This window comes from Ceratotherium simum, chromosome 5 (genome assembly GCF_057802395.1).
Source record: "Ceratotherium simum simum isolate JZ-2026a chromosome 5, ASM5780239v1, whole genome shotgun sequence".
Classification (NCBI taxonomy): Eukaryota; Metazoa; Chordata; class Mammalia; order Perissodactyla; family Rhinocerotidae; genus Ceratotherium; species Ceratotherium simum.
In genome coordinates this window covers 89,424,492-89,668,284 of record NC_141904.1, presented here as the reverse complement: position 1 = coordinate 89,668,284, position 243,793 = coordinate 89,424,492, and the positions used below count along the sequence as shown (strand labels likewise).

At 42.7% G+C, this 243,793-nt stretch overlaps 3 protein-coding genes and 1 long non-coding RNA gene across 8 annotated transcripts; 2 read left to right on the top strand and 2 right to left on the bottom strand.

The window, feature by feature from the left end:
* The first annotated feature begins 3,443 nt into the window (after nt 1-3,443).
* On the top strand, nt 3,444-44,035 carry ACAD9 (acyl-CoA dehydrogenase family member 9). 2 transcript variants are annotated; one of them, XM_087431592.1, is made up of 18 exons: nt 3,444-3,643; nt 8,584-8,677; nt 20,169-20,270; nt 23,802-23,908; nt 24,972-25,072; nt 25,961-26,039; nt 27,078-27,252; nt 29,508-29,581; nt 34,053-34,128; nt 35,787-35,857; nt 36,121-36,240; nt 37,456-37,584; nt 39,774-39,853; nt 40,632-40,758; nt 41,006-41,083; nt 41,624-41,752; nt 42,451-42,523; nt 43,448-44,035. In XM_087431592.1, exons 1-18 carry the CDS (start codon nt 3,449-3,451, stop codon nt 43,546-43,548), a joined length of 1,911 nt encoding a protein of 636 aa, XP_087287718.1. In that variant the 5' UTR covers nt 3,444-3,448; the 3' UTR covers nt 43,549-44,035. The 2 variants fall into 2 exon arrangements, with proteins under 2 accessions (XP_087287718.1, XP_087287719.1); XM_087431593.1 differs by lacking the exon at nt 3,444-3,643 and adding an exon at nt 3,651-8,440.
* Nucleotides 41,717-111,719, bottom strand: LOC147917152 (uncharacterized). Its single transcript, XR_015552326.1, has 3 exons — nt 111,309-111,719; nt 45,926-46,080; nt 41,717-42,040 (listed from the first exon to the last, which is right to left on the bottom strand). It is a non-coding gene; the product is annotated as an uncharacterized LOC147917152 (long non-coding RNA).
* Nucleotides 111,720-148,124: 36,405 nt separating this feature from the next.
* COPG1 (coat protein complex I subunit gamma 1) lies at nt 148,125-178,416 on the bottom strand. The gene is made up of 24 exons (XM_004442923.3): nt 178,277-178,416; nt 177,054-177,106; nt 176,518-176,598; nt 176,196-176,267; nt 175,932-176,011; nt 174,693-174,768; nt 174,357-174,449; nt 173,831-173,917; nt 172,349-172,506; nt 172,118-172,251; nt 170,072-170,139; nt 169,628-169,816; nt 167,407-167,502; nt 162,531-162,774; nt 161,200-161,275; nt 159,045-159,148; nt 158,445-158,570; nt 158,060-158,128; nt 154,418-154,560; nt 153,911-154,082; nt 153,130-153,227; nt 150,951-151,089; nt 150,641-150,739; nt 148,125-148,615 (listed from the first exon to the last, which is right to left on the bottom strand). Exons 1-24 carry the CDS (start codon nt 178,311-178,313, stop codon nt 148,485-148,487), a joined length of 2,625 nt encoding a protein of 874 aa, XP_004442980.1. The 5' UTR covers nt 178,314-178,416; the 3' UTR covers nt 148,125-148,484.
* A 47,145-nt stretch (nt 178,417-225,561) lies between these two features.
* On the top strand, nt 225,562-236,716 carry CNBP (CCHC-type zinc finger nucleic acid binding protein). 4 transcript variants are annotated; one of them, XM_004442925.3, is made up of 5 exons: nt 225,562-225,729; nt 234,290-234,406; nt 234,526-234,618; nt 234,801-234,999; nt 235,716-236,716. In XM_004442925.3, exons 2-5 carry the CDS (start codon nt 234,304-234,306, stop codon nt 235,831-235,833), a joined length of 513 nt encoding a protein of 170 aa, XP_004442982.1. In that variant the 5' UTR covers nt 225,562-225,729; nt 234,290-234,303; the 3' UTR covers nt 235,834-236,716. The 4 variants fall into 4 exon arrangements, with proteins under 4 accessions (XP_004442982.1, XP_014652667.1, XP_004442981.1 ...); XM_014797181.2 differs by having other exon boundaries at nt 234,798-234,999; XM_004442924.3 differs by having other exon boundaries at nt 234,290-234,427.
* Nucleotides 236,717-243,793: the final 7,077 nt, after the last annotated feature.

Here is a 243,793-nt window from a genome sequence, read left to right as displayed (position 1 = left end):
CGGAAAGTATTTTTATTAGTTAACACTGGCTGCTATAACAAATGAACCCCAAAACGTCAGTGGCTTAATACAATACATATTTCTTGCTCATGTAACAGTTTGATGTAGGTGTTCCTATTCTGCTGATGGCTATCCTCCACATGGTTGGTTCAAAGACCTAGGCTCCTTCCATCTTGTACTGCCATCCCCTGCGGCCTACAGTCCTCTGCTGCCTGCTGGTGGAAGACGGGGTGGCCAAGAATGGCCACTCTTTTCTTAAAAACTGGACAAAAGTCACATTATCTCCACTCACATTACGTTAGTGAGAATGTCATCTGGATGTAGGGGGACTGGGCGATGTAGTCCCTGGCTGGCGGCTGCGTTGTGTTGACAACTGCACGCTAAGGCAGTGGGCACAATTTTTTGATTACTAGTTGTCTCTGCCACAGCAGCGCTTCCAAGTCATAGACAATGCAGTAGAGATACTTGCCCAGAATCAGACAGCTAAATGGCAGAATTAGGACTAGATCTCTTATCATGACTCCTAGTTCATAGTCTCTTCCCTACATCTTGCTATTTTTCCTAACTTTGGTACAGGCTGTGTAGTCTAAGGGGCTTTCCCAAAGTATTTAACTGTGCCAGTGTCCTATCACTTAGGAGACTATTGATTCCAGACCATAGCAGGATTACTGGGTGTAAGCATGGGTTCTAAGATATAGCCCCAGTCCTGTAGTCACTATTAGGACCTATTTATTTCTAACGCTGTGTGCCAAGAATCACAATACCTCATGTATTAGTCTGTTAGGGGTGCTGTAACAAAGAACCACAGGCTGGGTGGCTTAAACAATTTATCGTCTCACAGTTGTGGAGGCTAGAGGTCCAAGATCAAGGTGTTGGCAGGGTTGTTTCCTTCTGAGGGCCGTGGGAGAGAATCTGTTCCAGGCCTCCCTCCTAGCTTCTTGTGGTTTGCTGGCAATCTTTGGTGTTCCTTGGCTTGTAGAAGTATTATCTCAATCTCTGCCTTCATCCTCACATGGTGTTCTCCCTACGTGCATATCTATGTCCAAATTTTCCTTTCTTATAAGGGCACCAGTCGTATTGGATTAGAGGTCCACCCTACTCCAGTATGACCTCATCCTAACTTAGCTAATTACATCTGCAACGGAATGCAATAGAAAATCCTATTTCCAAATACGGTCACATTCTGAGGTACTGGGGGTCAGGACTCCAACAAATGAATTTTGTGGGTACACAATTTAACCCATAACACTCCATTACATTTGTGGTTTTCAACAAGCCAGTGACTTCCATGTTTCCATAAGAACTAACGTACCCCAAATGGGAACAAATATACATCAAAAGGAAGTAACAGTCGACAGCATAATTTATTGTATGCAACAAGAGTATTCTCTGAAGGACATCCCTCTACACACAGATCTTTGATCTCTAGACAGTAAGGTGTCAGCCAACTTCTCTCAGCAGGAAACAAACTTGTGATAAAATTTATACAACTCATTTGTGAGCCCTTTTATTAGGATTTTGACTGCTGAGACAGGAACCTTGACTAGACTAACTCATTTCTCACACAACTGATTATTGATCTTGTAACCTTTGAACAGGAGACAAATCTAATTCTTTCTTATCTCCAATTCTGTGTAAATTTCTCCATTAGCTTCTGATTTGCAGCTTTAACACTGAGGGATTTCAGAGTCGTTTTTGACTCAGACAACCTGCTTGAGACCCAAAGCCAAGCATCCTGGCATACTAACACTAATATTATGGCCACATAAGAGTGTCAGCTTATTTGCTGGGAAGTTATGTATGGGAATAAGATGTATTGACGTGCTCATACAGGAAGGACATTCAGAGATACTCAGTGAGGGTGTTTTAAGCACCGAATACGGGAAATTCTACGTTTACAGCAAATTGTTTAAAAACGGCATCCTATTTCTCAGAGGCAAATACTCAAGTATAAGATGGAAGTTATCAGAGTGTAACCATTTTCCATTTTTATTACTATAAAACATTGATCATTCACTGTGCCAGATGCTTACCTAATCTTCACAAGGGTCCTGTGAGATAAATGGTATATACTCATTTTTACAGATGAGGAAACTCAACTAAGAAACTGGCAACGTAGTGGAACTCCAAAATCTTTTTCCACTACAATCTACTAGAATACTTAAAAATTATGATTAAAATTTTTGTTTTGGAAAATATGTGCCACTGACTTTCTCATTTGTTTAGAGTGACCTCTGTACACTAAGCAGGATCTCACGTATTATCAGATTACTTGATTGACCTGACTACATTTGTTTTTGCAAAAACGTACACCAGTTCGAACTCAAGCCGTTTTTGCAACATCGATTTTGTTTCGCGATTGAGGTTAATTCACAAAGGCAGCTGTTTCCAAATGCCTTCTTGTGAAGCTGAATGCTCGAATTAGGCAAATATTGACCACTGACGAAGAAACCAGGTGACAAGCCTTTTAGACAAAACAGATAGCACACTGCAGAAGATGCTTGTAAATATTCCGCAACCAAGAAAAGTCGTTGAGCTCTTTTCCCCTGATGTTGTGTCATCAAGTCTGCACCCAGACAAGGTAATCTTTCATTGGGCCGGGCTTACCCGCTGAGGGGACTGCGATTTCGTACTCTTCCCCAGTTCACATGACGGAGAAGCCTTTTCCAACACCGTGGTGAAAGCTGTCGTCCGGTACAGCACAGTGCGGCCGGGAGAGGAACCCTTCCCAGAGGGGCGGCCGCCGGACCCTGGAGAGCCCCCGCCCGCCGGCTCAGGGCGTCGCTCGGCGCCGCGGGGGTGCCCAGCCCCCTCCCCGGGCCCTGCGCCTGTCCCCTCCCGCCTCTTCGCGGTTCCCTCGCAGCTTCTCTGCCCCGCCGGCCTTTTCCGTTGGGGTCTCCCGGGGTAGCGGTGACTCACCGAGTTTTAGCCAGGCCTGTCTCTGGCAGAACACCCCTTGTCCTCTCCCCAACCCCATACGTAACATATGCATGTGTAGGCTACTAAGCAAGACAAAATGAATCCGCACCCATCCCCCATCCACTTAAAAAACGGAACAGTACTCGTACTCAGCTCCCCTCGAGAGATAACCAACAGCCTCAATTTTCCTCCCATTCCCTTGCTTTAGTTTTTCCTACGTCTTCGTCGCCCCAACTGGTGAGAGGGAAGCAAGTGGAGGTCGCTGGGCCACAGCTTAGGTCCCCGCACCCATGAGAAGCTTCCCCGGACTGGCATGCATAAAAACAATCGCTGGTATTTGAAATAAAAGACCCTCCCGCTGCCACCACCAGCCAGAGCACGAAACCGCCAAGATGGCGCCGGCCTCGCTCCGCCTACCTCCCGGGGAGGGAGACTGCGCAAGCGCAATGGCGGCCGGCGGGGTGGCGCAGGCCAGTGGCGTCATCCGGTGGCCGAGCTAGATGCACGTGACTGAGGCGCCGAGAAGAAGATGGCGGCGGCAGTGACGGCGGTGTGGGCCGCTGCGGGCAGCATGAGTGGCTGCGGGCTTTTCATGCGCAGGGGGGTGGCGGCGACACGTGCATGCCGGGCTGTGGTGGCCTTCACCGCGAGCCGCCGCCCGTTGCGCACCAGTCCGCTGAGCCGAGCTTTCGCCAAGGAGCTCTTTCTGGGCAAAATTGAGAAGGTAACCCCCAGCGAGAGCCGACCCTTGCTGTCTGCCCCCTCTTGGCCCTTAGCAGGAACGACTGGGGTCAGTCTTTGTCAGAGTTCCCACACCTGCGTGATCACTATACCTGAGGGGCAGGGTGTGCTAAAACTCCAGACTTTTTTTTTTCCTGGAGGCAGACGGGCCCTGAGCTAACGTCTGTTGCCAGTCCTCCTCTTTTTGCTGAGGAAGGCTGGCCCTGAGCTAACATCCGTGTCCATCTTCCTCTGCTTTATATGGCACCCCGCCACAGCATGGCTTGACAAGCGGTGCGTGGGTGCGCGCCTAGGATTCGAACCCGCGAACCCCAGGCTGCCGCAGCAGAGAGTGCACACTTAACTGCTGTGCCACTGGGCTGGCCCCTAAAACTCCAGACTCTTGAGTCCCACTAGAACCTTCCCCCGGCAGGGGGTCCTGAAGAAACCATGGTTTTGACAAGTGTTCCAGCTAATTCTTGTCAGGCCAATTTAGGAAACCCTAGGCGTGGCAATGCAGCCCTGAACTCAGCGTCCTGGCTCCGGAATGTACGGGCTTCCTCTCTGATTCCTAAACACAGTTCAGCCCGTGCGTCTCCTCTGTCAGCCTTCCGTAGCCCTTGGGCGTCCACAGCTTGGTCCCTGCGCCTCACCTTGCCATTAAGTTTGTTTAGAAGTCTGGCTCTGAGGTGCCTTCCTCACCTCATCCCTTCCATGGGTGGTACAGCCGGGTAGTAACCCAGCTGTTACCCAACAGGGACAGTTTAGTTATTAAGCACTCATTATCCTCTTGTTTTTGGAAGACTTGGATTTGAGCTGGGCTCTGTGATTTTGAGCCTCAGATCTTTCAGCTTTAAAATGACATGTTTTGCCTCACAGATGTGTTGGAAAGCCCCAATGAGATATATAGTCCGTGGAAATGCATTTTAACCTGTAAGGTACTGTGCAGATGCAAGAGGCGGCAGAGTAGGTAGTTAATGTGGCTTCAACATATTTACTAGTCTCGTACCCTTGGGCTAGTCACTTCACCTTCCTGTGCCTCACTGTGCTAATCTACAAAATAATAAGAGCAATACTTGCCCCTTCCTAAAGGTGTGGTGCAAACCAAGGAGAAATTTGTGTAAAGTGCTTTGAACTTGGCTGAAATGTTGGCTGATACTCTATTACTTAAGGAGTTATTCAGTGGTTTCTCTTTAAAGTGTTTCTCTAATCTGTCAGGCGTTACAGGCGCAGAAGCTGAAACTGACTAGGAGTGATTTGCCCTGCTAGGAAGTGCAAAGCCAAGTTTTAACGTTTGGGAAACCAGTTTTCCCAGAACCTGGGGCTGTGTGGTGCTCTATCTTGGCACTTCGTGCCTCCCAGCACATTGGTGAAGAAAGAACACAGATCTTTCATGCTTTTGTTTCTCCACGCTTCTTCCCCCATCCTCATTCTCACCTGTCAACTTTGCCTCCTACTTCACTGAAAAAATATATGCAGTCAGCTGAGAACTTCCACCACATTTACCCCCTCCTTTCTGCACATATGCGCATAGGGTCTACATTCTATTACTATGGGTGAACTCTACTGCCAGCAAAGGCCCACCTTGTCCCTAGACCATATGCGTTGTCACCTCCTCACGGGCATGCCTCCAGTAATTCCCTCCTTTCTCATCTACATCATCAGTGGTTCCCTCTCTGCTGCATCTTGAAACCATACCATTCAGGCTTTTGTCCTTAACGGTCTACTAAAACTGCTTTCATGAAAGTCAGTTGTGATCTCCATGTTGTCAAGTCTAGTGGCCTGTTCTCATTCCGTATCCTACTTGACCCATCACTGGTGTTTGACACAGTTCATCACTCCTGGCTTCTAAAAAACCCTTCTCTCCTGGTTTTTTTCTTTACTTCGTTGGCTGAGCCTTCTTGATCTCCTTCGCTGGTTCCTTCTTGGCTCCTTAACCTGTAGACATTGGCCAGTGTTTCCTACTAGCGTAGTCCGATTTGGAGTTTTATAAGGCTCAATCTGTAGACTTCTCTTTTCATCTACACCCCTTCCTTTGATCTAATTTAGTATTGTGGCTTTAAATACCATCAATATCCTGATGGCTCAAATTTATTTCTCCAGCTCAGATTTCTCCCCTGAACTCCAGACTCTTGATATCTAGCTTTCTACTCAAAAGCTCCACTTAGATGTCTAATAGGCATCTCAAATTTAGCATATCTAAAACTGAGTTCCTGGTCTCCCCACCCAATCTTCTTCCCACTAGTCTTCTTTATGGTAGATGGTGGTGACTCTGTGGTTCTACTTGTTCAGGCCAAACACTTGCAGTCACCTTTGTTGCCTCTTATTCTCATAATTCACTTTTTTTTTTTTTTCCTGAGGAAGATCAGCCCTGAGCTAACATCCGTGCTAATCCTCCTCTTTTTGCTGAGGAAGACCAGCTCTGAGCTAACATCTATTGCCAATCCTCCTCCTTTTTTTTCCCCAAAGCCCCAGTAGCTAGTTGTATGTCATAGTTGCTCATAATCCACTTCTAATCTGACCATAAATCCTGTTTTCTCTACCTTCAGGTTATATTTAGAATCTGACTACTTTTAAGCACCTCTACCCTAGAGCTCTGATTCAGGCCAACATCATCTCTCACAGCATTACTGAGGTTTGAGCAGGAATGTGGTGTCTGAGATGCTTAGAATTTTAGAATAGAAAGACCCCTTCAAGATCATCTGGGCTAGAAGCTGTCACTCTGCCCTCAGTTGGACCCTCGCTGTTCATGGAAGTTCCCCTGGAGTTACTGCAGGGACCACGGGGGAGTTGAGTGGGAGGCATTTGGGTGACCTCCCCATCCGCAGCCTCAACCAGATCAGCTTCGCTTTTATCTGTTTTACGTACTTGGTTTCTGCACTAGATTTATTTAAAAAACAGGTTCCACTGCTTTAAAAAATTTAAAAACTGCTGGTAGAAATTGAACCCAGCACCCGTGAGGCACCACGTTTGGTTTTTGTACATTGCTATCAGAGATGCATTCTTACATGCACTTGAGACCTCTCTCCCTATAGCAGTTATCTTTTGGTGGTAGTTGAAGGCCACCTAGTTACCAGGCTGTTCTGTTTTCTCATCTGGCATGCTCACTGGTACCAGAATAATCTTCCTCCAACACAGCCCATTGCTCAAGGCCCACATGAAACAGTGAGGCTGTGAAGGGGGTGGATTGAGCCTTAATATATTCAGCTAAGTATCCGTCTTTGTTCTGAGAGGCTGCAGAGTGATGAGAGTCTCACTATATTTTTCTTCTAGACCACCTTGGCCAGGGTCAGAGATGGCCTGGAGGCAGGAATTACTTTAAGTCAGCTGTCACTTTTGGATAGGGATGCACCTATAAGCCTGTAGTCCTGGGGCCTGAGAGGAGAAAACAGATTTGAGAGCATATTACTAGAGTGGACAGGCTTTGGTGGCAGATAAGATCCACAGGGGCTAGAGAGGGAAGATTGAGGACTCTGCTTTGAAGACCTTTCTTGAGACACTTGGTGAGAGATGCTGTGAGGAGAGGCAGGGCTCTTGGCGGCTGGCAGAGTGTGACCTGGGTCATCACTTCTCAGCAGCTGTGTGTCCAAATGCAAATCGTCATGTCATATTGGCAGCTAAAGTGTAGCTGGAGCCCAAAAAGCCAGAAGGGGTCAGAACACAGCAGGATGATTTCAAGCAATAAATAGTGATGGCCCAGTGGGGAATCCTGGGCCAGTCAGAAACATTGGCTGCCCACTGACTGGTTCGAGACAGAGACTTAGAGACTTAAAGCTGAGTTGTCTCCAGGCTGTGAGTTGGAGACAAGAGCAGAGCCAGTGTGTGATGCAGATAATTACAATTACTTCATGTTCCCGGACACATTATCTCTTTTGAACCTCACGGCCGCCTTCTGAGGTGTCAGCTATGATGGAAGAGAAACTGACACTGAGAAAGGCTCACTTGCCTCGGTCACACTGCGAGAAGTGGCAGGGCCTGGGTTGAGTTCAGGTGGATCTGGCTCAGCAGCCAGGCCTCCTCCAGTGACCCTGCTGCCTTGTGCGTTCGGCACAAGTAGCAGATGTCATGGAGCAGGAGGGACAGAGGCTGGAATGTGCAGCTGGATGGGAACCTGGAGAGATGTCGGACCTCGAAGCCACAGTATGCTCTTGTCAGCAGCAGCATCTTTGAACTCACAAAATAACGAATGTAAAATTTTACATTTTAGTAAAGAGCTTTCACATCCATTATCTCCCAAGATCCTCACAACCACCTTGAATTATTGAGTAAATATCAGCTGCATATTATGGGTGAGAAAATGGAAGCGTGGAGAGGCGAAGGGATTTGGTTGAGGCCACACAATTAGTGAACTGCAAATCAAGGAACAGAACCCAGGGCTTTAGAAATTGTTTTGTGGGACAGTCATCATAACTTGTTATTTATTTGTTTTTTATACTTTTATTTTTGTGAGGAAGATTAGCCCTGAGCTAACATCCATGCCAGTCCTCCTCTTGTTTTGCTGAGAAAGACTGGCCCTGGGCTCACATCCGTGTCCATCTTCCTCTACTTTATATGGGACACCGCCGCAGCATGGCTTGACAGGCGGTGCGTTGATGCGTGCCGGGATCTGAACCTGCAGACCCTGGGCCACCGCAGCAGAGCTCGTGCACTCAACCGCCTGTGCCACCAGGCCAGATCCATAACTTATTATTGATAAGGAAAGCTGATCAAAATCAGGATAAACCTGCGTTAGTCTGGAAGGAAGATGTACCTGCATGGTGGAGTCCAGCATGGGATTCCAGTGTCCTGAGCACCTTCTGAGGTTTGTCTTCTAATTCCTTCGTGAATAATGTCCTCCTGCCAGATTTGGAATTTAGCAGTTCTTTTTCCTTCACTTTTGACTGATATTACCACTATGGAAGGTTGCTAAAAATTAAATTTTTAGTAAATGTGTATCATTTTCAGAAAGAAGTTTTCCCATTTCCGGAAGTTAGCCAAGATGAACTTAATGAAATCAATCAGTTTGTGGGACCTGTAGAAAAGTTCTTCACTGAAGAGGGTATGTATGATTTTGTTTATCATTACCAGTTTCCATTTTAAGGGCAATTACTTTGGTATTTATACTAGAAGTATATACATAGAGGAAGCTCTCTTGAGTGTCATTAATCATGGAGAAGTAGTATCTATTGATAATATTTTGCTCTAAGGGTCAGCCCAATTGTAATGTAATTATAAGACATCTAGTTCAGTGCTTCTCAGTGTATCCATGGTGAAGGACCATTTCTAAACTGTTGCAGACTGACACTTTTATAAAATACAGTAAAAATGAACTAGAAAAATGAAATGGAAAAAAATCAAGGACATATAAAATACGAGCCCATTGATCATGTGCTTGGTCGTGTGGCAGTGTAAAATTGCTGTAAATGTTTCTAAAGGTTTACTGTCCTTTTTTGTACTTTGCTTATTATGAACTAGGAATAGTTGTGGACCAGCAGCCGCCTGCAGACTGCAGGGTTCCCCCTTAGAATGGTCAGCCTGCCCTTTGCAAAGGCAGCTGCCACTGCCTGAGGGAGCCCGCTGGGGAGTTCAGCCATGACAGATTGAGAGCAGTGCTTCTCCAACACTGAGGACCCCAAAGAGTTCTTGTTTATGTGGGTTTATCAATGTGTCCTATCAGAAATTAAAACTGAGAAATTAAAGAGGTGCTGTGTTCATTTATTACTTCATTTAAAAATGATAAGCCTGTTACATATTAACGTAAACAATAGTTTTAATGAAAAATATTTCCAAAACCAAAGAAAGTAGTGGAGTGGCATTGTTTTACAGTTTTGCAAATTTTTTAAATATTTGGCTTATTAGAAGACAGCTGGATTCTCATATATGTTTCTGCATTTAATCTGTGATATGTATCATGTAGCCTCTGGAACATGCCACTGTACACTCAGAATTAGAATTAAAAAGGCAAAGAATAATCTTTCGGTTATTATTAAAATAGTGTTGACTCTCTGGACTCCCGAAAGGGTCTCAGGTCCCCCCTCACCACCTCTTCCCACATGCTTTGAGAACTGCTGATCTAGATCAATAACTGTTATGTTGCTAGTTTTAAAAGTTGCTCAATTGTGAATAAATATCTTTTGTTATTTAGAAATATTTGTTTCTATTTTTGTTCTAGTGGTTATCTCACTACTTGTATCTTTTTTTAGTGCCTCAGCCCCTTGTTCTTTTATTTAAACTTTTACTATCTGGTTTGTCAGGCTTTTTTTTTTCCAGTTTTTATTGAAGTATAATTGATTTACAATAAATTGCACATATTTAAAGTGTACAATTTGATAAATTTTGGCCTATGTGTACCCCCAAGGAACCATGAACACAATTAAGGTAATAAGCGTATCCATTACCCCTGAGAGTTTTCTCGCACCCCTTTCATTCCCTCCCTGTCCCCAGGCAGCCACTGATCTGCTTTCTGTCACTGTGGATTAATTTGCGTTTTCTGGAATTTTATTTAAATAGATTCCTACAGTATATTTTTGTCCAGCTTCTTGCAGCATAACGTTGAGTTTCGTGTGTTGCATGTATCAATTCCTTTTTAAACCTGAATAGTATTTCTTTGTATGGATACACCAAAATTTGTTTATCCATTCACCTGGATGGATTTGTTTATCCGTCCATTAATTGACATTTGGTATGTATCCAGATTTTAGCTATCACAAAAAAAGGTGTTGTGAACCTTTTTCTGTGAGTCTGGTGTAGACATATGCTCGCATTTCTCTTGGGGAAATACCTGGGAGTAGAGTGTCTGGATCATCTGATAAGTGTATGTTTAACTCTTTAAGAAACTGCCAAACTGTTTTCCAAAGTGGTTACCACTTTACATTCCCACTAGTAGTATATTAGAGTTCTAGTTGCTCCGCATTTTCACCAACACTTAGTATGGTCAGTCTTTAATTTTAGCCATTCTAGTGGGTCTGTTATGGTATCTCATTGTGGTTATAATTTGCATTTCCCTAATGATTAACGATGTTGGTCATCTTTTCATGTGCTTTTTTGCCATCTCTATATCTTTTTTGGTGAAGTGTCTTTCAAATATTTTACACATTTTAAAAAAATTGGGTCGTCTTATTATTATTGAGTTGTAAGAAGTCTTTTTATATTCTAGATACAAGTTTTGTGTTGAGTATATGGTTTTGCAAAAAATTTTCCTCTAATCTGTGGCTTGACTTTTCATTTTCTTAACAGTGTCTTTTAAAGAGCAAAAGTTTTTAATGTTGATTAGGTGCAAGTTTTTCTTCCACAGGTCATGCTTTTTGTATTCCATATAAGAAATCTGCCAAACCCAAGGTCATGATGATTTTCCTCTATATTTTCTTTTAGAAGATTTATATTTTTAGCTGTTAACATTTAGATTTATGATCCATTCCCCATTAATTTTGTATATGATGTGAGGTAAAGTTTGATGTTGATTTTTTTTTTTTGGCATATGACTGTCCAGTTGTTCCAACAACATTTGTTGAAAAGATTATCCTCTCCCCAATTAATTGACTTGATACCTTTCTCAAACATCAATTGACCACAGGAAGATAGCAGAGAAGGAAGCACCAAGAATCTGTCTTCTCACCTAGACAACAGTTGCACCAGCTGACTCTGTCTGATGTAACTGTTTTGGAACTCTGGAGTCTGTAGAAGGCTTGCAACTTCCAGGTGGGCTTGGACAGTAAATGGTGGCTAATTTTGATCAATTTCAGCTCTGTACACAGTAGCAGCTATCTATCCTGCACACCCAACCCCGAAGCAGACAGCTGTTCACTTGTTCCTGGAGCAGCTTGCAGGAGCCAGAGTGGGCAAAAAGGACCCTGTCCATCAAATATTAGGGACTATGCTTTGATTATTGATTGCTGTGTCTGAACACAGAGATGCAGACAGTGAGGCAGAGGCCATTTTCATTGCATGTCCCCCCCTTGTTGTAAGCGTTTCCCACCCTGGCCGAAGTGACTTGCAGGTGATTTAAAAGTCTGGTGCCTTCCCCTCCCCCCTTCATTTTTCTTTTTCCTCTTTTGGGAGCCAGATTGAAGAGTATGATATTCAAAAGCAGCCACATACAGGGGGAAAATTAGAAAGTTCCCACCATGTAATGGGGAAAGGCACAGGCTCAGGAAAGACCTGAGACAATCTTCAGTTTACACCTCAGGCTGATCTTTGGCACAGAAACAGCCTACAACAACAACAAAAACCCAAAAGCACAAATAACAAAAGCAAAAATCAACATGTAGGACTATGTCAAACGTAAAAGCTTCTGCACAGCAAAGGAAATAATCAACAAAATGAAATGGCACCCTAAGGAATGGGAGAAAATATTTGCAAACCATATGTCGGAGAAGGGTCTAATAGCCAAAGTATATAAAGAACTCATACAACTCAATAGCAAGAAAACAATCCAATTAAAAAATGGGCAGAGGAACAAAATAGAAATTTTTCCAAAGAAGACATACAGATGGCCAACAGGTGCATGAAAAGGAGCTCAACATCACTAATCATCATGAAAATGCAAATCAAAACCACAGTGAGATATCCCCTCATACCTGTTAGAATGGCTGTCATCAAGAAGACAACGTATAAAACGTGTTGGCAAAGATGTGGAGAAAAGGGAACACTTGTGCATTGTTGATGGGAATGTCAATTGGTTCAGCCACTATGGGAAACAGTATGGAGGTTCCTCAGAAGATTAAAAATAGAACTACCATATGATCTAGCAGTTCTACTTCTGGGCATATACCCAAAGGAAATGAAAACACTAATTCGAAGAGATATATGGACTCCCATATTTATTTCAGCATTATTCACAATAGCCGAGATATGGAAACAACCTAAGTGTCTGTTAGTGGATGAACAGATAAAGAAAATGTGATTATTTACACACACACACACACACACACACACATATACAATGGAATATTATTCAGCCATGAGAAAGAAAGAAATCCTGCCGTTTGCAACAACATGGATGGACCTTGAGGACATTATGCTGAGTGATAAGTTAGACAGAGAAAGACAAATACTATGATATCACTTATATGTAGAATCTAAAAAAGCTTAACTCATAAAAACAGTAGAATGGTAATTACCAAGGGCTTGGGGATAGAGAATTGAAGATGTGGCATTTAAGGATACAAACTTGGAACTAGTAGATAAATAAGTCCTGGAGATCTGATGCACAGTATAGTGATTATAAACAACAATACTGTATTATAAACATCAAATGTGCTAAGAGAATACCATCTTAATTGTTCTTACCACAAAAAAGAAATGATAATTATGTGATGTGATACAGGTGTTAGCTAAGGCTACAATGGCAGTCATATCACAATATATAAATATCAAATCGACACGTACACCTTAAACTTACACGATGTTACGTGTCAAATATGTTTCAATTAAACAAAACCCAAGAAATAGCAAACCCTGGCAAGAGGGAAAATCTGATTTCCATAGTTACCATATTATTAGATTCAAATGTCCAGTTTTCAACAAAACAATCTCAAGGTATACAAAGAAGCAGGAACGTATGACCTGTTCTAGCGGGGAAAAAATTCATCAAAAACTGTTCCTGTCAAAAACCTGATGGAGGATCTGCTAGACAAAGACTTTAAAACCGCTGTCTTAAAGATGCTCAGAGAACCAACAGAAGACGTGAAGAAAGTATGAACAAAATGGAAATATCAATAGAGAGAAAGCCTAAAAAGAAACCAAAAAGAAATTCTGGGTCTGAAAATTACAATAATTGAAATGAAATTTACTAGATGGATTCAAAAGCAGATTTGAAAAGGCAGAAGAAAGAATCAGCAAACTTGAAGATAGGAAAATGGAAATTGTCAAGTCTGAGGATCAGAAAGAAAAAAGATTGAAGAAAAGTGAACCTAAGGGACCTGTGGAACACCATTAAGCAGACCAACATATGCGTTGTGGAAGTCCCAGAAGGAGAAGAGAGAAAGGAGTAGAGAATATGTGAAGAAATAATGTCTGAAAACTTCCCAAATTTCATGAAAGACATGAATATAAACATCCAAGAAGCTTAGTCAACTCCAAATAGGATGAATCATAGAGACCTACACCAAGACATTATAATCAAACTGTCAAAAGACAATTTTGAAAGCAGCAAGAGAGAAGCAACTCATCACATATAAGGGATCCTCAATAAGATTATCAGTGCATTTCTCATCAGAATCTTTGGAGGCCAGAAGGCAGTGGGCCAATGTATTCAAAGTGCTCAAAGAAAAAATTTGTCATCAAGAATCCTATATCTGGCAAAACTGTCCTTTAAAAGTAAGGGAGAAATTAAGACATTCCCAGTTAAAAGCTGAGGGAATTTGTTACCACTAGACCTGCTCTGCAAGAAATGCTAAAAAGAGTCCTGCAGAGTGAAATGCAAAGACACTAGACAGTAACTTGAATCTGTATGAAGAAATAAAGATTTCAGTAAAAAAATACAAGGGCATTATAAAAGCTAGTATTATTGTAACAATGGTTTGTAACTCCACTTTTTGTGTTGTACATGATTTAAGAGACTAATATGTTAAAAAACCATTATTAGTCTAAAAGCTAGTATCTGTGTAACTTTGTAACTCTGCAGTTTGTTTTCCATATATAAGCATAACTTGGAGATATTTATGAGTTGGGTCCCAGACCCCTGCAATAAAGTGAATATTGCAATAAAACAAGTTACATAAATTTTTTGGTTTCCCAGGGCATATAAAAGTTATGTTTACACTATACTGTAGTCTATTTAGTGTGCAATAGCATTATGTTTAAAAATGTACATACTTTAATTAAAAAATGCTTTATTGCTAAAAAATGCTAACCATCATCTGAGTGAGTTGTAATCTTTTTGCTGGTGGAGGATCTCATAAAAACACAATATCTGCAAAGTGCAACAAAGTGAAGCACGAGGAAATGAGGTATGCCTGTAATTTAAGGGACTAGTGCATTTTAAACAATCATTAGTTTGTTTTTGGACACAGTCTACAAAGATGTAATTTTGTGACATCAGGAAAAGAAAGGGAGGGGATGGAGCTGTTAAAGGAGCAGAATTTAAAGTCTGTAGGGTCTGTAGGGACGTCCCCATTGCTGATTTCTGGAAAGTATTCCATGTTCAGAGAACATACTTGTACAGTTTAGATTCTCTTAAATTTATTGAGATTTGTTTTATGGCTTAGAATATGGTCTGTCTTTGTAAATGTTCACCCATGTGCGCTTGAAAACAATGAATATTCTCCTGTTTCGTTGAGTGTTCCATAAATGTCAATTAGGACAAATTGGTTGATAGTGTTGTTCAAATCTTCTGTATTCTTGCAAATTTTTTGTCTACTTTTTCTATCCGTTATTGAGAGAGGGATGTTGAAATTTCCAACAATAATTGTATATCTATTTTTCCTTTCCATTTCCATCAGTTTTTTCTTCGTGTGTTTTGAAGCTGTTACTAGGTGCATAAATGTGCAGGATGGTTAAGTCCTGGTGTTGAGTTGACCCCTTTATCACTATGAATGACCTTCTTTATCCCCGGTAATAGTCTTTGCTCAGAAATCTGCTTTGCCAGATACTCAGTTGCTCGTCCCACTGTCTCTGGATTAGTGTCAGCATGGTAGATCTTTTCATCCTCTTGACCGATTTGTGCTTTTATATTCAAATGGGGTTTCTCTTCCACTTAACAGGAATTGTGAAAATACGCAGTTACCCTGAAGCAGACACTACAGTAAGAATCGTTGTAGGCCAGTTCCGCTAACGGGTGCTAAAGTTAATGTGCGCAAGTTTGAAGAGAAACAGTTTCTTTATATAATCTCAAAGTAGTTCCTCCATGGTGTTTGTTAATTACAAAGGGAAAAACAGTCACTTTACGTGGAGAGTCTTGGCAGACACCACCTTAAAGAAGTGATCAAGGTTAGCAGTCCAGTAATAAGCCTTAGTGACATGATGTACCCACTGATACGGTACACTGAGAAGGGCACATCACCCCTGTGGGGTTCTTGCCCAACACACATAACCTCAGTCTCTTCATGAGAAAACATCAGGCAAATCCAAACTGAGAGACATTCTACAGAGTACCCAGTGCTTTAGAAGTGTCAGGGTCAGGAGAGACAAGGAAAAACTTTTTTTTTTTTTGTGAGGAAGATTATCCCTGAGCTAACATCCGATGCCAATCCTCCTCTTTCTGCTGAGGGAGGTTGGCCCTGAGCTAACATCTGTGCCTGTCTTCCTCTACTTTTTACTGGATGCTGCCACAGCATGGCTTGACAAGCGATGCGTCAGTGCGCACCAAGGATGCGAACCCACAAACCCTGGGCCACCAAAGCGGAGCGCGTACACTTATCCGCTACACCACTGGGCTGGCCCCAGACAAGGAAAGAGTGAAGAACTATCACAGATTGGAGAACACTAAGGAGACCTGACAACTAAATACAGTGGGATCCTGGATTGGATCCTGGAACAGGAAAAGGACATTATAGACAAACTGGTGAAATTCAAACTAATTCTGTAATTTAGTTAGTAATATTGTATGGATGTCAGTTTCCTCATTTTGGTAATTTTACCATGGTTCTATAAGGTTCTGTTAGGAGGAGCTGGGTGAAGAGCATACTGTCTTTGCAACTTTTTTTTTTGTGTGTGAGGAAGATCAACCCTGAGCTAACATCTGTGCCAATCTTCCTCTTTTTACTGAAGAAGACTGGCCCTGAGCTAACATCCGTGCCGATCTTCCTCCACTTTATGTGGGATGCCGCCACAGCATGGTCTGACAAGCAGTGCGTCGGTGCAGGCTCGGGATCTGAATCCGGGCCGCCAGCAGCGGAGCGCGAACACTTAACCGCTATACCACGCGGCCGGCCCCCTTAATGTCATTTTTAAAATGAGAAAAAATGATTTTATGTTTACCCATCTAGTTACTATTTCTGGTGATCTTCACTCAAGTAGGATGAGATTTCCTTTTGGTACGATCATTCTTCTGTGGGAAGGGCTGCTTTTCACATTTCTTGCAGTGCAGCTTTGCAGGGATGAATATTTTCAGCTTTTATAGCCTGGAAAAGTCTGATTCGTCAGACAAGGTTTCTGTGTTCACAACATTTTTTGTTCAGCCCTTTATGGTCCACCCTCTTAGGACTTAACATTGTTTCTTTTCTTTTTTTTTTTAAATTTTTTGTTTATTGCAGTAACATTGGTTTATAACATTGTATAAATTTCAGGTGTACATTAACATTGTTTCTGAGGAGATGCTTGCTGCCATTTTATCTTTGTTCCTTTTTGCAGAGTTTCTTTTGTCTCTGGCTGCTTTTAAGTGGTTTTCGAGAAATTGATTATAATGTGTATTGGTGTAGTTTTCTTCACTTTTCTTTTGCTTGGGGTTCTTTGAACTTCTTGGATCTGTGTAAATTTTTGGCCATTATTTCTTTAATTATTTGTTGTCACCAGCCATATGGCATTCCCCAACCCTCCTCCCCTGCCCTCCTCTGGGGACTCCAATCATATATATTAGGCTGCTTGAAGTTGTCCTACAGCTCCTCGAGGCTCTGTTTTTTGTTGTTTGTCTATTCTTTTTTATTGTGTGTAGTTTTTATTGTTATGTGTTTATGCACACGAATCCTCTCTTCTACAGTATTCAGTCTACTGTTAATCTCACCTAGTGTTTTTCATCTCAGGCATTCTGTCTTTCATGTCTGGAAGTTTGATTCATGTCTCTCTGTGTCTTCCATTTCTCTCCTTAACATGCTCAAATTTTCCTCCTTCTTGAGCATTTGGAGTATAGTTATAACAACTCTTTTAACGTCTCTGTCTGCTATCATCTGTATTATTTTGGGGTCATGTTCAGTTGATTGATTTTCTTCTCATCATCGATCATATTTTTCTGCTTCTTCACATGCTGGGTAGTTTTCTATTGGATACCAGACAATGTGGATGTTACATTATTGGTGCTGGATATTTGTGTGTGTGTTTAATATATGTCGTTCTCCAGCTTTGGTCTAGAGCAGTTAAGTTACTTGGGAACAGTTTGATCCTTTCAAGGCTTGGTTTTAAGTTTGGTTAGGCAGGAGCAGAGTAGCCTATAGGGCAGTGTTTCTCAACCTTTTTTTCATTATTGCCCTCGCCCCCCCTCAAACCCTTTTTAGACATCTTTTTTCCCTATTCCCCACTCCCCATGAAATTTTTTTTTTTTTTAAAGATTTTATTTATTTATTTTTTCCCCCCAAAGCCCCAGTCGATAGTTGTATGTCATAGCTGCACATCCTTCTAGTTGCTGTATGTGGGACTCGGCCTCAGGATGGACGGAGAAGTGGTGCCTCGGTGCGCGCCCGGGATCCGAACCCGGGCCACCAGCATCGGAGCGCGCGCACTTAACCACCAAGCCACGGGGCCGGCCCTCCCCATGAAATTTTAATGCCACATTTATACTATATATCTGTTTGTGTATTGTAGCCCCCAGAACCAGTTTTTACCCCCTTGGGGGTGGTATTGCTCCTGTTGAGAATGCAGGGTCTAGGGCTAATTCTTTTCTATTAGTGACACGTTATTCTTCTGACTACTGTGCCCAGTGCCCTATATTTTTAGTATTTTAAGGCAGGGAGATAAATCTGTCTTGCTGGATTGCCCCATCTTGGCTAGAAGCAGAAGTCACCCCAGATCCTTACATTTTCTTAAAAGTTAAGTATACCCTACCACGTAACCCAATCATTCCATTCCAAAGTATTGACCCAAGAGAAATGAAAACATAGCTACACAAAAACTTGAATATGAATGTTTATAGAAGCTTTATTTCTAAGGGTCTATAACTGGGAACCACCCAGTTATCCATTGAGAGGTGAATGGATAAACGATTTTACACCCATACAGTAGAATATTGAACAATAAAAAGTAATGAAGTATTTATACATGCAGCAATGTGGGTGAATCTCAAAATCATTATATTGAGTGAAAGAAGCCAGACCAAAAAAATACGTGCTATGTGATTCCATTTATATAAAATGCAAAAATGGAAACTGATCTATAGATAAAAGGGAAATTGGTAGTTGCCTAGGGATGGAGGTGGAGGGGAGGACTGATCACAGAGGAATACAGGGAAACTTTTGGTGGAAAAGGAAATGTTTTTGGTTGATTGTGGTGAGGGTTTCATGGGCAAATAGATGTCAGAACTCAACAAATTATATACTTTAAATATGTGCAGTTTATTGTATGTTAATTATATATGTCAGTAAAGTTGTAAAAGTAAGTAAAAAATGAAGAGTTTGGGCGCCATTTAAGGAATTCATATTTCTCATTAGTGACCTGTGTGTATCAAAATGTATAAGTTTAGGTTATGGTGATTTTTAAAATTTATAGTAGTGATGAAGTTTCATTTGTTTGAATTTTAAAAAACACTCTAACTTGAGTCATGCAAAAGTGTGCAATTAAAGACCTAATGCTAGTGATTGTTCAGTTTTACTCTAATGCATATGAGCACTGGTGTTAAACAGACCAAAGTGTTCTCAGAGCCACGATAGTGGACGAAGGGGAAAGACCTGTGGTTTCTGGACACTAGGTTGGTCTCAGCATGGATGTTGCCTGGAGGTTGGCTAGCTAGCCTAACATTTTTAGGACAGCTCTGGGAGTTGCATACTTAACTGTCTAATTTTCTAGAAGGTACTGGTAATAAAAAAAAAAATCAAGGGGCCAGCCCCGTGGCGTAGTGGTTAAGTGCACACGCTCCACTACTGGCAGCCCAGGTTCAGATCTCGGGCGCGCCCCAATGCACCACTTGTCAGGCCATGCTGTGGCTGCATCCCATATAAAGTGGGGGAAGATGGGCACAGATGTTAGCCCAGGGCCAGTCTTCCTCAGCAAAAAAAGAGGAGGATTGGCAGATGTTAGCTCAGGGCCTATCTTCCTCACGCACACACAAAAAAATCAAGTTTAGTAAATGCCTACAGAAAAGTTTACATCTTACAAATGTATAATTTGCTGCACTTTTAGGCAGTGAATACACCCGTGTGAATAGTACCCAGAGCAAGAAACAGAACATCACCTGATAGTGGTAATTTTTTTGTGTGTGTGTGAGGAAGATAAGCCCTGAGCTAACATCCATGCCAAGCCTCCTCTTTTTGCTGAGGAAGACCGGCTCTAAGCTAACATCTATTGTCAATCCTCCTCCTTTTCTCCCCCCGCCCCAAAGCCCCAGTAGATAGTTGTATGTCATAGTTGCACATCCTTCTAGTTGCTCTATGTGGGATGTGGCCTCGGCATGGCCGGAGAAGTGGTGCGTCGGTGCACGCCCGGGATCCGAACCCGGGCCGCCAGTAGCAGAGGGCGTGCACTTAACCGCTAAGCCATGGAGCCGGCCTGATAGTGGTAATTGTTTAAAATACAACTCTTGCCAGGCTAATTAGGTAAAATTGAGCACATGCTGAATGAGCATGACTAGACAATTTCCAGTTTTGAGGTTTCTGACACTGGAATTGTATCCTATACAACAACTGTTTACTTTTATTTGTATAAATGTAGCTTACGTTTTGTTTAATCAAGATATTTCCTCTTGACAGTGGACTCTCGAAAAATCGACCAGGAGGGAAAAATTCCACGTGACACTTTAGAGAAGTTGAAGAGCCTGGGGCTTTTTGGAATGCAAGTCCCAGAAGAATATGGTAAGTAAGGGAAATCACCACCCCACTGATTGGCTCTTAAGAAAGTCTTCCATGTTTGTCCAAAAACGGGTTCTGTTCGGGAAGGGTTGTCTTTGAAGGTGTTTAAGATCGACCTGTAAAACTACTGGAATTAATGAAAACGCCCATTGTGTGCTAAAGGCAGGGTGGCTGGCTGGTGAGTGTGTGTGAACTGGCTAAGGGGCTTTTAGGCAGGAAGAGCTATTGAGTTCTGCGCTCTTTGTCTGAAGTGGATAAGGACCCTGCGAGACGGCTGTGCTCTCTGGGTCCCTGTGGGCAGTGGAGGAGGGAGTGTATAACCTCAAAGCTGAATTGGCTGATTGCAGCATCATCTCCACTGGGAAGCCATCTCCACTGGGAAGCGCTTTGGTCTTCTGGCAGAGGAATTTCCCCCAGAGCCAAGAGCTTTGTGCTGGAGGGATAACCGTGTGGGGAGAGCTCAGGCGGTGGAGACCACCAGGCCTGGCTGCTCATCCCGGCGCAGAGGAATAAGGCACGTGGCTCTAGGGCACGAGGCACATCGAGACGGGAGACTCGACCAGTGGGAACCTTGGAGCAAGGCCCTTTGTCCTTTGTCCGCATAATTCTTGGAGCGTTGTTAGTATATTGCTTGGAGCGTTGTTAGTATATTTCTTGGAGCGTTGTTAGTATATTGCTTGGAGCGTTGTTAGTATATTGCTTGGAGCGTTGTTAGTATATTTTTAGCCCCAAGTGAAAGACCTTGCCTCTCTCCCCAGAATCCCAGTGTAACTCTGCCTTATTAGACTTAGCTGATCACTGCAGCTTGTCTGTCTTTTGCCTAATCTAGAGGTGGTCATCTCAGTTCTGTGGGATTAAGGGGACAAGCAGGAAGTGTGTGGGGGGGTGAGGAACAGAAATTGTTTCATGAGGACAGGACATAGTCACGTGCGTGCGTGCACGTGCACATCCACCAGTTATTTGTACTCTCAGGTCCTTTTGACATAAAAGTGTGGCTCTAGGCTCTGCAGCCTTCACTCTGCACCACCGCTCTCTGAGCCCTCTCCCTGAGCCTTTGCTGAGGCTATTTCCAGCTTTGATCAGCTCCAAGTCAGGGGTTCGGGGGAGAGCTGTAGGTGGTGATTTAAGGGCTAGGCGTATTTCGTGGCTGTGAGCTGGTCATTTGGAGGTTTAATATTTTGGGCATTTTCCCAACCAGGTCATGAGTTAGGTTTTACAGAGACAGTCCCAGAAGCCAGGAGCTTTTCCTGATGTTCTGTCTCCCTGCCTGGTTTATCTCCAGAAACTGAAGTTAGGCCACCTACCCGCAGCCAAGGGTGGGGGCCCCTCGATGTCTGTAGAAAAAGTTCCCTCTCGTATGTAGTCCGGAGCTGGTCCAGTCTGAGACAAAATGTGAAAATTTAGGACAAACTAGTGTGACGCCTGATTTCCTTGATTCTGAGGCGTATTTTAATCAGGTTAAATCTTAGTTTACATATATGTTTATTGCCGTGTTTTAAGCTGTTAAAGGATCTATCTTACTTGTCGACCTATGAAATACCTCCCACCACATTTCCGAGTTTTTAAGAGGATTAGCCTCTCTCTGCAGAATCCCTGCAATAATCAGTGCTGCCGCCCCTCGTGCTGGAGCGTGGCGGCACAAACCTCTGCAGGGGAGCTACGCCTCCTGCGCTCTTCTTCACAACACACTGCAGCCTCCCAGTGAGGTAGGGGAGACCCAGCTCCTCCCACACATCCGAGACTTGTTGGTGTTGGCAAGCGACAGGAGAGTTGTCTGCCACGACATGAGGGCCACCTGGAGTATTAGAGTAGAAGGAAGGTGGGGCTGGAGCCGGACGGAGAGTGGTGATTGGTCTGTCGTCAGCTGAGAAACATAAGTGCTTGGAGGAAACAGAAATAGCAGAGGAAACGGGCTCAGAATAGCCAGGTTAGTAGTAATATATATTCCCCCTTCAGGATCATTTTGAAATTACTTCTGGATTGACGAAAAGTACTTAATTTTCCCCCCAAACAATTTCTGTGTAAAATTGGGGTATGTCTGTTTGAATCTGTGTGTGTTTTATGCCAGCACGCATGGGTTGTGTGTGTGGGGGCTGTGACATTACACAGCTCTCCACCCTTATTCCTGTTTCACGTCCTGCTCTCTGGTATGAAAATCAGATGATAATGGTTTGGGCCGTTTCATTTTCTGTCTTTTCTTCTTACCCTTCCTTGAGAAATTAAGGCAACAGCAGCCTTATGTTCATGCCCAAAAAGTTGTAGGGAAATTTTCCCAGTCTGAAGCAGTCTACAGACTGGAAACTGCTATCCTGGAAAGCAGCAGCCTTTCCACCAGCTGAGCCTGGATTCCTCCCCAGCACCCTGCGGGCTGCCCAGCCTGCCCCTCAACGCCCCCAGCAGTCTCCAGCCACCTCTCACCTGTCCCCTGTGATTGCCGTCCTGCCATGATTTTAGTGATATTTTCTTGGGGGGAGAACATCAGAATTTTTTTAACAAACAAAACTGACTCGCTGCGTGTGTGAAACGATTAAGAGTAAAAGTGTTTTGATTGAAACAGAGGTGGGTGGTGGTGACTGCAGAGCCCTGGCCTTCCCTTGGCACCATCACTGAGCGCAGGGCACCATACAGGCCAGGCAGGGCCACTGCACACCCCTGCAGGGACGCCCTTCCATTGGTGTGAACGGCGCCCTCTGCTGGTGGGCTGTGTGGTGGCTCCAGGGCCAGCGCCCAGACCCCTGAGTTGAGGGCCCAGCTCTGCCACTTGTCGGCCACATGCCCTTAGGCCTCAGTTTGTCATTTGTAAGATGCACATAAGGCCACCCAACCACCCCTGGAAGTTGAAGATGAAATGCAAAATACTCAAGTTCAGTGGAGGTTTTGCTTTTTTTAATCTTTTTGTCTTTTTGTTCCTAGAATAGTGATTCCTGACTGGGGAGATTTTGCCCTCCAGGGGACATTTGGCAATATTTAGAGACATTTTTGCTTGTCAGAACTGTGGGGGAGGGGGAACTACTGGCATTTAGTGGGTAGCGGCCAAGGATGCTGCTAAACATCCTACAGTGCCCAGGATGGTGCCCCATCACAAAGTATGATCCATCCCAAAACGTGAATAGTGCCAAGGCAGAGAAACCCTGTCCTAGAGTCCACTAGATACTGGGAACGGGACACAGGACAGCTGTTACGTTTATACAGATCTATATCTGTGTCAGGACATCTTCAGGACATATTAAATGACAATGTATGTATAGGTTTATATTTTTTATTAAAGATTATATTTTTATATCAGAAATGTATATCTATTATATGTTTATATGCCTATAAAAAGTCTGAAAGGATGTACACAAAAATGCTCTTTCTGAGTGATCAGTTTATGGGTAATTTTTGTTTTCTTTGTGCCTTTCAGTATTGTGATTTTTTTTTTTAATGGTGATGTGGTGTTACTTTATCATCAGAAAAAATCCATAAAGACACTTGCCTTTCCTGGGAGGAATTTGGGGCTGGACGGTAAGTCAAGCTGGTCTGTTTCTTCTCTAGGTGGCCTGGGCCTCTCCAACACCATGTATGCGCGGCTAGGGGAAATCATCAGCCTGGATGCGTCGATCGCCGTGACCCTGGCAGGACACCAGGCTATCGGCCTCAAGGTCAAATGTCTGGGGTTTCTGTGTGATGCTGTCTGAAGGTCTTCTGGAGTCACGCAGTGGCATGGAGGCGGGAGGCTTGCTCACTTTACCAAGAAGTGAACGGGCTTGCTGTCTCAGGGTCTTGGAGGGGCCCGGCCTGCTCGCGCAGCCTTGCCCTGCAGTGCCTCACTCCCACACGTCCTCTCTCCAGCCGTGCATACGCACTCAGTCCCCACACACCACCCTTTGATCACACTGTCGCTTCCCTGGGAATCCTCCTCCTCTCCACGTCACCTTTGACCCATCCTGCGAGACCAGGTCAGATGCCCCGCCCCCACGGAGCCTGCCTTCACTTGATCTCTTGCACTGCTCACTCAGGGCCCGAGCATGTCCTGCCTGCTGTTTGTGCCCATGCCTTCCTCACCTCACTGGGCCCGGAGCACTTTGGGACAGGTCCAGGGTCACACAGCTCTTGGTGGCCATTCTGTTACTTGGTTGTTTTTGCTCAGCGTAGAAGTCAAGGAGCTGACTGGGCAGCATGCTCGGCCCCCCTGCCCTGGGCGCACGCGTGCTCAGGGCAGGCATTGAGCACAGAGGGGCCCTCCCCACCGGCACTGACGGGGAGGGTGGGACAGCCTGGCGTTGACTGCGCACCTGCTCTACGTCACACGTGCTCCGGCACTCCTGCATCTGCAAGTTTTATCGTCCAAACCACCCCTCCAGTGGGTAGCATTATCCCGTGTGGAGGTGACGAGATGGTGACACAGAGAAGGGATGTCCCTTGCCCCTGGCCACCCATCCAGGAAATGGAGCTGTGATGAAAATGTCTGAGTCTGACCCCAAAGCTCTGCTCATCCTCTGGGCTCGGGCCACCCTGGAGGGTGCACTTGAGGTCGCTCCCTGGCAGCCTGGCTCCCCATTCTCCCCAGCAGCTCCCCATGTGTTACCTGAGGCTGTCGGCTCTGAGCTCAGGGCGTTTCCTCTGGCATGAAGTAGGTGTTTCTTCAGAAGGAGCCGTGTTCAGCACATTTCACACGGTCTCTTCTCCCCGCAGCTGAAATCAGCCTGTGTGTGTTTTGTGTAGGGCATCATCTTGGCCGGCAGTGAGGAGCAGAAGGCCAAATACCTGCCCAAACTGGCATCTGGGGAGCACATCGCCGCCTTCTGCCTGACGGAGCCAGCCAGGTCTGCCCCTCAGCGAGAGGTGTCACGTAACCGCAGCGGGCGACCTTCCAGGGTGCACTTGGGACAAGGGCTGTGGTTTTGTTGAATAGGTGGTGACTTACTTCTTCCCTCCCTGAAATCTTCCCGAGTCAACTCAGCAATTTTTCTTGCCAGGTCTCTTATCTTTATTTCTCTGCCCCAGTGAGACTCACAAATGAGATAACACACCTGACGGCACCATTAAATAATTTTTTCATAGTCTGCAGGACACCTTACGTATGATAATGCATTCAGGCTTCAAAGCAGCTTTCAGAGTATGTAGGGTGGCTGGTATTGTGCTCATTTTACAGATTAGGAACTGAGGTTCAGTGACATTGTGTGATCACCCTGAAGTCACACAGCTGGGACATAATAACAAGGCTGGTGCAGGACTCAGGGCTTGTGATGGCAAGTCTGTTTCTTGGACCAAACTCCATCCAGCTTCCCCACACTTGGGAACCTGGGATCTCCTGAACTCCTCCTCGCAGGAGCTCAGGTGGGCCTGTTTTGAGCATACATTGCCATGTTTGAACCTAAGCCCAAGTTGTTTTCACTGCCGCTTTTACCAGCTGTGATAAAGCGGGTGTCGGGGAACCCAGCCCGCCACCTGTTTTTGTAAATAAAGCTGTTCTGGAGCATGCCTGTTTGTTCACAGACCGTCTGTGGTCGCCTTCCTGCCCCGCGGCAGAGTTGAGGAGCTGGGACAGATATCTCAAGGCTGCAGAGCTGAATGTATTGATATCATCTGGCCCTTTATTTTAAAATTTGCCGACAGTTAAATTACCACAAGCGGCCATTGTGGGGCCCTCTAAACCATTCTTCTTTATTCCCAGCATTCCTCTCCTCAACCGCATCTCTGTGTCCCCGCAGCGGGAGTGATGCTGCCTCCATCCGGACCCGGGCCACGTTAAGTGAAGATAAAAGGCACTACGTGCTCAATGGCTCCAAGGTACGGCGCCACAGCCTCCAGGGCCTCGTCGCGTCTCCATCATGACCCACCCGTCACACACTGACCACTGTCCACGCACCAGGGACCCTAAAGGGCGTACACGGCATCTCTGACCACCCATTGGGGGGATGCTGCTCTCCTTTTTTGGAGGAAGAAACTGGCTCAGAGAGGTTAAGTGACTTGCCAACATCCTGTGTCTTCTCGGTGGCAGAGCCAGGATTGGAGCCCAGGCCTTCTGGCTCCAGAGTCAACATGCTTCCATAGTACCAGCTACCTCCCGAGCTGCTCTGTGTGTTTGTTTTTAAATTTTTTTCTTATGCAAGTTTTGAAACACATATAAAAGTTTAGTGTTATGAGCTTCCACGTACCCGTCGCCCAGCTGCAGCAGGTGTTAGCTCACAGCCAGTCCTGTTCCTTCGTCAGCATCGCCACTGCTGGATTGCATCCTCACGATCTCAGCATGTGTCTCTACAGGATAGGACTGTTGGAAAACAAGGTCGCAATACCATCATTACATTTAAGCAACGGATAGTTATTTCTTACTATCTAGTTCTCATTCAAATTTCCGATTGTCTCATACCTTTTTATTTTTCAAACAGTTTCCGTGAATCAAGATCCAAATAAGTTCTGTACGTTGCAGTTTGTTGAGATGTCTCTTTATTTCTCCCTTTCCGTCCCTCTCCTCTTTCTCCCCCCTTCTTGCTCCTTTCTGCCTGCTTCCTACCCGTCGCCCCTTTCTTGAGGAAACCCAGTTGTTTGGCACTAGACCTGAGCTGTCTTAGTTCCATTGGCTGCTCTTCTACACGCGCGCGCACACACAGACACACACCTGTGTCTCTTGGACAGTCCTTGCTCTGGGGTGACTGGGTTGAGCCCCTGTCTTCTGTTCATGCAGGCTTGGCTTCCCCAGAGCCAAGGGCTTTACATTTTGTCCTGAAGTTTGACAGGGAGCTGGTCCGTCTTGTGGCAGAGATGTTGCTGAGAGGTGGCCCATGATAGTCTGGTCTTCTTCAAAGCCCCTTTGCTTCCTTTCCTCAGGTCTGGATCACCAATGGAGGGCTGGCCAGTATTTTTACTGTGTTTGCAAAGACCAGCGTTGTTGATTCCGACAACTCAGTAAAAGACAAAATTACAGCGTTCATTGTAGAGAGAGACTTCGGTGGAGTCACTAACGGGCAACCTGAAGACAAGTTAGGCATCCGTGGCTCCAACAGTAAGTAGCACACGTGTGTATAAGAGAGAAAGAGGGAGGGAGGGAGACCCTTCAGCCCCATACAAATATCAAGATCAAATGAGATTTAAATAGTTTTGGTTCCACTGAAGCGTTTTAGCAGAATCAGATTAAGAATGCCACAATGACGTATCGGGCTTTGGTGATTCAAGGTAAAATACCTGCAGCGTCACGGAGCTCTCGGCCTTGTGAGGAGGGCGGTAGTGGGCAGCAGGAAGGACGGTGGGCCGTCCTAGGTGAATGCTCCGTTACAGGAAAGCCCGTCCTTCCTGCTTAGAGCCTCCTCCTTCCCCTGCTCTCCCCCTACCCGCCCCGCCCGCCTGTGGCCCCCAGGTCAGCCCTCGGTTCAGTCAGGCTGGTGTCCTGTCAGTGGCTCTCCACCCCCCCAGTGCTGCCGTGGAGTCCTCACCAGACTCCCCCTCAGGTCTCCTAGTTCAGATCATAGAGTGTCCATGCTGCAGGGGACTGCCTGCCGCCCTTGGCTCCAGGGGACCCACTTCTGTTTACCACCTCGGCTTCGGGGACCCTGTGTTCATCTGCTCGACATCTGCTCCGCCTCGGGGGTCAGAGGGTCCCGAGCTCTAACCTGGCTCTGCCACTTAGAAGCTGTGTGACCTTGAACAAGCTAGTTTACTCTCTGTGCTTCAGTTCCCTCACCTGCAGGGAAGGGGTGATAACAGAACGCACCTGCGCAGGTGACACGAGAAGGGAGTGTTATGACGTGTAGTGAACGTGAAGGCACAGCAATGCTCGCTGCTGCTGTTACTGCTGTTTACATCACAACTAGTGCTGCCTATTGAACACCTACTCAGAATGTTCCAGCAGAGGAAGGAGTGTGCTCTAAGGCCCTGATATGATAAAGAGCTTGCCGTCCTGGTGGAGAAAGGTGGCCAGGGTGACGGAGGTCGGGGGAGGGAGCATGGCTGTCGCCACGCACCGTTCTGCGGGGCACTGTCCACACTGAGGTCTGGGCTGTGGTGCCCACTGGGACTGTGCAGTGGCCCTGTGAGAGGGGGTCGAGTAGCACAAGATGAGGTCAGAGAGGGAGGCGGGGTCCTGCCCATACCAGCAGCCTGTGAAGGAACAAGAGCTGTTAGCAGAAGGGCCTGGTCTCACAGCCATACATAGGACCCAGAGAGTTCACTGCATGTCACAAGCAGGCTGTTTGAACGCGGTGGTGATCGCCAAGTGAAAGGTCAGCAGACCCTGGGTCCCCACACGGGGCTTGGCTACTGCTTGGCTGCTCGAGCCATGACCTCTCTGTTCCGGGCCTCCCTTTGCTCCAGTGTACGTTGCTGGGAGCCGCCACGTTTATAGAACATAACGTGCAAAAACTCACTGTTACAGAAAACACGCTGCAGAAGCCCCTGTTCCTCCCCACCTCTGCCCTCACCCCCGCCACGCTTATTCTGACTGCTGCTCCTTCACGCTGACCTCGGCTTCCTCCAGCCCGCCGAGCGCTCTCTCACTTTCAGCTCTGCTTGTCACCCCTCCCTGCCGTGACCCTGTCTGAGAAACCTCCCCAGGACTCGGCATTCATTCTCTCACAGGCCACGGGTGCTGGGGCAGCCTGCTTCAGGCTGGGGCTTGGGTTCAGGTCTGCCCAGGTGTGCTTGTTACTGCGCTGGGCCATGTTCTCCTCACAGCAGATGGCCAGAGCCCGAGGGGCCGGGCCAGGCCGTATCAGCACAGGCGAGGCCTCTCGGCTCATGTTGGGCTGGCTACGCGGCCCTGGCCACAGCAAGTCCCACGGTCAAACCCAGTGGGCAGGGAGGCAGTCTGCTCCTCCCGCAGAGCCAGGGCAGCGCTGTGGCTGCATTAAGGTCGAGTTCAGTGGGACCGATATTTCCATCTGGCACAGGGGCCTTAGAAAATGCCGTGCCGTCTGGCTTTGTGGTTCCGTCCCTGGCTCCTTCTCATCCTTCAGACATCACGTTAGAGAAATCTGATGTAAACCCTTAGTAAAAATATTATCTGCCCTCCTCCAACCTCCATTCCTGTCACCAGGCCATATTCATTTCTTCCATAGCACTCACCACAATCTCCTGTCATCTTGTTTATAGTTTATCTCCCTGACCAGAGCACGGGCTCCACGTGGACGGAACCTTGTCTTTCCACGCTGTCCTGTCAGTAGATGTAGGATGGAGGAGTGAATGAGTGGATTGCATCTCGTGCCTGCTGGTCAAGCGCAGAGTGGTTTACGTTTGTCAGGTGACGCCTTCACTTGTGTGTTTCAGCTTGTGAAGTCCGTTTTGACAACACCAGGGTGCCTGTGGGAAACGTCCTTGGAGAAGTCGGAGGCGGGTTTAAGGTGAGTTGGCAGCAGCAGCCCTGTGAGTGCCGTGCAGTTTCGCGGTGCAGTTTGCTGGCCCCCAGCTTTCTGTCCCATCCCCCCTTGCAGCAGACTAGGCTCTGCTCGCAGGTAACCGTGCGTGGTTCTCCAGTGGGAGATCAGCACGGTGGAGAGTGGCAACGCTGGCTCCCCGAGGAGGGGTGTGCGTTAGAACTAGGTCTCTTCTTTCATTTGCGAGGCTTCATCTGCCTTGAGTAGCACTAGGATTCCTCTCTTCAGCAAGTGCAGGCCAGTGGGCACGAGAGAAACTCAGGTCCTCTGAATGCACGGCCCTGGGTCCTGAGTCCCTGCCCTAATTTTTTTTTTCTTGGAGTGAGATTTAATATTATTTTTCTTGTTGACAGATAATTCACATAATATAAAATTCACCACTTCCAAATGTACACCTCAGTGGTTTTTAGTATATTCACTATGTTTTGCATCCATCATCATGGTTTAATTCCGGAACATTTCCATCACCCCAGAAAGAAATGCCGTACTTTCTCGTTTCCTCTTCCCCCCCGTCCCTTGGCAGTCGCTATTTTACTTCTGTTTCTGTGGATTTGCCTATTTTGAACATTTCCCATGAATGGAATCCAGGTGTGGTCTTTTGTGTTTGGCTTCTTTCAATGTAGCGTAATGTTTTTAAGGGTCATCCAGGTTGTAGCAGGTGTCACTCCTTTTTTGTGGTTGAGTAATATTCCATTGTATGGTAGACTGCATTTTGTTTATCTTTTCATCAGCTGATGGACATTTGGGTTGTTTCCACTTTTTGGCCATTATCAGTAATGCTCCTGTGAACATTCGTGTACAAGTTTTTGTGTGAAAAATATGTTTTCAGTTTTTTGGGTGTAGACCTAGAAGTGGAATTGCTGGGTCATCTGGTGACCATATGTTTAATTTTATGAGGAACTGCCAGACTGTTTTCCACAGCAGCTGTACCATTTTACATTCCCACCAGCAATATATGAAGGTTCCAATTTCTCCACATCCTCACCAACACTTGTTATTGTCTGTTTTTAAAATTATAGCCATCCTAGTGGGTGTGAAGTGGTATCTCATTGTGATTTCCAATACTTGCATTTCCCTAATGACTAATCATGTTGAGCATCTATTCCTGTGTTTGTTGGCCATTGGTATATCTTCTTTGGAGAAATGCCTTTTTAAATCCTGTGCCCATTTTTAAACTAGGCTATTTGTCTTTTTATTGTTGGCCTGCCCTAATTTACTGGGTGACCTGGGTAAGTATCTTCACCCTGGGGAGCCCCCTCCCTTGCTGTGAAGTAGAGATCAAAGCAATGCCTCCCTCCTCCTGGGTATCATGAGAATCAGATAAACAGCATCAGCCAGAGCTCCTGTCACGAGGCTGCTCAGTGACTGTGGAACAAAGGCTTGTCGAGGTGGAAGTACAAACAAGGGAACAGTCTGTGTGGTGACAGGCTTGTTTATGATTCGTGTAACCCAGATGTTACATACAAATTAGAGAATACAGACGGACAGAGAGAAAAATGAAATCACCTGAAGCCTGTCCCCGAGAGAGCAGCCATTCATGTTCACATTTTGGATGCTTATCTTTCTAGATCTTCTTAAAGAGTATATATCGCTTAAATGTTTGGTGTGTACGTGTAATATAGCCTGCATGTCTTCACTTATCAATAAATCCTAACAATCTCGTCATGCTAGTGAGCGTATGTTACTAATGTTTAATGTTGTATCGCATTTCTTTGTGTGGTGATGCCACAATGAATGTTACCAGGCCCAGGACCGTGCACTTAACACTGTTCTCACCTCTACCCTGCTCAGAACCACACTGTGTGGCATATATCTTTGTACATATCTTTGCAGACTTGTCTAGTTATTTCCTGAGTTTCAACACCACACATAAAATTACTGGGTCAGAGGATTCTTGACCCGTGTTGCCTAGATGCCTACTGGGGAGTCAGACCAGTGTCTTCTCCTCCAGCAGTGTGTGAGAATGCTCCTCTCCCAGTCCATCCCAACACTGTGTTAAAACATTTGTTTCCATTGTGTTAGGTGAAAAATGACTTTTCTTTTTTTTTGGTGAGGAAGATTAGCCCTGAGCCAACATCTGTTGCCAATCCTCCTCTTTTTGCTGAGGAAGACTGGCCCTGGGCTAATATCCGTGCCCATCTTCCTCTAGTTTATATGGGACGCCGCCACAGCATGGCTCAATAAACGGTACGTATGTCCACGCCCAGGATCTGAACCCGTGAACCCCGGGCTGCTGAAGCGCAGCACGCAAACTTAACCGCTACGCCACCAGGCTAGCCCCCAAAATGACTTTTAATATGCAAAAGAGAATTGATTTCTAAAGCCCTTTTTTTGTTAATAGTGGGATTGCTTGCCAGTTAACCCAAATACTAAGATGTGTGATACACTTGGGTGATTCCGGAGATCATAGAGTGGTCCCAGGCCGCGTGAAAATTGAGTGGCTGATGTGAGACAAAAGTAAGAGCTTCTTCCCCTGGGAAGGCAGAAGGTTTTATCAACAGACCTCTGAAGGTGGGGAGGCAGTTCACTGACAGGCTGTTGAAGGAATGGATTGTATCTTGATCTGGGAAAACTGCGATCTAGAGTGTGGTTGTGGAAATCATAGAAGGAAACTTTTCTGCGGTAGAGGCAGTGATAAAGCATGGAGCTGAGGAGGCGGGAGGAGAGGATTCTGAGGTAAGCAGCAAGATGAATATTTGAGCTCACGAGCCCCTCTTGAGACCAGGCTAAACCTAGTAGGTCTTTGATCACCTGGGGAATGAGACCTAGTGTCAAATCCTTTTTGCTTTCTATTTTTTTTAATGGAGTTAAGAATAAACTGTGAAGGGGCTGTGAAGGGGATTTTGTTCACAGAACCGTGAGCTGGCGTTTGAAAGCTCGTTTGGAAAGAGGGAGTAAAGGTGGGAGGACGCAGTTCTTCTTCATAGCCTGGCAGGTCGAGAGGCCAGTGTCCTCCCATGTCCTAAGATACAGGAAGTCTGAAGCTAGAGGTCAGAGGCCCCGGAAGGAGGCAGGGCAGGGTCTGAATGTCACTCTGTGGTGTGACTTAGCCAGGCCCCCTCCCCCATCAAGTGCTGGGGGCTGGCCCGACACCCAGGGTGCCTGCGGCCTCGTCCACCACATTTCCCAGCTGCCGTGGCTGAGCGGTTAGAATCAACACTTGCCTTTCCCAGTAGTGGCCTCAGTTTCCAATCTCTCCAATCCCACAGGATCTGTTTTGAGAGATTCTCCTATTCAGGTTAACAGGTAATCGTGAGTTCAAATCCAGTTGTATGTTTTATGAGTCCAAGCCTCACATAAGCAAGCACTCAGTAAAAAGCAGTAATATATTTGAAGTTGAGCTTTTCAGGAAAACTGTGGGGTTCACAGGCTCCCTTCTGCCCTCAGACCCCAGCCCTCCTTTGAGGCCTCCTAGCTGGTAGCACGGGCTTGAGCAGAGGCTTGGCAGGTCACACTGGCCTTTAGGAGGCTCATGGTGGCGGCCTTTCCTCTCTCGATGGCCTGGTAGACCCCCTCAGGGGCTCCTTGGGAGCCTTGGCTGCCCAACATCCGCTCTGCCCACACCAGAAGACACACACACGCAACCCTTCCTGCTGGACTTGTGTGCCCCTCTTTGGTCCACCAGCACACCGCCGACTGCCTGCTGCCTCGTCAGCTGTCTGTCTCTGTGCCCTTTCGGGTGTGTAAGGAGAGGCCTCCATGGATCTGGATAGTCTAGTGAGGAAGCAGTGTGTGCCTGTCCCTCGTCACCAGCTGCTCTCTGTCTGCATTCTATAGGAAGGTAGGACTGGAAAAGAGGAGAGAAGCCGACACAGCTCCCTAGCAGATATCATTATTGTAGGAATTTGGTGGGGGAGGAGCATGTCATGTCAGTGTAAGGGGCTGGTTCAGTGGAGAGAGCACAGGCCTAGATGTCAGGCAGATGCTTGCTGTGTGACCTTGGGAGAGTCACCTCACCCCTCCGAACCCCAGGTTCTTCATCTGTAAAATGAGGATCCTGCTGCTGAAGCATTGTTGGGAAAGTCTGAGTAGCCGCAGCTTGTACCCAGTAAGTCTTGAGTTTCTACTCCCTTCCCCTAAAGACTAAGGGAATTGACCTGTTCTTTTGGAATAAGATTATCATGGCCTTTTGGGGGTGTGACTCCAAGGATGTTCATGAGAGTCGTTGTGGTGACTGAGTCACCTTGTTTAGAAGCACTGGGACTGTGCTCTCTCCCGGCCCAATGAGGATTAGCAGGATGATTCTCTCCGCCCAGATGCTGGCACAGAATTCTCTAGAAACTTGCTGTTTATTTTCAAGAAACCTGGTAAAAATAAATAAGCACTGTTGTGGACTGTCACCTCTGGTCTTCCGGGGCCCTGGGACCTTTCCCAGCACAGCAGGGGGAAGCAGGACGCTTGGGGGTGGGTCTCAGTGAGCCTCCTCCACTCCCTGCAGGTGGCCATGAACATCCTCAACAGCGGGCGGTTCAGCATGGGCAGTGCCGTGGCCGGGATGCTCAAGAAATTGATCGGTAGGTAAGTCGGGGACAGGAGCCCTTCGTGGCACAGCCTTGCCCTGCTGCCCCCTCTCCAGCCCGGAGGCTCTGCCATGTCCCCAGGGCAGGGCTGGTGCTGAGCCAGGCCACCTGGACAAAGGGTCCAGCTGAAGTGCAGGATCTGGGCTTCCGTTTAGACCAAAGAATGTACTCAGTCTGCCCCCAAAGGTTAGTCTTCACGTTTCAACATTCTTCTGTTTCACCTACTCAGAGGGTCAGGGGAGAGAGGGAGTGGACGTTCTGTCAGAGGTCGAGGCGGGTTGCTGCTCTGACCACTCAGCTTCCTAGGGAACATCCAGGTGAGAGCCAGACACCGATGAACATTAGCGTGAACTCTCACAGGGTCCCCATTCTGCAGGTGACTCTGCACAGGGTGTGGGTCGGGAGTGGGATCAGGTTTGGAACCCAGCTCCCTCGGCCTCTGGATCTTCCCCATGTTTTCTCTGTTAGGATACCTGAGAGAACCCTGGACTGTCCTTGGCAGTGAACCTAAAACAGCCCTATAGGGTTTTTGTTGGGCACGAAATGTCATTACCCTCCTAGCTTTGTGGAGGTGACTGCAGGGGAATGCAGGGGACCCTGGCTGCCGGTGGTGGGGGTTGCCCAGGGCTGGCATACCCCTGAGTGCTTAGAAGTTCCTCAGAGTTCAGGGCAAGGTGGGATGGGGGTGCTTTGTGTTAGGCTGTCACCTTCATTTTATAGATGAGGGGACTGAGGCTCAGAGAGGGTGAGTGATTCGCCCAAGGCGATGCCCCTGGGCTAAAAGCTGGCCCTTTCAGACTCCAAGCTCAGGGCTCGTCTCACTTTGCTATGCTGCTCCCAAGGCCCTGAAGCCCTCTGGGCCTCTGCTTCCCCATTTGGAAAACTCTACAGGAGCTTCATGAGGGCCCTCATAGCCAGCCTATCCCCAAATGACGTAGAACCTCTGATGAGATCCCGAGGCCCAGAAATGTGTGAATGTGGGTTTCTGTCTACCTTCTGAGCCATCACGGGGACCCGTTTGCACTTGGATCATGCCTGTGAAAGTGCCTGGAGAGCACTGACTGCAGGCGGAGGAAGGTGGGTGGGGGCGCTGCTGACCCAGGGAGGCCACTGTGTTCACTCAGGTGCCTTTAGAGGTGCACCTGTTCACAGCTATACACCTTGAAGCCACAGGCCTGAGTTGTCAAAACAGGCCGCCCTCCTGCTTTGGTGCTGAACAGCTGTGCCAGGTGTGAGCCTGCTCCCACTTGCGTCGAGGGCGCTTCTGTGGGCCCGCTCTGTGCTGGGCGCCTTTCCCTCGCGTCTCACGTGGTCTTCCCAGCCACTCTGTGAGGTCGGTAGTGCTTCCAGGGAGGGGGAGCTGCTTGGCCCAGGCTGCTAGCTGGTGAGAAAAAGTGCCCGATTCAGACCTGGGTCTGACTCCAGAGTCCGCTACTGCTCACGTCCACTGCCGCGGGCACCACCAGGAGTGGACGGTCCCTCCTCCAACCCAGCTGTGCTAGAAAGGGCACTCTGTATTTCAGGGTGTTGGGCCCAGTGGACCCGTTTCTCATGGTTCCTGCCCGAGTGTTTGAAGGGGAATGATGACAGCCTTAGGAAAGCGCCTTAGGACAGCCAGAAAACTTCTTCTTACTAACTCCGCTCTTCTTCAGAAATGACCGCTGAATATGCCTGCACGAGGAAACAGTTCAACAGGAACCTCAGTGAATTTGGATTAATTCAGGTACTAAGGCTAGGAGGGCTACGCCTGATGATTTCACATGGGCATTAAAAGTGTGCGTGCTGTGTCTGTCCGGGTGCCCCTCTGCGGTGGCTCGGGGAGAAGACGCGATGTGGCCCTGTTCCGTGGGGCTCCCGCCCTTCCGTGAGTGCTGGGCTGGTTCTCTCAGGCACTGAGACTCTAGGCTTAGTCCCCTTCTCTGCTGGTGGGCAGATCTGGGTCTGAGCACGTGCAGATTGTTTCTTGTGTTTTCCTGAACACTCCAGGAGAAGTTTGCCCTGATGGCTCAGAAGGCTTACGTAATGGAAAGTATGGCCTACCTCACTGCAGGGATGCTGGACCAACCAGGGTTTCCCGACTGCTCCATCGAGGCTGCCATGGTGAAGGTAACCCCAGCACAGCCAGAGACAGACAGAAAAGCTCTTGAGCTGCCGCCTTGCAGACCCAGTGTTGCTTGCCATCTTCCTCTTCTCATTAGTTTATAGGTCAGCTTATCATTGACCCAGTATTTATGACGTACCCGCCATGTGCAGGCTCGCCTCTAGGACGCAGCTGGGGGACCAGAATAGCCCAGGAGAAGCAGCAAAGAACAGTGCCCAGTTGAGTGCCAGTTTACAGGACAGGTCAGCATCTCCCAGTGGGTTTGTGCTAAGTTGTCACCAGCTGATTACCAGTCTGTAGCAGAAAGGGAAAATACTGGTCATGTGTTATACTTCATATTAATGTAAGATAGCAGCCTGGCTTTCTTGGGAAGGACTGTCTTTTATTCTGAGCGTATTGCCTTCCTACTTTTTTGTATCAAAACCTCCCTTTATGATATATTTGGTTGAGGTGCCCATGGTTATTTTCAAACTGGGCTCTGAATTAAACTCCTGAGAGAAATGGTGAGCAGTATGCCAGCTTCAAGTGACAGTCTAGTGTCGGGAGGAGAATGTGCCTAACCAGGTTGGAACCACGTGTAAGGCTTTACTGAGTTGCTGTGTTGAGCCTCTGTGCTGGTGTTTCTGCCTTCCCTGTAGCCCCTCGTCACCCGTCAACAATGACAGACGGTCACCGGCCCCCGTCAGCAGCTCCTCTTCTGGAGCTCAGCCCAGGGCCGAGTCTGACAGTCTCGCTGCTCTCGGGGTGTTCATGTGGGGACAGACACATAGCCTGTCCACATAGGGCCAGGTGTCCAGCCACGTAGTTCCAGTGCCGAGGAGCCAGTCGCAGGCGACCAGGGCTGGGCGGGAGTGGGCCAGGCTTCCCAGAAAAGGTGACACCTGAGGTGGCTTCTAAAAGGACGGGCTTCCCCAGGTGGGGAGGGTGCGGAGGAGGCCCGTCCACCCCAAGGAAACCTCCCAGGTATGAAAAGTCACGGTGGCGGGGGAGCCACAGCTGGTCAATATGGTCGAGGAAGGAAAAGGCCTTGCCTGAGGCCACCCAGTGAGACCGTGATAGTCAGGGCTCCTACGGGGGGTGGTCTCATCCCAAGGCCCGGTTCTCCACACCGGGCCTCCCACTCCATCCCCGGCCACCTGCCCCCATGGCTGAGGTCCTCCTGTAGGAAGGGGCTCGGCACCCTTCACCCTGTGCTCACCTTGCCCCTGGGTCCGTGGCAGGTGTTCAGCTCAGAGGGCGCCTGGCAGTGCGTGAGCGAGGCGCTGCAGATCTTCGGGGGCTCGGGCTACATGAGGGACTACCCGTTTGAGCGCATTCTGCGTGACACCCGCATCCTGCTCATCTTTGAGGTGAGTGCCCGCTCTCGAGCCTCCTGGTCCTCGGGGCTGCCGCCACGGCACACAGGCTGGCTTGTGTGTTCTCTCATTTGACCCTCCTCACAACCCTGCGTAGACCCCGTTCTGCAGAGGAGGCGGCTGAGGCTGAGAGGCCAAGCAGCTCACTCGGGGTCCCACTCCCGAGGGCCTTTTCTGCTGAGCCCACCCCCTCCTGGTGACCCTGCAGGTCTCTGCCAGTTGCTTCTGGCTGGCTGTGGTGGGACGAGCAGAGACCTTCCTGGAGGAGGCCTGGCTTCTGCCTCGGATGCTCACTCTCTGGGTCTGGGTTTCCTTCTCAGGCTATTGGGGCAGCTCAGCAGGGTCATCTCTGAGGGCTTGCCCAGCCCAGCCCCTGTGAGTTCACAAGCCTAGAGTCCATTCAGTGAGCGTGTGCCAGGTGGGGATCTGAGGGCAAGGAAGAAAGAGGGGGTTGGAGCCACAGACGCCTTTGGGGCTCTCGTCTGGCTGGACGGCCTGACTGACCGAGGAGGACACTGGAATACTGGTGCAGTGAGGGACCGAGGTGCACCTCCTCCCAGAGGGGCTCCGAGTCTCATGAAGTAAGTGCCCTTGGCCCTTGAGGGCGGAGAGGACTTTGACCAGGCCCAGAGGAGGGCAGTTTGGGCTGAGGGCAGGGAAACAGTACGTGCCAGGCCCAGGTAGGACCCTACCTGCCAGCACTAGGCAAAAGCGGGGAGAACAAGCAAGTCTGTGTGGGAGCAGCAGCCAGTCCTGCTCAGCAGGGCTGGGGGAGGGGTGGACGGGAAGGGGAGACAAGTGGCCAGGTTGTGGAGGACGCTGGCTGGTAAGCAGAGGAATCTGGATCTCACTATGAGGGCGGTGGAAGCCATAAGAGGGTTGTGAGCAGGGACTGACTTGGTGGCATTTGCGTTTTAGGAAACTCCCCAAGGCTCATGTGGGGGTGGCTTGCAGAGGTGAGACCAGAGGCCAGGGCGCCCAGAGGGGAAGGGAAGGGGTGGACTTAGAGGCTGTGGAGAGAGGATGGCCAGGATCTTGGGACGGATGTAGGGTGCGCAGGAGGCAGACCCTTAGGTAAGTGCGAGGCTTGGCACCTGAGCAAGTGGTGTGGTTTCCGAGGGGCACCCTCAGACTGTCCACAGTTGGGGCTCTACTCCTGGGCTCCCCCACCAAGGGGAAGGCCTCACTGACTGCTTTTGTTCCCTGTGTGGCCCACATGTCCCAGCCCTGTGTCTTGCCCCTCAGTGGACAGAAGGTGTAGCCAGCCTGAGGGTACAAGGGGCACTTTCCCAAGGGCACTGGGACAGTCACGGCTCTGCTGCCCCAGGACAGCTTCTTCCAGGGCCCCTTCCCCTCGGCCTGGGTGGGGTGGTCAGCAGGGGTTCGGGAAGCTCTGAGGGGTGCGGGGCCCTTGGCATGAAGCAGATGGTTCCATCGAGACTGCTCAGGACGGGGCAAGGGTTAGCCTGGAGGCCTCCACCCTCCCTCTGCCTCTCCTGCAGGAGTCTCGCCGTCAGTGGCGCAGCCTGGCTGGAGGGCTCAGTGCCCAGCGCTGGCTGTGCGGCCTGAGGCCAGCCCCCACCCCTCTGACCCACAGCACCATCGTGCACGATGGGCACAGGCTCCACAGCCTGCCTCCTCGAGATCAGATGAAATCCTGGGTGGTGAGGGGCGGTGGCCAGGGATGGCAGCAGGGAAGAGGTGGCCCTCTGGGTATTGACACCCGGCACTGGGGAGCAGAGCTGCCAGCTGCCCCTCCTCAGCGGTCTGTGGCTTCCCTGGGGAATTTGGCCTGGACAAGAGCCAGCAGCGTGGCCTAGCACTTGCTGTGTCCTGGGCATCAGCATCTCTCTCTAGCTGGGGAGAGCCGTTTCTGCCATTACAAAGAAGCAGAGTCCGAGGGTTGAGGAAGGAATGACCCACATGTGATTGGTCAGGGAGAGATGGTAGGCCCCAGAGGGAGGCCACGGCCATCTGCCAGCCTCCCACTCGTCCCTGTGGAGGTGGTAGCCTACGAGTTGCCCTGACCCCCTAGTCGCAGCCCCACTCCTGGCTGTTTTCAAAGCAGTGGCTTCCACAGTGCGGGTGAGCAGGCAGTGGCGTGGCCTACCCAGTCACACACACGGCGCTGCTGGGGCTGCCCCGAGGGGGGCGGCCTTTGACCTCTATACTGCTGGCCACAGGGAACCAACGAGATCCTGCGGATGTACATCGCCCTGACAGGCCTGCAGCACGCTGGCCGCGTCCTGACTGCGAGGGTCAAGTAGGTGCCATTCCCACTGTCTGCTCCTCGGGTCCCACCTGCCCGGAAGAGGCCGTGCTGGGGCGGCAAGAGGAGGGGCCGCCTTGTCCCAGGACGGGGCGGGCCGGCCCTGCTCCAAACGAGGCTGGAGGGAGGGAAGGAGGCGGGAGACTTGGCGGTGAGTGTGGGGCCCTGAAAGGCAGGGTCCAGAGCTCGGCTTCACCTGTGGGTGAGGACAGGGCCAGCTGCCTAGGGCAGCCTTCCTGCCTTCTCCCTGGGCAGCCCCCGCCTCCCACACTGCAGGAAGCTCTGCTTTTAGAACCCGGGAGTGAGAGGTGCCCCTCACACAGGTGCCAGGCTCAGAGGCCAACGTAAGACCAGTTTCTTCTCTCCTGCTCCCCTCGACCCCCATCCTGGGGTTAGAGCAGTTAGAAATCACTGCTGGAGCCCAAGTATGGGTTGCTCAGAGCATTCTGCAGACCCCTTAACAGGAGAGGATGACCTGGAAGCTGTCTGTGACTTGGCTCCTTGTGGAGGAAGCACTTGTGTGTGGCTCCACCTCAGAGGAGACTGGCTGCTTTCTGACGGGCTGGGAGGGCTCTGCCTGCAGCCAGGCATCCAGCAGGCCCAGGCCAGGGGGAGGGGCACGTAGGTCCTGAGTTGGCCGTTTGTGGCTCTGTGTAGTTGGGGAGAGGGAGCAGGTGCCCTGGAGCTTTGGGGGTACCGAGGGGGACCGTGTTGCGGGGCACTGGGAGCTGGCAGCAGGGCCTCAGGTCATGGGGCTGTGGCCTGTCTGCAGTGAGCTTAAACGGGGCAATGTGACCACCATCATGGAGACCATTGGCCGGAGGCTTCGAGACTCCCTGGGCCGAACTGTGGACCTGGGGCTGACGGGAAAGCTTGGAGCTGTGCACCCCAGTGTTGCGGTGAGTGGGCTCAGCAGGTGTGCCCCACCTGGGTGCCCTTCTGTTGGATAATCCTTTCCCGGAATGGATGTGACGAGGGTCAGTCCAAGTGACACCTGATCCCCACTCTCTGCGCTGTCATGATGGGGAACAGCCCGGCCTGTTAGCAGGGCCTGGGCCCCGGGGCCCCTGCCATGCCCGGTCTGGGTGGGACGGGACGGGCACTGTGGGGAGGTACTGAGCCGAGTCCTCCCTTCTGGTCTCCTAGGACAGTGCCAGCAAGCTCGAGGAGAACGTGTATTACTTTGGCCGAACCGTGGAGACGTTGCTGCTCCGCTTTGGCAAGGTGCTCGGGCCCCTGCCAGACCTGGGGCCGCGGCAGGCCCTCCAAGATGTTTTGCTAAGTGTCCAGCTTCGGGACCAGGCCTAGAAAGAACTCTTGGCCACCGTGGAGGGGGGCCTGGGGAGGCGAGGCTGGCTGTGGCTGGCTGTCCTGGGGGCCACTCAGCTAGCTGGGTGGGCACTTTCTAGGTGAAGGGGGGGCTCCCTGGAGTTGGGAGGGGCAGCCCCACCTGGGCCTGAATCTTGGGACCTGATGTCTGAGGATCTTGCTGCTGAAGGGGATATGAAGCACCAGCCTCTGGTCTCAGCCAGGGGTCTGGGACCTGGTCCTGCCTTAACCGCTGCCCAAATCTAGACAGAGCAAAGGGAAAAGAGAAGGCAGCCGTGAGCCAGCCTCCCCCAACGCGAAGGGCAGGGCAGCATTAGCCCCCTCCCCTGAGGCATAAAGCGAGGCGCAGAGATGGGTGAGGATGTACCTAGGGGAGGAACTGTGTGTGTGCGGGGTCCAAGGCAGCAAATCTTCACCCTGGGCCTCTGTTTCCAGACCATCGTGGAGGAGCAGATGGTCTTGAAGCGGGTGGCTAACATCCTCATCAACCTGTATGGCATGACGGCCGTGCTGTCGCGTGCCAGCCGCTCAATCCGAGTGGGGCTCCGGAACCACGACCACGAGGTGAGCCCATCCCACCCGGCCCCACAGGCAGCCTCCCTGCCAGCTTTGTCCTGTTGCACTTTAACGAGGCTGCTGGGGTGGGGGTGGGGGTCATTGGGCGGCACGGCACAGTCTGGGGGGCGAATCAAGGGCCTTGGCGCCTAGCGGCGGTCCCAGAGGGAGTGGAGCGCGAGGTCGGCGCAGCAGCTGACCCGGATGGTGGCGAGTTTGCTGGGTTGTGGTCCATGGTGAGGTCATGGGAGGGTCTGTGCTGCTCAGGACAGGGGCCACGTGCTTTTGTCTTCCAACCTGAGAGAAGAAGGTGGGTGAGTGATGGGTCCCAAACCCAGTGCCCTCACCCTGTCTGCCTTCCTCACCCTGCTGAAGGGGTGGATGCAGACATTGAGTGCCTACTGTGTACCGGGTCTTTACATGCACTGTCCCCCAGTAGCCTGTGGCCACGGGGATTATGATGTCCCTCTCACAGAGGAGGCAACTGAGGCTACGTTGGGACAGAGCTAGTTTGGCTCAGGGCTGGAATTAGAGCCTCAGACTGTGTGACTTCTGAGCCAGGCCTCTTGACCCTGGCCAAGCTCACAGTCTGGCTGCCAGACTGAGTTCTTTGAACTCAGAGGTCAGACACTGAGGGAGAGTGTGCCCTATGGTGCAGAGGTCCCAGGGTTCTCAGTGGTCGTCCTCTCTGACTTTGCTTCTGGCAGGTTCTGTTGGCCAACATGTTCTGCACGGAAGCTTATTATCAGAATCTCTTCGCCCTGTCTCAGCTGGACAAGTGTAAGTGGGGTGGTTTGGGGGAGGGAGGAGAGGGCCCTATTCCAGGCGACTGTTGACCGCCGTTTCTGGACCGTCAGGCTCCCAGGGCCTGCTGGCTGCTCACAAACTTCTGCCTAGAGAGAAGGCTGGTAAGGCCTGCACTTCCCTGCAGCAGGGCCTGCTGGGCAGGAGCACAGCGGCAGATGAGGGCCGTCAGAGCCCCGGGCGGGCCCTGCTGGCGTCTGCCCAGTGAGGTTCGCAAAGGAAGGAGGCACTTGCCCTGCCGCCTCGCTGCCTGCGCTGCAGCTGAAGTGCACCTCCCCTTCTCGCAGGGCCTCAGGCTCCGGCCTGGGCCGCGCAGGGGCTCTGCTCCTACTGCTCAGCTTGTCTGGAGTTGCTCCTCCTCCTCCACGGCCACCTGGCCACGGCTGAGAACATCCAGCTCAGATTCTCCTGACCCTCACAGCCCCGGCGGCCCCAAGGCTCTGTACCGTGTCTGCTGCTGAGCCCAGCCCTTCGCCAGGAGATGGCAGGGAGACTGCCAGCGCTACCGCACTCGCTGAGCAGAGGGCTTCATGATCCCTTGTAGCTCCGGCCCTGGCTGCTGCCATGACTGCCACATGCTGGGGCGGGTGAAGAAGCGGTTTCTCCTCTAGCAGACTTAAATCGCAGAGGAGTCTTTCCTTGAGCAAGTGCCTTCTCCCCACCCCTTCTCCCACGAGATCTGGCGCTTTTAGGGACGAGCCCTTTGTTATTTGGAACGAAGCCTCCGTCCCTTCCTCTCCCTGCAGCCCAGGATCACTTCTGGGGGCTTGAGGAGGGGGTCATCTCCCGCTCCTTCACAACGGGTGGGCAGACCTTACTGGAAAGAAGTGCTCCAGCCACAGCCGTATTTCTATTACCACACTGCAGACGCATCACTTCCTCTCTCTTTTTCCCCCCCAGATGCTCCAGAAAACCTAGATGAACAGATTAGGAAAGTGTCCCAACAGGTCCTAGAGAAGCGAGCCTATGTCTGTGCCCACCCTCTGGACAGGACATCCTGAAGCAGAAGGACGCTGTTCCCTCCTGCCCCCAGGCCAACTCACTGTTTTTCCAGAAGGTGGAGAACTTGGGGTTATTACAAGTTGAATTGTCTCTTCCCAGTCTTCGCCGGAAGGGCTTTCTTCTGACCTGAGGGAGCCTCTTCTAGGCTGTGACCCGCAGGCACTGCTGCCTGACAGGACCCCAGGTTCTCCACAGAGACGGAGAGCACGTGGAATTGCTGAGACCTGGGATTGGAGGCTCTTCTGCCAGTTGAGACGTCACCGTAGAAACTGGGGCTTGTGCTGCTGCCTCCGTGGCCTGAGGCTGGTGGGGACCTGTTTCTGGCATGGATAGCCATTTCTCCTAGACCATGTATTCTCCGAGAAACAGCCTGAGTGCTGCGTCCATGTCACTCTTTCAAACTAAGAGCAAAATGCACTTAAAACACATGCCAGGAACGATTTAACAAAAAAGAACATAAAACGGCAGTTTGTGTATACCCTTCTAGCCTCTGCTGTATTGTCACGTTTTCCTCGGCCAGCCTTTAATGGACAGCAGCGTGAGCCTGAGGTCCAGCCTTTGGTGGTGACTTCCAGTGCCCTTTGTCTTCACTCCGTGAGAAGAGGGCCGAGAGAGACAGCCGAGGGGCAGGTGCCCAGTCCAGGGCTACGGTGCTGTGGGGGGTCGTGAGCCCTGTCCTGGATCCCTCTCAGGTGATGGGTGGAAAACCGCATGGCCTGGTCTATGGCAGCACATGCTCACTCCTGCCTGGGCTTTGCTCTTTGCTTTCTTTACAAGGATCGGCCTCCACTCTTAAAGTGAGGACATGAAGGTGTCTTTGGGTGGCACTAACAGGCCTTTGCACTTCTCTTGTCTGTTGTTAGTTGCTAGATACTCTGGGTCCCAGCGTGTTCATGCTGGCAGGCTTCAAGCTATGGTCTGGTTCCTGGGTGGTCTGGGGCTCCAAAAAGCCCCTTGTAGATGTTGCCTTAAAGTGGGAGGGGGAGGCCAGCCTCTCTTCTTTCCCTCCAAGTATAAGTCACAACCTGGTGTGATGACAGAAATAGAGAGGAGGTTGGGGACGCTGACAACTGAGCTGGCTTAGAGGGTTGGCCTGAGCATTCTTCCAGGGTTCTGGTAACTTATCTTCAAAAAGCAAAAGTTTACAGATATAGTGACTTTGGAAATAACTTTCCAATGAAACCCAAAGTTCTCAAAGTATTTTGTTGGCAAGGAGGTATTAAGGGTCATTAGGAAGTGGCCGTTCAGACCCTGCCCCCTCTGGACAGCCCTCAGGAAAGGGGGCTTCAGCTGTAGGCCTTGTGGCATGTAAGTCCCCTGTCAGCAGCAGGTTCTCTCTTCATCTAGCTGAGTTTACAAGGCCGAGGCCACCAGTTCAAGTCTCCCCTTCTCACCTGCCATTTCTGAGTTTTTCTTACACAGCACGTGGGGAGGAGGCCCCAGCATGGGTTTGTGATACCTGTTCAGCAGTATAGACAGGCTGCTTGAGATGCCCAGGGAACTCGTGCTGGGAAGGCCTGTGGTGGAGCCCACCAGGAGCACTGTGGCCAGTCAGGCAGGCCTGGGCTGGACTCCAGCAGTGACTCTGAGCCTAGGGCCTGTCCTGAAGGGAAGCAGCAAGGTCCAGGCGAGGGGAGAGAAATTTCAGCAGCTTGTCAGCACTTCTTCTGTTGCATGGAGCTGTTATCAGCTGCCCTCGGGAGGCGGGGGAGAAAGTCAGTCCATCTTGTTTATCTGATCCTGCTTTCTGGGAAGGTTTCTCTGGCAAACCTTGTTGCCAGATAAACTTCTCTCTCTATCCCTGAACAAAGGTTCTGGCTCTGTTAACCAACAGATTTGGGTTCTCTATTGACCTATAAATGATTTTGTGGTCCCTCTTCATAAACAGAGGGATGAAGAAGACTCCGAGGGATTGGTGGCAAGACTCAGGCTTCCAGACTCCCTCCCCCACAGAGGGACAACTGTCAGTGTCTTGGAGCTGGAAGGGAGTTGGAAGGTCCCAGTAAAGCCCAGAGCCTCTGCCCCCATCTGTTGGCTGACCGTCGAGAGGCCAGTCTGGGTTGAAGCTCAGCAAGCCCTTAGACTTGTCTTCCGACTTCCCCATTTTATACCTAAGAAACCAGGCCCCGAGCAGTGAAGGGACCTGGCCAAAGTCACACAGCAAGTTCGTATTACAGCTGGAACTAGAATCGCGTCTCCTAAGTTCCAGCCCAGCCTGCAATCTGTTATACCAGGCCCATTCTGAATCTTGACTTCCTGTCATGGCAAGTTTGGACATCTAGAACAAAACAGCTACTGCTGAAGATACCAAGTGGCCAACTTCCTGCCTGCTGACAGCCTCAGGAGGTGCAGCTTTGTAAAGGTCTCATCTGTTACCTGTTACAGGCTTCGGTGACAGAGATGGGAGCAGCTTGGGGAGAGGCGGTGGCTTCCTACAGAGATCGAAGTCCTGGTGGCGCCGGTCCCAGCTCCACCTCTCGATCCAGCCCAGGCTTCAGTGCGTTGGCAGCTGGTGCGTCTTCCCTCCGCTCCTAAATCAGGGGAACAGTAAGTTGAGAGAGAGGTCCCTGTGGACACCCCACCTCAGCCCCTGCTCCTCCCTATGGACATCATTCAGCTCTGTGATGGTGCTAGTGGGTGGCAGCTTGTGGTGACGGTCACTTTTAATGCTGCTATGAAGACCTGTCTGTTGGACTCTGTTAGCCATGAACCAGGCCCGCTGGGATTTCTTCTCTGCTTCCTTTGAGTCCTGAGGTTCCACCACGGCTGAGAGAGAATTGTGTATGTGATTCTTCTCCTCGGTTCCTGGAAATGAGGGGCAAACGTGGATGGCAGGGCTGGTAGCAGACTTGGATCGGGTGCCTGACCCTCAGGTTTCCAGGCAGGTGTCAGAAACAGCTGGGGGCATAATGATCATCTGAATTATCGGATGCACTGTTTACGTTGTCAAGAACTAACTGAACCGTGCAGCAGCCCTGTGAGGGTCACATTATTGTTCCCTTTGACAGAAGAAACCCTTTTCTCAAGTTACTGTGCGCCAGAAGCCTAAGCCAAGGCTTGTCTACCTTTTCCAAGGGTGACAGCTGACGTTCATAAGCAGCAACAGAATGCCCCCTAGAGGTGAGGAACCTGTGGTTTTCAGCCATGTACATCTGAGCACACGCTGAGGATCTCTCGGGTCCCCCTTGCATGTGCAGGATTCACACTTAGTGTGGGAACAGAACACCCCTCTCTCCCAGCACCTGATCCCCTGTCTACTTCCCCTAGCTGCTTGGCTTTCGTCCACAACAGGAGATCGCCTGCTGACAGCCAGGCAGTATGTTCAGAGAGGAAAGAGGTCACTGGTTTAGCCAACTGCTATCATCCTATGTGGAGTATAAGCATTTGACTGCTTCCCTCTCTCGGGGCCTCTCACTCACCTTGGCCATCTCTCGATACAGCGCCTCCTTGGAACTCGGTCTGAATACTGTAGTTATAGACACCATTTTTGGCAGGGGCTGAAATCCCAATCACTTTCACCATAGACTGGGGAGGCTTATTGCTGACCTGGTAGGCTGCCATGATTTTATGTGTGTATGTGTGAGGAAGACTGGCCCTGAGCTAACATCTGTGCCAATCTTTCTCTACTTTGTTTATGGGACGCCACCACAGCGTGGCGTGATGAGCGGTGCTTAGGTCTGCACCCGGGATCTGAACTTGTGAACCCCGGGCCGCCGAATCGGAGTGTGTGAAATTAAGCACTATGCCACTGGGCCAGCCCCCTGCCATGATATTTTTCTGAAGAAAGACAGACCAGTCATCACCTACACGAGGCCCCCTTACCACCAACTGCCAGCCTGTGTTCAGTGCCGTGATCTCTGGCACATGGCTGCAGTGCAGGTACCAATTTTCGAATTCTGGAGCTGCCATTTCATCACAGAACCCTGCCGAAGGACCATCTAGTCCAACCCCTTACTGTCCACAGCAGGATTCAGAGGACCGGAAACTTGAGAGCTGCCTACGGTCACTGTAGCTGGAACAGCACCTGGCTACAGGGGGAAGTGAAGTGTGAGAGGCTTGAGGCTGTCACGGTAGACGGGAGGTTATGGCCTAAAGCAGCAAGAACTGCCTGCCTTTACCGTGGTCGCCTTTCGGTGCTGAGTGCAGGGGGAGTGTTACCTTCTCTCCACAGCCCCCAGGTGATCTGTCAGTTTCCTTTCTGAATGAAAATAGCGATGAGGAAGAAATAGGGGATAAAACAGAATGTTGCAGAGAAAGGTGGCTGGGACCCAAAAACAAGGCAGAGGAAGAGCTGCCACTCTACATTGTTCAGTGTTGGGCACTGTGGCTTACCCGTCATGTGCACATGAACTTCAGCAAAAGAACCACCCTTCGGGGGCGGCCTGGTGGCACAAGCGGTTAAGTGCGTGCTCTCCGCTGCGGCAGCCCAGGGTTCACCGGTTCGGACCCTGGGTGCGCATTGATGCACCGCTTGTCAGGCCATGCTGTGGCGGCGTCCCATATAAAGTAGAGGAAGATGGGCATGGATGTTAGCCCAGGGCCAGTCTTCCTCAGCAAAAAAAAAAAAAAAAAAGGAAGATTGGCAGATGTTAGCTCAGGGCCGATCTTCCTCACAAAAATAAAAAAAAAGGACCATCCTTTGCTTTAAAAAATAAAGAAAAAAGCTCATCTCAAAATGGTGACCTTGACATACATATTAACCATGTCTTCAGGCCAAGCCCAGTGTCTTGTCTTTGGAATGTTTGAGGAATTTCCACAAGAGAGTGCAAAGTAATCAAGGGAAGGACTAAATAAATGTGTGGTTCATACACACGAGAGAAGAGACCGTCTAGGCAACAAGACCCCTGTGGCTTGGAGCACCGGAGACTGAAGGCAAAGGCAGGCCAGCGGTCATTGGATGAGGGACAAAGCTCAGGCCTCGAGCACCTTCCAGAGGACTATGGTAGAGAGGCTATCGAAGCTAGGATCTTGTCATGGCCCACACGTAGCTTCACCCAGAATATTTAATATTTTGTCCAGTGTTTCTAGTTGTCCTCAGTGGGAGGGTTGATCTGAATTGATCAAAGTAGAAGTCCCCTGCTCCTTCCAAACCCTAGAGCTGGTGGAGTGCAACCTAGGGAGACAGATTCCTCCTCCTCTGCTACTTCTGCCTAGAGTTTAGAGGTGAAGTTCTGACCAAAAGAGCTCCTTGGTGAAGCGAAAACAAATAGTGGTCAACAGTTGTTCTGGAGGCCTGGGATTCTCTGCCCTGGGGCTGAGGTCTGCAGGTGAACTTGGACTCACAGCCAGAGTGACTAGCTGCTTGAGAAGTATATCCGATATAAGACAGACCACAAGCTGGACAGCTGAAGCCATTCTTCACTGGAAAGAGTGAGATAAGGGTGTAAGATGAATGTAACAATCATTCTGAAAAGATATAAGTGACAATATTGGCAATGTGAAGCAGAAGTAAGACCAAAGAGAAAGCAATATGAGGTATAAAAACATAGTTGAAATAAAGAACACAAGTGAATGAGATACACTGCAGAAGTGAGACAGCTGTAGAATGAATTGGTGATCTGAAAAATCAGCTTGAGATATGCTCCCAGAAGGCAGCCCTGGGTAAAAAGATAAACTTAGAAAACCTGAGTTTAGAGGATGGAAATAGAAGTAGCAATATCCAAAAAACAGAAGTCCCCAAAGGAGGGAGAAAGTGAGAATAGGAAAATTTGAAGAAATGAGTGTCAGAACAGATAAGGAAAATTCCAAGCCTGGACACACTATTAGTGAGATCTAAGACAACAAAGACAAAAATAAATTCTGAAAACTTCCAGAGAAAATGAGCAGGCTACCTGTAAAGGAAAAAGTCTCAGATTCTCATCAGACTTCACAATAGCAGGTGCTGTAAGCAAGAAGATAACTTGAACCTAGAATTTTATATCCGGGTAAAATGTCCATGTAATTGGGAGGGCATACTCTCAGGTTTACAAGGCCTTAGGAGGTTTCACACACAGACCTCCCTTTGAAAATACACTTGGAAGAAAATTCAAAATGGAGGCGGACAATCCAGGATTAGTTAAACAAAGTTAGCAAGTGATGGTGTCCAAGATCCTCGTAAAGTTTTCCTGTCTGAAAAGGACCAGGAAAAGTAAAGTATCATCATAACCTAGAACTGAAATTCTAGAGACATATATAAAAGGGCTGGTGGGGTGTGGGTAGGAGAAGAGATAAAAGGCTTATAAGTGTTATTTGTCTTAGAAAGGAAATTTATATAAATTAAAAGTTTCAGAATTCAATAGGAATATGTAAAAATGAATATGGTCTTTAGGATGACCATCTTAGAAACAAAGAATGTTTAACTTTTTAATCAGCAGAAGAAAACCTGATCTATCCAAAGGAAGCAGGAAAGGGTAAGATGAGGTGGCCAAAAAAAGCCTCATCTAATAGTTATCAGTAAATGGGTTCAGCTCGCCAATTAAAGAAACTCACATTGGATTTTTTTAAGCTAACAGTATGCTGTCTATAAAAAGTGCTTTAGACAAAATGATACAGATTTGAAATTAAAGGAAGGAAGAATATAAACTAGGCAGAAGAGAATCAGAAACCTAGAGTGGCATTTTTAATGTCTGACCTCACAATTCAAGATAAAAATCTATCAAAAGAGGCCAAAAGGGATATTATATGTTGAGAAAAAAGCACAAGACAGCAAGAAGATAATTATTGTGAACATTGATGCACCTAACAATATCGTCTCAGCACATATTAAGCACCAGCTGACAGGATTGCAGAGAGAAAGGGACATCTATTTGACGTCATTGGAGAGCAGTCAAGGCTGCAGCCAGGCTTCCAGGGGCCAAGAATCGGGCCAAGAGAAGGGAAAAACATTGAGTCAATTTTTTTTTTTTGCACAGTTTTCTCTCACGGTATTTGGTGATTCCTAAGTTGCACATGAATGAGATGAGTGGAGCAGATAAGAACCCAAATGGAAAAAGCAACTAAGAGGTTCAAAAGTTAAGTAGATATTTGCGGAAACATCACTGTATTAGGGAAACAAAAATCAGGTTTCAGAGTGTGCCAAGGAGGAAGGGCTGCCCTGGTAACACCCTAGGTTTTCAGTTCAGAATTCAGAAAATCTATGCTTTAGAAGTAAGGGCAAATCAGGAACCAACTTGTTTAAGGGAATTTATCCTTTATTTGACTGCTAGAAGAAAATGAAATCCTCTCTAGAGGAAGATATCATCAAGAGCCTCTACAATTTTTCCTACACATTGTTCACCATTTGATAAAAATTAACACCCCACAGCAATCTACAGTTTCAATACAATCCCCATCAAAATTCCAATGGCATTTTTCACAGAAATAGAACAAACAATCCTAAATTTTGTATGGAACCACAAAAGACCCTGAATAGCCAGAGCAATCTTGAGAAAGAAGGCATCACACTTCCTGATTTCACAGTATATTACAAAGCTCTAGTAATCAAAACAGTATGGTATTGGCATTAAAATAGACACAAAGATCAATGGAATAAAACAGAGAACCCAGAAATAAACCTGCGCATATGTGGTCAATTAATTTATGACAGAGGAGCCAAGAATACACAATGGGGAAAGGATAATCTCTTCAATAAATGGTGCTGGGAAAATTGGACCGCTATCTTACACCATACACAAAAACTAACTCAAAATGGATTAAAGACTTGAATGTAAGACTTGAAACCATAAAACTACTAGAGGAAAACATAGGCAAGAAGCTTCTTGACATTGGTATTGGTGATGGTTTTTTTGATTTGACACTAAGCAAAAGGAACAAAAGCAAAAACAAACAAGTGGGACTACATTAAACTAAAAAGCTTCTGTAGAACAAAGGAAACCATCAACAAGATGAAAAGGCAACCTACCGAATTGGAGAAAATATTTGCAAATCATGTATCTGATAAGGGGTTAATATCCAAAATATATCAAGAACTCATACAACTCAATAGCAAAAAAATAATCCAACTAAAAAATGGGTAGAGGATCTGAATAGACATTTTTCCAAACAAGACTTACAGACGGCCAACAAGTACATGAAAAGGTGCTCAACATCACTAATCATCAGGGAAATGCAAATGAAAACCATAATGAGATACCACCTCACCTCACATAGTTAGAAGGACTATTATCAAAAAGACAAGAAATAACAAGTGTTGGAGAGGATGTGGAGAAAAGGGAATCCTTGTGCACTGTTGGTAGGAATGTAAATTGATGCAGTCACTATGGAAAACAGTATGGTGTTTCCTCAAAAAACTAAAAATAGAACCATATGATCCAGCAATTCTGTTTCTGGGTATTTAACTGAAGGACATAAAAATACTAACTCAAAAAGACTTATGCACCCCCATATTTGTTACACCATTATTTACAATAGCCAAGACATGGAGGCAACCTAACTGTCCATCAATGGGTGAATAGATAAAGATTGATATACACACACACACACACACACACACACACATATATTACGGTATATTATTCAGCCATAAAAAAAAGAAGGAAATCTTGCTGTTTGTGACAACATGGATGGACCCTGAGGGCATTATGCTAAGTGAAATAAATCAGACAAAGAAAAACAAATACCATATGATTTCACTCACCCATGGAAACTTTAAAAAAAATGCTCAGAGATACAGAGAACAGATTGGTAGTTGCCAGAGGTGGCAGGGGGCATGTGAAATGGGTGAAGGGGGTCAAAAGGTACAAACTTGCAGTTATAAAATATATAAGTCACAGGGATGTAATTTACAGCATAGTGACTATAGTTAATAATACTGTATTGTGTATTTGAAAGTTGCTAAGAGAGTAGCTCTTAAAACTTATCACAAGAAAAAACGTTCACTGTGGGGTGAAGGATGTTAACTAGACTTACTGTGATCGTTTCACAATTTATAAAAATATCAAATCGTTGTACACCTGAAACTAATATGTCAATTATATCTCAATAAAAAAACATTAACTGACATGCTAGGAAATGAGGAAATAATGAAAAACAAGAGAAAAGGCAGACAACAAAAACAGAGCCAAGGTAACTCACATACTGGAATTATCAGACAAGAACATTAAAATAATTGTGGTTAATATAATGAAGAAAATAAATGAAAAGGTGGGGAAATTGAACCAGATATCTGGAATCTATAGAAAAATTAAATGGAAATCTTAGACTTGAAAAAAATCATCATTAAAATTATAATTCATTGGATGGGTTTAATAGCAGACTAGACACACAGCAGAAGAAAAGATTAATGAGTCAGAAGATTTTGAAAATATCCAGATTGGTTGGAAATATCCAGATTGATGCACACACACACAAAGGATGGACAATAAAAAGCATGAGATGTGTAAGTGATGTAAGACCTAAGTCATAGTGAAAATCTCTAACTTGCCCTTAGAATCCCAGGAGGAGAGGGAGAGTATGAATAGAACAGAAGTAATATCTGGAGAGAAATACTGGCCCAGAATTTTAAAAACTTAGATAAGCCGTGGATTCAACAAGCTATACAAACCCATAGAAAGATAAATACAAAGAAAAACACGTCTATGAGATCATAGTAAGGAGAAAAAAGAAAGGTGAAGAAAAGGAGAAAAATTTTAAGGCAACCAGAGAAAGGCACATTTCCTTTAAAAGACCAAGAATAAGACTGAAAGCTGACTTCAACAATGGAAGTCAAAAGACAATGTTATGTCATGTTTAAAGCATTAAAATACCTGCCAAACTAGCATTCTGCCAGGAAAATATATATTTAGAAAAATCTGATCAGAGAACAATCAGGAATTGGAACTCATTAATGTTACACACTTCTCATCAAAATACGACATTAAACCAATGAAAAAGCAAGCCACAGACTGGGGAAAGATATTTGTAATACATGTAACTGGCAACTCATCTGGATTTTTTAAAAAACCTACAAATCAGTAAGAAAAATACAACTAAGTTTTTTTTTTTTTTTTGTGAGGAAGATCAGCCCAATCTTTCTCTTTTTGCTGAGGAGACTGGCCCTAAGCTAACATCTATTGCCAATCCTCCTCCATTTTTCCCCCCTTTTTCTCCCCCAAAGCCCCAGTAGATAGTTGTACGTCATAGTTGCACATCCTTCTAGTTGCTGTATGTGGGATGCAGCCTCAGCATGGCCGGAGAAGCGGTGCCTCAGTGTGTGCCCAGGATCCGAACCCGGGACGGCAGTAGCGGAGCGTGCGCACTTAACCGCTAAGCCACGGGGCCGGTCCCCTAAATTTCTTTTCTGTTATTTATTTTTTGTGTGTGTGTGTGTGAGGAAGATCAGCCCTGAGCTAACATCTGTGCTAATCCTCCTCTTTTTGCTGAGGAAGACTGGCCCTGAGCTAACATCTATTGCCAATCCTCCTCCTTTTCTTTCCCCCCAAAGCCCCAGTAGATAGTTGTATGTCTTAGTGGCACATCCTTCCAGCTGCTGTATGTGGGACGCGGCCTCAGCATGGCCGGAGAAGTGGTGCATCGGTGTGTGCCCGGGATCCGAACCCAGGCTGCCAGTAGCGGAGCGCATGCACTTAACTGCTAAGCCGCGGGGCCGACCCCTAAATTTCTTTTAAATGGAGGAAAGATATATACATTTAAACAGGCGGTTTACAAAAGGAGATATGCAAATTCCCAATAATATGTGAAAAGGTGCATCAGGGAAGGCCACATTAAAACTAGAATGTAATACCAGTACACCTCACCAGAGTGGTTAAGATTATAAAGATTGACAAATCCAAGTGTTTGCAGCACAAATGGAACTCTCATATATTTGCTAGTGGGAGTATAAAATGGTACAACCACTTTGGAAATGTGGCAGTTAAAGCTAAACATATGCCTACCCTATGGCCCAGAAATTTTACTCCTGGGTATGAGGATATAGGTCCAACAAAGAGGATCTGTACAAAAATGTTCATAGCAGCTTTATCCATAATAGCCTCTTCCCCCACAAAACCTGGAAAACAACACAAATGAAAACCAATAGGAGACTAGGTAAATTAATTGTGGCATATACACAATGGAAAACCGCTGAACAATAAATATATATATAATAACATGAATCTTTAAAAATAATTATGTGCAGCAAAAGAAGCTAGTGCAAGAATACATGCTGTATGGTTCCATTATGTGAAGTTGAACCACGAGCAAAACTATTATATGGTGATAGAATTCAGGACAGTAGTTAACGGAGAAGGAACACGATACTTTCTGAGGGGACAAATGTTCTACATCCTGATCTAATAGTAATAGTTTAGTAATAGTTTCACAGGTACATACATAGATGAAAATAAATGAGGCCGTACACTTCAGATGTGTGCATTTTCAATGTATTTCATCTAAAAAACATTACCAGAGATAAGAAGAGGCCCATCATATTTATAAAAGGATTGAATCAACAGGATAAAACACTCCTAATTATATATATTTATCTAAATATAGTCTTGACATCTATAAAGCAAAACCAGACACAGAAGAAAAACATCCATAATCATATTTGGAGATTTTAAGACTTTCCCTAGTAACTGACAGAAAAAAACAGAATTTAAAGATAAGTAAGGATATGGGAGATTTGAATAAAACAATGAAATTGACATAATTGATAGATATAGAACACTGTATCAACAACTATAGGGTACACATTTTTTCAAGTACATGGAACATTTACCAAAATTGACATATGCTGGACCATAAAGCACATATTAACAAAGGATAGAAATTATAAGGCCGGCCCTGTGGCTTGGTGGTTAAGTGTGCGCGCTGCAATGCTGGCGGCCCGGGTTCGGATCCCGGGTGCGCATCGAGGCACCACTTCTCCGTCCATCCTGAGGCCGAGTCCCACATACAGCAACTAGAAGGATGTGCAGCTATGACATGCAACTATCTGCTGGGGCTTTGGGGGGAAAAAATAAAATAAATAAAATCTTTAAAAAAAAAAAGAAATTATAGAAAATATATTCTCTGATAACAAAGAAGTTAAAGTAGAACTCAGTAACAAAAAGATATGGGTAACTAAAAAATTCTCAAGTATTTGGAAATTAAGCAATGTACTATTAACCCATAGATCAAAGAAGAAATTAAAATGGAAATTAGAAAATGTTTTTAACTGTCATCATGAAAATAAGATGTATAAAAACTTGGGGGATACACTTAATGTTCATAGGAAACTTATAGCCAAATGATTATAGTATAATAAAATCAACGCCTGAAAATCAACGCCTGAAAATCAATATGTAAACAACCATCTGAAGAAGTTAGAAAAAGAAGACAAAATTAAATCCAAAGAAAGTAAAAGGAAATTAATGAGAGCAGAAATCAATGAAATAGAAAATAAATGTACAACATGGAAATCAAAAAAGCCACAAAGAACCCTGGTTCTTTGAAGAGACTGATACCTTCATAAATGCAATTTCAGTAAAGTTCTCAATCACCCATAAACAGACTCATGCATAAATTGCAACTTGATCTAACAGATTTGGCAATACAGATCATTGGAAAAGGGATGGACTTTTTAACAAAGAGTGCTGGTACCACTGATCACATGGAAGAAATGAAATTAGATCCTACACTCATACAAAAAATAAATTCCAGATGGATTAAAAATTTAAATATGATGAGCAAAAATTTACATCTTTTAGAAGAAAACACAGAATCGTTTTATGACCTTGGAGTAGGAGAAGATTTGTTAACTAAGGCAAAAAACTTAAGTCATAAGGGAAGAAATGATAAATTTAGAAAATTAATTTTGGTCCATTAAAAGACACCACTAACAGAGAGAAAAGACAAGTCTGACACCAAAAGATATCTGCCACATACATAAAATGCCACTGAGTTAGCATTGAGAACTTTAAAATAACACTTAAAATTCAAGGGAAAAAATTTCATAAAAGAAGAAATTAGCAAATTTATGAAAAGATATTCAACTTCACTAGTAAACAATGAAATGCAAGTTAAAACCTCTGTGAGATAATGTTACACATCAGGTTAGCGTAATTCACGTCTGGCTATAACACACGCGAGCATGGACGTAGGGTAATGGGAAGCAGGATAATGCGGAGCAGGGAAATAGCATCCAGGCAAGTGGAAGCACCACTTAGCAATTCTAATCCTAGGTGTGTATCTTAGAAAAGAATCTTGCTTCTTTTTTAGGAGAAGACATGTTAACACATGTTTGCAATTATATTGTTTAAATAGCAAAATGTAGGAAACAGTCCAAATACCCACCAATAAATTGTGGCATGTTCCTACAGCTAGATACAAAAACATGGTTGAATCTCATTACTACTGAGCAAAAATAAAAACTACAGGAGATTATATACAGTATCATTCCATTTATAACAAAGATGCAAATCTAAACAAAACATTTATGAATATATACGTATGCAGTAAAACTAGAGAAAAGCAAGTAAAAGATGAATATATACATATGAAGTAAAACTAGAGAAAAGCAAGTAAAAGGGATAGTGGTCACTTTTGGGTAAGGGGTAAGAGATGGGAGAGGGCACACAGAAAACTATAAAAGTATTGATAATGTTTGATTTCTTAAGTTGGAGAGTGTGTATAAGATTGGTTTTATTATTTTTGATAGTACACACACATTCTCATAGGTATATTAATAAAATATTAACAAAACTATATCAGTCATGAAAATAGAACAGGAAGTCATGAGAATTTCTGGAAAATAAAACATGACTGGTGCAATTTACAATTATAAATGGTTCACTAACATAATGGTCACAGTGGACGATCAAATTAGTGAAATGGAAGATACAGCAGAACTCAATGCAAAAGACCGACAAGTACAAATTAAGAGGGAAAAATATGAAGGAAGGCTCTTAAAATTCTGGTGAAAAACAAAAACCCCCATCTGGACACCTAGATAGCAACACTAAGGATTAAGAGAAAGTTTTAACAGACTAGAGGGAATCACAGTTTAGCTACAAAGAAAAATGCATCAGATGGGCATCAGACTTATCTGCAACTCTTGATTTTAGAAAGCAATGGATTTGGGGGTCGGGGGGTGCGGGGATTTGAGTCTATAATCCTAAAAACAGCTCAGCTCCTATTCAAGTGCAAAGACAGAATGAAGACCTTGGACCTGCAAGCATCTGAAAGTTTATTATCCACAAAAAATTTCTAAAAGAAAAAAATAGCAAAACAAAGGATAAAGTAGACGTGGGCCCAAAAAACATGAGCAAACATGTAAAAAAGTAGACCATGTAGTGGGGCAGGAGGAAGATAGGACATCTAGTATGGTGGGGTAAAGAGCTCAATTCTTTCCTCAAAAAGCAATGATAAAAACTGCACAAAATTATCAAAAGAAACCACTGGACATTGTCCACAGTATAGGACACACTGAGAAGTGTTTTATTCATAAAATTATAGTGAACCTCGGGTAAGAACAGTAAGAGTCAGTGTCATTCCTGCCATCCTAGTGCAGTCAGAGCAGTAGTTCTTCTAGGGTGGGGCAAGTCATGAAAATCCGCAGCACTTGAGCACAGGCTCATTTGAGTAGGAGTGGAACTTGAGGAAGCCCACGTGCATGGCTATTGTAAGTAACAATAGCAGTCTCGGCAGCAAACACACAGGGACGGCCAGCTGCTAAGGAGACAGCTTGCAATCCTAGATGGGGCAAGCATCAGGCCAGCAGATTAATCAGAATTTAACAGGGAGATACAGGAAATGAGATAGCCACAGGGGACCTGGATAAGCTCTTCACACATCTCTTGCTGAGAGGTTGCCTGCACACGTAGGGCCCAGTGGAAAGTGAAAGCTAGAGCAGACTGAATGTATTCCCCTACCCAGACACAGATCCACTGGTAAAGGTTGGAAGCCTCACTGGCTTGAGGTGTTAGAGCACAACTTCTGACCAGTGATTGGTTGATCACTATGTGATGCAGACACAGAGGTGACCCCAAGGAAGCCAGGCTTAAAAATAAAAACAATTTGAAAAAAACAGCAGAGATATCAGCAGCCACGCACCACTGAGGAGACAGATTCCACAGATTTAGTCAGGCAAGTTATTAAACAGCAACAACACACCTCCTCCCCCAGGGGGAGAAATCAGAATTCAGAGTTGCTGCAACATATTTTAGATGTCCAGTTTTTTAATCGAAAATTAGGAGACATGCAAAGAAATAAGAAAGTGTAAACCTTATTCAGGAAAATAAAGTTGTCAATAGAAACGGAGTGGGTCCAGCTTGATGACTTAGTAGTCAAAGACTTCAAAGCAGCTATTATTTAAAAAAAAAAAAACTAAAGGAAATTATTTTTAAAGTTCAAGACAGATATACAACCTGAATAAAAAGAAATTATTTTTAAAAAGAGCTAAATGAAAATTCTGGAGTTAAAAAGTACAGTAACTGAAATGAAAAATTCACTAGAGGGACTCAACAGCAGATTTAAGCTGACAAAGAACTTGAAAACAGGTCAACAGATTATCCAATCTGAAGAACAGAAGAACACACACAAAAAAGGAATTTCAAAAGATGAATAGAGCCTCAAAACCTGTAGGCTATCATCTAGTGAACCAACATACATATAATAGGAGCCTGAGAAGGGAAGAGAGAGGAAGGAGCAGAAAAAAGTATTTGGAGAAATAATGACCCAAAACATTATTCTACCAATCTAGGAAGATCAATGAATCTCAAGTAGGATAAATATAAAGAGATCCACACCTGGACATATCAGAGTCAAACGGATAAAAGAAAACGATAATCAGAAAATCTTAGAAACAGCAAGAACAAAAGAACTCATCATGTACAAGGGAACAACAATATGACTAATGGCTAAATACTCATCAGAAACGAGAGTCCAGGGCACAATTTAATGATATTTTCAAAGGGCTACAAGAAAAAAATAGTGTAAACCAGGAATTCTATATTTAGCAAAAACTATCCTTCAAAAATGAAGGTAAAATAAAGATATTCTCTGATAAAGACAGAATTTGTTGGTGGTGACCTGCCTTACCAGATATACTAAAGGAGGTCCTTAGGCGGAAAAGAAATGACACCAGATTGTAACTAGAATCTACATAAAGAAATGGCATGGGAAAGATAAACATATGGGTAAATATAAAAGATTATGGAAATGTATTTTTTCTTTTAACTTTTAATTTAAAAGACATGATTGAATAAAAAAATAATTATGGAACAATATTTTTGAGCTTATTGCACATATAGATGTAATATAATATGACAGTAGCACAAAGGAGGGGAAGGGAATGGAACACCATTGTAGAATAGTTTCTACATTTTACCCAAATTAAGTTAATAATAATCTGAAGTAGACTGTGATAAATTAAGTTGCATATTATAGAAGAAACCCAGAGAAACCACTAAGAAATTTTTTAAGGTAAAAATTAACAAAGAGATTAAAATGGTACACTAAAATATCTGTTCAGTACAAAAGGAGGCAATAAAGGAGTAAAAGAGGAACAAAATCAAGATGACATATATAGAAAAAATAGAAAACATAAGACATAAATCCAACCGTATCAATAATTGCATTATATATACATGGACAATCAAAAGGCAGAGACTGTCAGACTGGACTAAAAAAAAGATAGGATCCAACTACATGCTGTCTACAGAAGACACACTTTAGATGCAAAGACACAAATAATTGTCATGTAAAAGGACGGAAAAAATATACAGTATGCATACCAGAGGAGAGCTGGAATTGGGACATTAATATAAGACAAATTGGTCTTTAAGAAATGTTACTAGAAACAAAGAAGGATACTTTATAATGATTAAAGGGTCAATTCATCAGTAAGATATAACAGTTATAAACACAAACATACCTAACAACAGAGCCCCAAAATACAATAATAAAATGGACAGATAATAAGCAAAAATGGACAGAATTGAAAGCAGAAATAGACAATTCAATCATTAATAGAGACTTCAATACCTTAATCTCAACAACTGATAGAACAACTAGAAAGAAAATCAGCAAATGATATAGAAGACTTGAACAACACTATTAACCAACTTGACTTGCCATTTAAATAACATTCCTCCCAATATCAGAAGAATGCATTTTCCTTTCAAGTCTGAGGATGGATCATATGCTAGGCCATAGAAAAAACCACAATAAATTTCATAGGACGGAAATCATACAAAGTATGTTCTCCAGTAAAAACAAAATTACATTAAAATTAAGAACATTAAGACACTTGAGAAATCTCCAAATATTTGGATATTAAACAACATACTTCTAAAAACCACAATGAAAATTATAAAATATTTTGAAGTGAATGAAAATACAATGTACTAATTTTATGGAATGTAGCTAAAATAGTGCTTAGGGGGAAGTCTGTAGCTGTAAACACATATATGAAAAAAGATCTCAAATCAAAACCTAATTTTCCTCAAGAAACAAGTTACAAATTGAATCCAATGTAAGCAGAAGGAAGAAAATTATGATACAGTTTAGAATGGAAATAAATTAAATAGAAAAATCAATGAACTCCAAAACTGGTTCTTTGAAAAGACCACCAAAGTTGACAAACTTTTAGCTAGACTGACCAAGAAAAAAAGAGAAAAGACATAAGTTAGTAAAATTAGGAATGAAAGAGGAGACATTCTACTGGCTTTACAGAGAGTACAAGGAGGAGTTCCCTGCAAGGGAACTTCCTCAACCTGATAAAGTGCATCTCCTGAAGACCTGCAGTTAGGATCCAATTTAATGGTAAAAGACTGAATGCTTTCCCTCTTAAGATCAGAAACAAGGCAAGTTTATTGCCAGCTTATTTGACACTGTACACTTCATAGAGGTCCAGGCAATGCAAATGGGAAGAGAAGGGGGGAGAAGGGTTATGGGCTGAATGTTTGCATCCCCCCCAAATTCATATGTTGACTCCCTAACCCCCAGTGTGGCTGTATTTGGAGTAAGGAAGTGATTAAGATTAAATGAGGTCCTAAAAGTGGGTCATAAAAGTCATCAAACCCTGGGGGCGGCCCGGGGTTTGCAGGTTTGGATCCTGGGCACACACCGACGCACCACTTGTCAAGCCATGCTGTGGCGGCGTCCCATATAAAGTGGAGGAAGATGGGCATGGACGTTAGCCCAGGGCCAATCTTCCTTGGCAAAAAGAGGAGGATTGGCATCGGATGTTAGCTCAGGGCTGATCTTCCTCACAAAAAAAAAAAAAGTCATCAAACCCTGATCTGATAGGATTAACATCCTTATAAGAAGAGGTGCCAGAGAGCTCACTCTTCCTCTCCCCACACCTGCACACAAAGGAGAGGTCATGTGTGCACACAGTGAGCTGACAGCTACCTACAAGCCAAGAGAAGAGGCCTCAGAATGAAAACTACTTTAGCAGCACCTTAATCTTGGACTTCCCAGCCTCCAGAACTGTGAGAAAATTAATTTCTGATGTTTAAGACACCCAGTGTGTGGTATTTTGTATGGCAGCATGAGTAGACTAATATAAAAGAAGAAAAGAAGGAAGGGTATCCAGAATGGGAAGGAAGAAGGATAATGATCTTTATCCATGGATGACATGATCCAATTTCAAAAGGTTGCAGGACACAAGATCAACATACAAAAATCAATTGTATTTCTATGTTCTGGCAACAAACAATACAAAAATTAAATAAAACAATTCAATTCCTAACAGCGTTAATTTCACAAAAGAAGGATAAGACTTGTATACTGACAACTATAGAAATTACTGAGGGAAATTAAAGAAAACCTACATAAAAGCATAGACATTCCATGTTTATGAATTAACAGCTTCAAAATTGTTATAATAACAATTCTCCCCAAATTGATCTATAGATTCAATACAATCCTTATGAAAATCCTCATAAGCTTTTTTTTTTTTTTTTGAAGATTTTATTTATTTATTTTTCCCCCAAAGCCCCAGTAGATAGTTGTATGTCATAGCCGCATATCCTTCTAGTTGCTGTATGTGGGATGCGGCCTCAGCATGGCCAGAGGAGCGGTGCGTCGGTGCGCACCCGGGATCCGAACCCGGGCCGCCGGCAGCGGAGTGCGCGCACTCAACCACTAAGCCACGGGGCCGGCCCCTCATAAGCTTTTTTATAGAAATTGGCAAGCTGATCCTAAAATTTATATGGACATGCAAAGGACCTAAAATAGTCTAACAATTTTGAAAAAGAACTTGAAGGACTTACACAATTCAAGTTCAAAACTGACTATAAAGCTACAGTAATCAAGGTGAGTGATGTCAGCATCATGGTGGAGAGTTGTTCCCTTAGTCTCTCCTCTCTAGGTTACAACCAATTGGACATCCCTTGACCAACAGAAGATTCCCTACACAGCACAACAGGATGCATAAGAGATCCATGCATCTATACATCTGAAGGTGGGTGGACTGGACCCCCAGGAGGCAGTAGAATTTGGGGAGCAGCCCCTTCCCCCTCCACCAGCAGCAGCGATCCAGGGTGCAGATGCTCATGCAGCAGCTCACGTGACTGCAAGTAGAGGCAGTGGGCACTCCAGCCTGTACGACTGCCAGTAGAGTGGGGCGGTGGGCCCCTGGCCTGTGTGACTACGAGTGGACGTGGTGGGAGCTGAAAAAACAGCCCCTGGTCCCCCTCCAAGTAGTGGTAGCTGGAATGTGTGATCAGAGGCTTCAGGAACCACAGCAAAAGTGGTGATCCAGCCCCCAGTGGCAGCACCTCTGACACCAGCTCCACCAGCAGTGGGGGCTGCATACAAGTCTCTGGGCCACCGGGCCCGCAGCAGTGACAGCAACACTCCTGAACCCAGCAGCCCTGGCATCAGTCTAACCAGCACTCCCAGACAACTTGAGAGCAGACTTGACTGCACTCTAAGTGCCCACAGAGATACCATGAAATGTAATATGATCCTATTCATTACAGTTTGCTTTGACTAAGACCTTTCAGGGCAATTGTATGGCTATTTATTAATGAAGAATTTTTGTGGATGGAACTATACAAGTCACAGTCTGTAAAATACAAAAAAAAAAGTAAACTGACTTCTTATTTTAAGACGCAATTGAAGTGCATATATAGAAAATATGGAAGTCATAATATGAATGATATTGTGGGGTTTTGCTTTTGACTGTCAATGTGAATGCTAATAATTGGTCAAATGCTATAGAGTAGGAACTTGACATCAGATCAAACCATGGTTGCTGTCAAACAAGCATACTCAGTGGGTTTGTCTGTCTTCAACAGAGTCTACACATCTGTCATCTTTGAGTCCATTGATTTGTTTATTCCACCTGTATTTACTGAGAGCCTGTCACGGATCAGCCACTCTTCTATGCTCTAGGAGTTGAGAACAAGAGAAAGCCCCTGCCCACAAAGAGCTTATTGTCTAGTGACTGTGAGTAAAAAGAAACATAAAATATGATACCAGGTTGTGATAAGTGCTAAGAAGAAAAATAGAGTGGCATGAAGAAAGGCAAGGATTGAGACAGTGATGGAGCGGTGCTATTTTTACTTAGAATAGTTAGGAAAAGCCTAAGAAGGTGACAGTTGGGTGAAGTTACAATTGGCTATGATCTTACTTGGTTTCTATGCTCACTCTACTCTTAAACTTGTATGTGTAAGTATAGATCACTTGAGAATAATCTGTATTGAGGATGTTAATTTTCCACAAGGTTCTGGCAGCAGCAGTTGATGAATTAATCTAAATATTAAATATAAAGCAAATCTTATAAAGATGAAAAGGATCTTTATTTAAGATTGTAAAATTAATATTAAATAAATAGCCTCATTTAAAAAATTTGCCCTCAGGTATTCATTCCTTCATTTAAAAGCATTTTTTTGAGTATCCACCATATGTTATATCCCACAAGCTAGCAGTAAACAAGATACACAACGGTTCCTACCGTATGGAATTCAAATTCTCTTCAAATAGCTGAGATAGAGCCATCAAATACTCTTCACCTAGTGCCATTGTAGTTTGAGTTAAAGATAGCAAAATTGGTTGTCCATCTTCCTCTGATCCTCTTTTATATCTGAAAATTCACCTTACTCTTTCTTTCTATGGCATTGCTCCTGGTACTTTTTCTCAGGATACAAATAGTTTATGGGATTCTGATTACTGAAAAGGAGTGTGAAATGAAAGAATAGTATTGATGCAGAATTTTGTAATCAGATCAGTATTGGTTATTTGTAATGATATTAGACGATATCTATAACAATATTGATGTATGATTTATTAAGTCTTTACACTGTGTTAGATATGCTATAACTCTGTATATGCTGTACTATTTAACTTGTACCATAACTATGTTGATCATATTTTTAGATGAGTAAAATGAAGCTCAGGGGGTGAAACAGCTTGTTCAAGATCATGTGTTTGACAAGAGAGAAGTCTGAAATCAAAGTCAGACTGGTCTAATGCCAATGTTCAAACCACTGGGCTACATGCTAAGGAAAAGAAAAAAATGAGATTTACTCCCAAGAATTTGGGCAGTTAAGATAAATTACAAAACTGATATATAATTCAACAGAATAGAGGTTCAGCCAATTTCCTCAAAAGGTTAGATTGGTTCTTAGGCACGAGCAAAATCAAACAGAAGATATTCATCTATCTGATGGAACAAAAAGTCAAACAGGATGAAGTTGGGTTAATATTAAAAGAACAGCAAAAAGAATTCCAAAAGCACATGTTTGCATAGCCCACTTAAGCATTGTTTAAGAAAGAAGGCATCCTGGCCAGCAGACTCAACAGTCCCATTCATTCAATGAAATTTTTTGAATGCCTCCTATATTCTAGATGCCATATTAGGTGTTGAGGATACAGCAATGAACAAGATCCACAATGGCTCTCACCCTCAGGGAGCTTGCATCTAGCAGGGACTTCCATCCAGAGAGAATTCTAAATGGAGGTTTCCAACTATCTTAGTCTGATGCCAGTAAGTAGTTGAGTTAGAAGACTCCTCTTATTCTGAACATATGTTGACCTGGTAATCTTCTGACTATAATTGGATTTTTATGGAGATGTTTTATAGGAGAATGTGCTGTTCCTGCCAACCTAAGATCTGACATACATCATAATGATCTATCTGGGAGGAATTAATGAACAATTTGATTTATATGTCAAGAAATCAATCTACTACTTGCAAACTGACCAAAATAGAGTTTAGAACTTTTGAGGTTGAGGAACAGATTTGGGCCCATGAAAAATTCGCTGAGGTAATGTCACCCTCTGAAGATCTTGAGGCATACTCAGCCAGGTCTCCCAACCTTTCATTTGATCATTGCACTATTATCTTTTAAATAAATTAAACCCAACACAAATTAGAAAATAATCATAGAAGTTTATCATTAAAAGGTTTGTTATTTTTAAAATTATCTGATTAGAGATATTCATAACTTTTTATTTGAGAAAAGTATTCTGTGAACTCAAAATAATTTTTTAATATAGATCTTGGATTTTTATCCCCATAGGTACCATCTTATGTAATATGAACCATGATAAATAGATTTCTCCATTTTGATTTCCTCCAATGACTCAAAGCAAGTTAATAATACTTTTCTAGCCATCAATGTTCAACAGGAACTAATTACACAAATCTGAAATGTTGAATGAGCTCTAAGATCCTTTCTTCCAAGTCACTAATAGTAAACCAAAAAAAAAAAAAGACATAACTGGAAACATAATTAATCAAGAGGCTTTACCAAAGGACATCTTTATTGATTATTCATTAATGATATGTCTATAACTGATTCTATTTCTAGTGCTACACAGTTGAAAAAGGACACTTGTAATATGTGGAACTTTAGAAATCATTGAGACAGTCAAGATGTGTACCACAAGAGCATGCTAAGTTCAATAATAAATGGTGAAATGAAAGTGGCCACATGTATTACACAGTAGAGTCAATTTTTAAAGCTGTACATTAAAACAAATATAATTCTGTAGTGCCATGTAGTCTTTACGTAGTGGTCTCTGTACTGAAGCATAGACAAATATAAAGATACATTAGATACTGTCGAGATGCAGAAGTGATAAGTAAAGGACCTGTAGATAAAACAACAAGACCTGAAGTTTGCTGACTTTCTCTTTGACTTCCTCTCTGTCAAGGTCGTAGAAAGAGGTATTCCACTGAAGCTTCTGAATAGCCCAATCTTTATAAATCCCCTTTGAAAACAACCTCAAAATCTTTACTTACACCTCAGGTCCCTTAGTAAAATAACTTTCTGTTTAAAAATTATCTCCTTAAATTTTCATAAGGCAGCCAATTTTTCTCTATAAGAAAAATTCTTCCTTACAAAAGCTCCTTACAGTGTCCTACAATCCATTTTCTCTTTAAACCCAATCTCCCAATTCATAACAAATTACTTCCTTTTAGTAAGTCAGAAGTGCTGTTGCAATGTTTGTATGTGGCATGTTTTTGAGCACTTACAAATAAAATAAGAGTGTATTTATAGAGAATGAATAATGAGAGGAATAATTAGTTCAGGTAAATATGACACTAGAAACAGTAGAAGAATTAGAATTTGTATAAATTGCTTTTGAAAACTACCACTATATCCTACAGCATCTGTGTCTACTTTGTTGATCATCAAAAGCTTATCTCTATTTGGTTTCTCCACTCTGGAATGCAGCCTGAGAATAATTTTGAAAAGGAAAGCAAGCAGTGAAAACAAATGAAGGGTTACCTCCATTACCAGACGTCTAGAGGAAGGAAAGAAATGGTGGCACAAAATTGAGCTGTGACTGAACATCAGCAGCAGCCCCAAATCCCTAATGTGTACTAGCTGGTGGAAGAACTAAGAGGATCCCAATGAAATAATATTTTCAGAGAAAGTACTTCCTATCAAACTGGCATTAACAGAGACTCCAGAGGTCATACATTTTCTAGCTTTCATATTAAAGAATGTACTCCAGAAATAATCAAATGCAGAGATCTTGTGCCCGTTTTATAATTCCTTACTATTACCAGCATCCAATTTTTGCTCCTTGAAAAATGTCTAGGAGACCATAGTGTACTTCTAACCACTGACTCTATCTTATTTGATCCTCTATATAGCTAATTGTGCCTTTTTCCTTGTTATGGTTTTAAGTAAGTTGTTCTCCCAGTCTTGTGGGATAGACACCCTTTAGAATCTGTTAAAAACCACGTGCCTTCTCATACATGCATGTATTCACCACAGTTTTGCATAAATTTTCAGGGGGTTCACAGCTCTCTAGAAGCTGATCCATGCACTCCAAGTCCAGAGCACATGCATGAAGTGAAAAGGGGAAGGAAGGATAGATACTTTGTCCTGCTGAGTTGGAAAGGAATTTTAAAAACAAGCAATAAAATAAACAAAAAGGAAAAAGGAAAGAAAGAAAAAAGAAAATCTTGAAAGTGCTCTGTGTTTATATCTGGTAGAAAAAGCACCTCAATCATCTTAGCCTTGCTGCCACTTACATTGTCACCACTGAAGAGGAGGTAGGTCAGTGAGAAAACAGACGTCTTCTGTTATGTCTCTAGGATTTAGCCTGGCTCAGAGAGAATGGCCTGCATTCCATCACCTAGCTTTTTAAAACTCTGATATGCCCATATGCCCCAGATATGTCCTATGGGGACTGATTTCCAAACTAAAAATTAGGACATGGAGTCTGACACCCTAAGTGTATTTATGGAAACATCAGTACTATCGAGAAAAGCCCACAATGTCAGAAGAGATGTGTCCATTCTCTGATGTGTCTCTTCATCTCACATAAAACTTCTAACCTATAACCGCTCTGCACTTATGTGTACTAATGTCTGCAGTTTACTGTGAAATACATAAAAAATAAGATGGATCCATGAATGGATACAAGAGTGATAGGTTTTAGATATGTGATAAAGCAAATATAGTAAAACGTTAATGGTAGACTCTAGGTATACAGATGTTCACTGTAAAATTCTTGCAACTTTTCAAGATGTTTGAAATTTTTTGTGTGGGAGAGGAAGATTAGCCCTGAACTAACATCTGTTGCCAATCCTCCTCTTTTTGCTGAGGAAGATTGGCCCTGAGCTAACATCCGTACCCATCTTCCTCTACTTTATATGTGGGACGCCTGCCACAGCATGGCTTGACAAGCAGTGCATAGGTCCACACCTGGGATCTGAACCTGCGAATCCTGGGCTGCTGAAGTGGAGCATGCAAACCTAACCACTGTATCACTGGGCTGGCCCCAAAAGATGTTTGAAATTTTTTATAGTAAACATTTGGGAAAAAATACAATGCAAAAAGTAAGGAATAAAAATATGACAAAAGAGGGCTGGCCCCGTGGCTTAGCGGTTAAATGCGCGCACTCTGCTACTGGCGGCCCGGATTCGGATCTCGGGTGTGCACCAACGCACCGCTTCTCCAGCCATGCTGAGGTGGCGTCCCACATATAGCAACTAGAAGAATGTACAACTATGACATACAACTATCTACTGGGGCTTTGGGGAAAAAAAGGAGGAGGATTGGCAATAGATGTTAGCTCAGAGCTGGTCTTCCTCAGCAAAAAGAGGAGGATTAGCATGGATGTTAGCTCAGGGCTGATCTTCCTCATACACACACACAAAAAATATGACAAAAGAAATACTCCAAATTGTTAACAGTGGGTATAGCTGAGGGTAGAATTATGGGTGATATTTATTTTATTATTGCTGGATTTATGATTTATCGGTATTCTTTAATTTTCTACAAATAATTTTTTAGGTAACAAATAATAAATGTTTTATAAAAGACTTACAGATCAGACTGCCGTAAATTAAACTGCTGCAGCAGAGGTATTTTGGTTAGGGACTGATATGGGATTAGTTTTGCTAAGCAGGTATGGAGCTGTATCATTCTAGGAAGTGGACTTGATCTTTGAAGGTAATTGGGTGGGGAAGGAGGATGAGCCTAAAATGGCTACGTAAAGAAATGGCATAAGAGGATTAAAGTTTTTTATAATGAATTCTAAAAAAGAAAAAAAGAATGGATTGGGATGGAGGAAGAGGCCCAGGGTGTCTGTGAGGTTGATGAGGAAACCCAGTAACCCACGTATCAAAGCCTTCAGTAACTGCTCAGTTATGTTACACAAGCAGTGCTATTCTCATAGACAGGGACCACAAAAGCTCTTCCTAACACAAATACCACAAAATATCCAACAATATCCTGGACAGTACTCCAACGCTGTCTCGCCCTACTGCTTGGTGGGAAGCAGGGAAAGAGGAGACTTCTTTGGGGCAGTTTGATTTTCCAGGATGTGTAAGCCAGAGATGTATGTTCTTGAAAATATTTACAATCATGTGCACACACACACACAACCACAATTGCTTTACTTGAGCCTTTTAAACACATATTAACAGTGAAAATACATTCTAGTCAATAGAATCATTCTAGTAAAATTATTTGTCTTTCTGAGTTCCTGTTACTTTCTGGTTAAACAAATTCAGTGAAATCAATCATTTTTTTGAGGAAAAAACACAGAGAAGTAGCATTAGAAAATAATACATATAATATTTGTTAGAAAATAATACATATAATATTTGCATTATAGTAAGGATTTTGCCCAAATAATATTGTGATATACTTTTTGTTAGGAGACCAGAAAACAAAATCTGTATTTACATGATGTTATAATGTCAAACTACCATTAAGATGATGATCACTTGTCATGCTTTTAGCAGCAGACTCTGAGTATATGTCAATTTCTTACCACTAATATAAGAAAAGCTGTCTCCTCACTCTTCTGAAATGCAAGTGTAGAGGAACATCCTTAAAACATGAGGAAATAACATATTTTTATTTAATACAGCATTACAACTGTAGTAGTCCTGTATCCTAAATGGTAATTGACTGATAAACAACAAAATAGCAAAGAACAATGATATTTGTATTCTAAATTTATATACTGTCTCTGTAAATGTAAAAAGCACAATAAATTGTAAACACAACAACCCAAATGGATTGGGTCTCCTTTCCTCAAATCATCTAAGAACAAAAATAGATGATACCATCTATCGCTTATGAATGAGAATTTGGACAATCAGAAGTAATAAGACAGGGCCGGCCCTGTGGCTTGGTGGTTAAGTGCGCGCGCTGCGATGCTGGTGGCCCGGGTTCGGATCCCGGGTGCACATCGAGGCACCACTTCTCCATTCATCCTGAGGCCGAGTCCCACATACAGCAACTAGAAGGATGTGCAGCTACGACACACAACTATCTACTGGGGCTTTGGGGGGAAAAAATAAAATAAATAAAATCTTTAAAAAAAAAAAAAAAGAAGTAATAAGACAAAGATGACAAAATATGGTTGACAGATTATGACTTTTCTCTAATTCTCTCAACACAGCATCAAATACAGCAGCATAAGATCACCGCAGCTGCAGGGAGGCAAATGGAAGTTGGAATCATCATCTGGATCTATTTTCCTTTTTTCTTACAATAGGTAGAAACTGGAATGTAAATGCAGACATTCAAATACCACCAGAAAAGCCTCTGAATGGACCAAGTTAGAAGGAAACACTGACACCCGTCTAAGGAACCAGGGAGAAAGCAGTTGCCTGAAGAGACCTGTGTTCTTGACCTGCCTCAGCTAGTCACTATTTGTAGGATGTGCGGCAAAACAATGTGGCATGTTAATTGCATTTATAGTCCCAATTGTTCATCCTCTCTGTATTCATTCCCTCTGTCAAATGAATTTTGAGTTCTTCCTAGTAGGGTGAAGTACATCTGACCACCCTATGCAAATTGCTTTGGTCAATAGAATGAATCAGAACGACAGTGTGACTGTTGCAAACCTAGCCTCAAGGGGCCTTGTGAGTTTCTGCTTTCCTTCTTGCACTTCTGACATTGCCATGAGAAGGACATGGTCAGATTAGACCGTTGGTCTCAAGAAAAGAATGAGAAACAGGTAGGACAGAGCTGCCTCAGCTAAGGCATGCCAACCAAGTCCAGCCTAGAACAGAGCCCGTGGTCAACGAGGAGACACATGAGGGATCCCAGCAGTTAGATCAAAACCACGAACAAGCCCAGCTCAGCTCAGCTGAACCCTGCACGTGTGTCAGAAAAGAAATGTTCTTTGTTGTATGCCACTGAGGTTTTGTGATTGTTATGCAGCAAAATCTAACTGATGCATAACCTCTCTGTGTCTAGCTAGTTTCCTTATCTAGTTACCTGCATAAGTAGGTGGTAAATTTTAAAAAATGGCTCTTTGTAAAAGCTGTACAAATTTGCAAACATAAAATGTCCCAAACTTCCACTACCTATTTCAAAACGGTTGGCCAAGAAATTCTCATCCTTTGATCTGTGTGCAAATTGCCCAGCAGTTCTATGATATTTTTACTGATATTTTTTAAATGTGATAGAAAAATTACATTGTAATATATATCAAAAGAACTTATATTTCTTTGTTTTACCTTTGTTAGAGGAAGTCAAGCCACTACGTTATTTGATGGCATCACATCTGGGCAATCTTGATGAAGGACTTTAATAAAAGTGAATGTCTGCAGAGCTCCCCTGAAGTTTTATGCTCTTTTCAAGGAAATAACAATAGCAACGACTAACTTAAGTATGATACAGGAGAAATAAACTTAACATACACTATAATTTTAATTTCTTTATGCAAAATATTCAACAAGCTCTAAATAGCCTGCCTGTTTTTTATAGTGTTGGTCCAAGTTCTCTTTTTCAAATATTCATGCAATACTCTTCTTCATAAACTTTTTAAAAACCATTCAATCATTATGCAACTTATTAGAATACATTGGTTTTCTTAGTTCCATCTTACAGATAATGCTTCAGAATCATCTGACAGAGAAGACTGCAATTTTGGATAACACACTCTCACAGAACAAATCTTCATAAAAGATGTGGTCACTGATGATTTCCTTTGTGTGCTGGGTTAACTTCTAAGTAAACTCAGCTACATTTAAGTGAACTATGATTTATTTTCTTTTTAAATTTTAAATTTAATTGTCTGAAAAGAATAAGGGCAATAGCCTTTTTTAAAACACCATTTCACTTAGCTTAACATTAGAAATTTTGTGTTTCTAGTGTATACAGCCACCAAATTGTAGGGGAAAGTGGATCAAATATGTGTGACATAGCACGGAGAAGATAGATTTTTCTAAACATAATAATCTTTTTTTTATTGTGAAATTTTTGTTGTACATTATTGTTTTCCAGTCACCATATAAGTGCATCCCTCCACCCCTTGTGCCCAACCCCCACCCCCCAGCCCCTGGTAACCACCAAACAGTTCTATCTGTGCATGTGTCGGTTTATCTTCCACACATGAGTGAAGTCATAAACATAATAATCTTTATTGATCATGTACTTTATACAGCAGAGATTTTTTAAAAATGCAATTTGGGGTCAAAATGCTCAAGAGTTAATGGGCAGAATGGATATGTGAAATACTAATGATACAAACTCATGCGTCGGTACAAAGAGTAATAGGGTTCTACTTTATATGCCATTCCATATACCTAAGGGATATCAAAGGTACCAATACCTAAAAAGCATCACGTATAAAGTTAAACTCATACTCCCAGTAGACTCCCTGAAATTCTTTGAAAGTGAGAAAATACACTAGTTAGTTTTCCAATGAGCAGCTATGAATAATCTTTTTTTTTTCTGTAAAAGCAACTTGGAGATATATTTTCAATAGGTTAGATACTTATTCCAAAAATGAGAATAGCTAACATTACTTTAGAGAGGCTATACCTGAACAGAGATTAATATTAGAGAAAAATGGGAACAGAAAGTTACATTTTTGAGAACCTCATGTTACCAGATTTAAATGTCAAAACAATCTGCAATGCATACATTATTGTCCTTATTTTTACTAGTGAGGAAATAATGTCAGAGAGCTTATAAACTCTGGTAAAGCAGTTCTCAATGTATGGTCCACAGGCCCCTGAGGATCCCCAAGAAACTTTCAGGAGGCCCATGAGGTCAAAACTATTTTCATAAAAGTACTAATACATTATATCCCTTCTTCTCTGTGTTGACATTTGCATTCTGGTACAAAAGCAGTGGTGGGTAAACTGCCTCTACCTTATCCCAAATCAAAGCAGTGGCACCAAACTGTACTAATAGTCATTGTATTCCTCGCTGCAAGACACTTGGGGAGAAAAATGCTGTCTTTTAAGAATGTCCTTGACTAAACAGGAAAAATTTTATTAAATTACAATTCTTGAGTACATGCCTTTTTAATATGCTATGTGACAAAATGGGGAATGTACATAACTCCCTTCTGTCTCGTACCAAAGTATTATGGTTGTCTCAAAGAGAAGCACCTGTGCAGTTATGTGAGTTGCAAGCTAAACTAGCCACTTTTTTATGAAATACTATTTTTACTTGAAAGAATCACTGACAAACTATGCTTACTCAGACTTGGGTATTTGGCAGACATTTTCTTGAACGTAAACAAAATAAGCCTGTCGCTTCAAAGAAAACAACTGACAGTGATTGTTGCCAATGATAAAATTTAAGCTTGAGAGCTAAAATCAGAATTTTGGGAAACTTATATCAACCACTGTCAATTTGACAGCTTCCCAATACATAAAATCTTTTCTGATGAGACTAGTGGTGAAATTAATGAGGTGACTTTTATAATGAAAAGTGCCAACATTTGAAAGATCTGCATAATTCAGGGAAACAATGAGCAACACATGGTGTTACAAACTCATGCATGCATAAAAGATTCATTCAAAGTGCAAGTTATACCAATGGAATTTTATTGAACTAAGTACAAAAAGTTCATTGATATGGTTTCTACATTGCAACTAAATTTTAAGAAACTACTGCTTAGCGAGTTTTGGTGTAGCATCACCGAAGAATATTCCCAATTAGCTAAAAAGGTATTAAAGTACTCCTTCCTTTTCCAACTACATATCTGTGTAAGGACGGATTTTCTTCATATACTTTAATCAATACACTGTATCACAACAGATTACATGTGGAAACAGATAGGAAAATCCACCTGTCTTCTAGTCATCCAGACATTAAAGAGGTTGGGAAAAATGTAAGACAATACATTCTTTGCACTATTTTTTTTGTTTTGGAAAATATAGTTCTTTTTCATAAAAAATTGTTGTTTATGTCAACAAGTAATGGGTTTATTATTATTTTAATGAATTAATCAATATTTCTAGAATAATTCAGTTTTAATTTCAAATATAGTAAGTATTGGGGCCGGCCCCGTGGCATACCGGTTAAGTGCACGTGCTCTGCTGCAGGCGGCTCGGGTTTGGATCCCGGGTGCGCACCAACACACCGCTTGTCAGGCCATGCTGTGGCGGCTTCCCATATAAAGTGGAGGAAGATAGGCACAGATGTTAGCCCAGGGCCAGCCTTCCTCAGCAAAAAGAGGAGGGTTGGCATGGATGTTAGCTCAGGGCTGATCTTCCTCACACACAAAAATATATATATATATAGAGTCAGTATTGATAGATATAACTCATATTTTAAAAAAGCCTCTTTGGGGTCCTCAGTAGTTTTTAATAGTGTATATGGGTCCTGAGACCAAAACATTTGAGAACTGCTATCTTAGTGATAATGGAAAAATATCAAAGCCCCACTTAGTCTGACCCAAAACCCATGCTTTTCCCACTTGACTGCAATGCATTTCATTACAGATACACTACAGAGCTTGAAATTTCCAAAAAATAGAAGCATTATTCTCTACATATACCACAGGAAAAAATTTTGGTACCATAATGATTTAATGTTATTTTAAACAAATTTCAGATTTTTATAAGCCATACAACATATGCATGACCCATGTTTAAAATAATTTAAATGACATTTATTACTATTAAGTCACAGAGACCTAAAGCAATTTCCCCTATTTACCTGCAATGTCCTACCTGGTAGAGCACATGTCTTTTCAAAGGACTGAGAACGTAGGATGGGAGCAAAAGTGAATCATACTTTAAGAATTTCTTCAGTTAAATTAAGAATTGCCATATCCTTAAAATTTGCTTTTCTACTATTTGATGCAATATTTTAAATCTATTTTTATTTTTCTGGTAAGACATATGCAGTTAGTTTTATTTCTATAGATATACCTCTAATTATGGTAATTTAAATATTTTTAGGTAAAAACATCTGACTTGTTAAACAAGTCACATTATAGTATTTAGGTCCATTTTCCCATTATCAAGAATATCTATCAGCTTAAGTTTGCTAACAAATCATTAGTCTTTCCTGTCTCAATAAAACTGCAGGCTAATGCCAAATTTCAAAGAGTGCATTTTATAATATCGATATGATTAAGGATGGTATAATAAATTTTTTAAAAATTGCTGAAGCTTCATACCTAGTGAAATCTAAACAGGATGTTCATGATTGAAAAAAGATGGTTCAAGTAGATAGTGTCCTTAACTTCATCAGAATATGCAATAGCACTTTAATATCTATTTGACCAGTAAGTTAAATATTGAGGATAAAAGGGGAGAGTGAAATGTGTTATTGAAGAATATTTCACATGGCTTAAAAACGATTGGCCCTTAGATGAAAGATCATATACTGCTTTTGGAGACCAAAAAAAAACAATAAGAAAGGAGAGAGAAATCTATGCTACTACAGCCAAAGTGAATAAATAAGAAATGAGAAACTATATAAAAATACAAACCAAAAAGAAACTCATTAAAAGATCTACTACCTGTGCATAGGATAACTTACAGATAAAAACAAGAAGAAATTTAGATGGCACAAATGTAGAGAAATCCAGGAAATAGAAAACAAATTCAACCAATGTATGAAAAGAGATATTCAGCTTAGCTGATCTAATTAATCAATATCTAGACTTCAAAGGGACCTCAGAGAACATTGATTTTTTTTCAGGTATTAATTTTTTTAAAGGCAGTGAATGCTTTTTTCCCAGTGAAATTGTGTACGGAATCATAATCAGTATAGCAAAGTAGAGCTTCTGTGTTTCAGTCAAGCAAGGTGCTTTCTTTTAGCCATCTCTCCAGTCCCTAAATCCCTGACAAAGAATTTCCCCACAGGGTGAAAAACACTGAACTTAAATATAGGGATGCCTGGTGGTTGGGGTTGGGGGCAGGCAGCCAGTAGCATGATATGAACTTAGAAGCAAAGACAGGGGCAAACTGGGGATGTTTTGAATGCCATTGTGAAGGCAATGATAGTGTCAGGTGTATGTGGTGATAAGACGAGGTGTCACCACTGAAATGAGAAATTCTTCTGGATTCCCGGAAGGCTAAAGCTGTGAAATCAGACAGATCAACAGAGAGGTCACCCACTGCCTATGCAGGAGACACTGGCACAGTATGCACAAAAAGCAAAATCACTAAATCTATCGTACGCAATATGAACTCTAGTCTTTAAAGTTTTCTAGTTTAAAGCAGCTTGTGTTGGTTTATCATTATCACCTAAGAATCATGCCTAGGGCTTAACCAGTGTTCTCTTCTGGAAGATCCATGAAAGCAATTAATTAGTGCCGTAAGGGGCGCACCCCTCCTCAGCAACTGCTTTGTTTGTATTTACTAGGCACCACAAATCACTAAACTTAATCATAAACTTGAACAGATTCCCATCTTCATGTTGGTAATTAGAGTCGAATTTGCAGCCCACTCTGGTAAGAGTATATAACGACATAGACCATCTATCTCCATCACTGGCTTTATTCTGGGGTATATTTTATCACCTTATCCTTGTTATTGCTTCACTTCATCTTTGCCATTTAATTATGATTTACCATCTCGTTACGATATATATCTTGATATCTTAATAAATTCCTAAAATCCTTTTTACAACAAAGTGGGATGTCAATAAATGGACCATATTTTAATCTTGTTTTCTAAATAGTAACAGTGAAGGTATACATATCCTGAGGCAGTTTTTGAATTCTAGAACATTCAAAATCTTTAATCACAATCTTATCTTTCTTCATATACAAAAATAACGGTCCTTATAAATCAGCACAGACCCTTTACTTGGCCTGGTTACCTCATGTAAATAGCAGCACACGTACATGAGACGACCAACCTGTTTTAGGTGTGCAATCCATGTCCCTGGAAAAGAGCAAAACCAGCTGGCTTGTAAGAAATTATGCTCAGAAATTTGGCTCAGAATTTTGGCATCATTGACACCCATCAATTAAGTAATCAGGCTAGACTCTTTTTGCTCAGTTGTTAAACAAACTGTAATTCATTATGTTCTTTATCTGATAAAATGAGCATCCTAAAGTTATCACAAAGTTATTACAATGAAGAAGAGATATAATGAAAGCAAGCAGAGAAAGAACTTCCAAAAGTTTTTTAGCAACATCATAATTATCATAATAATATTTGAAACCTGAGGAGAATAAATATTGTTCTCAAGTATAGGTCTTAGAAATAGAAATTAAGGCAATGATGCTGCTCACTTCAGACAGATACTAGTTAACAGGAAGTTGGGTTACGCAACTAACATTGAAAAAGTACAATTTGTGGCATACTGGGTCAGGGTTTGAAGATAGATAAAGCAAGGAGTGTGCCCATTTCCATCCAGGAATTTATAATGTGATTGAACGTGATTCTATATATGCAAATAGTAATCGTAACATGACAAATTTCTCACAAGTCATAGAGAAAGTAAGAGTTATAGGAATTCAGGTGAAATCTCTTCTCGTTGGGTGATTTGAGAGGCTTTATGGAAGAGGCAGCTTTGGAATGGATTGAAAGAAAAGGAAGAATTTGATCGGAGTGGGGTGACAATTTCAGGTAAAAGAAACAGTTTTCATAAAGGCATAGCAACTGCCCATTTTGGCAAAGGTCTCTTTTGGAGGAATAGGAAAAAAACAAAGTTTAAAAAAAAAAAGTAGGGGACAGATAATAAAAGGTCTTGCTGGCCAGACAAAGGAGCACCCCATCTATAATTTAATGGCATTGAGGGACTCTGATTCATAAATTCCAGATTATGATCTTATTTGCAAATACAGTCTAAATTTAGGAAAGAAGATAGTGATATGCACTTCATCACCATTCAGTAAGAAACAGTATAGCACGTGGTTCATGAGTAAGGCTCCAGTGTTAGCAGAGTTGGGTTCAAAACTTAGCTTTGCTTCTTGACCTCAGAAAAGTTACTTAACTTCTGTGTACCTCATTTTCATCAGCTCTAATGTAAGGATACTAATTGTACAGTACAGTTGTTTAGAATTAAAACATATAATTCAGGTAAAGCAAAACACTTGGCACCATGTAAGCTCTCTATGTGATATACGCATATTGACACCAACACGCTTATAAACACAAAAATGTCACCTATAATTTGTTACTTATCTTGCCAGCCATGCCAAGCAAGGAACCTCAAATTTTACCTTATCACAAAGTATTTCCTTCTAATTACTAATCAAAGGGTAGTAACTAGGACCCGGAAAAATCTGCGGTAACTGCTTTGGTGAGAAAAGTACAAAAGAAAGTGAAATGGAGGCAAAAGAGGAGAAAGGGATGATCAGGCACGTGCGTGGTGAGGGGTTGTAATTAGTGTTTGGGTGGTGAACATGATGTAATCCATGCAGACATAGAAGTATAATGATGTACACCTGAAATTTATACAATGTTATAAACCAATGTTACTGCAATTAAAAAAATTAAAAAATAAAAAAAAGAAATTGAAATGCTTTTTATGAGACAGCCCAAAATGAATGAATGAATGAACATTAATAAGTAAATAAAATAAAACAAGCCCTTTCATAGACCACAAGACCTTTGCAAGTAACCAGACAGTCTCTCCGTGCCCTATTTGCTAGCGAATATGGAGGAATTATGTCACTGAAAGAGGTCTAAAAAGGTTACCCAATCCATCTGTCTCCTCCAGCTGGGACCACACTGACACACGTGAGATTCATGGAATTCCTCTATTATCATTTTTTAAAACTTTCTAAGAAACTGATTCTTCAGCATTCTGTGGTACCCTTTTCCAAGGTTCAATGGCCTGCTTTGTCAGAAAATCCTTCTTCGTCTCCAAATTAAATCCCTCTTGTCTCTCCTATCGTGTTTTGATCTTAGTTTCATTAGAAAGTGTCAGGGCCGGCCCGGTGGCTTAGCGGTTAAGAGCGCGCTCCGCTGCTGGTGGCCCGGGTTTGGATACCAGGCGCGCACCGACGCACCGCTTCTCCGGCCATGTTGAGGCCGTGTCCCACGTACAGCAACTAGAAGGATGTGCAGCTATGACATACAACTATCTACTAGGGCTTTGGGGGAAAATAAATAAATAAATAAAATTTAAAAAAAAAAGTGTCAGGTACTGAAATTTTAAAAATCACTTTAATAAAAATTAGGTAAAATTCAGTAATTTCCCTTTGGCATGGGATAAGATCCCATGCCATCTCTCTTAAAGAAGGATGGTGTGTTTACTCAAAGCTTGAATGAAGATGTAGTTAAAAACTGTAATTTCCAAAGATGGCCACAACAATATCTCCCATCTCAGATGTTCTAGAATCTTGCCTCTCATCCCTCGAGAGGTTAAATCTAATTCCCTCCCCTTTAAGTTTGTAGCTTGGCTGTAACCAATGGATTTTGGCTCAAGCGATGCAGTGTGACTTCCAAGGTGAGGTCAGAAAAAGCGATTGAGCTTCCAGCTTGAGAGCCAGGGACCTAAGCCAGCAGGTAAGTGACTTGACGGTCCTGAGGCTGCCGCGCCTAGAGGAAGCCCCAACCAGCCTGTGTGGTGAGACCACATGGAGAAGCCCTGAGACCACGTGCAGACAGAGAGGCCCAGCCAGCCGCCAGCTGCTGCAGCCCCTGCTAGTCCAGCCCCAGTCACCACGTGGCTGCAACTGCACCAGCCACCCCAAGCCTGAACTGCCCGGCCAAGTCCTCCTCAAAATCCTGACCCACAGAAGTCACGGGAAATCATAAAAAGTGATTATTGTTATTTTAAGCCACTGTGTTTGGGGATGATTTGTTATGCAGTACTAGTACCTGGAGCATCCCATTCACTAGAACACTGTAGAGACAGAGGTCAAAGATTCAGGTCTAGTACTCATAAACAAAGACAAAGTTCATAAGCTGCAACCAGTGTGCAGAAAGGGGCATTATTGCTTAAAAAATGTACATTATGTGTGATAAAGCATCCGCAGGTGCTCTGTAATCTGCAAAGCACTACACCAACGCTGAATGGTTTGGCTAAATGATGTGACAAATTCTAAACTGTAAATGCAGAGCCTCTGAAAAAGAACTTGCCTCATTCTTCAAGACTCAGGGCAAATATTACCTCCTTTTGGAATTTTCCCTGATACTCCCAGAAAGGGTTAATTATTCCCTCTTCTGTGCCTGCAGTACATCTTGCACTTCTTCTACTCCAGTTGCAAGATAAGATACAATTCTTTGTTTATTTTGGGGTGTCTGTCTCTCTCCTGGACTGTAGCTTCCTTGAAGGCAGGTCTGTGTATTATTTCTCTTTGTGTCTCTGGATCCTAACACAACACCTGTCACACAGTAAGCACTAATACATACATGCGTGGTGAAGGAACAATCGAACAAATGAATGAATATTTTCTGGCAATGTATATGGGCGTGGCAACGCACCAAAAGACTTTTCAAGCTTAGGTGCACAATTTGATTTCAGCTTTCGAAAGACTCATCAGCCTCTAAAAGACAATGGGAAGGAAATCTGCCTGCCTTCTCAGTTTTATCTCCACACCAAACGGTTCCACCCCAAGGAACCATTTCTGGGAAGTATTTTCTCACCATTCAATCGCTTTTTTTCTTCTATTTGAAAAGTCTCTGAAACTCTGAAGCCCCCACCTTCCTCTTCGATATCTTTCTTTTTTTTTTTATAATTGTATTTATTTATTTTTTCCCCCAAAGCCCGAGTAGATAGTTGTATGCCATAGTTGCACATCCTTCCAGTCGCTGTACGTGGGACGCGGCCTCAGCATGGCCGGAGAAACGGTGCATCGGTCTGCACCCGGGATCCGAACCTGGGCCGCCAGAAGCGGAGCGCGCGCACTTAACCGCTAAGCCACGGGGCAGGCCCATACATAATCTTTCTTACCTATCTATTTTTTGTGTACAAGTGTTTGGTTTGTTTCAGTTTAAAGATAATGGTCATTCTTTAACTTGGAATCTTACAAAATTATTTCATTTTGCATAAAGGGAGGAGGAAATGCCAAAGCTTAGTGTTCTTATTTTTTTTCTTTTAAATCACCATAATTTTGTGCATACATTTTAACGTGAGTAGGAAGAAACAATCAGGATGTGTTTTCAACAGGTCATAAAATCTACTAATATCGCATTTTGTTATGGAATTTCTTTACAGATAAGTCATCTCCCATGCCAATTTTTCAAAGGGAAAATATTGTCTGTTGCTACCAAATTTTCTCTTATTTGAAGAGCAGTCACATCCCTGTTTAACATCTTTATTGTTAAATCCTGTTTGAATTTTATTGTCTTATCGCCTCTTTTTATTCTTACCTCTCAGGCAAATTCTTGTTTTTATCAGCCTTTGCCAGGCATCCCACATTTAGTGTCATTTGCAAATTTTCTTATTAATCTGGCTCATTCATCTTGCAGAATATGAATTAAGATGTTTAAATATTAAAACAGGGCCGGCCCCATGGCTTAGCAGTTAAGTGTGCACGCTCCGCTGCTGGCGGCCCGGGTTCGGATCCCGACGCACTGCTTCTCCAGCCATGCTGAGGCCGCGTCCCACATACAGCAACTAGAAGGATGTGCAGCTATGACACACAACTATCTACTGGGGCTTTGGGGGGAAATAAATAAATAAATAAATAAATATTAAAACAGCATTATTTCTTCATTACCTACGGCTCCCATCTATCATAGAGTGTTCTTATTAATTTAGTATTTTTGTTCATTGTAATTTGTGTGAAATTATGGCTGCTTGGAATTTTGCATGAGTCTAATTCCATGAAGTGAAGGAAAAAAATATTTCTTTCATTACAGATTTGTGCTTAATGGGTAAAATTTCTTATTGTAAGTAATTTTTTAGATTAGTATCACAGTCCGCAAGGAGAGAATTGTCTTGCCTGCACTGTTAAAACTTAGGAGTGAACTGGTTTTAAAACATAAAAACAATTTAGTCATATAGCCATAGTCCTTCTGGATAGGAACTAATAGTAAAAACAACCGTAATAGTAATAGTAGCTTCCTTTTATTGTGAACTTACAAAGTGTTAAGTATTTTCCCAGGCACTTTTCATAATGATAATTAGGGCTAACACATCTTACCATATACCAGGACCACTCTGGTGCTTAACATATTTAATCGCCCCTACAACTCAGGAGCAGGATACTTGCATTGTCTGCATTTCACCCAGGAGGAAACAAAGGCACAAGGGCAACCAACCTGTAAGCAGTGGAGCCAAGATTGAAGCCCAGACTCCGAGTCCGGAGCTTTAACCCTGTGCTCTTTCTCTCCTCGTGCACGCTGTGAAACCATCCTATTAGTTCAAGTAGAATAGAGTAAAAGAGTAGACACAAATAAGACCACTCTAAAATTCCCATGGCGGCTGAGTACTGGAGCTCAGATTGGAACCTCTACCTGTTTGACTGCAAAGCCGATGCACTTGCTCTAATACTAGTGAAAAGACCCAACGACAAGAGCTGAGAGCAGAGGGGTAACTCTCCAGCCCTTCCAGAGGAGGCCAGCCTTCTGTTCCCAGCTCTCCTTGTTCTGCATCACAGCTGCTTGAAACCGTGTGACACATTCTCCACACATCACAACACTCAAGGTAGGTGCTTCCTATTAATTAAAATATAGTTGATCTTAATATAAAGAAACTTTCATTCCAGAGGATTTGGTAACTCGTGTCTCATTCAGTCCTGTACCCTTAAGAGTTAATGAATCAAGGCTCAGAATTGGTAGTTAATCATAATCAATCAGAACCACAGTAATAAGAACAAGTTGTCCATTTAATTGATGATATCTCCTCCTGTCTATCTTAGTTTCATTATTAATGACCACTTCCCACCTCCCTTATTTCGAGCGAGAAGTGACTACCAAGATTACTTTGATACCCAGAAAGTTGTTTACTTGGTATTCTAGGCTTCTGTCTTTTTTTGAATATTGTTTTACTCCCCCTATCCTACTTTATTAGTGTATATTGCTGTCATTTAACATAATTTTCAATAAAGCTCTTCTGCAGTCACTGGTTGAACAGAAAGGAAATACTTTATTTTTTTTTAATTTATTTATTTATTTTTTTAATTTTTTGTTTATTGCAGTAACATTGGTTTATGACATTGTAAAAATTTCAGGGGTACATCGTTGTACTTCTATTTCTGCATAGATTACATCATGTTCACCACCCAAATACTAATTACAACCCATCACCACACACATGTGCCGAATTATCCCTTTCACCCTCCTCCCTCCCCCCTTCCTCTCTGGTAACCACCAATCCAATCTCTGTCCCTATGTGTTTGTTTATTGTTGTTATTATCTACTACTTAGTGAAGGAAATCATACGGTATTTGACCTTCTCCCTCTGACTTATTTCACTTTGCATTATACCCTCAATGTCCATCCATGTTGTCACAAATGGCTGGATTTCATCGTTTCTTATGGCTGAGTAGTGTTCCATTGTGTATATATACCACAGCTTCTTTATCCATTCGTCCCTTGATGGGCACTTAGGTTGCTTCCAAGTCTTGGCTATTGTGAATAACGCTGCAGTGAACACAGGGGTGCATGTATCTTTACGCATTGGTGTTTTGAAGTTCTTTGGATAAATACCCAACAGTGGAATAGCTGGATCATATGGTAGTTCTATCCTTGATTTTTTGAGGAATCTCCATACTGTTTTCCATAGTGGCTGCACCAGTTTGCACTCCCACCAGCAGTGTATGAGAGTTCCCGGAAATACTTTCTTGTCAGGAGTAATTCCTTGTAGCTCCTAAGATCATATCAATGATATTGGCAATATTTCCTCCACAAACTATCTGGGCTCAGCTAGCCTAGAAACCAACCACCATCCCAAACATATCAGATAACAATCATATCTGTCGAAACAATTTTAAAGACGATGAGCTTCACTCTGTCATAGTTAAATGATCCCTTTTAGCCACTGCTAAAAATATTACATGCCTCCTGACTTTGTTCTCAAAAAGCAATTTTGTAGATTGTCATTGTCACTTAAAGTTTTTGAAAAGCCAACTTTCAAGCAGAAACTGAAATGACAAAGCTCAAAAGATTAGCATACAGCACCAAGAGGAGTAATTCTAATGAAGCCAAAACCACATAGAGCTAAGGGTTTCATACCCAGCTGTGAGAATCAAACTCACAGCTTCCTCCCCTAAGCTCCACCCTTTCTGAGAATCTTCTTCCAGGACAGAATATCAACTTCTTAGCTGCTCAGTTACAGGAGATTAGAGACCCTGAGGTTAATTTCTGCCTGGATCATGCACTATGGCTTTACTCAGTCTAAAATTTGGTGCCAAAGAATGTTTAACAAGTTCCAAAGAGGCAGTCACCAGCAGAGAAGTGAATTTAAACTTCACACTAATGCCAGCTAGTGCTTCATGGGCAGAACCACAGGCAACCAACCTACATTTTATAGCTGTCTTTTCCTCATTTGCATTTGGATTTTCTTCTAGGCCACTAGCACCCCAATTTGTTTTTAAAGCACGTTGTTCCCAAAATACAGGTTTTAATGTTCTCTATAGGTATTTGGTTTTGATTTAGTCTGAGGGTTTTCTGGTTTTATGTAAGGCACATTAATTCTCTGCCCCTCTCCCCACTCCCCCATCCCAACCTCCGATTCTCTCCATTATCACGAAGGAATAAAAAAGATGGCACAATTGGATAAACTATAATCTGGCATGGAACAACCTAATTTTTCCTAATTACAATAAAAGACAAAATAAGAACTATATATCATTGTATTTTATTTTGCCACTGTTGATCATTATGATTTAAGGACCACCAATCAATATCTAAGACCTTCCAAACATCAAAAAGGGAGTCAAAATGATGAATTAGAGGAAATGTACCAAGTGTACATAAGCCTCACAGCCAGCCATGTCAGCAACAGGTTGATGATAATGTTCACTGTGCTTAAATTGGACAGTCTTCCTAATTTTCAAAAGAATTCTCATAGCTTGTACATACATGGCTTGTACCACTTACAAGGTGGTAACAATGCAAATCAGCTATGTTTATGATCCTGACCTGGTACTATTGGTTTCTCACTAAAAGGATTAAATAATTAGATTTTATATAGGGATCCCCTATATTATCCACTAGTAAATAGTATCATTTTACTACCATATATTTAGTTTGTATCTAAAGTAGCAGAAGGGGTCATGTAGAAAATTAATCATTTGAGTCATTTATTCATGTTTATTCATACACCCAATAAATATTTATTGAATACCACCATACGCCAGACATTAAAGGAATCAGAAGAGGTGATAAAAACCCTTAGCAACTTGGTCCATTAACAAGGGTTTGGCAATAGCAGGGATCATGGACCAAACCAGAGAAAAACATTCTCAAATAAAGGTAAGGGAAATCTAGTTTTGTGCTTGTAAAATATCCTAACACTGGTCCTTAGTAATTCTGGGAATCAAGGAGGAGGCCACAATCCTAGGAACTGTTCTGCGTGGCAGTCTCTCCCCACATACCAACCCTGGTCCCACTAGCAGGTCTGGTCTGCTCTAAGCGGAGCTGCATCTGTGGGGGCTCAGCTAGGCTGGGCACAAAGTTGAAGGAAGTGAGCATGAGTACGTGTCACTGGAAGTTAGCACAGGGCCTCATTGCCTGTCAAAGGCTTTCAGCAACATGGGAACAGGTGCAAGGAGAGTAGACTCCTGTTGTAAGCCAAGACTATAAGTCTTTACAATGAAAAGTTTGGAAAGTGCATGTTACTGCATACCACCATACGGCTACTCAACTGGCACACTTTAGAATTTCAAGGTGCTATATGTGCTCAATATCAACCATTTCTCTGAGACACATTCATTTAAGACTTCAGGCATAACTCCATCAGAGTTATAATTCCTTTAACATCAGCTTTTAACTAGCTCCAAGAAATAGAATATACTACTTACTGGTTTTCCAGTAAGTGAGCCCCAGTTTTGATTACTTTGAAAATACTTTTACCATGCAGACGTAAAAGAAGAAGGAGGAGGAGAAAATACTTCCTTAAAAACAAGTATGAAAATCATCTCTCCTTAAGGCCATGGTGATGAATATTGAACTTTTGGACTGTGGAACTTTCATATAAAAGAGGCATATTTTTTTTTTTTTACATAATTGACATCTGTAAGGCAAATGACTGCAAGAGAATGCTTTAAAATCAAATATAATCCACCCATAGAGGCTTTTGTGTAGAATTCCAGAATAAAGAAGAGTAAGACCCTCCTCAAATTTGTTTTCAGTCCTACGCTCTCTGGTAGCACTGTGCTAGCAGTCCTCCCAATCCTATTTCATATAAAGTGACGATTAATGCCAAGACACAGCATGGAAAAGTAAAGCACTCAACTGACAGTAAATCCATGTATACTGCTCACTATTAATCCCATGTTCTTTGTGTCTTTAATTATATTTTCCTTAATTCTATTATGAACTATTCCAGGTAATTTGACACGGCATTAGTTTGTGAATAAGCAATTTGCAAAGCACAAATGCTTTGAAAGAAAGAAATTACTATGAAGTGAAAAAGCCAATGACAGAACTTAGTCTAGGTCTAAATATGAAATCAAATATATCAAATACACTCTTTTCTTATTGGATATTTTCAGTCCATTGAGTTTAAGACATAATTGGATTTCTCCCCAAAATAATCAAGCTCAAAATCAAAATTCCTTTTCACAAGAGTTTTGCATAATTCAAAACCTTGTTTCTATATTTGGGTAGAAAGTACCGTGATAAGCATATTCATGTGGCTATTTATTCAACCCATATTTATCAAGCATTTACTTTGTACACGGAACTAGGTACCACTGAGATTGTAAAGATAAGTTAGTGATGAAACCTGTTCTTGAGGACCAGTTCTAGGATAAGACGTGCACAGAGATAACCAAAATACAAGCAACAAAACATTTTTTTCAGTGACGTAAAAGTGGTTTCTGATTAAATGCTACCAATGCACAGAGAAGAGGCTATCTTCGCCTGAGTTCAGGAGAACAGGGAAGTTTTTCAGAAGAGTTGGCATTTAAGCAAGGCCTTAACAAATAGGTAGGACTTAGAGACCTGGAGTTCAGGGAAGAGAAATCTAAGTGGAGGGAACATGATGCCTAAGCTATGGAAGCAGCACAGTATTCTAAACACTGGTGACATTATGGAGGACATAACAGGCACTAACCTTTCTTCTCATTGAGTTTATGTTCTTGGAAGGAAACAGAAAATAAATATAATAAGTAAATTATATGGCATTTTGGAAGGTGATCAGTGCAATGGAGAAAAATAAAGCTGAGTAAGAAGGATGGGGAATGTAGTTCCCATTTGAAATGCATTAATCAGGATAAGCCACAGCACAATGAAGACATTTAAATGAAGCAATGAGAAAGCAAGCCCAAAGATCACGTTTGAGAGGGCTGAAGCAGAAGGGGAATGTTGGTTGATGAAGCTGTTGGCAGAATAAGGAGAGACAGCACAGAGCCTCAAATGCCAAGCTAGGGAGTTTGGATTTCATTTTATAGACACTGGGGAGATGTTAATTTTTGAGGAAAGATTAAAAAAGATCTGGGCTGTGATTTATGTAGATAATTCTGGCAAATAGTTTAAACAGAAAGGACAGAGGGAGGAGGCAGGGAGACCTCCTACGACCTACTCCAAATTAGGAGGTAGAAGGGCTATACTAATAGTCCAGTAAAATTTCATTTATATAAACTATTTCTTGTTATTCATTCATTTAAAAAAAAAGTTCGAGAGGAACTTTTACATGTCAAATGCTGCTCTATAGTCTCACAATGTAACTTCAGTGAACAAAACACACAAATATCCCTACCTTCGTGGACTCTGCATTCTAGTAGGAGTCAGACAATACACATAATAAACAATAAATATAAGTAAATACATTATAAATATGTAATATGGTAGAAGGTAACGTGTCCTCTGGAGAAAAGATGGATTAGGTTAAGGGGACCGTGAGAGTACTGGGAGTGGGGGGTGGTTTGATGCTGCAGAGCAGGTGTAGTATTAAATGCTGGCCCTCACCAAAAGCAAAATTGACACTTCCAAAACAAAGTTATAAAAATTACTATACTGACATAAGACAGATATAATAAAAAACAATAAATCATTTAAATTTAATAACACATCAATATAATCCAATGGCCAAAGAAACACAAAACTAGGGCCAGCCCCAGTGGCCCAGTGGTTAAGTTTGGCATGCTCTGCTTTAGCGGCACGGGTTCGGTTCCCGGGCGTGGACCTACACTGCTGTTAGTGGCCATGCTGTGTTGGCAGCCCACATACAAAAAGAGGAAGATTGGCAGTGGATGTCAGCTCAGGGTGAATCTTCCTCAGAAGAAAAAAAAAGAACCACAAAAGTATTTCTAAATTTCAAGTCTTGTCTATATGAATAATGATGTATGTTACTCATAAGTTACACGAAGAGAGATTCTAAAAGTAAATAATGTTGAAGATTTGTCTCTCCAGACAGAGTCTAGACAAATCTATCCACATGAGACACCCATTGGACTTTAATTTTTAATTTTATTTATTTTTCCCCCAAAGCCCCAGTAGATAGTTGTATGTCATAGTTGCACATCCTTCTAGTTGCTGTATGTGGGACACGGCCTCAGCATGGCCAGAGAAGCGGTGCGTCAGTGCGTGCCCGGGATCCGAACCCCGGCCGCCAGCAGCGGAGCACACACACTTAACCGCTAAGCCACGGGGCCGGCCCCCATTGGACTTTAAATGATAGAGAAAAAGAATGTGATTCAAGAGTCCTTGATTCCCATAAGAAATAAGACAACGGCTTGTTCCCTGATATAGAACAGTTAAGTACAAAGCTTTGTAAAAAGTTTGAGAAAATTAATGCTCACATCAAGTTCCATTTCAAGGTATTGTTGTTACAGTGACAGGTTATTTTCCCCAAAGCAGTGGCTACAAATCTTTTCAGTGATATTTTCTAGCAACATATTTGTAGGTCAGATCAATATACTTATTATAATGATCTCCACGCATGATAATTTTATATTATTTTAAAAATTAGACCTGGAAATGGACAAACTCTTGGAATTGTACGGTTTGAACAAGTCTTTTGATTCCTACACAACAAAGAGATGGCAAAAGTCCAGCAAATCTCACACTAAATGACCTATTTTTCCTCTCCAGTTTCCAAATATAGATTACTTTATTCATTTAGCAACCACAACTCAGTGCCCACCCACTGCAATGCAGTGTGTGATATCACAAAAAGACTGCCCAATGTAGAAATAGATTACATGATATAAAGTAGTATTTCCTGACAACAAAAAAGAATTTCTGCTTTCCATAAAAGTGAAGTAATTCATATTGGAACAACCTTATGGAGATAACAATTATAAACTGGTCAAACTATAATAAATAACTATCTGAAGGCACTTGGAAGCAACCAAAAGTAGGCAGAAACTAGAAAAACAACATGGTACTAGGTGAGCTTCCCAGGATTTTTACCATTTTGTCCTCAGGGAGGACACAAATGACGTAGCACCGAGTGGTTAAAAGTTGGATAGTTCTATTGTTTTCTGGCTTAAAAAAAAATCAGAGGTCAGATTTAGGGGTTATTACAGACTAAGAAGTGAAGGAGGAAATTCTATGTCATTACCCTTCAACCAAAGATCACTAGGAGAGCACTTGGTGAACAAAGTTGGATTCATTGACTCAGAAATGAGAAAAACAGGGGCTGGTCCCGTGGCGTAGCAGTTAAGTGTTCGCACTCTGCTGTGGCGGCCTGGGTTCAGATCCCGGGCGTGCACCAACACACCGCTTGTCAGGCCATGCTGTGGCGGCGTCCCACATAAAGTGGAGGAAGGTGGGCACGGATGTGAGCTCAGGGCCAGTCTTCCTCAGCAAAAAGAGGAGGAGTGGCATAGATGTTAGCACAGGGCTGATCTGCCTCACAAAAAAAGAAACAGCAGAAAGGAGAAAAATACACCCTGGGGAACCATGGGAAATATCACATATACTAGAATTTGGGCTCGTGTTATATTCTTTTGAGGATTGTTCAACAAAGCAGAGTTTTGTCCTAGATTCAATGTCGTTAGGAAGTGGAGGTAATTCTATCATTGGGAATCTTAATATTTTTTTCTCTAGAGACTGCTAAAGCACCAGCAGTCACTTATATTAGCCACAAAGAGGAATTTTAGTCACTTTTGTGGATTGGATAATCTTTTTGTTTTTGACTGTTTTGGACATGATTATAGAGTGATCTCATTTTTATCTTGATTCATCACAGTCACAGAATGGCTCTGAATGATGTTTGTATTCTGAGTTTTGTTTTATGTTCACCAGTAGAATACGACAGCCTATCGTGAGTGCCTGGCTAACTCCTAGCCTCACAAAGTCCTAGGTGTTAGTTCCAGGCTAAATACCAGCTGTCAAGGTCTCCTCTTCTCTTTCTCCTCCAGAAAGGAGAGAGTTACAGATGGAAGCTTCAAATTCTGCCCAAGTATCTGGCTGATTCCTGAACTACCTATGTCTGGGCAGAATCCAAGCAGCCTGGTTAAAACTAAAAAGACTAAACAGGAAGTTCAGCTGCTGGCCACTGTGGACAAGATAGAGTTTGAATATGTCTGTTTTTGAACATGTAATATGTATCGAAATTTCAGTAGGATTACCCACCTGCTAAAACAAAAAATAAACATTTCTCAGAAGAACATAACAGAAAGCAAAGTAATGACCAAGACAGAATTAAACATATGAAGAAACAAGAAAATGTCCCCCATACTGAAGAATAAAAGTAATTAATGAGAATCATCACAAGATGGCCCATATGATGGCATTAGCTGACAATTATCTCAAAGTGGCTATTATGGTTACATAAGGACATAAAGGAAAATAATAGTAATCAAGGAACAGATAGTAAGTCTCAGCAGAAGAATGGAAACTAAAATAAAGGAAAATTCTAGAAGTAAAAAAATTCAATATCTGAAAAAAAAAATTCACTGGTAGGCTTTAGCAGATTAGAGATAGCAGACCAAAGAATACTAAGCTTAAAAAGCAATTGATAGAAATGCTCCAACCTGAAGTCATAAGAACAAAAAGATTAAAAGAAATAGAGCCTCTATGACCTGTGGGACAACATTAAAAGTTATAATGTATGTATCATTGGATTTATAGGAGAAGAAAGAATGAGGCAGAAAAAATATTTTTAAATATTTAAATAATGGGCAAAAATTTCCCAAATTGGGTAAGAGACATAAATTTACAGATTGAAGCAGCTCCAAAAACTGCAAGAAGAATGTTTTAAAAATTCAAATTGTAGTCAGACCGTTGAAAATCCCCAAATAAGAGAAAATCTTGAAAGCAGCCAGAGAAAATGACACTTTATACATGAGAGACTGATGTTATATATAACAGCTAACTTCTCATCAGAAACAATGGAGGCTAAAAATGAAAGGCTGCTGAAAGAAAGAAAACCGACCACTGAGGATTTCATATCTAGTAAAAATATTCTTCAAGATTGAATGTGAAATACAGACATTTTTGGATAAATAAAAACGAAGTGAAACCACCACTTATAGTGTGCAGACTGACACTACAAGAAATGGTAAAGGAAGTTCTTCAACCAAAGAAAACTGATATTTGATGGAAACTTGGATATTTATGAAGAAATAAAAAGCATAAAAATGATGAATATGTAGGTAAATACAAAAAGAAAAGAAAACTGAAAGTTAATAATAATATAGTTATTGATAAACATATCTCAGCTCTAAGGACAAACACAGGCTCAGAGTGAAGGGATGGAAGACAATACTCCAAGCTAATGGCAAACAAAAGAAAGCTGGTATTGCCACACTTATATCAGACAAAGTGGACTTCAGGATAAAACAGGTAATGAGAGACAAAGAGGGGCAATATATAACGATAAAGGAGACACTCCACCAAGAAGACATGTCACTTTTAAATATACATGCACCCAACACAGGAGCACCAAAGTACATAAAGCAACTATTAACAAACCTAAAAGGAGATGTTAACAACAACGCAATAATAGTAGGGGACCTTAACACCCCACTTACATCAATGGATAGATCATCCAGACAGAAAGTCAACAAGGAAATAGTGGACTTAAATGAAAAACTAGACCAGATGAACTTAATAGATATATATAGAGCACTCCATCCAAATACAGTAGAATACACATTCTTCACAAGTGCACATGGAATATTCTCAAGGATAGACCATACACTGGGAAACAAGGCAAGCCTCAGTCAATTTAAGACTGAAATCATAACAAGCATCTTTTCTGATCATAATGCTATGAAACTAGAAATCAACTACAAGGAAAAAACTGGGAAAGTGACAAAGATGTGGAGACTAAACAATATGCTACTGAACAACCAATGGATCACTGAAGAAATTAAAGGAGAAATCAAAAAATATCTGGAGACAAATGAAAATGAAAATACACCATACCAACTTATATGGGATGCAGCAAAAGTGGTCCTAAGAGGGAAATTCATAGCAACACAGGCCCAACTTAACAAACAAGAAAAATCTCAAGCAAACAATCTTAAACTACATCTAACAGAATTAGAAAAAGAAGAACAAACAAAGCTCAAAGTCAGCAGAAGGAGGGAAATAATAAAAATTAGAGCAGAAATAAATGAAATTGAAATAAACAAACAAAAAAAGTAGAAAGGATCAATGAAACAAAGAGCTGATTCTTTGAGAAGATGAACAAAATTGACAAACCCTTAGCCAGACTCACTAAGAAAAAAAAGAGAAAAGGCTCAAATAAATAAAATTAGTAATGAAAGAGGAGAAGTTACAATGGATACCACAGAAATACAAAGGATTAGGGCTGGCCCCGTGGCTTAGTGGTTAAGTGCACACGCTCCGCTGCTGGAGGCCCGGGTTCGGATCCTGGGCGCGCACCGATGTGCCGCTTGTCCGGCCATGCTGAGGCCGCATCCCACATACAGCAACTAGAAGGATGTGCAGCTATGACATACAACTATCTACTGGGGCTTTGGGGGGAAAATAAATAAATAAAATTAAAAAAAAAAGAAACAGCAAGAGTCATTGGAAAATGTCTCTCTAGGTTTAAGCTCTGAAGGATCTTGGCTTAAATTTAAAAAAAACAAAAAGAAATACAAAGGATTATAAGAGAATACTATGAAAAACTATAGGCCGACAAATTGGACAATCTAGAAGAAATGGATGAATTCTTAGACTCATACAACCTCCAAAAACTGAATCAAGAAGAAATAGAGAATCTGAACAGACCAATCACGAGTAAAGAGATTGAAACAGTAATCAAAAATCTCCCCAAAAATAAAAGTCCAGGACCAGATGGCTTCTCTGGAGAATTCTACCAAACATTCAAAGAAGATTTAATACCTATCCTTCTCAAACTATTCCAAAAAGTAGAGGAAGATGGAACACGTCCTAACACATTCTATGAGGCCAACATCACCCTGATCCCAAAGCCAGACAAGGACAATACAAAGGAAAATTATAGGCCAATATCGCTGATGAACATAGACGCAAAAATCCTCAACAAAATATTGGCAAACCGAATACAGCAATACATTAAAAAGATCATACACCATGATGAAGTGGGATTTATACCAGGGACACAGGGATGGTTCAACATCCACAAATCAATCAATGTGAAACACCACATTAAAAGAATGAGGAATAAAAATCACATGATCATCTCAATAGATGCACAGAAAACATTTCACAAGATCCAACATCAATTTATGATAAAAACTCTCAATAAACGGGTATAGAAGGAAAGTACTTCAACATAATAAAGGCCATATATGACAAACCCACAGCCAACATCATACTCAATGGGGAAAAACTGAAAGCCATCCTTCTGAGAACAGGAACAAGACAAGGGTGCCCACTCTCGCCACTCTTATCCAACACAGTACTGGAAGTTTTGGCCAGGGCAATTAGGCAAGAAAAAGGAATCCAAATAGGCAATGAAGAAGTGAAACTCCCGCTGTTTGCAGATGACATGATTTTATGTATAGGAAACCCTAAAGAATCCATCGGAAAACTATTAGAAATAATGAACAACTACAGCAAAGTTGCAGGGTACAAAATCAACTTACAAAAATCAGTTGCATTTCTATACTCTAATAATGAACTAACAGAAAGAGAACTCAAGAATACAATCCCATTTACAATCACAACGAAAAGAATAAAATATCTAGGAATAAATTTAACCAAGGAGGTGAAAGACCTATACAATGAAAACTATAAGACATTATTGAAAGAAATCGATGATGACATAAAGAAATGGAAAGACATCCCATGCACATGGATTGGAAGAATAAACATAGTTAAAATGTCTATACTACATAAAGCAACCTACAGATTCAATGCAATCCCAGTCAGAATCCCAATGATATTCTTCATGGAAATAGAACAAAGAATCCTAAAATTCATATGGGGCAACAAAAGACTCTGAATAGCTAAAGCAATCCTGAGAAAAAAGAACAAAGCTGGAGGCATCACAATCCCTGACTTCAAACTATACTACAAAGCTATAATAATCAAAACAGCATGGTCCTGGTACAAAAACAGACACACAGATCGATGGAACAGAATTGAAAGCCCAGAAATAAAACCACACATCTACAGACAGTTAATCTTCGACAAAGGAGCTAAGAACATACAATGCAGAAAGGAAAGTCTCTTCAATAAATGGTGCTGGGAAAACTGGACAGCCACATGCAAAAGAATGAAAGTAGACCATTATCTTTCACCACACACAAAAATTAACTCAAAATGGATCAAAGACTTGAAAGTAAGACCTGAAATCACAAAACTCTTAGAAGAAAATATAGGCAGTACATTCTTTGACATTGGTCTTAGAGGGATCTTTTCAACTTCTATGTCTACATGGACAAGGGAAACAAAAGAAAAAATAAACAAGTGGGACTTCATCAGACTAAAGAGCTTCTGCAAGGCAAAGGAAACCAGGATCAAAATAAAAAGACAACCCACCAGCTGGGAGAAAATATTTGCAAATCATATATCTGACAACGGGTTAATTTCCATAATATATAAAGAACTCACACAACTGAACAACAAAAAAACAAACAACCTGATCAGAAAATGGACAGAGAATATGAACAGACATTTTTCCAAAGAAGATATACAGATGGCCAATAGGCACATGAAAAGATGCTCAACATCACTAATCATCAGGGAAATGCAAATCTAAACTACACTAAGATATCACCTTCCACCCATTAGAATGTCTATAATCACCAAGACAAAAAATAAATGTTGAAGAGGTTGTGGAGAAAAGGGAACCTTCATACACTGCTGGTGGGAATGCAAACTGGTGCAGCCTCTATGGAAAACAGCATGGAGACTTCTCAAAAAATTAAAAATAGAAATACCATATGACCTAGCTATTCCACTACTGAGTATTTATCCAAAGAACTTGAAATCAACAATCCAAAGAGACTTATGCACCCATATGTTCATTGCAGCATTATTCACTATAGCTAAGAAGTGGAAGCAACCCAAGTGTCCATCGACTGATGATTGGATAAAGAAGATGTGGCATATATATACAACGGAATACTACTCAGCCGTAAAAAAGACAAAATCGTCCCCTTCACAACAACATGGATGGACCTTGAGGGTATTATGTTAAGCAAAATAGGCCAGACAGAGAAAGACAAACACTGTATGATTTCACTCATATGTGGAAGACAAGCTAACACACAGAGAGAACAGATTGGTGGTTACCAGAGGGAAGGGGTTTAGGGGTGGGCACAAGGGGTGAAGGGGCGCATTTATATGGTGACTGACAAATAATAATGTACAACTGTAATTTCACGATGTTATAAACTATTATGACCTCAACTAATAAAATAGTTATTGATAATACACCCAAAGAAAACAAATTATACTTCAAATGTCCACTGTGAAGTACATAAACTGATCATTTCCATATTAAGTTAAAATGAGTTTGAGTAGTGCATCTTGCACTCTTCAGGATCCTTAGAGGTTCTGAAACAGTGTAAAGTTTAGCAGCAAGTATTGGTTTTAAGGGCATTGCTTGTTAGCATTACCAAATTACATATTCTCGACACGAGGAGGGAGCACACTTGGGCAATCAATATGAAAAGCATCTCTTTTGTGAAATTAGTTGAAAAATTATATTTAATGTTTAAATATAAATTCTAAATGCTTCACTAAAATGGATTAAAACAGCTTTCAAACTAATCACTTCTGTTGCTTGTGTCAGCTTCCTTCACTACACGCATCTTCTTTCTTAAAAAAATAAATTTAAACAAACCAGAGAATGAAGGCAGATATCCTGATATTTCAGGTCACTTAGATCAGAGTTACCAAGCTATTTGCCGTATGCCCCTCATCGCTCTGACATGCCTTTTGCTCCTGGATTGATGGTCTCTATTATGAAAAGTGTATTATAAGGCTCAGCATTTGCTTTTACATGTGCTGAAATTCAACCTTTGCAGGCCAAGGTAATATCATTTACACTATGTTCAACATCCTAATACTTAAGGTAGCAGAGTGTTTTTAAGACTGGAGGTTTAATAATATATTTTTCTAAAAGGATAAGAATTTATCAGAGTAGGGGAGACGCTGAATGATTCTGAGCTTACTAAATAAGAAATTAGGAGTCCTGGATTCTAGTTCTGGCCTTGGTGGTAACTAGCTATGACAGCTTTGGAAAATCATTTAGTCTCATGTGTTTTTGTAAAAACAGGTACTAGAGTGTTTCAAATGTTCCTTTATACAATGGGATAGTTTAATGTCTGTGATATTTATAATGGGAAAGTTGAATTCTATGAAAATATGTTTGTTTTGTTTCACTTTTAAGCATGTTTCAAAGAGTCTCCAGGATATAGGTCTTTAGTGTACATTTCATTAAAGATAAGAAAAGCATTCAGAATATGTTACGACAAAAATCACAATTTGGGGGGTCCTGTGTTTCTCCGTGATGAAAGTCTTGTGCATCTACACAACAGATGAACACCTCTGAATATCTGATCCACAAAGAGTGTAAATAAATTAATCTGTTTATTTGAAAAAATAATTTCAGGCATTAGTTGATGGTATGTTTGGTGGAACATATAATACCTGGTTCTGCCATGAATATAAGTACCATATTACAAAAGTCTACAGTTTGAGTAAATTTTTGAATTGTAACTACCTTTCTTTGGTCATCCAAATGTACGTATTCCCCTACAGGACAATACTCCAACTCAACAAAAAAAGTTTGACCTTAGCAAAAATTCAGGAATTGCGTATTGTTAAAATTGTGCTGCTTCCTATTATAGCCAAAATTTCGCACTGTGAACATCACAAGGATTCTGTTTGTCCCACTACATAGTTACAACTCTACACGGCTGACAAATGAAGACACCTGAGTAAGCAGCCTGTGTTAAGTTTTTAGCTCAAAATCCAACTGGTCTGCTTGCAGAAAGAGGGGTCACTGTCATCAAAAATGATGGACCAGATTTTTCATAATATCGACTTTCTAAAAAGAAAGTTGTTTATTACCCAAAATACCATTTTAGTCCACATCACAATCTTAAGAGTCTTAGAGACAAACGTAATCCAACTGAGAGTGCCCTAAGGTTCTAAAGGAAGAATATGGCCCCAGCGGCCTGGGGCCACTTACGCTCTGCTTCAGGCACAAGAATAATGCTTCTCCAAAGGACACCTGTCAGGTGGATGTGCTTCCTAGCCAAAGAAGAATTTGAGCGGTGGAGCCCAGCTACCCCTGAAGGAAAAGACTGGCAAGAGTCAGGCAGGAGATCAGAGCTCCCACAAGCCAAGTGGGGAATCCAAGTCTGGGACCCATTTATATAAGCATAAATTACTTCCCACTATAATTATTGTCACGACTGAAGTGCTTCTATCACTGCAAAAGTAAACTCAAGCATCAGTCTGGTAATATCAATGATATGGATTCATAATTGCACACTGTAAACAACTGTTTACTCTGTCATTAACTCACATAATATTTTTAGTTTTTTCTTTCTCTCCTGAGCCAACTGGGAACATAGGAGCAGCTGCAACATCAGCATTTGTGCTTTGCCAGTTGTTCAGAGAATAGACCAATTAGTGGGAATGGGTAGTAATACATGGATGTGGCAGCCATGTTTGCATCATATGAGGGTAATATTTAAAATAAGACACTTTTAATGAAACATCATGGCACCTGAGAGTATTGTGGAAGAATCTGACATCAGATACTTCTAAACAGACAACTCTGGGATTCCTCTCCTCTACAATACCTCACAGCCCCTCGATCCTGCTGAGATCTTCAACCTGCTATCCCACCCAGACTTCATGGTCCCTCACCCTACTCCCAGCACCTCGTTCCCTACCCTGCTTAAATTCTCTCGTTTATCAGTGCAGTCACTTTAATGCACTCACCTTGACTCCCGTGCTCCTCTTGCTTCATTGTACACACATCCCTAATTAAATCCAGCTCTCTGTCTTCCCCATGTCTTACCCACACTGCTCAATGTGGCTAGAGAAAAATGACCATTAATTTCAAGTGGACCCTTAATTCTACCGATAGCTCATTCTATGTTTCTCTAGACCACTGCTTTCCGACTCTCCTAGACTTGCAGACTTCTCATTTCGCCTCAAAATCTCTGATACCTCTTCTACCATAATCTGCTTGCTTCTTCACTGAGAAGTTGCTGCAATCAGAAGAGAACATTCAGAAGTTCCACCACCAGATCTCCCCACCTCAACACCTCTTTGCCCTTATGTGTTACCTTGTTCCTACTCATATGAATGGAGAGGCCACACTCCTAGAAAAGGCCAACCTCTCCACTTGCGCTCTAGATCTCATCCCCTACCTAACACCTATTTTTGAAACTCTCCTCTCTCTCTCTCTCTACAGAAATGTCAATTTCCTCCTCTCTATTGAATCATTCTCTTCAATACAAACATGATAAAATTCTTGTTTAGCTTAAAAAAAAATCCATCTCATGGCCCTCTTTCCCATCTAGCTATTGTCCTATTTCTTACCTTCTTTTTACGGTAAAAACCAAAAAACAAAACAAAACAAACTTTGAATAATTATCTGCACTCTGTCTCCATTTCTCTTTTCTTGAATTCTCCATGTCACCAGAGCCAACAGACATTAGTGAGGCCTCATCTTACATAACATATCAGCAGCATCTGACACAGTGGATCATCCTCTCTTTGAAACACTTCTTCACTTGGTTAGAAGACACCATTCTGTCTTATTTTCCTCCTCTTTTTCTGGCTGTGACTTCTCAGTCTCTTTTGCTGATTCCCCCTCATCTCTCTAATTATTAAATGTGTCCCAGTGCTCAGTCAGGAAAGTGTTTTTTCTTTCCATACTCAGTCCTTAGACGATCCCATTAAACACATGGCTTGAAACACCACATATGAGCCCCAGATGTGCACTTTACCATGGACCTCACTGCCAAATTCCAGAATATATATCCTACTGCCTACTTGACTGAGCCTCTTGGATAAGTAATAAGCATCTCAAACCTAGTGTGTTCCAAACAAAGCTTGCTATATTTTTCTACCCCCAGGGATAGCTCTCTCACTTCCATCAAGATTTGACTCAAAGTCATTTTCTTAGTTTTGCCTTCCCTGGCCTCCCTTCAAAAATCTCTTTTTCCCCTTGCCCTGGCTTGGGACATTTAATGTTCCCCTTCCCTGCTTATAGTTTTTCCCTCCTAGTAGTTATTGCCATCTAACATATCATATATTTTACTGAGTTATCTTTTGTATTTGCTGGCCTCCCTCATGAAGGACAGGATATTTTTCTGTTTTGTTCATTGCTGTATCACAAGCATCTGTACCAGTGCCTGGCATAAAGTAGGCATTCAATAAATATTTGTGGTATGAATAAATGGGATATGCTAGAAATACAATACACGACTTCCATTAAAAAAAACTCAGGAGGGGCCGGCCCGGTGGCGCAAGCGGTTAAGTGCGCGCGCTCCGCTGCGGCGGCCCGGGGTTCACTGGTTCGGATCCCGGGCGCGCACAGACGCACTGCTTGGCAAGCCATGCTGTGGCGGCGTCCCATATAAAGTGGAGGAAGATGGGCACAGATGTTAGCCCAGAGCCGTCTTCCTCAGCAAAAAAAAGAGGAGGATTGGCGGATGTTAGCACAGGGCTGATCTCCTCACAAAAAAAAAAAGTTAACTAGGGGTTCTTATTTTTCTCTCCAGTTGTGAACGTTAAAATGGCAAATTTAATGTGACAATGTTCATTTCAATGTGAGAATTTGAATACCACTTGTGATAAACTCATTAGTTGTAAAAAAGAATGATACTGATATAAAGTTGTGACCAATAATTGTTAATTTAACAAAACACCTATTATTTTCTTTCATATTGCTATGACAAAATAATATGCAGATTGACAATGGTTGAGTGTCTTAAAGATTAGCTCATGTGTAAAATTTTCATCACACGTTTTCCCTTTTTTTCCAAGACACACATTTTAATTTAATTTTTTCAGGTTAGGTCTTTAAGAAAATAAAAGATTTCTTTGCACAGTTTCTCTGTGAAGATTTGCGTTTTATAACCTGTATGTCTTTTTTCATTATATAATATTTTTCAGGCAACATTGTCAACTGGAGTGTAATAATGACATAAAAGTTCCAATATTAAAATTTCCACCCACATTAAAAAAGAATTATGTAATGGCATTTCTTAGAATTAGAGGTCTGCAATTGGATTTTAATTCTTCTGCTCCCATGCTAAATTCCTTCCCTGTCTAAGCTAATGAGATGTCTACTTTCCCTAGTAAATTCTGACACTAACCCTCCTTGACAATCTTATTGGAAGAAGGAATACGATATCAGGAATATGAGTTTCTTCTTTTGCTTTGTATCTCCAGGGACATTTTATTCCAATATGTAATGTGTGTGAGCGAAGCACATATTTTTTATTAGCTTGTCCTCTTGAAATTGGGTAGCAAGAAGTCAAACCAATTGGAATCCTCAGTGGCCGCTTCCAAGAGTCACCTGAGGCAAACACCTAGAAGAGGCATTAGAAGAGAATACATCTCTGCCTTCACCAAGGATCCCTGAGGAAACCAGAGTAAGGCAATGTTAGCCAGAGCTTCTCTTTATGTGTTGTGCACCTACTATGTGCCAAGTGTGTCATAGGAGAGAATTTCTCATCCTCTTCTCTAAGGTCAAAACAATCTTGCCAAGAAGTATTATAATTTCCATTTTACTGAAGAGGAAAGTGAGGTTACAAAGCCTAAGGAGGCTGTGCAACTTTATACAGTTAATATGTACCGGAGGCCAGACTCAATTCTTGTCTGTCCCGCTACACTGCATTGCTCTCCAGTGTACATAATAGAAGTTGGTTTGGGAAGAAGAAGAAGAAAGATATTAGCTTCTAGTAAGATTCATTTCCCTCTGTTTCCAGGACCTGTAGAGAGGGGTGACTCGGAGGGAGAATTGCTTCCATTCTATAGCTTGAGAAAAAAATAACCTTCCATATTCACAACTTGTCCCTGAGTTACTAGCCAAGCTGTTGGCTGCAAAATTGACTAAAACTTCATAAAAGCATTCTCTACAATAGTACTTCACAAACATTAATGCAGAATTAAACCATTTAGAGTCCTGTTAAAAAATGCAGATTCTAATTCCGTAGTTTGGGCTGGGGCCCAAGATTCTGCCTTCTAACAAGCTCCCAGGCGATGCTGATGCAGCTGCTCTGTGGACCACACTCAGAGAAGCAAAGCTCTACGTAGAGGTAAGACATCTCTCCCCTGCCGCCCCACTGCAATAGTGGATGGATGCAAGGCAGCACCGATGGAGAGCCCTCCACAGCATTTTGGACAAAAAGACTAACATGATTCATGGACCCTATCTAGAGTTCATTTTTCATGTATCAAATCTTTTAGCCCAATTTCCTTTTAATTCTACCTCTCATTTCTCACCTATTAAACTTCACAGCTTCTCAGAGAAAATATGTCGTGATTTTTAGTATGATTAACATTTATTTTCAGCTTTAGTAAAACTGAGACTATAAAGACAACTGATCAAAACAAATGGAGATCTTGAACCATTTAATTTTATAAACATACATTACACTTCTTCCATGATGTGGATGAGAAGAGGATCAGCTTCTTCAAGTCATAATTAAAATACGTATTAATTATGTGTTATGTCCTCTATAAGGCAATGGACGTAGGAAGATAATCAAAACCCAACTCTGTTTTGGGAGGGTATATTCTAGTAGAAGAAACAAAATTGTAAATAGAAAAGCAAAATATGTGTGCCTGTGTGTATATGCATGTATAATTATGAGGAACAACCAACGTTTTCCAGGATCAGGGGAGTTGTGATCAGGAAACATTTCACAGAAGACCTGTAACTATAACTAGCATTCATTTGGAAAAGAACATTCCAGACAGTGGGGGGAAAACGTGCAGATACTCATAGGCATAAAATTACATGGTATGATTTGGTACATTTGGCTCTAATGGATGTTGAGACAAGTATGAGAAAAATCCAGGCCTCTATGGTAGTCCTTAATTCAGGCAAACCCAGATATAGATAATTCTGCAGGCTGGAGAGAAAGAGGCATGAGAAATGAGCAACTGATAACTTCATCAAAGCCCCGCCAGTCACCAGTCAGAGTTAAAGGTGTTCTTTGAGGTTTGAGGGACATAAACTATTAATAGATAGAATAATAGTTTAATACCAATTTCTTTGTCCTCTGACTTAGATGAATGCAACTAGCCATGGCTTTTCTTAAACTCTAATGCACCAATAATAAAAGAAAGACTTAGGGGCCGGCCCCGTGGCTTAGCGGTTAAGTGCGTGCGCTCCGCTACTGGCCGCCCGGGTTTGGATCCCGGGCACGCACCGACGCACTGCTTCTCCGGCCATGCTGAGACCGCATCCCACATACAGCAACTAGAAGGATGTGCAACTATGACATACAATTATCTACTGGGGCTTTGGGGAAAAAAAGGAGGAGGATTGGCAATAGATGTTAGCTCAGAGCCAGTCTTCCTCAGCAAAAAGAGGAGGACTGGCATGGATGTTAGCTCAGGGCTGATCTTCCTCACAAAAAAAAAAAGACATGATTCCCAGAGTAGCAAGTGTATATTAGGAGATAACAGTTACCATATGCAGCACCATATGAAGACTTGCATGCACAATGGGAATGAGAACCTGGAGATTCACTCAGAGCAGAATTTCATGTACTACTAGCCAATCTTGGCCTCTTTTTTTTATGTTTTCCCTTTCGAAATAAAAAAGAAGTGAGAGATTTCATTTTTTGAAGTGTCTCTTTAACCTAGCACATATTGAAAGAGGAATGCACATAAGTGTGTGGGAGGGGCTGTCTATGATATCTCAAACGGATGCTTTATAGTCTCTCTCTCTTCCTTTCACAGCAGTGAGGGCACCTGAAGGAAGTTGTAGGTTACTTGTCCTACTTAGAAAATCAGTTAAGTTCAATTATCTCGTGATTTTTTTCATATGTATGCAACTTGATATTTTCTAGCTTCTTAGCTACGTTCAGTCTTTTAAGATTTTCCAGAGGGTACTTTCAAACTGGACACGGGGATGAAACGGGCTTATACTACTAAGAACATACTTGCAAATGATTCTTACTCAGGTCTGTGGTTTAAGATCTATGGAAGACCAGAGGAAAAGAAGGTTTCCTCCTCCTGATGCTCTGGTGTGAATGTAAGGTTTCAGCAAGGTGATAGGCTGACTGCAATGAAATGAAAACTCTACTATATATCAATAAGATGATGATGTATTTATATAACACAAACCACAAGAGAGCTATGCTGAGCACTTTCAATAAAGCTCAATTAAAGTGATCAATATTGCTAAAACGATCTTTAAAAGCACCTCCGATAGAAAACTTCTTTGAGATGAGTTTTAAATGCTGAGACAGAGCACTTCAAGGCATAAGGGGAAGTAAACTCCCATGTATAAGTCCTAACTCTCAGGATCTCATGCTTATGGCTTGAATGAACAAAAGCTTGATGAATTCTTGAATAAAAGGTATTTTTGCCCTTATACTTGGGAAAATAAACACGAGCAGTACCCTATACAAGGACTTTAACACACCTTGCTCTAAATCTCTGTGAACATTTTTACTCATGTTTTTCTTAAAATGTTACATTGTTCTTATCCCTCCTCTTTGATAATTTAGATATCACCCATCACTCATGGTCCACTTGAGAACCCACTTCTGATACAATTCCTTTCATTTATGCTCCAGTTTTATTAAAATCTGCACAACCAAATGCAATTCTTGATTACAGACTCTTGGAGCAGTCGTCAACTGTTTCTCGTAAGTCTTAGCTCCACAGCTGAAAAGTAAGCTCCCTAAAGGCAGGCTTCGTACTATACTCTGCTTTACAACCCCTCCTATTAATAAGCAGAGCACTAATCAGTATGTGATAACTTTATTTAAAATGCAAATATTGGGGCCGGCCAGGTGGTGTAGCGGTTAAGTTCCCACGTTCCACTTCAGTAGCCTGGGGTTCACCGGTTCGGATCCTGGGCACGAACCTACCCACCACTCATCAAGCCATGCTGATGACTTGTGTCATCATGCCACTGCTGAGGCAGTGTCCCACATAGAAGAACTAGAAGGACCTACAACTAGGATATACAACTATGTACTGGGGCTTTGGGGAGACAAAAGAAAAAGAGGAAGATTGGCAACAGATGTTAGCTCAGGGGCATTCTTCCTCAAATAAATAAATAAATAGCAAATACTGCTAGGAGAGTTCACACCTTACGTAACGTTTCAGGGCTCACAAGCTAATTAGCAGCTTAGTTGACAAGGTATAGCCATGTCAGATGAGACCTAGAAGGTCCTAGATGCAGAGAATTGCATCTAGGTGAGAGGATGGTGAGAGTAGGAGATGGTGGAGGTAGAAAAAACAGTGCTTTAGAAGGAGTAACAGAGAGAGAAAGACAAACCACAGTTTTACCTAAGACAGGCCCTACAAACACTTTGATATGGATAGCAAGGTTATTTTTGAAATATCACAACAGCAGGCGCTCAAGTGTTCTTTCTCAGATGGAAAATCCTGACAAAAGGGAAACCCCAAGAATACTCTAGTACAGTTCACCTTTCAAGTGCCCAAACTAGCTAACCCAGTGAAGAGAATTGTTCTTTGCTGAGCCAAAGCCAGATACACTATGTCTTTCCACAAGTATTGATCCCTTAGTATTCATTCACTCATTCATTCAATCATTTAACAAATGTTGAGTGCACACCTAATATGTGGGTTAGCACGATCTGAGGGCCTCAGGATTCTACTGTGAGCAGAATGAGTTTGGACCCTAACTTCAGAAAGTCATGCCTCCGGGCAGACAGAGACATTAACCTAATAATGACACTACATAAAACTAACAATTAAAAAAAACTGGTAAGTATAATGAAGATAAAGCATAATGAGCCATGAGCACATTTGGTAGAGAAAGCCCAATTTAATGTTGGAGCAAGCAAAGAGGGCAGAAGAATGTTCCAGCAGAGGAAACAGCTTGTGCTGAGGCCCTGAGCTGGAAGGAACATGAAGCTTTCTAAGAACTAAAAGAAAGACTCGAAAAGAGTTGTATGAATCCAAGATGGAGAATCCTTCAACACTTGGCCAGCAGTTCCTTAGCTTGGCATTTGGGTTTTTGTGGTCCTTTAAGTGAAAGAACCCAGAGGGCTCAGTTCTCTGCTGTGGGCCAGAGAAGGCTCTCATCGCTTCTGCCTGTCCTATCTGGCTGAGTTTGTGCCTTTGTGGACAGCGTTTGACAAGACCCCTGACTCCAACAAAACTTTGAGTGGCTCCCAAAGTCACTTGGAATCTGTTGCTGGACAGAAAAAGCCATAGAAACTTCAGGCTGAGAGGATATTAAAAACGGCTGAACTGCTTGTAGGACTGGTCTATCTCAGAGATGGTCTTATAGAAAAGGTGATCTCTTTTTATTACATGTATTATTCCCCTAGCCCGAGCGCCAGGGAGAAGAGAAATGTATCAAGTCAGGTGGTTGGCTCTGGAATCTCAGCTAGGGTCCTATTAATATGAGAACTTCCTGACCTGCAGTGCTTCGGTTAGAGACATCAGGTAAGCTCGCTTCTCCTCCTCCGTTCCATAATACATGCCATTATTAGTTTCCCTAAAGACTCTCGAGTTTGATTTGCTTTACTGATTTCAAGGGGGAAAAAAGCTATTCTGTGTTCTTTCAGAGTGAATATTGCATTTTCAAACACCTTGATCAAGAGATTATTTTTTAGCATTATCACTTTTATTGGATTAGATGTATTCTTTTGTGACTTGGGAGAATGGATAGTGAATCTATGGGAGGAAACAGAATAATGCTCTGCTTTTGGAAAATATGCTTTTTTGACAGAAAGCCATCCTCGTGATGAGAACTAGGGAAAGAACTAACCCTCATACTGTATACTTCGTTTATTTTATAAGCTTTGATATACTTGAAGTATACAGTATTTGCTTTAACCTCTGATATCTGAGAATCACTTGGACTGATAATCCACATCAGAACAAGGTTCTAACCTTTTTTAAGGTACCAACTAATGTGGTCAAAAAGCAATATACTTTTATTTATTTTTTCCAATTATATTAAAGATCTGCTATCTTCAGAGTAAGCAACCCAGGTCTTAGAATTGAAATTGCTGTAAGCTGTTGGACTTAAAGCAAAAGCTGAAGATACAACAGACATAGAGGAGAAATATACCTGAAATAGAATATAAAATTAAAATATTTTAAACTCAGAAGCTTTTATCATGCCTCTACTTATATAATGTCATGTTGCCACCTAATAAGGCTTTTAAAAATTGAAAATGAAATTTAGAGTAGTAGAGTTCTAAACATGATAGAGAAAACGGATGTTAGAAAGCAGGCCATTACTATTTAGATACTCTCAGAAAGTTAGAAGCTTTGTATTCAAAAATATTTCAAGAATAATTCAGTTAGAGTAAAATATCTTTGTCTGAAACTTAATTGTTTTATCTCAACTTTTGCTTTCCATGCCATAGGCACCTTATAAACTGATTTTACTCTTAGAAAATTTTCTATTCTCCAAACTTGAAGCTATAAGAATATAGGCGTACTGAAATTTATTTCAACGTGGGTTTTCCTTTTTTAGCTCTCATTAAGAACTCACTGGTATCCTCAGGGTCACTCCGGCATCACATATACCTCATTGCAAAAATTTCGTATTAGTCCTAGATTTTCTCCGTTCTCCCTTGATGGCTGCTGCTCTGTGAACTGCTTCTATATCATAGTTATTTTGCCGCTTTTAAAACAAAATTTCATTGGTGGGAAGTTCGTAAGACTCATCATTCTTTTGCACGTACACAATATCTGGTTTAAATATCAGCACCATCCAGCTTCTAAAACAGCTGGTGAGCTATGCCCTTAGTTTTACAAACATGTTCTTCTCATTCTAGACATCTGAAGTTTCCCTAGGTAAAACCCCCTCACCTGTAGTAACTAACAATATTTAAGAGTGACCCTAGTAACCCTTTCATGAACTCTGAGGTCCATGTATTCATTGTATCAATTGTTTTGTTCATTGTTCGACTCTAATTGCATCAATTTCCCCAAAGCACACTACGTACTATAGTCAAACTGTCTACATATAGAAGCATTTTATAATCTACATTATAAAAGCAACAATTAGATCTGCATGCAGTGTTAAAGTTCCATTTCCGTTGTTCTACTAAAGAAGCGAATCCTACTGCCTCTGTAAGCTCTTAGCTTTATCAAAATTACTCAAAACAGACTCCAAGCAAACCTGTGCTGTAACTCTTACCCTATGTCAAAGTGTCCAAGATGCAAACCCTTAGAGGGATATCCTTCAGTGGAGCAAGTTGTATGATATTTAAAGCACCTAACGAAGCTGTTTCCACAATGCTGTCAAAATATTGTACTAGAAGTCTTATAATGTAGAGATGACTCTATGCCATTTTTCAGGAAGCCTTGAGGTTTTTTCAAATTTCTAGAATTAGGGAACTATCGTACAATTTAAAGAATTATTCCTGGGGCCCGCCCCATGGCTTAGCGGTTAAGTACGCGCGCTCCGCTACTGGCAGCCTGGGTTCGGATCCTGGGCGTGCACCGACGCACCACTTGTCCGGCCATGCTGAGGCCGCGTCCCACATACAGCAACTAGAGGGATGTGCAACTTTGACATACAACTATCTACTGGGGCTTTGGGGGTGGGGGGAAGGAGGAGGATGGGCAATAGATGTTAGCTCAGAGCCGGTCTTCCTCAGCAAAAAGAGGAGGATTAGCACGGATGTTAGCTCAGGGCTGATCTTCCTCACAAAAAAAAAAAAAAAAGAATTATTCCTTCTGCACAACGCACGCATTATTGTGCTGTTTTGCATCCTCATATTGTCCTCTCTAGTGGCTAGTGCTGTACTTCTTGCTTGAAATATCAAGAGCCCAACCTCTTCCTCTGCATCCACTCTGTACTCATACAATCATCTCAGAACGCTCTAAGATAGAGAACAACAAATTTCACACACCCCCAAAAAACACATGCTCTTCACCAGTCCCTCAAACACACAGCTCTCTGCTAAAGTGCATCCTGCCTCTACTGGCTAGAGCTTTGACAAACCAAAGCCTAAATAAAGGGGCAGTGTGGCTGCTGTGGCCCCTCTGCTCCCTGCTCAGCACAGAGCTTCCTTAATCAGCACATGTGGAGTACAGGACAGCAGTCCACTCCCTCCCTGCATTCTTACTCTGGGACATCATCTTTCTCCTTGTACAATGGCTCACAATTCAAAAACAGGGAAAAATGGTAAGAAAGAAGAGGGCAGCTTTATCTTTTCAGAGATGGCTGCTAGGCAAGCAGCCCTATGTTTTTACCTGTCACTTCTCATGCAGAGGGTCCAAATGGAAAGTGTCACACAGGTGTGCGTCTTTTCTTAGAGACACTGTTTACTAGCCCACTTAACAACAACAGAAAGTGCTTTATATCATGTCCAAAGGAATAGTCTAGCCCTCCAAAAATGGAAACCTGTGACTGCTGGCAAAATATCTTCTGCTAGCCTTGCTGGGTAGTCTGTACTTGAAGTAAAACTGTCACCACCTACTCTCCATTCAAGCCAAGATGTAAAAAGGCAGCAAACTGAAAAGGGCCATGAGCCAGTCCATCCCTACCAGAAAACAGCCATGGAAGCAAATTACATTGGGGAAAGGCTCGACAACTCAGAGAGACCATCTCTTCAGGACGGGAGGAGAGATATGGAGCCATTTTTCACTAGGTTCACAAGAAAATGTCAGCTCACAGCTGCTAGTGCACTGCCAGAGCACATCGTAATTTGGTCAGAAGGGATCCAGCCAGTCACTCTCATGGAACATTTTCTTAAAGACGCCATTACAAATCTGATTCCCTCCTCTCTGAGCATCTTCTTTTTTGTGTGTGTGTGAGGAAGATCAGCCCTGAGCTAACATCCGTGCTAATCCTCCTCTTTTTGCTGAGGAAGACCGGCTCTGAGCTAACATCCATTGCCAATCCTCCTCCTTTTTTTCCCCCAAAGCCCCAGTAGATAGTTGTATGTCATAGCTGCACATCCTTCTAGTTGCTGTATGTGGGACGTGGCTTCAGCATGGCCGGAGAAGCGGTGCGTCGGTGCGCTCCCGGGATCTGAACCCGGGCCGCCAGTAGCGGAGCGTGTGCACTTAACCGCTAAGCCACGAGGCGGGCCCTCTGAGCGGGCCCTCTGAGCGGGCCCTCTGAGCATCTTCTTGATACAGTCTTTGGCAATTGCATGGCACAGATCTGCATCCTATTCAAAACTAAACACCCTCCCCCGTTTCCTCTTAAAATCATGTGAATTAGACACTTCTGAGTCCAAAAAAAGAGAAAGAAAAAACCACCTTTCCCCACTCCCCATCCTCCAGCTTCTTGATTAATACCTCCAGGCAGTTGACTTCAGAATAGAGCAGATTCTTGCCCAGTGCACAATGGCAAATTGGCATACAAGCCGGCTATCACAGGGAATGCTTTCTTTGTAAAAACACAGGAAAATACACGTGTGGAACAAAAGACACTCTGTCTGCACAGTGAGAAACAAGGGAAATTACATGTTTGTTTTACACACATCTGTATCCACTTATACAAAAACGGCTCTGTGCCTATTTTAACTATGACATATTGAATTCTCTCCTCAAACCAGGCCCCAGTAAAATTAATGTTTAAGCTTTGGCCCCAGCGGGAGATAAAACCTACTCTGCTGGAGGAACACCCAGTGTGTGCCTTTGTTGGTAGGGTGCCATCTCAAACTTACTATATTTGAACTCAATTATGTGGGAAATTAAGACAAGGCAAATGCAGTCAGATAGCTCTGAATTATTCTGACATTATGAGAAATGCTAAGTCAGCAGATATTTGCTGCTTACATTTCACAATAACCTAATCATGCATTTGCAGCCTTCCGGAGCAAAATGCTAACTATTCTCCAAACAGCCACCTGACAATCTAGGGCTGAGACACACATTTTGACTCAGGAGGAGATATCATGATGGCTCTCCACGGGCGGTATTAAACAAAAGCTCTCCAAGCAAACTGAGCCACATTTGGTAAATGAAGTGAGAGTCGAATCAAGTTTAGCTTCACATCTGGTGGAACCAGGGGTTGGGGAGCCGAAGGGTTTGGAGGGTATGAATAGAAAACACACACATACACGTACACAGACAGATATTCAAGCCAGACCTGGGCAGTTGCAGCTTACTAACCTAGAGCTCTGTTCAAAGGAAGCAGAGAAGCCGCGCGTCCTCGCCCACCTTTCCATGGTCCTCAGTCAGCGTCTTCTCAAACCACCTGTACTGAGCCAACCCATGTCCAGATAAGATCATTTTCTTGATAGAAGTAGTCTCAGCTGGGCTTTGATTTGTTCGGCATGGATGCCTAGAATTTTCCTCTTTAAGCTAGACACAGCAACACAAAACTGCTGCTGAGGTCTTTTGTCTTCCCCTTCTCTCAAAGATGAAGCATGCAGCACTTCTCTCTCTCTCTCTCTCTTTCTCTCTCCCTCTCTCGCACTCTCCCCTCTCTCTCAAGCTCTCTCCCACTGTTTTCTTTCCCCAACCCCCAGCAGCGACCTCCCTCGTCCCCGTTCAGTTGGGGTCATTTACATCTCCCAGCAAGAGAACCTGTACTCTATATGTGCCTGTCTCTCACTTTGGGGTTTCCTCTGTGAAAGGGAGGGGGGTGGCTCTAGATGCAGTCAGGTGACCCCTCCAGTAAAAGCCAGTGAGATGGGTGGAGTGTGTGAATTTTAATATACACACAGGCACACTTACATTACAAAGCAGTGAGGAAAATCTAGCTTCTAGAGATTAGGCATTTTTTCTTTTGCTTTCATAGTCCCCTTTTAGCAATTAGGAGAAGCTAGTATAGTATAATGAAATGTAATTAAACTTTTCAGTGTTAATAACAAGGCTGCATACTTTCAGAATCATCCAACTGAACAATTCTTTTAAACTTGTAAGCATGACTGTTTCTTTTTCTTTTGAGGGTCAAAGAATCAGTCATTTTACTATTTACACACTATTTCTAATTGGTCTTTTCTTTGACATCTAGTTCAACTTACCTCAAAGTTAAGGACCATCATAAAAGACAAAAAAAATAAAGAAAATGTGAAAGGAAAAATAAGTGGCAGAAAATCAGAGCACATAGCATGGATAGAAATCAATAGTTTCCTATTGTGGAACTAGATTCAATAATGAGTAATTTTTGGCTCTTAGGCAAATAACTTTTCCCTTCTCTGCTTCAGTGTCTCTGTCTTAAAATAGAAAATAAATGTAATAAATGTAGTGTCTCCTCTTCCCACCGATCACACAAGCCTGGCAGAGAAGGATGTCCGGGTAGATATACCATTCAGGGCATCAGATACAGAAGCAACTGGAAAAACCTGTGCTGACCTTGTACAGTGTTGAAGACAAATTAATAGTCTACAGACCTAAACCCTAAAGAATAAATTTGCTACCACCTCGTTCCCTGCTCCAAAATTTTTGATATCCAATGGAGAGCATCTCTTCTATCTCTACTATTAAATAGGAATGATATGCATTCTGTTCTTAGAAACACTGCAAAGAAAAATGAGATAATCTCTATAAACTATTTTGAGAACTCAAGATAAAAAGTATTTTATAAAGCTAAATGATTAAGTAATTAGAAGGAGAATCAACAAGTTTGTTGAGAACAAGTACCAGAGGAAGAATCTCTTGTTTGGCCTTTGGTGTTGCATGCATGCATTCTTAATTTCAAAAGCATGGTGATACTGGTGCCTCAGCAAAAGAGGAAAATAAGGGGAGAGCTGACACAGAATCACATTATCCCTGCCTCAGAAGATAACACTCTGAGCTCTTACACAAACGACCTCTCTTTCTCTGGAGAGAGATGTCAGGAGAGTGCCACATTGACTGCTGGGACCCAGCACTCCAGCTGAAATACACCCAGTCCCCTCCATAAACACCACTCAAGGGTAGACATGAAAGGAGTAACAGCTATTCACTGCTCTTGCTTGTTTTGTATTTTAAAAGCCATACTTTGCATGGAAAAGATCCTATTTAAGCTTTTAAAATAAATTATATGCTAACTGGCTTCAAATTTAGCTTCAGTGTGTGCTCCAAAAATTGGCACCAAAACATTGGACAATAAAAAAATCTTCCCACAGAAAAGTAAGTTGGCCTAGGCAAATTTAGGAGGACCTAAAATTTTGTAGGATGAAAACATAAAGGGTTTCACTTTACAGTCTCGTAACCAAACCAGCTGTTCTTTTCATCTTGATTTTCCCCTTCTAGCACTGGCTGTCTCCGTTTTGCATTTACCCCATGTTTTTCCCTCCAGCTCACCCTCTGGCCTTTCTTTTTTTGGCCATGTCATCCCTTTCCTTGAATGTGCAAAACGATGGCAATGAGAGAGAGAGAGAGTGGGAAAGACATCTTATATTATGTCAGATAATACTTGGCTTAAACCAAATTCTAGTGTATGGCAAATTTGAAGCTCCATGCTATTCTAACAAAGAGGTGTGATGAAAATGGAATCTAGACTGCATATTTTGTATTATTAAAATCAAAGGATCTTGATTTAAAGAGGCTTATTAAACCTCACCAATGACAGGCCAATACAAAAAAAAAAGATGAAAATAAATCAGCAAAAATGTTATAACAACTAACCACAGCCATCTTTCTAAAACGTCATCCATTACTCAAGGAATAAACTAAAGTACAGACAGAGAGTAGAGTAAATCTTTACTCATTTATTCCACCAATGTTTATGGAGCTCTTCCTTTGTGCTAAGCACTGTTCTAAGCCCTGAGTGGTACAAGACAAATAAACAGAGTCTGGGCCCTTTCAGAAACCAGAAATGTGTACTGCTGACATACAACAGATGTTAGTGCAAAATGGTAAGGGAGGTCAGAAAAGGGGGAAACAATTTTCCTTAATGGGATGAAGGACGGTTACAATAGAATACGTGACACTTGAACTGAGCCTTTAGGAATGTGTTTTCTAGGTAAGAAAGCAAAGGCAGGGGGATTTCAGACCAAGAGACACAGAAACCATGAACAGAGACCCTCATGCAGTGTGGTATGGCTAGACTATGGTGCTTGGGGGACAGTGGTTAGAAAGGTAGATGGGAACAGGCAGTGAGGGATCTTGAATGCTCTGCCCAAGTATTTGTGATTTATCAGAGATGCAATGGCAGTTATTTAAGGTTCTTTGGCTAGTAAATTATTTGTTTTACAAAGATTATTTTGGCAGCAATGTGAAGGATGGATTACAGCAGTGTTTCCCAAACTTTCCTAATGATAAGAATCATCTGTAAGTAATAGATTTTGATTCCTTGGTTCCACTCCAGATCTAGAGGAGAAGGCCAGGACTCTATTTATAACAAGTGTCCCAGGTGATTAGACATATAAGAATCATTACACAGAGAGTTAATATACTCAGGATCATTATTAAGCCACTGAAAGATTTCTGCTTTTTTACACTTAAATAAGAGATTTTTACATAAAAGTTGAGAACACTTATCAGAATCAAATGTGATGAATGTGCTTATTTTGCACCATGAAATAAAAAATTAACACAATAGTCTACACAATCACATTCCTATTTCATCTTACAAGGAATCTTCTGTCCTGTCAGGCTGAGCTTATCTATGATCTCTCACTCACATCAGGGATAATAATACTAATATAAAACTCTCACATTAGTGCTAAGGGATTTAGCTTTTTAAATTCTCACAATAACTCTATGAGGTACTATTACCACCACTTAACTAATACCACTGAGGAAAGTGAAGTCTGGAGACACTATGTAATTCACCAAAGGCCAGAAAACTAATAAATGGCAGTTTCTGGATTAGGACCCAAGTCTGTGCTGTATGATTAATATCATATTGTATCTTATTCCTACTCATCTGGAACTCAAAATTTAGCAGTTGATTATATCTATAGATAACATTGTTACTGTTTTGCTTTCTACTCTTTTGCATTCTGATTAAAGACTCAATTTCAGGAGCTGGACTCAGTTTCTGGGTTTAAAGCCTTTCTCTGCCACTTTCAAGCTGTGTGACCAAAGGCAAGTCATTTAACCTCTCTGTGCTTCAGTTTTCTGACCTATCTCATAGTTTCATCTTGAGGCTTAAATGAGAATCCATGTTAAGTATTTAGTACAATGCCTGGTACTATTAGATACTCACCAAATGTTAAATATTATTTTTTATTATCATTATTGTTGTTATTATTAACAAGTGAGGAGCAAATTTTCTGTATCTCCCTATGAGTTTTCCATCTCATCCAGAGATATTTAGGGGTGAAAAAGCACCACTGACTCTGTGTATTATTAAATGTAGTTCATGTAGCTTTCATTCTAGTTTACAGAGCTAGAGTTGATTTGATCAAATTAGGAAGCTGCACTATTTAACTAATCATGAACTACGTATATTACATATATGTATACATACATATACATATACATACTCTTGAGACATTTATGACAGTTTCCTGGCAGGTAGCAAGTAGAAATTATGCAGTTTTTTAAAAGCCAGCACTTGTATTTTAGCAATAAGCTAAATACTAATTCTTCTTAAAAATCTATTATATTTGTTTATGTATAAACTATTGTCCTTTTTGCTAAATAAATACTCCAATATTTCCATGGAACATTTCCTTACATTCTGAGATATGTTTATTAGCAAACAAAATTTCTTTTAAGTATGCAATATACTCGTCAGTTAAGTGCATGTTTGGTGTATATATTGTGTTTATATGAAATCAAAACCAAATAAATAGGGCCTGCCTGGTGGCGCAAGCGGTTAAGAGCGCACCCTCCGCTGCGGCGGCCCGGGGTTCACAGGTTCGGATCCCGGGCGCACACCGACGCACTGCTAGTCAAGCCATGCTGTGGCGGCGTCCCATGTAAAGTGGAGGAAGATGGGCATGGATGTTAGCCCAGGGCCAGTCTTCCTTAGCAAAAAAAGAGGAGGATTGGCAGATGTTAGCACAGGGCTGATCTCCTCAAAAAAACAAATAAATAGTAGATCTTATCTGACAGTGGGAAAAAATTCTGCATGAGAATTATGGTTATCACATTTTGCAAACTATAGACAAACAACCTCAAGAAAATTCTCTTCTTTTTTTAATTATATAAACTGTTGATCCCAATAGGAAAAGATCCTACTGTTGACGGTTTGTGTGAGTATGGACTAAATGATTAGTGTATAACTCTGTTGACCAGCGGGTGTGGGTGTAGAGTACTTTTGGGTTGGCAGTTATAGTTAATGTTTGCAGAGCCTGGATCTCTGGAAACCTTCTCTACCTGTCTCACAGGCTACATGACAATTTTCATCAAAAACAACTCATCTCTTTTTGACTATTTATGCCAAATTAATCCATTTTCAGTCACTGTCAGAAGTATCCTATTCTACTTGAAGATACTTATATGTGTGTGCATGCATGCATAATTATCATAGGCAATGGTTAAAGTTTGATTATCCTATTCTAAGAGAAGAAAAGCAAAATGCAGAAAATTCCTGCTTTGGGTTTTTCTTTAGCCTTGACTAACCAGTCAAAAAGCAGTTGCTTTAAGAATGGCCTTTAGGGATTGACCCAGTGGCATGGCGGTTAAGGCCGCACACTCCACGTCTGTGGTCCAGGGTTCACAGGTTCGGATCCCAGGCATGGACCTATGCACAGCTTATCAAAGCCATGCTGTGTCCCGTATAAAGTAGAGGAAGATGGGCACGGATGTTAGCCCAAGGCCAATCTTCCTCATCAAAAAAGAGGAGGATTGGCAACAGATGTCAGTTCAGGGCTACCCATATAAAGTAGAGGAAGATGGGCACGGATGTTAGCCCAAGGCCAATCTTCCTCATCAAAAAAGAGGAGGATTGGCAACAGATGTCAGCTCAGGGCTAATCTTCCTCAAAAAAAAAAAAAAAAAAAGAATGGCCTTTAAATATAGTGTGGTATCAAAGACATGGGACTTTAGCAACCCTGACTTCACCACTTCCTGGCTTTGTGGTACTAGACAAGTTATTCATCTGTAAAACAGTGATGATATCTGTTGCATAGAGTTCTCATGTGTTAAGTGAAATAATGCATATAAAGTGCTAAGCACGGTGCTTAGCACACCATCACTACCACCACCCTTATCACCACCATCATCAACACCACCATTACCACCACGTCATTATCATTACCCTTATCACCACCACCGCCATCATAATCATCATCCTCCTCTAACTCATCATCACTAATATTTATCATGTACCAGGCACTGCTCTAAATAAGCACACAAAAAATGGCAGTTTCCATTATTATTGTAATAATATTTTCTTTTACTGGTTTTCAGCTCATGACATTGCATACTCTGAGCCTATTACCCTGATGTAGAATGCACTATCATATTTCAATAGGCCCTAATCAAAACAAAAGCTTACACTTAAATACCTTTCAGTACATGAGGTAAAAAAGAACTTAACATGCTTTTCTCTTCACTATTAGTCTTTCCTCTCCACAAACATGCCACAGGATCAGACCTTGCACATGGAAGGTGCTCCCTAGATGATTTCTAAGTGCTCTTAAGATAATTCATCATGCATTAACAATCCACATGAAAATATGCCTCATACAACTGAAGAGATGAGAGCACCACTGTACCGAGTGGGCATGAATAAATTCCATTGCTGACAGCTGTCCTTCATGGATCTGCGTCTCTGATCTCATAATCAGTCATCCCTCTTCTGACTTCTGTAAACCAGGCTGAACTGTGCTCTTTTATTTTCTCCAGTGGCTCATGCTTTTCCATACCCTTCATCTCCTCTACCTTGTGAACTTTTTCAGGTGGACATAAATAGGGCATATAGGGGGCCTCCGGCTCTAGAAAACAAACTGCCTGGGCTGAGCCTGGACAAAATTGTGAAGTGAGTGCAATTTACTGTCCATACCTTCTACCTTTCCTTCTTCTGCCCTTTGTATCACTCAGTGGCACTTTCTCCACTGCCTTCAGAGTTCTTCCTGATTTTTATTCTCATCTCATAATAAAACCAAAATTTAGTAGAATATACTACGTAAATTTGTATCTGTTACCTGATGTAAGGACACTTACTGTCTTAGTGACTTGGATGGTTTGTACAATCTCTTAAAAATGAAAACATTCCTTGGAAGTAGAAACTAAAAATAATTTCTAGAAATTGTAGACCATGGCCTAAAATATGTCTAAGTGGACTGAACTTAACACAGCATATTTCTTACAAAGCCCGATTTCAAATCATGAAGGAAAATGAATAGGGTGGGAGCTCTATACTCTGACTTGACTGATCTGGCCTTAGAAAAATGTGCAGTGGATGGACACCTTGGGTTTGAACTGTAACTCCACCACAAACTGATTCTGTGACTTTGGGCAAGGCAACTTAAGGCTCCTAAGCCTTAATTTCCTCATCTGTAAAACAGAGAATATAGTATCTAAAAGTAAATGCAACCATGAAATTGCTATCACAGAATCTGGCACATAATAGACTCTCAGGAAACAGAACTTTCCTTTTCGCTCATCCTGAGTAGTCAGTCACCTACTAAATAGCGCCTATTTTCCACGGGTCATCTTTCATGGGTCACCTGTTCCACTCACATCTCTTTAGTTCACCTGACGTTTACATTAGTGTCTTTCAGCATAAGAGGTTTCACTATTCAAGCAAGATGTGCTTTTGCAGAGGGTCTAAACTTTAGTCAAGTAATCTACTTTCCCCAAGGCACCAGAGCAACTTAATAAAACCAAAATCAAATTAAATTGGATTGAGAAAGAGGCAGAAGGTAAAGGTAAAGAAAGGAGAGAGGATAGAAGGGAGGGAAGAGAGGGAAGAAAAATTTACATGTTCCACCTAGAGGCCAGTGGATGGTATCATAGGAGAATAGAGAGAATTCAATTGAACTCTATTAGGATTCAGGAGACCTGGCTTTGGATAACTCATTTAATGTCATGACTTTCTCTACAAAATGAAGATACTGAACTTTTCCCAAGATCTCATCCAGCTCATAGATTTTGGTTTCACGAGATTAAGAAGTAAAACATTTCCTGAGGTCCCTTCAATATCAAACCCACGATACGGGGGGGCGGGTTGGGGGGCTCAGTCAGAGACTGCTACATGCGTTACCTACATCATCCCATTCAATCTCCACAGTACTAGTGCCATCCCCACTTTAAAAAGGAAGTATTTTTGGCTCAGTGAGCTTAAGTGACTTTCCCAAGGTCAAAGAGGCGAAGGGACAGAGCAGGGATTAATAACACCTTTCATTATGAAAGCCCCAGGTACTTTTTACTGCACCATGCTGCCACCCTCTGGGACAGAAATTGGTAATAAAGTTAAATAGAAATTAAACCTTCATTGAATGACTCTGCAATGATATTTCAGATAGATGTGAAGAGTCTTGCAATAATCATGGAAATTTGAGGAAAATACGCCCTGTTACAGCACTGATGTGTTGCTTAATGTTTAACAACTGGCTCTACCAAAAAAAAAAAACAGAAACAAACTGATTTGCAGCATTTACTAATTTTTGTAGAGTAAAGGTGCCACCATAGCCAATTTCAAGCTATCAACTTAAAGTCACCAAACTGGAGTTGGGAATAGATGTGCAAAAATGGCTCTTTCAGGCCAGTGCTAGCCATCTCCAGCTTATCACTCTGTGCGTGTGTGAACCTGAATTGAGATGCCATTTCAAGGATCTTAAAAAAATAAAAGGCCAAAATATCAGTCCAAATGCTTTTCAAGTAACTGTGAGTACCATGCGTTTCAATTATGCCCCAATCAGTCTCCTTCTTTGCCATTCATGCAGATTACTAGTGTACCTTGTTAAGTGTCAAAATATAACTGCCAATAGTCCAGCAAATACAGGAAACAAGACCTCAAGCTCCCAGTCTGACCTTCTTATTTCTTTCCACAAACTGGTTGATTCTTATATCACTTTTGAATGAATACTTTGTAAGATTTCTTATGAGATGTATGAGGTTCTCAAGGAACCCACAAGGCAGGGTTCCTCCTGAAAATCAGCAGGTGGCAATTGTGTATTTGTCAGTACTGTTTCAGCAAAGGGCCATTAGGGAAACTGAACAGAAAGGAAAAACAAAACATCCCATGGCCCTGCGTTCCTTACTTCTCCCCTTCCAGTGCCTTAACTATTTGAATTCCTCTGGAATAAAAGCAAGGTGACTGACACGTTGCAGGGAAGTTGCATGCATCATTTACATGGCACCAGAGCAAGCAGAGGAGTTGTCATTTGTGTAGACTGCCTAGCAAATGATATTCAGATGGATTGTAGAGGAATGACTTCCGATTGCTGAGACAATTTACTCCATCTTATTCGTTTCTTCTGATTGTGACATACAGAAGTAACAATAGAGCAGAGGATTAATGTGAAGAGTATTATGTAAGAAAATTTGCTTGGGTCTAGTGGGTCTCTCTTCCCATTCTTCCCTGTCTCCACTTCATATCACTGACCCGACCATTTTACATCCTACAGTCAGTGAGGGATGGATTAGTCCTTTGATGAAGGGGTGAGGAATAAATGAGTTTGATTTTGAACAATTTTGAGTTTGGAGAACCTGATAGAAATTCTGTTGGAGATGCTGAAGGGGTCAAAGCTGGGAATGTAGATTTAGGGAGCATCCAGGGCATAACTAATTCCTCTAGCTAAAGTGGTAAGAAGGGGTGACATCATCCAGGTAGGGGCTTGGACTAAGAAAAGAAAAAAGGAAACCAATATTTGAAGTGCCAGGAAAGGATTCAGAGCCATTAAATGACACTGAGAATGATTGTCAGAAAAAAAGAAAAATAAGAGATCGTGTCCAACTGTGTCACAAACTGCCTGTGACAAGCAGAGAAGGCCTGGGGAAAGGTTGATGGATGTGGCACGTAAGAGATTTTTTTTGTAAACTTTGAGAGTACTAAACAGATCACTCTGGGGAGAGACTGGAAGGAAAGAAAGTGGAATATCAGTGGCTTCTGAACCTGATTCTCTCTCAAAATCTTCTCGGGAGCTTTAAAAATACATATTCTTAGCTCCCATCCTTGGAGATTCTGATTCAGGGAATGAGATTTCTTATCTCATTTCAGTTTTTGAACTTTGACCATACCACAATGTGACTCTTACTATATTGCATTGTTTACATTTGTGTGTGTGTGTGTGTGTGTGTGTGTGTGTGTGTGTGTGTGTGGAAGATCAGCCCTGAGCTAACATCTATGCTAATCCTCCTATTTTATTTTATTTTATTTCATTTATTTTTTTGTGTGTGAGGAAGATTGGCCCTGAGCTAACATCTGCCAATCCTCCTCTTTTTTTGCTGAGGAAGACTGGCCCTGGGCTAACATCCATGCCCATCTTCCTCTACTTTATATGGGACGCCGCCACAGCATGGCTTGACAAGTGGTGCGTCGGTGCGTGCCCGGGATCCGAACCAGCGAACCCCGGGCCACCACAGCGGAGTGCGCGTACTTAACTGCTTGCACCACCGGGCTGGCCCCCGCTAATCCTCCTCTTTTTGCTGAGGAAGACTGGCTCTGAGCTAACATCTATTGCCAATCCTCCTCCTTTTTTTTCCCCCAAAGCCCCAGTAGATAGTTGTATGTCATAGCTGCACATCCTTCTAGTGGCTGTATGTGGGACGTGGCCTCAGCATGGCTGGAGAAGCGGTGCATCGATGCACGCCGGGGATCCGAACCCGGGCTGCCAGTAGCAGAGCATGTACCCAACCGCCAAGCCATGGGGCCGGCCTCCATTTTTTACATTTTTATTCTCATCTTCCAACTAGTCTGCAAACATCTTGAAGGTAAGAACTATGTCTCTTGTGCTTTTATATCCCCCACAGCACCTAGCCCGGAAATAACAGGTACTAACTAATATGTGTGGGTTAATTGGTCATCTTACTATTGCTCTTTAAGATAGCATCACCCAGGTGATCAATTACAATGACTACAGAGACTTAGACATGTACTTGAATAAAGATTAGAGTATCTTTTAATAACAAAACAAAATTTTGATGCTAAAATAAAATCTAAAGGGTGTCCTGAAATGGCCAGTAGCAGGACAAGGAATGTTTTCCAGATTCATGACATAAAGCCATGTCAACTTTATCTTTGGAGGATGCCGATTTGACTTGAAGATGGTTAAATGTGTCACTTTATAAGTGTATGTGTGTTCACATGATGTGAAAGAACATAATTATAGCTGTCCCTTGATAGCTGTCCCTATTCATTTACAGTGCTATTTTGGAAACAGTAAGTTTTTAAATTGGTTTCCATTGTTTTTGGAAGGAAGTTCCACGGTATAGGAGCTTGGAGCTTTGCCCCCTATGGGTTTTCCCCATGGGAATTCAATAAAATGTAATTGAGTTACAACAGGCGAATCCACAAGGTGCCAATTGCTGGCTCTCAGGTTAAGGAACTCTCTTTCCTCAGGCACCCACACCTACCAGTGCTGAGCCCCAGGCCCAGGTTTTTGGAGAGCAGCACGGTACCAATGAACACCTTTGCTATTAAGAAATAGCAAAACAGAGGCCAGCCCAGTGGTGTAGTGGTTAAGTTCATGCACTCTGCTTTGGCAGCCTAGGGTTCACAGGTTCAGATCCCAGGTGTGGACCTGCATACCACTTACCACGCCATGCTGTGGCAGGCGTCCCACATATAAAGTAGAGAAAGATGGGCACGGACGTGAGCCCAGGGCCAATCTTCCTCAGCAAAAAGAGGAGGATTGGCAACAGATGTTAGCTCAGGGCTAATCTTCCTCACCAAAAAAAAAAAAAGAAGACGAAGAAGAAGAAATGGCAAAATAACTACTGTAGTGAAATTATATTTAAGAATTGAACATAAACTCACCATATTTCTATTCTAGCGCACAAGATGTGGCCTACTTCTTTGAAATGTCAAGCACAGAGACACATTTTATTTGAAGAAATGGAAACACTCCTTTCCTTCTTTGATTGACTCTAGGATATAGTCTTTTCCCATCAGGGAAAAGATAAGTTGACCATGTGTTCTGAACAGTCATACCAACAGCACTGTCATAGTGTATAAGCAAAGGCATTATCCCATGTGATCATTCTAACCATCTAATCAGGTAACTAAGCCAGTTATTCAGGTAAGAAAACTGAAGTTCAGAAAGGTTAAGAATAAGTGTAAAAGTGTAAAAAGGGGATTTTTTTCCCTGCATTTTTCTTTACCATTAAATAATGCAATAGCTAAGAATTATTTTTAGCATCATTCTAAAGGTTCCAAGTAGGCATGCATGGTGCCTGTGTTAAGATAAACAAGCCTTTTCTTCATGGATACATGTAAAGTTATGGGGAAAAAAGTGTTTTCTATATCCCTTTACTTACATTTATATTTATATACTCATTGATGGGGCCGGCCCCGTGGCTTAGCGGTTAAGTGCGTGCGCTCTGCTGCTGGCGGTCCGGGTTCAGATCCCGGGCGCGCACTGACGCACCGCTTCTCCGGCTATGCTGAGGCCACGTCCCACATACAGCAACTAGAAGGATGTGTAACTATGACATACAACTATCTACTGGGGCTTTGGGGGAAAAAATAAATAAATAAAATTATATATACTCATTGATGTAAAATGCACACAAAAATTCAAACTAACCAAGGAAATAATAAAGTTATCACCCCAGAGCTTTTTTACAATATAATTTTGAAGTTATCATTTAATTTTGGAAAATCAAAACAAAATGACACCAATTAAAATATTTTAAAAGGAGATAAAAGTCTACATAAAAGGAATGCTTTTAATTTTGTTGTGCTCCAACTAAGTTTCTTTACCAGTAAATTAGGTTTATGCAAGTCTGAATTTGCAAACAAAATGGAGATTGAATATTTTTATTTTAGAAACTCTTTTTATTGGCTGTACAGGCCGATAGTACAAAGTTGTGGAAGTGTTATATTTTAATTCCTACAAATATGGAAAAGTCCTAAGAGGTATTAACGAGAAGAAATTACAGATTGGTATTTTTAAAAAAACTATTGAATTGAAAAGCTCTTAACAAAAGCTTTGAACAGTGAATTGTCTATTTTGCCAGCATGTCAACAATGCTGCTTTTGATACCCCTCACTTTTCCTCTCTGGGCACACATACAACATTTTTATTAGTTCTCTGTTATTTGATTTTCTTCTTTGGGATTTAAAACTACGTCATTTACTCCCAAACTTGCTCTTCTCCTTGCCATATCTTTACTCCTTGCTTTTGAGAAAGCCATGCTATTCATTTCTCCTCTTTTCTGTCCTATGTGTGTGTCATCTAACTTGTTTGAGCTAAGTGTCCATATCTATAAAGTGAAGAGTTGGACAAGATAGGTTTTATGATCTCTTCCAATTTTAAAACTTTATGCAGTTTTAGAGGAAACCTGAAGTGTCCCACAAGATGATGTAACAGTAAAGAACAAGGATGAGAAGAGTTTCTTTTCCACTCTGTGCAAATTACGCCTGGACCCTTCCCTGGTTAATATTTCATACCCTAGACAACTACACATTAAGAATGTGAGATGGAGAGAGACAGAGAAGGGGTCTACTGGACATCTATGGATTGCATGTACATTCGAGGTGGGAGTTAAGCACTGTGACACCCACGAACCCCTCAAAAGACCCGTGAACCCCTTAAAAGCAGCCCTATGCTTCCAGGTACTCTGAGAAAAACCTTGGTGTCATCCTTGCCTCCTCGCTGTCTTTCACTCCCCACAGCAAATCTGTCAGCAAATCCTGTCAGCTGTACCTTCCCAATAGATCCAGACAGAATCTAATCCTTTTTCACTACTCCCACTACCAACAAGTTACTCTCATGTCTAATCTGGATTATGGCAGTAGCCTAACTGGTCTCCTCATTTCTGCTGTCTTCTCAGCCAGAGTGTTGACCTTGTTAAAACATAAATCAGATCCTATTAGTTCTTTTTAACCCCAAAGACTTCCCATCTCACTCAGAGGGAAAACCAATGTCATAATATGTTTTATGAGGCCCTTCACAGTTTGCTTACCTCTCATTGTTCACTGGGTTCTGGCCACACTGGCCTCCTTATGGCCCTTCTAGAACAGCAGGCGGACTCCACTATGAGGCCTTTGTAATTAATGTTCCCTCTGCCTGGAATGCTCTTCTCCTAGATATCCACTTGGCCAGCTTCCGCATTCTTTTTAGATCTTGATTCCAAACTTACCTTCTAAACAGAGGCCCTTTCTGACCATCCCACCCATCTTTCATCCCATCTCAACTTTCTTCCCTCACTCCCCTCCACACACACATACATTTCGTATTTCTCTTTCCCACTTTGTATTTTTTCTTTAGTGCTTATTAGTATACAATATATTGCTCACTCTTATGTATTTTATTATTTATCTTTTTTATTGTTGACACCTCACTAGAACGTAAGCTTAGTAAGGCAGGGATTTGGGTCAGTTTTGTTCACTTCTTTATCTTCAGTGCCAAGAACAGTGTCTGGCACGTAATCAGCCCTCAGTAAGCTCTGGTTGAATTAAATTGAACTGGATCTAACAGGATGGAAACCTAGGAAAGTGCTCCACTTCACACTTTTCCATTCAGGGATTCCCTTTTCCCTCCGGGAAAGCTTCGCACTAATACCTCCATTTAAGTCTTGTTTCCTTTTAATGTTTGCATATAACCATGGCGTTCCTTGAAGTATCCTTACATGATGCCACTCCCCTGATTAAAGCCATTTAAGACCTTCTCATTACAGCTGACAGAAAATCCCACCCCATCCTTCCCAGAGGTCATGTAAAGTGTGGTTTGTTTGCCTCTGTAGCTCTATGTCAGACTTCCTTCTCTTGGGTCACTGTCCCCATCTGGCCGGCCTTCCCTCAGTTCCTCCTGGCATCCTATCTAGGGTAGGTTCCCCGTAGATCCTCCATCTTAGCCCTTTGTTGGTTTCCTTCCTAGTACTGATAACAGTTTGTTTTTATATAGTTTATTCATTTGTTTCCTTTCATTTTTTTTAATACTTTCACTATACTGTAAACTCCTGAAGGATAAAAATCTCCTATTTGTCCACCATTCTCTCCCTAAGACTTGGTAAAATAAAAAACTAGGGTAAAATGGTTATGAGGAACATTAATTTGAGCTATGTAAGTACCACAAACATATATTTGATTTATTCTTTGTTCATCTTAGGTAAACAACTTAAGAAATCTTTCAATTTTGGTTAATAGCAGAATCTATTAAATTTGACTTTGTGGGAGATCAAGATTTGGCCACCCTGAAATATATCTCTTTACCTTGATTGTTTTCTCTGAGGGACATTTGACCTCCCCCACTAACTGCCTAAAGAAATTGACATGGTGGCTCCTTCCTAGAACAGATCTTCTGTCATGATAGCTGTAATGATAATGTAAGGTAGATGTTACAATGGGAGAGGCACCAAGCCCCTTTTATCAAAAAACTCTATCTCTCCCTGACCACATTATCTATAGATGACCCTGAAAAGAATTGTCTTCTTGCCCTCTGAAGTCCCAGACCATCACCCACCCCCAATACCTTCCTCGCCTTTAGCTACAATACTTAAGCAAGCAGCTTAGACAGAGGGACGACTTGCTCATTTCTGAGTTTCTCCCATGTATACATGTTATTAAACTTGGTATTATTTTCTCCTGCTAACCTGTCTTGTTGATTATTTGGCCAGCCATAAGAACCTTAAGGGAAAGGGCAGAGGGGGATTCTCCCTCTCTCCCCACAGTTTTGGCGTAGTCGCCAGGAGCCACACTGGCTGGCAAGTTGCCTTCTCTGGCTGGAAGAACTGCCTTCTCCTTGGGCTACTGCAGATGTTGAGTTACTGGAACGCCTGACGAAAGCCGGCAAGAGGTAAGATTTCTTACCACGTCAGGCTCCCGGAATCTCTATCTGCAGGGTCCGGTGGAAGCAAGCAGTGAGAATTTTTTTCTCTTTCTAAATTTAGATTGGCAGGAGAAAATATTTGGGAAACTAGTTTCTTGTGCTTTTAGTGACTCTGGTAAATTTGGTAGAGTACTTTTGGTTTTGATCTTGATCCCTTTTCCTCCCAGATAGCCTCTGTCTTGTTCTGTGTCCTGAGAACTTGGCTTTGTGACCAGTGAGAATATTCTCCTTGGTCTCCACCATACGGAAGGTGCATTTACCGGAGTGCACCTTGGTGGCCAGTCGAGTAGACTGGGGTTCCGAACTGTCTTTGTCCGGCTGTGCCAAGCTCTCAGGGGAGTTTGTCATAAAGTCCATAAGGGCTTTTGTCGTCTTAACCTTCGTTGCTTGTTAGTGCTGGAAAAATTCCATTCCAGTATCGCCTGCCCGGTGTCACAGATTAGCGGGTCTGTGACTGGAGGCGTCCCACACTATTGTGGGAGACCAGAGACACCATCCTTACCACCTGTGCAACGAAGGTCTTTACTTTCTCTGAATATCTTTGGGAGTAAATTCTGTGGATCACGGGGGCTACATCATCTGCGCCCTCACCAGGGATGCCTCTTGCGTCCATGGTAAATATTTATTCTAAGTGTGGAAAGTTACCTCTGGGTCATTCCTTAAAAAGGCTTATTGGATTGAGTCACTATTGGAATAAAGATACAAATGAAGATCCTACTCGTCAATGGCCAGACGACGGACCCTTTGAATTGGAAAAACTTCTAAATTGGGGGAAAAAAATGTTTTGAGAGCTCTCACATAATTATTTATTTGGTACCTAAGAAAAGGCCAGAAAAAGGAAGGGAAAAATTTGACTAGCCTTAAGACCTTGACTCAGGTTACCACTGAATTGAAAAAGTGTAAAAGTGTAAGTGTTGATAAGATTATAAAGGTTGGAATGTTTGAGCTAATGTTATATAAAGAGGTTACATCAACTTTGCCTGAGTATGTTTTAAAATGTCTGACTGGGAATGTTTCCCTTGTCCGAAATTAGAAGACCAAGACCTATTGATAAAAGACTTAATGAAAACTATGTTTAGAGGTATAAGAGGTGATGAAATTTTGTTAAAAAACTGATGTTATTTCTGTTACAGAACTGGTTAACAAAAATAGTAATTTAAATGATGGCTAATTTTATCTAATGTCTTATGAAGTCTTGTAGGCAATCTAAATAATTATTGGGAATAAGTAACTAAATAGTTGTGAAAAAGATAAATGTTGGGTGAACTTTAAACAATAATTATGTGTTATGGTGGTTACAGCTTCCAAACTCTTTTTGGTGACTTAAAACTTTAGAGTTTTGGGTCGGCCCTGTGGCTTGGTGGTTAAGTGCGCGCACTGCGATGCTGGTGGCCCGGGTTCGGATCCCGGGTGCGCATCGAGGCACCACTTCTCCGTTCATCCTGAGGCCGAGTCCCACATACAGCAACTAGAAGGATGTGCAGCTACGACACACAACTATCCACTGGGGCTTTGGGGGGAAAAATAAAATAAATAAAATCTTAAAAAAAAAAAAAAAAAAAAACTTTAGAGTTTTGCTAAATTTTATGATAAAAATTCAATTGAGTATCTAGATCATTTTCAAATAAGATAAGATATTAGACATTGATTGCTAAATGTACATTTGTCTACTTTTGGCTTTTCATTACAGGAAAACTAAAAGGTGTTTTGGGTCTATTGGTAAACATGTCTTGTGTTTTATTAAAAGATTGTACTATAAAGGAACATGTTTCCAGAAATTATGAAGTGTTTATAAATTTTCCAAGCCACAAGATACTAATGTAAAAGAAATTTTATAATTGTTTACTTAGTTTTTACTTACAAATTAAGGTTTCTAAAGGTTAAAATTTCTAATTAGTATATGTGATTGAAGCTACTAAATATTAAGAAAAATATGTCTGTGTACAGGGAAAGTAAGATGTATAAAGAAGGTACAAAGAATGGAAATATTTTGTTTGGTTGATTAAGAAAGATAAATTTGTCCTCAAGTACTAGGAGGGAAAAGAAAGACATGGGACAAATTCTGAATGTAAAAAGAAAGTTATAGAAGGTTTGTGGACGAGGAATTCTGGAAAAGGAGTTTTTGCATGGTCAAGTTGGCTAAGATTAAAATGAATTTAATTAAGTAAATGAGTTTTAATATCAGAAGTAAGCTGGTAAAAAATTATAATTTGGTCTTATTTCTCTTAAAAGGATAATTTTCTTGAACTTGATAAAGAGATCATAAAAGATTTTTCTTTACCTTTGGGTAAGTCTACCTAAAAGACAGAAAAAAAAAAACTGTTAAAATAATTTCCTGTGTTCAAAAGACTGAGGTCTCTCTATTAAGGCTTTTTGGACTGTTAATGCTCTGTTTGCTTTGACTTTTTATATTTTTGACAAGCTCCCCAAAATTCATATCTTAAATAAAGTCTTTTTTTTACTTTTTTTCTTTGAGAATTTTCAAAGGGCCCTGAAACTTCTCAAAGAAATTTGCTCTCTTCCTATAAGGAGAAAGATACTAAACTTATTAGGGTTATTCAGTATGTTAAATTACATGGAAAGCATTGTCAGACAAGTGATGATAAGCCTGCTTAGGTGGTATTATGTGGGTAAATGTTATTGATATAGGTGTTTTAAAATTGTATATCATTACTGAAATTCTGATCTGTCCTGGTTATCAGTCATAATTCTGGTTATTATTATTTTCAAGTGTTGTATGTCACAAAATTAACCAAATTTCTTTGTCAATTGCCATTTTGAGGTCTTGTTGTTTACAGACTTATTTCGTTGCTCTAATGTTTTTGCAAAATATCTTTCAACTTCAGAAAAATTCATAGAAAGGACTCTGACATTTACACTGGAATACAGGTTTCTGACAAACTTTCTGATCATAAAACTGAACTTGGTAAGAAATTACAGAAATCTGATGGAGAGACTGATAACTTCATAAAGCTGCTAACAAAAAGATTGGGATCAAGAACGGATTACACAGGACTGAATGAACTGATAAGGATGATTATAATTTTTATGATTTTTCATTTGAAGTATTGCTGAATTTTTAATGTTTTGTTTTTTCAGATTTAAAGAAAACTTTTTCTATTGTCTGCTGAGCTAGCTATGACTTATAGCAATTTGGTAAATGATACCTTTGTAAGTAAAATTGAAATATTTATCTTTTTCTCTCTACCTGATCCCCCCAGAATTTGGGAACTCTTAGTAAGTGAGTATTGTTGTTTTCATGGCAATATAGTTATTTGCATGCGTTCAATAAGAATCTGTTCTCCTTATAACAGGACACAATTGGAAACACTGGTTATGTTACCAAGGTTGTGACTGGAACATCATGTTTGCCATATAACCATACAGCTTTTGAGGAATGAAGATTGGACTTTATGGAATAAAGCCACGTGGAAATATTGGCCCGGTACCTTATGTTCCAAGCAGCACTTACCAGGAGAAGTAAAGAATGTCACTTACCTGGCAGGTACAAGGAACCTTGAAATATTTTGGGGGAACCTCGGAAGAGAGGAATTCACCCAAATCTGTAGGTATTGCAGACGAAGTCTGATGACAAAATCCTTGGCTTGGCTTTCCCGGCCTCAAGAGGCCTTTGAAGTTCAATCTGAGATTCCTTATAAAGAGTTCCAGCAAAGCAGATTTAAAAGAGCCTATGTGATCAATGGCTATTCTTGCTGTACTTATGTAAATAATTGGGCCAACTGTATTGGAACTAGACTTATTTTGCAAACTAGTTAGTCTAAATTTGGCTATCTTTGATAAAAATGAGGGTGATTTTAGAGAGAAAAATTATATTTCAGTAAAAACTATAGTATACATTTGCGGATATTAGATCCTAGTTTTGTTAATTGTCTTTTAAGGTTTTTGTTTTATATCTGTTGACTGGACTGGATCCTGATTTCTTCTAGTCTCCTGAAATATCTGGCTACAGATCTCCAAACTAATGTTTTTGATTTTTTCCATCATTTTCATTTGGAATCATTGAGCACTAAACCTGCCCTTTATCCTGAAGCCTTACAAACTGAAGCCAATGGACTTGATATAAACTTGAGAGATGACCTGACAACATCATCAGAGACATTTTAAACTGCAAAAGATGCTTTGACACTGACATCTAAAAATCTTAACTGGCTGTCCTCTAAACTCAGAAACTGCTTTACAACTTGCTCCAACCATTAACCTTCTTTTTCTTTTGTTTACATAGAAATGCTTCTATTAAATACTTGATTGCTTGCTTCCACAATATAGGCATAACGTTGAGAGGCCACCTGCATTACCACCTTCTAAAATGAACTTGATTGAACTGATCTATTATCAGGACTAAGAAATGTGTTCAGTGAGATGAAACAATCTACCAACTCAGCTTCTGGACTATGAAACTTCTTTAAGTTTCAAAAGGATGGAAACTTTTAGTTTCAAAGGTGGGACTGTGGGAGATCAAGATTTGGCCACCCCGAAATATATCTCTTTACCTTGATTGTTTTCTCTGAGGGACATTTAACCTCCCCCACTAACTGCCTAAAGAATTTGACATGGTGGCTCCTTCCTGGAACAGATCTTCTGTCATGATGGCTGTAATGATAATGTAAGGTAGATGTTACAATGGGAGAGGCACCAAGCCCCTTTTATCAAAAAACTCTATCTCTCCCTGACCGCATTATCTATAGATGACCCTGAAAAGAATTGTCTTCTTGCCCTCTGAAGTCCCAGACCATCACCCACCCCCAATATCTTCCTCGCCTTTAGCTACAATACTTAAGCAAGCAGCTTAGACAGAGGGACGACTTGCTCATTTCTGAGTTTCTCCCATGTATACATGTTATTAAACTTGGTATTATTTTCTCCTGCTAACCTGTCTTGTTGATTATTTGGCCAGCCATAAGAACCTTAAGGGAAAGGGCAGAGGGGGATTCTCCCTCTCTCCCCACAACTTCAATTATCTAAGTAGCCAATAATTTCCTGTTACTGCTGCACGGTTTCTCAGCAAAGATTGAAAAATCCATGTAAGATGAATGATATTGACTGCCACTGTGACTTCATTACTCTTCAAACATTTTGCATATTTTACTAAGACTAAACAGTGACTCTTTCTAGCCCTTTTTGGTTGGCACATAAAATCTACCTGTGGTCCTTTACAAATATCAAAAAATGGGTGTGGTCATATGTAGGATCCATGTTTTTTTTTTAATGAAAAAGTGTTATAACAAGTCCCATATGAGAGGCAGAAATAGACACTCAACCTGTTTACCAATTGCAAACATGGAAATATACTTAAGAATGTATATCTATGTTTCTCTCTCTATCTAGATAGCTAGATAGATAGAGCTATTGAGCAATTAATTGATAAATCAATAGATAGATAGACTATAGATAATTTAGAATAATATTATATATTTTGCATGAAATAGTATCACTTATCCAGTAAAATAAATCAAGTGTATTTTCTCACTTCTGGCAATCTTAATTCTTGGTATCCTGGGTTTTGTTTCTTTATTTTTTTTTGTTTATGTGTTTGTTTTGGGTCCCTAAATTTGTCAAACAGAAAATTCTACATGTGCCTCTAGGTCTCCTTTAAAAATCAGAAGCTCTTTGCTAGGTAGTAGGATGTTACTGCTAAATGTATGAGTCAACCACACACACAGGCACAAGAGTGGCTGCCTTACTTGGTAATATCTGAGACATGATACGAGGCCTCACTCCTTTAAAAATACCTGTTCCATTATTTATTTATTTACTAGAATCCCTCCTTTGAGGTTAGGCACTCTCTACAAAAAGCAGAGTAACAAAGCGCAAAGGATTCACAAAAGTGAAAGAAGATCCCTGAAGAAGATTAGTTAACACATCACTTTGTCTTCCTGGAGCTCAGTGTCATCATTTTCAAAAATAATAACACCAACAACAATGCAAACAATAACAAAGTTTACTCTGTCTTTATTATGCCAGGTACTATGTACACCACTGTTATGAGGTACAAATTATTATGCATGTTTTACAGAAAAAAAATTAAACCTTGAGGAATAAACTGACTTGCCCAAGCTCCCACAGCTGGCTCCGTATTTGAGCTTGGATTCAAACCCAAGATGTCTGACTCCAAATGTTATATTCTAGCAACCTATAAAACTAGGAAATTAGAGATGAGTTACACACAGAAAAAGACAGCTGTGATTTTCTAAATATTAATCAGCTGCTATCCTGGAAGGCAAAAATGGTGGCTGGGAGAAGAGAACTGGTTGGAATAGAATGCTGCGGCAGAGGCCTCCAGGGAGAAGTCCTCCACACAGGAAAATGGGCAGAGGGCAGGTAAAGCAACTCACACAGAAGGACATATTAATGGCTAAAAAAAGTTTAAATGCAATAATCAAAGAGATGCAAATCAAAACAAGATAATATTTTCTGCTTTTTAATTGGCTGTTTTGGGGGGAGTATAAATTATTTTCCTTTATATTGGAGAAATTGCTGAGCAACAGGTACTCTTGCTAAGAGCATAATTTTGTAAACTTTTCTGTCAGGAGTATGCATGAAAAGCGTAAGGGTACATATCTTATTTCTGGAAGTTTACCTTAGAAAACAGTCCGAGTGGGGCATAAAAGTGTATACGAGGATATCACTGCAGCATTATTGTTATCATTATTATTAAATTTTTGGTGGGGTGAGGAAGATTCGCTCTGAGCTAACATCTGTTACTGATCTTTTTTTTTTTTTTCTTGAGGAAGATTAGCCCTGAGGTAACATCTGTGCCAATCTTTCTCTATTTTTTGTATATGGGTCCCCACCACAGCATGGCTGACGAGTGGTGCAGGTCTGTGCCTGGGATCCAAACCCGTGAACCTGGGTCACTGAAGCAGAGCACACTGGACTTAATCACTACACCACGGGGCCAGCCCTCACTACAGCATTATTTTTAATAGCTGACCTTTAGAAACAATCTTGATGTGCAAAAAAAAAAAAAAAAAAGAGGACAGTTAAATTACTATGGCACATCCCTAAAATGGAAAATTATCTAGTTGTTAAAATTATATTTTAGAATATGAGAAATTATCCCTATTTTATTTTTTAAAATATGCAGAAAATGTCGTACACCAAATTTTCACAATGATTATCTCATCTGGACATATTTCTGCTGAATTCTTTTCCACATTGTATAATTCTGTTTCCTAAATTTTCTTTCCATAGTAAACATATATTACTAACTCACACAGTGAATAAGTATTTTTTAATTAGTACAATTTTTTACAAATGCTAATCCCAAAATATCTGGGGTAAAATTAGTCATTATGAATAAGCCCAGATTCATTATAACACCTATAAGAAACATTAGAGAAGAAATAAGGAAAGTTGAACAAGTTTCGGCTAAGTTTGAATGCAGACTTTATCCCTTGCTGGTTGTGTAACTTTGGGTGACATTTATAAAACTGTGATGGCATTACATCCTTGGGATTAAACAAGGAATCACTGAAAATGGTAGATAAAGTCTTTACATCGTGATCACACAGAAAATGTTGTCTACCCCACATTTCCAGTTTCCAGCCTTAAAATACTGTGAAAATGCAATTACAATTTATATATTTTATTTGTACCACTTTATATGAATAACACCTTACATAATTATCTACAGCTGCACTTTTTAATAGTAAGTGAGCTTTACTACAGTAGCACAACTATAGACCATCATCAAAGGAAAACAGAAGAGGCAAGGAGCCCCAGGCTAGAAACAAGCGTGGGAAGAGGGTCGTGGTTACAGAGGGCTGGGAAGAGCAGTTCTACACTCAAACCTGCCAGTCTGAACTCTACATAATCAAGTATGAAGTCATTCCATTAAGCATAGATTTAGATTTCCTTCTGAAGTTTTTTGATGGTTTATTTTTTTTACATTTCTCACATACATTAATTAAATAACCAAAACCATAAATATTGATGTTCTACCATGGATTGCACAAGTGTAAATTGTTAACTGAAAAGAAAAGTAGTTTCTATAAGTGAAAGAGCAATAAAAAAGGGCCGGCCCTGTGGCTTGGTGGTTAAGTGCGCGCGCTGCGATGCTGGCGGCCCGGGTTCGGATCCCGGGTGCGCATCGAGGCACCACTTCTCCGTTCATCCTGAGGCCGAGTCCCACATACAGCAACTAGAAGGATGTGCAGCTACGACAAACAACTATCCACTGGAGCTTTGGGGGGGAAAAATAAAATAAATAAAATCTTTAAAAAAAATAAAAAAAAAAAAAAAAAAAAAAAGAGCAATAAAAAATACATCAACTGAATACAACCACCCTGTAGGTCTGAAGGCGTGAACAACAAAACAGACTAAGTGAGAGGATTTTAGACATGCAGTGTGCTGTTTACACTCTTTCTGAGAAAATATGCCTGTTAGAATTTATGTTTCAAAACAGATTCTAAAATAATATTGTGATGTTAATATGTCAGATCACCAAGACAGCTGGCTTGCCGTCTTTCGTGCAGGCACATGGTACATTCCCAGGTCCATCTGAATTTAGCTATACTCATGTGATTTGCTTTGGGCAAATTTATGAGAGTGGAAGTGACAGGAGTCACTTCCAGGCAGAAGTTTTAAGAGCTGGTGTGCAATTTGTATATCCTCTCTTTTTCCCTCTGTCACTGTGTCCAGCAAGGCTCCAGATGGTGGCAGTTCTATCAGCCTGCATTCCAGAGAGAAGGGTGTAAAGGGGAGCCGTCAACTGATTTTTGATGGGCAGGTACTGTGAATGAAAACAAAACCTCACTGTTTTAAAACAACAGTTCTCAACTGGGGGCCATTTTCCCCCCACCCCCAAAGAACATTTAGCAATGTCTGGAAACATTTTTGGTTGCCGCGACTTATATTGGGGGGTGGCGGTTAATGGCACCTAGTGGATAGAGGTCGGGGATTCTGCTAAACATCCTATAATGCACAGAACAGCCCCCGCAACAAAGAACTACCCAACCTAAGATGTCAATAGTGCCAAGTGTGAGAAATCCTGTTTTAAATCATGGAGATAGGGGCCGGCCCTGTGGCTTGGTGGTTAAGTGTGCGCGCTGCAATGCTGGTGGCCCGGGTTCGGATCCCGGGTGCGCATCAAGGCACCACTTCTCCGTCCATCCTGAGGCCGAGTCCCACATATAGCAACTAGAAGGATGTGCAGCTGTGACATACAACTATCTACTGGGGCTTTGGGGGGAAAAAATTAAATAAATAAAATCTTTAAAAAAAAAATAAATCATGGAGATAGAAGGATTTTTGTTACTACGACATAATATAGGCTATTCTGACTGATAGATGGTTCTATATTTGGACATCTATTAATATAATTTTACCTTGATAAGGCAAAGGAGGAAAAAAATGTGATGATGTCAACAGATTTAGAAAACTCTTTTGATAAAAATTCAATGTCTGTTAGTAAAAAAAAAAAGAAGATAGCTATTTTCTTAATATCATATTTGAATATCATAAAAACATATTTCTCAAAACAAAGGCAAAATTATGATTCATGTTTCGTGAGTAGAATGAGCCTATAAGGCCAAAAACTAGCAAAAGTATAGTTGTTTTGTTGGTGATGGTATATAAAATATGTTTCCTGTTTCAGGAAATGTATGCTCATATCCATTAATAGGATCAATGAACATCTCTTGGGGACTCCTGCCTCGTGTAGCAGTTTGGACTAGATTTGCTTTATCTTCTCTCTGCAGTTCTAAATTAAGGCTTTTTGAAAGGTGAATTTATTATAGCAGCTGTGTCCTATAATATAACTAGATGGTACTTGCAACTAAAAAACACAAAGTATTTGATAATAAAATATTCTGAAATATGGGTTGCTTCCAGTTTATAACTTGTGAGCTACACATTTTACGATCTTTCTTATCTTGTCTAGGTCTCCTTGGTAAAGATCAAAACTTGACATGACAACTGGCTAAGAACTGGGGCCAGTGAGGACTCACACACTCTGCTAATCCCGCTGGCAACACCACCTGGCTAACCCTGGGGGGTGGCTCAGCTGAGCTTGTCGGTCGCTGTACTCTAAGAATTCCATTTACTCCCAGGAGCTCAGCAAGGAAGCTCATAATGAAATGGAAGAACAAGAGACACTTTAGGAAAAAGAATTACCATGGAAACGGCCCTTCCCCCCCATAATTTACCATTCCAAATCTTCGTGGTCATAAAATTGTCAATGGAAATTTTTGAGACAGATAACACAAATGTTGGAAGTAGTTCAAAATGTCCTTGGAAAAATGAAAAATGTTTCTGTTTATCACAGAAAGATTTACTAGGTAAGAAGATGGTTTCTTCATTCTAGATTTTACTGATCTTATTTTAAGGAGTCTTTACTAGTACAGTTCATGCAGAAAAGCCCCACAAAGGAATATTTGGATCTTACTTTTTAAGATAATTTGATTTTACATACTTAAGAAATTATAAACATCATATATTTGTATTTATTTCCTTTAATGATCAATTTTTGTGTTTTATGGAATAAAGTAAGTTTTCCAGAAAGAAATCCCCATTGACAACACTGAAACTATTAGAAATAACGGGTTGTCTTACGTTGGCTCCGCATATAACCAGGGCGTAGGAGTGAACTGAGTCAAAGCTGTGGTTTGTCTGTATCATACAGCAATAAAGAGCAACCTATCCTGGACAATGACCAACTTAACGACTGAGTTTTTCTTTTAATGTATTATGAGTGAGGTCTAGAGATCCTAAATTCCATAAAGTGGATCAACAGGAAACCTGGAATTCAGCTTCAGGATTGTGATGCTCTGATCTCAGGTGTAAAAACGGAGAATGGAGCTTTTCATTTCTGTGATTTCTAGTGCTTCGTTATTTATGTGGATGAATTTTAAAAAGTACCATTGAAACATTATTTCAGTAATATTTGCTTTATAATAATATAAATGGAAAATTTCAGTTATGTTAATCACTTATGAATATAAACTAGTGAGTATTTATTATTAACACACAGGGAAAGGTTTTAAAGATTTTATTTATTTTATTTTTTTCCCCCAAAGCCCCAGTAGATAGTTGTATGTCATAGCTGCACATCCTTCTAGTTGCTGTATGTGGGACTCAGCCTCAGGATGGACGGAGAAGTGGTGCCTCCATGGGCACCCGGGATCCGAACCCGGGCCACCAGCATTGCAGCGCACACACTTAACCACCAAGCCACAGGGCCGGCCCAGGGAAAGGTTTTAAAGTTCAAATGTATTATGGTTATATCTTTGCTGTATATCAGGTATAAATATTTTAGCCAAATCAATTGCAAAGACCTGAGGAGACAACGGCCAAAACCAATGAACTGCATTTTAATGCTGGAGGCAAGGGCAGAGTCGTCAGGCAAAGTTAGATTTCTTAGAGAGCTAGTCCAGCTTTCCCCAAAAGGAGAGCACTCCCGAGAGTAGTTCATACACAGTAATATCCTGGTTGAAGTAGGAGCCAGGGTGCATGACAAAGAAATCTGCCACAACTGAGAATTTTCAATTGTAAATAAACATTCCAGAGGAACCTAGAGAGAAACATACATTACTTTGTAAAAAGACCAGATTCATACAATGGCACAAGATACAAAGTGCCTGTTTTATTTTCTCTGTTCAGGTTTTTTTAAATAAGTCGGAGAAGGTAAAAATTACCTAAACACTTACCAGTTGATTTGTTACAGCATAATACAGATCCAATGACAAGTGAACAAACTTCATTCTTCACCTTTGATAATTGCTTAGATGCAGTATTTAAACAGTCTTTATTCTGGATTGGCAATATACCAATAAATAGTTGTGGAAACTACTGTATGCATTTCTGTGATCACTGATTCACCTTATGGGGGAAATTGCTCTGAAAGGTTTCAATCATCCACTTTTGTATCAACCCAGCATTATAAATAACTAGTCAATTCAGTCAATGAATTGTCTCCAATGGAAAAAATTCAACAATACAAGGTATTCTTATCATATTGACAACAACAACAACAAAATTAAGCCAAACAGAAAACAAAATGGGTTGGTTTATTGAATTTTCATTTCTTTGTAAATAGATTCATTGGTCATTCATGTACCGCTCCTTGGGAAGTTGTGGGCCAGAATGGGCCTGATGGGCTGTGTGGTCATTCTGCTCCTTATTCTTTTTTCATTTTGTTTCTTCTCTTTGAGATTGGTCTTTGGAACCTTCAGTCTTCATGTAGATACTGACTGACAGACCACAGTCTTCCGGTCATATCCCAATGGAGAAAGGCCCAGGTCTTTCTTTAGTATTTATGAACCAAAGTTTTAAAGGATAATTCTCTTTCTGAACTATACCGAGTAAAAAGCGCAGTCAGAAGGCTGTGCAAAACGTCCATGCTGAGCTCACGTTGCTCATTCTCATTCCAACCAGGCAAATCTAACGTGCAGTATGAGCAAAACCACCAGAGATTTGCAGTGTGGCCCAACAGATGAATTCTGAAGGCCTTTGCCAAACATCCTCTGTCTCCTTATAGTCACTAGCTTGCAAGAAGACCAAGAAAGAAAAGACACAGATGATGCTATTTCAGCTGGAATTTCCATGTTTCCTGGATGACTGCCACAGTGCCCACCTTAGGTCTCTTTAAGGTGGTTATGAAATTGTCAGGGGTTAATGACAGCAATGACTTTTAAAATTTATTCTTTAATTGGTCAGGACAGGTCCTTAAATGTTTTTGCAGATGTCCTTTTCATATCTTGCTCATGTTTTTCTGAACCTGTGCTTGATACACTACAGTTCTGAGGAAACAGGCAGTGGACAACAATTGGGTTTGGAGATGTTTGTTGATAAGAGCTGTGCAAGGTACCATGCAATGACTACTCTGCATACCCTGGCAGAGATAAGCATTGTAAAAACAGAATTCTATAAGCATTGCCTGGTTTTGCTCTTTTGAGCACCAAGTGTCAACTCTAATACTGGAAGCAGGGGAGAGCCCTGAATTCAAGGCATAATGTGAACACCAGAACAATTTACCGAAAATGACTGAAGCTTCACTTATTAAAAAGAATATTTTCTACATCGTTGTGTACAATAGTGTAAGTAATACATCGTAATACATATGGGTTCTGTTATCAACCTCTTTTTTCCTCCTTTCTAAGGAAATGGTGAAAACCATTACCCTAGGTGGCTAAGGAGAAAGATTTGTCCCAGTTTGGATTCTCTTCTGCGTGTGCTGCATTACTGTTTTTCTAGGTCTAACCTGAGGAAGGATGTTTGCTTACGTCAAGGCACCAATCTTTGCTTTTGTTTTCCTTAAAACTCAGTCCGAAAGTGGTAAGTCTTAAATTCTAGGAAATGCTTGGCTCCCATATGCTTCAGGTTGCTGAATGAAGCTGTGTGATGCCACTGCTCGCTACCTTTCTTACTCAAGTGTTTTGGGTTTGAGCTTTTCTCTGCCAATTACCAGCTCCCCGTGGGATCAGCTTTTTTCCACAGAACATTTCCTGGGTCCTGCAGTCTGTGAAGAATATATGCTACAAAACACCATCAGAGTGATGGGAGGCAGCATTCCTTTTGGGAAGAAAGAGTTCACTATTTAGAACACTTGAAAATAGATCTTCCATTACACAGAAATATGACTGTCAACACTTTGTATGCAATTCCATTAAACTTGTCCCTATCAGCTCTGTGGTGTGATTAATCTTTCTACAGTAAATATTTTGAAGGTCTTGCCACTATTTAATTTATTGAGAATCCATGGATCTAGAAGCTCTAATACTCATGGATTCTGATTAAACTCAGCAATAGTATTATCTATAGAAAATTGGGTATTGGATTGGTGAGGGTAGGCTAACTTTTATAACAAATAATGCGAAAATATCAGTAGTATTAGGCAACAAAAGCTTATTTGTCACTCACAGTTCAATGTAGGTTGGCACGAAGGGTAAGCTGGGGGGTGGGAGGAAGGATGGTGATCCATGTAGTCATTCAGGGATCCAGGCCTTCCATCTTGTGGGTCCCCTCCCTTCTAGGTCCTTGTTATTCTCTCTATTCAGGTAGAGGTTTAATGGGACAGCCTGAAAATGGTCATCATTTTAGCTCATAATTCATTATCCAGAACTGACTTCTCTGTGCCCAAGAAGAAAAGGAGAACATGGATATTACTGATCACTAGCAATCTCTCACAAATAAGGAATGATTTAACATCACTGTCTCAGAACACAATGGAAGGATTGTTTTGTCTAGTATATCTTTACTTTTTGTCTTACTTTTAACATTTCATTTTCTTTTCATATTTGGATGTAAAAGTGATAATATAGGGCCGGCCCCGTGGCTCAGTGATTAAGTGCGCGCACTCCGCTACTGGCGGCCCAGGTTCAGATCCCAGGCACGCACCGACGCACCACTTGTCCAGCCATGCTGAGGCCACGTCCCACACACAGCAACTAGAACGATGTGCAACTATGACATACAACTATCTACTGGGGCTTTGGGGAAAAAAAAGGAGGAGGATTGGCAATAGATGTTAGCTCAGAGCCGGTCTTCCTCAGCAAAAAGAGGAGGATTAGCACGGATGTTAGCTCAGCGCTGATCTTCCTCACAAAAAAAAAAAGAAGTGATAATATAATAAGAACACTTCTCTTAGATAATACATGAAAGTGATTCTACTGTGTTTTACCCAGTAGGGCTGTGTGTCATTTTTCTAATAAGAGTAACGAATTCACACTGAGCCATCCATATTTCCCAGCTCGGTTTTGGGGATCAATGGCAGGCATTTGCAAGATGCTTGATTGGGGTTTCAAGTTCAAACCGAAGCAACAGAGGAAACTGAACTCACCTAACCATGAATGGTATGGTCTAGTTGAAGGCACTGAACTTAACAGCCATAGTTCATGAAATAAAAATATACAAATGACCTACAAGAACGTAATTTCCTAGAAACCATGGCACATATTTCAATTTTATCCATAGGATTCAATGTTTTATTTTTGAATAATCTAAGTGATTGACAATGTTGGACCATATTTGGGTAATGCATTATATTGGTGGCTAATAAAAATGAATGTATTTTTCTGGGTACTTTGCTTACCATTTGGCAAGAGATTTAAGCACTGAGAATAATAATTCCAAAACAGATTTTCTTTCAGCAACAGGAATCTTCATTGTTTGATTCAGAAACAAAGAAATAGCAAATTGCGTGATTTGAAGTATAGAGCCCCTCCTTCAATAACAAGGAGACAAGGACTTCATGTCCACATATAAGAATTGCTAGATTTAGTCTTCCAGAGCAGAGCCAAGACGAATGAGTTGAGAGAGCTTCAGAACTGTATGTAAAACTAAGCTTATAATTGGGCTTTTGCTCCTGAAAATGACACACATTTTGATACTCAGAAGGGAGATACAAGTGTTGGGGAAGAGGGAGAATCCCCCTCCGCCCTTTCCCTTAATGTTCTTATGGCTGGCCACATAATTAAAAGACACATTAGCAGGAGAAAATAATACCAAGTTTAATAACATGTATACATGGGAGAAACCAGGGAAATTGAGTTTCTCAACAAAAGGGGGGAGGTTCTCATCTTAAATACTATCTTCAACTAAAGACAAAGGAGGATATTGGGGGTGGCGGGAGTCAGTTACTGGAGATTACCAGAAAAGCACAGTAAACAAGAGTAAGGTTATTATGCAGATTTAACGCCTCACCTTCCACACTGATAAGTTTCCAGGATGAGGTCATCCCCCCTCTTCCCAGTACAGAGAGGGAGATACTTTTACAAATGGAGATTTCGCTTATAAATGTAAATGATTGTCTGACAATCCTTTACAGGGCCACCTAGAGAATGTAGCCTGGGAGAGACAGAATTTTTGATAAGATGGGCTTGTTGGTGCCTTTCCTATTGTAGCATCTATCTTACATTATATTACAGCCATCATATGGTCGTGGCTCCTTCCTGAAACAGGCCTTCTATGTTAAATTCTTTAGGCAGTGTGGGGGAGGTCAAATGTCCATCAGAGAAAATAATCAAGGTAAAGAGACATATTTCGGGGTGGTCAATTTTGATCTCCCACACAAGCTTTGAGGCCATCATTTACCCCAAAACCATTACTGATGATGCTCTGTCTACCAACCATTAAAATGTGTATGTGTTTGAATGTGAAAGGAAAGGACTTTACCTCAGCCAACCATGTAGGAACAAGGGAGGAAAATACAGTGATAGCATCCAATTCAAGTAATTAATAAGAATTTTGTGGTACTACACAGGGATTATTTCACTTAAAAGTTGTAAACTTTGTTGGTCTTCCAACATTTCATGTGTTGGGGGAGGAAGAGTGTCCTCTACCCACTCTGGGTCCTTCCTGGCTGGGCTACAAATTAAATTAAAATGAGACTGAATAGCAGGAGAAAATCAAACAAAGTTTAATAACATGTATACATGAGAGAAACCAGGGAAACTGAGTTTCTTGACAAAATGGCGGAGGTTTCCTCTTAAATAGATTTAGATAAAGACAAAGGAGGATGTTGGGGGTGGGGAGGGACACAGAAATCACGGTAATCAAGAGTATGCAGATTTAAGTCCTTTCCTTCGGTACTTATAAGAGTTTCTAGAGATGAGGTCATCCCCCCTCTTCCCAGTACAGAGAGGGAGATACATTTACAAATGGAGATTTCCCTTACAAATGTAAATGTTTTGGTCAACAGAACTTTGAAAAGAATGGACTTAGCAAGAACCCTCCCAGTCTGTCACTTTTAGGCGTAAGTTTGGGGAAAGGTTAAGGTTTCTTCCAGAGAAAATAATCAAGGTAAAGAGATATTTTGGGGCCGGCCCTGTGGCTTGGTGGTTAAGTGTGCGCGCTGCGATGCTGGCGGCCCGGGTTCGGATCCCGGGTGCGCATCGAGGCACCACTTCTCCGTTCATCCTGAGGCCGAGTCCCACATGCAGCAACTAGAAGGATGTGCAGCTACGACACACAACTATCCACTGGGGCTTTGGGGGGAAAAAATAAAATAAATAAAATCTTTAAAAAAAAAAAATAAAGAGATATTTTGAGGTGGCCAAATTTTGATCTCCCACACATGTAACAGTCATTGAGAACAGTTCAAGACAAAGTAGGAACTTTGATTTTTTTTGAGTTAGCATTTATTAAGCCTTTTCTATGTGCCATTCTCTGAGATCAGCACCTTTTATTAGTGATCTCATTTATGACTCACAATCATATGACACTACAATTACCTCCCCACTCCTTTTAGTTATTGTTATCATTAACTTGTTTACGCACTTATTCATTAAATGTTTATTGGTCATCTAATATATAGCAAACACTATGAAATGCACAGAGGAAATATTGAAGTATGTAAAGAATGATATCTAATAAAATTGAACATATTTTATGACATTATGGCATTTATTTTGGATAATCCATCAAGAGCTTTCTGTTCCTCCAGCTTAGGGTCTTTCCTTTCTCAGGCTCTTACACAAACTCTTCTCTCCTCTGGAATGCTCTTCTCTGGACTCTTCTTCCATATCTCAGATCTTAACTTAAATATCACTTTCTCAGATTTTCCTTGACCCACCAATCTAATTGCAGTTCCTCAAATTAAACTCTCTCATGGTCCCTTTTCATTCTCTTTTTCTCATTTAACACAATTTATAACTGCATACTTAAGTGTATTTGTTTAATGACTGTGTCCCAGACTTGACCCTAATTTCCTTGAGGACAAGAGCCATGCCATTTAGGTTCTTATATGCAAAGTCTAAGGGTTTGCATTTTGTTCTAAATGCAAATAGAAGTAATCAAAGGTTTTTTAGCAGGGTAGTGAGATGTTTCTGTTTACATCTTAAAAAGACCTTTTCTGGGCCAGCCCGGTGGTGCAAGCGGTTAAGTGCGCGCGCTCCGCTGCGGCGGCCCGGGGTTCGCTGGTTCGGATCCCGGGCGCGCACCGACGCACTGCTTGGCAAGCCATGCTGTGGCGGCGTCCCATATAAAGTGGAGGAAGATGGGCACAGATGTTAGCCCAGGGCCATCTTCCTCAGCAAAAAAAGAGGAGGATTGGCGGATGTTAGCACAGGGCTGATCTCCTCACCAAAAAACACAAAAAAAAAGACATTTTCTGACTGCTGTGATCCTGAGTTTCTTTGAAGTTTTCCAATTTAACTTGTTTTCTGGTAAACTAAATTTTTAGTTATTTTGATTTTGATTTTTAATAAAGGGTCTGTTATCATAAAGTGCTAGTTTTTATACACATATATCTGCTTATCACACATACATGTAGCTACAGAGAAAAGATAATCTTCAATTTACATGTGAAATTTGAAAATGTGTTCTCTTCTTGCCCTAAATTCAACACTATCATACTTATCAGTCAAAAAAGGTCAAGTAACTGATGTCAGGAAGTCTAGAGATGTTCTTCATAAAGTATTAACTGCTAACAAGAGCAAGACAGGAGAAGGTATTAAATGCAACATATCTAGGGCTGACATAATTAAGGGAGGAAAAACTATCAAAGCTATAGAAAAACCTTGATGTTGTGTGAAACTCAGGCTCTAGCAAATATATTGATGGATTATATGGCTTTTCAAAGTTTTTCATTCAGTTAAATCCAAACTGAAAAATCAGAGCATTAAGGTCAGCAAAATCTGGAGGTTTGCATTTTTTTTTCAATGAGCAGAGTATTTTAGAGCATCCTCTAAGTGAGCAGTTCTTTTGTCATTTGGATCCCTGCTCACTGAACCGGTTTCCTGTTGGAGACTGAACCAAGGATTAGTTAAATTTGATTTGAAAAATGTCACTAATGAAACATCACAGGGCTGGCCATGTGGCTTAGCGGTTAAGTGCTCCAGCTCCGCTACTGGTGGCCCAGGTTCTGATCCCGGGTGCGCACCGACGCACCGCTTCTCCGGGCACGCTGAGGCCGTGTCCCACATGCAGCAACTGGAAGGATGTGCAACTATGACATACAACTATCTACTGGGGCTTTGGGGGAAAAATAAATAAAATAAAAATAAAATTATAAAAAAAAAAAGAATATATCAGTAAAGGCGGGTTTTTAGTGTCATCTCAGAAGCTGAGCATACACCAAACCAAACAGAAGTAGATGACCATCACGATGTCCCTCCAGGAGCTAGCACGGTGCAGATAAAGTGGTTACCTTCTCCAAGTGCAGTGGAGACAGAAGCTCCAGGCTGTTTGACTGAGGACTCTTGCTGTGAGAGCGGCAATACTTGACAGGGCCCTTCCCCTCTGCCAGCCGCTGCTGGCCCTGCTGTCCCGGTAGGCACAAGCTCTTGTGAGCACACCTCTAGGAAAGTGACAGGACGTTCGCCAACACGGTCAGCGCTGCCTCTCACCCCGTTTAGGTCACAAAACATTTGGAGAAGGTTTATATGGCTCAAACATTAGGTCTTATTCCTTCAGTCACAGCATTCTCTCAAGATTCCCACAGGACTCTACTTCAGAGCACCCACTGTGGGTCTGTGTCGCCATCTGTCCAGTCTTTCTCCAGAAAACAGGCCTCTGCCTGTCGTGCTCCCTCCCCAGGCCCGGCGTCCAGCTCCGCGCAAGGCACCCAGCAGAGCGCCAGGAGGCGCTCCAGAAACATCTGACCGGATGCGGGAAAGCAGACTGCCCTGGGGAGGTTCATTCCTTCGGCTCAACGGCCCAGGAAGGCTCAGGGGTGTCTGCGGTCACCGTGCAGCCACCGGCCCCCTCGGTGGGTGCGTCTGTCCTCGCCGTCTTGCCCCCGCCTTTCCTCCCCTCCCCTCCCGGGAGAGACGCGCGCCTCACACCAGCGAGCGCCTGCGCACCCGAGGACGGCAGCGCGGGCCGCGGGGGCCGCCCCGGTGAGGAAACTCGGCCCCGCCCTGCGCGTCGCGGCTCCTCTCCCCGCCCGCCCGGCCCGGGCCGCCGCCCCTCTGACACCGGCGCCGGCCCGCCGAGCAGGTGGCCCGAGGCCGCCGTCCCGCCGCCTCGCCCCTCCGCGCCGGGGTGGGGTGCGCCCACCGCGCGCCGCCTGACCCCCACTTCGCCCGGCCGCCCGCTCAGCGCCGCGTCGCCTCACCCCCACTGCGGCCCCGCCCACGTCGCTCTCCTCCCTCCGGGTCCTCAGACTCCGCTGCCGGCGCTGCTTCTCCCCCCCACCACCGGGCTGGGCCGAATCTGAACCTCCCGAAAAGTGCCCCAGGAGGAGGGAAACTATGCTTGCCTTTGCAGACTCCCCGATCCCACGGTTCTCAGAGCTCCGCTTTCCGCCACAGTCCCCGGTTCCCCTGCGGGGCTCACCTCTGCCCCCAGGGCCAACAGAGGAATGGGGCTGGGGAAGGGTCTGGAAGGACCAGCCTCGTCTCCTGGCTAGCCGAGACCCTAGACGCGTCCCAGGGAGCCTGCAGTGCCCTGCTCTGTACAGCGGGAACCGTAACTAGGGCACCAGGGGGTTGTAGGGGTGAGAGCAGGAAACAGTTTCTTTACTTCCTTGTGCTGCTAACTGCCTCCGAGTTTGGGGTACAAATTGAGAAACGATCAGGAAAACTTCCATGAATCACACAAGTCACTCTCCAACTCCAGTGGGCACCAGAATGAGACTTTCCAGGACCCTCACCCTCCCCTCCACCCCCAAATCTGAATCTATAAGGGGAGGCTTGGATTTTTCTAAACAAGCTTTACAGGTGTATTTCAGCCACAAAGTTGGTGAGACCACCTGGCTTGAGTTTAAAAGAGCAGCTGAGTGGCCCCTGAGCCTGCTCCCTTGGGACATAAACCAGGGCTTTCTGCATCTGCGGCCGACAGAGAGCGCTCTCGAAGGGCTGTTCTTCCCTCTGTGCAGTCACTGAACTGGACTGAACTGGGAGCAGGCAAACTCGGGTGCACACTCCAGCTCAGTCAGACCTGATGCTGGGGAACACCCAGGAAATCGACCCAAACCCTGCGGGGCCTCAGTTCATCACCTGGAAAAGGAGGGTGGTTGTGAGAATGCGAGAATAAGCGTGTGAACTCAATGCCTGCCCTCATTCCCTCAGCAAACCTGCACTGCTCCTGTTTCTGGGCATGGGGCTTGGACAGAGAGAGTGGGCGAGGGTCCTGCCTCATGGTAAGTACAGCAGCCGAAGGGCTGTGGGTGCAAAGGGACAGAGCAGGTGTTCTTCTCAGTGGGGGGGAGGCCTCGGAGGGGAAGGTGGAGGCCCTCAGGGTGAGTCTGCAGAAGTAGCAGTCATTCAGTAAATACATGCCGATTTATTTCTAGGGACAAGATGGTTTCTTTGGGGATAAATTCAAGAGGAGGCGCAAGCATTTTATTCATTTGCGATGACCCTTCCTTGGCAGGCAGGGCAGCAAGTTCTAGGACAAGCTAAAATCACCCCCTATTTAAAAAAAAAAAAAAAAAAAAAATTACCACCCTAGCAGTCCTGGGGCAGGGGTTAAATTAAAAAAAAAAAAAAAAATCCTCAATGATTCCTAATTGTTTTTGAATACAGAGGTTTGAGGAGTTTCCACTGGGTTCAGGAGGAAGGTGTGGCCTTTTCGTAGTGTTGCGGGGCGAAGAGTAGGAGTAGGGCCTATGCAGGCTGGCCTCTTAGCCCACAGAGGCCAAGATGATGTCTACTGGCAGCTCCTCCGAACTTCTGGCTGTCACCTGCATTGTTACTGTGTCCAAAAGCAGCAGCCGGGAGCACACGAGGATGTCATGACCACCCCGGAACACACCTAGAAGGGGAGAGAGAATACAGTGTACAAGGCAGAAGGGGGCTGCAGAGGCCGGGCTGAGGGTGGCGTGGGCAGCAGCTGATGAGGGCAGCTCTGGTGCAGTGCAATGGGAGTGGGCCAGGAACCAGGAGAGCTGGGCTGAAATCCCTGAGGCCCTGTGCAAGTCACTTTACCTCTCTGAGCTGTGGTATCCTCAACTACAAGGTGGAGGAGATAATAATACTAACCATATTTCAAGCTTCTGCCAAGCTCAAATAATTAGTGGACATATAAGGCTTGTACATGATGTCACAGAGGCTCTCACACATTGGCTGGATCTAAGAGCACAGATGAAGGGACAGCCCCCACCATGACAAAACCGCAGAGCAGGTGTCTGCAAGACCCAGGGACTGAAGGGCTTCACTGGGCTTGGGGGCTGTCACCTGTGAGCAGGGCACTGAAGCAGAGGTACCTGTTTATACACACTCAGCAAAAAGCATCTCCCATTTCCTTCTTTCACTGTTTAAGGTGTGATAACTGTAGTGCCCCTCCCCTTAAACAAAGGGTCATTATCTCTTAGAGAAACATACAGATACAGCAATATTTACATACAAAATGCTTTATCTGGAATTTGCTTTAAAATAATTGAGGGGGAGAATGAGTGGGGGTATATAGATGCTGTTAGTTGTTGAAGCTGGAAGATGAGCACATGGGGGTTCATTATACTATTCAATTTTTGTGTATGTTTGAAAATTTCCATGATGAAGCCTTAAAATCCCATTCCTTTTTGAAAAGACCAACCAACCCAGTGGAAAATTAGACGAAGGATATGAAAACAATTCATAGAAAAGGAAATACAAATGGCACTACACGTTTGAGAAGATGCTTAACTTCATTCAATAGACAAGAAATGTAAAATAAACTACATTAAGATATTTTTCACCCAGACTGGCAGAGATCACAAAATCTGATAATATACTATGTTGTCCAGAGTGTGGGAGGAAAGGCATATAATTCCTACGGAAGGCAACTGGAAATATTTATCACAATGAGAAATGTACTTTCACCTGGTAATGCCTTGGGAAACTTATCCTCCGTGCACACGTGCAAAATAAAGTATGTGTGTATATATGCATATGTGTATGTCTGGGATTATTCACTGTAGCCCTGTCTTTAACAGCAAAAGACTGGAACGATCTAAGTGTTCATCGATATGGCCAGTTCTGTAACATATGGAACATCTATATAGTGTGATACAGGGCAGCTACACACAAGAACAAGGATTCAGGGCCGGCCCCGTGGCTTAGCGGTTAAGTGCACATGCTCCGCTGCTGGTGGCACGGGTTCGAATCCCAGGCGCGCACCGACACACCGCTTGTCTGGCCACGCTGAGGCTGCGTCCCACATACAGCAACTAGAAGGATGTGCAGCTATGACATACAACTATCTACTGGGGCTTTGGGGGAAAAAATAAAAAAAAAAAAAAACAAGGATTCAGTTTGGGATGATGAAAAAGTTCTGGAGATGGATGGTGGTGATAATCGCACAACAGTGTGAATGTACTCAATGCCACTGAACTGTACGCCTAAAAATGGTTAAAACGGTAAATTTTATGTTATGTATATTTTACCATAATTTAAAAAAAAGAAGAAAGAATGAGAAAACTCTATGCACTGATAGGGAAGATCTCCAAGATGCACTGTCAAGTGAAAAGCAAGGTCCAGAACAATGTATATACCATTTGTATGTAAACATTTCAGTTAAAAAAGGGAAATGTGCCTATATTTGCTTTTCTACCCATAAAATCCCTGGAGGACATAGTGGCATTGCCTGTAGTAGTGACACTGGTTGCCTGTGGAAGGGAACTGGATGATGGCAGCAAGGGTCGGGAGGGGGACATTTCACTGCAGGTCTTTTTGCACCTGGTGAGCCATCAACACTGTGAGTTTGGAATTCCTGTGTTCCCAGTGGGAGTGCCTTCCCAGGATGCAGTGGCATCTGGGCTGCGAGCTACTCAGGCCCTTCTCACTCAGAAATGCTGCTTACCAGCCAGAAGCAGCGTGTGGGTGTTCTTGTTATCTGGCACTTTGTCCGTCCTCTCACAAGGATGCATCCCCAGGAACTTCACAATATTGCCCACAGCCTCTGTACGGAGAAATCCCAGTATCATTAAGCCATAGGTCTTGTCTCCTTTTTGTGCCACCACCATACCCCCATTCCCTAACCATGCTCTGAGGGGCTTTTAATGAAGTGTCATCTGAAGTATGTGCTCTTGACATGGCCCTGGATCCTTGGGGGCAGGGGGCGGGGAAGGGAGAAAAGGGAGGAGCATGTCAACAGTAGCCAAGGATTTTACCTTCAAGTGTCTTGATGGTAGACAAGGTGAATGTTTCCTCCTTCTCAAACTCATCTCCTACCTCATCCCAGGCTGCTTCGAAGTTCAGCTTCATGACCTTTTGGATGTGATCAGCTACAGTGACTTCCAGATCTTCCAGCTGGGGAGATGGGGGGGTGCATTTAGGCACACACTTGCAGGGGAGAAACTCCCTGCTCTGTGCACCTCTGGGCCTCTGCTCTGAACTCACTGCTCATCCTTTCCTGCAGCACATTCAGCAGCTGCTTGCTGGGCGCTGAGCGCTGTGCTAGGCTCTGGGGACATGCAGCAACTTGACCGGTTACCTGTCCTCAAGGTGCTCACAGCCAAGTGGCGTCCCTTCAACAGAAAACACCCTGACCAAGTACTCACCTTAGGGTGTCAGCTGCCAAGATCACACCCCTTCTGAAGCCCGCCTAGAGTCAGTGCCTCAAGGATCCAGGACTGTAGGGAGCACTCACAGAGGTCTGCCTCCTATGGCTCTGTCACTCCTATGACTCAGCAGATTCCACCCCCTCAGCTGTGTCCTCTGGGCCTGACATATCCTGGACCCCCACCTCCATCCTAGCTGTGTCCTCCTGAACTTGACACATAATACTTCCCCCCACTTTGGACTGAGTGTACTTAAAGGTTCCCCATCCATTCCCCCAACAGAGCTTCACCGAGCCCCTTCACTTGTGGATGTGCAAGGTATACATAAGTAGCACTCGACTCCTACACAGAGGCAATGCCTCAGACCCAGCTCTCCCAAGGAGCTCACTTGTCCTAGGGCAGTTCCTGCCCTTATGGTCACTGCTGGCTCAGGATGGCCCCTCCTCAACAACGGCTCTAGGATGACACAACCGTGTCAGTTATATTCCACGGTGACTGTCCCCCTAGTCATGAGGAGTTCTAACATGTCCATCCCTAGGCTGAGCGTAACAGTCTGCACTCAGATGGCACTGAGCCACTGCCCCATGGTCAAACCCCAGAACAATCCTGCACTCAGTTCCATCCAAGCTCAGAGAGGTGGAATTTGAAGGGCTATTTCAGTGCTCAAAGGACTACCCAGCAGATGCAAACAGATCCAATTTCTCTAGAAAGCAATTTGACAAAATGAATCAAAAAGTCTTAAAAGCACGCTTGTCCTTTGACCCAATTATTCTACCTCAAGGAATCTATCCTAAGGAGATAATCTGAAATGCAGATAAAAATTTGTACCCAAAAGAATGTGTAATGCAGCATTTATAGTGAAAGTTTGGAATCCTAAATGCCTAACATTAAAGGAATACACAGTCAAATGAGTTGTGATTTATCTATATAACAAGTATTTCCAAGTCATTAGAATTGTGTTTATGAGGTATTTGTAGTGACACAGGAAAATACTTACACTATGGTTTTAAGTGAAAACAGCAAGATGTAATGTACAGAATGACCTCAACTGTACAACTCCCCCCCTCCCAAAACTCCCAAGGACTATGGGTAATGTTTTCCTGTTTGTTTACACTTTGTTTTTGTATTTCCCAAGTTTTCTTTTTACACATGAGCATGTATTTTTTTAAGTTAAAAAAAAGTTTCTTGGGGCCGGCCCAGTGGCGTAGTGGTTAAGTTCGCGTGCTCCGCTTCTGATGGCCCAGGGTTTGCAGGTTTGGATCCTGGGCGTGGACCTACGTACCGCTCATCTAGCCACCCTGTGGCAGGTGTCCCACATAAAGTAGAGGAAGATGGGCACAGATGTTAGCCCAGGGCCAATCTTCCTCAGCAAAAAAGAGGCGGATTGGCAACAGGTGTTAGCTCAGGGCTAATCTTCCTCACAAAAAGTTTCTTTCAAAGAGAGCTGTAAAGGGGCCGGCCCCGTGGCTTGGTGGTTAAGTGAGCGCGCTCCACTGCTGGCGACCCGGGTTCGGATCCCGGGCTCGCACCGACGCGCTGCTTCTCCGGCCATGCTGAGGCCGCGTCCCACATGCAGCAACTAGAAGGATGTGCAGCTATGACACACAACTATCTACTGGGGCTTTGGGGGGAAAAATAAATAAATAAAATCTTTAAAAAAAAAAAAAACAAAGAGAGCTGTAAAGCCAAAAACAGCAAGAAAATGCTTCATGTCTGTTTGTCAGCTCCTGGAGGGAGTTGCTCTGCAGCCTCAGGCACAAAATTGAGCCTCCTGACACTAGCTTCTTACCACATATTCATCCTCATAGCCTTCATCGTCAGTCTCCCCTGTGGTGGGGTCGCAGTCCTTGATAGTGAACTTCATCACGCAGCTGAACGTGCAGGCCACTGCAGGGAAGAAAGGCTGCGTGGTCAGGATGTCCCCAACACAGCAGGGATGAGCTCCTCCACAGGGCAGGTGGCCATAGCCTGCTCTCTAGATCTCTGCTACATTATCAGTAGCAGCAGCTTACTATCCCACCCCACAAATCTGGACAGGGGACGCCACCTTGTAGAAGGGCAGGAGAGTGAAATCATGGGTACCAGGAGGCTCCTCATAGGGAAGGAAGAAGGAGGGAAGCAGACACGCTGTAGGATGGCTGTGTCCACATAATAGTCACAGGCCCACTGTCCAAGGTCTGGAAAAGGAAGCTGGTGGTTTCCTTGGGAGGAGTGGATTTGGGATGTTTCAGGATTAGTGCCTGTCTTTGTACTTTCATGGTGTAATGAGTACTGGTTTGAGGACCAGAGAGACCTGGGTTTTGCCTCTTACCAGCCATGTGAACTTAGACAAGTCATTTTACCTCATCTAGGAATAGGGATAGCAGTACTTATCCTCTTAGGTCTTCTATGAGGATGAGACAATGTATGAAAAGTACCCGGGATTTAGCCATCATTCTTCTTCTTCTCAGGACTAAAATCAAGGAGTTGAAGCTTTTATAGGAGACCAACGGCTAGTACACAAGCTACCCACCTCATCCTGATCCCTAGGGCTCCCATGAGGCCAGGGTGATATCTGGAGAGGGGCTCACCAGCTGTGGGGTCTTCCTTGGGCAGTGCCACCAGTGTGTAACAGGTCCCTGGCTGGTTGTAGGGAAGGCTCCGGGCAGGCACATAACAGAGCACTTCATAGGCCTCAGTGGGCTCCATCTGCACCGTGACATTCTCCAAGGTCTGGTCGTTGAGTGTGTTCGTGCAATCAAACTGGACCATAGAGGAGAGGGGTTGCTTAGACACTGCTCTAGGTCCAACTCCTGCTGCAGAAGAAGAGCCCAGAGGTCCCCACCGCTCACCCTGTGGGCCAAACTGACTCCCATCCTAGTCCCCCTGCCCAGGCTCCCTGTCTCCATGCTGATACTCCAGAGCCAGAGAGGTCACAGGTCAAGGGTGCACGAGACATACCAGCTGGTGACAGATCCTGTCATCAAACTGGGCTCCCAATGAACTCAGTGTGGGGGGCCATGACCCTATAGGACCCATTGCCCTGAGACCATTCCCTGTTCCCAAGCCCCAGCAGGGCCTCAGCCCTCCCTGCTCACCTGGAACACCATGTGGTCAGTGAAGGTGTGTTTGGTGCAGCGGACGACATACTCTGTCTCTGACTCAGTGAGGGCCACAGGTTCAGGCGAGGACTTGAAGAGGGGCCCCAGCCCATGGAACTCTGGCACTGCCGCCAACTGCTCTGAAACCCACAGGTCACACATTCACTAAGCTTTTCAATTCCCAGACCAACTTGTGATGGTTTCTAATAAACGCTCATGCCCAATTCTCAAGGTCTTTCACTCTACTGAGATGGATAAACATGTATATACAACTGGTTACTGTTTCCTAACTATACTGATGCATTTTCTCATCTCTCTAACTTTGCTTAAGTTGTACCACCCCCAAGGAATACTCTCCTCCCCTCTGACCCACTAAAGACCTCAGAAGCAATAAACTGACTGGGAGACCCCACTGTCCTAGGCCTAATCCATTTGGAGACTCCCTCAACTTTAGCTCAGCAAGGATTTTTATAAAAAGGTGGAGGGCCGGCCCGTGGCTTAGCGGTTAAGTGCGTGCACTCCGCTGCTGGCGGCCCAGGTTCGGATCCCAGGCGCACACCGACGCACCGCTTCTCCGGCCATGCTGAGGCCGCGTCCCACATACAGCAACTAGAAGGATGTGCAGCTATGACATACAGCTATCTACTGGGGCTTTGGGGGGGAAAATAAATTAATTAATTAATTAAAAAAAAAAAGGTGGAGATTAGGAAAAGACTAAGAGGATGACATGAATGCTGTTATAGCCACAGAATCAGGCAAAAGAACAAACTGGTCCTATACATTTGTCAGTTACAACAAATGGCCAATAAGGAAATGTTTCAGATTCAGAGTGTTACAGAAAATACAACTTGAAGTGGCCCGTGGGTGTCTGGTAAAGCCTACCCCTACACCCCACAGCCAGGTTCCAGTGCTGGGCTGGGCCTTCTGGCCCATCCAGGTGAATGAGGCATCTGGCAGCTGTCTGCATATGGCGTCCACCTACAATGGCTACAGCCACTGCTCTCTACCCTCTTCTACGGCAGGGGCAGTATTCTTCAAACGACGGGCATAGATCACCTGTGTCAAAATTATCTGGGGCTGGGGGCTTGTTAAAAACTCAGATTCCTGGGCCGGCCCTGTGGCTTAGCAGTTGGGTGTGCGCGCTCCGCTGCTGGCAGCCCGGGTTCAATCCCAGGCAAGCACCGACACACCGCTTCTCCGGCCATGCTGAGGCCGTGTCCCACATACAACAACTAGAAGGATGTACAGCTATGACCTACAACTATCTGCTGGGGCTTTGGGGGAAAAAATAAATAAATTAAATTAAAAAAAAAAAAAAACTCAGATTCCTGGACCCATCCCAAATCTGCTCTATCAGAATCTCCAGCTTTGGGACCCAGGAATCAGCATTTCTAACAACTTTCCTCAGATGACTCTTAGGTATACTGATATTTGAAGACCACTTTGCTAAGATTTTCAACTTATTTTCCCAATGAAATTGAACTCTGGACACGAATTGTACCCTGAGGCCAGGGATCTGCTATTTTGCCCTGTACTCAGTATGTACACAATTCATGTTTCAGGGATAGAGACAAAGGAGGCATTATTGTTATTGTTTTGCTTTCTCCCCCGACAAAGAGTCAGCCTACATGACTGCTTCAGCCCGCTGCTGCCTGAAGGACTGTATCTAATGAATGTGCAGGCAAAAAAAAAAAAGCCCAGAAAGAACCAGCTTAGATATTAGGAGGAACTTTTGGACCACCATCATCACCAGTCATCAGAGTGCTTTTCTATGGGAATTTATTTCACTGGGCATCAAGTTTCTAGACCTGAGGCTTACTACCCGGGGGATTCTCCTAGTAGCTCTCAGTTAATGCCTCTGAGTTGCAGACTCTTCATCAATAAAATAGGTATAATAATCTTGTTCACAGGGCTGTTGAAGATAAATGAGGCAATAACTGTCAAGATCTAGCAAAGTCTCTGGCACTTAACATGTGATCAATAAATGTTAGCCTTTGGAAGATGGTTTAAAAATGGAATTGATATCCTCTAAGAGGGTTAGGAGTCATCTCCCTTGGAAGGTGTGGCAGAATAATGGCCCCCAAGACGTCCACGAGCTAATTTCCAGAACCTGTGACTATGTTATATCACATGGTAAAAGGGACTTTGCAGATATGATTAAGTTGGATCTTGAGATGAGGAGATTACCCTGAATTGTTTGGGTGGGCCCAATGTAATCACAAGGGTCCTTTTGAGAGGGAGACAGAAGGGTCAGAGTCAGAGAGATCTGAAGAGGCTATGCTAGTTTGAAGATGGAGGAAGGAGTCACTAGGCAAGGAATGTAAGTGGCCTCCAGAAACTAGAAAAGGCAAGGAAATGATTCTCCCCTAAGCCTCCAGAGGGAGCTCAGCACCATCAACATAGTGAAACTCATTCTGGACTAGTGACCTTAGAATTGTAAGATGATAAATTTGCGTCATGTTAAGGCACGAAGTTTGTGGTGATTTGTGATAGCAGCAAGAGTGAACAAATACAGAAGGAAAAATTTCGTGTTAGAGTGATCCCAGTTAGGTCAGGATCCTAGCTTTGCTGAATCTGAAAGATAATATGTTGACAAAAGACAGGATTCTGGAATGGAATGGAATGGAATGGAATGGAAAACGGGGATTTAATTTAATTCAACAATAACTGAGAGCCTACTGTGAGGAAAGAAAGCACTGTGCCAAGTGCTGTAAGAAATAAATACAAGGACGTGTGAAGAACCACACAGAACTATTTAAGAGAAGACGTAAGAGCCAGAGTAGAAGTGATGAGCTTAGGAGATCAGGGAGGGCTTCGAGAAGGAAGAGGGGTACGTACTAGTCCTTGAAAGTAGGAAGTCAATGGATAAAATTGTCTGCCAGTTAGATACACAGCCTCTCCTCTTAAAAAATACAAGACCAGGGGGCCGGCCTGGTGGCATAATGGTTAAGTTCGTGCACCCTGCTTTGGGGGCCCAGGGTTTGCAGCTTCAGATCCTGGACGCAGACCTATGCATCGCTTATCAAGCCATGCTGTGGCGGGCATCCCACACATAAAATAGAGGAAGATGGGCACAGATGTTAGCTCAGGGCCAACCTTCCTCAGGAAAAAGAGGAGGATTAGCAACGGAGGTTAGCTGAGGGCTAATCTTCCTCATCAAAAAAAAAAAAAATTCAAGACCAGAGGAATAGATGAATACCTAAACAAAAACTTACAAGACAACGTGGACTGAACACATTTGGAATCCAAGAAAAGTACCAGTGTCTTGGGACCCAACTGTGCTGAATCAGACATTCTGAACTGGCCTGGACTCCCGGGACCTGAGCCCTCAGAACCAAGGCTGAGAGGCAGCTCTGAGCAGTTTGTTCTGGATCTTAATTCCAGACCCTCCACTTTCTTGCTGTGCAAGCTTGGGCAAATCACTTCCTCTGAACTTCCAACTCCTCAGGTACCAAACGGACCTCATAACCTCCACCTGAGGGTCAAATGTGCTGTCTAAAGTACTCTCAGGGGCCAGCACTCAGGACAGACCCCACAAATGACAGTTCTTACTCTTAATTCCTCTGAGGAGAGCAGCTACCCCAAAGCTGAGGAGACCAAGTCCAGGTCCCAAGTACTCCACTGAGCACTGCTACTCACCCTGGAAGATCTCCTGCCGGGTGGCTGCCACTTTCTCAGGCTGCTTGGCTGCCGTGATGGGGGTGCTTTCTGCAGGAGCAAATACATGTGGTGACCAATAACTCCAGTTATGGGGCAGCGTGGTGTTGACCACGGTGCAATCACTTAGGGATTATAATTTCCAACCTTCCTGCAAGAGTGTGAAGTACAAAATACACGAGAAAGAGAGCAAGCGTTCATGTGTCTGTGTCTCCATTTCCTGGAGCCAGGGGGAGAAAGGATTATTCCCTCCTCCCAGCACAACCCCACCCCTCCTAGTTGGGTTTAGTGGCCTCACAGCCAATGCTAACCCTCCAATGGAGGCCTGGACCTGAGGGCCTCTGAAAGGAACACAGGTGTTACTTACCTGTTCTCTGCTCTGCCAAGGGCATGGTGGCCAGGGGCACAGACTTGAGGTCAAAAGGTTTTTCTGATGGTTCTAGAGTGTACTGCTGCAGAGCCCTCTCCAGACCAGGGATGGACACAGTCAGACCTACAGGCCAGTGGGAGAGAGGTCACTCTGCCTGGAACACGTGACAGAATGAGCACCAGGGATCCCCCATGGAAGACTGAGGCCCTGCGGTCTAGGTTGTATGACCCTGAGAAAACCACCTAACCCTCTGAGCCTCCACTTTCTCATCTACATCTCCTTCATAGAATTCGTGTGGGGAGTAAAGTATATATAAGAGTGACTTAAAAAGGGTAAAGTACTATGCAAATACCATAGAGATTTTTATGAATGACTAGTGTTTCAATTCACTGGGCTGTTTCTACCTACACTGGTGTGAACTACATGACCCTAGGTCTCCTGAGGTCACAGTGATGCCATGAAGTTGCCATGAAAGTCCAGCCAAGAGCATCTTGCCTCAGAGTTCCCCTGCCAAAGGAGGATGTGCCTGCTCTGGAGTGATGAGAAGAGCCACAGCTCCGGTAGGCGGCTGGGTCAAAGACAGCCAGGGAGACTCACCATTTAGGATATAGCCTGCATTGAGGGCCTTCTGCTTCTGCTCCAGGACATTGAGATAGAAGGTGGCTCGGTCCCTTACTTCATTGTCATCATCCATCACACACCTGCAGCCAGAACACAAAGTACTCTTGACTGGGGCCCCAGAGGGGTGACAGGAAGGATCCTGCAAGTCTTCATCAGAAGGTGGTGAGAGGAAGCAGGTCTCTTAAAGCTCTGAGAGCTCAGCTCCCAGATATGGTATCCAGGCATTAAACACACAGAGGGGCCCTTACCGTTATGACTGTAAGTAACTAGGTGGTAGCCATAGTCATATTCCCTGGACTTTTTCCCTAAAGCCCATCCAGTAAGGGAGGCAATCTCCTGTGTCCAACAGCATATGTCAAAAAAGAATTTAAAGTGACCCAACAATTCTACTCCTAGATATATCCCCAAGAAAACTGAAAACATGTCACACAAAAACTTGCACACGAATCTTCATAGCAGCATTATTTACAAGAGCCAGAAGTGGAAACAACCCAAATGTCCATCAACTGATGAAGGGATAAACCAAACATACAATGAAATGTTATTTCTCAATAAAAAAGAATGAAGTACTGGTACATGCTGCAACATGGGTGAGACCCGAAAACACTGTGAAGAAGCCAGACACACAAAAGGCCACATATTGTATGACTGCATTTCCAGGAAATGTCCAGAATAGGCAAATCCATAGAGATAGAAAGTAGATTAGTGGTTGTCTAGGGCTGGGGGGAGGGAGGTTTGAGGGGAGGGAGAAGTGACTACTAAAGGATATAGGGTTTCTTTTTGGGGTGAGAAAAATGCTTTTAAGGGGCTAGCCCCATCATGTAGTAGTTAAATTCGGCACACTCCGCTTTGGTGGCCCAGGTTTGCGGGTTCGGATCCCAGGCGTGAACCTACACCACTCATCAGCCATGCTGTGGCAGTGACCCACATACAAAATAGTGGAAGACTGGCACAGATGTTAGCTCAGGGCTAATCTCCCTCAAGCAAAAAAAGGAGGATTGGGGGCCAGCCCCATGGCGTAGCGGTTAAGTGCACGCACTCCGCTGCTGGTGGCCCGGGTTCAGATTCCAGGGCGCGCACCGACGCACCACTTGTCACGCCGTGCTGTGGCGGCGTCCCACATAAAGTGGAGGAAGATGGGCATGAATGTTAGCCCAGGACCAGTCTTCCTCACCAAAAAGAGGAGGATTGGCATGGATGTTAGCTCAGGGCTGATCTTCCTCACAAAAAAAAAAAGAGGAGGATTGGCAACAGATGTTAGCTCAAGGTGAATCTTCCTCAGCAAAAAAAAAAATGCTCTTAAACATACATTGTGGTGATGATTGCACAACTTCGTGAATATACTAAAAACTGTCATATTATTATACATTTTAAATGACTGAATTTTATGGTTCGTGAATAATATCTCAATAAAGCTGTTTTATTTTTTTGCTGAGAAAGCTTCACCCTTACATCCGTCGCCAACCCTCTTCTTTTTTTTGACTTGAGGAAGATTGGCCTTGAGCTAACATCTGTGCCAATCTTCCTCTATTTTGTATGTGGGTCACCACCACAGCATGGCTGACAAGTGGTGTAGGTCCACACCCGGGATCCAAACCCACGCCGCTAAAGCGGAGCACAGGGAACTTAACTACCAGGCCACAGGGCTGGCTCCTCAATAAAGCTGTTTTTAAAAAAAGACAATAGGAGCCGGCCCAGCAGCACAAGTGGTTAAGTGCGTGTGCTCCGCTGTGGCAGCCTGGGGTTCGCTGGTTTGGATCCTGGGCGTGCACCGTCGCATCGCCTGTCAAGCCATGCTGTGGCGGTGTCCCATATAAAGTGGAGGAAGATGGGCATGGATGTCAGCCCAGGGCCAGTCTTCCTCAGCAAAAAAAGAGGAGGACTGGCAGATGTTAGCACAGGGCTGATCTCCTCACAAACAAAAAAGAAAATAACTCTAATATGGTCACATCTGGGTGGAGGGATTTTTGCATGACATTGTTTTTCATGCTTTTCTATGCTTTCTATTTTTCACTTACAATTCATAATTGTATAACTTTTCTCCCCCTTTTTAGTTAAAAAGAGACAAAGGAAAGCCACATGGGCCCCAGGGAACACTATCATCCATCAGGGCCCTACGGCCCAGACTCACCTCTTTAACAACACCAAGATACTGGGTAACATCTCTTCATTCTGCGCTCCAAACTTGGCCAGAGCACTCACAGCGCCTGTGTTTATGAAGCACATATGATTTACCTGATGTATCTGACAGCTCACCGCTTGGGCACTTCCAGTGCTCAGAATGGGTCTTTGAGCAGAAGAGCCCCAGAGCCAAGCAGTCTGGAGCCAGAAGGCCCAAACCCACCAACGAGGCAACGAGTGGCTCTGGGTGGATCTTGGCACCAGCCAACCTCAACTTCCTCGTCTGTTTCACAGAGAAGGCAGTCCCACTCTCGGGTTCCAGGAGCCATTTTCAGCATTAACTACGACAAGGCCACAGAAGCTGGCCTCTCAGCTTCTATATCCAAATGGCCTCAATTTGCAGTCAAGTTTTAGATTAATATAAAGGAAAAAAATGAACTATTATTTAGTGAATATCAATTACTGAAAGAGGAAAATATGTCCAGTGGGCATGAGAAGAAAAGAATAGTAAATTAAAAATAAAATTAAGAATACGATGGTTGCACACTGAATTGTACACTCATTTAAAAGAGTGAATTTTATGGTATGTGAATTATATCTCAATAAAGCTATTATTAAAAAAAAAAGCTGGGGGGGACCGGCCCAATGGCACAGCAGTTAAGTGCACGTGCTCTGCTTCGGCGGCCCGGGGTTCACAGGTTTGGATTCTGGTCCCGCACCGATGTGCCTCGTCAAGCCACGCTGTGGCGGCATCCCACATAAAGTAGAGGAAGATGGGCATGGATGTTAGCCCAGGGCCAACCTTCCTCAGCAAAAAAAAAAAAAAAAAAAGCTAGGGGGCCAGCCCCACGACGTAGTGGTTAAGTTCCACATGCTCTGCTTCAGTGGCCTGGGTTCACGGGTTCAGATTCTGGGTGCGGGCCTACATCATTTCTCAGCCATGCTGTGGCAGCAACCCACATACAAAATAGAGGAAGACTGACACAGATGTTAGCTCAGGGCTAATCTTCCTCAAGCAAAAAAAAAAGGAAGATTAGCAACAGAGGTTAGAGGCAAATCTTCCTTAGCAAAAAAAATAGCTAAACACCAAGAGAAGAAAAAAGTTTAATGCCAACATATAGTGAAACTTAAAAAAAATCAACAAAACTAATTAGAGAGGTCAAGAACCATTCAACTAGACGACATCTAAGCACTGGAGGTCCTTCCTACAATATTACAAAAAACTGATCTTGTGAGACAAGAACACCAAGTGCCAGTACCCACTGGGGACTCCAGCCCCTTTGCTGCATAGTCTACTTAAGAAGCAGCTAAGAGCCCAAGTTCAGCCCTGCCCAGACCCACCTGCCCGGACCTCCTCGTGCTCCAAGACCACTCGGTTATAGATGAAGCGGATGTACTTGGAGGGGTTGTTGGTCTTGGGCCCCTCCTGGCCCAGGAGATGCAGGATGCGAGTGGCCAGCACAGTGAACTCACAGTCCTCAATGAATTCGCACAGGTGTGACAGCCCTGTCTCCTTGCTCTCTGAGTTCTCCTCAATGATGCTGATGATGCAGTCCACGATGGCCCGCTTGTACTCAAAGCCACCCTGCAGCGGGAGGGGTCGAGATGAGCAAGGAGGCTGCTCTTTCCAGAGGTGAGCTGTGAGGCCCAGAGCCTAACCAGGAACAGGCACAGTGGTCCAAACACAGAACCTGGAGGTAAGGGACCTGGCTCTCTAGGCCTCTATCTCCTTTTGGTGTAAAATAAAAGCCTTAGACTAAATGCTCACTGGGGCCCTTCCCAATTTAACTGTAGATGGTTTAATAGAAACATTTTGGGTCTTACTTTTCTTCCTAACTTTGAGATAAAAGGCAGAATGGGTGGTGCAGATGCTATGGAAAACAGTATGGAGCTTCCTTAAAAACTTTTATGGGCCACGGGCCACCCTGGTGGCGTGGCGCGGTCCACTTCGGCAGCCCAGAGTTTGCAGGCTCGAATCCCGGGCGCAGACCAAAGCAGTGCCTGTTAAGTCATGCTGTGGCGGCATCCCACACACAAAATAAAGGAAGACAGGCACAGATGCTAGCTTAGAGCTAATCTTCCTCAGCAAAAAGAGAAAGACTGGCAACAAATGTCGGCCCAGGGCCAATCTTCCTCAGACACATGCACAAAAAAACAAACTTTTAAGGGCCAGGCTGTGTTGCCTAGTGGTTAAGCACACCACGCTCCACTTTGGTGACCCAGGTTCAGTTCCTGGGCGCAGACCTACACCACTGGTCTGTCAGTGGCCATGCTGTGGTGGTGGCTCACATACAAAAAGAGGAAGACCGGCAACAGATGTTAGCTCATGGCAAATCTTTCTCAGCAAAAAAAAAAAAAACGAAACTTTTAAAAAATATAATTACCATGTGATCTGCCAAGTCCACTTCTGGGTTTATACCCCAAAGAATTTAAAGCAGGGTCTCAAAGAGATCTTTGCACACCCATTTTCATAGCAGCATTATTCACAATAGCCAAAAGGTGAGAGCAACCCAACTGTCCACTGATGGATTAATTGGTAAACAAAATATGGTCTATACATACAATAGAATATTATTCAGCCTTCAAAAGGAAGGAAATTCTGACTCATGCTCCAATACGGATGAACTTTGAGGGCATTACGCTAAGTGAAATAAGCCAGACACAAAAAGACAAATACTACATGATTCCACTTACATAAAATATCTAGAGTAGTCAAATTCATAGAGACAGAAAGTAGAATGGAGGTTGCCAGGGGTTAGGGGTAGAAGGAAACAGAGAGTTACTGTTTAAGGGCTATGGAGTTTCAGTTTTACAGGATGCAAAGGTTCTGGAGATTAGCTGTACAACAACATGAATATACTTATGTTGTGTGTATTGTACCACAATTTTTTTTTTTTTTTTTTAGTACACTCTTCGACATCGGTCTTAGCAACATATTTTCAAGCACCATGTCTGACCGGGCAAGAGAAACAATAGAAAAAATAAACAAATGGGACTACATCAAACTAAAAAGCTTCTGCACAGCAAAGGAAACCATCAACAAAATGAAAAGACAACCTAACAACTGGGAGAAGATATTTGCAAACCATACATCTGATAAGGGCTTAATCTCCAAAATATACAAAGAACTGATGCATCTCAACAACAAAAAACTAACAACCCAATTAAAAACTGGGCAAAAGACCTGAACAGACATTTCTCCAAAGAAGACATACAGATGGCCAACAGACACATGAAAAGATGTTCAAAATCATTAACTATCAGGGAAATGCAAATCAAAACTACAATGAGATATCACCTCACGCCCGTCAGAATGGCTATAATTAACAAGACAGGAAACAACACGGTGGGAGTGCAAACTGGTGCAGCCACTATGGAAAACAGTATGGAGATTCCTCAAAAAATCAAGGATAGAACTACCATATGATCCAGCTATTCCACTGTTGGGTATTTATCCAAAGAACTTCAAAACACCAATGCATAAAGATACATGCACCCCTGTGTTCACTGCAGCGTTATTCACAATAGCCAAGACTTGGAAGCAACCTAAGTGCCCATCAAGGGACCAATGGATAAAGAAGATGTGGTATATATACACAATGGAATACTACTCAGCCATAAGAAACGATGAAATCCAGCCATTTGTGACAACGTGGATGGACATTGAGGGTGTTATGCGGAGTGAAATAGGTCAGAGAGAGAAGGTCAGATACCGTATAATTTCCTTCATTAAGTAGTAGATAACAACAACAATAAACAAACACATAAAGACAGAGATTGGATTGGTGGTTACCAGAGGGAAGGGGGGAGGGAGGAGGGCAAAAGGGATAATTTGGCATATGTGTGTGGTGATGGGTTGTAATTAGTATTTGGGTGGTGAACATGATGTAATCTATGCAGAAATAGAAGTATAATGATGTACACTTGAAATTTATACAATGTTATAAACCAATGCTATTGCAATAAACAAAAAATTAAAAATAAATAAATAAATAAATATATACTTTTTATTTATTTATTTTTCCCCCAAAGCCCCAGTAGATAGTTGTATGTCATAGCTGCATATCCTTCCAGTTGCTGTATGTGGGACGCGGTCTCAGCATGGCCAGAGAAGCAGGGAGTCGGTGCACGCCTGGGATCCGAACCCAGGCCACCAGCAGCGGAGCGCACGCACTTAACCACTAAGCCACAGGGCCGGCCCCACAATTTTTTTAAAAAGGCAGAACGGGACAGTGGGGAATCGGAAGATCCCTGATCAAATCTCTGTTCTGCTACTTACAGACTTTAGAGACAGAAGTGGCAACTGAGATGTCTAGAAGTGCCAGGTATGTAACTAACCTGGCAACATGAAGAGGCCTGGATGGGAATGGTGGGCAATGGACAGTTCCCATCCCATCTACAGAGGGAAATTCTACTCAGCATAGTGTGGCCAAATCTTACAAGTTTTTCAAGAGAAACTGGAAATCTGTTGTGGTAGTGGTGGTGGTCGTTTCCTGATTTTTAAATAATGGCTACTAATCTGAAATGTTTAAAACTTTGTACAATCCAAGTGAAACTTGTCTGTGGGTCAAATCAGGCCCCTGTTCTCAGATAGTTTCTGTTTATGGCTGTAAGTCACTTTCCTTGTCTGAGCCTCAGGCACCTTCATAATAACGACCATTAGTGTGCTTAGCTCACAGGTTACTTTGAAGAACAAATAAGATGTTACTTGTACGCTGTGTGAATTCCGTGTGTGTGTGTGTGTGTGTGTGAATTCCGTGTGTGTGTGTGCGTGCGTGCGTGCGTGTGTGTGTGTGTGAGTTACATTTCAGTAAGGCTGCTGTGTGAGCAGGTGCCCTGTAAACCTTCAAACATTACTTTCAGTATCAGTTCTACAGCCAAACAGCCTGGGGGGCAACAAGTTCAGAGTAACTGCATCAAGGCTTTGCTGGCAGCTGCTCTGACTAGAAAATGACGCCCCACCGCAGGAGCGACAAGCCATTTCCAGAAGACAAGGTTCTGTGTCTGAGTGCTACGCTCCAATGAGTGAAGGTCTTACACTTAACCGTCATAAGGAACCATGTGTTGTTCGCCGGAACCATGTGTTGTTCTAGGAGGCAGGGAGGTTGGGAGAAAACCATGGGCTTTGGAGCCAGATAGATCTTGGCTCAGAAGCTTCCTGATGAGGTGACCACAGGTAGGTCACTTCACCTCTCTAAGTCTCAGATCCCTGATTTTTAAAGGGAGAAAATAGGGGCCAGCCCTGTGGCGTAGCAGTTAAGTGCGTGCGCTCCACTGCTGGCGGCCCGGGTTCGGATCCCGGGCGCGCACCGATGCACCGCTTGTTAAGCCAAGCTGTGGCAGTGTCCCACATAAAGTGGAGGAAGATGGGCACAGATGTTAGCTCAGGGCCGGTCTTCCTCAGCAAAAAGAGGAGGATTGGCAGATGTTAGCTCAGAGCTGATTTTCCTCACAAAAAATAAAATAAAATAAAGGGAGAAAATAATGTCTGATGACAAGGCCTGTCATGAGGATCACAAGACTGTGTACACTGTGTGGAGTCTCCAAAGTGCCAGGCCCATTAGCTGAAGGCTCCCTAAGCATTAGTGCCCTCCTCCCTTCTAATATTCCTGGGAAACCCAAGGCAACGGTTCCTCTCCTGCCTCAGGCCAAGGGCCACTCTGAGGATGGGGCAAAAGAGCACCGAATATCTGGGGACCAAAGCTAGTCCTTGAACACTTTGCTTCTGCTCCTCTGAATTAGCCAGTTTTGTTTAGACATGCAAGAAAAGTGGCATAAGTGAACTTATGCCATGGAACAAAAACAGAACCAATGTCACAGTATAAGCACCAGATTCACAAGAAATAACCCCTAGAGCTCTTGGAATGGCCAAGAATACTTCTATGCTACACGACACCAGTACAGAACATGTGTTTTCCCATCTTCTGCACAAGGATTGCCTCAGGGAATCTGCTGTGTCTTTAAAGCCAGGGTGGTGAGTCATTATAGTTATTACTGTAATTACTAGTAACCACTGCATGTTTTTACTGTCGGTCCATGAGAAGTTTAAAGGGCTGCAGGCACCAGGAAATCCACCCGGTTAACAGGCTGATCTGAGTTCACCCAAGAACAGGCTCCTGGCTCCAAGTTCAGCATTGAGCATGGAGCCAGGAGCCAGGAGCCAAGTCACTGCCCACACCAGGAGACCTGGCATGCCCCGAATGCCCCTTCCTCTTACCTCTTCCCGCAGCATGGTGAACAGGAAGTTCATGAGGACGGCGTGTTTGCGAGGATACTTCTGACACAGAGCACTGATGGCCTGGACGACCACCACCTGAGTCAAACAGACATGCATGAGCAGCAGCCCCCTGCCACCAGGATCAAGTCACTTAGTTCACTAAGTGCCAAAGGAGTCCTCCCTTAGGCAAGGCCAGGACCTGGACGTGACACAAGGGTACGGAGATGAGAGGAGCTCCATGCCCACCCTCAGAGAGCATGCAACCTGAGCCCATCCAGGGCAGGGTGGCATGCACAGCAGTCCCAGCAGCCCCAGATCTAGACTCTGGGTAGCCCAAACTCTGCTTTTCTACTCAGAGCTCAAGGTAAGTCTATGAGCCCCCCTCCATCCCACTTCTCTTCCCTCCCCCCCCACTCCGATGATTCCCACCCTCCAGCTTTTCTGGCTCCTCTTTCATCAAGCCTGCCTCTGCATTTTCCGTCCTTGGCCCTCTTCTCTTCTCATAGTCTCTTCAGCAATCTTATCTCTTCTCATGGTTTTAATCACCTCTTCTGTGCCACTGACTCCCAAATCTTTCTTGTCTGAGCTCAAGACAAGTGTCTCCAAAAGTCTATACCAGACAACTTCACCTGGTGCCCACAGGCACCTCAAACTCAACACGTCTGTAATCACCATCATTACCTTCCCTCTTCCCTCATCCAAGACCTGACCCTCTCCCTCCTTCCCAAAACTGATCACCACATCAGCCCAAACTAGAAAACAGCGTCAGCTCTGACAAAATTCAATCCCTCAGCCTTCACACATGCCCTGCCAGCTGGCTCTGCTCCTTGAAGAGCTCTCAAACCATCCCTCCTCTCCCACTTCCACAGCCTGGTTTAGGTGCCATCATCTCTCTTCTGAACTCCTGCAACGAAGTCTCATTCCAGTCGATCCTCCAAGCTGCTCCAGAAGGATCTTTCTAATATGCAAATATCACTGTGTCATTTCAGTCTACAAAGCATTCTTATAACCAACAGGGAGAGTTTATTTCTGCCTACTTTGCATAATCCATGCTATAGAATTTACCACTCTATAATTATTCATATTACTGTCTGCCATGATTAAAATTCTCCAGTGACATACTACATGATCCCATTTATGTAACAATTGTAACATAACATAATTATACAATTGAGAACAGAGTAGTGGTTGCCAGGGGTTACAGATGGGGAGGAGGGAATGGGTGTGGCTATATAGGGTAACTGCACAACAGAGTCTTCTGGTGACGGTACAGCTGAGTATCTTGATTGTGGTGGCAATTTTGCAAGGCTACACAATGTGACAAAATTGCACAGAGCTTCATACACATACATGAGTACATGTATAACTGTGTGAATAAACTGTGGATTGTGCCAATGCTGGTTGACATTGTACTGTGGTCATGTGGGTACTGGAGGAGAGAGTTGGGGAAGGGGTACACAGGACTTCTCAGTATATTTCTTTGTAACCTCCTATGAATTATTTCAAAATAAAACCAAAAAACTCTGCAATATCTTCCTTAAAATCAAAACTCTCTATCATAACCCACAAGGGCCTACATGACCCAGCTCCTCCCTACTCTCTGGCTTCATGGCCTACCACTAGCCCCAAAGCTCCCAACCCCCTCACGGGCTGCCTCTCTCTCTCCTGTTCACAACAACTGTGCTCCTGCCTTTTCTCCTGGATCTTCCCACAGCCGGCTCTCTCACATTCCTAGACCATGCTCCTCCTGGGAACCCCTACTGCATTTCTATTTTCTTCTCTGCTCCACTAGTGTCTGAAATTATCTCATCTGCACATTTGTTTACTTGTTTACCGTTTACCTCCCCTCACTAGAAAGTAAGCTCCATGACAGCAGGTCCCTGTCTTGATCACTGCTATGTTCCCCCTTCTGAAAACTCTACAAAGTATACAGCAAGTGAGCAAAAATACTTCAGGAATTAATACATGAATCCAAATGATCTGGAAGCTACTGGTCTGGCAGTACAAAGGAACAATATGGACAAAGGCCTGGAGGCAGGACTGCATGCATCTCCCAAGACCAAACCCTGTGAAGGGCGATGTGCCAGCCTTCTCCATGAGTCCTCAGGCCCAACCAGCTCCTCAGGTCAATCCAGCATGGTGGCTGGGGGACACAGAGGGCAGGCACAGAGCCTCTTCCTTACTCCTGGAACTGTGGGTGTTCCAGAGGTGCCCCAGGTACCTTGAATTCATCCGAGATTTCTGACATAAAGGAGGAGATCTGCTTCATGAGACGGTCAATGCTGCTCTCGCTGCCCGTCTTGAGGAGGGTGGTGATGGCCAGTGTGGCAATGCTGCGATTTGAATCTGTAACCAGGTTCTCCAGGTCCAGATTACAGGCTGTGACTGCTGACGGATGCTTCATGGCAACCTGTTTTAGGAGGAAAGAGATAAAGAGGACAGGGACGAGAAATAAAAAAAAGACTTCTGTCATTCCACTGGATAGGTTTGGCCCAGTCAGATGTCCTTTGGATGAGCTCATCTCAACATCCAGAAGTAAGTGACCAGGGCTACACCTTTCGCAGCCCAGGTCAGGGGCTAGGAAATACCTCTAGCTGGATCAGGCCACCTCCCCCAACCCTCTCCAAAGGCCTGGCCCCCATTCCGCCCACCCCTGGACTCTTACCTTATTGAGGGTGCGGACCGCAGCATAGCGGAGAGCGGCCTTGGGTGAGCTGCAGAAGAGCTGGAGCACTGTGGGGAGACAGATGCCACAAGGCAGGCTGCTTCACTGCCTGGCAGGTGGGAATACCCAGGGAGGCCTCCAGGGAGGGGTAGGAACAGGGCTGCAAGGGCATGCAAGGGCTCTGAAGCTGCTCAGACTCAAACTCTCTGCTTGGCTCCTTTCCCTGCTGGCACCCCCACCCCAACCAAGAAAGAGAGTTCCCTTCTCCCCGGTACCGGAGCCCAGAGCAGAGAGGCCTTAATATGTTCCTGAGAGCCCAGTGGTTCTCAGGAGTGAGGACAGCTGCTGTTCGTAAGCAGCTGCTGGGTGCCAGGCACTATGCGGAGGAGCTGCTGCGCCTCACCTCAGTGCCTCCTCACAAGCCCATGAAGCAGCTACTGTTCTTATCCTCGTTGAAGGGATATGGAGACTGAGGCACAAAGAGGCAAAGTAATGGATTAGCAAACAGTGAGTGGCAGGAGCAGGACTGAAGTCCAGGACTGCCCACATCTGACGCCTGAGCCCTGGACCCTGTGACATGAAACTCCACTCCTCTCTCCGGGGGCGTGTGCAGAAGCAGCAGAACTTCCTCAGTCCTGGCTTAAACAACTGCCTCAGTTGCCCTCCTATGTAAGCTCACGGCAGGCGGCACATCCCTCCCTCGCCTTGGTCATCAGGAAGCCCATGGCTCCAATCCACACTCGCTGTGAGGTGAACAAGACTGCTGTTCTCTGCAGGATCCATGTTCCTTGCTTTGTAACTTGGCTTTTATTCTCTTATACTGCTTCAGCACTTAGTTCTGTTTTCCTTAAATAAGATAACCCTTATTTCAAAGGCTCTATCTTACTTTTGTCTTTCATTATTCTGGAAATATGGGGACTGTAATGAGAAAAAACACCCATCTAAACCAGCGAATGGATTCATTTAGTTCTTTTGTGTTTGCCTCCACGGAGGAAGGGAGACTTCTCTCTCCAAACACAAGTCCCTCTCTGCCTGAGCAGGTTTACAATACCATTATTATGGAGAATATTAGAAAAACAGGAGATCCAATCATTCCTAAAAATCTGCAACTTGAACACTCCTGACATAAAATCTTGGCTTTCATTGGGTTTGTCCTTCTAGAACGCTCTCCCCTTATCTCCCACTCTTTGAAACTGGGCTTAGTACCCCTAAGAATCTCTTATTTTCTAACCTCTCAATGTACCCACTTTCCAGTTTCCACCTACTTCACATATCATCACATACTTGCTACTCTTATACGTGGTTAGATCTCAACACCCAGTGCAGGGCCCTGCATAAACAAGGCCCTGATTACTTACGCACTGGATCCAAACAACTCGAGCCTGGTGGATCCTCCTGAATAACCGCAGAGAACATTTACGCTCAGTTTACCACTGCGCAAGGCACTGTTCTGAGCCATCTGTATAGATCACACGAGTTTACTGCCTACCATGACCCTACGTAACAGGCGCTATTACTATGCACATTTTAGAGAAGGCGGAGCACAGAGAGGGTGGATGACTTGCCCAGGCTCACCGAGCTGGTAAGTGGCAGAGCCGGGACTCCAACCTGGGCTATCGGGCTCCAGCATGCAGGATCCAAATGACTCCTATGTATTGTTGTCTCCTTGACCTGAGATGGTTCAGGCCCTAGTGAGCACGCACTGGCCATAAATCCTGGGTTCCTCCATCAGGCCCTCTTGCCATGGCTAGTCAGCCCAACAGGCTACAGAACGGCTTTGAACCTCATCTCTGCCACTCACCAGCCTCAGCCTCGTCAGTGGTTAAGATGGACTAAAAGTACCCCATCCCCCAATATGTAACCCATGGGAGAGGCCCCGGAACAGTGCTGGGCACAGAGCAGGGCTTACCAGGTACTAATGCCTTTTCTTACCATAAGACTGTGGCCTATTTGAGGACGTTTTCTTTCCTTCCCCCGACCCCCAGCCCAGAGCCTAGTTCCCAGCAAACACAAACGTAAGGCTGGGGTGAAGGAATGTCTGGTAACCTGACACAGCTGGGGCCAGCTCTTTGGCGTTGCAGCCTGGCAGATTGACGATGGCCGAGGCAGCTTCATACACCACCATCTCGTGCTTGTTGCGCAAACAGCTCTCGATGAAGTCAAACAGTGGGCTGTCACGGCTACAAAAGAACATGGGCGGCAAGTAGAAGCTGGTGATGGCCCAGCATGATAGGCTGAATGAGGCATCATCCAGCCAGAGGAGACAAGAGCCGTTACCTGCCGTCCTCCTCCTCCAGCTGCTTGCTGGCCACACGGATCATCATGCAGTAGGCGAAGGGAGACTTGAGGCCATGCCGGGTGAACTTGCTGATCATCTTATTGACGGCCAGGCGGTCATTCTTACGCACATGGTACAGGAGCCCCAGGGCATGGTACTAGAGGACAGGAGACAGCAGCAGAGCATAGACATGTGAAGCCCAGGTCTTCCAGCAATAAGGCCCTGGGCGGCCACTGCATCTCTCTGGGCTTGAGCCTTCTCATTTCTAAGATGGGCCTTGTAGCAGCTACCTCACAAAATGGCTGTGACAATTCCCCCAGATGCTCTACATAGAGAGCCCCCGGCACAATGCTCAACAAACCACATGAGTATGTCTGTAGCTGTCATTCTCACCACCCGATTTCAGCAAGGGCCTTAACGGGCATCATGAGTGCAGATGTGCTGGGGGACCACAGACACCACAGAGGGAAACAATGGGAGGAGGCCAGGTGTCTTTTGACAAGAAAGGGAAAGTGGGAGCCAGGCCCTGAGCATGGACATGTGCTGTAAGGTGCCTCAGACACAAGACCTTACAACATAGGATAAACCTTACATACGGTAAACCCTATGACACCCTGAAGGTAGATACTCTTATCCCAACTGACTTGCCCAAGGCCTCGTGGCTGGTACTGGCAAAGCTAGGTCTGGAGGGCCCGAAGTCCAGGGACTGCCCCTCTGGAGATGTAAAGTGCACAGAGTTATTTCCTGTCCCTTCTGCTCTTTTCTATTTCCTTACCAGAGTGGCATTCAAAGGCTAAGACATGGCAGCTATGTGGGCCTTCTATGTGGGAAGCTTCTCTTACCCTGGGAAGTCTTTTGAGGGGCCACAGCTGGCCCTGGAGAAGAGAATCAGCATAAAGGGTGAGGAGAAAGAGAGCAGATAAACACACAAGGAGCACCTACAGGTGTGCAGCAGATGGGTCAGATGTTACAGATGCCGTTGCATTTTATCCTCACAGCTTTGTGAGGCAGGAACTTTCATTCACATTTTACAGACAAGGAAACCACGACTCAGAGAGCTCAAAGGAATTCCTCGCCTGAGTCACTAAAGAAGAGTAATGTAGATGAAAGCCCTGCCAAGATTATCTCCACGCTTCACCAACACCACCAGCTTGGCAAAGGCCCTCTGCCTGCCTGGGCCAGGTTTGCTACATCACATACTCAAAACAATACTCACCTGGTTATCAAGATACTTGACTATTTCGGCACTAGGTGGTAAGCAGTCTCTAACCCAATCTCCCCCAGGCCCCCTTCTTCCCCAAGTGGTGCCCTGGATTCTTTACTAAAACGCTCAGCTCTCCTCACAACCCAATGACAAAAGGATTAAAGCCTGCTTTGGCTACAGGCCACCAGGATCTCCATGGTGAGCGTCCATTCCAACTGGCCAGTGCCATGCTATCTGCCTCAGTATTGTAAATGCCACTGCTCCACTCATACCTCACCTGGACCATGATGTTATCACTGGATGCCGCCTCCTGGGCCTCATTCACCCAGCGCTTGACCACGTCAAAGCTGCACTTCAGCAGGTGCTATGGGCAACAGGGCACATTAAGGACCAGGCAAGCAGAAGGCTCTCCCCTCACACCTCCTGGGCCCAGCTCTCAGCTCAGCCCAGCTCTAGGTCTTCCCTCAGACACAGCCTAGGGCCTCTCCGTTGGCCTGGTCCTCTGAGACAGTGCATAAACTCAGGACGGCTCCCACCCTCACTCTCCCTGCCCTGGCAGACTTCCCGCCAGGCCCAAACTCCAACAATCTGTCACCCCAAGGTACGGGTGAAGGCTGTCCAACCAGTCCCTCCTCAATCAACCCAGAGTTCCCCAGGCATTCGTCACTGAGAAGGTGGGTAGGACTCTCAGATCTGGGGATACGGAAACACTTCTTTTCTCTATTGGAAACCAGCTCATTTTCTTCAGTTTCCCAATCTCCCCCAGCCCCCTGCCTCACAGGGCCCCGGCTGCAGCTACACACCAGAGAAGACACCAGGGCAGAGCTGGAGACACTGGGCACCTTGTCCACGATGGCCTGTTTCATGTAGCGCTCAATAGCCTGCAGCATGGTGCTCTGTGGGGACAAGGCGGGGGGACCCAACTCGTCCTCAGCAGCCAGCCCTTAGAAGGGCAGGTGATGGGGCGTGGAGAAAGGAAGCAAACATGTTTCCTGTGTTCCTGCACCGCCCCCCACCCCATCACCTGGCTCAGTGCTTTGCCCAGGAGACAGGACCACCTAAAGGGTGCAAAGGATAAGCTGAAGCCTTGACAAGAAGCAGGGAAAGGGAGGACTGGCTCAGCAGGGCAGCAGACTCACATCAGTGATCTGGCAGAGGGCTCGCACGGCCGGGCCCCGGTAGTTGTCTTCTTTCCCAGTCATGTCCTTTGTCAGGCTGTGGGGTGGGGGAGAAGGCGTTGTCCACATGTGGAAGCCTGCCCTCCCCAAGCCCAAATCCCCACCCACTCCTCTCCAGCTCCCATCCCCTCACTTGCCTTGATTACTACACCAGTCTCCTAGCAAGCATTTTCTCTGTATTCTTAACCCTTCCAAGCCAAACTCCACACAGCAGCCAGAGGGATTTTTATAAAACTCAAAACTGACCAGGTCATTCCTCTGCTTTGACTAAAACATTTCCGAGGCTTCTGACTGCCATTTCCCTCAAGTGTAAACTCCTTGACAGAGAAGTCCCCAAACAGGCTGTGCTCTCTCCTCTCCAGGCCTTTGCACATGCTGTTTCCTCAGCCTGGAGCACATCCCACCCCTCACTTCCACCACTGTCCTGCTATTTCTCACTCATCCTTCAAGACGCCACTCAGACAGTTCTAGGAGGCCTTTCCTGATCCGAATTCAAGTTGGGGGCCCCCTGCTCTGCTCTCACAGCCCATCATACTTCCCACAATAAACCGTAATGTACTCAATCTTAAGGGCCCACTGCCTGCTTATTTCTCTGTAAATTCTGGGGCTGCAGAGGCCATGTCTGTCTTGTTTGCTGCTCTATTCCCAGAGCTACCCACAGGGACTGGTAAACACTCAATAATTATTTTGTAAATGGACCTACAAGTGAATATATAACATCCCCCCACAAAACATGTTGCAGGAAGAAATAAGAGAATTAAGCCCCAGTTCTTAAGGGGAGGGACTATACCTCAGTCACATCTGTCCCCTGAATCACTCAGCCTAATGCAGAAACCAGTACTGGGTAAGCAAGCCTAATTGTATACTCTTGCATTCTCTATGTCTGTTTTTCTTGTGTTCTCTCTGAACACTCACTAAAGTCTTTGTGAAAGTTCCACGCTGGCTCATTTGACTAAGAGGAATCAAGTAAATGAAGGGTTTGCTCCCAAGTTAAGACCAGAGAATCAAAAGGGAAACAGCACACACTCTGGAGGCTGCTATGGGATGGACAGCAGTAACTGAAGGATGAGGGAGACAGAAGAGGAAAGGGTGCCTGGCAATATGTCAAACAAAAGTCTCATCACCTGGTACACATGGCAAAAAATGGCCTCTGTATCAATGGAACCCATCAGAGGAGCCATCCACAGACCCAAGACTCACCTGCTGGTGACAATGATGACATCCTCTGCGATGCAAGACATCTCCTTGATGGTTAAGTAGCACATCCGACGGAGGGTGGGCTGGAAAAGAGATGGGAAAAGCCCTATGACCCCTGGCTCAGCATGAGGGCCAGGGAAAGGAAAAGAAAACTCCAATCGACACAAAGGCAGTCCACACTGACAGATGGAGTCACTTTCCCCTGGCCCTCCCACCACCCTGTCACAGCTGCCCCCTCTTGAGGAAACTGGGGGGTGGGGCACTTACATCGTTGGACTGAAAGAGCTTGGTCATGGCAAAGAAGGCCTCCGTTGCTTCAGTGGTCCCCAGGTGCTCCCCCTATTTTAATCAAGAAAGAAGTCTCAGCCTGGGACAAAGGAGCCAGAAGGCCCTTCCTGCCAAATCAGCCCAGGATGGATCCTCAGACCGTGCAGAGGCTCCATTAAAGGCAACATATCAGAGTTGGACGCTGAGGGGACCCAGAGCTGGGCCATTGTTTATAACCACACGGTGGCTGTCAAACAGCCGTTAGGCAACTCCCAACATCCCCCAATACCGTTTTCCCCAACCTCAAGTCTCACCCTGTTACCTGGTTTATGAGGTAAAGGATCTTGGTGAGGATATGGGCACATTTCCGAGGGTTGATGGGAGTTTCGTTAAATACACGGGCCTGAGAAGAAGTGACCAAGGATATTAACCTCCAGCCCAACTTATTTCCCTTCCATTGACTCCCCTCAAGCACATTCAATGTCTGAGAAGACCTGGAATACATAAATACACTTGCCTAGACAAGCTTATTCTCATAAGGAAAGAGTTTTGGTTTTTTCCCCTTAATTCATCTATTAACAACTCCTGAAATCTTCCCTAAATATTAGTTAGGAATGTGCTGACTTATTGACTAACAGATACTAGTAAACACTTGTTAACTAGAAAGAGAAATGAAGAACAACAACAACAAAAGTGTCAGCATAAGGAACTCTCTTCAGGAACAAAGTTTTCCTGTCTTTCCAGAACAGGTTTCTCTCCTATTGTTTTTTAAACCAGCAGTTTGAATGTATTAGTATTTCGATCGCATCAATCATGAACATTTATGATGGAAGATACAGGGGAGCAAACAACACTTGCCTCCTGGAGTACTGCACTCTTCTCAAGGTGCTGGAATGGGTTGGAGCCTCCACCTACAGTCAGAGAACAGAGAAGACCAAATTCAGGTTATGACCCTGAATTCTGGCAAGATGTCCCTATCGTCTACCTAGTCAAGTTGCAACTCCTCTGGCATGGCAATCAAAGCTTTACAATCTGCCTATAGATACAACAGCTCTCCTGCAAGGGGGCTCCACTCTACCCCAAACCACTTACTCACAGTCACCTAGCAGCCCTGGGACCGTCCTTCTGTTCCTCTCATAGTGTCCTGCTTTGCATTCATTTATGCAATTGGTACCTAACTGAGTCCCTACTGTGTGCAGGGACCACTATCTCCCCAGTAACTAGGGTTCCTTCACAGCACGTGTCACATTTGTAATTAATTACATGTGTGATTATCTGATCCATCTCTGCCTTCTCCACTATGCCTGCTATCATTCTAAAATTCCCAGCTCAGGGCCGGCCCCGTGGCTTAGTGGTTAGGTGCGTGCGCTCTGCTGCTGGCGACCCGGGTTCGGATCCTGGGCGCGCACTGACGCACCGCTTCTCTGGCCACGCTGGGGCCGTGTCCCACATACAGCAACTAGAGGAATGTGCAGCTATGACATACAACTATCTACTGGGGATTTGGGGGGAAAAAATAAATAAATAAAATCTTTAAAATTCCCAGCTCAAGCACTAAGTGTCTCACTTGTTCTACTGCAGTATCAGGACACAATACCGTGAGTGGCATGCAGTAAGCGCTCAATATATGTTTGCTGAGTAAAAGAATGAAAGAGTCAGGGTTCTCAGCCACTGGACACCGGCTCCGCAGACTGCGCCCCAGTTTGGACAACACCAACGCAGCCCCGGCGAATCCCAAAAGTTCGGATGGAGAAAACAACAAAGGAGCATCTGGCTCGGTCCCCTCCCCTGACAGATGGGGAAACTGAGGACCAGAGAGGCGCGTGACGCGCCCATGGTCACCCAGAGAATCGCAGCCAAGCTTGCGAGTGGAAGGGCCGTGGAGCATGCTCGGGCTCTCCGAGGCCTGCCACTGACCAGCGGTGGACCTTCGCACATGCCCCTGCCGAGGGGGCCCCCTCATTGGGCCTCGGCCTCGGATAGGACAGAGGCCCCAAAGGAGGGCTCCCAGGGAGGATGCTGAGAGCCTGCGCGGGGGTCCGGCCTCCCCTAGGCCTAAGCACAGGCATGGGACTCCTCACCCGATTCCTCGTCCTTCTTGTCGAATTTCTTCAGCATGGTGGTGCCGCCGAGGGCGCAACACAGTAACCCTGTCCTGGGACGTAGCAGCGACCAACAGAGACACTGCGGCGGTTCCGCACAGGCCACTTCCGGCTGGCCACGTAGCCCTGCGCTCTGCGCACGCGCACTCTGAGTTCTGCGCAGGCGCATATTCCGGACGCGCAGCCCCGTCCGACGTTAACCCTGTCCCGGCCGGGGAGGCTGGGGAGCCGGGGTCGAGGGCCGGGGGGCGGGAGGCAGGTGGAGGCCTCAGAGTGGGCACCCTAACTCTGCGCCTTGAGCCCCCCCTATCGTACAGTGGGAATAGTAGCCGTCCCTGCCTCACTGCGTTGTGGCGGGAGTTTAAACTGGCTTTCGGAGGTGAGGCCCCGCAGCACACCGGCCCGGAGCAGACACCCAGTTAATGATACCTGTGGTTGTTATTATTGTCACATTCTCGGGAGGTCTCGCTAGCCACTCCTCACTTTCAGTCCCCTTCTCCTGCCTGATTTTTTTTCCTAGCTCGAATCACCACCTAACACTGTATTCTTACTTTATTGCTTTTATTGTCTTTTATTCACTGCCATGGATGACGTTGGCATGTAGCAGGTGCTCAGTAAATTCTTGAGCGAATTAATGCATGAACTTGCTCTTATAATTCATATCTGCCCACTCCCTATCACATCTGCTCTTGGTGCAAATTGTTTTGTATTTTGTTGACTTTCAGGAATCCAACTAAAATAAAAGATCAGCATAGAGACTTCAATGTTGCTTTTTTGGGTATTTATCGAGCACCTTACTAGATCCGCCGCTTAGCGCTGGGGACAGGAAGGGACTGGAAGGGGAAAACGAAACGTCACGCAGGGTGTATCTTCCTGGGGACCTACGCAGAACACCTCGAGGCCAAGGTAAGGACGGTGCGTGCAGACGTGCCAAATTGCATTTGCTACGGCAAAGCCGAGTCAGGATGACCCAGTGCTGCGACGCGTGGCACCAGCTTTCCTGGGGAGAGGGCAGCCTGAAGTCCAGCGACGAGGAGAAGGAGCCCTGGTGAGCCAGAGGTGGAGAGGCGCGGCAGGAGGCGGGGGCAGAGGCTGGCGGGTGAAGCAGAAGGGGGTGACAGCAAAGTGGGAGGAGGGGTGATGGCAGAGGGGCCACCCTTTGGGGTCAGACTTTGCGGAGGCTGAGTCTGGTGGCTGGGGAAAAGCAGGGGATGGGGAGAGGAGATCTTGTGCCAACGTGAAATTGTCAAGAGCCGGAAAGATGTTCAAAATCTTTAACCAGAAACCCCACCCCTTATCCGGAGGAAATCATCCAAAAGAAGAAAATAAAGGTGCCCACTGCAGCAGTTTGCAGCAAGATAATTGAAAACACTCTAAATGCCCAGCAATAAGGGGATGATTAAGGGAATTATGGTATGTCTAATGGATGAAATATTCCACACCCTTTATAAAGGGATAAATGAATTTCTGACCACTTGGGAGGCAATATGCAAACTTCTTATAATAAAAGAGACATTAAACAAGAAAAGCAGAGTGTAAAAGTATTCATAATTAAGGTGAAATAAAGATGCCTCATGGTTAAAAACCAGAAAAGAACCCCAGAGATTTGGATTGTTGTGTTAAGATGATGAAATACAGATGAGTTGTATTGGGTTAAAATATCCTGTTATGATATTAATTCTATAAAACTAGATACCAAGGACAATTTTGACAATACCTTTCTGAGAAAGAGAATTGTGTGTTGTGACTCCAGCTCTAAGTATGTATAATTGTAGGGTTTTTATTATTTTTTAAATGTAATATACATTCTTCGTGATAGTCACTAAGTCCTTTGTAGAAACAGAGAACACTGAAAGTACAGGAGAAACCAGGGACATTTTAAGACGATTGGGAGGTTGTACCAATATCCATATCCTGGTTGTGATAGTATTTAATAATTTTACTAGTATTTAAAAATTGAGAAATAATCCACATACCATAAAATTCACCCTTTTCAAGTATACAATTCAGTGGTTCCTAGTATATTAAAAAAGCTGTGTACCCGTCATCACTAATTCCAGAAAATTTTCATCATGCCCAAAAGAAACCTGTATGCATTAGCAGTCCTTTTCCATTCCTCACTCTCCTTCTTGATCCCCCCAAAACTGTGAATCTACTTTCTGTCTCTATGGATTTGCCTATTCTGAATATTTCATATAAATGAAATCATACAATATGTGGCCTATTGTGTGTCTGGCTTCTTTCACTTAGCATAATGTTTTCAAGGTCTGTCCATGTCGTAGCATGAATCAGTACTTCATTCCTTTTTATTGCTGAATAATATTCCATTTTATGGATGTACCGTATTTTGTTTATCCATATATCAGTTGATGGACATTTGGGTTTCCACTTTTTGGCTGTGAATAATGCTGTTTCAAACATTTGTGTACAAGTTTTTGTGTGACGTATGTTTTCTCTTGAGTATATACCTAGGAGTAAAAATGCTGGGTCATATGATAACTATATTTAACTTTTTGAGAAACTGCATCAGCACCACTTTATATTCCCACCAGCAATAAGGGTTCCAATTTCTCTACATCCTTGCTCACACTTGTTATTGTCTTTTTGGTTATAGCCATCCTAGTGGGTATGATGTAGTACCTCATTGTAGTTTTAATTTGCATTTCCCTGATGGTTAAAGATGTTGAACATCTTTTCAGGTGCTTACTGGCCATTTGTATATTTTCTTTGAAGAAATGTCTATTCACATCCTTTGCCCGTTTCAAAATTGGGTTACTGATCTTTTCTTTTTTGTGTGTGTGAGGAAGACCAGCCCTGAGCTAATATCCAACGGCAACCCTCCTCTTTTTTGCTGAGGAAGACTGGCCCTGGGCTAACATCCATGCCCATCTTCCTTTACTTTATGTGGGACGCCGCCACAGCATGGCTTGACAAGCAGTGCATCTGTGCACGTCCGGGATCCGAACCTGCGAACCCAGGGCCATGGAAGCGGAGCACACGCACTTAACCGGTGTGCCACAGGGCTGGCTCCGGGTTACTTATCTTTTTACCTTAGAGTTGTAAGAGTTCTTTATATATTCTGGATGCTAGACCCTTATCAGATATAGGATTTGCAAATATTTTCTCCCATTCTATGGGTTGTTTTTTCACTTTCTTTATAGTGCGCTTTGAAGCACAGAAGTGTTTTATTTATTTATTTATTTATTTATTTAATTTATTTTTGTGTATGTGTGTGTGTGTGTGTGAGGAAGATCAGCCCTGAGCTAACATCCATGGCAATCCTCCTCTTTTTTGCTGAGGAAGCCTGGCCCTGGGCTAACATCTGTGCCCATCTTCCTCCACTTTATATGGGACGCCGCCACAGCATGGCTTGACAAGCAGTGCATCAGTGCGCGCCCGGGATCCAAACCCAGGCTGCCAGCAACAGAGCGCACGCACTTAACCACTATGCCACAGGGCTGGCCCCCAGAAGTTTTTTATTTTGATGAGGTCCGATTTATTTATTTTTCTTTGTTGCTTGTGCTTTTGGTGTCATATATAAGAAATCATTGCTTCAGAGCCACCCCGGGGCGTAGTGGTTAAGTTTGCATGCTCTGCTTTGGCAGCCCGGGGTTCACAGGTTTGGATCCCAGGCTTGGACCAATGCACTGCTTGTCAAGCCGTGCTGTGGCGGCATCCCGTATAAAGTAGAGGAAGATGGGCACGGATGTTAGCCCAGGGCCAGTCTTCCTCAGCAAAAAAAAGAGGAGGATTGGCATCAGATATTAGCTCAGGGCTGATCTTCCTCACACACACACACACAAATCATTGCTTAAACCAAGGTCATGAAGATTTATCTCTATGTTTTTTTCTAAGAGTTTTATAGTTTTACCTCTTACATTTAGGTCTTTGGTCAGTTTTGAGTTAGTTTTTGTATATGGTGTGAGATAGGGGTCCAATTTCATTCTTTTGCTTCTTGATGTCCAGTTGTCCTAGCACCATTTGTTGAAAAGACTATTCTTTCCCTTATTGAATTGTGTCATCACCTTTGTCAAAAATCAATTGACCATAAGGTATAGGTTTGTTTCTGGACTCTTGCTTCTATTCCCTTGATCTGTATACTATAGTTCTGCAAGATGTTACCATTGGGGGAAACTGGGTAAAGTACACAGCATCTCTCTGTATTATTTCTTACAATTGCTCATGAATCTACAATTATCTCAATAAAATTTTAATTTAAAAAAAGCAGAGATTATTTCTATGGTACCTTCTCACCACCCTCACCACAACCACCCCCACCCCAACGCCCCCAGCTAAAAGAACTATTGTGTTCTAAGAATTTTTCCAGCCTTCATCTGAGGTACCCACTCTTGCCCTCCAGGTGGCACCAACTCTCTCTTTTTACCTCTAGTTTTTCAGAAGCCAGAGCAGGAAGAGGCTCTGCCAGGGCATCTTGCCAAGAGCAGGGCGCCTTGCCCGGTTCTGGCGGTCCACCAGGATGACTCAGGGCAGTTTCAGAGTCCTGGGCCGGCCCTGAGGGTCCTCGCAATATAAGAGAGACTCAGGGCTACCTTTGCTTTAGGGGCAGCTTCTGGCCTTGTAAAATGAGTTCTCCAGTCAAAGAAGAAGTCCTCTATTTCTTCTCTGCTCACATCCACGTTTGAAAGCATTCATTCATTCATTCATTCAGCACTTATTGAGCACCCACTATTACATAATTCTTATAAACATAGCAAGTACCTGTACTCTACATGTAAGCTATTATTATTAATAAAAATGAGACTTTTTCAGGATCAGATACTGAATGTTACCCCCCCACACCTTTGCAAACTGTAAAGGGCTACACTGTAATAAGGTATGATCATTATTGGGGCAGGGGGATCACAATAAAAGTGCTGACATTTATCAAGGACTCACCAGGAGTATATGGTGACACTTTATGTATTTTATCCTTAACCCACCCAAAGCAAGTTCAAAGTAAACATCACTGTGCTTTTTACAGTCACAAAAACTGAATCTCAGAGAAGTTATGTACATTGCCAAAGGACACACAGCTACTGAATGACAGAGCTGGCATTCAAAACTAGGTTTCCAGGTTTCCAAAGGCTGCTGCTTCTCTTGAATCACAAGCCATTAACTGAAGGGCAATCGGAGAGTGAAGCCATCTTCAGGAAGGTTTGAGCTGAACACATGGGTAGTAGATGACCTGGGGAATTGGGTCAGCCTCCTAAATATGCTTTCCTTATACCTTTTCTTCAGAGCGTCCTAACACAATTCTGCTTGTAAATGATTCCCGAATTGAGCAAGAGACATTTCCCAGGTAATTTAATATATTTCTTTTTTTCTGATTAGAAAAAAAAAAGCATATATATTTAGGGGGAGGGAACTTTAGGATAATACAGCAAAGTAAAAAGAAAAGGAGAAAATCAGCCATTCTTTTTTTGGCTTTATTACATTTTTATTTATATTTGATGCATAGAAAAGGGTATATGTAATGTGTAAGTTTTAGGGCATGATAATGCAATGGCACCCATGAACTCACCTCCCAAATGCAGGTCTAGAACATTACCAATAACCAGAGTACCCCTGCATTATCATGCCCTGCCCACCCCCAGAGGTAACTACCATCCTGAATTTTTAGTTTGTTGTCTCCCTGCCTTTTGAAAAAAAAAGTATGTATGTATGCAGGCTTAAACAATGAACTTTGTCATTTTTGCTTGTTTTTGAGCTTTATAAAAATAGTGTCTTGGGCCGGCTCCGTGGTTTAGCGGTTAAGTGCGCGCGCTCTGATGCTGGCGGCCCGGGTTCGGATCCCGGGGGCGCCCCGAGGCACCACTTCTCCGTCCAACGCGAGGCCGAGTCCCACGTACAGCGACTGGAAGGATGTGAACCTATGACATACAACTATCTACTGGGGCTTTGGGGGGAAAAAACTGAATAAATAAAATCTTTAAAAAAAAAAAAAATAGTGTCTCACCATAGGTAGCATTCAAGGAATTTCTGTACTCAGCATTATCTAAGATTCATCTTGAAGATATGTAGCTGAAGTTCATCCTTTTCACTGCTGTATAATATTCTATTGTGAATATACCACAATGTATTTACCTGTTTTCTTCTTGCTGGGCATTTAATTTGTTTCTGGTATTTTTATTACAAAAAAAATTCTGCTAGGAACATTCTTGTGCCTGTCTTCTGATGCATAAATGCAGGAATGCCTCTTGGATATACACAAGGAGAGGAATTGGCTAGGATATTCAACCTCAAAAGATAATACCAATTGTTTCCCAGAGTTTTTGTACCAATTTATATTCCCAGTGTGAATCCACATCCTCTCCAACTAGGTATTGTTAAACTTATTTTTTGCCGATCTAGTGGTTATAAATGGAATCTCATTGGGGTTTAATTTGCTTTTCCCTGATGTTTGGAAATCTTTTATCTGTTTATTGGACAATCATGATCCTTCTCTGACATTCATGTGTGTTGCTGTTGTTTCCAGTAGCCGATGTGTAGGAGTTTTCTATGTACTGTACGTGCTAATCTTTGAGGATTGCATTTACTGCAGTTACCTTCTTTCAGTCCGTGACTTGTCTTTTCATTTTCTTTATAGTATATTTTGATAAATGGAAGTTTAAAATTTTAATATTGTTTGGCCGGCCCCGTGGCTTAGCGGTTGGGTGCTCGAGCTCCGCTGCTGGCGGCCCGGGTTCGGATCCCAGGCGCGCACTGACGCACCGCTTCTCAGGCCATGCTGAGGCCGCGTCCCACATACAGCAACTGGAAAGATGTGCAGCTATGACACACAACTATCTACTGTGGCTTTGGGGGGGAAAAATAAATAAATAAAAAAAACTTAAAATTTTAATATTGTAGAATTATCAATATTTTCTTTTGTGGATAGCATTTTTTGTTTTTTTTAAAAAATCTTTCCCTATCCCAACATTGGAAAGATATTCTTCTATATCAGTGCTGTCCAGTAGAACTTTCTGCAATGATGGAAACGTTCTCGGGCCAGCCCGTGGCTTAGTGGTTAAGTGCGTGTGCTCTGCTGCTGGCGGCCCGGGTTCGGATCCCGGGCACCCACTGACGCACCACTTCTCCAGCCATGCTGAGGCCGCGTCCCACATACAGCAACTAGAAGGATGTACAACTATGACGTACAGCTATCTACTGGGGCTTTGGGGGAATAAAATAAATAAATAAAAATTAAAAAAAAAAAAAAAAGAGAAATGTTCTCTATCTGTGCTGCCCAGTACAGTAGCCACTAGCCACATGTGGCTACCAAACACTTGAAATGTGGCTAGTGTGACTTAAGGACTGAATTTTATTAATTTAATTTAATTACTTTAAAATTGAATTTATTTTTTATTTTTATTTACTTATTTAAAATTTTTTTGGGGCCGGCCCTGTGGCTTAGCGGTTAAGTGCGCGTGCCCTGTTACTGGCGGCCGGGGTTCGGATCCCGGGCGTGCACTGACGCACCGCTTCTCCGGCCATGCTGAGGCCGTGTCCCACATACAGCAACTAGAAGAATGTGCAACTACGACGTACAACTACCTACTGGGGCTCTGGGGGAAAAAAAAGGAGGAGGATTGGCAATAGGTGTCAGCTCAGAGCCGGTCTTCCTCAGCAAAAAAAGAGGAGAATTAGCATGGATGTTAGCTCAGAGCTGATCTTCCTCACAAAAAATAAAAATAAATAAATAAAATAAATTTTTTTTTTTTTTTGCTTGAGGAAGATCTTCCTGCCAGTCTTCCTCTATTTTGTATGTGGGTCACCACCACAGCATGGCAGATGAGTGGTGTATATCCACGCCTGGGATCCGAACCCAGGCTGCCGAAGTGGAGAGTAGGCCATGGGGCCGGTCCCCCTTTATATTTTTAAATTAAATTTAAATAGCCACATTTGGCTAGTGCCTACAGTTTTATGTTTTCTTCTAAAGATTTAAAATTTTGCTTTTCACACTTAAGTTCTGACTTCATCTGAAGTTTGTTTTATATGGTGTGAAGTAAGGAGCCAATTTCATTTTTTTCCCAGGTGGATAATCAATTGCCCCAACACAATTTATTGAATAATCTTTTCTTTCCACACTGATCTGCAATGCTACTTTTGTCCTATGTCAAACTTCCATTTATGTTCTGTTTGCATGTCTTATATCAAAGGCCCATTTCAATGGGTCTGTTTCTGGGCTGCCTATTCTGTATCATTGTCAATCTGTCTATCCCTGTGTCAATGCCACTGTCTTTTTTGTGTGTGTGTGAGGAAGATTGGCCCTGAGCTAACATCCAATGCCAATCCTGCTCTTTTTTGCTGAGAAAGACTGGTCCTGGGCTAACATCTGTGCCCATCTTCCTCTATTTTATATGGAACGCCACCACAGCATGGCTTGACAAGTGGTGCGTCGGTGTGCGCCCGGGATCTGAACCTGCAAACCCCCGGCCGCTGAAGCAGAGCACACACACTTAACCGCTATGCCAGCAGGCTGGCCCCTCAATGCCACTGTCCTAATTATCATAGTCTTAGAATAAGGCTTGATATCAATATCTAGTAGGGTAAGTCCTTCCATCTTATTCTTCTTAGAGCATGTCTTGCCTCTTTTGGCCTTTACTCCTCCATACAAATCCTCCCAATAAAGCTTGTTCCGTAAACAAAGCTGTGAGATTTTAATTAGAACTGCATTAAATCTATAGATCAACTTAAGCAATCTGTAGCATAACCATCATTATATAAATACGACTTTCTGCTTTTTTAAAGTAGGCAGCTCCCCTGGATTGGGGGCCTGCTGGGGTCGGGTGCCGTGTGGTGGTTATACATGCACTCTCATTTAGTTCTCACACAACCCTGGGTGGTGGGGGTTGCTCTTGTCATCCCCATTTTCCAAGTTAACTGAGGGTTACGGAATTGGATGACTTGCCAGAAATCACCCAGGGGCTGCAGTTGAAGAGCCAAAATTCAAGCCCAAGTCCCTTTGACTCCAAAGCTCTAGTTTTAATGTACCCAAGTGTCTTTAAACCATCCCTTATCTCAGACATTCAGTTGTTTCCAGTTTTTCCATGTGTAAATGACATTGTGATGAACATCTTTGGTATATCTTTTGTCCCTGTTTCCCATTGTTTCCCTAGGCTACAATCATAGCAGAGGAGTCGCTTGTCAGAGGATATGCTTATACTGCCTTCCAGAAATTTCATGTCAGTTCCACTTCGCCAGCTTGTTTTAGTGTCAGCATTCGCCAATCATTGCCCCTAGTGAACAACCGGGAAAAGAAACTGACATTTCCACAGCCACTTCTTTGGGCCAGACACGGTACTAATTCATTCTCTTATGTTGTCTCATTTGATCCTCACTGCAGTGCCAGGAAACTAAAGCTCAGAGAGCTACATTCATTTGCCCAAGATTGCATAGCAAGCTAGGGATGCAAAGCAGCCAGAGGGTTACACGCCTTGTTAAAACTTTCCAAAGGATTCCCCTTGCCCTCAGAATAAAATCCAAACTCCTGCTCATGGCCCGTGAGGCCCTAATGCCCTGCATCCAGCCTCCCTCTCCCCTCAGCCATACTGGTATTCTTTTGTTTCCTCCAACTAGCCACAATCCTGCCCACCACAGGGCCTTTGCCCAGCCATCCCCCTCATCTTTTACATGGCTGTTGCTCTCCCACTCTGGCTCAGCTGAAAGGCGCCTCCTCAGGGAAGAAATCCTAACGTCTGTTGCTAAGGTACCACCACCTCTGTTTTCAACAATCTTGTTTTATTTTCTTCATGGCAATTTATCACTGTCCAAATTGATCATTTGTTTGTTCGTTGTATTGGTCAGGGTTCTCCAGAGAAACAGAAACTATCGAGGGTGTGTGTGTGGGTGTGTGTGTTTGTGTGGGGAGAGAGAGAGAGAGATTTATTATAAGGAATTGGCTCACGTGATTTTGGAAGAGGGCAAGTCCTAAGATCTGCGGGGTGAGTCAGCAATCTGGAGACCCAAGAGAGCCAATGATTTAGTTCCAATCCAAGTCCAGAGGTCTGAGAACAGGGAGAGCCAATGTAGTTGCCATCCGAAGGCTGGCAGGCTCAAGGGTCATGAAGAGCTGATGTTTCAATTCGAGTCCAAAGGCAGGAAAAAAGCTGATGTCTCAGTTTGAAGGCAGTCAGGCAGGTGTAGTTCCCTCTTATTCAGCCTTTCTGTTTTATTCAGGCCTTCAACTGATTGGATGAGGCCCATCCACATTGGGGAGGGCAGTCTGCTTTACTCAGTCTACTGATATAAATGTTAATCTCATCCAAAAACACCCTCACAGAAACACCCAAAATAATGTTTGAGCAGATATCTGAACACCCCATGACCCAGTCAAGTTGACACATAAAATTAATCATCACACTTGCTTATTGTCATCTCTCCACCTTTAGCTGCTAAGGCAGCTCCTTGTCTGCCATATCCATGGCACCTGGCACATAGTAGGTTCTCAGTAAATAGTAGTTGAATGAATGAGTGATGAAACCCAGGTTTCAGCCCTCGTCTAAGCAACTCCACGTTTATCCTTTTTCTGCAATAGGAAATTCTTTCATGTTGATCACTGATGGTTTACTGAAAAGATGAACATAACAGCTAAAGTCAAATCAATGTCCATGTGCAAATGTGTGATTTTCTTGTCTGTGATGAAAGAGCCCTGGACTGGGAGTCTGAGGGCACTACTCCGCTTCTTGGGGACCCTCAGTTCCCAAGCAGCAGAATTAACACCCATCCTGCTCTTCTCCGAGTGTGATTGTGAGTCGAATAGGCCTACAGGAAAGCTTCAAGGTTCCTGAGAGACGGTTTTCCTGTCATTGCAAAGTAGGAGGAGAAGCAGCCATCTACAGGCGCTCTCCACCCTCCAGGAGGAGTGGTGTGGCTGCATAGTTATTAGTGACTCATCAGGAGCTGGTGACAATGAATAGAAAGGGTTTAGAACATCTCCACCCACCAGCAGACTGCAGAATAATGATGGTCCAATAAACTCAAAGGGAGTGTCTGTGATGAGCCTGGAGGCCTGCACTAACCCTGCCGTGAGCTTCTTCATATAAACCATAATGCCTGGGCCCAGTAAACATTGGATTTTGCCTGGTCTGGGGATTTTGTAATCAGAAGGCCCCCAGAACAAGTCTGCCTTTACGTGAACAGCTAAAATACACATGCATGATATGGTGGAGTGTACACAAATCACACTTGTATGAATAAAGCAAGAACACATTTCATGTGCAAGGACCCAGTCCTGGCATCCCCCTGGAGGGTGTTTATGGTACAGTTTGTAAAGGGCCTTTGACTTGGAAACCCCCAGGAAGTTTAGCCATAGGGGTGATTTTGTTTTCTCTTTCAAAAAACGTCATTAGGGACCCGCCATGCGTTGCGTTTTGCTCAGAAGAGTCCTGAACAAGAGTTGGTGCATGGGGGAGGAAGGGCATGGAGCTGGATTGCCCAAGAGACAGATTAAACATGTATCTGCACCCCAGCCAAGCAGGGGCATCAAGGAGGGAGAGGAAGAGAGAGAGAGAATACTTGAGATAATTAAATATTTGATATTTACCACCCAAAGAAGATTCAAAGTAGTCATCAAGGGAAAAAAAGCAGCGTATTAGTGGTTTGTATTAGACTTGGGTTTTATTTTGCCTCAGAACTGGGCAAGCCAGCAACACAGTCTGGTGATGGTGGACGCTCAGGAGCCATTCAGCCTGGGCTCTGGCCGCCCTGCCAAAGGTGCTTAGGTGCCGTAGGTGTTTAAACGTGATCAACTGTTTCCTATCTTAAAAGTGAAAAGACAATAAAACCCACCATCTGACTACTCCCTCCTTCCAGTTCTCTCTCCCTCACAGGAAAGAATATAGACAACCCATAAAGATTATATAGATGACTCCTTGAAAAAGTTGCCCTTACTCTTTGCTGCCAGGCTTGCCACCACTCCCATACCCCACCCCCACCCCCACCTCCACTGGATCTGCTCTGCCTAACGTCCCCAGCCTTTGTTCCTTGATGACTCCAGAGGACTTTTGTTTCACTTCTCCTCTTGCTCAACCTTTCAGCTGCATTTGAAACCAATAACCACTCCCTTCTTGGAACTCACAAAATGAAATGATGTCTTACTTATCTATTGGCACATAGAAATCATCCCAAAACTTAGCTGCTTAAAATAACAGTGAGATACCACCTCATGCCCTTCAGGATAGCCACAGTCAAAAAAAAAAAAAAAAAACAACTGTTGGCAAGGATATGGAGAAATTATAACATTTGTGCATTGCCGGTGGGAATGTAAAATGGTGCAGCCAGTGTGGAAAATAGTATGGTGGTTCCTCAAAAGGTTAAACTGAATTACCATATGGTCTAGCAATTCCACTTCTAGGTGTATATCCAAAAGAATGGAAAGCAGGGTCTCAAAGAGATGTTTGTACACCCGTATTCATAGCAGCATTATTCACAATAGCCAAAGGTGGAAGCAACCCAAGTGTCCATCGATGGATAAATGGATAACCAAAATGTGGTCTATGCATACGATGGAGTATTATTCAGCCTTAAAAAGGAAGGAAATTTTGACACATGCTGCAACATGGACGAACGTTGAAGACATTATACTAAGTGAAATAAGCAAGTCACAAAAAGACAAATACAGGGGCCGGCCCCGTGGCTTAGCGGTTAAGTGCGTGCGCTCTGCTACTGGCAGCCCGGGTTCGGATCCCGGGCGCGCATCAACGCACTGCTTATTCGGCCATGCTGAGGTGGTGTCCCACATACAGCAACTGGAAGGATACACAGCTATGACATACAATTATCTACTGGGGCTTTGGGGAGAAAAAGGAAAAAAAAAACAAACGGGAGGAGGATTGGCAATAGATGTTAGATCAGGACCGGTCTTCCTCAGCAAAAAAAAATTAAAAAAAAAGGATTGGCATGGATGTTAGCTCAGGGCTGATCTTCCTCACACACACACACACAAAAAGAAAATACAGTATATTTCCACTTATATGAAATACCTACCTACATGCTGACCACTCCTAAATCCAGACCTACCACTCCAAACTGAGCTCTAGGCCCAATGTAACATAATAACTGACTTCTCCACTCCACATTACCCTAACCTGACGCATTGCCTTGTCTCCAGTCTACCCATTGACTCCCTCTGCAGAGCGTCTCACCTCTGTTAATGGCACCACCCAGTTGCATGATGCAGAAACTGGGAGCCATCCTTGACGTCTTCTTTCCCCTCATTCTCCACATCCAATCCACCTACATTCTTCTTTGTCTCTTCAGCAAGTACATACAGAGTTCCTCCTTAGGGACCAGGCTGTATGCTTGGCATTTGGGGATCAGCAACAAACAGGACAGGCAAGATCTCTGCCCTCAGTGCCCACAGTCTAGCTAAGGCAATAGTTTAAAACTTGTTTCCTTAGCTTTAAAATTAATTTAAAACAGAGTTGGGTAAGTGAGGGCTGAATGAATTAATATAATGTAACATGCTTGGAACAGTGTCTGGCTCACTGCAAGTGTGCTCAACCAGTGCTATTGTTATTGTTAGAGAGAGTGAGAAAACCCTTAAAGGAAGAGCAAAAGGAAGACGCTGTAGAAGAGAACAAGAGAGCAGACCTCCTCCTCTCACTGGGGTGGGCAGGGAAGGCTTCTGTGCGGAGGCCATGTTCTGGATGAAACCAGAGGGATGAGAAGGGACCAGCCAGGCAGGCAGTTGGGGAGAGAACAACCAGTGCAAAGACAAAGGCTGGTCTGCATGAAGGTGGAGGAAGTGGGGAGAGAGAAGAGAGGACCCATGTCAGATATATTTCAGAAGTAGAATTGACATGATTTGCTGCGAGTGGGTGAAGCAAGAGAAAGGGAGGGATCAGAGAGGATGCTGTGTCTCTGGCTTTAATTAGGCAATATTATTTATTGAAATGGGGATGCCTAGGACACTACCTGGTATGGGGGAGGGGTAGAAAACAAGGTTCCCAGTGGAGATGTTCAGTAGCCCATTTCCTGCCCAGTTGCTGAATTCACCCTGTCTCCCTCCCCACTGCCACCCCCTAGTCCAGGCTCCCAGCCTGTCTCCCTGGACTTCTGCAATAGCCTCCACCCTGATTCATTCCTCGTCAGTCCTCCCTCACTCTGCAGCTAGAGTGGCCTTGCCCGCGCAGACCTCCAGTCACTCCCTGGCAAGCAAATAATTGCTTAGTCTAAGAGTTCAATAGGTGTTTATTGACTTACAGATTTACAAGCTGTTGGAGCCAGAAGAGGCCTTAACAGCCATCTACTTCAAATTTTCAGTCCAGTGGTCTTTCTGCTCCCACATTCCTCACCCCCCTGCTCTGTCCTTATGAAAGGCTTATGAAAGGCACTGTGGCCTGGTGATGGGAGCCAGGGCTTTAGAGTCAAGTAAAACCTGCATTGAGTTCAGCTAAGTTACTTAAATTCTAGGGGCCCTAGACGTTTTGTCTGCAAAACGAAAAAAAAGTTTCCTTTTTAATTGGTGTGTTGGGGGTCCCTGGGACCACCCTTAGGTTCAATGATTTGCTAGAAGGACTCAACTCAGAAAAGCTATTATACTCATGGTTACAGTTTATTATATAGCAAAAGAATAAAGATTAAAATCAGCAAAGGAAAAAGTGCCTCGGGCAGAGTCCAGGGGAGACCAGATGTGAGGTTCCGGTTGTCCTCACCCAGAGGAGCCCTCCAGACAGTGCTTAATGCTCCCAGCAATGATGTGTGACAATATGCAGAAAATGTTGCCAACCAGGGAAGCTCCTCTGAGCCTTGCTGTTCAGGGTCTTTATTGAGGGTCAGTCACATAGGCATGGGGCACCCACATGACTGACCACAGGTATTCAGTCTCCACTACTACCCCCCTCAACCAAGTCAAACTAAAACATCATGGTGCAAGGCACCAGGCAAATAGAAACAGGTATTCACCATAAATCACATTGTTAGTGTTAGCTATCTGGCATGGCCCAAGGCCCCAGGTGTACAAAGACACTCTTATCAGGCATTTAGTCCAAAGGTTTGTAGGTTATCTCCCAGGAGCCAGTCAAGGGCCAGTCCTTTCTCTGGAATGTACAGGGTTTGAGCACTCCAAGCCTCCTGAGTTATCCCTTCACTGCATACTTGGTCTGAACAATTACCATATGTGTCAGCCAGAGTCCAGTCAGGAAAATCAAAACCACTGTAGTTATTTAAAAGAGATAGAATTTAATAGAAGGAGTTGATTACACAGGTGATAGAAGAGCTGGGAAGCTAAGCAGCAGACAGTGAAGGAACTCAGAAATCAGCAGCAGCAACAGGAAGCCTCTGCTGCCTCTAGGACTAGATGTGGTGTCACCAGACCGAGAGGCTGGAGTCATCTGTGGGAACTGATGTGTGGGGGCACCCCAGTGGACACTGGGGCCACAGAAGGAGGGGCTGTCTGGCGGGAGCCAGAACTACAGAGGAGGGTCAGCAACCATCCCACCCCCTAGAAGAGGGAGAAAGGGAGAAATACCCTTCCTCCTTCTCCGTTCCTCCTACCTGCCAATCTCCCACTTGCATCTCCCATTGGCTGAACCCAGCCATGAGCCATGTGGCAAGCCTCGGAAATATAGTTTCCTCAAGAGCAGGGGATCCTCAGGAAATGATTCAGATACCATTTACTTCGGGCCTGTTCTAATTACAGGACGTGTAATTAACCGCCTGACACTGTGTCAGACACATTCACCCCCACCACTCCATGTAGCCCTGCCTGAGAATTGCCCTGCAAGCAGATATCACGGGCTACAGTATACGGATGAGGACATTTAGGGACTCAAATAAAGAAAAACAGTCTGTGGAGGGGGTGGAGAGGGAGTGAGAGGAGTAGGAGGAAGGAGTTAGGACTGCGCGCTCCATCCTATCTTAAATTTTCTATTTATTTATTTGTTCCCCCAAAGCCCCAGTAGATAGTTGTATGTCATAGCTGCACATCCTTCTGGTTGCTGTATGTGGGATGCGGCCTCAGCATGGCCGGAGAAGCAGTGCATCGGTGCGTGCCTGGGATCTGAACCCCGGCCGCCAGCAGCCGAGCGCGCGCACTCAGCCGCTAAACCACAGGGCGGGCCCACCATCCTATCTTAGAATGCACAACAGGGTTCTGCAAAAGCCTTCCAGGGCAGGAAGACTCCCCTGTGGCCGGAGCCGGCAGAGGTGGGAAGAGTGAAGTATTAGTTCAGCACGTTCTTTATTAATTTAACACAGCAAGGAATTTCCTCCTGCTAGAGCTTCCTTTCCTTCCTCAGTCAAGTTGCTCCCACCCAGATCTCCCACTGAAAAGACCTGGGTTCATTCACAGCAGAAATTATTTGTGCTGAATCTTTTCTTTCTTTCTTTTTCCCCCTCATGCTTGCAAAGATGACTTGTGGCTACAATTTGTTTCATGTCTCAAAGACCCATTCACTTCTGTTTTTCATGCCATTTTCACGCTGGTGGTGAATGAGGTCGGCCTGGGGCTTGCTGATGCACAGGCAGTTAATTACACGTGCCCACAATCCAGGCAGCTGAGAACTTCCCATAAATTGTTTTAAACACACCTTTGAATGGTGCCGGCTTCACGCATTTGTCCTAGCCTTTGAGGATCAGAAAGCCCTTTTGTTCCCCCAACACATTTGGCCCAGCACCCTGGGTGACTTTCCTGTGCTCCCAGATGAGAAACGGAGATAAAGATATTAGCTGTGTTCAAAGATTCTGTCTAATTCTAGTTAATTTTTTTAAGTATGAAAATGCTAGGATGATTATGTAGGAGAAATGAAATTACCTCTAAATCTTTGAGGAAAACACACGCATGCACATATAAAATGAGTATGGCAACTTCTTAATTTTTGGATCTCTTAACTCTTCTGTATATTTGACATTTTTTATTATAAAAAATTTGGCTGTAAAAGAATCCCCTCTTCCTCCTCTTAAAATTTTTTATGTATTTATTTTTTATTGTAAAATTTATTATTTTTTTAGTCTCAGATAACCAATCATAGCTTCTAATCTACTTGAGATAAACTGTCATCAGTTTGAATTTGAATTTGCTTAATTCCATCCACGAGGAAAAAAAAGGGAAGAAGAAATAAGGCTTTCTACTTAAACTTAGGTTTGGAGGCAGTATAGAGTAGTTTTGTTTTGTTTTTTAAGATATGAATGAGCTTCACGGTTAGGCACCTGCCTTAGCCTCTCTCTCTCCCAAAGAGCGCCAGTCCTGTGGGAAAGGAGGCCAGGAAGGCAGGTGGCTGTGTGCTTGCCCAGGGCTCAGGGACGAGAGTGTGGCCTCCAAACCTCAGGGGCCAGGGAGAGCGCAGTGAAGTTGGCTTCAGGGTCTGCAGGGAGCTTACTCACACGTTAGCCTGGCTGTTGCGTCCTTCACAAGCTGTGTGACCAGGGACAAGCTGTAAAACGACCCTCCTAACACCTCACATGAGGGCCTTAAAGATCACATGAGAAAATGACTGGCATCACTTTGCCAACTTCCTCATGCTTTCTTTTTTTTTTTTTTTTGTGAGGAGATCAGCCCTGTGCTAACATCTGCCAATCCTCCTCCTTTTTTCTTTTTGCTGAGGAAGACTGGCCCTGGGCTAACATCTGTGCCCATCTTCCTCCACTTTATATGGGATGCCGCCACGGCATGGCCTGACAACCGGTGCATTGGTGCACACCCGGGATCCGAACCCCGGGCCACCAGCAGCGGAGAGCGTGCACTTAACCGCTACACCATGGGGCCGGCCCCGCCCCCCCCCAATGCTTTCAAATGGCAGCTAGAACATAGCTGATGCTCAGCTTGAAAGCCACTCCCTAGATTTCCCATATCTGCCATGACAGCCACGCCCTCTCTGGGATCCCAGAGACCTTTGGTTTGACCTCTGGACACTGATGTTCACCTCTTGCACTTGGGCTGCTGTGCTGAGAGTTGAGCACGATCTCTGACCTCAAGGAACAGCCTTGTGAAGTGTTTGGGAAGTGAATCTTCACTACTTCTTTTTGTACCTTCTCCATCCCTCACACACACACACGCGCGCGCACACACACACACACACACACACACACAACTAGCCGCACATGAGTAGCACAGAGACTAGCACGTAGAGGAGCTCAATAAATCTTTGAATGAATTATTGACTTAGTCTCATGGATTGACTTTAATTTGTGCAGGATGCCAGGGAAAGTGGGGAAGACAAAGATAATTATGTTTCAGCCCTGTCTTTGGCTCACAGTCTAGTGGAGGAAGGGGGTAGACTCATGCACAACCATGTATAATGGAAGATAAACTGGTGTTTCAGCTACCTATTGCTGTGTAAGAAGCCACGCCAAACTTATAAAAAAATAATGATTTATTATTCCTCATAGTCCTGAGATCTGGGCTGGGCTCAGCTAGGTGGTTCTTCCACTCTACCTGGTATCTGCTGGGGCTGGAATGTCCAAGGGGGCTTTTCATTCACACTTCCAGCACTTCAGCTGGAATGGCTGGAACAGTAGGGGCTGGCTGCGCTCACCTGTCTCTCCATATGGTCTCTTCATCAGGATAGCTGGACCTCTTTACCAGGTAACTCAGGACCTCAAGAGACAGTGTCCCAGGAGGACAAACCCCAGCATTCAAGTACTTATCAAGCCTCTGCTTGTGTCACCCTTGCTAATGTCTCATTGGCCAAAGCAAGTCACATGGGCAATCCTGGAGTTAATATGTGAGGGACTGCAAAAGAGCATGAATACTGGATGCTGTGTTTCATTGGAGACCACCAATATATCAGTCTACCCCAATTAGGATAAGCACTGCATACAGGAATAAATAAACTGCCATGGATCACCCAGGAGGAAGCTATTCATTCTGCTATAAAGGTGTCATAAAGGCTTTCACTCATCCATTCATTTAACAATGAATTTTTTTTTTATTGAGGTAAAATTGGTATATAACATTATATAAGCTTCAGGTGTACAACATTTTAGTTCGACATCTGTATATGCTACAAGGTGATCACCACCAAAAGTCTGTTACTATCCGTCACCATACAGGTGACCCCCTTCACCCATTTTGCCCACCCCCTGGCAAGTATTTCTTGAGTGTGGGAATTCAGTATGAATTCATCAACAAGATAGATGAGCTCCTGCTTCCATGGGGTGTCAAATAATAAATCCACAAATAAGACACTTTCAGGTGATGATAAGTGCTATAAGGAAAATAAAATAGCAAATAGGGTACAGAGTGGCTAGGAGGTGAGGCATGGCTCAGTAGGGCAGGAGAGGCCTTCCTGAGGGTGGAGGGGGTTGGATTAGTGGAGATCTAAATGAGAGGGAGCTGGCCATGTGGAGATTCGCGGAAGAATGTTCTGGGAAGAGGGAACAAGAGCAAGGGAAGGAGGCAGGAATGCATCTTGTCATGTTTTACCAACAGAAAGAAGGCCAGAGTGGCTGAATTGTAAGAAAAGATGGGACAGAGTGGGAGGGAAGGTCAGAGGGAGCAGGCAGGGGCCTTGTTGGACCTTTGGATGCAGCCTTGAAGTATTAATTGAGTGTCAGGAGCTGTGACCCATAGTTCCTTGCCCATAAGCTTGCCCCTCTGCATTTCCAGAACCATTCTGAGAAGCTAGCTAGATCTGGGGACTGCTGAAGGCGGAGGGGCTCAGAAGGAAGTTAAAAAATATTCTAGCATTTGAGGTCTAACATCCATGTCCTGGAAGCTGGGAGGCAGCACAGCCAAAGACCTCCCACCACCACCATATACACACAAACAGACATGCTGTCTTGACAGAGACTCAGGGCCCCTGTTACCCGTTTCTAGTTGTAACCAACCTTCGTTTTCACATACATCATCCAACGTAACCCTCACATTGAGCCAGGGAGAGACAGTCTGAGGAAGCAAACATTTGAGCAACCTTTGTGCTAAGCCCTGTGCTAAGTGCCGTCCTATGCATTATCTCATTTATTCTTCCCCACAACCCTTTGCAGAGGTTTTATTACTATCCACTGTGGAGAGTATAGACTCAGAGTCGACAAAAGAAATGGCCCAACTGCAATTTCAACCTGAGTCCTTTGATTCCGCATCACAGGATCATCCACTCCCTGCAGCTCTGGCTGTCTCAGAGCAGGGCCTGCCATGGGCGGGTGGCCAGGTTGTGCATTCTCCAAGAGCCTTATCTCCATACAAGGGTATGCATGAGTCAGAGACACGTTGGCAGCATTAAAAGAAGACACTTATCATATTACCTTGAATTTGTCTTCCTTTATCAAACCAGAACACCTGGAGTACACTATGAGTAGATAGATAATTATACATGTATATGTAAAATTTTCCCTGTGTATTTACTGTACTTTTTCAAATGAACAATTGGATCTATTGCTTTAAGTTTAGATATTCTTTACCTGAAAAGATTGCTAGAGGTTAAAGAAAAGATACTGAACATATTATTTGAAAATGTAACTAATACACTATTAAAAAATAAACTTATCCTGTTTGCTGACTTAAAAATATCCATACATTCCAAAAAGAAAATATATCTCCATCCGTATATATAAAATTCTGTAGCCATCTTTAGAATAGCACTATTATAAATGCAACGTTTGTGTGTTGAAAGTGTTAATTATTTAAAGTAAACATTTAAAATATACTACAATTTTTAAACCTGATCCGCTATTTCTTCATATTCTAAAACCAAATTAGAAGTGGGTCAAGCCTCTCTCAACCCCTGAGAGGCCCCCTGCTCCAGCTGATTTGAACCATATCAAGTCTAGGATTGACTTTGTTTTTAAAATTGCAGAGAAAAGCAACCTGCTTGGATTATGTTCCATTTGCAGTCCATGTTTAGATACGGCAAAAACATACTCGCTGGCGGGTAATAGTCCACTAGCTTGGCTTGAGACTGCCAAGGAAGTCCTGTGCCTCCTTCCCCAGAACCAGCCTGCTTCAGGTCCTCTCCGCTTGTGTCCCTTACACAGCGGCTGTCACATGTCCCAGTGACCCCGCTGGCCCCCTGGGGCTGGGGCTGTAACTGAGCGTGAGCCTGCGCCCTAAATAACTCTCTCCGCTGCGGAACTGGATTACAGTTCTTTCTCGAGTAGTCTCTTATTTGCTTTCCCAAGGTGGGCAGCTTGAGTTAATGTGTTTCAGGGACGACCCGATCAACTTGTATGTATGTATGTATGTATGTATTTATTTATTTATTTATTTATTTATTTATTTATTTATTTATTTATTTATTTATTTATTTAATGGGTTTTTAAATTTTTTATTTATTTATTTTTTCCCCCAAAGCCCCAGTAGATAGTTGTATGTCATAGTTGCACATCCTTCTAGTTGCTGTATGTGGGACACGGCCTCAGCATGGCTGGAGAAGCGGTGCGTTGGTGCGCGCCCGGGGTTCCGAACCCTGGGTTCCGAACCCGGGCCGCCAGCTGCGGAGTGCGAGCACTTAACCGCTAAGCCACGGGGCTGGCCCTCGACTTGTATTTGAAAGAGAGACTTTTTATAATTTGAAAAGAAGATAGAGCTTCTGGGAGTGGGGAAAACAAAAATTAAAAGTTCTTTCCTCCACTCTTGATTTGTATTTTTTGCAGTATAACAATAAAGAAAAAAAAAATTAGAAAACTCGCAATGATCTCAGCATTCTTCCCTTCTAGTCCTTATCCATAGAGGGGTATATTCTGACAAAGCTGTAATTGTAGCAAGATACACATTTGTGTTCTGTCTTTTCTCCTAATGTCATTAATTCCAAAAAAGAGAACCTAGCTTTTTAGAGGGGAGGAGTGACTTTTTATTCCCAAGATGGTGTAATATTACATAAAGTTTGGGGAAATTGAAAAAACTGTATTCATAGGCCTGTCATCCTTGCTAAACAACTTTAATTTTTGCATTTCCTATGTATACTTTGTTCACTGCATCCATATTCTGCATATTTTACATAATAGAACTATTCTGGTTATCGCCCACAGCATTCACAGGTTTAAAAAAAAGAATACGTACTCCTACACTCTAAAAAACTCCAGAAACCTGTTTTGAGTTCTCCTTACCAGTCCTTATCTACGTACATATTTCATTTTTACAATTGTAATCAAAGCATGAATTCAATTTAATCTTTTTATTCTGTTGTTTTATATTACAAAACATTCAATATTTTCTTATAGTCTTTATCATTTTTTTCTTAAATTTTCTTTATGACTTGAAAGAATTACAAAGGTAATTTATGCTTATTTGTTACAAGTGAAATAATCCAAAATTTTGTGAAAGAAAAATTATATCTGCCCCACATTCTGAAGTAATAAATATTAACAGCCTGCAGTGCTCAATCTATATTTTTCCCCTCTATCTTTCAGATAGAGACAAAATATAAAGAAATATACATTTTTTTTTTACAAAAATTGTATATACTATGCACGTTTCTTGACAATTCGCTTTTTTTTTTTTCTTTTTTTAACATGACCTGCATATTCGTCCGGGTCAATAGATGCCAATTTAACTTATTCTTTTAAATAGGTTTATAATGTTCTACGGTAAGCATCTACCATAATTTATTCAGCTGTTTTCCTAATGATAAACATTCCTATTGTTTCCAGTTTTTTGCCTCTAAAAACTATGCTGTAGGGCCGGCCCTGTGGCTTAGTGGTTAAGTGCGCGCACTCTGCTGCTGGCGGCCCGGGTTCGGATCCCGGGCGCACACCAACGCACCAATTCTCTGGCCATGCTGAGGCCGCGTCCCACATACAGCAACTAGAACGATGTGCAGCTATGACATACAACTATCTACTGGGGCTTTGGGGAAAATAAAAATCTTTAAAAACCAAAAAAAATACAAAAAAAATTTCTTTAAAAAAAATAAAATAAAATCTTTAAAAACCATGCTGCAATAAAACATCTTCTCCATGTCTTCTTCTATACTGCTACTTTTATTTCTGTGGACTTGCTTCTCTAAAACGGTATTTAGAAGATCAGCGAACATATATATTTGTATTTTTAAATGTTTAAATCAACTTTATTGAGATATAATGTACGTACAAGAAAATGCTCCCATTTTAAGTGTATAAGTCAAAGAGTTTTGACAAATGTATACACCGGTGTCTTTTTCCCCGAATCTTGAAAAGCACTGGGTGTTCTCATTCTTTCTGGTTTTTGCCGGTCTCAGAAATGAATGTCAGTATCTCGTTCTTGCCCGAGCTTGCATTTCCCTGACTGCAGAGGTTGTGCTTCTTGGATTTTCTCTTTTACAAATTGTCTGTAAGTATCATTTACCCCTTTTTCTATTGGATTTTCACTTGTAGAAACTCTTTGTTTACTAAGGATATTAACCTTTGCTGTAGATATTATGATTTTTTCCTGCTCTATCCTTTGTCCTCTGATTTTGTTTTGTTTTGTTTTGTTTTTGTTTTTGTTTGTGAGGGAGATCAGCCCTGAGCTAACATCCGTGCTAGTCCTCCTCTTTTTGCTGAGGAAGACAGGCTCCAAGCCAACATCTATTGCCAAGCCCCTCCTTTGTTTTTTTCTTCCCCAAAGCCCCAGTAGATAGTTGCATGTCATAGTTGCACATCCTTCTAGCTGCTGTATGTGGGACGCGGCCTCAGCATGGCCAGAGAATTGGTGCGTTGGTGCGTGCCCGGGATCCAAACCCGGGCCACCAGTAGCGGAGCGCACGCGCTTAACCGCTAAGCCACCGGGCCGGCCCTGTCCTCTGATTTTTAATAGTTTTTTGTCATAGAACTTTAAGAATTTTAAGTAGTCAAATATGAATATCTTTGCTTTACAGCTTCTGGGTTCCCTGGTAAGCATAATGTATACATATTTTGTGTTCTGTTTTTTCACTTAGGATATAAGTATTTCCCATTTGTTACAGCCCTCAAAATTATAATTGTTGGGGCCGGCCCTGTGGCATAGCGGTTAAGTGCGTGTGCTCCACTGCTGGCGGCCTGGGTTCGGATCCCAGGTGCACAGACACACTGCTTGTCAGGCCATGCTGTGGAGGCATCCCACATAAAGTGGAGGAAGATGGGCACGGATGTTAGCTCAGGGCCAGTCTTCCTCAGCAAAAAGAGGAGGATTGGCATGGATGTTAGCTCAGGGCTGATCTTCCTCACCAAAAAAAAAAAGAAAATTATAATTGTTAATGGCTGTATAATATCCCATTCAGAGATGGCCCGTAAATTATTTAAAATCATTCTTCTCTTGGAAACTTAAGTTGTACTGATTTTTAATTTTTTATTGAAACATCTTTGTGCATATCCCTTTTTCTCCTTATTCAATTCATTACTTTCAATAATTTCCCAGGGGTAATGCCCTAGGTTTTGAAAATATCATGTAATTTAAAAAATATTTCAGTAATCTAAAGAAATACCAGCACAGCATCATTAATGATTTCATAGTTGAGTGTAAAACAAGTCCAGTAATAGACCTAGAGCTTCAAGGGACGACACATCAACCCCAAATAAGCCTAGAACCCACTGCCATCTGGTTCATGGTAGAAAAGAAGCTGACACTGGATGTTACCTGCTCTATGCTTTTGCATATCTCATTTGAGTGTCCCGTCTCTCTCCCCTCCCATCTCCTCTTTACAGCTGAGTAAACAAGCTCAGAGCTGAGCTGGTACAGCCAGGATTGGATCACACTCTGACTCTGACTTCAAAGCCTGGTCTTCACACTGTATCTATGAATAAAGTAACACTTGTGGAGCACAGAGCACGTTACAGTTTACACGAGCCCTTTTACATCGCGATTCTCAGTCTGGTGAATGCCTTCTCATTCTTCCAGATTCAGAGGAAATATCTCCTCCTCCAAGCAGTTTTCCCTCACTCTTGGGATGGTCTTACCATTTACCACACTGTATCTTAATCCGTCATTTATATCAGTCTCCCTAACTAAACCCAGCTCCTCTGCCCACTTTGGGTCTCTCAGGAGAAGGGCAGGAAGTGCCTTTGCAGGCAGAGCATGGTGAGGTGTCCAGCGCGGTGAGACCAGAGCCCTGGTTGCCATGCAAGGGGCTGGACTCAATCCAATGGTCAATGCAGAGCTGATGGAGGGGCTTAAGTATGATCAGACCTGGGTACGTGGTAGTCATGTGCAGGTTGATGACAGACTGAAGGCCTAGCAGAGGCAGCTGAGACAAAGGAAAAGGACAAGTCTGGATTCCAGAGAAAAACTGGATTTTGAAACAATAAGTCTTGGCGACTGTAGTGTCTGCTGCTATTCAAGAACACCTGGATTGATTTCTCCCTTAAGACCTTTACAGGCCAGCCAGGGTGGGGTGTACATGTGTGTTGGGGTGGATATGGCAAAGCAAAGTAAGTGGTTGAGAGTTATGCCAGCTCTGGGGCCAGTCTACCGGGCTTGAATCCTGATGAGTGACCACATGTAAGTTACCTGACCTCTTTATGTCTCAGATATTTTCAGCTTTAAAGTGAGAGTATGTATCTCATTGTGTTGTTGGGAGGAGTAAGAGCTAAGGAATGTAAAATACTTGGCACATAATGAGCACTCAATAAAAATAAGTTATTTTGGTTATAAGAATATTACAAGTTAGCCCAGAGAAGGGAGCACTCACATCTGCCTGGGGCAGCCACAAGACTTCGTAAGAGTGGCTTAGGGGATGAGCAGGGAGCCCATACCCCAAAGGCACAGACACAGAAAATCTAGGGTCTTCCTTTTAGGGGGGAGTAGAGGAAAATGGATTTTCCATATGCACATTCATGGCTTATAAGTCTTGTCTCTTTCTTCCCCTTTGCAATCTGGCATGTAGTCAGCTCCCAAATATCTGTTAAATGAATGAATGCTTCCAAAATATTTTTTAAATATTTTCAAAATTTTTTAAAATTATTTTTTAATAAAAAACACTCATTGCAAATATTTTACCCATTCATTAAAGAAACCTTAGAAAATAGACATTGTCGGGCCCGCCCTGTGGCCTAGCCGTTAAGTGCGTGCGCTCCGCTGCTGGTGGCCCGGGTTCGGATCCCAGGCGCGCACTGATGCACTGCTTGTCAGGCCATGCTGTCGCGGCGTCCCACATAAAGTGGAGGAAGATTGGCACGGATGTTAGCTCAGGGCTGATCTTCCTCACAAAAAAAGAAAGAAAGAAAGAAAGAAAAGAAAATAGACATTGTCAAAGCTGTTTAGTGAATTGTCACTCGACTGGCTTTGGTAGAAGAATGTGGAAACTTAGGCAACCTTTTCAAATTACTTACATTTATTATAAAATAATTCAACATAACAAAAGATTGTCCAATATAAAAGTACCTAATCTATCCAAGCTTCCTATTAAAACAACAGCACACCCAGGGAAATTTCTGTGGGGGAGGGGCAGAGGCCATATACAGTGCCTTAACTTCTAGGTGGGTGTCATGTCTTCCCTGCAGCTGCCTAGGTGCTCACTGTGGACTGGAATCAGGGATAAAGCTTCCCCCATCAGAGGGAAGGCCAGAGCCTTCAGCCTGAGTCTCTCTCCACCTTCAAGAGTTAGAGAGCCGGAGGGCAGCGTGCTGCCCCTGCCACAGTGGGCACAAGTGCCATCAAGCTCTGTAGGCTTAGTGCTCTAGCACTCTGGAGTGGAGCGTGGCTTTCTAACATTGATTTCCAGGGGTACTGCCTTCCATAGCCTGATCTGATGGGCTACATGCAAATGAGCAAACCCTAGCATGTTGGTCCCAGGTATGACTGGTGCACATTTGGCTCTGCTGCAAGTCTTGTCAATATGCAAATAGGCCACGCCAATATGTTGCTACTGATACGATATGTTGACCCTCCCTGGGATAGGGCATGTGTTGGTAATTGATAAGATACGGTGCCCAGAACTGGGACTTAGAGTCATAGTTCATATACATACCCACTCTACACACACAAACAAAAAGGAAGAAAATTACAATTTCTCATAATCTCACCACTGCTAACGCTATGTTGAGGTTGTGCCTGTGTTGTGTATGTATATATATTGTTATGTTTTATATATCTGTGTAGACACATATTTTAAAAAAATTAAAACAAAAACTACAGCAATAAAAATGAGATATTATACATACTGTTACATACCTTATTTTTCACTTAAACATAATAATGGATATATTTCTGAGTTTGCCATTTATTCACTGGATGGTCTTGAGCAAGTTACTTATCCCCCTCTGCTTCAGTGTTCTCATCTATACAAATAAAAATACGAGTATTTTATCACAGGGAGTTACACTGTAAGGATTAAATGAGATAATACATATGGAGTGCTTAATTAGGGTCCAGTAAATGTTAGTTACTACTATTAAGTGATTAAATAGTCTTCAAAATTTTAAATGCCTGTGTAGCATTCCATTGTATTGATACACTGACATATGTTAAATAAATATATATTTATATGATATAAATATATATACATATTATATCTTATTTATACATATGATATATATCTGGCCTATGTATTGAAATACTGATATAGTGGTATATGTATATACTGGCATATGTTTATTTATACACAGGCTTTAATATCAATACATATATATTATATACATAAAACCAATTCCTTATCTTTAGACATTTAGGTTGTGTCTTCTTTTTCAGTATTATAAACAAGTAACTTAGTCCATTTGGGCTGCTATAACAAATTATCATAGACTGAATGGCTTACACAACAAATATTTATTTCTCACAGAAGGCTGGGAAGTCCAAGATTAAGGTGCTGGCAGATCGGCGTCTGGTGAGAGCCTGCTTCCTGGTGTGCAGGTGGTGGTCTTCTGACTGTATCCTCACATGGCAGAAAAGGAGCAAGCTACCTCTCTGGCCTCTTCTTATAAGGGCACTAATGTCCTTTATGAGAGTTCCACCCTCATGAGCTAACTACCTCCCATGACCCCACCTCCAAATACCATCACATTGGGTGGGGATTAGTTTCATCATATGAATTTGGGGGGGACACAAACATTCAGTCCATAAAAACAATCCTTCAGTGGACATCTTTACAATTAAATAGTTGTGCACATCATTGAATATTTCATTAGGATAAATTCCCAGAAATGAAATTGATGAGTTAAATAAGACAATATCTTAAGTATTTTTCCAGTTGTTACATATTTTATTTTAAATACCAAAGCGTTAACTCAAGCTGGAATTCAGTGGAATCAGGAAAAGCACCATCAGTGAGTTCTACCCATTTCTGAACATTTCAGAAAGGGGAGTCCTACAGCATATACGATCGTGAGACATCCACTTGGGGGGAGGGAGTTGTGCTTAGTTCCTTGTCATCTCTGTATAGTATTCCTCTGCCACTTCTGATTTACTGCCTCCTTTTAGTTGCTTGTACATTTAACTACGCATTACCAATATCCAGCTTCTACTCAACATCTTAGGCTTACAATTGTGAGCTAAACATAGAGAAAATAACTATTATTTCCCTTGGATAATTTCTTTTGTGAAAATCCTAATACCATAATGAACACTAAAATTATTGGATAAATCAGCCTCAGAACTCTTAACTCTTTGGTGTGTTAAATTTTCTTCATGTCTCTCGAAAGAAACCTTTAAAGACTGCCCCAGGTGCCCTGATGAGAAGAAAATTATCAATTGAAAATTTTAGGAAAACTTCCTCATTTGAAGAAGGTTATTTCTATCCTGCTGTACTCTGTACCCAAGTTTAGTCCCCAAACCCTGGAACTGTAAGCACTCTTAGAGATCCCAGTCCAGCCCTCTCATTTTACAGAAGAGAAAGCAGTCCAGAGAGTGGCAGTGGCTTGCCCACAGTCACCCACTTAGCTGGTGGCAGAGGTGGACCTAGAACCTTTGTCTTCCGATGCCAAGTCCTGTGGCCTTTCTGCTTGAGCACACTGTGTTTCCCAAGGCATGACCTTGGCCAGCCCCTGCCTCTGCTTGCCCTCCTTCCGCTCTCGGTCCATATGATTACTGAGCAGACAGTCCTGTGCCAGCCAGATGACTCAGAGATGAGGCCTGGGAGGGGTCAGGGCGGTGTGGTAGGTGGTGCAGGAGTGGCTGGTTACTCACAGGAGGGAGTGACACTCTCAGATGGGGAATTAGAGAAGGCCTTGTGGCACTGGGCCAGTAGGATTAGGCCAGGAGCAGCCTAGAAGGTGTACAAGAAAGACTAGTGGAAAAGAAGTCTGGAAAGGCAGAATGGAGGGTCCAGCCTGCCAGCCATAGGGGTGTGGATTTTTAGTTCTGCAAAACTGTGGAGCCACTGAAGGGTTGGTTTGTTTGCTTTACAGGAGAATATATAACATAAAATTTGCCATTTTCACCATTTTAAAGTGTACAATTCAGTGGCATTAATTACAATGTACAACCATCACCACTATCCATTTCCAAAACTTTTCCATCACCTTATGTCCCCCCTGCTCCCAGCCCTTGGTAACCTCTAATCTATTTTGTGCCTCTATGAATATGGTAATTCTATGTTTAATTTTTGAGGAACCATCAAACTGTTTTCCACAATGCCTGCACTACTTTACGTTCCCACCAGTATGTACAAGGACCACTGGAGGGTTTTGAGTGAGGCTGGAATAAAACATTTCCCAAGCCAGCCTCCCTCCTGGCCTGCTGCAGTATTCTTCAGAGACTAGGAAATCACTTCTCTGTAAACTGCCTGCTTCTGGGCTATTGCAGCGCCACCTCTGAGGATTTCTTTTCTTCTTGGCATCAGCATTTAATTCTGCAGTGATTCTCTCTCTTTAATCCTAATACATCCCACTGTATGAAAATTCTGAGCAAAACAATCAGATCTCCCTTCTTTCAACATATTTCTGCTTTGTTATATATTTTCTCTTCTCCTTGAAAACTTTCTTATTAGAGCCTATTGCTTTTGGGGAAAGGGTTGGTGTCTTGGCTCTGTGACCATCAGCAAGTCACTGAAATTTTCTGAGCTGGTTGCCTCATGGAGGATGTTGGTAGATGTGAAGTCTGAGTTATTTTTTCAGAAGACTGTCTTGCTACTTGGAAAAAAAAACATGGTTGTATAGTATATCTTCATAATTCTTCTGATAGCCTCAAGCTTGCTGTTGAGTCTTTTTTCTTTTACCTTTTTTTAAAACTTTTTATTTATTTTTTCATTGCGGTAGCTGTTGAGCTTTTAAAACTGAGATCTTAATTATATGTAAAGTTTTATGTCCAAATCCCAGAGGTGGTTTATGTCTTAAAACATTTTTTTTTGACATCTAGAATCATTCAAGTTCACATTCCACATGCATTTGAAATATTATTATTATCTTTAATTCTTTTTTTTTTTTTTTTTGGTGAGGAAGATCAGCCCTGAGCCGACAACCATGCCAATCCTCCTCTTTTTCTGAGGAAGACCGGCCCCAAGCCAACATCTATTGCCAATCCTCCTCCCTGTTCTTCCATTTTCTCCCCAAAACCACAGTAGACAGCTGCATGTCATAGTTGCACATCCTTCCAGTTGCTGTATGTGGAACGCCACCTCAGCATGGCTGGACAAGCGGTGCATTGGTGCGCGCCCGGGATCCGAACCCGGGCCGCCAGTAGCAGAGTGCGCGCACCCGACTACCAAGCCATGGGGTCAGCCCCTAGTTCATTTTTAAATAACAATATTCATCTTGTCTTGAATTTTCCACTTATAGTAGATGCTGATAAAACTATCAAGGCAGCTTTTATTGGTCACAATTTATACATATGGGATTAATCTTTTAAATTTATTGAAAATCAGTAAATACCACGTAATTTTACATCTATATCTATATATTTACATTCTTTATAGTAATATAAATATACAAATATATTTTATTTATATAAATTTATAAATATAGAATATGAATACATTCTTCATGGTAATATAAGGTAAGAGAGCAGTGTTTTCTGATTGGATTGTTTTCTAGATGCACCAGCAGTTATTGCTTTGACTTCAGTTTGATAAATTTATAATAGGAAGAGGTGATAAAATTATTGTACTTAGAAAATATTATATGACTTAATGAAGGAAATCATACGGTATTTGACCTTCTCCCTCTGACTTATTTCACTTTGCATTATACCCTCAATGTCCATCCACGATGTCACAAATGGCTGGATTTCATCGTTTCTTATGGCTGAGTAGTATTCCATTCTGTATATATACCACAGCTTCTTTATCCATTCGTCCCTTGATGGGCACTTAGGTTGCTTCCAAGTCTTGGCTATTGTGAATAACACTGCAATGAACACAGGGGTGCATGTATCTTTACGCATTGGTGTTTTCAAGTTCTTTGGATAAATACCCAACAGTGGAATAGCTGGATCATATGGTAGTTCTATCCTTGATTTTTTGAGGAATCTCCATACTGTTTTTTTTTTTTTTTTTAGATTTTATTTATTTATTTTTTTCCCCCCAAAGCCCCAGTAGATAGTTGTATGTCACAGCTGCACATCCTTCTAGTTGCTGTATGTGGGACGCGGCCTCAGCATAGCCGGAGAAGCGGTGTGTCGGTGCGCGCCCAGGATCCGAACCCGGGCCGCCAGCAGCGGAGCACGAGCACTTAACCGCCAAGCCACGGGGCCGGCCCTCCATACTGTTTTCCATAGTGGCTGCACCAGTTATTTTACAATGTCATAAACCAATGTTACTGCAATAAACAAAAAATAAAAAAAATAAAAAAATTAAAAAATTAAAAAAAAAGAAAATATTATATGAAAAAAGTATATATAGTAGAATATTAAAATAAAATACAAGAATAAAGCATTAAATATTATATATATATTGCCTTTTTGCTATATAAAAATTTCCTTACACCAATTAATGCACAACTTTTATAAAGAGTGGTATAATGCAATACGTTCCATGATTTATATTAGTTGCTTGTCCTAGATTGGGAAGTCCTAAAATATTATGTTTATGGACTCTGCTGACTCATTTGTATCTATTTCTCAGAAACCCAGCTCCAGAACACAGGCTGACTATCTCAGAGCCTGCAGGATAAAGTGAAATATCTAAAAGCAAACAATGTTTATAGTTGCCCTGATTCAGCACAATTTAGATTCTCTTTTGGCAAAGAGAACTAAATAATGCTCTGCTACTTCTCAGCCACAGTCAATTAAGAGAGCTTTGAGCTCCTTGTCCAAATGATCCTCGTTCCAAAGGCAGCCTCTGGAGAGAGCAGCAGGGAGCCAACGTGGATGCACCACACTGGATGCCCCTCTCTGGCAGCACCACTCTTTAGGTCACCCCCACATGGCATGTTTGTTTGCAAAATCAGGACTGATTTGTATCATTGTTGTTTTAATTTGAAACAAAATGAAGAAACAAAAATTCAGATAGAGACCTAAAAAAGAAGGAACTTCTGATACATGTGTGAAAATTAATAAAGGGACACCTCATTTAAAATGGAGTCAGGAGGCCCAAAGGGGGAGCTCTCATGCAGTACCACTCTAGGTCAATTACAGGAAAGGTAGTCAATTACAGACCCCAACAGAAAGAAGTCATTAGGAAAGAATTATCAATTATAGGAAGAAATGTACATTGCATCCCAAACAGAAATCGACTACCTCAGCAACTCAGCCAGTGAGAAGCCATCACCACCCTGAACTCTTGCTTTTCTCCAATGGACTTTTGTTCAAAACAACTCTCCCAATTCCCTCCTTTTTCCCTATAAAATAACATTCCTCTTCTTTGATTGTTGGATTTGCCTCTGGTCTACCAAAGCATGCATATCTTGAATTGCGATTCTTTGGCTATTCCCAAATAAACTCGTTTTGCTGATAAAATAACTGGCTGTTTTATCTTTAAGGTTGACACAGGCTACAACATGGATGAACCTTGAGAACATTGTGCTAAGTGTAATAAGTCAGTCAGAAAAGGACAAATAGCATATGATTCCACTTATATGAGGTATCTAGAGTAGTCAAACTCGTAGACCAGAAAGTGGAATGGTGGATGCCAGGGGCTGGGGAAAGAGGGGAGTGAAGAGTTAGCGTTTCATGGGGACAGAGTTTCGGTTGGGATGATGAAAAAGATCTGCAGATGCATGGTGGTGATGGTTGCACAACAATGTGAATGTACTTATTGCTACTGAACTGCATACTTGAAAATAATTGAGATTGTAAATTTTATGTTAGGTATATTTTACCACAATAAAAACAATAATTCAGAGACTCTACCCCGAATCCACATAGCTTTGTACATTTAGGCCTTGGCTTGTTAAACAGAAATCTGTTTAGTCTTCCTCTACCGAACACTGACTCTTGTTTTTTTTTAATTTTATAAATCAGCTTAAGACATAAAGAGGTAGAGATTTGGGAACTTTTTTTTTAGATGATTAATCCTTCCAGATTAAAGTTATAATCAGACTCGACTCAGATGCAGTGGATTCAGTGGTGTCAGTACTCAGGGCTGTAACTCCACCATGTAACATGAAGTAGCCAGGTGATCCCAGCCTGCTCACAGACCACATGGAGTTAAACTAGAAATCAATAACAGAAAGAGAGCTGGAAAGCCCCCAAAATACTTGGAGATGAAACAAAACACTTCTAAAGAAGTCAAAGAAGAAGTCTCAAGAGAAATTTAAAAATATTTTGAATGTACAAAGAACTCTTAAAACTCAACAATAAGAAAAGGAACAACCTGATTTAAAAATGAGCACAACACCTGAATAGCCACCTCACCAAAGAATATGTAGAGATGGCATATACCCATATGAAAACATGCTCCATCACCAGGGAATTACAAATTAAAACAACAATGAGATACCAATACACACGTATCAGAATGGCCAAAATTCAAAACACTGACAACACTAAATGCTGGTGAGGATGTGGAGCAACAGGAACTCTCATTCATTGCTGGTAGGAATGCAGAATGGGACAGCCACTCTGGAAGACAGTTTGGCAGTTTCTTACAAAAGTAAACATACTCTTACCATATAATCTAGCAATCATACTACTTGGTATTTACCCAAAGGAATTGAAAACTTATGTCCACATAAAAACCTGCACATGGATGTTTATGGCAGCTTTATTCACAATTGCCAAAACTTGGAAGCAACCAAGATGTCCCTCACTAAGTGAATGGATACTTAAACTGTGGTACATCTAGGCAGTGGAATATTATTCAGCACTAAAAAGAAATGGATGAGCTATCAAGCCACAAAAAGACACAGAGGAACCTTATATACTGAATGAAAGAAGCCCATCTGAAAAGGCTACAAACTATGATTCCAACTATATGACATTCTGGAAAAAGCAAAACCATGGAGACAGTAAAATGAGCAGTGCTTGCCAGAGTTTCTGGGAGAGGGATGTGGGAACTCTCTGTACTCTCTGCTCAATTTTGCTGTGAACCTAAACCTGCTCTAAAAAAATGTTTTGCATTAGATACTGGTGACGGTTGCACGTGAATGTGCATGTGAATGTTGCATGTGAATGTACTGAATTGTACACTATAAAAGGGTGACTGTTATGGTATATCAATGATATCTCAAAGCTGTTATAAAAAAGATAACTATTAAAGATTAAAGAAGGTCATGCAGTATTTTATAAATGTCTATTATAACACTTAGTAAATATTGTTTTTGTAAGTACTTGTCCCTTTCCACCTATAGACATAAACCCCTCCAGAGCCTGGACTGCATTTTTACATCTTTGTGTCCTCAGTGCTTAGCACAGTACCTGGCACTTAGAAGATGTTCAGTAAAGGTTTAATGAAGGAATTGGAGGTGAGACATAAAGTAGAGAGAAGAACCACAGATGACTCCAGGGTTTGTAATCTGGACAAACAGATGGATTGTGACCAACAGAGACTTCAATATGGGAAGCAGGTTTCATTTTGTTTGTTTGTATGTTGAATAAAGCATATTCTATTTTAAACAAATTGCATTTGAGTAGTCTGTGGAATGCCCAGGTTAATTTATCCAAATAGTAATACAATTTGTATACAGGTTTCAAGCTCAAGAAAGAGGTGTGGGATGAAGCCACAAAATGTATAGTCAGGGCCGGCTCCGTGGCTTAGCGGTTAAGTGCGCGCGCTCTGATGCTGGCGGCCCGGGTTCGGATCCCGGGCGCGCCCCAAGGCACCGCTTCTCCGTCCAGCGCGGGGCTGAGTCCCACGTACAGCGACTGGAAGGATGTGAACCTATGACATACAACTGTCTGCTGGGGCTTTGGGGGGAAAAAAGTGAATAAATAAAATCTTTAAAAAAAAAAAAAATGTATAGTCAGTCACAGGTTGCAACCAGTGGTCTGTGGGCCAAATCCATACTACTAATGGGTTTCATTTGGCCAGAGCAATTTCTTTAACTGACATTATTTTTTTAGAGTAGTTTTAAGTTCCTGGGAAAATTGAGCAGGAGGTACAGGGAGGGCCCCTATACCCCCTGCCCCCACACATGCACAGCCTTCTCTACTGTTAACGTCCTCCCCCAGAGTAGTGCATTTGTTACAGTTAATGAACATACATTGACGCATTGTCACCAGAGTCTATACTTTACATTAGGGTTCACTCTTGGCGTTGTACATTCTATAGGTTTGGAGAAATTTATAATGATAGGTATCCACCATTATAGTATCATACAGAGTAGTTTCACTCCCCTAAAAATCTTCTGTGCAATTTTTTAAATAAGTTGCCAACAGTTGAACATTGGGAGATTTGTCATAAAAACCAAGAATTTCAACTTCTGTTGAAAAATGAGACATCTGGCAACACTAACCCCATATTCTCCACAGGCAACAACTAGCTGGAGCTAAACAGAGTCTGCCCTCTTTGAGTAGGCGGGCTCGCATGCTAGGGTTTGTTTCATTTTCATTCTATCTGCCCCCTAATTATCTTAGTTGGCTCCTTTCATCTAGGTAGATGGTATTTGAAACAGGGAGATGAGGGAGTGGAGAGAGAAAGCAGCCAAAGACAGACCCTTCCGGACACCAACAATGAAAGATGAAGAGGTGAAGGCAAGCACAGTGGTAGATCTGTGTATGACGATCCTTCTACTTTGGGGCCCTTTTCCAGTTTCGCTAACGCTTAGGTTAGCTTCTTGCTTTGTTGCTTCATCAAGAATCTAATCATAGTTGATCCTGGAGGAGTTGATCAAGAATCTAATCGTAGTTGATCTTGTACTTGGAATTCCTTTCCACAATTCTTTTATTCCTTTCTCTCCTTCCCACCAGAAGGTCATTAGAAATCAGAAATTGAGTAGCTTTCTTCTTCCCATTCATTCTGGTAAAACTCTTGGATTGGATAGTAAGAGTGAATGACATAGCAAGTCTCTTGAGATATTTTGCCAAAATGATTAATTGACCAAAAATGTTGAAGAACCACTGCTTTGTCATATAGACTTGCAAAAATGACCTGGGATAATTATTTTGTAAGATCCTATGGGTTGTTTTCTGATATTCTAATAATAATAATTAACATGCGGATAGCATTTTACAGTGTAAAAAGTGCTTCTCACATACATTATTCTAAACTTACAACCCTCTAGTGAGGTAAGTATCAACTTTCCCTTTGTATGGTAGTTCCATTTAAAAACTATTCGTATTAACATCGATTCTGGAGATTCTAGATTCTGTTTACTGCATCATTGCAAAAGCCAACATAAAAAACATGCCAACTGATGTTGTTACCAGCAAATCAAGGTTGGAAGGTACTTACAAAATACGAAAAGCCTGTGGAAATGCCTTCTCTTAGTGACTTTTGAGTGAGCTGTAATCAATGCTGGCTCTGGGAACAAGGAACAGTTTGGGCAATCTCTGGTGTGATGCTGAGAGAGAAAATGACATCTTCATTCACCCAATAATAATTAAGTGAAGGCCTATGCTCCAGGTACTCTGTTAGGTACTGGGACTATACAAATCAGTCAGACCTTCCTCCCCTTGCCCTTGGAGTGTCTACAGCTCAGAATCATATAATGAAAGTAAGAGATTTGTTTTCAAAGACTTCCTATGGTTTCACTTTTCAGAGTGGCTAATGTCCCCTAACCTCTGAATAGGAAGTTATTTATTGGCTGTTAAGCTGGGGCCACTACCTAAGAGTACTAGAAAGATAACAGTAAAGAAGAGGAAAGGGAGTTGTGAAAAGAAAGAGGGATAGAAATCAAAGACAATTTTCACCCTAAAGTTGGGTCTTAGGTCCCCCTGAGACCCAGTCAATATCCCTGGGGTTGTTTACCTCAAGAAGGTTGTTCACCCTCCTGTATTATTCTTCCAATTTTCCGATAATCGAGGGCATGTAAGGTGCTGTGCGCTGGTGTGTGTGGGGTGCGTGCGCACGCGCACACACACAGAGTCAGACCGTTGCTCTGAACTTGGGATGCTGACTGCGGCTAAAGAGACCTGCCACCTGTCACCTACACTGAATTTTTCAGACATACACCTCATTCAGGTGCTGAAACTCTCAAGTCCCTTGATTAGCACTTCACTCCCCTCCTCAACCCCACCAAACAGCCCCATAGAGTTTCCTCGGAATAGCAAGCCAACAGGAAAAGCTGGTTGAACAGCCAGCCTGCAGATGTTCAAATGTCCCAGCACCAGCGCTGAGTTCCAGGTTCTTCTGCTCTGAAAACTGCACACAGAAGGCATGCAAAGCAGGAACTTGGTTCTGTCCTCGTTTTTTCCTCCCTCAATTTAAAAACATTGTTACTCCTCAAGGATAGCTGGCCAAAGTGTTAACTGATTACTCAACAGCATTCTTGCCATATTCAAGGGAGAAAACAATCTCATGTTTTACTTTTTTTTTTTACATTTTTTATTGATGTCATAATAGTTTATAACATTGTGAAATTTCAGTTGTACATTATTATTTGTCAGTCACCATATTATAAATGTGCCCTGTTACCCCTTGTGCCCACCCTGAAATCATGTTTTACTATTCATGGCAGTAGCGTTATTTCTTGAGGATATTTTCTTCCACCACAATTATCACACAAATTACTCCGATAGCTGACCCTCAAGATGTGTCTGAGTCCGAAGGCAGATAACAAAATTGTATTAGGTGAGAGGCCCTGAAATGCTGCCCCCATGTACTTCCCTTCTCCTCCTCTACCATGAAATGTTCCTTTGGATTTCACAGGGTTTCCCACACTTGCTCCACTTGCATATCATCCACTCCATTTTTGCCAAAGCTACCTATTGTTATGCACTATCCTTGTGATTGTTTACATTTTGGTGTACTTCCTCTGCTCTTATTTACTTCATGTTTATTTTTAAATTAACTCACATTTTATTATTATTTTAAGATGAAACTTTTGGAAGCAACCTAAGTGTCCATCGACAAATGAAGGGATAAAGAAAATGTGATATACACATACAATGGAATATTATTCAGCCGTAAAAAGAAGGAAATCTTGCCATTTACAACAACATGGATGGACCTGGAGGGCCTTATGCTAAGTGAAATAACTGAGACAGAGAAAGACAAATACCGTATGATCTCACTTATATGTGAAATCTAAAAAAAAAAAAAAATCAAACTCATAGATACAGAAAACAGATTGATGGTTGCCAGAGGTGGGGGTGGAGAGTGGGCAAAATGGGTAAAGAGAGTTAAAAGGTAGAAACTTCCAGTTATAAAATGAATAAGTCCTGTTGGTGTAATGTACAGCATGGTGATTATAGTTAAAAATACTGTATTGTATATTTGAAAGCTGCTAAGAGAGTAGATCTTAAAAGTTCTCATCACAAGAAAAAAAAGATTTGTAACTACGTGTGGTGATGGATGTTAACTAGATTTATCATGGTGATCATTTCACAATACATACAAATGTTGAATCATTACGTTGTATACCTGAAACTAATGTTATATGTCAGTTCTGTCTCTATACAAGTATAACTTGTATATTATATTATCATAATAAAATGATAACATTCTAGATGGCTACTTGACCTATGCTGTCCTCATTAAGAAAGTTTAAACACAGTGTTATAGAGGAATTAAAGGTTGGTAAGCAGCAAATTAAGACTTTCTCCTTGAGATGGATTGAAGGATTGAAAGAGATTTGAAATGAGACTTTATTACCATATGATGCAAATTTAGTTGGTGCTCTGCCATATACCACCTAAAGCATTCCATGAATCTCACCCTGTGAAAAATACTAGGTTAAGACCTGCTACTTAAATATATAGATCTTACCTAGAGAGGTTGTGCTTAAATCTATGAGGTTTCTGTAAGGACTAAATAAAATAACAAAGGTGAAAATACCTGGATATTGTGGCATATAATAATCTCGCAATAAATAAATGCTGGCTGAATTTTGATGTGCCAACTATAAAGTGCTACATAAATGAGATTATTATTATCCTAGCATACATCGGTTGATAAAATGATAGTTCCTGATGGAACAGGGTAGCTCAACCTGAAGAGAGAGCGAAGTGGGCCCTGATCGACTCAGGAAAACCCTAGGAAACTAGATGTGTATTTGAAGTGTCCAAAAGGAAGAAAAGAGGAAGTACAGAAAAGATCAAATTAACCATCCACTTCAGTTTGGTCCAGAGCTGTCTTTTGAATTATGTGGCACCCAAAGCCAACTTTATTTTGGATAAATCTTCGGCATCAATAACTTTTAGAGTCAGTTTTAGTCCCCTGAGACCTTTTATTGCATCAAATGGAGAAAGCAACATCTAAATAAAGGGCAAAAATTACTTCCAGTCATTCTTCAAATGCAATAGAAAAACTATGATTGCCTATTCACGTGTCCAGAATATTTCCTTTATATATAATAAATCACTGTAGAAAAGGGATTTCATGACTTAGAAGTATCAGGCCCACAGAAACTGATCTTAACAATATTTTACCTTAGTAAAACACTTTGGAATTTGCGAAGCATTTTCATATATTATACCTTATTTAATCCTCACCACAGCCCTTTGAAAATATGCAGCCTCTTTTCTTTAACATTTATTTGTATAGCATAGGTATAAATTTCATGCTCCTAGAAATCCTAGTACTTGTCTTTATGTTTTTGCTGTGGTTTGAGGGGAAATTATAGAAACTTTGTATATCAGTTTCTCTATAGGCAATCTGGGGAATTGGAATGTTCATATATATAAACTAGTCACGATAATTTTGGTCAGTGGATGTTTTATAAGGTAATTTATTGAAATGAGAGCCAAATTTGGAATTGTTAACTCAGCTCTGCAGACTGTTTCACTGTAAGCACCGTGCCCCAGCCGGACTCTCAGTGCAGAAGGGAAGGACAGCTCACTGAGCTCAGAAGGACAGTACTGGCCGTGCCAGCTCGTACAATCCACAGCATTATGGCAAGATTGCAGAAGAGTGGCTTCTGCTTCTGTCAAGGGAGAAAGAACAAGTAGTCGAGCAGATAAGACAATTAGCAAAGAAAAAGCCTCACTATTACCTGAAATTGCACTGACTTTTGCTTGTCCAAAAGCTATTTCCCCTTTCAAAGTCACTTTGTGAGCATTGACCATACCAGAATAATCAGCATTCTCTGTGCCTGGCTGAAGGGTGAGTCAGGATTCTAAATTCTGGCTGCAGAGCTGGGGAAAGTGGAAATACCAGTGAAGGAGTACATCATGATGTCAGCAGTTTCTGAGGACTGGTCAAAATGCTGAAACATATGCTTTTGTGATAGAATAAATGCATCTGAATGCCCCCCCCAAAAAGAGGCAAAGGGTTTGCTAAAAGCAAATCTATGGACTCATGGCATTTGCCCTCAAGCAGGCTGAAGTTTTGATATGTTCTGCCTAGCATCCAACATGCCACCATTAAAGCATCTTGTTGGCATTTAATGAATGCAGAGGAAATGCTACAAAGCATGAAGGGTGCAGCAGTCTCCCCAAACCCAGTGCGGGCAGCCCTGAATGACATTCCCTGAATGAAACCCCTCTGTCCTTTCACCAATGATCCAAATCCAAGTTTCAGAAATTCTTTATCAATTCCTAAACTTTACATCATGTTAAGGAACAAGGATCACCAAAATGTCAATACAATCTTGTATAGTTGATGAAAGATTGGTATTCGGAACATATAAAGAACTCTTTCAATTCAGGAAGAAAAAGGAAAACACCAAAATAGAAAAAATGAGCAAAACTGGGACCTTCTCAAAAGAGGAAACTTGAATAGCCTACAAATATATGAAGAGATGTTCAACCTCACTGATAATGTGGGAAATGCTAATTGAAAAAATGAGATACTGAATGAACATTTATGTTCACACAAAAACCTGTACATGAATGTTCACAGCAGCTTTATTTGTAATAGTCAAAAACTGGAAACAGCACAGGAATCTTCCATGGATGTTGGTTAAACTGTGGTCCACCCATACCATGGAATGCTACTCAGCAATAAGGGAACAAACCATTGACACACACAACAAATTGAATGACTCTCCAGGGAATTATGCTGAGTGAGAAAAGCCAATCCCAAAAAGTTACATACTGCAAAATTCCATTTATATAACATTTTTGAAAGGACAACATTTTGGAAATGGAGAACAGGGATCAGGCATGAGGGAGGTAGGAGGGAAGAAATCACTGGGCTGTATCAATTCCAATATCCTGGTTGTGACATTGTACTATACTTTTGCAAGATGTTACCATTGGGGGAAACTGGGTAAAGGTACACGGGATCTCACTGTATTATTTCTTTCAACTACATGTGAATCTACAATTATCTCAATAAAAATAAACAAACAAAAAACAAAAAAGACACCAAGTTTCATCCATCAGATTGGCAAAAATTTAAATAATTTAAATTATTTCTCACAGTATAAAGTGTTGGCAAAGATCTGAGAAACAGGGCACCCTCATCCACTTCTGCTGGGAGTATAATTTGGTATGGCCACTTTTGACGGTAATACAGCAGGCAACCAGTGAAATTTAAAATACACACCCTTTATTGCCCAACCATTTTCCTTCTGGGTTTGTATACCCTAGAGAAACTCTCCCACATGTGCCTGAGGAGACCTGTATATAGGGGTGCTTATTACAACATTGTTTGTAATAGCAATAGAGTGGAAGCAACATAAATATCCTACGAAAGGGGAATGGGTAAATAAAATATATTTATAATACACAGAAATAAAAAATAATGAAGTAGATAAGATTATATATATATTATATATTATATATATCAGAAATGCAATATCAAATTTAAAAAGCAAGATACAGATTGATATTTATTCAGCAAATATTTGAGCACCTACCATGTATAAGGAGCTGTTCTAGGACCTGGAAGTACAGCAGAAAACAGACAAAGTCCTTGCTTTGTGGATCTTATGTTCTTGTAAGGGAAGACAAACAAATAGGCAAATAGATATGATACCATTTATGTAAAATTTTAAATTGTTCATGTATATTTTGAGATTATGTGTATGTATATGTATATATAGTAATTTTATAATATATATATATATATTATAAAAAATAGACCAGAAGGATATACACCATTTTTATGACATTAGGAGGAAGGGAAAGAAGGGGGACTTGCGGTAAGGAGGGTTAAAGGGAACATTAGCTGTATCTGTAATATTTTAATTGCCTGAAAGCCCTTCTTTTGCCAGGTATAAATTCAAATGTTCTCTTTTGTAGTTATAATTCATAACTTAAAGATATTTTCCTAGTATAAAAGTTTAGAGTCTAAAGTTAATGTTTCTTAAATTGAAGTCTGAGTATGGTTCTTAAGATTGAGAAATTGATTATTGATTCATCCTTGACAAACTCATAAGTAATTTATAAACTAAAATTGCCATTTGTGTTAATTTCCAAAGAAAAAGGCTGAAGACACACGGAACAAATGTATTGTATTAGATTTGTGCTCTCCTTTTCTTACCACCACTGCAATTAATTGGATTAATCAGGACACCAGCACAGCTAACAACCTGTGGGATGGGGGTGGCACACTGGTTTAGTTTGCGTTAAAAACATCAGTTCTTCTTGGGACTTTTAGGAACTCTGGGCAACTCTATAGGTCTTCTTTACTTATTTAAAGTGAGAAGATTAGACTAAATACTGAGATTAGACTAAATATTCTTCTAGATCTTAGATTCTAAATTGCCCAATTATATAATAGTTCTTTTTCAGCTTAATCTTTAAAAATCAATTACATTATTTTTGTAGATTATGGGAGCTACATGATCAAATTTTACACTTTATAATGCTCTCTCCAAGAACAATTTAAGACATCTTGTAAAATACTATTTGGAAACAATTTAAACACACCATTATTTTGCTATTCACTACCTATTTCAAAGTTTAACTAATGTAGATGTTTGATTCGAAATTACTTTTTTTTTTAAATGAATGCATCTACTTTTAAGAAAAAAAGAATGGGTGGTTTTACTTTGAAACTTTTAAAACTATTTGCAAATGAAATTTCTCTTACCAGTTAGTTTGCAAAAGTATAGACAGTTTCAATTTGAGGTCACAGAGGAGGAAGCCAACTGATGGACTGCTCACTAAATTATTAGTCAGTGTTTCATATTTTCCTTATAGTGAGTTAGCATTCCTTTCACTGTCACTTTAAGGAGTCAACGGGAAATTGTAGGATTGAGTCTCAATAACTACTGGGAGGCCAGAAGCTTTGTGTTTAAGCACTTGGGCTGCTTCTGTTTGAAGCCTGCTCTGTTATTTATTCACTCTCTGACCCTTGGCAGATTACTTATATTCTCTGGACCTGATTTCTTATTGGGATAATAAAAGTACTTGGAGGGGTTTTGTGAAAACTTATAAAGAGGTTATAAACAATGCATAGCACAGAGTAAGCACTCAATAAATAATAATAACAATAATAATAGATAACACTTTAATAGGAATTACTTAATGCCAGTCACTGTTATAAATAAGAATTTTACATATATTAACTATTAGCTATTATCAGTATAACTGATGCCTAGTTCAGGATTTAACTTAGTAAACTATGTTTCTGCTTCAGAAGAGGACAGGAGAGTGGAAACAATTTATTCTCCTTAACTTTAGTTGTATACTTTCCAAGTAAAGTCACAGAGACTATCTCCCTGCCGGCAGAGAAAACAAGAAGACATGGAAGGGTTTAGACAGATATATGTGATATCATTTCCATTTAACAGCAGAAGTTAAGGCATGTACTATGCAGTTGGGCATTTTAGGGGAAATTAAGAGTTGGCAGGTATTGCTCAACTGGTACTCATTTTAAAGAATCCTGAATCATGCTGAATCACAGTATTTTAGCTGGTCTTCTCTCAGGACACTTAATACTTTCTTACGGCCCTTTTCATCTTGTGAGATCTTCAAGGACAAGGTCTACATCTTAACTAGTCACCTTTGTAACCCCTGCGAAGCTGAGCACAATACCTGGGTAAGACTGAACCCTGGAGGGGAGGAGAGGGAGAAAACACATTTCCGGTGGAGGGAAATGTAATAGAAGCCTCTTTCTTCAAAAACTGTTGGCAGTTTATCTTTTGAGTGGGTTGGCTTCTTCTTTTCGTATTTTCAAACATCTCTAGTGAAACAGGGGAACCCAAAGGCATATCCAGACAACACAAGCTACTGTAGTTAAATCCCATCATAGATCTTCTCTTGAGGCAGTCAGAATGCCTCATGATCAGTCTGGTTCTATAGTCATTACAGAAAGCTGGATGCCAGGTAGAGAAGAGCCATTAGCTGTCACTACTCCCAGAACCAAGTAGCAAAGACCACATTATGTTTCCATTCCTTCTACTTTTTTGTGAGGAAGATCAGAGCTGAGCTAACATCCATGCCAATCCTCCTGTTTTTGCTGAGGAAGACCCGCCCTGAGCTAACATCTATTGCCAATCCTCCCCCTTTTTTTTCTCCCTTTTTCTCCCCAAAGCCTCAGTAGATAGTTGTACGTCATAGCTGCACATCCTTCTAGTTGCTGTATGAGGGATGCTGCCTCAGCATGGCTGGATAATTGGTGCGTCTGTGCATCCGCGCGCTCCCGGGATCCGAACCCGGGCTGCCAGTAGCAGAGCACGCGCACTTAACCACTAAGCCACGGGGCTGGCCCCCTCTACTTGTCTTTTAAAACCTACAGAAAAACATTAAGTCCCGTATCTCTATTTCACACCCACTCTCATCTTTTTTGGTAACATTAGGAACATTCTGTCACTGGGTCTATAATGAATAGCAAACATTTTGTGTAGCACTGTGGTTGGAATGGTAAATAAAAATCAAGTCAGGAAATATGAATTTATGGTTCCTATTACAATTTTTTTTTTTATTTTTTTTAAAGATTTTATTTATTTATTTTTCCCCCAAAGCCCCAGTACTTAGTTGTCTGTCATAGCTGCACATCCTTCTAGTTGCTGTATGTGGGACGCGGCCTCAGCATGGCTGGAGGAGTGGTGCCTCGGTGCGCACCTGGGATCCGAACCCGGGCCGCCGGCAGCGGAGCGCACGCACTTAACCGCTAAGCCACGGGGCCGGCCCCCTATTACAATTTTAACTTGTCCTTCAGACATGGTGTGGATGCACCCAGGGTGGACTTCCTACATAGCCTCTTGCATTGTACTGACTCACTGTTCGGGCTTAGGAAATCACTAAACTGTCTGCGATTACCACACTACTCTTTACCTCAAGATATTATAAAGATTAATCAGTTAGGGAGGGGAAGTCTGTAAAGCTGCGTAAGCTTCTTGGCAATAAAATTACATAAATACAAAATACCATTGTATTATTATTGGTAATTGGTGTTAAAACTCACTGCATAAACTGTTAGGCAATTCAATCTTATTGGAAATGGAGCCTTTTCATACTGAAATTTTTTTTTTTTTTAAACTAAGGGATTGAAGGCCCAATTCATTTTTTTTTTAAATTTTATTTATTTATTTGTTCCCCCAAAGCCCCAGCAGATAGTTGTATGTCATAGCTGCACATCCTTCTAGTTGCTGTATGTGGGACGTGGCCTCAGCATGGCCGGAGAAGCGGTGCGGCGGTGCATGCCCGGGATTGAACCCGGGCCGCCAGCAGCGGAGCGCATGCACTTAACCGCTAAGCCACGGTTCCCGCCCCATACTGAATTTAAAAATATTTTTAATTTAAATTGTCTTCATTGAAAAAAGTTAAAAAAAACAATTGGCCCTTGAAATAGTCCATTCACTCTTTGATGATTGCTACCCTTTATTGAGCACTATGTTGAGCACAATCTGCTAAACGCATTACAATGATCAAGTAAGCACTAGTGATTTGAACCCAAATTTAATGTCTGATTCTCAACACCTGTGCTCTTAAACACTCTGCTACACTGCTTCCTTACAACATGATTTCAAGTCATACAGCCTTGGGACTCTGAGGATTCAGTGAGACCAAACTAGGGGCAAAAGAACAGCTAATGACTACAAAGCTACCTGCAGAACTAAAGCTACAAACAAGGACTGCTCATCCCAGTTTTAACACCTTAATAGATCTGCGCACTTAATTCCAAAGAATTATATAGGCATTAAAGGAATGAAAAGTACATTCTTGGATATACCAGCCAACAAGGGCTGCATACTAACCTCAAGGAGCATATTAAACTTGGTATTTCTGGGCTTCTTAGACCTCAAAAAACTGGAGACTCTTCCATTTTTTTCACGTTTCTAATAAAAGCCATTCCAAAATGGTACACACAACTTTCAAAAATTTTAGTTCACACTGAACAATTTAAGTTGGTTTCATCCTGACAGAGTCTCTATGACTATATATACAATCTTTTGGAGAAAATACCAAATTTAAACCAAAGGCCATTCCTGAATGTGATAGCCCGGGGCAGAGGGCTCTCCTGGCACTGCCTCTTACCCCTCAGGTCACAGGGAACGTCACTCATACATGTGCTAAACGGGTCACAAGGTGTGCTGTGACGTGAAATCTCAGTGCCATCCTTTCACCATCCTCACACCCCCCCCCAGCGCTGGCCCCTTTCCCTCATCAGGCAGTTTTATACTGCGGGTGGTCTATCCGTCCTGGAGGTGAAAGCAGCAAGGCCTTCTGGGCTCTGCCGCAGCTCACACAAAAACCAAAACAAATCTCAGGCCCTTGGCCTACGGCCAGTCACTCCCTCGATTTGGCCCGCGACTTTTCCCCAAACTAGGACGTGTATCAGGAAATGGGGCCTGTCTCTGCGAGCGTCCGAGCCAAGGCCCAGGGGCAGCCGCTGTCTCCGGAGCCCGAGAAGGGGGAGGAATTTTCCCGGCTCCACGCTAACCTCAGCCCCTTCACTGTGACGCGTCCCCCGGCACCCCTAGTCGCTAGCTGTCGGGACGGATCTCTGCGACCGGGACACCCGAAGTTCCCCTGGTGGGGCGGGGCCTGGAATAAACCAGAATCGCCCGAGAGCGGCCAGGAACCCGAGTTACGGGCGGGAAACGCCACGCGCGGCACGACGGGAAACCGCGGCGCGCGGAAGAAGAGGCCCACCCCACCCCGCGCCGGGCTTGGTCTGGACGGCCCTCCGGCTCTGATTGGACGGCCGAGCCCCGCGCGCTGATTGGCCGCGCGAGCGAGGCGGAGGAGAGCCGTGCGCAGCGGCGTGTGTGGGGCCGTGTGCAGACCCGCGTGTGGCGCAGGCAGGGACCCTGAAAGTAAACAGCCGCTGCCTTGCTAGCTGTCTTCCCCAGGCCTGCGACAGAGCCTCCGCCGCTGCGGGCCTGCTCAGACGCCGGAGGTGAGGGCCGCGAGTGGGGGCTGGAGCTGGGGCTGGGGCGGCCGCGCGCGGCCTGGCCCGGGGCAGACGGAGAGGGTAGGGAGCGGTGAGGCGGCGATGGCGGCCGCGTTTCGGCCTGCTTTGCTGCTGCGTCAGGCGGGAAACTCGGCTGCCACCGCCGCCTCGGGCCCGGGTTTCCGGCCCCCAGCAGGCGGGCGACCTTCTGCCCTTCTTTTCCTCCTGAGAAACTGGGCCGCCGCGGTCCGGGCCTCTCCCAGGGCCAAGGCCGCACCCCAGGCCGCAGCCTTCCAGATGAGGCCCGGGCCCGTGTGCCCTTGGGACTGAGGCCTGAGACTCGAGGGTCGCGGGATGCCGGACGGAGAGGCGATTTGGCGGGAACTCTTGGGAAGGAGGCCGAGTGGTGGGGAAAGGCCCCTGGTGCGGATGGAGGGGGGATGGGGTTGGGAACTTACGCGGGCCATGTGCTGGGGTAGTGGGCCTGGCGGGCCGGGTGCCAAGGGTTCTGGTGGGCTTAGAAAAGGGGCCTTGAAGAAGCTGTTGCGTTTAGGGTGATGGGACGCCCCGCTGGAAGGCCTGAGAGTCTCTGGAATTTTTACTCTCCATACTTGATAGCTTCCTGTTTCTTGAGTTTTTATCGCCCTTCAAATGCTGAATTACTTGTCTTACACTGCAATTCGAAAAGGGCAGATAGGGCCCGCTTTCCATGAATCAACACTATTTAAGGTAGAGGGACCTTTAAAAAACCCCATTATCAGAAAAAAACATGAATTTGTCAAATTTCCAAATCATAGCAGCAGCAGTAGCTTTTGCATCGTTTGTTGGATTAATTAAACGAATATAAATTAATTTAAAACACAAGACAGGAAAGTTAATTAGCCAGTCTCCATCTAGATTTTCCAGACGTGAAAACCTATTTTAGAACGGTGTAATCGCCCACATTTGCGTTTGGGTGTTGACTTTATTATGGGTAAGGCTTATGCTTGTTGCCACATGTTAACCACATGGCCTCAGCCACGGGGCACTTCCAAAGGAAGTGCCTGCATCTGGTCTTGGGGTCGTAGAAAAAGAAAACATTGCTCAGTCGTCATCTGTGAATTCAGATAGTGTGTTGCAGGCGTTCATACGGACTCACAGAAAGGGTAAAATGAAGCCAGGAGTCTGGATTAGTTTTTTCTTTTAAGGTAAAGGAAGATTAATTTACACCCTCATCTTGCCCCCAAATTACAAGTTTTTAGAAATAAGGTTTCCTCTATTCCTATCGTTTAACCCAATTTTGGGGAGAAACATAATCGGTTAACCTTTGTATTGATGAGTTAGCCTTAAATTAATTAAATTAGCAGCTTTGTTACTCTTGCTCAAGCACTCTAAATTGCATGTAAAGGTTTGAGGATTTTAAAAAGATGTTTGAGGGGCTGGCTGGTGGCGTAGTGGTTAAGTTTCAGCACTCCGCTTCGGCGGCCCGGGATTCGCAGGATCGGATCCCGGGCACGGACCTACGTGCCGCTTGTCGCGCCATGCTGTGGTGGTGTCCCATATAAAGTGGAGGAAGGTGGGCATGGATGTTAGCCCAGGGCCAGTCTTCCTCAGCAAAAAGAGGAGGATTGGCAACAGATGTTAGCTCAGGGCTGATCTTCCTCACACAGACACACAACAAAGATCTGTGTGTCAAAGTTCCTTCCTCTTAGGCTTTTTTTCCTTCCTGCAAAACAGTTATTTTCAAATGCTTCAAAAATATTGCTCTGATCATGGTTTAATCAAACACTTACGAAGTGCCACGTACTTAGGTACATGCTGTTTTTAGCTTGTTGAGCCTGATTATTGTCTACAAGGAGCTCTCTGTGTACTGAAATCTTAAAGGAGTAGTTTATTAGATTCCCCAAGGCTGAATTGAGGACTTTGATTTTTTTTCCAAATTGCAACTCTTGGCGTCAGGTTCTTTTTGAAAAAGCTAACAGTATACCTTTGTGTACTTATCTACATATGTCGCATTAGAAAACTTGGGTAAGTTTTTCTTAGCAACCCAAGTTCACATTCCTTTTCATATTGATAACAAGAGAGGTAATGTATTTCAAACAAATGTGCAGTCTCTAAAATATTTTGAGCCAAATCAATGGAAGACTAAATGGTGTTTATTACACTGGCGTTTGAACATCTAGAACAGGCAGAGTGATATCTTTTTTTAAGGTATTATAAATGGATTTTGTAATATAGTTTTGTGGCTGTGGGGTTTTTACCTTTCTTTTAAAATTTGATATGTCGTATGTACATGGGAAGGTACCCAGTTGGTGCTTAAAAGCAATGGAACCACAGTTGGACTCATTGGAATGATTGGTCTGTTGGCTAAACACTTAACCACAAGAGAGATTTTGCTTTTTTTTCCTTGCAGGAGTGAGAGGTTTTTTGTTGTTGTTGTTGTTATTTTTAATTAAATTATTGGCTTGTTTCCTCTTCCTAGCCTCCTCACGGTAAGTGGAGAGCCAGAAGACTGATGCCAAGGCATCCTGGCTGGCTATGTGTAGAACGCTCTTTCCGTACTGTCTCACTTAATAGAACTCCTATTCTGGCAGTGTCAAATGCTGCTGCAGTAAGGGCATGCTATTGAGGGATTCCAGTAAACTATGCACCATTTTCATGTTGCAAAAAACTGGTGGAATAATAAATGAGAGCTTGTGGCCACCAAAATTTAAGTTGTAAGTAGATGGATTCTATTAATCAGGAGGAGAGTGTAGTACAGTGATCACCTGGAGTGGCTCCTTAATTACAAATGAGGATATTAACTAGTGAAATCAGGTTGCCAGTCTGTGTCTGTTGTGACACTTGTAAGTTCTGACTTGAAGAAGGTTAAGAAGAAAATCTATCTTGGCTTAAAATTCAGAAAAGCTGTGAGATGGTATTCTGTGAATAAACTCACTTATGGCTGTGGATTTTTTAAAAGTTAGCAGTTCTAGTTTTATTTTGATTAATCTAAAGAATTATAGAACAAATACTTTTTGCATTAAAATTCAGATTAACATGGGCTTTATATAAGTATTTGCTGTATGGTAGTAATATCCTGCATAATATATTTGAAGTAATGAGTGAATTGGTATACTCTTCTGATAGTAGCATTTTCGTGTACTTTATCACTTAACCCTAACAAAAGTCTCTGCAGAGAACTTAGAGTCAGACTGTTGAAATTTTGACTCTAGAACTTTCTAGTTGTATGGCTTTGGGTGCGTTACTTGGTCTCAGATCTTCAATTTCCTTATGAGTAAAATGAGAAAAAGAATACATAACTTGCAGGGTTGTAAGGAGTATAGATCTTATGTTTATTAATCCTTCACTCTGTAGATATTTAGCTGTTAATTAAAACCCTTCAGTGGTAATCAGGGGAGGGAGAAATGTATGTAAGTAACCAAGGTCATGGAGTAAGTGCAGGAACCAGGACCAGGATAAGAACCCAGAATTGCTCTCAGTATTGTACTCTGTTCTCCATTATTCTAGCCAGAATGCAGGTAATGCACCATATAACTTCCTTCCATTCGGTCTGTAGTTGATCTTGATTACAACTGTCTGAAGTGTTTCAGTACCGTGTTGGAACACTAAACTGACTTATTAGATCATAATACTGAGTGAGTGCATTCAGGGGGCAAAATGTCCACTATGGTCTAAATGCAGTTAAGTCAACAATGTGCATGAGTCAGGGATAACCCTAAGCTTGGGGAAAATAACTAGAGATACAGCAAGTGTGAATGTATACAGCTATGTTAGGAAAACTGTATAAACCAATAAAGCTAGCCAGATCCCCATCATACTTTGTCACCCCTGGGCCACCCCACCCCCTCACTTGCCTGTTGCTACTTATTTTTAAATGTAGTATTTATAGAGGGTTATGGTCTTCTATTCATTGGAACTCATATTGTAAGTCTTGATCATGTCCTGTTAAGATTTAAGTAGTTGACTGGCTTTATTCTTGGTATCGGAAATATGGTATGGTTAGTGACATTAATGAAGACAAATTAGTATAACCATTTGTGTTTTGGTACCAATTCCAGGATTTGAGCGTTAAAGCCTACATGAGTGCAAAATCGCTAATGGTCAGGCCTCTTGGTTTAGCATACATAGTTCCTCATGGTGAATTTTCAGTCTTTTCAAGCAATATTTTGACTGCCTTACTGTAACCTCCTGCTGCCTGGCATGCCCTGTGCTCCTACTGCATCTTTAAGTGTGGTCGTGTCATGAAAATTCAGTACACAGAAATCGAAGTGAAAACAGATATCTGATTTCTGTTGTTGAAAATGTGAAGTCATTTGAAATTCACCCATTTTTCTTCTCTTACCTCTTCTCTATTCCGTTCAGGAAGTAGAACTTATGAGATGGGAAACTTGAGTATAAGCAGAGTTAGCCCCACTCTAAGCCTGCTATGTAGGCATTGGACTGAGTGCTAATCTACCTGTAAGCAGTCTAACTTAATTGGGGGAGGAGTGGAAAGGAAAGAAGAACTATGTAAGCAGAAGATGTAAACCCTTAGATGTTTTTAAATTAAGCATCTGTTAAGCACAAGGCACCTGGTAACAGTTCTCATCATAGACCAGTTTTATTGTCTTCCTTTTCCAAATAAGGACAGGAGAGAGGTCCCGTGTCTGAGGTGACGGCAGCAAGTGGTTAAGTGGTTAACCTAGCCTTACCTGTGTTCCCCAAATCTTTTTACTGTGTGGGAATACATGGATGTAGATACAGCAATGATTTTTAGCAGCAAAAGGAAGAAAATATATGTTCTCCTACTGTCTGGCAACAGTGGAAATACGGTATTTTGTCTTTTATCTTAAATTAGTATATATGTGTTCTTTTTTTTTATTCATTTTTTTTTCCCCCCAAAGCCCCAGTAGATAGTTGTGTGTCATAGCTGCACATCCTTCTAGTTGCTGTATGTGGGACGCGGCCTCAGCATGGCCGGAGAAGCAGTGCGTCAGTGCGCGCCTGGGATCCGAACCCGGGCCGCCAGCAGCGGAGTGTGCGCACCTAACCGCTAAGCCACGGGGCTGGCCCACTATATGTTTTGTAGCATTCCGTAAAATATTACTGAGGTCTTGTTGGTTGTGCATTTTTGGAGTAATAGGAATAGCCTGGATGCCAAGTTAGGGGTCTTGGCTTGGCAGCTGACTTTTAGTGTGAAAATTTCTCAGTTACGTGTGGGGATTTTATTAGATAATCTGAAATAAATATTCTTGAATGATTGTAGTCAATCGTTAATGACTATAATTGAAAATACATTGTTACTTTAAATTAATGGTGCAGTAACTCTTGGGATAGCTAGAATTTAGGTGTTTTATTGTCAGTACTTGATTAAATTGAATTGGGTCTGTACAAGAAACACAATTTCATTCAGCAAATGACTATTAGCACCCCCCCCCCCGAAAAAGGCAGTTAAAATACTGAGTTATGTAACTGCTACTAAGTGGATAATTATATGGGGTGTTGTGATGATTCAGAGGTGAATTACTTGGTCTCTGCCCTCAAGGAGTATGATAAAAGGCAATATGGTAGTACCATCAGGTATTGAATTTTCATGACACAGACCACACTTAAAGATGTGGTAGGAGCGTAGGGCATGCCAGTGCAGCAGGTACGTATTAACAAAGTACCCTGGGTCTTAATAGGAAGGAAAGTTCCAGGCTGGGAGATGTGGTCAGATTCTTTTACGGAGTAGGCATTTGAGTTGGCTCTTGTTGGTTGGAAGAGGTTGTGACAGGTGGAGGGGGTGGAGGCAGGACAGTGCAGCAAAATTACAGCCAAGAGCAGTCATAGGCAGTGAGAATCAGAGCCATAGTTCTCAGCTCTGCCTTACCTAACTGCCTCTAGTTTTCCTAAGGAATAGCATGAAATTCTCTAAAGAGAATAATTTTGTATACGAGTAGCAAAATGGGGACCTGCCTCCTAGGATAAGTGGCATGCCTCTAAGACATAGTGGAAATCAGTTGGTTTAATGTTACTAAAGAGAGAAATCTATTACAAAGGGACTCAGTGAAAATGTAGACTTGGCCAAAGGAGGAGAAGGTAGATTGCATACACATTACCTAAGCCCACTGGGAAGACATCTTTAAAAACATGTGCCCTGCTAATGAGGAGACGGTCTTGGGGATATTAATGGAATTAATGTTTCTTTCCTTTTAAGATTGTGTTTCTTTTTTTAACATTAATTTACTCCAGTAAACAAAAATTATGTGAGACTAAAATTTGTTGATGGCAAAACAAACATCTAAAACTAGTTACTATGTATGTATAAAGTTCTGCCTTTGCCACTGAGCTGTGCCTATGTTTTGCAGACTAGTTTAATTGCAGTGTAAATGGAGAAATACTGCTTTCTCTGAATAATTTGTAGTTCATACAGAAATGATCACATTTTAACCAACTTTCAATTAGGCATTAGGTTTGGAGAAAGTAGAGCTTAATATTTAATCTTAAAATGTTATTTTAGCTAATTGTCTTCTTTCCAGGAATACTTTTCCTGTCATTTCTTTTTCCTCTGTTCACTTTGGATCTGGGTCCCAGGGATAGAGATAAAACAAAATGAAGAAACGGTTCGTGAAAAATCTACAAATAGGTTAATCAGTTCTTGAGTAGCTAAAATTTTTTAAACTAGTATTCCTATGCTGAAAGTAAACCTAAAATTTTAAATGCTGACTTTATTCTACTGATAAACATTTGATGATTCATTATAACGTATTTCCTTTGTACTTTACTATTATGAAATAAACAGGAGGTCCTTTTAAAGCAGCAGTCTTAAAGGGGAGATTGCCCAGAACTATCATTTCTTTAGCTTTAGAAATGTATATTGAATATTGGATTGTCATATTTTTAAAAGATAGGTATCTTGTTTAAATATTAAATTATAAAATTTCAGCACCTGTCAAATCACCTGGATTACCTTGTAAAAGGAAGTGGTCCTTTCTGTGCAAAGAACTCATTGCAAAATGTGCTCAAACTGGTCTGACTGTAGACTGGAGAAGATGTAAATTATATTTTTTATCCTGACTTTTCTGTGGTGGAAACCAGCATTTAACATGATTTAGATCGCTAACACCAGTATAAGAAAGCAAATATAAGTTCAAATTTTGCAAAAGTACATTTCTGATTTTCACTGGCTGGTTTCTTTTGACTAGAAACGTGCGTTATACTTCTGAAACCACTACAAGTATCATGCCCCCCCCCCTTTTTTTGTAATGTGTATGTGGAAAGTGGCAAGAGTTGGTAGAAAGATTCCTCTGAAAATTTGTCCTGAATCTGGTTGCAGAGAGTTGGAATAAGTAAGTATTGAGTTCTTTTTAGTCACTAGATTTCTCTACAACTTAAAGATGAACTAGTTACTGAAAGGAGGGAGGGAGACCTTGCAGGTTTTCTAAGAGCTGTTTGAGTTTTGGTGCTGTGGTTGGTTTGGGTAATTCCTCTATCCAGTTGGTCTTACTCAATTGAAACAGTATGTTTTGCCTAGGTCATGGTGCTGATGCTTGACTTTGAGAGGGTGTTTGAGAAACTGTGTGTACCATTTGACAATTGGAATTCAGGGTAAAAATGTTTAGATATGGAAGTGTGGAAATTTAAAAGTTCTAGTTTGTAGCTAGTTTTTTAAAAGGCCAGTTTACTAGGAGTTTGTCCTGCTCCATTCCATTCTCTTCTATTCTATCCTAAGAATAGCTCCTGTTTATTTTTAGATTGTTACATAAGAAGTATAAAAGCCATTTGCTTTAGTGGGAATTTTGCTTTTATTTTGAAACAATACCCAATAAAGGAGCCTATTATGAAATTCGAAGTGGCCTTGTTTTAAATATAAAATTACAGAAAAATTTGGAAAGGGGAGAATAGAAGAGAAGATAAATGGTCCCAGTGCTTTAGATGCCATTAACACTTTGGTGTACCTCTTTGTCGTTTTTCTATTATTTTTAACATAATGTACCTTCTAGAGAGAAAATTTACATCCTGCATTTCTTTTCACATATCTGCTCTGAAGACTCAATCAGCAGGCAAGTGCTACAGTATAACTAGGTGCACTGTGTTAGGCGCTGAGGTTACAGAGAGAAATTATTTTTCCTCACTTACCCCTCACTCTTAGAAACTATACTAGAGCTTCATTGGTTTGGGTTATTCCAATTTTATGACCAGTAAATGACTTCCAGTTGCCCAAAATAAAGTTTACTGGCTTATAACAGTGAAAATGTGTCCATTAAGTTGTATGTGGAATGAGGTATTACTAATTATTTGTAATGGATGTTCACTGATACTAACTGTGTAAATCCTATCACTCCATCAATAACTGAATTAACGTGTGTATTAACTCATATACGCATAATCTTAAAGGTTTTAAAGATCAAAAATTGTATGAAAATATAATGTTTTACCATTTTTCACTTTTAATATATTTCATAATAGGCATATAATGCCTATGTAGTTTTATGATTATTTCTCTAACCAATGTATTGACTGCTCCCCCTCCCAAATAATTTTATCCAGAAATACACTAAAAGGAATAAAAGCTAAAAGTAATTTTAAGTAGTTTAACATTCTTTTTTTAAATATTTCAAAGATCTAACTGCAGCCATGAGCAGCAATGAGTGCTTCAAGTGTGGACGATCTGGCCACTGGGCCCGGGAATGCCCTACTGGTGGAGGCCGTGGTCGTGGAATGAGAAGCCGTGGCAGAGGTGGTTTTACCTCGGATAGAGGTATTTTTGTCGAATAAAAAATTTTGAAGTACTTCAGTATTCATTAGTATCAAGACTGGTCTAATTAGCCAAATTTTTTTTGTTTGTGCCCAAAATAGGTTTCCAGTTTGTTTCCTCATCTCTTCCAGACATCTGTTACCGCTGTGGTGAGTCTGGTCATCTTGCCAAGGATTGTGATCTTCAGGAGGATGGTAAGTATTTAACACTTTGTTTTCGTACCCTTCTAGAACTTGGAGAGGTGAGCATGTACTGCTGCACATAGCATTGGAAAAGATTTTGTACCTTTGAGGTTTTGTACTGCATGGTTTAAAACAGAACATCATTTTGTAAAGGTTTTATAGTCTTGGTCTGCTTCTTTTCCTTATTGTTGAAGCCTGCTATAACTGCGGTAGAGGTGGCCACATTGCCAAGGACTGCAAGGAGCCCAAGAGAGAGCGAGAGCAATGCTGCTACAACTGTGGCAAACCAGGCCATCTGGCTCGTGACTGTGACCATGCGGATGAGCAGAAGTGCTATTCTTGTGGAGAATTTGGACACATTCAAAAAGACTGCACCAAAGTGAAATGCTATAGGTAAGTTGTTAGAATGTTGCTGGAAGAAAGCTAATTGCGGAGATTCTTTTAGAGATGAATTAGCTATAAACAGAAGGACCTTGTGGATTAGTACATTTAGTGAAAGTTGGCTGTGACCAGATGAGACAGATTTGAGGCATACATAACCAGCATCCTATCTATATGTTAGTCGGTATTCTGCCGTGATAGCTTGTGGCAGCTGGACAGCTTGTACAACTTTAGAATTTTTAATGTTTTAAAAATAAAAATGTTATGTTACAAGACTTTGGCATTTTCAGAGACTTTGTAGAAAACTATAATTCATATACACAAATTTTTTGTCATGTAATCAGAAATCTTTGCCTGCCTGTGAACATGACATATAATAAAATGTACATATTTAAAGTATAAAATTTAAGTTTTGATGTGTACATACTTGTGAAATCTTAGGAATTAATTTGTGTAAGGATATAACATCTTGGCCAGTGTTTTGGTTTTGATGTTTATCTCTTATGGTGAAAATTTTAATCTGATGGTTTACGCTGCACAATTGAGTAGCTTTGTTATCTGATTCCTCCTTCCTGTTCTTAGTTTAGGGGTTAATAAGACTTGCTGTCTTAACAAAAATGTATTGCTTCACTTGTCATCGCTTTTTGTTCTGCAGTGACTATTGCTTTAGTACAGTTTTACATATTCTGAGCACCATTGTGAACATTATTTTAATTTCTTTTTTTTAGGTGCGGTGAAACTGGTCATGTAGCCATCAACTGCAGCAAGACAAGTGAAGTCAACTGTTACCGCTGTGGCGAGTCAGGGCACCTTGCTCGGGAATGCACGATTGAGGCTACAGCTTAATTATTTTCCTTTGTCGCCCCTCCTTTTTCTGATTGATGGTTGTATTATTTTCTCTGAATCCTCTTCACTGGCCAAAGGTTGGCAGATAGAGGCTACTCCCAGGCCAGTGAGCTTTACTTGCCATGTAATAGGAGGAAAGGGGTGGAAAAATACCGACTTTCTGCATTTAACTACAAAAAAAAAGTTTATGTTTAGTTTGGTAGAGGTGTTATGTATAATGCTTTGTTAAAGAACCCCCTTTCCGTGCCACTGGTGAATAGGGATTGATGAATGGGAAGAGTTGAGTCAGACCAGTAAGCCCGTTCTGGGTTTCTTGAATATGTTCCCATGTAGGAGGTAAAACTAATTCGGGAAGTGTCTGTGAGCTTCCATAAATAACCTTAATTTTAGCTGAATGATGGCCTTGGATTGTCTGACCTCAGTAGCTATTAAATAACATCAAGTAACATCTGTATCAGGCCCTACATAGAACATACAGTTGAGTGGGAGTAAACAAAATAAAAGGACAAACATGCGTGTTAATGGCTATGTGAGAAAAATCAGGATAAAAGCCTAATAAACAGGAACAACTTTATCACAGCATTGATGCTGGATTTATAGATGGTGATGGCAAAGGTTTAGAACACATTTTTTCAAAGACTAAATCTAAAACCCAGAGTAAACATCTATACTCGGAGTTAGCATAATTTGGAGCTATTCAGGAATTGCAGAGAAATGCATTTTCACAGAAGTCAAGATGTTATTTTTGTATACTGTATCACTTAGACAACTGTGTTTCATTTGCTGTAATCAGTTTTTAAAGTCAGATGGAAAAAGCAACTGAAGTCCTAGAAAATAGAAATGTAATTTTAAACTATCCAATAAAGCTGGAGGAGGAAGGGGAGTTTGACTAAAGTTCTTTTTGTTTGTTTCAAATTTTCATTAATGTACATAGAGGAAAATGCCGGATTAAAGAGGGGAATGTGGAGGACTGAAAGCTGACAGTTTGGACTTTTCTTTTTGTACTAACTCAGTTATGTCTTCACAAATGGAAAATAGCTATTATAAGGAAGCATAGGCTTTAGATACTTTGGCATCAGTTATTTTGCAAGGATATAGAAAGTTTAATTCTGTTTCTAATCCATTATAATGATATCCTATAGTTCTGTGTTCATTCTGCACAGTTTTAATACCATTGCTGTCTTAGCATGTGTTTTTCCTGGGCTTCACAAGGATCTGAAATGTTGGATTCTTTGTTGTTTTTCTAGGATCAGATCTGGAGTTGAGATAGACCTTAGAAATCATCTAGTTTAATGAACTCACTTTATAGATGAGTCACTAGAAGCTAAATTCAGAGCCTAGAACCTTAAGTATCCTTCCCATCCTATACCCTCTATTTTTTGTCTCCCCACTAATCTAAGTACAGTTAGTGACGTATGCTTTCCCGACTTAGTTCATTTTTTTTTTCCCTTCACACTGCCATGTGATTTTTCACCTTGGATGTGTTGTGAATTTTTCGTCCTACATGTAGAGTCTGGTCAATTCGTTATGGTATGTCACTGCAGTGTTAAAATGTTGGTGTCTCAGCTGTCCTGTGCCACTTTGAATTTTGTCAAATTAATAGTCCAAAGCAGCCAAGAAAGTGAAGTCATGACGTAGGTTCATTTCCTTATGAATACAAGCTTACATGTTTCTTTTTCATTTGAAATTTTTACTGAGCAAGTGGTATGTCTCAGATGTTAACTAAGCACATTAAATATCTCAATTTTAGTTTCTACGACAAATATGAAACAGCATAAGGAAAGATCTATTTTCAGAGGCATCACTGTTAAATGTAATTAAATTCAGGGTTGTGGGGGGTGGTGCACGTGGGTTAATTTCCCCCCAGGTTTCCAGCCTTAAGTAGTAGAACATAAAATATAGCAAATGAGATATTTAGAACTACTTTGCTATTTTTTGTGCTGCCCTTGTACCTAGCAGCCTTTGTTTTGATACACACAATTAAGGACCTATTCACAGCAGACTACAAAACGTTTTTTCATAAGATAGCATTTATTTGCGTTGACCTTGATGACTGAGCAAGTGCAATGTGAAAATGTGTGTTTTACAGAGAAATCAAGCTAATTACTAGGAACCAATGAGCAGTTCATGTAGGAATTAATGCGTTGTTGTAAGACTTGGTTTTAAGACAACTTTTTAAAAATAGTTTTCAGATAATATTGCCTTGATGGGTGAATGGTTTTGTTTGTCATAAGTAAGATTTGTTTGGGGGTAAACAGCTTTCACTTTTGGGTAAGAAACCTGGATTCTTAGCTTGAAGTGAATTCTTCCTCCAGGAGATATGGACTAGGAAGAAGCTAATCCCCTTTGTTTCTCTAATACATGCTGAGATTCCCATCCCTGCAAGCTAGATAAAAGGTGAGGGATTTCTCTTGTAAGATGGGTTGAGGGGATGAAGGAAAGATAAGTGGATGTACTACAATGAATTTTGCATTATCTAACACATAAAACTTTATCTTTTGCATCCCTGTTGAATTTTACTTCCTTTTTGCCTGCTTTCTAGAATAGCTGTTTCTCCTCAACCTCTTGAAGCTTCTTCATCAATGCCTTAAATGAGTGGTTCAGATGGAGCTCTTGCTCACAAACTTATTTTGAAAAGTTTCATAAAGAACAGTTAAAAGAATAAATCAGTACAGTGAACACTTACATATACTCTCCACCTAGATTTAACAGCAAATATTTGTTGCTGAGCCATTTGAAAGTAAGTTGTAGATGTGACACTTCACCCCTGAATATTTTGGCATGCATCTCATAAGAATTAAAATGTTCTGTCTCTTGATCACAATACCATTAGCATACTTAAGAACCTTAGCATTATTTCCCTAGTGCTGTCTGATACCTAACACCATATTCAGACGGCCTCAGTTGTATCAGAAAAGTGTTAGCCAGTTTTTCCAAACCAGGATCCAGTCGGGGTTAATAAGTTGCATTTGGTTGATAATTTTCTTTATGTCTCTTGATCTCCTAATAGTTCCCCCACTTTTTTCCCTCATAAACCTTGATTTTTTAGAGAGACCAGAGCAGTTTTCTTGAATGTCCTATATTTACTGATTTTTTTTCTTTGTGGTATCATTTAGCTTGTTTATATCTACTGTATTTCCTGGTCTAGAGAGGCCTGATTATTGGGATCAGCAAAATTGTTTAACAACTGATAGGAATGTAGAATGTAGTTCCACTGGTTCAGCAAAATCAAGTTATACTGAGAGTGATATAGTGCACTCCCATGGTTTAGGGTTTCTTTATAAATATTGAATACCACTAAAACAGCTACATAAGGAAAAGTTGGTTTTCTTAATAGAAATAGTCACATTGCTGTTGAGGTTATGGAAAAAATATTCCAAAGTGAACATTTATAGTATATAGTGCCTTGAAAGATTTTGTCTGGGAAGATTATAGCTCTTACAAATGAGTTATTTTGATTTTTTTGTAAAATTATTCATGGAACATGCCCTTACCATGTAGCAGTTCTAGGGTCAGGAGGTCAGACACTTGGTTTTCTACTCATGGCAGAGCATGAGATGTTTTCTCTGGGAGAGGAAGTGGTCCACCTAGCTGGAGGTGGAAAGGTTATTTAATACCATATTCTTTTTTTTAAATTTTTTTTTATTTATTTGTTTATTTTCCCCCAAAGCCCCAGTAGATAGTTGTATGTCGTAGTTGCACATCCTTCTAGTTGCTGTATGTGGGACGCGGCCTCAGCATGGCCAGAGAAACGGTGCGTCGGTGCGCACCCGGGATCCGAACCCGGGCCACCAGCAGCAGAGCGCGAGCACTTAACCGCTAAGCCACGGGGCCGGCCCTTAATACCATATTCTGGTTGAGAATTCCATCTAATTTAGATATGGATTGCAAAGAAAGCTACACTGTTAATATTTTTTTAGCTGTGACATACCACAGAGCATGCATTTTTTGCTTATCTAGCAAAGCAGTTTTTTAAAATGATCATTTGGTCTGTTCATACTTTAAAAAGAACTGAAAAGATTCCTCCTTTTTCCTACAGTAGCTGATTCAGGAATTCCACTCCGCTCCACAGAATGAATGTGCTGTATTGCAATGAAAGGTTACAATGATGGAATTAACTTAGTGACACATTGGTTACATCTGTGGTACCTGTGCATGTTGTTTTGCGTTTTCAGGAGTCTGGCTTTCAGGAGTCTGGTGCAGCATTGCACTGTAATGTGCAAAAAATTGCACATGTGCCTAGGATCAGTAGCATAGGGCTTTGGAGTGGTTGGCTCTTTTCCAGAAAACATTTAGATTATGCTGTCTGGTACAAGTGCATGTATAACCTTGTCTACTTAAAGTGTCAGAGGTAAAACCTTGAGATTTTTGGGGTGTCAAGTTTTTAGTGCAACTTTTTCCATCTGTTCTTACTCCCTGTTTTAGATGTGTTTGCTTGAATACATAGAATATTAGTATTTGTTGTGACAGTCTAAGTTAGACGTCCATGATTTAGGGGGCTGACCCCGTGGCTTAGCGGTTAGGTGCCCGCTCCGCTACTGGCGGCCCGGGTTTGGATCCTGGGAGCGCACCGACACACTGCTTGTCCGGCCATGCTGAGGCGGCGTCCCACATACAACAACTAGAAGGATGTGCGGCTATGACGTACAACTATCTACTGGGGCTTTGGGGAGAAAAAGAAAAAAAAAAAGGAGAATTGGCAATAGATGTTAGCTCAGGGAGCAGGGCCGGTCTTCCTCAGCAAAAAAAAAGAGTCCGTGATTTAAAAATTGGTAGAAATCATAAGTTCTCTAAAAGATTCTGAGCACATTGTGTTTGAAGTGGACTATGGTATGTAATAATAAGCATTAGGCATTCCATTTGCTGTAAGTGACCTGAAGAGTTGGGCTGTTGTTGCAACCCTAACTGCTAAGGCAATTTAAAAGCATAAATCCTAACAACAGTCTTAGAGAGTAGGAGTTAGTAACCTCTTGCTAGAATTAGAATTAATCTCTTCGCTAAAACCTCTTTGCTAGTTTGTCGTGGTGGGTCATAAGCATGAGTATTTTATAAGCTTCCCAGTAATTCTAGGGGCCACTGGATTGAAAACTAGCAGGATAAGTAATGAGGGTTATTGCCCCAGTGGTGCAGTTGTAATTTGATAACAACTCAGTCCAGTGCTTATGCTTTTAATTATAGTGGTTTAGATTTAATTATCCCTTTTTGCTTGCCTTAGAATTGAAAGAGCATTCATTGGACGTAACTGCTTCACATCTACCCATTTTCAACCTCTCTACAAATGTTGACAAGGAACTTGAACTGCTATTTGTAATCTTGCAGTAAATGTTTTGATAGCAAGCTGTGATACTGAAGTTGTCTCCTAAGGTAGCTGATACATATCTGATGGCAAGAATAGTGGTAGTGATTTCTTAAAAATAACAAACTTGGTCTTTTTTGCACTTCCATTTCTACCCTTTTCACTTGTGAAAACATACTTTCCTAAATGGGCCTCTGGAGACCCAGGCGATTTCATTGAGTAGTGTGGGTGCATTTTAGTCCTGATACTTGTTGTTCTTTTTTCTCCGTGCTGTTGTTCTCAGTTTTCAGCATTGCAGGTTTCATTGAAGGTATTTGGCAGTATGACCCGTGAACCAGGGCCTAAAACCTGACTCCTGTTCTCTCCCTCACAGAACATTGCTAAGTGACCAAGCTTAGGCAAAAATAATTTGGTGGCAGACAAAGAGATAATTCAGTGTCGTCTTAGTAAGAATTTTTCCACTTTATTGAGTTGGATTTCTTTCATAAGCATGGCTACCTACACTTTTTTTTTTTTTAATTTTTATTTATTTATTTATTTTTTACCCCCAAAGCCCCAGTAGATAGTTGTATGTCATAGCTGCACATCCTTCTAGTTGCGGCATGTGGGGTGTGGCCTCACTGGAGAAGTGGTGTGTCGGTGCGTGCCCGAGATCTGAACCCCGGGCTGCCAGCAGCAGAGCGCGCGCACTTAGCTGCCAAGCCACGGGGCCGGCCCGGCTACTTACACTTCCGATCATCCCATCTCATGGCTTTGCCTTTACTGAGTAACCATTCTCTTCCCTTAGGTTCAGTTTAAATATTCTTAGTTGCAGTTAGCTTGCCCTCTTGTGCCCTCAATAATGATAGTCACTGGAGCAAGGTTATCACAATGGGGTCTCCACTTTACGTGGAGGCATGTGGGTTGGGAACAGGGGGAGCAGTTCCCCAAAAGGAGAATGAGGAAGTCCCGTCATTCCAGCTACTACATTTATACTTCCTGGATCAGGCCACAGAATTTCATGCGTTAGACACATGAACTCAGGAAGTTCCTTAGTACTTCATGCTTGGCTGATACACCTGCCATTTATGAGGTAGCTCTATATGATCATTGGAGCTGTTAGGAGCCTCCTAATCAAGAATTGATTAGACCTGGATGAATGGTCCCAGTCAGAAGATGTCTGGCTGATTGAGGCATAAACCTGCTTAGAGGGAAGGGCATTTCATTCAGTGCTTCCAGGTGGTAATTTTTTTTTGTGTGAGGAAGATGGACCCTGAGCTAACATTTGCCAATCCTCCTCTTTTTGCTGAGGAAGACTGGTCCTGGGCTAACATCCATGCTCGTCTTCCTCCACTTTATATGGGACGCCACCACAGCACGGCTTGCCAAGCAGTGTGTCGGTGCACACCCGGGATCTGAACCAGCAAACACCGGGCCGCCACAGCGGAGCGTGCGCACTTAACCGCTTGCACCACCAGGCCGGTCCCTCCAGGTGGTATTTTTAATTTGGAAAAGGCAGAAACTATTATTTGTGCAAATCATATGGTTTGGCTAGCACAGATGAGGTGACACTTGTCTCCACACTGTGACCATTTGCTTGTCTATTAATATTTTGGGTGATAGTTTCCACACAGTGAACCTAAACAGATAGTGACAGAGGTCAGAGCTTAAGTCAGAGACCCTTTTTTCTGAAGAATTCAGAGGCAAGATTTTTGATTTTCTGATTTTTAAACAGTACACCCAAGAGCGGAAGTAAGAACTTGGCGTTTACTCTCAAACTTTTGTTGATTCTCTGTTGTGGGTGCAAGTGAGTCTGTTCAGTCTTGTTTTCATGCCACTTTTCGGGGTTAGATCATAATTATTCTAGCTGACAAGTTGATATCGACTTTTTATAAAATTTCTTCATTAACTAGGTTTCTGTATCAGGTCAACCAGAAAATGCCTTGGAATTAGAATATTTGCAAGATGATAAGTGGTAATGTATGGAGGAAACATGATTTTCCATTTGATTTCGGCTTTTTAAAACATTTTTTACTGTGGAAAATTTTGGAGTAGAGGCAATAATAGTACAACAAATTTCATTGTGTCTATTACCCAACTTACCAACCATCAACTTTCTGCTCCTCCCCCACCCTTTTCTGTTGTTGTTTTTAAAGCAAATCTCAACCATCATCTAATTTCACCCATATGTTTGTAAAACAACCACAGTGTTAACAATTCACAAGATTAATAATTCTTTAGTAGCGTGGAAAACTCAGTCTTGTGTTTAATTTTCTTCAGTCGATGCAAGAGTATTTTTTCCTTTTTTTTTTTTTTTTGAGATCAGCCCTGTGCTAACATCTGCCAATCTCTTTTTTTTGCTGAGGAAGACTGGCCCTGGGCTAACAGCCGTGCCCATCTTCCTCCACTTTATATGGGACGCTGCCACAACATGGCTTGCCAAGCAGTGCATCGGTGCATGCCCAGGATCCGGACTGGCCCCCAAGAATATTTTTTTTCTAATTGGTTTGTTTGAATCAGGATCCAGATACTTTCTACATGTTGCATGTGGTAATGTCTCTTAATTCTCTTAAATCTGTAACAGTTCTCTGTCTTTATTGGAAAAAAAAATTGAAGAGTTGCCAACAACCTGTATTTGGCTGATTGTGTCCCTATAGTGTTATTTCACATGGTTTTATCCCCCAC

Bases quoted from the DNA above. Each gene is read 5' to 3' on its own strand.
- CNBP (XM_014797180.2), top strand. From the start codon at position 234,304: ATGAGCAGCAATGAGTGCTTCAAGTGTGGACGATCTGGCCACTGGGCC. The intron at 234,428-234,525 runs GTATTTTTGTCG...TGCCCAAAATAG, and splicing joins TGGTTTTACCTCGGATAGAG to GTTTCCAGTTTGTTTCCTCA. The intron at 235,000-235,715 runs GTAAGTTGTTAG...TCTTTTTTTTAG, and splicing joins ACCAAAGTGAAATGCTATAG to GTGCGGTGAAACTGGTCATG.
- COPG1 (XM_004442923.3), bottom strand. From the start codon at position 178,313: ATGCTGAAGAAATTCGACAAGAAGGACGAGGAATCGG. The intron at 174,769-175,931 runs GTGAGTCTTGGG...CCCACCCCACAG, and splicing joins GTCATCATTGTCACCAGCAG to CCTGACAAAGGACATGACTG. The intron at 170,140-172,117 runs GTTACCAGACAT...GTCTCCCCACAG, and splicing joins GCTGGCCCCAGCTGTGTCAG to TGCTCCAGCTCTTCTGCAGC.
- ACAD9 (XM_087431592.1), top strand. From the start codon at position 3,449: ATGGCGGCGGCAGTGACGGCGGTGTGGGCCGCTGCGGGCAGCATGAGT. The intron at 3,644-8,583 runs GTAACCCCCAGC...TATCATTTTCAG, and splicing joins TTCTGGGCAAAATTGAGAAG to AAAGAAGTTTTCCCATTTCC. The intron at 23,909-24,971 runs GTCAAATGTCTG...TGTTTTGTGTAG, and splicing joins ACCAGGCTATCGGCCTCAAG to GGCATCATCTTGGCCGGCAG.